This window comes from Opisthocomus hoazin, chromosome 14, assembly GCF_030867145.1.
Source record: "Opisthocomus hoazin isolate bOpiHoa1 chromosome 14, bOpiHoa1.hap1, whole genome shotgun sequence".
Classification (NCBI taxonomy): Eukaryota; Metazoa; Chordata; class Aves; order Opisthocomiformes; family Opisthocomidae; genus Opisthocomus; species Opisthocomus hoazin.
The window spans coordinates 20,667,719-20,890,848 of NC_134427.1; the positions used below are offsets into that span (position 1 = coordinate 20,667,719).

The following is a 223,130-nucleotide window of genomic DNA, read 5'->3' on the forward strand; positions in this document are numbered from 1 at the left end:
TAGAGTAGCTTTTCATTAATTGTGGGGCATATTCAGCTATGTATTTCCAAAATGCATTGATGTAATCAGTGGACTCACCTAGGTGTCAGCCTAAGAGAGCCAGCTATTGGAAACAACAGGCAAATGGACAGAGGTGAGATTTAGACTGGGTCCATACGTCACCTCCTTACCTACTTTTATGCTCCATGTCAAAGCAAGATATTTGCATGTACTCGTAGAGTTGGGATTGGCTGCGAAGAGAGAGGAACTCTGCTCACTTGCAGCTCCTTCCTAAAGATCTAAAACTGTTGGTTTACTTGAGCATAATATTCTAATTTCCTTCAAAAATGCACATCAAAAAGAATAATTAAACCACGAAATCTATCTCTGTGCTTGTAAAAATGCATGCAGGGCCACCTCAGGACTTGATTACATGTGCACCAGCACAAGCTGCCTTCAGAGAACAAAGCTCAACTGATTTCAAGGAGTCTGATTTGCCTGGATGAAAATGAGTTTTTAATAACTTGGTTGTCAGAGGGATTACGCAGGAAAATGAAATGGCAGGGCACTCACACCACAGAGTGCTGTGGAGGTGTTTGCTGGTTGCGAGCAGGCAGGACCAGCGACTGTGTTTTCCACAGACAGCAAGGAGGAGTGCCAGGCTGTCGCAGGCGGAAGTTCCCTCGGGGCTGCAGGGACTGGTTGCCAGGACACATCGCCATATCGAGCCTTCACAGCCAGGATAACGTTCCTTGCGACAGACCTTGGACTCCCTCCTACGTCTGCATACCGGCCTGTTTTGCAACCATTCTTCAAATTATTTCCTTTACCATCTCCCAGATATCCCTAACACTTACTGGAAATTACCAGCTTCGAGAAACGCTATTCAATATGAAGCCCATTTTCTCATTCTTCAGTGCAAACATTTTACCCTTGACAGAAATCTGGCAGAGGCACCAAGCATCCGTAAAGATCCAGTTCAACAGCTGGTACAAATCAGTTGAGACACACTCCTTGTAGCGAGGACTGAAACATAGTATGGGTTATATCCCAGTGTAGAGGTGACATCCTGCTTCATGGGAAGGGCAAAGACCAACAGCACTTTACTTTCATAAATTCGTAAGCTCTGAGCTTCCAGAAGTCAGGTCTCAAAGAACCATCACGTTTAAATACAAAGCAAAACCGGAGTAATAAAAAGATACATGATTACAGATATACAATAAATATTATTTATGTGTTAGTCTTCAGGGCCTCAAGATTTAGTGAGTCGTTTTCTCAGTCTCCTGTTCAGAAGTGTGGGGCCTTAAAAATCACAATGATGTAATTCCAGAACCTGGGGCTTCAAGGCACGCCATTGAATATTGCAAAAATTGTAAAAATCCGTAAGAGTTGACACATCACGGACATTGATTCCAGCTAAGCCACAGCCTTCCCTGCAACTTCAAATATGGAATATTTAGTCAGTGGACACAGTTGTTCCGTGCTGCTTCAGCGCCTCTCTTCTGCTAGTCAGCCCTGAGGAAGAGGTGATCTAACATCCCCTTTGCCGTCTCCAGTGAGCCTGAGCCTTTGTGCATCCGTAGGCTGACAATCCCCACTGCCAAAGAACAAGCTCATAAAGAGACAAGTCAAAGGATGTAGAAACATTGTGATTAAACATTTCAAAGCGTACTATCTAAATCTGCCTGACAAATGTTCCTCTGTTATTTTCCCAGACCAAGCATCTCTGAATCACAGTAATATGAAGGAATCGGTCCCCAAAATATTCTCTGCCTAATTTTCACAGTTCCCTGTGGTAACTGAACTATCATCCCTCATAGGTACTGCACTACATCTAAATGACAGAGGAAAAGGAAGTAAACACTTTTTCAGTTCAAATTTATAGAAAGCCAACTAGAAATAGAAGCAAGACTATCTTTACTCATTTTGTACATTTATAAACATATAAAAAGTGCTGAAATCTAATGTAAATTTAGTGTGGAGAAGCCTAATTGCTCTCTTCTGCCTCATGTCATCCACTGCACCATTATACCACAAACCAAATGGAGAATCAATCTGTGCACAAAATACAAAGTAAAGGAAAGACAGGGTTGTGTTTTTTAACTAGCTAGTCATTGGCTTTTTTTTTTCCTTCAAAGAAAATTGGACTTTGTAGGCTTACAGGTTTACCTGCCTTTCTGTAGATGTATATTTTTAAATGATTCGTTGTGATTCATTATTTGATACATTGTCTGCAGCCCAGACGTTTCAGGGGTGGTCAGAGTTTTACTGTGACAGTTCTGAGTTAGTCTTCAGACTTCAAGAGCAAACCGAGGGCAGTATGTAGTTTTCAGAAACCAAGATGTGAACCGACTAGTTTATTTTCATGCTCCTTCTTACTCCTGAATAATATAGTTATGGAGCTTTCAGGGCAAACTGTGGCAAGCTGAACTGAATAAAAAGCGACAGTGCTCAGAACTGAGCCATCCAGAAACATTTCAAGAAAAGGCTACAGAGAAGGGAGGAGGCATACGTCATTTCTCACTTAACAAATAACAGCTTGCACTCATGCCATGTGTCAGCGCCTTGCCCAGATGTTGTCATGGGAAGAAAATATCAGAATATAAATTATGCCATACAAAGCACAGATGGGACCAAGCTCTCACAAGAATGTATCTTCCATTTTAGCCCTTTCATAGTCCCTCTCTGGGGTCTTGGACTACATTATCTCAGATTGAGCCCGTATTTCTTGAATGTCCCCAACAGTATCCCCCACACATATCTTGGAGCGAAACAATTTGCACTGCAAAGAGAGACTGCCCAGCTCAAGCAAGGCCAGGTTCACACAAGCTTTGCCCCAAAGGCAATGGACACTCCACCGCCTGAGCCGCAGGGCTCAGAGAAGGGGATCGCAGCGACTCGTGGCAACAAAGGGGCAGTCACAGCCGCAATTCCCCAGCATTTAAGCCAATCCAAATCCAAGGTGCCACAATTCTGCCTCCTTCCTTGTGCTAGCAGTGGTGCTTGTGCAACTCGGGGAACTGATCTAACTGCAAACAAATCACTTTCCTGTCAGATCAGTTCTCTGAATTGGAGCACTATGTGGTTCTATAAGTATCTGTAGAAACGCAGAGCAGGGGTAGCAATAAATGGCCCGAAACAAGGCATAACACCAGGTCTGGATTACATGATCTTTAACTGCCTTAAAAGTGCAAGGGATCAGCTCAAAGTCTCTCATTCTGAGAATGATCTCCAGTTCTTATGGACCAGAGCATGGACAAAATTCTACACATGCCCTACACAACTCCAATTAAAATAGCAGGTACAAATTAGCATGAGATTGAGTCCTATAATGCATGGATTTCTCTTTTCTCTTTAGTTTAAAATCACCCTAACAAGCCTAATTCAATGTGCAGGTGGAATGTATCCTCCAGTGAAAACTCCAATGCAAATTTAACTCACTGCTGCATTACTTGTGAATATTTTTTTCTTCTTGCCCCTACACAGCACGATGCTGGGAGTACAAACTGCAGAGGACACTGACTTTCAGTAGACACATTGAGAATACCAAGCTGGAATCACACAGAAGTGCTCAAAACTGCAGAAATCACTCCAGCGATTGCTGAACTCTCTTCATTCCAGGAAGCAAATAAGCAAAACAGGGTCCTGTAGAAGTGAAATTCAGCATTCATGCAATAAAAAGCGAAAGAATCAGACGCAAAACCTGATGTGCCATGATCATGAATGTACTGTATTTTAAGAATAGCTGTTTTAACCCTTATTTCAAACAAAATTTTATATAACATCTTCTACAAGGAGTATGAAGAGATTCAGTGTAAGAAGGACTCCCTGTTGACAGGTGCTCACTCACTCTTGGGACTCTTTTGATTAAGACAACTGAAAGATCGATCCTATGTGACACACTAGTAACATTAGGTCCTTGAAACTTGAAGTACTGTGCTCTTACACAACCAGGCCTTCTACACTTTGGAAAAGGAGCAGTATGCTTTCCTCCCTTTGAGCAGCCCTTTGATCACACAGAAATTAGTTCAAACCTCCTCTTAAGAGTAAGAAGAGGTCAGTAAATCTGTTTTTTCTCTCAAGGTGCATGGGTTTATTGTTACCTAACATGTCATTCTCCTAAAATGTCCAACGCTTAATTTAACTTGTGAATACGCTAAAGCACTGACAAGAATAATTGAGCAGAGTTTAGTAAATACCAAATGGGCACCCATTGACTGGAAGAATAACAAGTTTTTCTGTATGCAAATATTAACAGTCAGAGCAAACCTAGATATAGGAATTTAACACACGGACTGGGCAGACTGTATCACAGTTTCCCTCTCACTTGAGGTTTAGGAACACTAGTATTATTCAAAATGTCTTCATTCTTCTAAATACACATTTTACTCCACTGAAATTTGAGGGAGCAAATAGTGAGACTATGAACAAGTTTCTGCTCATGCATGGAATATTTCCTTCAGAGTGCCTTACTTTATAGGAACTTTAAGTTATGAGTGGACGGCTGAAAGCAAGGTCACAGCTAAGGCACAATGGCAACCACTGTAAACCTGTTCTAACTGCAGAATGAACACGTGGACTTATCGCGACGGCAAGTTTAGTTTTCAATTTTGGCAGAATAAGAGCCTGCATGTGGTGAGTTATAGTGCTTTAGTTACAAATGAGCAGCAGTTTCCTAAACTATTGTAATTAATCTAATATAAAATAATTATATAAAGAGGAAAACACTCCAATATACTTAAATTCTATCCTTCTCATTAAAAAAGTTTACAAACATTTAATTATCATGTCCTTACCTTCTCTCATAAAGATTTATACATGTGCTGACCCTCATCTCTGACACATCTGAAAAGTTTTAGATTCCTTCCTTTCATCCCAAAGTCTGACTTCCTATCCAGCAGTTGTCAGGGCTTTGACTGCACTAATCGCCCTGACCAGCCTCAGCTGGGGCTTCCACCCACACCCTCTGATGGGGACTTCATTTAAGCTCCAGCTTTAAGTAAAATCATAAAATGGTTTGAGAGGGACCTTAAAAATTGTCTAGTGCTAGCCTTTCCTTTCCCCCCCCCAGGGCAGGGACACATTCCACTAGATTAGGCTGCTCCAAGCCCTGTCCAGCCCAGCCTTGAACACTGCCAGGGAGGGGGCACCCACAGCTTCTCTGGGCAACCTGTTCCAGTCTCACCACGCTCACATATCTTCTTCCTAATATCTAATCTAAATCTACCCTCTTTCAGTTCAAAACCATTACCTCTCATTCTATCTCTACACTCCCTCTCCATCTTTCCTGTAGGCCCTCTTTTAAGTACTGGAAGGCTGCTATAAGGTGTCACTGAAGCCTTCTCTTCTCCAGGCTGAACAGCCCCAACTCTCTCGGGCTATCCTCATATGGGAGGTCCTCCAGCCCCCTGATCATCTCTGTGGCCCTCCTCTGGACCCGCTCCAGCAGGTCCATGTCTTCCTTATGCTGGGATGACAGAGGTGAGCTGCAGGTGTTCTTGCTGCTAGTTCTGCTCCTGAATTGCTGTTTGGGTTCCCTGGATTGACCTTGGAAATGGCTTGTTACCTTATCTTTGCCTGAGGGCCACTGGACTGCTGGACCTGTTGCTGCCACTGTTCTGCTTGCTGTTCTCCGGTGTGGTCAGACTGTGCTCTGTTGGTGAGGTCTTTGCCTGGCTTGTGTTGTGGTCACCCTCAGCTCCTGGCTTCCTTGTCCTGAGGAAGAGCAGCAAGAGCTAGGTGAGGCTGGTCAGGTCCACTTAGGCTCTGTGCACTCAGAACTCTGATTTTGTTTTGCTCTACAGCATGTTTCCAAAAATAAAAGTGCTACCCTCCCCCTGGCCATGTCTGCTGTCAGCACCATTTGTTTTAATCAAAAAATAAATACATTTCAGTGTGGCTCATTATGCTAAATGCAAGCAACAGGGGGCTAATGAGCATTGTGAATGAGCCATTAACATGGCAATCAGAGGTATCCTCAAGATAGATGCATTTCTTCTGCATCTTTCTTGGAACACTCAGTAGCATATACAGATGTGACCTCCTCTATTAAACTGAATTTAGGGAATAAATAGATTTAGATGTCTAACTTGAGTAGTTTCTTTTTGTAGAATTGTGCATTGTGTTACACTTGCAATTAAGAAGGAAAACTGCTACTTCACTTTGTGCAACTGGTGAGGCATTACTCTTAGCCTTCAGGGGACAAGAATGTGTTTACAGATTTAATGCTTGGACTTTTTTGGAAACTAAAACCCTCTCTCCCCAACCCCATCCCTCCATGTTTTCATCACAAAGGGGAAATGTACCTGAAATGACAAATTTACTGATGACTTCAACTTTGCAATTGATTTAATGTAGTTTAGCACTGAACAGCACTTTTTTTTCCAGAAAGGGCCTTCATCTTCAGCCTTAGCTCCTGCCTGATTTACCGTCCCTCATCTCTTAGGATCCCATTCCACAGGGAGCTGACATGCCTTTGCTCAAGGGAGTACTTTTCCTCAGTCCTTGTAAGAAGGTAGTAAGACCAGCCTGAAAGAGCATCAGAAAGACGTGTGCTTAGATAAAGAGCAATAGGAAGGAGGGGAAACCTACTGGTATTCTATAGTACTGAGAACATACCTTTCAAAAGGGCAAGGGAAAAACCTGTTCAATGTCTTAAAAATATTGCTACATTGAAGATTTTGAAAAGAGTCAGTTCTCTGCACATTAATATAATCGCCTCCACAGGAAGGTTTAGAGGAGATTATAAACTGCTAAACACTATAGGTGGAGAAGCAGAAAAGATGAGCACCTCTCCAAGGTGTTAACACTGGTCAGCAGCAAAGCCAGGAAAAGAAACCAGCAGGATACAGCTCCTAGCTTTTATTTCAGTCTCACTTCCAGGGTTTTCCCTGAATTGTAATCTCAGTTTGTGTGACAGGTTCATCTATTTAGGCCTAGTCATTTTTCAGTCTGACTTTCTGGAATCAGCTAAGAGCCAGCAGACAGCAGTTGCTATTGGAGTTTGCAGCATTTCTGGGATTTTTTGGGGGGTGGACCCAGCACACATACATAGCCAGAATTACTGAAGTTCTCTAAACAAAGCATAGAATACAGAGTTCAAACTATATTTGTCTTTTTTTCCTTCTGTCTCCCATCTTCACCAGTCCCTGTGGTATCAGTGAAAGGACATCCACGCAGAAAAACCCCCCAAGCTCACCCACTGAGAGAGATGTATGCAATCTTCTCCTGCCTTCAGCCATTTTAAGGTAGGCTTGCATCCCATGCATTTGCTCTGCAACGCTGTGACCCGTCCCCAGGCCAGAAGCGCAGTGTCTCCCCAGCCAGGCCCAGCGCTCGAGGGGATGCGTCAGCCCACGGCCCGCCATCACCGGACCCTCTGCTGCGCCGCTTCAGGCGACAGTTGCCTGAAACACCAATCTCTCCTCCCAAGCACGGCCAAGCGCTCATTTGCTACTATAATTTTTGATGTTAGTCCCAGAGCGAGCGCTGTGGGAGGCCTGGGTAATCCCACACCCAGCCCAGGCCGCTTGGTCTACTGATACCTGTGACTGTAACAAATGTAACACGTCGGGGATGTTATCACTTCAGGTGGTCAGAATCGTTGCACAAGCAAAACAAGTCTTGATTCTTTGTGCATAATTGGGGCGGTTGTAAGAGAAGAGACTCCTGAATAATCCCTTTAGGCCTTGGGAGAACAGGTATGCGAACTACAGAGATGAGGAGGCTGCAATATGATCTCGAGACCCCCAGCGACTGAAGGACATTACAACGATAGAAAAACCATTACTAGGATAAGCATTTCTTGGAAATGTAATTAATATGTGTGTTAACATGGCATAAATACCTACTAACTGTGTCTCTTCGGGGCATGTGTTTGGAGGAGAGATCCCTCACGTGCCTGGTGCCGTAGTAAAAAACATCTGCTTAATAGTCTTCTGACTACTGAGTCTTCAACTCCGGCTTTTCACAGCATCACTACAAAGAGTGTGGCCATGCTGTGGTAATGGCAGCCTGCAAACAGCCCAACCGCCTGGCCCCAGTCACAGCGATCCGTGCCACAAGCGCTTAAATACCATGCGGAGGGCAAAACTCTCTGAATCCCTCTTCCGAATTTGGGTTGTCTTTTTAAAGATTTTTTTTTTCTTCCCCCTCCCCCCCATATTCGTAGCTACAGAGCTGCCGCTGCGGGCCCGCCTGGGCGGAGGCAGCGGCCTGAGGGAGCGCGCGGGGGGCGTGCCCCAGGCCGGCCGCCATTTTGCGGTGCGCGGCGCCCTCTGGCGCTCCCCGCCCGGGCGGGCGGTTGCTGGCCACCATGAAGTCCGTCTTCGTCACCGTGGGCACCACCAGCTTCGACGACCTGATCGCGACCGTCTCCTCCCCAGCGGCCCTGCAGGTCAGGCGGCGGGGAGCGCGGCACGGTCCCAGGCTTCCCCTTTAACCGGGCGCCTGCGCGCTGGGAGCCGTCCCGCCCTCCAGGGACTGAGGGGGGCGGTTGTGAGGACCGTGAGGCGGCAGTGGGGAGGGCGCGGAGGGTCTGTGGCGGGGAGCGGGGTCAGGCGCCCCGGTGCCCGCCCTGGGTACCCTCCGCGCCCTCCCTCCTCCGCAGGTGCTGCAGAGCCGCGGCTGCCAGAAGCTGGTGCTGCAGGTCGGGCGGGGCGCGGTGGAGCCGGACCCGCGCAGCAGCCCGGCCTTGGCGGTGGAAACCTTCCGCTTCAAGGACTCGCTGGCCGAGGAACTGCGGAGGGCCGACCTGGTCATCAGCCACGCAGGTAGAGCCCCGGGCGCTGGCCGAGCCTGCTCTGGGTGCAGGAGTGGAAGTCGGGTGGGTGAAATCCTAGAATGGTTTGGGTTGGAAGGGACCTTAAGGATCATCTGGTTCCCGCCCCTCTGCCATGAGCAGGGACATCTTCCACCAGACCAGGGTGCTCAGAGCTCCATCCAACCTGGCCTTGAACACTGCCAGGGAGGGGGCACCCACAGCTTCTCTGGGTAACCTGGGCCAGTGTTTCACCACCCTCATGGTGAAGAATTTCTTCCTGATGTCTGATCTAAATCTGCCCTCTTTTAGTTTAGAGCCGTTCCTCCTTGTCGTATCACTACACACCCTTGTGAAAAGCCCCTCTCCATCCTTCTGTAGCCCCTTCTGGTACTGAAAGGCTGCTCTAAGGTCACCCTGGAGCCTTCTCTTCTTCAGGCTGAACAGCCCCACATCTCTCTCTAAATCTCTCTCTAGGGCTCTGGGGTGGGCTGGCAGGGAACGTTCAGGTCCACAGCTAGAGCTGAGCGGTTAAGTGTTCGTTTTCAGGAGTCTCCCGTGTTTCAGGAGCAAGAAGGGTGGTATTTTATCTATCAGGGCAATAACTCAGTGTGTTTTCTGTTTCACAGGAGTCTCCTGTGTTTCAGGAGCAAGAAGGATGGTATTTTATCTGTCAGGGCAAAAACCCACCGTGTTTTCTGTTTCTCCTGCAGGTGCAGGTAGCTGTCTGGAGACTCTGGAAAAAGGAAAACCGCTAGTAGTAGTAATTAATGAAAAGCTGATGAACAACCATCAGCTTGAACTGGCAAAACAGCTCCACAGAGATGGGCACGTCCTCTGCTGTAATTGCAGGTATGGAGCTGCTGTGGCTGTCCTGACTGAACAAGCAGTGTTCAGCACCATCACTCGGTGTGTTATTTCGGCATCGAGAATGTCACTAGCAAATGTACATCCTTCTCTAACAACCATTTGTTTGCAACGTAGATTTTCCATAGTAGACAGATTAACATTAGCTGCTAATTTACCAAGCTTATCGAGCCTTTTCACCATGACTCCTTTTAATTTTTTTGGTTTTTGAGGGCACATGTATTCAGATTGAAAGAAGAGCCATTTAAACCAAATAGAATCTGGAACAGGCAGGTAGCATCTGAGAGGCATCTAACAGCTTCTCTCTTTCTCACTAGTTGTTGGATTCTTTTTTGAAGTGTAGAAATAATACATCCCAGACCATCGGTTTGTAACCATGAGTCATAAGGAATGCATCGCTCCCTGCAGACTTAGGACTGCATGTCATCATTTTGCTATGTGGATTTTCCTTGTAAAGGGCACTAAAGTTGACTGTATAGATGTACTGACATAATAAAATAGAAAGTATCTGGAGTATTTAAAATAAAACATAAGAATGGCCTTACTGATACAGATCAAGAGTCCATGTAGCTCAGTATCCTATTTGCAGTGGCCATATGTGGGTGCCCAGCCTAAAGCAGAAACGGGGCAGGACCATATGGTACTTCCTTGTATTACTTTCCCTCTAATGCTCTGAAGTACTTTGAGTCAAGGGGATTCCTAAATCAGATGCAGTCTGGTTAGTAACTTTCAATACTTCTGTCTTCCAAGTACTTATTCAGGCTGCCCTTTTAACCAAACTTCCTGAATCTACCACATCCTCTGACAAGGAGTTCCATTTCAAGGAAAAAAAAATCAATCCCCTCCAAAAAAACCCACCACCAACAAAAAAACCCAGCTCCTTTTGTTTGTTTGTGTTCATCCTGGCTCATGTTAGTATAATTTACTCTCTTGTTTTGACTATATCTTACTGTTTTCTCTATGATTATTTATAATTGATTGGGTTCTATAAATAACAGATGACCTCTAAATTGAAGGCAGAGGAAATGAAACTCCCATTATTTAGTCTGCATCTTGTTCCTTTGCCCTGCAAATAGGATTTTGTATGTTTCAGAAGAGCCTTTTGTGAAAAGACTAGGCCTGCCATTCGTTTGTATTGGGCAAGTTTCTTAAACTTATTCTCTCAGCGCCTCTGACAGCTGTGGAGACAGGAATTTTTTCTTTCTTTTTGTGGCTAGCTTTTGAGCCTTATCTGCAGTCTGATAATAGCAAGCTGTTCTTTCTGGCTATGCGTTAAGTGGAGAACTATGCCATGTGTTCAGATAGGATGAATTTCCTGGTACGGTTTATGGTGAAGATCCTCACATCTTGTTGAGTTTTCCAACATTGCAACCACAGATTAAAAAGTTAAGAGCTGAGGTTGTCTGTGCAAGCGAACTGTGTTCTCAGGAATGCTGCCTACGAGCTGGTGATGGGTCTGTTCTTCCTTTCAATACACGTCCTTATTTTTGTTTCAGTGATAAAGCATTACATATGTACAAATAGAAAGAAAATTGTATGAAGAAAAGATTTCCCTTTGGGATGGATTTTTTTTTTAATTTTTGGTTTTGGTCTGTTTTTACAGCACTCTTGTGGAGACACTGCAGTCGATGGACTTGTCAGCTTTGAAACCTTTTCCTCCTGGACAGCCAGAAAAGTTTGCTTTGTTCTTGGATAAAGTTGTTGGACTTCAATAAACAATACAGAGGAATAAAAGTGTCAGAATAAAACATTTCTCCTCTCCTAGTGAGGCCTTCCATACTGAAGAGCCCACTGGGACAAACCCTAAAAGAAAATGTCTGCTAATGCTAACTGACGTTAAATGGTTTCCTGTTTAGTGCCAGTTTAAAGTCATCTAGCTTCATGCTTAAAAGAGCACAGTGCCAGCAAGGCGGGGGGGAGCATGAACTGTCTAGTTTCTTGGACAGAAAGATATTTACGTCATACAATCTGCACTGAGTTGGTAATTCCAATGAGGAGGACAAGCTAAATTACGTCTTAACGGGCATGGCATGTGCGTAGTGGTCTCTTGACCATATTTACCTGGTACTAGTGGAAACGAGTTGTCCTTGTTGATGTTCCTGTGATGTTCTGCAAATGAGCGGACACCTTCGGCTCTAATTTCATGTGTTGAGGGAAGCACTGAAAACAGAATTTAAAAAGTGAGAGATTGATGCCTTTTTAAAGGGGAGGACAGGGCATGGGGTGAATCTGGGTGGGGAAAGTCAAGAGCTGCAAACCTGCTGCCAAACTGGCCACCGACTGTCACGCCTGGTTATGGCTGATTTACTCCCAAAGTAAAACAGGCCTGTAGGAGAGGAATGGGGCTGACAATACAGTCGCTCCATTTACACAGTCGATGCCAGATCCCATCGGTCGATCCCATCGTTACTTCCTTTGGACTTCGGGAAAGTGCCATGTTTCCTATTCGATGCTGATTAGAGATCCCCGTCTGAAGTATTGAAATTGTCAACTGTGTTGATAATACCGTCCATTTGTCAATATTTTGAAAATCAAGGGGGTTGAAACTTAGTATGTTCATGCAGGCTATTTGGTCTGTAATACTCTAGGGTTGTGTAAGTGCATAGTTGGTGCTAATTGCCCTTCCTGTGTGTTATTTGTTTGGGGTTTTTGTTGCTGTTGCTTAAACTAGAAGAAGGAACTCCTGGATCGGTGCATCTGAGGCCCGAGTGCAATTTTTACTAGCAAGCTGAATGTGAGGTAGAGGCATTCTCCACACACCCAGGGCTGTACGTGGAAGACATCTTGCTGTGCAAGAGTGATTTTTGCCGACCCATAACGTTTTTCCCTGAGTACTTTATTAGGAGCAACTACAGTTTTTTGCTTCCTTCGTGATTTTTATAGAGCTGCTGGTATTTGGAGTTCGCCGCTAGCAGCTCACCCCTGGGCCGGGGGCAGGAACGCCGCAGGAAATTCTGGGTGACTCTTTGGTTTTCCCTTGGGGTGTCTGCCGTCACCGACACCTCGAGCGACGAAGCTGGAAGCAGTTCGCTTAGCGAGGACCGGGCAGGTCCCGGAGGAAAGGACCTTTGGCGGGGGGCTGGAGGCAAACGACCCCCCCGCCCCCCCCGTGCTGGGAGAGCGGGTCAGGTATTGGGGAGGGGGCCCTGAAAATGGCTGCTGCGGGGGAGGCACCCCCGCGCACCGCTGGCCCTCGGGCAGCTCGGCGGGGGAGGAGAGCCGGGCCCCAGCCGCGCCGGGCCGGGCTCCAGTCGGCGCGGAGGGTGCGCGGCAGCGCCCGGCGCCGGCGGGCCGGGGGGTGCCGGGGGTCGCGCCGGGCCGGGCCGTGGGCGGTGGGGGCGGCGGCGAGGCCCGGCGCAGGTGGGCGCCTTGGGCGCGGCCCCTCATTAGCGGCAGCCGCGCGCCGGGGCCGCCACCCGCCGCGAGCGCAGCGCGGAGCTCCCCTCACCCCCCCCCCCCCCGCCCCATTCCCCTCACCATTCCCCTCACCCGCTTCTGTCGCTGCCGCTTCAGCGGCCGCCGCCCGGGGAGGATGCAGAAGGGCTGGAAGAAGTACTTCGGGCAGAAGTCCTTCAGCGAGGTGGCCATGGATGAGTACCTGGGCAGCCTGGGGCTGTACCGCAAGATGACGGCCAAAGACGCCTCCTGCCTCTTCCGAGCCGTCTCGGAGCAGGTTGGGCGGCGTCGGTCGGGTCCCGGGGGGCAGGCCCGGGGCTGGGGAGTGCTCCCGGGGACCCCTCCTGGGTGCCCGCAGCGGGGTGGGGACGGGTGGGCTCAGACCCCCCCTCCCCGGGCGGGCTCCTGGGTCGCTTGGGCTCCCCTCAGCTTCTTCCCCCCAGCGCCCGGGGCCATCGGCAGCGTCCCCCGTTCTGTGAACTCTGGGGGGGTGGTTGGCTTTGTGAGTAAAATAAACCCAACGTGAAGCATACACTAAACTCTGCAGTTTTCTCCTTCTTTCTTTCACAACCTCTGTTTTTCAGCTGTTTTCATCTCAAATTCACCATGTGGAAGTTAGGAAAGGTTGTGTCTTGTTTATGAAGCAACACCAGCAGAAGTTTGACTCTGTAAGTAAGGTGCGCGTTGGGCAGCTCTGCACGTGGAATGAGGAGGTGACGTGGGAGGGGGCGAGCGGTTCAGCCATAAATGTACCCACGTAAATGTACCCACCGCAAACACGTCGCGCTTTGCCAGCCTCGGTGCGTGGAGGAGAGGAGAAATGGCAGAGGGAGTGCGTGCTCACCTTGCTTGAGTTGTAGTCACACAAGTTTTATTTGACTTTGTGCGTCTGAAGTTCCTGGAATAAAGCCAGTTGCTAATGCTCAGCGCATAGGGTGACAGTTACTTGTGCAGTGTATTCTCTGTGGACCGACCATTGCAGAATTTAGTAGGTAGAAAATAGTATGATTTTGGAGTAAGAAACGAATATCAAAAGGTGGTGGAAAACTCCAGAGTGTGTTTAATTGTTGCATAAAGTCATGGGTTTGGGAGGTTTTTTTGGTTGGTTGGCTTTGCGTGTCGAGTTTTGGGCGGGTGCATGCACAGTGAGGTTTTGTGTGGCGATGGGATTCTCTTTGAGGGTTTTTTTTGTTTGTGGTTTTTTTTTTTTCTTTCTGTGTGTTTTGGCCGCCGCTCCCCCCAGTCACAGATAAGTGCTTAATCTAATCTAGGATCTCTTGGTGTTTTTACATTGATACCCCAAATGTTTCCCATGGTCTAAGGCAGGGAACAGCTGAAGTCATACCCCCAGTCAGACCACAGCCCTTCAGAACGCAGAAATGATAGGAATTGGCCGACTAGTCCCAAATTTGGTGTCTTTGCCCCCTCCCATTCAACAGATAGTAACCTGTGGTGTAGTGTTTAGGATTAACTTTGCTTTCCAACTAGCTAAGTTTTTATATTTGTTTTCTTCTTTGCTTTGTTGAAAGTATGTGGAAGGATCATTTGAGAAATACCTTGAACGGCTAGGAGATCCAAAGGTAAGACTGGTCTAATATTTACCAAGAAATTGAAGTTTGAGGAGACTAGAACAGGGAAGTAATTAGGCGCTGGTTAAAATGTGGTGATTTGGGGTTCTGTGGATTTTGTGGTTGTTTTTTTTAAGATAGAGCCCAATTCTGGGGTCTCATTTGCATAGGTAATACTATGGGTTTGTACATGTCACACGTATAAACAACACCAGTTTTAGTGGGGAATTTGTGTTGGTGCAAAGGAGCAGTCTGTGCAGACTGGAGAGTAAAGCTGAGGCCTCTCGTGAGCCATATTCATAACTGCAATTCTTCTCTGAGAAGGAAAAGGAAAATATGTGGAGTGTAGCTCACACTACATGTTTATTAGGCTTTGCAGTCTCTTGCTTCTTCCTTTACCCCCAGGTTTGAATACTAGAGGTCAAACTTTTATTTCTTTAGACTTTCACCAATAAGTATGGTGAATGTAGCAGTCTCTGAAACAAATGTAGTGCTGTTAATTTAAAAAACGCATTTTGAATGGTGTGTTTAAGAGTCGCTGCCAGAACTAGCTCCATCTTACTCAGTTTGGTAATCTTGGTCATCCCATGTAGCAGGCTGCTTTTTTTTTTCCTCCTGGAAATCCTAATATTTCAACTCTCAGTGAGTTTGGTTGGGTGTTTTAATACTACAGAGAGATAGAATAGAGTTCTTGGTGTTGAACGCTGCTCTGCTATCTCATGTAATCTCATAATTTTGCGTAGGAAAGTGCTGGCCAGCTGGAAATGAGTGCTTTATCAATGATGTACAAGTAAGTGCCTCTTAAGTTTCACTTTGTTTTGGACTTTATGGTGTTCAGGTTCTGGTCCCAGAACCTTTTATTAGTTTGTCACTGAGATAATAATGTGTGAAATACGGTGAGAAATGCTACCCTAATTAAGTTACTTAAGCTAACATGTAAATAGGTGCCATCACAGCCCCTGTTCTCATCTTGTGGATTAAGGGGAGGGTCAGTTTCCAGCAGTGTTTATTTGTTATCTTTTTGCTGATGTTAAACTCAGAAGTTAAGTGTTTCCTTCTAGTGGCTGATAGATGAACATGGGGATAAAACAAAGAGCTGTGCTTAGTGGAAACACTGTGTGGTACTTACAAGCATGACTAGAACTCCTGTAGGTGTTCTTGAAAGCTCGGGTAGTGAGGAGTGCTTGCCCTGCTTGGTGTGTAAATCCTGATACTGATTTCAGAGGTAACCTAAGCCTGGGCAGGTGCTGGTGTCTCACTAAAAATGCTGCCATCCTGTAACAAGCAGTTTGGCTCTCCAGTGGTAGAAGGAAGAACCCTCTCTTTGCAGGCTCGTTCTGTTCCAGTACTAGAGGAACAAACTGAAGTTTTGCAAGAGTTAGTAGTTCTCTATACTGAGGCTCTTATCCTTTTGCAGGGTGATTAAATGACTTAGACTTGTCTCATGTCTGAGCACCCTGCCATAAGCAAAAGTACTTGACCTAATATGATACGTCTGTACCTGTGACTAAATGTAATGGTCTTTTCCAGATTTTTTTTTTTTTTTTCCCCCTAAGATGGGTGATGGTTGCTCATCTAGCTATTGCTGTGTGGCAGCTATGCTGCATTCATTTATCAGGAAAAGTACTCTGGTTGATTTTTCTGTAAACCAACAGCGGATTCTCTAAACAATTCCCTGCAGACTTCTTCATAATGTCGTTCTACTAAAAGTGTGCTCTTTCAAGCCTTGTTTTTCCTCTGCTTACCTAGACGAGACTTTATTCTGTACCGATACCCTGGAAAGCCACCCACTTATGCTACAGACAATGGCTTTGAAGACAAGGTGAGGAGAAGTGAGGCAATTTCCAATCCCTACCCCTGAGTCCTAGTTACCTCCAGTCCTGTCTAGTTGTAAAACTTGCTGCTGGAATTGAGCTCTTGTAAGTCCAGTGCTCTCGCATACCTGAACAAAACCCCAAAGCTGACTTCAGCTCATGGAAGAAGCACAGTATTTGCACAACAGTTAATTGTAGTAGCTTTGCTTCCCATCCGAGGGATGGATTGTGTGCTGTTCCCATGCCAGTCAGTTTTGTTATTCCAGTTAATTATTGAAAAGAAATTTAAGTTTGGAAGGAAGACGTAACATCACAATTCCAGAATATTCTTTCATATTTCTGAAATATCTTTGGGTAGAAACACTTCCCAGTGGGAATTTGACTGATCTGACAGGGTAGAATGAAATATCTGCGTTGAGTTGAAGAGCAGAACAAGGTATATTTATCATATTGGCACAGAGAAGGTGTTCTCCCCCACCCCAGTACCTCTCTTCCTGAAGTCAGATGAGGTGTGCTGCAGTTTTTCTTCCTGAAACAGGGAAGTTAACAGGAATGGATTAATCTAAGGAACGGATTCATTTCTATGACATACAAATTGAGCACAGTTAAGCTGTTCCATTAGCTCCCATTCTTACCTACACAAGAACTACTGCTGGGGGCAAAAAGAAGGAACAGAAAAGAGAAGTACTCTGTATTACCTCCCATCTGACCCCTCTTGTTTTTTCTGCAGTCATGTAGATGTGCCTACACAGTTATGTGGATAGCTCAGGCACGATGCCAGTGAAGTTGCTGTGGTATGGATTTCAGCACGGGCTATTATATTTGCCAAAGTGGCTAGTCTGCTCTGAAATCTGTGCTGCTGCAGCTCTTCTTCTCTGTTGGTTAGTATTACTGTCTTTGTTTACATGCGCTTCTTTCTTTTCCTATGTAGTTTCATACGTAGCTTAATCTAATTCCAAAATGAGCTAACTTCAAAAATCGAGTGCTATAGTCTAAATATGTGTTTGTCCTCGAAGGCTCTAGCACCAGAGCTCTCACTAAGTCTTGGCAGCTGTCTGTCATTAGACTGCATGTACAGGCAGCAGCTCTTTCTGGTGTTGCTCATTCTCGCCATGAGATGAGAGCTTGTGTCGGCACACTGAATGAAGAGCCCTGGCATCTCCGCTCCTGCCGGTTCACTGGGAAGCAGCCTTGCTGGCAGTGTGCTGACAGCTGCCTGAGGGCTTCTGCCAGTTGCCGTTGGCTGTGGTCGCATGCCAAGATGGGGTTCGATGGTCTACGTTTACTTGGTGTATCAGTGCATATGTTGCAGAAAGCATGCATCATTTGAAAAGGCAGCATAATACTGCGTATTAAAAGCAAGGCTTTGTTGAGGGCTAGAGAAGCAGATGCTCTTCTAGTCCCTCAGGTAGGGAAGGGTGATATGTGCCTTTGATACTTGGACAGTGTATCTCAGGAGGGTGCTGCATTTAACGGCTTGTATTTATTTTACCTCTTGAGCAATTGGTGGTTTCAGAAGTAAGCTGGAAAGAAACTAATGTTTCATGTTTAATACAGCATGATTTACAAATCGAGAGCTTTTCTTTGTATAGTAGACACACTTATTTAGAGACTTTACCTAGGATTCAGTTTTAAGCTGATTCAACAGCCTTTTCATATTTGTATTGAGAATATTTATTGTTTTCTTGGTGAGTTGGGGTTGACTGTAGAATGAAAGAATAATATAATCTTGAGCTAGAATATAAAGTAGAGAGAGTTAGGCTTTACATCATTCCAGCCTTAAAGCTGCTTTTTTTTTTTTTTTCTTTGATTTTACCAGATTTTACTGTGTTGTTCCGGCAACGGCCATTATGACTCTGTATATGCAAAACAATTCCAGGAAGATGCTGCTATTTGCCAGGGTAAACTTGAAATCATCTTTCTATGAAAGAGAATTATGTGTTTTCGCATGTTTGTAGGCAGTGTTCGTTTTGATTTTTGGGATGGGGCAGAAAGAGATGGAAGCTAATAGATTGTATATTAATAGGTAGAATAATGAGTGTATGTGTATATTAAGTGGGGCACTGGACCAGATAACTTCCAGAGGTCCTTTCTTCCCACCTGAATTATTTTGTGATGCTCTCCTTAATTGAATTTAATATAAGTAGTGTTTTGTAATAGTGAATAATATATGAAGATATGTTTATCTTGCAAATTTCGACAGTTCTTATGGATCTGGTATTACCTTAATTTGGTTTGAGCTTTGTGTTAATTTCTTCAGCTGTATTATATGAGATCCTGTACAAAGATGTGTTTGGCATGGATGAGGAAGAATTAAGGTCTGCAGTTGAGGTGTTTCGAAGTGGATCCAAGAAGAACAGAAACAGTGGCTCTGTAGGAAATGAGGATGCAAACTTTGATTGTCTTCATGAAAGAGTATCCAGAAATCCATCAGAAAAGAGGTAGTGTTTTGGGAAGGGGATGTGGTAAAAGGGAGCAAAAAAAATTAAAAGCCTTGCAAAAGGCAACTTTTCCAATTTGCTTTGAATATTCATGGGGTGTTAACTCTCTTATCTCATGACTCAAACACAAAGCTGACTTGTATTGTGGAAGAGAGTGTGCTTTCCCTGGAGCTGGGAAGTGTCACGTAGTTGAACATCATCGGCTTCTGGCTATGTTATAGTTGTGTATTACTCTGTAAAATGACATCTTATTTGTAAATAAAATGGTTCCTTATGTCATCAGATTTTTTTTTTTAGTGAGAAACTGTTGTTACTCTTCTAAGCCTCTGTAGCTCTGCAGGGGCAATAGTGTATTGGGAAAATGAGCTCTGCTTTATTTTCTAGTTTGTCCTTTTTTAATGGAGTTGTACCCCAAATAGACAATTACCTGTTGGCGTTAAAGTCTGTTGGATCACTGAGGGTGAGGGGAACAGACAGAATGTACCTATGGAAACCCTCATATCCCGTGTGGTTCAAGTCGCTAGAAGGGCTTGAGGGGAGTGCCTCTGACCATTACTGAATGCTTGCAGATGATATTGGTTTGATGGGACTTAGAACAGGGTATCTGGTTGTACTTGACAGTGCAAGAGTTGAATCGGTCAGTGGGATCATCTTCATCCTTTCCTGATGCAAGCAGTAGCCCTTCTTAGGGGTGGGTGTTGGAACAAGCAAAGGTCATCTTCTTGAAACTAGGAAAAGGGTTGTCCTGTACTGCATCGCAGCCGTGGCTGGTGCTTAAAGCAAAATCTACCACTTGATGGCACCATGGTGCTTTTTCAGGTTGCATGAACAGTCGCTTGACTTTTTAATCCTGGCTAGAAATTATGCATAGTATCGTTTGTAATTTTATTTTCAATTACTTAGAGCGGACGACTGGGAAGGCAATGATACTGACAATCCACAGGAAGATAAGTTCAAACAAGGCATTGAAGAAGAAAAGGTTTGTCAGTTAGGGAAGAATTCCATATGGTTTATTTTGTTGGGCGATATTACTCTTGTTGGTACTAAACCCTATTTTCTGCTTTTTAAAAATTACTTTTTGGAAAGTGCGTGGCTTATGTCTTCCATCTGCTAGTCTTTTGGTTTTGCCCTTGAGTTTCTATTAAATTGAATAAGCCTTTTTCCTTTCTGAGATTCTCTTGTTCTTCTATAGCTAATATTTTTAATTTTTTTTTCCCCCCAAAGATGGAGTTTAGCAGATGTTTCCTGGTCTGCTGTTTGTTTTTCCCAGAAATGGTTTAAATCAGTTCACTTCTGCTTTGCACACAGTATCAGTCACTTTGGAACAATTTTAGAAAATGTATAGAAACCTGTTTTCGGATATAGTAACTGAAATTCCCACCAAATTTTGAAGCCATGGCTTCATTGATCTGGTTAGCTTCCTTCAGTTCTTTTTAAGTAAAGAATATGCCGGATGTTCGTCTTGAGCCTGTTTCTAACCTTTCCAAAGTCTGTTTGCTCAGCTTCTGAATGTCTAAATGTGTTTTCATGTTCTTGAGCTTTAGTTTTTAAGGCAAGTAATAGTGGAAGTGAAAATTTTGGAAAAGAGTGTGTGTACATTTTAAAATGGTCCACAGATGCTGGCAGGATAGAGACTCTGCTGAACACATTAAGTGCACTTGGTAATGTTCCATTTCAACTGTTTTAAGCCTCCAGAAAATCCATCAAAGATGCCTGTTCCTTATAAAGTGCTGAAGGCACTGGACCCTGAGATCTATCGAAATGTGGAGTTTGATGTTTGGCTGGACAGCAGAAAAGGTATCTTTAAAAAGGGAAAACTAGACAGCGGTTTCTGTAATAGGCTCAGCGTTAAATTTATTAGTCTGACGCCGATGTCACCTGTTTCCTTACAGCTGAAATGTGAAGGATACTAGTTAACCCAGCAGAGACTCGTAGGTGGTACATCTTCTTGATAGTAGCTAGTTTCTTGGCTTCGTTTCAAAGTATGAAATACACTGCTTCTGACACTGTATAATGGTAATAAGGTTGCTAAAAATCTGACCTCTGCTACTTGGTGACTATAGTATAGGAAATACAAGTACTCAAAGCAGAGTACAGAACTCCATTACCCTTCTGTTGTACTGGAAATCATGCAAATTTCAGAGTGTTTTGTTGCAGCATGTATGCAAGTAATTCTGCTTTTTAGAGCAAGATCTTGGCTTCAGAGTTGTATAGTAACAAAGATCATAAAATTTAGCATTGACATCTGTCAGATGAGATGAGTTTTCTCTTGCTTCCCAGCTCTCCTGGGCTTGAACATCCTGGGAGATTTCAGTGGGCTTCGTGGCTTGGCATAGGTTGCTGCTTTTTGACATACACTATGGCTGATCTGTAAATAAAGAAGTTACCAAGAAAGATAAGTTTTGAAGTGGTGTTTGATGTCTGACCCAAAGTACCTTGCATACTGGAGAATTCCAGCATTTTACAACTGCATGAGCAATAATGAGGGTCATTAAAAATTCTTGAAACAGAGTATAGTAACTAATTGTTGATGTAGAGTACTGATGTGCAGAGAATCCAGGCGAGGAATGGAGAAAAACCTACTGAAATCTAGCAGCAAGTAGACTTTAGGCAGTGTTAGTTTTTTCTGGAGAACATCTCCTTTTTGCTAAGTGCCACCAGTACTCTAGTAAGATAAGGCATGTCCAACATTAATACCAGGATTGGTATTAAATGCAGGACTAACTCGGTACCATCACAAAAACCATTGTGGTATTGAAGTAGTAGTGCCACTTGGTGGATTATCTGGATATTACTGATCTCCTGTGACTTAGCCTGGTTATGGTCTGTTGTAAGAACATCTACAGTGACTTCACCGTTACTATGGGGAATGTTCAGATATGCATAGGAAATACTTAACTTAGTTGGCCTATAACTTGTAGTTGGGTGATGTCATGAAATACTTTTAGGATACATGAAGAAAGAACAGTAGTTTAAAGGCTTTTTCCTTTTTATTTATTTATGCATTTATTTTTAGAGCTTCAAAAAACTGACTACATGGTGTTTGCTGGGAGACAGTACTATTTAGGAGACAAGTGTCAGGTTAGTACTCAAAGGAGACTCAGTTATGATAAAATATTAAAACTGCCTTAAATGGAGTATGGTAAGCCATAAAATTATTTGACTTCATAGAATTTTCTAAGGCTTTTCTCATTCTCTTCCTTGTAGCTGTTAATCTGACTTTTCTTTTTAATTTAATTTCTTTCTAAAATCTAAACATTGGGTAGTGTGAAGGAGTAGCTGCTTGGAAATTCATTGTGAACTGGTGATACACGTTCTGTGAGTGTGAAAGTTGCAGACCGACAGCTCAAAATGCACAGAATATACATCTGAGGTAGCTGTCTGTTAGATTTTCACTGGAGGTCAGCACCAAATCTGGACAGTCTTCCACCTCTCAACAGTAATGTAGCGAATGTTTTGATAAAATAGAAAGGGAAGACATGAAAAGGGAGGAATAGCATGATCTGGCCAGGAGATGCTGAAGGGAAAGTCAGCTTTCTTTGTATTCCAGTGTTGTATGTAGTGAGGGCTTATTTTTTTTATCGCTGTTTGAGGTAGTGCTGATGATTCACTTAGTGACTTGTTTCTAGCTGAGCAGAGCTTTCCTTTCCAGTTTCCTGTTTTGTCTTCTGTTCTCCTCAAGTTGTTAAACAGTGGTTTTCCTTGGTACTTACCTACTTGGCACAGTGTGTAAAAATAAGTTAGAAAGCAGGTATCTTCTTACCTCTCAGTCACTCACAAGACTGATTTCCCCCTCTCCCTGTTCCTCTGAAGTTAGCACAGTGCTCTTTACTTTGCCTGCTATTTTGAAGAAGTATTTGAGACCCCTGGGCCAGCTCGCTAACGTAGGATCAGCTAGGAGCAGCCTTTTGCTATTAGTGGTTTCTAGACAGTATTCTGAATCCTCCGATATAGTTCGGGTTTTTTAGCACTTCCCTTGTTCTCTCTCCAGGTACGTCTGGAGCCTGGAGGTAAGTATTACAATGCTCATATCCAGGAAGTTGGACAGGATGGCAACACGTTGACTGTATTCGTTGAGGAGCTGGCAGAAAAGTAAGCAGTCTGGTGACCACTTCATGTTTGAACTCTTTCTGGTTCGGCTTGTATATTCACAGATGCTTAAAATAGGATTGTTAAGATAATTTGAAAAGAGAAGAGAACCTAGGCTTTTAAATACAAAGTGAGGCTTTGCTTCCTTGTTGGCTATCACTCTTCAAATAGAATATTGCAGGAAATTTTTTCTCTTGTATTTCTAATGGCCAAATTCATTATTGTCTTGCTTTCTGTGAAATCTTGCTGCTCTTTCTTCTCTGGAATGTGAAAGTGATCTTTGCAGTTTGGGCTTAATTCATGGATAGCGAATTACCTTCTGCTGTTGGTTTCTCTGGAGTTTTTTTATGTTGTATTCAAATAACTAAATAATTGACACTTCTGGTGAGTCTAATCACTTTCCCCATTTTGCTGTTCAAAGCATTCACCCTTCTCCAAACCTAGAATTCATCTTGATGACGTATTGCAAAAATTCTGTGATTGTCAGATGCTTTCAGATGTGCTGCTGAAGGCATACAGATGCATGGAAGAACGACTTGGCCCAGGAAGTCAATAGTTTTGAGACTAAATCCTAGCTTGCCTTTTTAAATAAACGAGTAACAGTAATGTGTGCTTGGTGTCAGAGAAACAGGTTATTATTTTTATTTCCACAAGCTCCCTACACTCTTCAGTTTGTGGGGCTTTCTTTTTTCTGATGTCCTAGTGTTGCTTCAGCTTATGTTGTTGTGGGGTTATGCACAGTGTATCCCTGTGGCACTGCTAACATCAGTGTTCTTCGTGTAGGCATACAGTTCCTTTGGCAAACTTAAAACCAGTGACACAAGTGGCGCCTGTCCTTGCTTGGAATATGGTTCCCAGCCGAAAAGGAGGAACCTATCAGAAAGTAACAGGTGGATACTTCTCAGGAATAGGTTTGTACCAGACTTCCACAAACATTCCATCCCTTGGGGCCAGATGGGAGTGGAGGAGACACTCATGACAGTTTTAACGGTAGCAGTCTTTGGATATTGGAAGTGACTTAATTAAGCCTGGGATACAAAACTTCGTAGCTGCATGCGTTTGATGTAAAGTGATGCTTCAGACAGAGGGATGAATTTGCCTTTGCAAAAACGTAGCAAAGTTGGTATTGTTCAAAATTACCAAGAAGAAATTTGGTGCTGGAGAACCATGTGTAAAGACTGGGCCTGTGAACCAAAAAGCTTGTCTGATTTGGCCTTGGCAGAGATGCATGGATGGACTAGGGCTTCCTCAGCCAATTAAATAGGGATTGTATTTATTTAATTTGGAGGTTTTTTTTTTTAATAAATAAATGCAGCCTTCATAAAGAGATTTTAACACCGAGAGTACTGGTTTGATCAGCTGAAGTTGGGAGGGTATTCGTGTATGAGATGCTTGTATTCTGCTCATAAATTAGGATGCCTGCTTGAGCCTTCAAAATAAGGGTATGAAGATTGCGTACTTAAAAATGCACTTTTTCTGGGATGGGCCATTGACTTTTCCATGTGTCCAAATATTGACTCTTCTCAAATGATAAAGAGAACATAGCTCGAGAGTCAGCTGTTTAAGGCATAAACCTGTCTTTTCTGTCCTCAACTGAAACTGCAGAAATGGATATGAAAACACGGAAGAGAATGCTTAAGAAAGTTCGTGGAAAGGAAGTCTTTATGACTGTGGCTTATAGCAGGGGTCAGCCAGTTCTTCCACCCCGGCTACAACACAGTGTTCCTTCAGGACGCTCTCCTCCAGTTCACTGCTCACAGGGTGGTGGAAACATGGCACCTTACGAACCCTGCCATCCTCAGAATCCTCCTCAGAGACATAACCGTGGATTTGGGATGCCAAGGTATGAAGTCTTGAAAAGCTGTCTGAGCTCACCACTGCTTTCCTATTCACTCTTCTTGCAGACTAGTTAGGAGAGAGTTTGTGCTATTTAATAGGAAAAACTACAAATGAGTTCCATCTGAGAGGCACTTCCTGGTAATTGCACCTTTTACCCTTTAAACTTAGGGGATCTGCCCGATTTATAAACAGGCACAACATGGTTGGCACTCAAATAGCATTCTACCCCAGTCCAGGAAAGAGATGCTATCAGAGCTATGAGAGTTTCTCCTGCAGGTCTTGGTAAGTGAATATAAACCTCTTTACAAAACATTGCTGTAAAAGAGCTGGGGAGGATGGTGGGAGAGGTATGTGGAGGGCCGAGTTGGCTGTTAATGGCACAGTATGAAACAATGGGTTTATTGTGCCTCTCTGGAAAGAAAAAAGTTAAAATTGAGTAATGAAACCAAGGTGAAACTCCAGATAGTGATGATTCTTAACCTCCTTTCTTGTTTTCAAAGCTCATACAGCCGTAGCCGCCGTCAGATGCAGTGTGTGAATAAGGAATGTCAGTATGGGTTTGTACCAGGGAGTGGAGAGGAGCCTCAAGGACCAGAAGAAACTGTAACTTTCTATGAAATTGAAGGAGAGGATGATACTGCTTTTCCTACTTTACCAGTAAGCTATGAACAAAAGGGTGTGTTAAAACCTCTGTAAGGGAGAGGAAGCCCAGGGGAAAACTGTACAAATGTGTAGCACTTCTTTACCTAAATATACAGCAGCATTTTTTTTCTTTCTGAATTTTTTACTTGGAATAAGCTTTAGCAGTGAATGTGTTTCTGAGAAAGCTGAAATTAGTCTAGATCCTGTGAAACATGCTTAAAACCTCACTTTTTTCTAAATGTTCCCCTTCTTTCTCCCTCCCCTCACCAGCAGCACTTGTTTACTCTTTAGTTATTTTCATAAAAGTAGGCTCACGTTTCTGCTTTCTATTGCGATTTGAAAACAAAGCAAAAAAAATCCCTTCCTACTGTAGATGTCTGTCTAGTGCTAAATGTTGTGGGAGAAAGCTTTTCACTTGTTTGCCACACTATAATTTATTATTTGTGTAACTAGATTCAGAAACTGTATAGTAATAGCCTGGCTTGCTTCTATGAATTTGTAGTTGTGATGTTTTGAGATAGCATGTTGCTCCTGAAACAGTTTCTTCTGCTACAGAAACAGGATAACATTCCAATTCTAGACTTCTCTTAAAACAGTCTGTCTGTCGGGTTGTAGATGAAGTGGCACAGTGTATTCTTAAACTTTAAATATTTTTCCTTTATTTGTAGTCTAAGCCTAGTACAAAGCTGGATATGCTACAAAAGGTCAATTGATATTTAGGTGTTTTGAATAGGATAGCAGATATTTTTTTTTTCCAGGAAAAAAAATCAAAAAACCTGCTAGGTTTGAATTTCTTTTCGCTGTGTTGAAGCAGTGAACCTAACAAATGTTAGACTTGTTATTTAAATGACAGAGGGGGAATCTGCTCAGGGCTGTTTGAGTAGCAGGCATTTTTTAATTTGTCCTCGTGTGCTAGATCTGTAATCTTTGCTCTGATTTTCCTCCAGGAGTGTCAAGGAGTAAGGACAGATAATCCTGCAATTTTTTTTTCCCCAACATGAAATCAATAGCTTCCTAGCTTTTCCTCCCCATTGCTAGACTATGTACCTGCAGCTCCTAATGAATAGTTTTTCATGTTCATTCAGTGACTTTGTTACTGTCAATGCCAAAGCCTTTTCTCTGTCTCTTCCTTGTCTTGTTTAGTAAAGGAATGTAACATTTCCTGGGGAAAGATGCATCTCGCAGAAAACTCTGCCATCCTGCTAGAGGCCTGGTGGGAGAACCTTCTGACTTACCACCTCTGCTTCAACCTTGGAAATCTTAGAAGCCTCTTTGAGCACTTTATCGATCTCATAGTCACCATGTCTTCTGAGGAGAATTTTGAGTGTCACCTTAGCCATCACAAAGGAGTGAATCAACTTCTTTTGTGCGAGCCTCTCAATCCTATGTTCGTGCTTCAAAGAACTCTCTATTTTAAATGGTGGTGCAGCTAAGGACTGATTTAAATGCAAAGAGAAGGGGCATGTGAAGTGTTAAAGGGGTCCTGTGGGAAACCGCGATGGGTGTTGCTCTCTGAAAGAGTCAGACTGCATGTGTGCGTCAAGTTAGTGCAGACAGTGGTGTCTGTGCCAGCAGCCACACACGGGTTTCACTAATTGTGACTAAAGATAACCTTTTTTCATGATAATTAGAGTATTTGGATGAACTGATCTACTGTTGGTGTGGTGGGAATGCTCCAGGGTGAGGAACGCAGGAGTGTATGTTGGGGGTGGCAGTCTTGGCTGTTGTGTGGGACGTGCTCCCTCCTCTTCAGCTTTGAGCGGGAGAAGTTCTGGGAGGGAGCAACTTGACTGTATTGCACAGAGCAGTGGTAGGTCTTCAGAAATAAATTACCTTAAGTATGCTAGGCAGAACAAAAGGTAAAGAAGTGCGTCTGCAACTGTTTCGGTGTAATCAAGGTGTATAGGAACAGACACGCAGGTGGTAATTCTAGTAAGTTTTGGTTGCAGCAAGCTTGGTCTGCCAGGCTGTTTTACTGTGTGTGTAGAGCATGGATAGTCTTTAAACCATTTCTAAATGCATGCTTCTGCCTTTGCATTTTAGAGCCAGGGTAGCCCTGCTCCGATTGTCCATGGTCCAGCAGGATTTTGGGTAGCAAGGAGGGGCCCACACTCTGTTCCACCTAACAAGCAGACCCTGAATTCCTCAGAGGAGGAAGAAGAAGCAAGTGAAAATGGTGAGTTCTTAAAGGATTAGTGGGTGAAGAGAAATGACAGGTTTAGAAGATCTTCAGTGTGCTTTTGATTGTCAAAGCAGGATCCTTACATCTACTAAATATCTCTTTATTGTGAGCTTTGAACACGCATGGGAGCATGTTATTGTTCTCCACTGTCTGATAGAAATGTATCACTTCTGTTTAAGCTTGTTACACCATCAGCCTTGTGATTGGGTAGGTCTGTAGCAAGCCAAGCTGCTGCTTAAAAACGCATGGTGTGAATTTGGCAATGGCAACCTTGATACTTGGTGGAATAACAAAATGAGCATATTTTGAGTGGTTCTCTACCCTTTCTGCACAAAACAAGATGATAGTGATAGCAGTTCATTGATGGGTATACTGAAATGTAGTTCGGGTACCTTCAGCTTCAAGCTGGTTTTTTTTTCCCTCCCCCTGAATCAAAGTTTCCTGTTCTCTCCCTTGTAGGGAAATTTCATGAAGAATATATCTATGTGCCTCCAGGTAAGTAAAACTGCAGTCTTTACTGATAGAACCCTTGGTGAAAATGCAGTCATTGTGACCTTTTTATAAGTTTCTGAAGGAGTAGATTTAATGCTACATTTTTCACTTAATTTTGCCTATGTCCTCCAGATCCTGACTGTGAAACTGCAACAGTATTTAGTTCAGCAGAAGCTACAGCAAACTTGGTAAGCTTTAGTCTCTGTCTCTTCAGATTAGGAATCCTTGATGTGTGTGGCATTCTTCATAGAAACTGTCCTTGGATGCACGTTTAACAGAGTAGGTCAGAGACTCCTTTTGGAAGAAAGGAGCGATGGATTCATTTATATATTCACCTCCCTTAATGGTGAGGTTGAGTTTGCCAGTACAGTCTGAATTGTACTAGGTACGTGAATGATTTTTCCACCTTTCCCTCTGCAAAGAGAAAACAAGTATTTGAGTGCTGTTTACTTTTCTTCGTCTGCTCCAGACAGCTCTTGCTTTTATCAGGCTACCCTTCAAGTCCTATACCAGTTAGTCTTACTCCTCCATAGTGGAACTGGAGAGATCTCGCCTGTGATAGAACTGACTTTGGAACATTTTTTTTTTAATCTGAAACAAAATCTAGTCACCTACTGGTCTACAGTGGCTGTGAAAGCCAGTCCTGTGCGTGTCAGAACAAAACTGATTTTACTCAAGTTACAAAAGATCCTCTCTGTAGTCCATAAATAAGTAAAAAAAAAAAAAAAAATAGGGGTGTGGGCTGTGCACCTTGTGACTGCTTTGCCTCTTAAATGGACCATGCTTGCTTTGGAATTCCTTTAGGAAGAAGGGCCAGTCTCAGTGTCACCTCAAGATGGAGTGGCTTCATACAGCTATCCCCAAAAGGTAGTATCTAGTACTTTGTTGTGGTAGTCCTGTGGAGAAGTGACTGCTCTGCTTGGTTAGTGTCAGTTTGTGGGGTCCCTCTACCGCCCTTAAAGCATCTTGTAACAAAGATTACAGTTCCCTATAAATACAAGCAAAACAGAAGGGTGAGAAGATGCTTTGTAGATGTCTGCAACTCTAAACCTGTATTTTCAAGCCAATTTTTAGAGAACTGGGAGAGTTAGCTGCCTCTGCATGCATTTATGTGAAGTGAGAATTCTTGAACTGTGGTATTTCCATAGTCTTTGTCAAAGCCAGTTGTAGAGGCAGTCTAGTGAATGCTCTGACTCTTTTCCAGGTGGTGAACTCTGCAGCAGTCTCAGCCTCACCAGGTGTTTATGCTGCTCCAGCTACAGGCTTCTCCTCAAATGCTGCTGCCTCCACTCCAGCCAGCGTCACAACAGCAGTTCCCCCACAGACAGCAGTTCACCCGATCATAGTATCTTCCCTTTCTGTAGGGAGGCCAGGTAGAGTGTACATAATATGGCTGTGGACCTGGATGTCTTTGTTTTCTGTTACATCTTCCCCTCCTGTTTTTTATTTTTCCTACCCATCCAAGGCAAATGCTAAAAGGCTGTTGAAACAAAAAAGAAAGGTATCACTTGCTTTGGCTTAAAATGACTTCGTAGTAGTTGTAACTTCACTGCTGACTTGTTGCTTTCATGTTTTGGAGGGGACTGTTGCCCTTGAATGTGCATGGGAATTGGAACTGTCTGCTTTGGCTTCCAGCCTTGCCACCTTTAGCCATCAGTGCCAAGTGTTTTGCTAGGAAGTTCTTTTCAGAAGGCAGAAGTTCGTGGCAGTTCTCTTCTTCCCCTACTTCCTACAGTTAATTTTCCTCTTGAGTTGAGATACTGGTTTTACTGAGGCCTTACTATCCCTTCCAAAAGAGTCACTGGGTGTGATGATTGAGGATCCATACAAATGTCTGGTTCATTTTTGTGGCCCTTAGTTAGCTCCTGTGCATAGTCCTTTCTGTGCAAGGAGATCAAATCTGTGATTTGTCACGTGGTGCACTTACAACCTGAAATGTTCTACTTTGTTCATGTGAAACGTCTGTTAAGAAAAAACGATTTTTCCCTTGTTAGAAAGAGGACTTTAGTTGTCTTCTGTAACTCTTCCATTTAGCATCCAAAAAAACCTCCCCCTTCAATTCTGCTCAGTTCTGTCTCCCTTTTCTTCTCTCATTTTTCTCCTTGGTTTTGTTTTCTCCACTCTGCATGAGAGTTTAGTCAGCATGGTTCTCTGTCTACTCACTAGTGCCATTACAAACAACCTGCAGGTGTGCTACAGCTCTGGGCTACATAATGAATATTTAACAGTGTTCTGTCCAAAACGATTTTTGGCCTGATGTCTCTTGAACCTTCCCTTTTTTTGTGGGCTTATTGTCACGCTTCTGATAACTTAAAGTGATTAGTCTGTTCCTTGTTGTTCTAGGACAGAGAGTTATGTAAGGAAAGTCTGGCCTGCCTTCTAGTATGGAGAAATGATTGGAAATGACATGTGTTCTTAGCTGGAACCTGAAGCTTGCAGATAGACATATGGTTGAGGCTTGTGAGATTGGAACTTTCCCATCTGGTTTTAAATTTCTTCTGGACTTCCTTTAAAGTGATTACTAGAGAGAACTTTGTTAAAACTTGTGTTTAGCTGCGCTGAAGTGACAAAGAAGTGCATGCTTAATTGTGTAATTTAGCATGTTGCTCGTTTGACATGCTATTGCGAATTTGACTTGACTTTTGTTTCCTTCTAATTGTAGCAGTTTCTTCGGTGCCGTTCCCAATTTATTCATCTCCTCTTCCTCCAGTCAGTGAGGTGGGAGAAGCTGGTGCCGTTCTTCCACCTTACTCTTGTGATCCCAGTGGCAGTGATCTGCCTCGAGGTAATGATGGTATTTTGTGCTTTTACTGCTGCTGCTCTTCAGCACGCTTCTGACTTCTGTTCTCCATGGAAACTTAATGGAATACCTGTAGTGAGAAGAAATGGCTCTTTTGCAGCTTGCAGGGAGTGAGAAATAATATTATGGATGCTTCTGCTAAAAATGTTTTGATTCCCAGTTCTGAATAGCAAGTTCCTATCTGACTCAATATGTGATTTAGACAGCATCCTAAAGAAATGAATACCAAGGGAGAGGGTGCTTGGCCTATATCATACTGGTTCTTGTGGGAGTAATCATTTTTTCTGAGAACTGATTGAAAAAAAAGAAGTGTATCTATGAGTGTATCTATGAAGTCAAGCTGTTGCACAGTTCAGTGGGATGTTGTGATGGTTTCCTGTATGGCTCCAAGATGTCATTCTGTGGTGTCAGAAACTGGGCATAAAGTGTGGGGCCATCTTGTTCCTTGGGTGCACAGCCTTTCCGTATGCTGTTGCAAGCTACGACAGTGTTGAAGGTACGCTTCAGCTATTAAGCAATGAGCGTGCAAAGATCAATCATAGTAGAGCCAGCAGAGCAGCTCACAAACAGCTTTCAGCTTGATCAGCTGAATGTGGACTTCATTTTCAAAGTGCTAATCTTTAGTCAACTTGCTCTTGCAATTACAGAATATCATCATACCATGCAAGGCTGTGTCAGACAGCCAAGCCTGGTAAGCAGTGTGAGGCATGTACATATTTGACTTTTTTTCTTGTTAATGTGGCTACTCGTTCTGCCATATTTGTGGTTCACAAGGCATAAACAGAGCATGTAATTCACAGAGTTTTGCTTAATAACCCAAAGATTAAATTGTATGCTGTCCTTATTGCAAGCTAAGCGTGTCTCAGCTACAGGAATAACAGTACTGCTTGGTGTGATGCTGTCTAACTTGTGTTTCTCTAGGTGGGGAATGCTGTGAGGCCCAGGTGTGCCACCATTGCATCACTGCACACATTTCAAGAGGCAGATCAAACTGTTCTGTGATGCAGTGTCCTGTCCTAGCTGAGCAGGATTGTTGGTGATGTGTAGTTTTGGACAGCTGTAGAAAATGCTCTACCCTATGCATGTCCCCTTACCCAGTCTTTTGACAGTGCATTGGCACAGACTGCACTAAGGGTTAAAAACTTAGAAGGGCTGTAAAAAAAAAAACAACAAAAAACCCCCCCAAAAAACAACACAACAAAGCCACCCAAAAACAAAACAAACAAACAGAAAACAACATAAGAACTTGGTTATTCAGCCTGCTTGTCCTCTTCATAGCAAGCTTGAGCTTGTCCTAATGTGCAGTGCCCAGCTTGGAGCAGAAATGCTCTGGGTAGGAGCTGGCGTTCAGTTACGGTTACCTGGGTTGCCACTGCCTCATGTACAACAGCTCCAGCTGTCTCTGCCTGCTCCGGCAGGGAGCATGGGGGGAAGCTATTTTTGGCAGCAGTGAGGCCAAGCTAGAGGTGAGCTGTAGCCCGCTCTGAAGAGCGGCAGTGCAGAGCAGGCTGCCTGTTTACGTTGCTGTTCTTCACATAGCAGGTGTTGCTCTGAAGGCTTTTTAGTTATCTCCTATCCCCTGGATCTGTTGAAAGTCTGTGCATCATAGCTAGCTTGTTCTAATAGCCATTTATAGATAGAGCAGCTGACATGATTTTCTCATACATGCGACACTTATTTGAAGTTCCTGAACCTCTCATGTTCCCTGTCGGTGTGGAGAGTAGCTTTTCATTCATTGATGAGGGAGGGAAGGAACTGGCTGCATATGTGTAGGGTCTGTGAAATCCAAGTGTTCCTTTTTGCCAGTTTTGACAAGTGGAGTTTCACTGTAACTGACCGACTTGATTGCCTCCCCCCCCCAAAAAAAACCAAAACAAAACCCATTCTTATAACTGTCTATTTCAGGTATATGGCAGTTTTGGTTCTGTGTTCCATTTCCATGCTGCAGTGCTATCACTCTAGATTATACTAATATGGACACAGCTCAATGGCCTTGTGCTTTCACCGGTACTGCGAATGTGCTCTGCAGTGACTCCACTCTCTGGCGGGTGCTCTCCATTCCTGGTATTATTGTTAATCTTGAATGTTCTGTGTTCCGCTGCCCTGCCGCAGTAGCATCGCTCTAGATGACACTACTGTGGACGCGTCCGAGTTAACATTTTCTGCTTTAACTGAATGCCCTTAACTGAGCATTTTAGCACTTGGGAGAACTGGGTGTGAAGTGTACTGACAAGAATCTGGAGTGGGGGGGGATTAATAACCTCTTCGGCCCCTGCCTGTAGCTCTTCAGCTGAGTCACTCCACAGAACATTGGCCATGTCCTCCTTGGCATAGACTGTAGAAATGTTTTGAAGGATGTTTTGGTTGGCAGTTATTAAGGATTTGCATGTGGTGTTCATGTTGTCACACAGCTGTAGTATAATCTCTGTGGCCTTTAACTTCAGAAATGGAGAGGCAGGATGAAGTACGTTGGTGTACTTGGCCTCGAGCTCTGTGCACTTTGCTGCAGATCCTTGCAGGCCTGGTGTAGACTGGGAGTGTGACTGTTGACAGGCTGAAGCCCTGGGCTTGGGAGGAAAACCTGCCGCGTGCCTTAGTATTCCTTGGTACTTCTGCGTTTGTTGCGATTTTCAGAGTCTCTTGGATCTTTATTTTATGGAGCCTTAGGGCTTGTGCAACGTGTTTATTGACGTGGTGACCTCAGGTGTCCGACCCTTGGCTGTGCCCTCGTATTTGAAGGAGCTGTTGGTAAAGACCGCTTGGTGATGCCGTGTTCCAGAGCCTGCAGCAGGGTTCAGGCTTGAGCAGAGCTTCCCACCAGTGCAGGAAAAATGTTCCCGTGCTTTAGTCCTGGTGCGTTGTCAGGTGAGATTTGTATCAGTCGTCAGCGTGGTCTTTGTATTTTCGTGTCAGTGTAGTTAACTTTCTTTGGCTTAGCTGTGGCGTCATAAGGTAGTCGTGTTTTCCTGAAGACTGACTTGATTTCTAGACATCTAAAAGCGGAATATAAACAAAAACTGGTCTCCTACTGTACTGGCTTCTGTTCCAGCATTCCACAGACGTCAGTCTCTCCAGTATCAGTTTGTCACTTCAGTCTCCCAGCTCCTCCTTTGTAGTGTTATCGCTGCCATGAAGCAGCTGCTTCTTTTGCATAGATTTGCATAAACAATTGAAGAACAAAATCAGATTAAAAAAACAAACGCAAAACTCCTTGTTCCAAATGTAGATGCCGTTTCAGCTGGATAGTGAGAAGTTGTCGTTTTTGTGAGCCTTTGTGTTATTTTTAATATTTTACTGGCTGTGGTCAATGTCACAGCCACATTGCCAGCACTTCCAGGAGAAAGCTCACAGCTGTGAGGTGTAGGGAAGGATCCGTGTGTGCTTCCTGAAATAGCTGTGTGGATTGTTGCCCTGATCAGAAGTGCAACAGCAGCAGAGGAACAAATCCTCGAGCGTTTCAGAACTCTTGGGGTTTGTGTTTGACGCTGTGCCTCTCTGCTGCAGAACAGGACACGCAATACCGTAGCAGAGCAGGGCTGGGGAAGTCTGCGTGTGTGGTAATGTGTGCACAGGGCAGCGATGCGGAGCCAAGGCCCCACTCCAGGGGGAATTGGGCAGGTGGTAAGAAGGTGGGGTAGACATGGCAACTCTGGGCGTGCTGCTAAGTTGAAGCCCTGAGCAGCTCAGTCCTTTTCAGTTGTCTCCCTGCTTTCCCTTTCTGATCCCTGCATTACTGAACAAAGTCTATGTGTGCACACACACGCACACCTACCGCTGTGGAACAGGACTTGTTCTTCCTGAGCCTTTAAAACAAATCTGTGTTTGGATCTCTGAGAAATCAAGAATTTTTCTCATGCACGGTTGCAGAACTGCATCATAGGATTAAAGCACGCGCTCTCTTCTTTCCTTTCAGTGGTCAGCTTGAAAGGTTTAAACCTGCTTCGCTGTTTTTGGACAGTTGGAAATGCGTTTCCAAGTCCAAAACCCTGTTGTTCTTGGACAGTGGTTTCAAAGTTCCTCCCCACATCTGGCATTGATTTTCAGCATATCGTGTATGTGCCTGGGGGCAAAATACTCAGTAGATGGCAGACAGAGTAAAAGACAACTTGCAAGAAAGCGGGGATCCGAGTAGCCTTGCGAGAAGGGGGAAGGAGGGAGCATTTTCCTTATTCCTCCCCCCCCTCCCTTTTCTGACTTGCTGTAATAGTTGGGGTGATCCCCAGACGAGGTCAGAAGGTCTCTAGGGTTGCTGCGTACGTTGTCCCCATTGACACGTCTCTGTGGTCATTGCTTACAAAAGCCCTGAAGCTGGAGATGTGGCAGAGCTAGAGTTAACGCTGGGCAGAAGCGGTGTGAAGCCGGAGTCTCTGTGGAGTTGTCTCGCATTCCAGCTTAGTATGGGTATTTGCAATATGTATGCAGAGTGTGTGTAAAATGTGTGTACATTGGCGGTGAATTGTCACTGGCGTGTGAGAAGGCTGCTCCTGCCTGTCTGCGTGCTTCCAAACCCTTTCTCATTTCTGTAGGGAGGCAGGCAGGCAGTGCTTTTAGTGGGCAACTTTATGTATGGGCTTATAATGAAATTCTTACTTGCCGAAATACTTTTTTGTCTGCAAACCCAGCCATCATAGGCACACGGAATTGCTAAAGTCCTAGTTGCTTAGACAGTGGAGAGTTGTAACAACACTGACAATTATCACTTCAGTAATCAAGGTGAATAAATGAAAATTAAAGCTACTGTAAGCGTTGAAGTTTGATAATAAGTTGGTCAGGCAAGTGGTCAGCTATTGCACAGACATCTGAGGGGATTAACTTTAAAAAGACAAACTAGTTTTAACAAATCTTTATATTCAAGATGTATTCTTTACCCTCAAAACTTTAAAGAAATAGTGCTGAAATACTCTGTCGTGGTTTAACCCCAGCTGGCAACTAAGCCCCACACAGCCGCTTGCTCCCTCCCCCTCAGAGATGGGGGAGGGAATCAGAAGGCTAGAAGTGAGAAAACTCATGGCTTGAGATAAAAACGATTTTACAGTTAAAGCAAAAGCCACGTGTTCAAGGAGAGGAAAACAAGGAATTCATTCAGTACTCGCCATCAGCAGGCAGGTGTTCTGGCATCTCCAGGAAACTGGGCTCCAGCACACGTAACAGAAACTTGGGAAGACAAACGCCATCATTCTGAACGTCCCCCTCTTCCTCCTCCCTCCCCCAGCTTTATATGCTGAGCATGACGTCACGGTATGGGCTATCCCATTGGTCGGTTGGGGTCAGCTGTCCGGCTGTGTCCCCTCCCACTTGCGCACCCTCAGCCCACTGGCTGGCGGGCGGTGTGAGGAGCAGGAAGGGCCTTGATGCTGTGTGAGCACTGCGCAGCGAGAACGGAAACATCCCGGGGTTATCAACGCTGTTTCCAGCACGGATCCAAACCACAGCCCCGTGCCAGCTGCTGGGGAGAAACCGAACTCGACCCCAGCCAGAACCAGCACGTACTCTTATTTGTTAAGGAAGAGTAACTTAAAATAAAATGCTCTTAATGTGTGTAAATTTCTGTTGCTTCTTGGTTTATACTTTTCTGCTCTTTAATGTCATATCCTTTAATTTCAGATACAAAGGTCTTGAGGTATTATTTTAACCTGGGATTGCAAGTAAGTGCTTTTAAATGAGTACAGTAAATTGCTTGTAAAAACTACTGGGTTTCTTGACAAAGGTACTGATGTAGTTAAGGCTTCCAGCTGTGCTGCACGTGCATCCTCTGCACTTGCTGTTGATACGTGTAGGCTTGCTTGGTGGAGATGAAAGTGTGTAGCTCAGGAAGCAAAGTTGTAGCTCAGAATGTGAAGCACAGTAGTATGTATGTTTAGTTGTTTTACTCTGAATTGTGGTGGTGGTGTTTTTGTGGAGGATGGTGGATAAATATTGCTGTTTTCGTGAAGATAAAGGGAGGAACCTGAGGGACTCTTAAGAAAATCTGTTTACTTAGATGAGACATCAAAGCCCATGTAGAGGTGTGTGGTTGGAGTCTTCTAGGACTTGCCCAGCTGCGTTCAGCCAGGGTAGCACCATTGCTCTGTGTTGTGGGAACTCTTGCTCTGCTGAAGAGTTGTCTCTGCAGTAGCAGCCACGGGCAGGCTAGTGCTGCTGCTCAGGGAAGTAAAAGAAGTGATGTTAGCTTCTTCAACTGAAGAAATAGGAAAAATTTCTTTGAATATGACAAAACCCATAGGTGGGAATCTTCCTTCTCTGTAAAGGTTTCTGACACAAAAGCAATGTGGAGCTGAGGTGGCTGTTGCTGCAAGTATTGCAGTGTCTTTTCTGGTAGGCTGTATTGGGGTTTTTTGGTGTGTGTATTATCATAAGAGGCTAGGAAGGAAAAAATGCTCTTCCTTATAAATTTAGACCTGAAACTAGTAGTTGTTTGAGGAGGGGTGGAGAGTATGTGGTTGTATGCATGACCTTGTATTTTTTTCCTTTTCTCAAAGTATTATCAGAGCTATTGGCCTTCCATGGTGTATGTACAGCCAGTGCTGCCACCATCACCTGTGGAAGTTTATCCAGCGTATGCTGAGCCAACTCCTGTCCTAGATCAGTCAGTACCTCAGCTCTACGCTGATGCTGGGCGAACTGAAGTCCACCAGGTTCCTTTGGAAGCACCTGCAAATGGTTAGTATTTGAGTATAAGACCACATACACAACTAATGAGGGAATAGGTTTTCAGAGGAGGACTGCTCCATAGGAGCTGCTTGCCTGCTAGAAGCATGGGTTGGGAGGACAGATTAAGCCTTGTAAGGGGTTATCACAAGTTTCTCTGCCATCTGTAGTACCGTTTAAAGTATGCTAGAGTCACTGGTGTAGCCACCAGTGTGTCAAGGGCTTTCTAAAGGCATAAAAAGGAAGAAATAATACTTTCTAAGCCTCTGCTAGGGGTGCTAACTTTGACTTGGGAGAACTTTTTCTAAAACTGTGAAGGAATCTCTTTGCTCACTGGTAGGCAAATAGTCATGGTATCACAACAGAATGCCTGTATTTAAAGTAAAGGAGACAGAGGAGTTTTGGCAGGCACTGAGCATCAGTACTTCAGCTTCATGGGAACTTTTCAAAGGAAGATGTTGCAAACCTTGGTCTTAGGCTCAGCATGCTGAGCTGTTATCTCTCGAGTAGCCCTTATTGCTAGTTGTGTCTCTTACTGGCGTAAAATTTACAGCAAAACTTAGTTTCACCTAACAGCTTTGTAACAAGCTTGTAGATACACTTGGCAGTAAATAGGAGGATTGTATTAAATGAGGAAAAATATGTCAAAAAGGTCAGATGCCTAGCTCATTAAAATCTATGGAACATGGCAAACAGCCAGTGTTGGGAAGGAGCGCATCAGAACAAAACTTGCTCAGGTGCATATGGGCTTCTTGCTCTGATAATGCCTCAGCCTGTTCAGCTAGGGTGGTTCTTTTGCATAAATTAGTGTCATATGGTCAGAGATCAAATGGGGAAAAATATGTTGCCTCTCTACCTGGGTCCCTCTTGAAAAAGCTGCCACTCCAGTGCAGAGTGCTGCTAAGCAGTTCTTGAACAGGGATTAGTGACAAGATGAGCAGGTTGTCCTTGAGTCTAACTTAGGACACAAATGATTTTGACCCCTCTGTTAGGAGGAACATACAGGGGCATAACATTCCCATCTAAATGGATTCTCCCTTTTGGCCACCAAAATGCTGCTGTGCTCATGGTAATGAAAGCCTACATAAAAAGGCCATAGGTATGGTAAAATATGGTAAGCGTGTGTATTTTGTTCTGTTTTTTAAGGTAACTTCCAACATGCAGAGCCTCCACCGCTGTCCTATGGGCCAGTTTATTACCCAGTGGTGTCGGACCCCTTCAGCCAGCAGTCTCTTCCTGGGTTTGATTCTTTAGTACCTGCCTATCGCTGTATTAGTACCTGGCATCCAGTAAATCCACCCTGTGGAAATTCTCTGCCAATTGCTAATGCTGTAAGTTCTGGACCACTGCACCAAGTCGGCTATATTGCCTCACCTAACCCTGCACCTCATGACGTGCCTCAAGGAATGTAAATCTGGGAGCTCTAAGCTTACTTCTTGCCCTTGGTTTCTCTTGTTTCTTGTTTGTCAGCTGTATGTTAGTGTTGTTTCCTAAATGTTCTCTTGTCTTAGTGGGCTGGTTCAGTTGATTAAACTGCATTCAGATTTCATGTTTCTCTTTAGGTTTATGCTAGTGATAGTTGACGAGATGTTGTTTTAGTCAATTATGTAGAAAAGCATAGGAAAAGAATATACACAAACCGTAGTGCAGGGAACACAAAGCTTGAATTTGACTGCATGAAGTATGTGTAAAACCGTATGCTATCACTAAAGGAATGCTGCATCATGTACCTCTGAGGGGTTACACTGGAACACTTGGACACCTGGTTCTTGTTTAAGCACTGAAATAGGCTGCCATTACAAGTACAGATAAAAATTGAGCACAGGGTCATTAGAGGATGAAAAGATTTGAAGTAGGTTGGCTTTCTCAGATTTCACAAAACAAAACTTCTTTGCCCCTAGTGGTCACATATGTGTAATAGCCGTATTTCTTCTGTCTAATTTCATTCTGCATAGGTTTCATGACTCTTAAAAGTGTAAGAATACTGTTTTGATCTGTTGTATATTGCTGTATGTTTGTAAGATTTGTTTTGTGAAAGCTGTTGCACAAATGGTGGTAGCCTTGGTGTTTAATTTGCACCGGTAGCACAAAATAAAAGCATTGAACACATGAAAATGAGTGGTCATTTATCACTGGCAGGTTATGTTCCAGGCAATTAGTCACCCAACAGCCTGGGCTGAAGAAATGCAGTTGTCTTGCGTGGGCTAAGGCTGCTCCAGCCTTCTAGGAGAGAGCAGCAGAAGCTTTCAGCACGGGAATGAAGTGCAGTGGAAAGCTCTGGCTGTGTCTTTGTTGCTAAGTTTAGGAAGAAAACATTGAATAGCCTGTGCATGTGAACTGCAGGTCTTTCCCATGACTGTCTGCACAGGCTGTGTCCTGGATAGAAACCTGCCCTGTACATGCAAAATCAACAAGAAGTGGGTGCGAGCTGGAGACCCTGAAACCCAGCAAAGACACTTATTACACAAATCTTTCACGTGTGTGTAGAGGCAGTCTAGTGAATGCTCTGACTCTGTTCCAGGTGATGGTGAACTCTGCAGCAGTCTCAACCTCAGCAGGTGTTTATGCTGCTCCAGCTACAGGCTTCTCCTCAAATGCTGCTGCCTCCACTCCAGCCAGTGTCACAACAGCAGTTCCCCCACAGACAGCAGTTCACGTGGTCATAGAACCTTCCCTTCTGTAGGGAGGCCAGGTAGAGTGTACATAATATGGCTGTGGACCTGGATGTCTTTGTTTTCTGTTACATCTTCCCCTCCTGTTTTTTATTTTTCCTACCCATCCAAGGCAAATGCTAAAAGGCTGTTGAAACAAAAAAGAAAGGTATCACTTGCTTTGGCTTAAAATGACTTCGTAGTAGTTGTCACTTCACTGCTGACTTGTTGCTTTCATGTTTTGGAGGGGACTGTTGCCCTTGAGTTGTGTGGGAATTGGAAGTCTCTGCTTTGGTTTCCCGCCCTCACCACTTCGCCATCAGTGTCAAATGCTTTGCTAGGAAATTCTTTTCAGAATGCAGAAGTTCATGGCAGCTCCCTTCACCCATGTTTCCTACAGTTAATTTTCCTCTTGAGATACTGGTTAAGGCTGTAAAAGAACTTGGTTATTCAGCCTGCTTGTCCTCTTCATAGCAAGCTTGAGCTTGTCCTAATGTGCAGTGCCCAGCCTGGAGCAGAAATGCTCTGGGTAGGAGCTGGCGTTCAGTTACGGTTACCTGGGTTGCCACTGCCTCATGTACAACAGCTCCAGCTGTCTGCCTGCTCCGGCAGGGAGCATGGGGGGAAGCTATTTTTGGCAGCAGTGAGGCCAAGCTAGAGGTGAGCTGTAGCCCGCTCTGAAGAGCGGCAGTGCAGAGCAGGCTGCCTGTTTACGTTACTGTTCTTCACGTAGCGGGTGTAGCTCTGCACATTGGTTGAAGGCTTTTTAGTTATCTCCTATCCCCTGGATCTGTTGAAAGTCTGTGCATCATAGCTAGCTTGTTATAATAGCCATCTATAAATACATACAGATTCCATAATGTATTACTTGAAGCATAAAATATTTTAGTAATGCACATTGTTTCATGCTTGTTCCAACGTCTTGCCATCTAAAGTAGCTCTCTTGTCCCTGCATGGGACTCTCCTCTATGTACTAATTGTAGGGGGCTAATTTCACATAAGATAAAGAGCTGCTCTTGATGCCTGCAGATCAGGTAGCTACATCTGGTTGGCTGCAGAACATCTTTGGGCTGAAATGCTATGGGTTCTTTCAGTTGCGTTTTCCACGTAACATGCTTGTCTTGTCAGAAGTTCATCTGGAAAAAGGCAGGTTCCAAAACACTATGGCACGGCTGTCCAAAGGCCTCGTGCTTTCACCGGTACTGCGAATGTGCTCTGCAGTGACTCCACTCTCTGGCGGGTGCTCTCCATTCCTGGTATTATTGTTAATCTTGAATGTTCTGTGTTCCGCTGCCCTGCCGCAGTAGCATCGCTCTAGATGACACTACTGTGGACGCGTCCGAGTTAACATTTTCTGCTTTAACTGAATGCCCTTAACTGAGCATTTTAGCACTTGGGAGAACTGGGTGTGAAGTGTACTGACAAGAATCTGGAGTGGGGGGGGATTAATAACCTCTTCGGCCCCTGCCTGTAGCTCTTCAGCTGAGTCACTCCACAGAACATTGGCCGTGTCCTCCTTGGCATAGACTGTAGAAATGTTTTGAAGGATGTTTTGGTTGGCAGTTATTAAGGATTTGCATGTGGTGTTCATGTTGTCACACAGCTGTAGTATAATCTCTGTGGCCTTTAACTTCAGAAATGGAGAGGCAGGATGAAGTACGTTGGTGTACTTGGCCTCGAGCTCTGTGCACTTTGCTGCAGATCCTTGCAGGCCTGGTGTAGACTGGGAGTGTGACTGTTGACAGGCTGAAGCCCTGGGCTTGGGAGGAAAACCTGCCGCGTGCCTTAGTATTCCTTGGTACTTCTGCGTTTGTTGCGATTTTCAGAGTCTCTTGGATCTTTATTTTATGGAGCCTTAGGGCTTGTGCAACGTGTTTATTGACGTGGTGACCTCAGGTGTCCGACCCTTGGCTGTGCCCTCGTATTTGAAGGAGCTGTTGGTAAAGACCGCTTGGTGATGCCGTGTTCCAGAGCCTGCAGCAGGGTTCAGGCTTGAGCAGAGCTTCCCACCAGTGCAGGAAAAATGTTCCCGTGCTTTAGTCCTGGTGCGTTGTCAGGTGAGATTTGTATCAGTCGTCAGCGTGGTCTTTGTATTTTCGTGTCAGTGTAGTTAACTTTCTTTGGCTTAGCTGTGGCGTCATAAGGTAGTCGTGTTTTCCTGAAGACTGACTTGATTTCTAGACATCTAAAAGCGGAATATAAACAAAAACTGGTCTCCTACTGTACTGGCTTCTGTTCCAGCATTCCACAGACGTCAGTCTCTCCAGTATCAGTTTGTCACTTCAGTCTCCCAGCTCCTCCTTTGTAGTGTTATCGCTGCCATGAAGCAGCTGCTTCTTTTGCATAGATTTGCATAAACAATTGAAGAACAAAATCAGATTAAAAAAACAAACGCAAAACTCCTTGTTCCAAATGTAGATGCCGTTTCAGCTGGATAGTGAGAAGTTGTCGTTTTTGTGAGCCTTTGTGTTATTTTTAATATTTTACTGGCTGTGGTCAATGTCACAGCCACATTGCCAGCACTTCCAGGAGAAAGCTCACAGCTGTGAGGTGTAGGGAAGGATCCGTGTGTGCTTCCTGAAATAGCTGTGTGGATTGTTGCCCTGATCAGAAGTGCTGAACAGTAAGAGAGTTGAGAATTGGCAACAGCAGCAGAGGAACAAATCCTCGAGCATTTCAGAACTCTTGGGGTTTGCGTTTGACGCTGTGCCTCTCTGCAGCAAAGTCTGTGTGTGTGCACGCACATGCACACCTACCGCTGTGGAACAGGACTTGTTCTTCCTGAGCCTTTAAAACAAATCTGTGTTTGGATCTCTGAGAAATCGAGAATTTTTCTCATGCACAGTTGCAGAACTGCATCACAGTATTAAAGCGTGATTTTTTTGAAGGGGCTTATAATTAAACTCTTACTTGCTGAAATAGTTTTTTGTCTGAAAACCCAGCCTTCATAGGCACACGGAATTGCTAAAGTCCTAGTCGCTTAGACAGTGGAGAGTTGTAACAACACTGACAATTATCACTCGATTAATCAAGGTGAATAAATGAAAATTAAAGCTACTGTAATTGTTGAAGTTTTGTAATAACTTGGTCAGGCAAGTGGTCAGCTATTGTGCAGGTATCTGAGGGGATTAACTTAAAAAGACAAACTAGTTTTAACAACTTTTTATATTTAAGATGTATTCTTTACCCTCAAAACTTTAAAGAAAAAGTAGTGCTAAAACATTCATTAGGTAGGAGTAACTTAAAATGCTCTTAATGTGTGTAAATTTCTGTTGCTTCTTGGTTTATACTTTTCTGCTCTTTAATGTCATATCCTTTAATTTCAGATACAAAGGTCTTGAGGTATTATTTTAACCTGGGATTGCAAGTAAGTGCTTTTAAATGAGTACAGTAAATTGCTTGTAAAAACTACTGGGTTTCTTGACAAAGGTACTGATGTAGTTAAGGCTTCCAGCTGTGCTGCACGTGCATCCTCTGCACTTGCTGTTGATACGTGTAGGCTTGCTTGGTGGAGATGAAAGTGTGTAGCTCAGGAAGCAAAGTTGTAGCTCAGAATGTGAAGCACAGTAGTATGTATGTTTAGTTGTTGTACTCAGGGTTGTGGTGGTGGTGTTTTTGTGGAGGATGGTGGATAAATATTGCTGTTTTCGTGAAGATAAAGGGAGGAACCTGAGGCGCTCTTAAGAAAATCTGTTTACTTAGATGAGACATCAAAGCTTATGTAGAGGTGTGTGGTTGGAGTCTTCTAGGACTTGCCCAGCTGGGTAGCACCATTGCTCTGTGTTGTGGGAACTCTGGTCCTGCTGAAGAGTTCTCTGTTGTAAAAATTTCTGACAGAGAAGCAATGTGGAGACGAGGTGGCTGTTGCTGCAGGTATTGCAGTAACTGTTTTGGTCGGCTGCGTGGGGTTTTTTTGGTGTGTGTAGTATTTTAAGGGGCTAGGAAAGAAAACTGCTTTTAAGGTTTTTTTAAGGTAACTTCCGACATGCAGAGCCTCCACCGCTGTCCTGTGGGCCAATTACCCAGTGGTGTCGGACCCCTTCAGCCAGCAGTCTCTTCTTGGGTTTGATTCTTTAGTACCTGCCTATCTCTGTATTAGTACCTGGCATCCAGTAAATCCACCCTATGGAAATTCTCTGCCAATTGCTAATGCTGTAAGTTCTGGACCACTGCACCAAGTCGGCTATATTGCCTCACCTAACCCTGCACCTCATGACGTGCCTCAAGGAATGTAAATCTGGGAGCTCTAAGCTTACTTCCTGCCCTTGGTTTCTCTTGTTTCTTGTTTGTCAGCTGTACCTTAGTGTTGTTTCCCAAACGTTATCCTGTGTTGCTGAATGCTTGTTTTGTGAAAGCTTTTGCACAAATGGTGGTAGCCTTGGTGTTTAATTTGCACCGGTAGCACAAAATAAAAGCATTGAACACATGAAAATGAGTGGTCGTTTATCACTGGCAGGTTATGTTCCAGGCAATTAGTCACCCAACAGCCTGGGCTGAAGAAATGCAGTTGTCTTGCATGGGCTAAGGCTGCTCCAGCCTTCTAGGAGAGAGCAGCAGAAGCTTTCAGCATGGGAATGAAGTGCAGTGGAAAGCTCTGGCTGTGTCTTTGTTGACGAACAACGGCACAAGTGTGGGTGATGCTGGCTCAGTGCCAGAGGCCCTGAAACCAGCAAAGCCACTTGTTTAACAAATCTTCCTGCCTTTCACGCAACTTCAGCATTTGGGTCTCTGAGCTGGGTTCTGGAAGCCGTGGCTGCCTGATCTTGTAGGGAATTGGAGTCCTCCAAATTCAAATGCAGCCTGCCTTAGATACGGAGATAAAGTCAGTAGCTGCAGACAGTGGTACGATTGCCATTTGCCAAAGTTGAAATCAACTCTATGGACCCATGCTACTGTGCAGTGATTTTATTTGTTCTCTTTCTTTGGTGGTGAAAAGGGGACTGCCTGCGGAATTGGCAGTGGGAAAAAGTGCATTTCCTTCGGTTTCCCTTGTAAGTAACCATAAAAGCAAAAACATAGTAGGACAAAGTGAGTCCTTTACAGTTTTATCTTAAATTCCTGTAGTACCTTTGGTGTTGATCCTGTTTCCTTCAAATTCTTGGTAGTTCCCCCCTCCCCCTTCCTTAAGAGAAGTTGGTAATATAATCCTCTGTCAGGAGGGTTGCAAGCTTGGTTTTTGGTCGATCTTCTCAAATCTTTAATTGCTGTACGTTTAACTTAGCAGTTTAATAATGGCTTTTCAAGATTGAGGAGCCAGGTAAGAAGTCAAAGCGTGATGAAAATGACTCCTGAATAGCTAATTCGATCATGAGCTGCTGTGCTGGTTGGGGGGGGGAAACACCACAAAACAATACGCACACAAAATGATTTTACACGGTGATTAGTGGCAGCGAGGACCTTGGCCTTTGTATTTCAGCCTCTGGAGAAGCACTCGACTTGCACAGACGTTTCTCAGGAAAAGGGAGAAGATACCACAGGATTTTTTCCTCCTTTATCTGGAAAAACATTCGCTGGACTAACGTCTGAAAGGAACGACTGAAGCATGTGACTTATTTGATGAACTTTAAAATGGCACAGACTTAAGAACTGCAGTCTCTGCGATGGAGTCACAGGTGCCATCTGCTGCCGAGCGCCGGAGGGAGTATCTTCCACTTCAAGGCTTTAGCTGCGAATAACGGACAGCCCTGCTTGTTTCTGTGCCAGTGGTTATCAGCGCTCCATGTTGGTGGTTTATCTTCTGGTGTTAGTTTCTCTCCTGAAGTCAACCCCTTTTTTTTTTTTTTTTTTTTTTTCTTTTAAATTTAGAAACACTGACTGATAATTCTGGTGCGGAGTCATGTTTTTTGCGTGTTTTTGCTTACCCTTTTAGTAGCTGGATTATTCAGCATTAGCCATGGCTATCACGGCCATGTTGGCCACTTTGATATACATGAAAATACATGAATTGATGTAATAATATATGTAATATGTGGCCAGTTAACTTATTTATGGATATGATATACAGAGGTACCTCTGTGACTTTATACATGTATTTTTGCCAGGGCTGTTTAGGCTCAAAATTAACTTTTTGAGCTAGCAAGTAGGGGCTGTGGGGAGCAGAGAGCAGCGTGTCCTGGAGCTGGCGGCTCAATGCTTTCCATAGGTCAGGAAACGCTACCTTTCTGTTAACGGCAAAGAGCTTGGGCTGGTGCAGGAATTCAGGTAGATGCTGGAGTCTTTTCAATTCTGCTTTCCCGAGCTGTGTGGCATTACAGTGGCTCTACACCACTTACTAAAACGGCTGCCAAAAAAGCCACAGCGCTACCTAAACCACAGCCAGCCTGCTTCGTGCTTCAGCCATCTCCTCGCCTGGAGATGCCTGGGTCTGGCTGCAGCATCCCCGCGCTAGTAATATTCCTCATTTTGTGGTTGCGTGTTCCAGCAGGTAATTGCGGCTTGGACAATTCACGTCTTTGATTACGTAGAATTCTGGGGGTGTGTTTGAGCGGGGGTTTTGCTGGGAGGTGTGTGTGCAGGTGTGGTCTGCGGGTGCCAAGGTGGGGGTTCAGGGTCTGTCTTTGCGGGGAACTCGGTGTCAGCCTGGTGACCATCCAGCCTGGCGTACCTTGGCACGCCGTTTGATGAGAGCTGTGTTGCAGGCTGGTCCCAGACCCATGCTCAGGGTTTTTCGTGCCCAGCAGAATTGCCATGAACGGGGGTGGCAGGATGTAGCTTGCAGCCATAAGCATATTTTATCCTTAAATAGAAGCACAGAAAATCCATGAGTATTGACTTCTGTTGGGAACAATTATTTTCCTTCAAATTTTTTTTTTTCTTTTCTTTTTTTCTTTATTGGGTTTCTTGAAGTGTGTTGCATAATAATGAATTTTTAAGGTAAAGATTTGATCCTGATTTGTTTTTCGCTTTTCTTTATTTTTTCTTGATGGGTTTTCAGTCTTTAATAGGGAGAACAGAAGAGTCGTGCAGGCAAGTCTGCAATAGCCGTGCTTGCCACCTCCTTTTCCACACCATGTTTTTATATCTGAAAGGCAGGGGCTCGTGTTCAGTTCACACCCGAGGGCTGTGCGGGAGGGATCCATGAGCTGGCAGCGCCGCAGAGCGCTCTTTCTGGATGCGAGCACTTCTGGTTTCACAGCCCTTGGAGACACGCTCGGAGCCAAGCCTCTTCTCTTCGTGAAGGATGAAAGACGCGGCCATCAGCCGTAGTTCTCGTGCTCTGGGGCGCGAGCTGCTTGCGTCAAGTCTGTTGGTCTCTTCTACACTGCTGTGTCCCCCCCAGCTCTCCTCCGCAGCCCGAGCAGCGCTAGGTCCGTGTGCCTTAGCGTCCGTGGCCTTGCTGCCACTCACCAGAAGCACGAGTTTCCTCCTGAAGTCATTTGAATTGTAAAATCTATCTATTATTGAAGGTAATTATTACAAATACTATAGAGAAAAGCCACGCTGATTCTGCCTGCCAGCAGCATTAGCCTGCTGGGCTGTCGCTCCTGTGCTCTGTTTGCCCCGTGATCGCATAAGAACAGCAAACGGATTCCTACAGCAAGTTGTTTTTCTAGCTCGGTTGTTTTGTTTTACTCCCAGCTTCCAAATCTCTCTGCAGTGCTGCTGGATACCTTTCTCCTTCATAAAATGACACCATCAAAGACTGCATTATATATGGAAGATATTCAGCATATAAATCCAGATCGACTTCCAAGCAACTGCTTTTTTCATAAGGGATGAAGATAAAACCCTTGGAACAGGACTTTATAGCTTTGAAATGAGATCAGAGTTTAAATTTTGCTGGGGAGGCCAGTATCTAGAAGCTCCTACAGACAACCAAGTCGTGGGCTGAGAGCCCGCGCACAGGCAGTCACTGCCGTTCGGTCATGTCCACGCGCGTGGCCATCGCAGTGCCAGGAGCGGGGTGTTTGCATGCGCTGGGCTCGGTTTGTGGCAATACTTTTATTCCAGAGGCTAAATCTTGCCCTCCCTGGAGCAGGTGACCGTGTTGCCTCTAGCTTCGGGGTGCGGGGGCTCGCCCCAAGACAAGTGTCATTCTGCTCTCGTAGCTGTGGCGACTGCTGGACTTCGTTGTGGTGGAGGAAATGGTCTTCTAAGAGAAAGTGAAATATCCTATAATGATGAAATTAATGGACCATCTAACTCCCTCTCCTTTATATATTCCCTACCCTGCCTGTTTGCATTTTCCAATCAAATCTAAAACTGTGGTTTCTGACTCTTTTTAAACCAGTACTTTTTTAATCTTTGTCATAGCTCACAGCAAAAACTGTTTGTTCTAATGTTTGCGGTGCTTATGTGAATGCGTGATTTGTATTGATTTTCAGGAGGTGCGAGTAAGGGGAGGTAAAATTCACTGCGAAACTTCTTGCCCTGCCTCCTGCCTCCCTCCCTGGTCAGCCATTTTCTGCTGCAGCACATCTGTCTGCCTCTGCAGGGGCGGCCAAGGGGCTGGAAGGTGTTTCCAGGCGCAGCTCGGTTCCCGTTTCTGGAGTGGTTACTCTAGCTGGGGATGCAGGGTGCCTTAACTTTGAACTCGTAGGCTTCCTGATGTGCATGGGAATGTGCAGATCCAACTTCAAAATGTCCTTTTTTTTATTTAAAAAAAAAAAAAAAAACAAACCAAAAACGAGCAGCCTTCTGTCTTTGTGTGGGTATTGAACATTCTGTAGCTGTGGGTCACTGTGGTCCCGAGCTTTGCGGCAGCTTTCGGCACGGACTGTGTTTCCTTCTCTGCGTGCCCCCTCGCGCAGGGATCTTCTGCGTCTCCAGCGAAGGGCTGTTGCCGTTGTTTAACTCAGGGAAGCTCTGGTTTTGCCGGAGGCTTGACCAGGGGCCTCTAGTAGCTGAGGGAAACCCTTGGACGTGTACCTGTATGCCCCAGTAGGTCAGAGAGCGGTGCCTGGAGGACAGCTTCACGTGAGCAGTCAGTGGCAGTGCAGTCGTGGCCTGTTGCCCAGTGACTCTTCTACACCGTTAGCGATCTCCTGGTATGTTCCGGCGCGGCTGATGTCGTCATGCTGCTCAAAAGGTATCCTTGGGGAGCAAAATAAAACTTAGACTTCTCTGTAGAGGAGTAAGTGCGCTCACGCCGTGCGTTTTATTGACCGGCACTTCTGTGGTTTGCTATTTTCTGTTGCAGACTGGGTGATGACTGGGTTTAGGTGGGCAGATTTGGGCTGGTTTGTCTGGTTTTTTTCCACAGCCAGGCGTTGTTCAGCTCTTGCCCACCAACACTTGCTCCAGTTTGGGTGGCTGACCTCGCTGTAGGGAACCAGACTGTGCCATCTCTTTTTTATGTGAATACCAATAGAAACCTCTTAGAACCGGAGTCCTTCAGTGCCCCTCTGACCACTGACAGCCCTTGAAGTCTGTGCTGAACACGATTTTAAAAAAACTGTAAAATGTCAGATCTGTTGCTGTTCGTAAATGTTTATTATCAATAGGCAGCTGGAAATGTTACATCTGAAAAGGTAGAAACACCTTGAATTTCAATAGGCTTACATTTTTGGGAAAAAATTAAATGCTTTTTCTTTTTTTCAGCTTACAGTTAAGCTAAAAATACACATAAAATAAATAATTTTATTTATTATGTACATCATTTCTTTTTTACATGTTATATGAGGGTATGACATGGAGTCTGTGCTATGGACAGAAAAGATGGAAGTAGAAAAGTACATAAAACTCAGCGTTTGTTTTTGCTTTTTGCTCTTCCCCTTTCCTCCCCACCCTTCTCTAGCACTGGCTGTTACTACTCCACTGCCAAATGCCGAGGTCCCTGCTCCATCTTTACATATGCAAAATTCTTACAACATCTCAAAGCTCTTTTGCCTGGAAAAGGCCATCAAGTTTTTGACTAAAACTAAAATAAAGAGCAAGGAGGAAAAAAAGCCTCACCTTTTTTATCCCATGAAGTGAAACGATATTTTTAAAATATGCTCGGGGTGAAGCTGTTTCAGTGATAGCGCTTTTTTTTTTTATGAAGATTTGATTTGATATTAAAACTTGATTGCTAAAAAAACTGTTTGCAGAGAAAGCCCGGTTCTCCAGGGCTCGCCGTATAGAAAATAAAGTGCAGAGCATCTGCTGCCAGCCTTGGTGTCCCAGCAATCCCTAGCCCTCCAGTTCCCAGCCCCCCCGCAGAACCGCGTTCAATAGTTCTTTTTAAAGAAAACTATACAATACCCCAAAAATAGCTACACCAAAAAGTGCCCCCTTGCTCAAAAACAACTATTTAGAGTCCAAAGGCATTTCGCTCTGTTGGCTGAAGGTATCACAGTGTTCTCTTCGCCGATGTGCTCGGAGGCAGGCTCCTCGACCGTCGCACCTTGGCCTAAGCACGTCGGTTCTTTGGCCGAGGAGTTACTGCTGAGATGGGAACACTTTAAATGGGAGGGGGGCGGGGGGAAAGCTCCCCCAAAAGAACCAGAGCTGCCCTGCTGACGGGGGACGTGCCAGGCAGGAGGGTCTGGATGCACGGAAGGAACGGCAACACCAGGCTGGCTTCGAAGAAACTGCGGGCGGTGTGAGCAAGGCGAGGGGGCTTCGGTTGCTGTTGGGGGTTTTGGTTTTGTTTTGCACACCTTAGAGGAACGGAGCAGGTAAAAGCCTTTCCCCTGAAGCATAAAATACTGTCAGACGTTCGGCAGACGAGGAGCAATCGCTTCTGCCTTTTGGAGATAGATACCTTTTTAGATAAAGCGTGTTCTCTTTTTCAAACAATCGCTCTTGGTCAGGAACTCACTGCAGAGCAGCAGCTGTTTCGGGTGGAGGCATTTGTGTGAATAATACAGAAATGCCTCGTTTGTGAAAGTGTCGTGGCCTGAAATGGGGAAAGCAGCAGTGTGAAAAGGAAATCAAATTACAGACGCATTGAGAATCTGCTCCTGTGGCCAGCCCAGAGCACTCCCCACCTCCCGCAAAACAAAAATCCAGTCAGGGGCTGACTTTATGGTGGTTAGGCTTCAAGTTACGCATTCACTGCAAACTGCAGATGATGTTGGTAACAGTGTACTTGAGATGCTCCTCCAGTGAGCTGATTTATTATTCACTGTAGTCTCACCGACTCCAATTAATTTTACCGTTCCATGAATGAGAGTTGCTGGCGCTTCCAGCACCCGGGAGGCCCTCGCAGTGCATCCGCCCTGACAACGCCTCCCGGGAGTCTGTAGCTGAGGAGCAGCCGGTGTTAATTCCAGGCAGCCCTGGTGGCTGGGATGGTTTTGCTTGGGTTTTTTGCCATTCTGTTTGACTGGAGTTGAACGGAGGCGGGAGGCTGGTCCCGTTTCTTTGGCAATCGGCCTCGGAGGCTGCACAGAGCTTTCTCATGGATGTGGCTGTGGGACGGCGTTAGCCCGCTGCAGGACAAGTTAACTGGTTGAAGGAGAACTCAGCCAGAAATTAAGCCGGAGCTGCACCTCCTCCTGGTTAACTGAAATAGGCTTTTTGGGGAGATTCTGGCCTTTCGAAAAGGAAAGTAGAAATACCAGAGCACAGCTGAGAAGTCCCAAGGGAAGTGGGACACTTGCTGAATGGTGTGAGAGCAGCAGGTGCTCCTGTAGTTTTCTAACCGCTAGAAAACCCAGCAGGGAATCAGATCCTTGCTCAGCCCATCAGTGACTGTCCAAATACCCGGTGCAGCGTCCCTGCAACTGCTCCCACTCCTGGCAGGGAGCTCAGGCTGCTGTGCAAGTCAAACCTCAGAGCGCCGGTCACTCCCGCCAAGGACCTTTATCCTGAGTAAGCACTTACAGAAACCAAAGTGTACGTAGAGAGAACCAGGGCGAAGAGCCCCTCGCAGGGACGCGGGTGGTGGGGTGAACTTCTCCTCTAACCCTACTCCAGTGTCCCGCCGTGTGCGCCTGCGTCACTGCTGGGCTGCCCGTGGAACCTTAGGAGCTTGTTGCATCAACCAGTTTTAACCTCTTTAAAAGGTAAGGGTTTGTATTTATTTAAATATTTTAATATTTACAGTGGCTGTTTCTGCTAAACATGTACCATCAGAAGAAGGATGAAACACAAATACAGTAAGGTGGCGTTAAGGGTGAGATGTAAATCACAGAAGCAAGGGTGTGGAGTTTAGGCTGCCAGGGTGTGCTGCTCCTGCTCTCTGTCTGCTGCAGAAGTCCCCTAAATTCCCTTTGTGGGAAACCATGCTAGTTTTCTACATGGAAAACTTTCGTAACGGACATACAGTTAAATCCTACCCTGAATTAGTTGTAAGAAAATAAAAGTACGTACTACTGCTACGAATATTAACTACTTACTGTATATAGCGCCTTTAATTTGAAGATCTGAAAGTGCTTATAAATAATGAACTAACCCCGCTGCGAGGTAGGTAAGTATTATTATCCCTATTTTACAGATGGGGAAACTGAGGCATTCGAGAGGGTAAGTGACTTGCCCAAGGTCACAGGTGAGTGGGTGGCAGAGCTGGGATGAGCCCTGGGAAGCCCTGCTCTCTACTCCCGTGCTCCAGCCGCCGTGCGCGCTTCCTCTGCAGGGACCACATACAGAAATCGTGGAGTATTTACAGATGTGCCACTACATGACCAACATACAAATGCAGTTATCCAAGTAACCTGCAGAGAGCTGTCAGTTAATTTCTTGTTTCTGGAACAATTTCTTCAATCTCTGACCTGAGTATAAACACTCCTAGCTCTGTTTGATGTGCTTAACCCTGGGTGGCGTTTGTTAACTTTGGAATTGATGATCATTTGTGGGTGTCCTGCTTTAAAAAGCCAGGTGGAAGTGACACCGGGGATGGGAGGTGAGAAACCTAAAGAAAGGGTGAGTGGTCGAGATCTCTGGTGTTCCCGATTCCGGATTCCTCGCAGATGTGTCAGGATTGCTATCAAAGCCCACGGAAGAGGGGCCGGAGCACAGCTGTACCTCTTGAACCCAAGCCAAGGAAAAGCTGAAATCCCCACCAGAGAAGCTCCAAGCGTCCCGTCAGCTCCCACCCTGCTTGCTTGCACAGACAGCACTGGGGTAGTTCACCGATTTCTTGGAAGGAAAGAATACCTTTCACTAAAACGTGTTTGCTTTTTGAGCAACTGAAAATGGAAAAAATGCCAGTGAAACCCCAAATACTGTGACTGCAAGTGAATTACAAAAAAACCCCCAGGTTTTGCTTATCAGATGTATTTTTCATGAGATACTTCACTTTCCCTCCCCTGAGGCTCCTGTTTCAGAGTAGTAATAATAATAATCACCAGCTGCTATAAAGTCTATTGCTACCAAAGGGGATGCATAGATGCAATCAAACAGAATTTTGCCTTTTGGGGGACCAATCTGACAGCTTTGCCAACTCCTGGACACACGTATTAATCACAGCCCAATCAAATATTTGCATTAAATTCCGAAGTCGGCTCAAACTAGCTCATAGCTGGGAGCTGGGAAGTATCTGAGTCACGAAACCAATCCCAGGGGAGCCGCAGCCAAGCAGCCGTGTGACGTGGCTCTCGCCTTTCACGTAACGTTATCGGGAGACTTTCGCTATCCATCAGGTGAGCTCACGGGCGGTCCCAGGACACAGCAAGGGAAGGCGACTCGCGCGGTTTGCACAGGAGGAGGGACTGGTGCTGCCCAGTGTGGTTTTTACATTTTGGGGGGGCTCCACTGTGGAGTGAATTGCGGTTCATTGTGTTGTTTGTACCTGTTCGTGCAGTGCTGCCTTGGAATGACACGATCTGATCATCCCCAGCAGCGGTGTGCTTGCTCTCGTGGAAAACCTGAAAGCCTGTCTGCTGTCCGCAGGTACGAACCCCGCTTCTGTCCCAGCCTCCAACCCAGCTGATGTAATCTGCATAACCGTTCTTGAAGTGTTTTCATTCTTGTTCATAACACAGGAAATGCCATCAAGATTTGCTGGCCCCACGACAAGCAGAGTTCATAGACTGCAGTGTGGTTTGGTGAGGCATAAAATGATTCAAACCCTTTCCTTTGGCCCCCTCTAGCACCTCTTGCTAATGTTCATCTTTCCAGAAACGTGCTCCATTTGGGTTGTTGAACCGTAGGGCTTTTCCTGGGAGCTGCTTTGAGGATTTCTTTCGGTTGGTTCTGCCTGCGGCTCTTGCCTGTCGGTGGATTTGCTTCTTAAAAACCGGGGGTGCTGGACTTCGTCCCCAGCGATCAGCAAGCTGCTTCTGACCCTCAGATTTTGCAAGTCTCCTCGTGTCGCGCCAATGTCAGCTTGCTCAGCATTTCGTAAAGGAAGAGGAGATGCAGTTTTCAAAGACAACTCTAACCCTGCAATTAGTAAGAAAGCCTGAAATCTGTTGGTACAAAAATGCTTTTCATTCTGCCTTAACTAACACAGCTAGAGGCTTAAATATTTTGGGCTTTTTACCACATGCTGGTAGCAAGACTGGTGTCATAGGCAAGGAACACAGAAACATTTCTGAGACTCTGCGCCTAGTTGCTGATTTTTCTTGATGCCAGAGCTGGCCTAGAGCCACGGTCTCCACCCCGAGGTCTGTCGTGAAAGATCCCGTGAGCTGGAGCAGCTGGCTGCATCGCTCGCCGTCGATCTCTCCGATGTAGCTGTGCTCCATCACATAGGTGCCCCAAGGGAAATCCCAACAAGGTGGCTTTCCGTAGCAGGAGCCAGGTTTAAACCTTGGGCAGCATCTCTTTTGTGGGGGACTGCTGTCACGAGAAATCCCTCCCCTCCCTCCCCTCCGTGCTGCCCTGAGAGCTGCTCCTGCCCCTTGCTGGTAAAATCTGACCAGTGCCAGTGGTAGGCGTCAATTTTCCAGCGTTCTGCTTTTACAAATGCACTTCACAACCCACCTCCCAGCAGAGGTGATTTTTGGCAGCCGCCCTGGGGTGTGCTCTAGCTTGTGTAAGCTCTACTGGGAACAGAGCCTCGAGCGTGACTGTGGGCGCGCAGAAACGGAGCTCGGTCATAGGGGAAAGCTGCTTCTGAGCTCCTGGTCAGGACCTGCTTCCTCCAAGAAAGCAGCTGACTAATAACAGCTCTGAAGTGGGGATAAGTGAGTGCCAATCATCTGTGTTTCCTAGCAACACTGCAGAAGGAAGTTCAAGTATCACATTGTTAAAAATAAAAAGTCACTGTTAAAAAAAATTCAACCATTTTGCCCTTGATGGGGTTGTCTTCGCCCCTCTCTGATGCTCCTTCGGACAAAAGCAGGGACAGTGCTAGGCCCTGTCCAGACGCTACCACAACTGGGGAAATAAAAGATGACATGTACTGCCGCACTCCTTTTTGCTGTGCCTTAGGAGAGGAACTGCAGCGACTTTCCAGGCTGCCAGATGCAGTCTGAGCTGCTACTGCTTAGGCTGCTTTTCAGAAACACAGCTCACGGGCCCAGGGAAGGCGATCTCTCTTAGCACTTCCCCTGTGCCAGGAGGACGGTTTTCTCCCTAAAGCCTGACAGCCATCGGATATGCAGCAAAAAGCAAATGCGACAGTGGATGTAAGATCAGGGATTTCAAAAACCAGATACAGCTCGAGGGGTTCAGCCCGTTAGAAAGACGAGAACCACCCTGAGGTCTGCAGTCAGCCACGGCTGGTTCGGGGTCAGCTCATCTACGCAGAAGTTGGGAGCAAGACCCGGTGCTGGCTTCCACTGTCAGCCTAACGGGAAGGTCGTTCTGCTCCCTCCAGGGGAATTTCTGATGGGAATTAGGTAAATAAGCAAATCATAACATGTTCTAGCTGGATGGTCAAAGGGGGCTCTTATTCAGTAACAATTTACAATATTAATATAATAAACAATCTGAAAAAACACGCACAGCCGAAAGAATCAGAGGTCGTATTGCTCAAAGAAAACAAAAAGCCAGTTACAAGTTGAAACCCTTTCTAAAAAAATATTAAAGGTGATGCTCAGCCTCCTGCTAAGCCACTGCTCACCAGCTGGCTGTGTGGACGAGGAAAACCGAGCGGGGCGCGGAGCCGGTTGCGCTGGACAGCAGCAGCGATAACCCAGTGGCGGTGGGAGGATGGTGAGAGCACTGGAGAAACCCCTCACTCACCACCAGCGTGTCTGAAGTCTGCGGGGGTCTGGAGACCATGACTGCATCCAACGGGATTCCTGCGGTTTATAGTGACCTTATAAACGGGGAAACCTTTCGTTTAGTGTTTGTGAGTGTAAAAAAAGTAAATTAAAAAAGGTGCGGATGGCTATAAAATAGGCTAACAGAAGTGGGTTTACACTTTTTTTTTTTCCACCTGTGGACAGAAAGGAAATAGTAACGCTGAATCGGATGAGAGCGAACAACTACAAATAATTGGCTAAGTTTTCCAGCGAGTGTTAAGATAGCTTTACTTATAGCCGAGTTGTAACGTGATCCTCCTGCCCCTCTTTCCACTGGTTTATAAACAAGTCACAAGCCTCTCCCCACGAGTCAAACACATCCTCTGACGAGTCTATAAGTTTGGAATTAGAGGAACAAATACTGGAAGCACAGTGAAGGGAGCTGGTACAAACCACAGGGCACTCCTTGCTCTGTCCTGTAAGTCTTGTGTTCCCGCTGTAGTCCACCTCATTGAGGTTAATTTCACTTTTGGAACAATTCTCTTCTTTCTCTTTATCAATCTGAGAATATTTAATGTCTTTCCACATGTAGTGTGGCTGAATAATTCCATCTGAAATAGTGTACATGGGTTCTGAATGTGGTTCAGGTACGTGTCCATTCATCTTGGAGAAAAGCAGGCCCAGTCTCTTAAAGGACTCCTTCTTGGAGCTGGAAAGTCTCTGAACTCTGTTTCCATTTCGGACAAAGGAGCGCTTACTGATCCCGTTGCTTTTTGGCTTCTCTTCCACCATATTGATCCCAGACATAGTTTTAATTAGAGCAGATACATTGAAGTCCTTTTTTTTGTTGGCTACAGTGAAAGACACGCTCTTGGCTTTGGATTTTTCTCCAGCACCATCCTCATTTGTTTCATCCTTTTGGGACACCTCTGTGCTGCTGGTAGAATAACTTCTCCTCTGGGGCTTCCTGTTTCCTAAGAGGTCAAGAACTTCATAGCGAAAACTTGAGATGTCCTGTTTTAATTCCTAGGGCGAGAGGAGAAATGAGTTAACACTCCGCAGCTTTATCTGCAGCATGAAAGAATGATCACGTTCCCTTGGGAGAGCTGTTCGGAGTTACACAAATGGCTGATCCCAACTCACACTACAAGAGTACCACATGCATCTTCATTATGCAGCGACACGACATAAAAAAATGTATTGGGAATCCTGAGCATCTCACAAGATCTTTCTCTCCAAAGGCTGTGGGACTGGCCCTCTCAACTAATGCCATCTGTACTCCCCAAAAAAGTCAAATAAGGGAGTTACAGAACAGGGGAAACGCTGCTGAAACTCAGAAATGTAGAGGGAATCCTGTGTAGGTGACAGGCCCAACTTTAGCTCTGTTGGTAAAGTTCTTCATATCCATTAACCCAGACTCATTCTTTGGCTCTGTCTGGGTTAGGATTAGGAATGTGATGTTGACTCAAATCAGATCCTTCATTCCTACCATTTCCCAACGCTTTTGTCTACGTAACATATTTTATTGTAAAATCTGGGAGATGATCCTATGAGAAGACACTCAAGACAACAATATTCTCTGCTCAAAAAACCCCCACATGCACATCATATATAGGCCCAGCTCCAGCAACAGTCCTATTTCCACAGCAGCTTACGCATCATCTTGACAAGTTAGCGTCAACTCTGCAAGTGGCTACTTGAATTAATATTATTATTAGTAAGGAATAATAAATCACCTTGAAATTTTCTTCAGTTAAGCCTTCGTTGGTTTTGGAAGTTCTGATCATTGCTGCAACGTATCTCTTCACAAGATTTCTTATCACTTCCTGGAATAGGAAACAACACGAGTGACTCAGCCGCCGGCTCCGACCAAACTCTGCCCTGACTGCATCTCACTGAGCTCTTACCGACAGCGGCTGTCCTGACTCTGCTGTCCAAAAAGAAAATCACTTCCTGTTAGAGACTGAACACTTCTTTTAAACAGAACAAACCCGTGGAAAGGGTTATACACCTTCCACCTTGAACGCTCGGGTGGTAACGACAGGGACCAGGTATTTTGTACTTTTTGTATATGTAAAGCCGTTGAGAAAAACTTCTGGATGTTACTAAATGTCCTTAAGCCACGTAATCTCAGCTGCTGACAGCTGGTAAGATTACCAATCATCTCATGTGTATGCACTGCGCATCCTGACAGGCTGAGCTTGCCGTTTGAAGGCTGGTGATCAAGCATTTGAAAGCCAGGGAGGGTACATTGGCAACAAATAACCTGAAGACCAGGCAGGCCCCTGCGGGGCAATGCCCATTGACATTAAACCACGTCTGCCAGCTGCCTGCGAGTTCCCCAGCGGCAGGGTGGAAACTCCTTGAAGGCTGCTGCGGTGTCCGTGGACAGTGCTGGAAGGACGGAATCACACCCGCCGTGACTTCTGCAAGGGCTCTCGCTGCTCTGGGTTACCCAGGCTGTTTGTTACAGTACCAAGGATGAGATCCAGTTTGCTCTGTGTTCGTGTACCTCCTTGCTGGCTTTACATATAATAATATATATAAATAATATATTTATAAGCAAACTGGTACTTGGAGCTTGTACATTTATCTGTGCCAGCCAACGTACACAGAGTTTGATCTTGATATACAGAAGAGTCTATGCCAACGCTTCCCTTCATTTCCCCCATTTCATAAATAGGGGTAACAAGTCTGAGCAACACCAGGCATGAAGATGGTCTCCATGCCAAGGTTTTACTGGGAGGTTTTTTTAAGAGATTGCCCTGTTGGTACCTGTAAGCTGTGCTGTGAAGTCAGAAAGTACCAAATATCTGTTGACAAAGGTGTCTAATTATGTTAAACATCAATTTCAGACAGAAGTACTCTTCAAAAAGCAGGAGATGTCTTAAGTAAGACAAATCACTAATGGCTTTTGACAGCATAGCCTAATGTACCACCTAACCTTCTGGAGAATTTTTTCTCCTTCCAGCATGCCAGCACAATACATCACACTGAACTCAAGTACTGAAGCTGGTGGTTCTAATACAGTTTCATCCTTTCGTAGGTTGACTTTGATGAGTACTTGATGACAGGCAGACTGAGAGTAAACAAACCCAGCAAAATTCAACAAAGGAACCATTCCTCCTGCCTGAGCTGTCCAAACCAAAGGAAAATCCCAACCACTGTTTGAGTTAGGGATGCTTTACAAAAAAAGAGCAGGAGAGAAACAATTCAAGAGTGTGTAAAAATGCTGCAGAAACAGTTTTAATCGGAGTGGCATGACAGCCTGATCCCTCTGGTGGCAACAGGGATGTCACCTTTGACTTCAGCCAGGCTGCCACCCAGCAAGTTTTCCACTACTTCAGAAGGGGTTAAAGGCTAGGAGTGACTTACTGAACCATCCCACCTCTAATGAGGAAATGTTTTAATCCAGGATAAGCAAAATCCTCCTAGAGGACCTACACTTATCAAAATATATTCTAGAAGCAAGCAAGAATGGAGGTATTAGAAAATGAGCAGGAAGAAGAAACAGCGAGTCAAAACTGCCTGTGCCGAAGAGCTTACCTGGTAATGTTGATTCTGAATCAGGTTGTCAGCATGCCGTTCCTGGGAAGAGAAAGGCACAGATATGTTACCTGCTTAGTCCTGTCTCTAGAGCTCTCGATGGCTCTCAGCAAGTTATCATCCAGAGACCTTCTACGGCACCAGCAGAGCAATGGCCCTCGCGATCCTGAACACGCACAAGCACTCTCGAAAAATGAAGCCTAAAACCATGCAGCTCCTTACTGTGAATGTTTTGAGGTTTTCATGCCTCTTCTGTTCATCGTCAGAGTCGGTGCCTGGGCACAGCTGATTGTGAATCCACTTGCAAAGGTACCAGAATGACTTGGGACTCGGGACGATGTTGAAAGGAGGGGGCAGAGTGGCACCTTCATCGAAGTAACTCATCCAGAGCTTTGTCCGTGCAAACTTCCACTCAATATCCGCATGGTCCTACGAGAGGAGGGAAGAGACCATCAGGAGTTTCAGGCAGGCTTTGCTGGAGCAAATGCCCACGGCTGAGGAGGGGACATGAGCAGTTAAGGATTTCTCCAGCTGCAGGCAAAGCGGTCGCGCTTCTTCCATTTCCCTCGCTGGGGGTGTACTTAAAAAAAATCAGCGTGAAATGTAGCTGGAGTGTAAAAATACCAACCACTGAGAAATGAGACGACAGCCGTTTTCAGCAAAAAGAATTTCACATGCTAAAGCCCGGCTTTAGAGGTTGTGCTTATTAGTTCACCAATACAAGAAGCAAGAAAACACATTTCTTACTTTGCTTTTTGCTAGCCCTTTATCACAAACCGTTGTTTCTCATATCCAAATCCCATGAATTCTCACATTCTTCCCTGGAAAAAGATCTTTCTTTTCTTTTTTTTGTATTTTTTTCTATAGCATCCATTTGTTCAGCTCTTGTAAGGAAGTGATACATTTTATGTGTGCCGTATTTTAAATCCTGTCTCTGCATTATCCTTACAGAAACCACGAGACATTTTACTGTTTGGCTGGGGTTTTCTTTTCATTTATATTATCACCATGCTAGCTTGCTGTCCTCTAGTGTTTTTCATCCCAACAAAGTAACGATGGAAAGTTAACGGGATCATTTTACAGCTGCACAGGTATGCACCCGATCCATACACTCACCAGGAAAGGAACACTGAGCCTATGCAAGACACCGACCTCACGGACTGCAGAATGGTGACCCCCCCACCAAGCTGTTTGTACCCTCGTCCCTGGAGTCAATGGGCTGTTCTGCCCAGTGACAATCCGCACACTGCCAACGACGTCAGGGCAGAGACACCCACCCTAATGCCTGCATCCAGAGAGATACTGCGGCTCTTCAGAATGGGTCTCGTGCTAGTTTTAAAGTAAAAAAATCCACTGCTTTGTATGTTCTGCAGAAATTCTGACATTAGACAGAAAAGGAAGGAAATATTTCGAAGCCTTCAAGCCAAGCTTACAACAGTACACCGAATTTAAATGGTGAACTTGTGTATTGTTATCGGTGCAGAGTACAGTGCTAAGCTGATGGCTATGACATTTTAGCTGTTCAGCACTTACGTTAACAGCATCTGACTTGAGATTAAATCAAAGCCGCGATGATCTAGGCTAAGAACAGCGCAAGGCAGGAGAAAAGGACAATGCGGGATTTTAAGTTTCTGAGGAGATTTCGGCCAGGTTGGAACAAGCAGTCCTCTGGAGCGAGGGATGCTGGGCTGCAGGGCAGCAGCTCTCAGAAACAAGCGGTAAAGTGAAGTGTAGGACAGGGAGTTTAATAAAATATGGCTGAACATCATGCCCAAAAAATTACTACACTGGCTTTCTGGCTATGCTCCAGTGCTCTGACATGGGTAAAATATGCTCACATTTTGACAGTGAGGTGCAGCTGAACTCCATCTTACTAGTGTATTCAAATTATGTGCAGCTCTCGATTTCAGACGACAGCCTCAGGAGCCCATTAGTCTCTGCAGATGGTCTGAAACAGCGCAGAACTCTACTATCCCCTGCCAGCTTACCGAAAGGGCTGTTCTTAAGCCGTAGGTAGACTCAGAGAAGCAGCGTGCCATGCCCCTGTTTGCCTTATACATTACAAGACCCCTGTTTAGGGAAATTGCAGCATCACCATGAAGCATTAGAAGCTGATGCTTATAGAAATGAAGTTTGGGTGGTACAAAATGCAGTTTGCAGCAGGAGAAATAATTGCCCCCCCTGCCAGTCCTGCCCATTTTTTCTTCCTGTGTCTCTACCTGCAGGCTGCAGCAAGCTCAGCAGAGCTAGAGGAGAGCAGGACAAGCCAGTGCCATGCAGCTGCTGTTCCTCCTTCCCAGACTCCGGATTAGTGCTCCGAGCTCCTCAACCAGCCCACAAGACAACCCCTGCCCAATAACTGCTCAGAGTTAAAGGCAGAGCTGGCCCAGCCTCTCCCTCCAGCAGGGCTGGCTGCTCCCTGCGCTGTCCTAAAGGCTCCCTCATGCCCATCTTTCTACCTGAACATTTCCCAGTCTGGGCAACTTCAGCTGCAACAGTCTTCCGAAGAAGGACAACGAGCGACCGGCACTGCACGCCGCTGAGCCACGGGGCCGCTGGGGAGGGCGAAGGCTGAGCCATGGAGAAGGCAGGAGATCAAACCTCTCTTGGCAGAGAAGGGGCTGAGCTGCAGCTTGCCATGCTCCCCCAGACGTGCTCGCTACCAGGGAAACCCCACTGGTGGCTGCACCTTTTGAAAGGCTGCAGACCAGAGGAGCTGGTTCAAGCATCTAAAGCGTTTTGTAGGAGAACAGCTGCATGAGACCAGCACGGAGTTCTTCAGCCCTGCTGTGAGTAAGCCCTTCTCCGGGTTTGCAAAAACTACAGACACCTGGCAACACTGACAGCACTATCTGGGGCAGCTGGAGAGTTTAGGGCAGGGCAGGAGCTGCAGGAGAGCACAATTTTGGATCGAAAGGTGTATATTTTTAGTTCTTTGTGAATAAGGAAGCAGATGTAAATGTCCTGTTGAGGGGTCAGAAGGGAGAGGGTAGTTTGGAGAAGGTTATAAATCCACCCTTCTACAGAGGCCCACCAAAGGTCCAGTGTCAGTGGCGGGGTGGGATCAGGTGTGGTGACTTGGCAGCAGTTTCTTTCAGCACATTATAAAAAGGGCACGTCCTGGGCAGAGGTGGTTTAGCAGTGGGTGTTGGATGCTGTTTGTAGAGGAGTTGTAGGCAAATCTATAGCTTGGGGATCACAAATTATTTTTTGGGAAAGGAAAGAAGGAAGAAACGGTCTTAAAAAGTTTTTCTGCACAGAGTATTTTGTTACTGTTCTTTCATTTTAAAATGCCACAAGGGGACCACATGGGCTTGAGCAGGGACTGCACGCAGGTGCAGGGCAGCACTGTGAAACTTAGCGGGGGTTTCTCACTGGGGAAGTTTTGTGGTGGGTCTGTACAAATCCCCGTGGATCTAAATGTGTCGGTGGGTAAGGCTGGTGGACGCTGGCTTCAGCCCCACCTGTATTTCCTCCTGTGCAACCTCAGTCAATCTAACCTCTCTTAAAAGAGAGACCCTCTGTACAAAGCTTAAAGTATCTTTTCTTTCTCTTTTCTGCTGCCGTGAACTCCCCAGGGTTTACAAACTCAGCCTGTCTCAATTATTCACCTTGATGTTTTGAGAACCTGAGCAAATCAGATGAGAGCTCCTGGCAGCAGTTTTGTGTTGGAAATATATAGCAAGGAGACATTTCAATTTTACTGAGAATGTCTTTGCGTGCCAGGAAACCACCATTTTCTTGGTGAGAGCTCTCTTTAGTGCTGTAAGCAGCGAAATCTGCACACAAAACTACAGCTTTGCTAACTCTCCTCCCTGTGTTGAGTACCAAGAGTGCCATCCTTCAGCAACCATCTGATACCCAATTCAAATCTGAAGCACTCACGAGTTGCAGGCAGTACATCAGTCATCGTACTGGCTGTGAACGTGGCCCAGTGGACCACCAGACCTGCTCCAGGTTTTTGGTGCATCTCCCTGGTGACTGCAGGCCACTGGGCAAGATTTACATTTTTGAGAGCTGCCTGAGTCTGCGCCTGCTTTGTGTCAAAGATGTTGCAAAGACTGGACGTAGGTGAACACACCAAGTGAGCTCCTGAATACCAACACAGTCAGAGTCCACTCCGAGGGCCCTTCCCTTGCTCAGCCTGGCCACCACGCACCCCACAAAGCTACACAGTGATGGACAAGCCCAGACCTCCTGCCAGAAGGTTCAGTGCCACCTGCAGTGATGCTCCCCCAGCCATGGGTTTACAGAGATGCATCACAGGAGACGGCATGTCGGAGCCCACTCGCGGCGACAGCCAGCACAGACGTCACCCTGGGAGGCTTCAGCAGAAGTGGGTTTCCTAAGAGAGAGGAGAGGAGAAGCGCAGGTGCTCCAAGGGGAGCTCAGCAGTGCAAGATGTCCCCTGCAGCGCTCCACCGCACAGCGAGGACAGGATCCTCACAGAGCTGTGCTGTCTCATGCAGTGTTCTTAGATGACAACTTTTTGGTGACATACAGAATAAGCTAAAGAAACAGATCCACTAGCTTTGTAAGTGCGACCTTGTTGTTTTAGGAATTTAAATTCAGGTTTGGATTTTACTGCCCTCTCTTTGAGCTTCTGTTGCTCTTGCCCTTGTTCTTATCACCGTTTTCTTTCAAGCACTGCTTATCATTTCAGCTATAAAACACTCTACTTCTTAAGAGGGCCGAGCCCTCAAGCTTGAAGAACACGCAAACTCAAAGAAGCCAGCACTCAGCTTCTCTGTGAGAAAAAAAAACTGCATCACTTACTAACACAATGTGAATGTGTCATACTGGCCACATAATCCTCTTGCAAATCTCTGTCATTTGAAGTGAGAATTAATCTCCCATAAAGATTTCCCTGTGGGATCACTGTAGCAGTTGCAAGGATTTTCTAATTCAGTCAAAGTGATGTATTCACAGATGTGCCAGATTTTAAATAATTACCTGCTACACTAATTATCCAGGATAATTCAAGCATTAATCTCCATCTTCATCTCTGTGTAGAAAATCTGTTGTTTACATTTTGCAAAATGTTTCCTATAAAGATTTCCATCGCCATCTCCTTGCTGAGCCATATGCTTTAGATCATACTTTGCCAAGTAACGGCCAGCTTCTCAACTGGTACTGACCCAGCCAACAGAGCCCCAGCAGTGGAAGACTGTCTCAGTTCTCTGTATGAGGCGGCTACCACGGCTGCAGCCTCTAGGTTCCTCAGCCTCTTCACGTGTTTAGTATTTCAGCTCCCCTGTGGCTGGAAAGCTGAAGGAGGCAAATGCTGTTACTTTTAACTTAGCACACAGGAGCTGAAGCACAGGGCTGTCCCGTGGGAGCTGGATCTCGTGACTCTTGAATTAGCATCCTTGACAGCACCGGGATAGTCCTGAGTTTACGTCAGCTCCGGGCTGATAGGGTGAGATGGATTATGGCAGCTCCCTGCACTCTGCTGCTGCACACTGTGGTTAGCTCTGGATTAGGCTGCCATAAAGCCACGGTACAAACACTCAGCTAAACCATGATGATGATACTGGTAACGCTCAGCAGCGAGGCACTCTCAGATCTTTAAAATTTTCCACTGTAAAACAATCACAAGATAGTCAGTTGCTTAAGTTCCCCTACGCTACACAGAGGTGCACAAGGATTTCTGCCCCTTCCTCTCAGAAACATGTTCCTGGGATACAAATCCTTCCCACACCCATCTGGAAAGAATGATGTATAAAGATATCTGGCGTCTTTCTAGCTGGCACAAAAAGGGCTGTGTGTGCCTTTCAGTGTTTTATTATACAACAGTCAGTGGGCTAAGCTGGAAATCAGGCTGCTGCCTGTGAGATGCAGATATAGATGGCTGTGACAATGCCCTCAGGACCAGGCTTGCTGGCCGTGGCCGAGTGCCTCAGAAGGAGGCACGGGAAGCTCTCACCGTTGTGCTGGGAATGCTGGCAGAAGCCGGCGTCATTTCTGCGTCAGGAGTAGCAGGACTGCTCTCTGCTGCTGTCCCGGGAGGTGCCGGCAGCAGCCCCACAAGATTAGGAAGAGCCCAAGCTGTGGTGCTTTGCTCTAGGAAGGAAGGGGGAGACGCAGCGCTCACCTCTAAGAGGTGCTCACCGACATATCTTCTTTGCAGCCTACTGAGTAAGGGAGGCTCGCTGCCCGAGAGGCACAGGAACTTCAAAGGTGCTTCTTTGCTGTGTAATTAGCTGCGCTGCCAAGTGTAGGAGAAGACATTAAACTGCATTTAGTATATTTCTATCTCACGTGCCTTTTTATTGCTCTTCGCTAAACCCAGAGCAGGAAACAGCACAGAAAATACATCAGCGATGGCTTTCAAGCAGGCTAGCACAAGAATACACCCTAGTATGTCCTGAGCAGAAAGCACTGCAGAAAGAGGGTCAGGAGAAAGTTAATCTTTACAGAACCTGACACAGACAACTCTTGTGCAGTTTCAAAGCCGTTAATTTTGTAAAATGTGTTGGGCAAACTGGCAATAACATCAGCAGAGCTTGGGGGTTTAATGACAAGCTCAGAGAAGCACGCAGCAAAAATCCAAGCAGGCTATTTGAGGTAAATGATGCTTAATATTTGTCAAAGAAAAATATGTCATGGAAAGAAAAAAAGTATGAGAAAAATCAGGGACCTACAAAGGCAATTAATGCATAGCTAATTCAGCTGCAGCTGACAACAAATGACTTTGCTTTCAAAGCTGGGGATGACATATTGAAGGATAAGAACTTAATAGGATCAATCTCAAAAATAATACAAGAAAAATTACTAAAGGAGGACAATCTAGCAGTAGAAAAAGCAATTAGAACAGCCAGGGAATGAGACAGCCAGAGAATTGATCAAAGTACTGCCTAGCCCAAAGTCACACGCTGTGCTGGGTGAAGCAGATGGCGTCCTGACCGGCGACCAGCCGCTCCCACCAAGGAAGCTGCAGTGGCCCCATGCCAACCACACATGGCTCTGAAGAGGAGCATGTGGCAAGGCCCTGGGGAAAACCAACCCATGGCAGATGCAAACCAGGACGTACAAAGCGAAGGAGTGCCCAGATGTGAGGGAAAACGTGCCCAGAGAGCCGCAAAGCAAACCCCCAAGCACGAGCAAGCAACGCAGGCGAACGGGCAAAGGCAGGGTGTGCGGTGTGGGAAGGGAGAGCTGCTCCCCAGGGATGCGGCGTGCCTTCTGGCTCCAGCACGGACCAGGAAAAGGACGTTAATGAAGCGCAGGCAGGTCCTGGAGAAATAAATGCCAGCACTGGGATACAAGAAAAGTGAATTATTCAGCCAGGATACAGGTAAAGACTTGATTTCAGGAAAGAGCTAGCCTTATCTGGTAAAAGGCAGAAGGTAGCAAGGCCCTTGGGTGAGGAAACCAAACAGAGCACAAGGGCGAAATAAACCCCAAATCTAAATGTTTACATAGCAGACATTTTAGACAAGCCATCAATGGGATTGCGAGCCTTAAAATCTTGAGAGCTGCCTGAAGATCCGAGTCATGGTAGAGCCCATAAAAGAACACACTGTAACAGAGGACGTTAGGAAAAGCTTCCTCAGTTTTGCAGTGGCCGAGGTCCCATACCTCCAACAGATCCAGGGAACGGCCAGTTCAGCATCAGCAAGACCTACAGCACGGCAACTATGTTTTATAATAAGATGGATAAAGGACTCTGTCCACAGCCAAAGAGTCTCGGAAATTCTGGAAATGGGGTAGGTCCCTGGTTGCAATGGAAAAGCAAACCACTAATGGCTTCTGAATACACAGGGCCAAGTGAAGAGCACCTGAGAGACGCCATGGCAGCCCTCTTCGATGAGCTGTTGCACCGGCCATCGCTTCCTGGAATGGCGCTCCGTACTGCGAGGTGGCTGATTTTCCCAGCTCTGGGGAATCAGTTTGTTTGTACTTGGAAAATGCATGCTTTAGCATCTCTGCTATTTATAACTTCCATGGGCAGAATATATTCGTAATTACATCTCTTTTATTATAGCTTGCGATGCACTACATTCCACAATGTATTTAGGTTATATACATCAATTACCTTTCATCTCCCACCAGCATATTGGATGGAAACAATGATAGCTAATGAGAAAGCCAGGGAATATTATATTTGAGAAAACACAGAGAACTGTGGATTGTGCTGGTTTTAGTGCAGTTAAATTATTTGAACTGACACCTTTTTTTTTCCTTCAGTCATATTCCAGCAAAGTTCAGTTTTTGTTTTAATAGTCAAATAGATCAGATCAGTAGGAAGGTCATACAGACAAACAGTGCTCTAAAAAAGCCTCAGCAGGAAGAAACAATGAGAAAGCTATCACTCAGGCTTTGTTCTTCTTGCCATCTATTCTCTCTTCTTTGTCATGGCCTGCTAAGAGCCTCTTTTCATGCTGAAAGTCAGAGAGATAAGGTGCATCTGTGCTGATAATGTTAACTACCTCCAGCCAGGTCAAAATCAAGTAATTCACACATGCCCGCACATAAATGGTGGGCTGAGAAGGTGTAGCTAACCTAGAGTGTTCATGTGTTGATGACTCTGTTAGTACCATAGCAAAAAAACCCTCAACTTTGCCTCATTTCTACTTGTGCTATTTCTGGAATGTTGTGTTGGATTTTCTTCTGTGTAGTCCATCAGCCTGGGATGTGATTCTTGAAGGAAGAAGAAATGTCTTGAAATTTATTGCTGGACTGGTGGGAGCCAGACACAAAGAAGAATCAGGTACTTCTGTACTCCTCTCTATTTCTTGGTGTGGTTTGTTTCTTTTTTCCAAGATAAATTAGTATTACAAAGAAAAGTGGCATTTTGGATCCACGTGTGAATTTCAGATCCCAGGATCCAGTCTGTGCCATTGTAAGCATGTGATTTCAGCTGGGAAACATGATGTCAGCTGTGACAAAGGTATTTAAAGGTCTAACAGTTTATTTAATGTGTTTTTCAGGGTCATTTGTAATTCTTAGATCCAAGCTCTGATTAAGAATAATCACAAAGCACCTTTGATGGTCTTTGCCACTGACTCCTATGCTACAAAAGTGTCTACCAGAGTATCTGGTCCCATCGAGCCGACCTGAAGGATAGTAACACAGCAAATTCAGTACAGGTCTGACCCTGGGAGCTGTTTTCGTGTGTCGCTGGAATCACCCTGAATCAAAGCTCTGAGCCTCACTGAATCTCTGTAGGCTTTACAACCTTTTTATGTACTTATATACACAGCTCTTTATATCATTTCCTCAAGTAACCAAAAGAATAAAATTATCATTCCCAAACTTCCATTGTTAAGCAATAAAACCATGTAGATATATTCAGCTACCAAATGCTTTAGTATTTTGCTCTTTTATGACTGGTCATAAACTGCCTCTCCTCAGCGAAGGAGTGGAGCTGGCCTATGTCTTTTCCTGAGCCTGTAAAGGTCATAGCAGCAGGTGCCCAGCACTTCTGGAAGTCAGCCTGCTTGCATGGTCACCTCAGTGCAGTGCATGAGCTTAGCTGCCACAAACTGAAAAAGTGCTCAAAAATGAAAAATCCTAGCTAAACATCCCAATAGTTTAAATATATCCTCAGGCCAAAAGAAGGGGAACCATTATAAACATATGAGATTGTTCAAGTCTCTAAGTGAATCCTGAGCCGTGCAGGTAGCGCTGATTTGGGAGACGAAGCCCCTGGTTCTTCCCCAGATTCTGAAAGCGGGATTTGCAGCTGAGGAGCTGCAGGGACTGGACCAGAGAACAGAAATGCAGACGAGGAGCACAGCAGAGCATCTAGGTTATTAGACATCTTCCCATTTAATTGGATGGAGTTGTATGTATCCTGTTTCACCTATATAATCAGCATCAACTGATTTGCTAGATTGCAGCTTGTTGAAATCTGTGAAGCAGTGGCATCTAAAAAGTCACATTTCGGAGGATTCTTAATATAGCTGAATATCAGGTGAAAGCTCTGCCCAGATAAACCCCTTTTAGTTTTCCACTGCTTTTTCCTCAGTAATGTTTTCCCTTTATCTTTCACTTTTCCTCTTTTCTGCCTTTCTAACAGAAGTCCCTTGATGCAGAAGCACAAGATAATGCTAATTGAGCTTGTCAGGCCTAAATAAAAGATGGGATAATGCAGGGGGCTGCAACCTATGTGGTTCCATCTGGATACTTCAACTTCTATCATGTAGCAAGCGCAAACCTTGCTGCGCTGCTTTACACGTAATGGGCAGAGAATTATTGACCTGTCATGCGGGGCACTGCTGTGTTAACTACACCACGGAAAACAGAACCCACCCATCTGAATGCAAGCAAATTCCCTGTAATATCTTAAATCAGGCAGCGGTCACCTACAGATTGCAAGCTCATCTTGTTTTTTACTTAAATGCGATGTTTCTGCTCCTCTGAATAAGCCCCAAAGTGGTTTGGCTGTGGTGGTACTCAGGGCCAGATAAATATCTGGGTTTTCAAAGATTAAAAACAACAGAAAGGATTAACCTTCTGATCCTGCTGACAATACTTTTATGAGCAGGGGTTTGCAGGATTGGGCCACAGGATGGAGAATTAGTTTTGTCTAGTCTAACAACAGAAGAAAGATGCAGCATATGAAGTCGGAGCACATCGAGTGCTTCCATTTAGAGGCTCTGCAAACACCACATGAATATTAACAACTTGATTCAAGTCCATGGGTTATATGTAATTAGGCCAAAGCCAGCAAAAAGACAAACAGTTCTACACCTTCAAATGAATACTTTAGCTTGCTAACAAAAAGCAATTAAGCTGCCTGCCAGTCTAGAGCGAGGCTCCAGGGCTAATTTCACACACCGGCCTCTCGCTGTATGGCAGCATCGTGGCACACCACTGCTGCGCCATATTTCCCTTCACTTTTCAATAAAAATCTGCTGGGAGTCCCCCACATCCAATCACGAGCTCCAGAGAGAGAGCACCTAGCCTTGGGAATCAATCCCGCTCCTCTAAAGATGTGCTGCAGCTACCCGAGAGGACACCGGAGAGCAGGGGTCCAGAGTTTCCTCCGTTTCTCACGCTTCAGGGGGAAATGAAACAGAAATCTGCCTGCCCAAGTGTCACAAAAGGCAACAAGTAAGTTCAGGAGAATTTGCAGTTTCAATTAATTATTACTGATGACACCGATGAGTTTTGGGAGCATAGTAATTGAGATCTGGGTAATTACAGTTGCATTGTAGAATGAAGAAAAGACTTGAGTGTATTACCTGTGCCCAGAACGTGGGGTCTGTGCGGGGGCAGTGACCAGCAGGATCTGTGTGTTGGTCAGCAGGAGCCCCTGAGGGCTGTGAAACTGGGGCACAAACAGTGATATTTCATTCAGCTGGCAAACCAGGGAAGCGCCATTTAATCCCCTTTCTAGAGCCTGGTTGTTTTGCTACACCACAAAAAAAAGCTTCAAGAGACATTAATCCCAGCTCATACTGGCAACAAGAGTATAATTTCATTTCCTGCTATATGACAGAGTTAAAAACCAAACACATCTCATTTTCTCCTAAGAAATTTAAATTAATGGCTCTGAATTGGGGCTTGTGATGCTTTACAATAGCGTAGATTCGAGTCCAGGCTTTGGAGTTGGCCGCACCTCTATAAGGGGACAATCTACCACCCCAAAACTTGCCACACGCAGGGATGAGCCAGCTGTGTGTCTTCAACTAAATTTATCGATTCGTAAAATTATTCCTTCGTGGTTTTGCTAAGGAAGAACTGTGCAGGTCATGCAAGCAGAGGAGGCGCAACATTTTTTTGACAGCCCTAAGAGTCACAGATAACAGTAGGGAAGAGAATTTCTGCTGCTGTTGTGAATTAAACTGGGTAGTAATTAGTGCCATGGTGCCGAGGGTGTTCAACTGGCACAGAAAACTAGTGGAATTGTGCTTTTTTGTAGATCAAGATAAGTTCGATACTACTTCCTGGGGGGAATCCAAAGTCATCTTGGAAACAAAGTAATAGGGAGATAAAAAAATCTTTATATTCCTCTGTGCTTTAATTTTTATGCTCTCTACTTTGCAAAAATGGAGAAAATTCCACGTACAACATCCCTGTGCTTGCAGGCAAAATTTCCTGAAAGTGATCACTTATTTTAGCTGCATACCAACTGTTTCTGTTTACTGTACAGCTTTTGTTTTGCTATGCGAAATATTTCTCATTTTCATTCTTGTCCTCTACAATATGTGCTAATCCACCCTATTTCATTCCATCATTTAAAACCGCACTCCTAGTTCAGCGTCCAACGCACTAATTTCTCCAGTCTGAACACTGGCAACTACGTTTCAGTTTGGTCATACACTCTACTCGCAGAGATACACTTAAAATAATTAAACCTGCAGCTGTCTTTTGCAGTCACAGCTGTCTGAGATGAACTAGCTTGAAGTAACAGACATACAAACCAATAGCAGGATACAAAATACAACATAAAAATCAATTTTGTAACTTAACACATACTGCTGGAGCGGTCATTATTCCAGCGTCACACGCACACCACGTATGACACACCTGAAGCTGCGACGCCTTCACTTTCACGCACAGTAGCTAGAGGTAATTTTTCTCAGACCTACTTCAGTGTGACACTGTCCCTAAGGTATCAAGCATTGTTGTACTTTCCTAAAACTTCTCAAAGCTGCGAGTGCTTAACATCTCTCCTTAATATGTCAGCGGCATGCCTAGCGCTGCGGTGCTGTTGTGTGCCACTTCTCGCTCTAACTCACCTGGAACTCAGATTATGAGTTCACAGCCCTATGGTTTTATCCTGCAGACGGGTCTTGGCTGCCGTTCTTCCATTGATCTTGCTTCCCACTGCTCCTGCTGCTGCAGTCAGAACTGTTGGTACGGTTCCAGTGGCTAATTCCTGCATGACTTCCCAGAATATCGCGGATGTGTCCATAAGGAACATGCTTTCAGAAAATATGTGTAGATTGCTAATTCCCTGCAAAATGCACCTGCACCCGAGGACCCCCAGCAGCACCCACTATCACGTTGTTTTGAAAAAGCTACAAACTGGCAGAAGGACTGTATAGCTTCAGATGCAGCTAAGTGGCAATGCTATGAGAAACGGCCTGTCACATAAAGTGTCCTCGTTACCCTCTCTGTTACTTTCTGCCACTTCGGACTGATGGAGCCGCCTGGCTACTCTCAGGTAAGTTCCACTGTCCTTTCCTCTTCCCATCATGACCTATTCCTCTCCTGTTCATCAGGTGATGGTATTGCTGTCACGTCTGGGAAGGTGTTGAGATGAGAGGCCCGGCAGTGCATAACATCCAGTTGCATTCTGGGCTGCTTGTACAGAACGTTCTGATCTTCACCTACTGAAACAGTGCAAAGCGTATGGAAATTGTGGTGCGCATTTGGATTTTGTTTGCTTTGTCAGTGAAACACAGTGCCTCTCATAACCAGCTCTTGACAGTGGTTTGGCAAAAGACAAATATGGGCTGTATGAAAAAAATCAATAGTGAAACTGCTTCAGGGTATCCCTTGAAAAATGTATTTATGGAAGTTTGAAACAGCTTAGTAAAAAAACCCAACAAAATCATGGAAGAAAAATTCTTCCTTCTGCGAGTCAGGAATGACTCAAAGCTGTACAGAGGTTTTACTCTCTGCTTGCCTTGCTCTGTCCTCCACAGACACCTTGTGGTCTCATGCTGCGTGCCTACAGTACTCAATTAACTACCAAGCCCTAACCCCCATACTGGGGAGACAGAGCGAGGAAAGAGCAGCTTAAGATTCTCCTTCCTGTGCCTCCACAGCAGAAATTCACATCTATATGAGACAATGGAGAACAGCTAACCTGAAGAATAACGGCTACAAATGCATTGATATATTTGTCCCTGGAAGAAAGACCATTTGCATTGTAGCAGTGCCACTGGCTCATTAACAAGTGGAATTAATTAAGGTGTCCTGAGCACTCCACTGCAGGGAAATCAACAAGCAGAGGTGCACTCACCCCTGATGTCCAGCTCATTTTATTTCTCTGCAGAGTCGTGCACGTGGCATAAGATTTCCTACTGATGTATTTGAGCAGCAGACCTCCACCCCACTCTAAGGGCTTCTTGGTCCTTTCCCTCCTCCCTCCCTGGAATGCTGTCATTCCAGGTGTATTCAATGTGATTTAAATACCAAATTCATGTTAGAGGTCGAAATTCCCAGTCTAGCAACCAGTCTACCGTGATTCAGAAAGGGGCAGACCTGATTATAAGAGGTTAAAAAAATGACCCACAGTTGTAAAGCTCAACATTTATTAATGAATTGTTTTCTTCAGGGAAGAGATTAATTGATGTTTGCCCTTAGAAGACACATGAAGAATACTCGTCTCCGAGAGAATGCTGTGAGCATGCAGAAATATTAGCTTCAAAAAACACGCTGCAGGCGCTGCATGAGAAGAGGCTGAAGCCACTGCCTCTTGCCTTCCCAAGAAATGTCACTGCTCTCAGTGGCAATTGCAGTATGACAGCTTAAGTGACAAAGAAGTATCCTGTAGCATTCTCACTGTCACTCTTCTGCGCAGGGGGCTCATGGTGCACGCTGAATTGCGTGTTATGCCTAGGTTATCCGGTGAGTTCAGTCCTTCACCCTCAGGTCTGTCACAAGCATACCTTCCGAGGGAGTAATTCACCGTTCCCAACCACTCCACATACAAAAACATTAACACAACGGTCCGCTTTCGACCATTCACTTCAGTGCATTGTTATGATGGGTCTCTCTAAGTCATGTGAGATTGTAATGTGTCATTGCATCACTCAAATTATTCAGGGAAAAGAATGAGGAGTGGTCTGTATCCCAGTGAATAGCAAATACTGCTATTCTTACGCCAGTCTTAGGTTTGGGCTTTGTGTCAGTGACAAGCCTATTTGACGACAATAAAGGAAGGGGAATGGGAGAAAATGGCCAATCTTTGTTTTCTGCCCCCCACTCCAGTCTCCTGGGAACTGAGGAGTAGCACTGAACAAAGAGAAAGCACTTAAAGCATTGAAACAGACTGATAAAGCCTTTGTGATAAGCTGCTTTTCTGCTCATCTAGAAGGTCAACGGTCCAGTTTTTCTCATAGTTTTCAACGTGATAAAGATCAGATGTTCAAAAGTGTCACCGATTTGACTGGGTCTGTGCTCAGTTTGACTAGATAACTAAATTTTGGAGCCATTTGAATCAGCAAATGATCAACAGCAGCTGTGGAACCTGTTCAAGCAGACAACTCAATATGATACTCCCCTCTGTGTGCTTCAGCCAGGAAGGGAGCTTACCCATACACTTCCCCAGAGATTTGTCCAGGAAGCTGCGAATGGAAATAGTAGGAGAGCTGGTGCTGGTTCTTTTTTTCTCTATTTTATCCTCTGTCTTCTAGAGTAAATCCAAGAGCCATTCAAAGCTGAAAAGGAAGTCTCTACTCTGCCTGTACTTCTGACCAGCAGCTGAGGACACAAATGACCCTCCTAACTCCTGTTTCTGTGTAACGCTCCATCACCTCATTATCTCTACACCTATCACGTTAGGCATCAGAACTGGGAAGTAAGTACCCACTGGTTCACCGTAAGTACTGCACACACCAGATTTAGCTTCCTTCCATACTGTTTCTGTGTAGTTTACCTGAAGAGCCTTAAAATGCAGAGCCATGCTGCTTTAGTTTCCAGTCTGTTGACAAATTTAATCATCAATGTACAGATTGACTTTTAGGTACACAGAATGAGATTACACTAGAGACCAGTTTTGAACATTCACATCAAGACCAAAGTTCAGTTTGAAACCGGCTCTATGGCCAGCCAGCAGCGCTGAGCTGCCACAGCTCAGCTCCGTCCTGCACTGAGGCTACTCAGGCATCTGAGATTATGGGTCTACAGCGTTCGCTGCCAGGAGACTGGCTGGTGTTACAGATGGAAATGATCTCATTTCAGTGGGAAGACTGTGGAATAAGAAATTACAGGACCGGGCTCCTGACACACATGGTTTCAAATGAGAAAATAGTTAATAGGAGAGAGGGAAAATAATATATAACACCCACCCCCCAAGTTAAAACCAAACATCAGGAAGCAGTGGGAAGGCTTCCCTTTATACACCCTCTCTGCTACAAAGTACATCAGCTGCTAATGACAAGGTGATCGGTGAGGTTACTCTGCAGGAGAAGACAAGGGCAGATGACAGCTGCTAAGCCTTTTCCAGCTAAGAAGCATTACAAACTGAGCAAAACCTCCTCCGCAAGCATGATTCAGGCTAGTGAGCAGAAATCCCAACTATCTGCTGTCAAAAACTGGGGGCAGCAGTCTCCAGCACCCCAGTAGATACACACTTGCTCTAAGCCGAACAGATGAGGCACACGGAGAAAAATAACAGTAAAAAGAGAGAGAATGAGATAACTTACGGCAATGAGCTGGTAGGAGTTGTTCATCATGGCTATGAGCATGTTCAGCAGCACAACAAGGGAGATGACGTTGTAGGTCCCAAACATAGTGGCCCCAACAAATTCTGTGAACTCATGTCTGGCTTTCACGTTGGTGACATAGAGATTCAGCAGACCAAACACAGACCAGAAGAGCGACTGGAGGGTCTCGAAAAGTCTGCAAATAAAACCAGATTTTTACTTGGCTACCTGACTCTGGGGAATGGAAAACAACGCCTGGTTCAGGTGGGGTACACAGAGGCATCGGAAGCCTGGGGGACCACAGAGTGGCTCCTGAGCACAGCCATTTATTCTCCCCGGGAGGCACACTGCACTCCAGCCACAGTGACCCACTGGCCAACGCACCTGAGAACGGTGTCATATCAACAACATTTGCTACCTGTCCGAAAGCCCTGTCCACATCCCTGTGAGATGCAAGGAGCCTAGCTGCCCTGAAGGAACCCAAGGGTCCCTTTCCCACTCTACACACATGCCAAGAACAGCCACAATATATTCCCTCTAATTAAAATTGCCATGTTGTGATAGTGCTGTTATCTATAAGCTCTCCTGTTTAATCAGTGCCTGCACCGTTAATATGTCTGCAGACCGAACGTTCAGGGAACCCACCCCCAAGTATAGCATGACCGTAGTAGTTAAATAGCACATAACGAGGCATGACAAGGTAGGAGATGCGAGAAATCACGACCACGTGGACCTTTTGCTCTAATACAGGCTGAGAGCTTGCAGTTACTTTGGCTGCAGGTGAACCAGGCCAGCGTGCTAAGACCTTGTCTGTTAGCATCGTGCGTGGCCGAAGATGCTGGTCGCTATGGCTTGGTTGTGCAGCAGCTCCCACCCAGCGCAGCGCAGTGCCCTCAAGAGAACGCTGCAACAATTGATCAGTAATGACTCAGATGAAAGAGAGTCATCACATTAATTCAGCTCGAGAGGTTTTCTTCTTTTGAAGTCTTCCTTCCATCGATGAACTAGACCTGACCTCGCTGTGCTTTACAGCTGATGAGATCATCCCAGGTCTCTGCTTCAGCGAGAGACAAGTGACCTTTCGCAATCACGTCAAATACATAATCAGCAACCTAAATAATTGCTCTATCTGGGCATCTTTGTTATGGCTTTCTAAAATGTGGCATTTATGCCATAAAAAAATGACATTTTATGTGCCTGTTGAAGGGTTTCCATTTTGGCCTCAGGTCAGTAGATATTTTCAAATATTCTACTAGAAAAATCAATACAAAAAATTCAGATACTTCACTTGACATACCAGGAATATGTTTTCCCGGCTTCTCCGGGCACCTGTTCCACATGTACCCCCGTGCTTTATACAGGGATTTAGTTTCTTTGTATTCTGTGGACGCATCTTATGTTTTTCACTGGCCAAAATTATAAAGACTCATTCACGCAAAAACCCTTTCTCCCAAAAGTCAGGCCGTTTGTTAGATTTATTAAATAAGTGAGGTGGTAAAATAAGGATTAACCAAAGAACGCTAAGCGTTTCTCTACTAAAAATGGTGGAGCGCTAGCTATCTTTTAAATTATTTTAACTACTAGCAGAAAAAGTACTGATTAGGCTGTAGGCTCAGGGGAGACAGAGGTTCCTGTCATGAAACTGAAATCAGTCAGTGTAGTCATCAGTGCACTGCTCTGATTTCACAGTATTAACCAGGGGTATAACGTGGGCCCAGACTAAGGCCAATCTATTTACATATGGATTTGTAGTCCCCCTTGAAAAAGACAGCAGCTGGTGTCTGCAGCTGTGTGTAGAAGTAAGGCTCAGTTACTCCTTCCTCAGTGTTTAATGACAGGCCAGAACTACAGTCTTTTCACAGTAAGTGTTTCAGGTGGGGCTCACACTACATCAGAGAAGCAGCTTTAAAAAAAGAATTTTGGCACTTGTGATTGAGAGACTATCCCCTCCTGCCCAGTGTATTTTGGATCTTAAGCAAACAGGAGAAATCTCAAAGCTCCACCACTCTCCACGGCAGCGTAGAAGGAGCAAGTGCCCCGCTCTGCCACAGGAACCCTCCTCACCTCCTGCAGTCCCTGGAGAAACGGCCCCAGCGATCAGCAGGACCCTCCAGTGAGAATGACACACCAGGCACACCACCCCTTCCTCCTCTTCCTCTCTCTCTTCTCCCTCCTTCAGTTGCCAGAGCCACAGCAATGAACATTTTCAAACTGTCTGCCTAAGCAGTAGACGCTCTGCTATGTAAAGGATGGTGAGACCAAGGCATAAAAACTTAAATTATTCATGACTTCACCTCGTTGCTGTCAAAAAGGAATATTACTTTTCCATGATCTGTGTTCGCGATGTTGAAAATTTCCTCACCAAGAAAATATTAAACCCATCCTTTGGGAGTAATAGGAAATAATGCACCAGTAAATAGGTGTCACATTTTAAACAAGCTGTACAAACACGAGTGGTGTCCTGCTTTTCCTTCCCTTGCAAAATCAGATCTTATTGTGTGACTGCCTAGAAATGCTGGTAGGAACCAAAGGGTACTGATTGAAAGCTTTTTACATTTATTCTTTCATGAGGGGTGGACTACCAGCAAACTTGAGGTAGCACCAGCTCTGACTTGAATTCACCCCAGCCACACTTGCTCTCCCAGCCCAACAATATAATTTTCTGTTTTGCAGGCTGCTTGTTCTTAGCCAGCAACCCATGCTGTGCATCTGCTCAAGGGCCAAATGTCAGCTTGTACCGGGGGTGTTAATAACAACTATTGAAACTTTTAAGAACATGTTAAATAAATTTCTTAAGCAAGTCTCAAACAAAAAGTAACTACAGAGCATTCTGTCCCCTGCCAGGAGACCTCAGTCCTAATGGATCCCCTCCCACTGCGATTTTGTTTTAAACAAGCCTCTGCCATAAAGGCTGAGCCCCCTCAATTTCCTTTCTGTGCTACATTCTCCTTGGCAGGGGGTTTAAACTGAATGTTAGGGTGGGAGAAATTGTGGCCTGTATTTAAGCTAATCTGCACACTTTCTGTTAAGTGGTTCTGTATCACTTCTAGTTCCCAAGATATTACACCTTCTTACAGACCTGAGGATCTTTTTTTTTTTTTTTCCCTGCTGACCCAACGCTCTTTTTCTTTAGTCAAATCCTGCTGCTGTTTTCTCCGCTAACCTTTGCTGACAGTGAAATCTGTAGAACAACTGGTTTGCAATGGAGACAGGTCCAAACCAGAGTGCGGAACTGAACACATCTGTTCACCGCAGCTCCAGGGAAAGGCAGGCTCTAGTCCTGAACTTTGTGGTTTTGACCCTTCATGAGCCAGAAGCTGCCACTTAACAAACATGGTGCTGGCCAAACATTTCTCCCTCTGGCTGCTGCATCAGTATGGACGCAGATCAAGGAATAGTATTTGTTACTTAATTCCTTTGCAAGGGCAGCACAACACATTTCTGGGGCATGTGAAGCAATTAAAATAGAAAAAAGACTGAAGTCTTTAATTCCGTTTTTCATTAGCACAGTGCAGTTCCATTCACTTCCTCCAGATATAGATGGGTTTAATGAGAAAATTAATCAAGCCCATGGTGTTCCTGCTCTGCAGTGGAAAACAGCAACACGTCTGGTCTACCAGGTCATGATGCTCTTCTAAGGCTGAACTCTATCCCATGGAGATCCCCCATTTCTTTTAAGGAGGGAGCCCACAGGACCATGTTGGAGCCTTTCCTCTTCCAACCTAGTCATGTGGCCTCAGCCATCATCTGCTTTTGATAACAGTGCAAATATCTCACAAATCCTTTCTTAACCTTAAGCCTTCAGCTGAGGAAGGGTGGGGAATTATTGGGCATTAAGACAAGTTTTATTTAATTTAGCATAAAGTGGTGGACAACAGTTTTGTTTTGCTTGTTTGCAGGGCGTAGGCCTTTTTCTAGACCGTGCTTTATTTATTTCTCTTCCCATTGTGTTTTAAGTACTGTGCAAGCAGCAAGAACAATTGAGTGGGGGCTGATTATTATAATTATTTCCACTATTAGTAATTAAAACTAATACATCAGAAAGACAATTCATGTTATTTTTCAGCATGTGCTATCTCTTTCAGCCCTGCCAGCTGTCATCACAGCAATTTCTATGCCAACATCTCAGTAAAGTACCAGCATTTCCAGCAAAAAGGATTTTGCTGGGATTTTAGTCTCACCCCACTGCAAGGACATCATGTATGCACAGAAGTGGCCTAGGCGAGACTGTTGTTGTTGCTGTAGCATGTGATTTATTAGTACCTTTTTTTCATAGGTTTATCCCTCGTCTTCTACGTTTTGTTTAGCTTCCCCTCTCTTCCTCTGGAATCAGACAAAATTATCAATTATTATGGCAAAAGGATATTTGCTTTCTCAAATGTACTGAAACTGTAGGTAGCCATAATAATATTTAAGTTGCAGGATCATGTAGGGAGACTCTTTGGTCCAGAACTAAAACGATTGTCTCTCATTTCCAGACCTAAGTAAGAGTCTTTCTGACTGCAAAGCTCAGCAGAATGTTGGCCCTGGTTAACTCACACCTTTCCTGCACAGTCAACCAGCTCACCTGGTATTTGCAAATGAGTAAATGAAGGCACTTTCAGTGCAGTGACAGACAACAGGCAAAGGCAGGTGATACAGGGGAAGTCAACCTTAAAAACAGAAAGGAAAGGACATCTTACGTGGAGAAGGCATTGTTCTGTTTCTCACATCGGATCCCCTTGCAGTTGTTGGGTTCCTCCGAGGCACTCGTCTCATAATAAAAATAAAGCTGGTTCAGTCCATTGGCAAAAGCCAGAAGCACCAGACAGTAGATAAAAAGGAATTTAAGGATGTCTAGCAGCATGCGTCCCAGAGAAATCTGCAAGGGTCCCAGGTGTGAATTTGCTGTAAACAGCGATATGAGACGCAAGGAACTTAAAATGTTGGATATTGCAAAGAGGGCTTCTGCAATGAGAGTCGGGTGCCACATTTCCCATTCCTCCCTTGGGCGAGAACCGTTATACTGAAAGAAATAACAAGGGTATAAAAGTGAATTATGTTGTAATTACTCTGAGATAGCTTAAAGAGTCATACCTGCTAATATTAATGCTTCGCATGTAAATACTAACCAGGTACTGGCGATACAAGAAGTACTTTTAAACTCTTAAGCCTCAGCTACTGTCAGACAAACATTTGGGATTCAGGATTGAAGCTGACTTGATCAGGGCAGAGGCTTAGGTCTAATGACGCCTTCTCATGGACTCTCCCTACTAGATTATGACTCCCTGATATGGATAGCTGTGAGGCCAGCTTTTCTTGAGAGACTTCTGGTATGCTGACTGTTCTTAGCCTAAATTTAGAAAACAGGCCTTTTGAATTTTGAATTCACTGTCTGTGGATTCTTCAGGTCCATGGATTTACACACAATCTCCTTCTCTTTCACATCTAAAAGAGTTCAGGCTGCCCTTTAGCAGGTTCATGTCAGAAATTTCCAATTACCTTTTTTTTCTTTTTCCTCCTAAATATGACTGCACATTCAAAACACTGCACATTCCAGGAAAAATAAGAGGGAGGGAGAAGGGAAGGAAGAGGGAAAGTAATAAACTACGGAGCGTAAGAAGTGGATGCTTTCCTTCCCTAATAATCTCAAAAAAAGGGCCCAAAGCCCAGAACCAAAATGCTTTCTTCATATTAATTTTCTTATTAGTTAATCTGTCATGGCAATTTTGGGAGAGTTGCTAAAGCAGAGGTCGTAATTACAGCTGAAACACTGGATACACTTGAGTGCATCAATTATAACATTAACTTGGTTCGTAACGTAACTGTAAAAGCAGAAGCATTTTCTGAGCAAAGTGCAGCCAGATGTGAATACGTAACACAAAAGAGCTGGTTGAATAAATGTATCTACTCTGGCTTAACTACACTGGCGTAACAGAATGGAGTCAAAGACATTTTAACGTCAAGGAATAATTGTCCTTTTAACATTTGTCTCTATTCATTTAACATGGACAAAAAGGCAAAAATGTACTTAGAATAACATAGCTAGTAGCGTAGCCAGTGTGTAAAATAATTTTTGTACCTTTTAAAAGGGAATGGTCTCGATATCATACTGACAGATGAGTTTGCAGGGACTTTCTATTAGGATCTGAAAGTCCAATACACGAGCTCACAATTTATTCAAGGACGCAGCTAAAAGCAAGTTGATATTTCAAACTCTGTATGAAGGAGCCGAGACTTGATACAAAGGCATTTCAGCATGACCTCTGCTTCTGACATTTCCAAACTGTTCTTTACTCCACGAACATCAGGGCCCGAGTCTGTTAACTTGATTTGAAGATGGGTCTTAAAATGTTTACAAACAGGCAGACATGTTAACTTTTTGCCAGTATCCAGCAGCAGGGGCAGACGGTTGTGAGGGGAAAGCCTCCCCTGCCTAGAGAGCAGATATGCACAGTTGTTCGCAATTCTCTTCTGTGTGCTGGCTGGACACAGCAGCCCAGCGGCTCTCTGCTAGGGTTTAGCACAGAGTGTACGTCAAGGAATGTGAAAAGGTCTTCCTCATCTCACATCTAATTTTAAAGCAGTTTGTTAAGGTCATACTTTGGCCCTTTATAAACTGACAGTATATCCTTGTTTGGAAAACAGTAGTCTCTTCAGAGCAGCCTAGCATCACAGGTAATAGAGAAACAGAAAGATGCAGAGGTATCTAATGAAGCTGGGTATCTGGGAAGGCTGGAGTTGTTTGGGTTAGGCATCAGAAGACGAAGATCAAACACAGCAGAGATGTATACAGAATAGTACAAATACATTACACCAGGCAGTCACATTTACCCTTCCTCGTTACATGATAATTCCATGCAGCAAATGAAAACTGACTAAGAAAGTATTTTTACCCTATAATTAGCCTGAAGATTTCATAGATATTGGACAATACTAGGGCCAGGTATTGGAACCAGTCAAATCAAGGAAAAAAATATCTCCATGTAAAAACAAGGACGAAAAACATTAGTGTCAGTATGCAATTTATTTTTCTGATATTTGGCAGAAAGCTGAATGCCCGTGTACTCCTCTGAAGTTCTAAGAAGTGTTAGAATATGGTACACCGGCATATATGCCCAGCTCACAAATTACAAAAATCCTTACAGGTCACGTTGCAAAAGATTTTGAAGCCATTATCAACGTTATAAATCCTCATGTTTCAGAGCGTACTGCAGCTTCTAAGAGACATAGGTCAGAAGGGAACTTCAGTGAGCAGGTTGTTTCAGAACTACTCCTCTACAACATTTTATGCACCTCTCAGAATTGTCTGCCATCAGTCCTCAGCAAGAGCAGACCTTGGATCAGCCAGGTTTAACCCAAGTGGGTCTGATCTGCACTCAAACAGATATATTCCTGTAAGCATTCTTTTGTGTGCTGGCGTACAGGTCTCTGTAGTTAGCCTGTACGCTTCTGTAGTTCTTACAGAGTACATAAGCAAAGCTGTACTTCCTTTATACGTGTGGTTTTGCTCCGAGTTTAAATCTCAGTGTGTGACTGTACAGATCTGTGGATGCACAGCTCTTCTAGCAATTTGTGTGTGAGAAAGAACAAGATTGTTAACTTTGTGAGATTTGTTTGTGAATCTTACAATTTCCAGCATTTTTTTTGTATTGCTCAGTTTAAAGACCAGCCTTTCAAGTCTGTAATTTCCTCACTGGTTCTGAATGTGGGGAGAAAAAAGACGTAATCTGCTCCTCCTTTGATGCTGTTACAGAGCTGCCTCTTCAGGGAGCAGCAACTATCTTAAAGCTTTTCCCTTTGAAAAACTAACTCACCACTATGCAGCCTTCTGGATTTAAAAAGGCCCCATAGCAGAACTGCTTGCTAAAGAGCTTTTTACAAAAGCCTTGCCATTTTGGAGTCAATGAGCTTCATGAAATTTTCTCCTCTTTTCCTCTCTGCCTGCATACATGCTTGGGTGCGTCTAAACAAGGTTGCTTTGGGGAAGTGCTTGTCCTGGTCATTAGGAGCTGGGCTAAAAGAAATAGTACCCTTCTACCAGGGCAAAACCAACTCAGCAGCACAGCAAAACTAGAAAGAGTGTAAGTGGCCAAGGAGCAGGCTCCAGTTACTTGATTTACACCTATATAATTACACTAAATGCAGTGAAGTTACTACTGATTCACACCAAGAAAAGCATCAGGCTAAACACGTAGCTCCAGCTGAAGTCAGAGCGAGCCACTGCATAAGGAAGTTTGCAGGAGGCCATTTCTGTCTTGTCTGTGTCTTTGAAAAACAGAGACAGAAGGAAAGTGCTTCAGGCCATCCTCTGGCTTCAAAACATGTGCATATGCTAACTTGGAGCACCAGAAATTTATAAATGTGGAAGGTGCTTTTGAGAATGAGCTCTGAGGTGGATTCTCACCATAAATGGAACGTGACAGTGAAGAATGTACATGGTATTAAAGGTCCAGCACGCTCCTTTGTCATTTCCTAGCCTATAGTTTAAAACTATATATTGCAGAGAATAAGTTGACTCCTTCATTTCAGCTGGAAGCCTCCTACTAGCAGGCTTGCTTTTCTTAGTAGACTTTTCACAAACTTCTGATTAGTAATCTACAGATCTGTAGGACTACAGATTATAAATCTTGGCTGTAGAAGTTTTCAGATAACCCTATTCTTGTTTTTCCTTTACTGTTTTACTTAAAAATCAGGTTTTCACTATGTCTAGCATTGTTGGAAGAGGTCCAGTGTCAGTATGGAAAACAAAACGTATCTCTGGCAACTGAGTAGCTACAAAATGGACAGCAAGTTGGGAAACTTCTACCCAAGGCCCAAACAATCTACTTCCCTCATAATCAAAGAGTCAGGAAGAGAAGGACAATCATTCCCCAAACAAATTAATAAGCTTTCCAGGCGAATTTTCAGAACTGGACTCCTTGAAAATCAGTTATTCTCTTTGATCTGTAATTTTAGTTTTGACAGTTTCTGCCCTGTGTACTACAGTTCTCACAAGCAAGTTACAAATTTTCCCTCCCAAGTTACTGTACCTTGACGTAGGCAACAATTTTAAGGGAGATAGTTGCAAGATAGAGGGAGTTCATTGCAAAATCCATCAGATTCCACCAGTCATGTACGTACTCATTGAATCCACCATCCCACATTTCCTTGATTTCTCCCCAGATAAAACCTGTAGAAAGAAAGAGGGTTCACTGTCATGATGAGGTATTATTTGCCACTAAAGCATTGTGTATAACTCATGTAATAAAAGATAATTCTAAATTAACAGCTTGGAAAAAATGTCTCATTTCTCCTGTCTTCTACAAAGTATAATACTGCTGATTATGAGACATTTTACAACTCTGTGGGGAATGTAGTCTAGAGAGATATGAGAAAGACCTAGGTTTCCTATCCGGGGCTCCAGATACACACACAAGGATAGTGCTTGAAACATACATTAATTATAACCAGTATGAGTGGATTGGCTCAGATGAAATTTGTTCTATGTGAATAAACTATTCAAGCAACTGTATTTGGTATAGTTTCTAATAGATTGTCTGCTCTCATATAAACTGTAAGTAATTCATTGCTCAGTGGACAGTACTGATTTTTCCTGACTTTCTCTGCAGAACATACACCACTAGTACCAGCTTCTGTGTGCTGGCACATTTCCTCCCTGATCTGGAAATATCACACTACAGAAGGAAGAAGTGAATGCACTCTCTATGCTCAGTCACTGTATTTCTGCATCTTGCTGCACAAAAAGCCCATAGGGACTATTTGCAAGAAAAGGTAGGACTCGGCACGAAAAACAGCACTGCAGCCTGGCATCGCATCTCTAGCAATGACTCACCTACTGTCAAATATGGCTATGGGTTTTGCAAGGTGAGTATTTGTTCCCGAGGATACAGCCAGAGCCCATCATCTCAACTCTGAAATGCTTTCTGGTATTAATTTGTGGCACTTGTAAACCTTCACTACACCCCCTTGCAGCTGGAGGGGTGAGTGGCAGCTTCTGAAGTTCATTACCAGACTGCTAAACTCACCTGGCATCCAATTCTAATTTGCAGTAACTTCTATGTCCTTTCTTGTAGAACTGTTTAAGTATTTTTGAGAGCCTGTCCCATTAAAAAGCAAACGGCAGCTAGGCTTCTTCATCACCTACATGCTTCTGAGAATGTCTTTAGAGCCCCCAGATATTTTGAATTACCCAGATTACAACATTATCCTTGAATGAAGACCTGAAACACATGTGAAATTCAAAAAACAAAACAAAACAAAACAACCCCTCCAGGTGCATTACCAATATGGTCACCCAAATTGCTACCCATACCTAACCACAGGATACTGCAGTCGTCACTGAAGTGCCACCTGCAACTCAAGTTTTAGGACCTGAAAGTTCAATCTGAAGAGCAGATAATGTTGAAATGAACTGCTGCAAACGTCCAAATACCAATCTTAGCTCTTCACCTGCCAGCCAGCAGGTTAATGGTCAGGCAAGCATTATGTCAAGGCCAATAAGGTAATTTTATTAAAGCTGCCTCCAAATCTTTGCATGCACACGTAGACATAAAATAAAATAAATCAATGGAAAGGAGCCTGTTGGAGAACTTATACACTGTATTTATAGTGAGTTATCGTTGTTGGTTACTATAGTTACAGCAATGCTGTGTGTGCCTGTTCTCTCTCTCCTTTTATAGTGGAAGATATTTCTTAAATAATAACCTTTAATCTGGTGACACTATTCTAACTGCTCCATTTAATAAACAGTCCCATAATATTCCTATTTATCTGAAACAAAGGAACTCAAAAAGAAGAGCAGACAGCTGTAAGATGATTTTGAAAGGGTTTTTTTAACAGATTAACCTTCTTTCATCTGCAAATCAATTTTGCTGAAATGCCTACCATTTCCCTCAATTTTAACCATGAAGTTAAGGATAAAGTGAAGAGATCACCTAAGCTCAGAAAAGACATTTAACCTTCTCAGCTTATTCTGAAGTTTCTACCAACACATGCATTTCAATGCCATAAATCAGTTTAATAAGATAATGAGGTTTGAGTTACCATTTGTAAGTAGTGGTGGAGCTATGCAAGGAGCAAAGTGCCCTGGGTCACACTGGAAAGTGATTTGTGAACATGTTTGCAACTCTTACTTTGTTTCCTTGTTTTCCATCAGCGGTTTGAGGTTTGGCATGGGGCTAGGTTTGCTCAGCACAGAACCAGCCTGATCCAGAGCCGCCACAGAAACAAGGAGTTGGGGCCCAGTGTTACCAGGAGAGGAACCAGCAGGCACAGGAAAGCAGAGCTGGACCCGTGAGCAGCACTGAGGAGCCATAAGGAGAGCTTCAGAGGCTGAGGTTTGTGAGAGGTGTCCTCACAAAGGATCAGTGCGGCTTCCCAGGCTGCTGACCTGGGAAGTCACAATTCACTGCTACCTAACCTCTGGGGTTTTGCACTGAAATGACCCGGGCTGTATGGACAGAGGCTGGAGGAGAACTAGAAAGGTGTGGAAACCGTTGCCCATGAGCAGGCCTGCTAGTGAACAAACCAGCTCAAAATGGTGCTACATGTTAATGGCACAGCAAGGGAGACGGGAGCTTAATTAGAGGAGATATGCTTCTAATGGAGTCCATAGGTTTTCACCTGCTGTTGTGTTAGAGCTCAGTTTGAAAGGGTAAATACTTCTCTCCCATCAAAAATATATCCAACTATGCTTCTCTGCTCTTCTCTCTCAGTGGCTCTATCCGCTTTTTCCCATCCCCTCTCCCTACCTCACCCATACATCCTGACCTCAGGAACATAAACGCCTTCTTTTCTTCACAGTTGTTGCCCAAGCCAGAATGGAGTAAGAGCCTCACGTTTAACTTTCTGATAATAAATACTCCCTCCTTCTCCTGCTTATATTAGAGCGCTCGATATTGATTTGGTTAATCAGCACAGAGGCATAAGGCAGAGTGAGATTTATCTTCCCTTTTCTGCCTTCCTGTAGGCTATCTGGGAGTCTGGGAGCCCAGGAACAAACAGGTCTGGTACCTGCACACTGGCTCCAGGAGCAGATCAGTGAGAAGGCGATCGGCGCTGCCTCCTGCCATGTACCAGCCAGCAGAACTAAGTCAGCATCAGAAGCAACGCCATTTGTTACTAGCACGACCCAGAAGCTAATTCCTAACCTGTTCCTCACACAGAGCATGGGGGAAGCAGGGAGGGAGCTATGTCTGCTGCAGTTTACTCAGGGTCGTGTCTAAAGGCATGTCAGATGGCAATATGAACAGCAGAAAAGCCCTAGGCCGACAGGATCTGTTGTTCCAGAATGAGCCCAGCTGTTCTGTGCAGTTACTGAAGCTGGCTGCCAAATTTCTTTACATGCTGATGATGCTGAGATCAGGAATGGGTCTCTGCACCGTTGCCACGGGTGCGAGTCAGGCGTCTGTGGCTCTGGCATTTTTGTGTTTCTGATTTACCTAGAACCCAGGGCAGGATCATCCACTCCACGATGGTGGGAGGTGGCCCCTGCATGTGAAGGTCCGTCCTGACGATGTGCTGCGACGCCAGCAGGAGCATGAAGAGGAAGGTTAGGTAAGAGCCGGTGTGGCAGATAAACTTTATAAATGGCTTTTTAATGAACAGTCCCAGCCTGCTCTTCGGTGCAATCAGATATGCCACGGATAGCACAGGAAATAGCAGTCCAATGGTGACACAGGTCAAGAGTTTTACTGCCCAGTGTTTCCGCCTCCATCCTGGAAAACCGTCATACCAAAGGGTTGCTAGTAGCTGCTGGCAGTTTGGCTGAGCAACAAACTGAGGAGGAAAATAAAAAAGAAAGATTATTACTGACTGGTACTTCGTGTGCACTCCCCTTCACGTATGTGTTAGAGCCCACACAGACCTTCTTATTAAGTTTGGGGCTGGCTGTGGGGTGGAAACGCATATTTTGGAGACAGAGGGAAGAAAGGACAGATATTTCGCTCTTATTTTTCTACATAGGATTTAAGATTTCTTCGATGAGGTCTTCTTCTATCTGACGCATCCTTATGTAGGTCAGTCACTCTCCACACATGCAGCCTCATGCAAAAGTGATACAAAGAAAATTACTATGAGCTTTTTCTCCTCCCATGTGTTTCTGTTTCAGAACGTTTCTTTTCCGAATGTTTCAGGTTTCGACTGGCTCAAACAAATCAGTGTCAGCATCTTTAAGAAGTGACTAAAAGATGAGACAGGAGGGAAAAGGTGTAAAGCTCTGCGAGTGTGTGTGAGAAAGGGAGAGAGAACGTCTCCAGAAGTGTGTGGGGTGCTGCACATGGTTTTGTGCAAGGAGGCCAGCGCATGTGTGTGTGGGATGGGCTGGGCATGAGACAGCATGCAGTGATGTGAAATTCAGCCAGGTGACATCTGCTGGGAAGCAGGACAGCACATTTGTAAACGTGCCCTGCTATTAAGGAAATGAGTGGTTGTAAAATGTGAGAGATGAAGCAGAGACAAAAAGAAACCTTTGATCACAGTACCAAAAGTGACACTTGAAAGTCTACTTTCACTCTGTAAAAAATAGCATTAGAACGGTGATTTATTGCATCTCGGTGACTCTATACCAGACATGCCCCGGCTGCAACTACTTCAGACTGTTTTAATACCGAGCAGCCCTTGGAATTTCACACTCAAGCCAAAATATTTCCGATCTATGCCAGAAGACTTTATGTTCCTGATTATACCTGGACAGCCCCATGGTTTTCAAAACTTTTCAGACCCACAACTAATTATAGAGATGTCTGCAAGACCAAGACAACTGTGTTTATCTTTACATATTTGATTTCTAATCCATCTTAACGAACTCGTACTTCTGATCTACTAAATACAGATTTCTCACTGGGCTCTGCAGGTTCAAAAGAAAATCTCAGCTGTTGTTCTGAGGTTGCCTATTACACATATTTTGCTGTAATTAGATCAGAAAAACTGTCCTAGCAGGGATACAGTTATCAATAAACACATTCCTGTAACAATGTAACTGCTATGTTCTATGATCAGACACAGCTACATCAGAAAGAATCACACTTCCTATGGACACCACAGTACTAGCAGCATTTATCAAGAAGAAGAGACCTTTTATAAAGGAGACTCCAATCGGTGAGTGACCTGAAGATGACAGTAGTGTTTATTACACTTGACTTATCTGTATTTAAAAGGGATCTCTAGGAGGGATGTAGTGCCACCACGCTGCTCTTCCTCCTCAGGGAAGATTTCATCAGGAAAACCACTCTTTCACCACCAAAATTTAAAATCAGCTCTGGAAGGATGATGCCATGGTAGCAAGGGATCCAGCTTCAGAATACAAGAGTCTCACTGTTTTGCCACCCCAAATCGGTATGATTTTTCAGCCCTGGCAGAAGCCCCTGTGTAGACACTACTGCATTCGGTGTAGACAGGGCCTGGGCTAATACTGAATCAGCCACCACATGTGCATTTATGAGACAGTTGGGAGGCTCTTCTCATCATGTCTAAAGATACCTAGGACTCCCCGTAGTTCTTAGTCACCAGGAGATCAGTACGGTATGAAAGAGACAATTTCTTAATAAAAGCTTTAGCACACACCCATATCTTTAAAATATTCGTTCACTGCCAAAACTGCCCAATATTGGGAGGACTCTTCATGCGCAGTTCTCAGAGTGCTCTATACAAGCAGAGCACCGGTCACTGCCACGTTCAAAATGACTAAACGAAGGTCAAGCGGAAGGAAAAATCAGTTACTCAGTCTGATAAAGTCATTAATTTCTGTAGGTATTTTTAGATTTTATATATTTTATACAAACATAGAATAGTTTGGGTTGGAAAGGACCTTTAAAGACCACCTAGTCCAAACCCCCTGCAGCGAGCAGGGGCACCTTCAACAAGACCAGGTTGCTCAGAGCCCCGTCCAACCTGGCCTTGAATGTTTCCAGGGATGGGGCATCGACCACCTCTCTGGGCAACCTGGGCCAGGGTTTCACACCCTCATTGTAAAAACTTTCTTCCTTATAGCCAGTCTAAATCTACTCTCCCTTAGTTTAAAACCATTATCCCTTGTCCTATCACAACAAGCCCTGCTAAAAAGTTTGTCCCCATCTTTTTTACAGGTCCCTTTAAGTACTGGAAGGCCGCAGTAAGGTCTCCCCTGAGCCTTCTCCTCTCCGAGCGGAACAGCCCCAGCTCTCCTAGCCTGTCCTCCCAGCAGAGGGGTTGTTCCATCCCTCTGATCGCTTTTGTGGCCTCATCTGGCCCCGCTCCAACAGCTCCAGCTCTGTCCTGTGCTGAGGGCTCCAGAGCTGGACGCAAGACTCCCGGGGGGGTCTCAGCAGAGCAGGGCAGAAGGGCAGGATCCCCTCCCTCACCCGGTGCCCACGCTGCTGGGGATGCAGCCCAGGGCACAGCTGGCCTGCTGGGCTGCGAGCGCACATTTATATGTTACAATGGCCAGTTTATACCGGAATCAGACCATTTTTGAACTGAGTAGTTTAAATATATGGTCTCAGGAGGATTAGTATTGAAAAGAAGATCTCCAAGAGGAATATCTGGCCTTTATGAAGCTGGATGTTTATGTGTTATTAGTATAATAAACATGACTGCTGCATCTAACATACAAATGACACCATGCTCCAGAGGGCATCAGAAAAGATCAGAAATGCCTTTGATTTGGAATCAACCTGCACATGCATGCAGCAGAAACTGGACAATAGTTGATACAGTAACAATCTCCAGAAAAAGCGAAGACCTGTTGCCTGTAACAATCAGAAAATGCTATTGTAAAATTCCAGGTCTGGGGATACTGATGAAAGAAACAATTCTACAGAAACTGAAAAAACATCAAGCATCGATTGTCGTCTGGTTGGTTGGTTTTTAATCTATGATTTCAGAAGGGTCAGCGCGTTATGTCTAGAAGCTAGAAGAAACAGAAGGTTACACTGCTGTATTTTCTCACTTAAGATCACAAACAGGAGCTGTGACCAGATGTGTTCTGCAGTCATTTACATGGTAATAGATGCTGCTGTTCTCTGAGATGAGGTACAACTTTTTTTTTTTTTTTTTTTAGGGGGAAAATGTATAAACACATTTTCTCTTTATCACATATGATAGAAAGCTCTAAGGGGAGAATAAAACTGTTTTTCCCTTGAGTCAAAGTCAGAGTCATTTGAGAAATCAAATGACTGTATGTTCCTCTGGTTGCTGTGCAACTTGCAAGCATCTTAAAAGCGCCTCTTTTCTGCCTAATAGCTCATTTCTAAAATGTGCTTTCTGATGTTAGTTCTTCAAATGGAGAGAAATTCACACATCATGAAAGAGCAGCTTTAAAGACCAGCTTGCAAAGGGAATGGAAACAGAAAAAGCCATTAAATTTTCCAATCAAGCCCATCCCAACCTTGCTGAAATAGGCCTAAGGGAAATTTAAGCACGCCACACAAAGAAACTCTCACTAATATCACAAACCATCAAATGGTGTCTTTATTAAATGTAAGGCTAAGCGCTTACCAATGTAGGTTTTTACTAACTCGTATTAGTCCAACTAATTATTCACAGATTTAAAATTAGTAAATACTGCATCTCAGATATCAAGTACTGCAAGGACTACAGCTGGCTGAAAAACAAGATTTCCAGTGTGCAGAAATACTTGAATTCCGAATTATAACAAAGAAGTCAACTAAGCCCTTGGTGTGCTGCCTAAAGAACCAATTGCTTTTCCCTAACTTTGTGTTAACTTGAGAGAATACAGAAACTAGCTGTTTCTCTGAGGGGTCCTGTGAATGTCGGCCTCATCTTTGCTTCTAGATGCTGTTACTCAGACTAAAGCATCAAATTCACTGACTACACTAAACCACTGAAAGCTCAGCTCATTAAGGATTGTCTAGGATTCATACTGCTAAATCGATGTACACAAAATATGAAAACATGAAAAAGCTCAGCTTTAGCACTTTCAGGTGTGAAGTAGCCTGAAACTGTAATAATGTCATGGAACTTTTATTATCATCCCTAATTTCAAATTTCTTCATAAAGTTAAGAGAACAATCTTATTTCTACGTTGCAGATAGACAGAACTGAGATCTGGAAAAGCAAGCTGACTTCTCCAACACCACTTATGCCAAGGCCTTTCCTAAGTACGAGTTCAATTTCCATGTAAGTAGGGTCCCAAATGTGTTTTTTCCCCTTTTTGCAAAGCCTTTCATTTGCTGTAGATGGAAATAGCACATGTGTATACCATAGCCTTTTATTATTTCACAGGAACATACCATATGTAACAGGATTTGGTATCAGTTAAATTTTCTGCACAATGAAAAGGAGAGATCGTGATCATTTAAAAAACTGCAGAATGTCCCAGTTTTGTACATGGTCCAGAATCAGAGGCAGATGTACTGTACCAGAAGATCTCCATTTGTGTAAGAAGATGAGCAGATGACTTGCAAACAGTTTATTTCTCCAATACTTAACAAGCACGGTATCAAACTTTTTTTAAAGGACTGCTGCATTATAAGAGCCTCCGATCTCTATCACAAATGGCAGCACAAGACATCAACCCACAGACACGATGGACAATGTTCTGACAGTTGCATTAATGAAAAGAAACACTTCAAAAAGGTGGCACTTATACTCAATTCAGCTAATGTATGAACTAAGTATTCAACGCTATGAAGCCTGCGATAGTGCTGGCATAACATTGTCCAGGATTGTCCCTACCTGTAGACAAAGCCTGCATTTCTGGGGGAGCTAATCCAAAGAGCAAGCTCCTTCTCCATTACTTCTTGAGTAGAATCTGTCCCTATCTGAAGATACAGTTCACTTAATGACTAGGAGATCAGATGCAACTCAGAGTACCTTCTTGTGAGGACAATGCCACTGTGTCACCTGTGGGCAAGATGCTCAGTCTCCTGGCTTCTGAAAATGGGGATAACTGTCTTTGCCTTTCCAAGAAGTGAGATCAGCAACCTCAATCATGGTTGGGAAGCACTTTGAGGGTAGAGACTACTGCACTATAAAGCCTTTTATGTTCTCTCTTTCTTCTTTCAGTCTTGCCAGGGTCTTTGTGTAACATTTGGCTTGCAGCTGGATTGTGCTATTAGAGAATTTCATTTTCAGTGTTCATCATACTCATTGTCACCTGATCCTCTACCAAGGGGAAAATTTTTAAGGGAAAAAAGCAGCTGCTGGATGGAGTGTCTTTTTCTTAATACCTAATCTTTACTGATCTTTTTATGTCACTTAAATTCTCCTTCTCGGGAATTAAATGCTTTCTGCATGCTGTGCCATTAATACAAATATCAAACACAGAAATTACGTTCCACCCCCCCTCCCCTTATCTATGGGGAAATCCCTTATCTCTCACAGTCGTAAGTAATTTAGGATCAGACACAGATGGGCTGAGATGGTAATGCCTCGGGGAGCAACTGAAATAGCTCCCTGATAGACATCACGGGCTGAGCACAGTATCTCTCTGCGTTTATTCCCATTATTGTGAAGGCTGCCAACAGGCTCTTCTGTTTGGAGTTTGTTGGAGCTCTTTTCTGTACTCTTGCTGTGGATGGTGATAGTGAATGCTCTTCATAGATGAATAAGCACTAATTTGTAACTGCAGAGCCCTGTTGTTAATAAGCAGGACTGAGTTCTTCTATCAGTCAGCTACATCAGCTCCCACTGAGGCTACCACCGAGAGCCAAATGTGACATGGGAGCCATGAAATTAACTTTAGTTCCCCTGCCTGACACTCATTTCAATAGGTTAGATCTCACCAACAGCACTGTATCCCACAGCATCTAAAACATGGCAGCTGCATGCCCGCAAGGTTACTGTGCTTGGGGGTATTATTATGTGCTGCTGCCCTCCACAATTAAAGCTATTTTGGCTTGGAAAGACAGATTTTTGCATGAACTGAGCTAGACTTTGCAGTCTGTGTGACAGGCAACTGCAGCGTCTCATGTAGCAGCGTAAGTACCTATTTTAGCTATATCTGTAAAGAATGTGGATTTCCCATGAATCCAATTATCATTGAAAGGATAAATGCCATGGCCATTCTCCACTCTGCAGAAAGCCCTGTCCCATCCTGCAGAGATACTGCCTTGCCCCCTCTCTCTGGCAGACTGGAGATGTCTCTGAAGACATCCCTCCCCAGCACTGGCAATCACCGTGTGGCCAGGCAGAGCTGGGAGCAGCAGATGATGGACTGGGGAGAGCACAGCCTCTTGTACTTGAATTATCAGAATCAATTGGCTGGAATTTCTTTCCTCCCATGAAGATACAGGAAACTCCTATGCTGTCAGTCCTTACCACAGGCTTGGGTTTATCAATCAATGCCAAATCCTAATGTCTTAACCCACAAAGCGTAACACACGCCGTCCCATAGCCCAAACATGCTGCAACACTTGGCACAATGTCAAGAGGCACATGGATCGCACTGTGCAATGAAGTGATCCTCTTTACTCTAACTTCGACTTCAGGAACATGAAATGGCAGGCAAAGAAACGAACTTTTGAAATCCATCCTCTTCCCGCACTCCCAAATCCTGCAGATGCTCCTGCTCAGAACCGAGTAGCACAACACACTTCCAGCGCAACAGACAAAACACTCTCCCTCCATTTCGTACCAAGCACAGGATCTTCTGAGAAAGAAAGGAAATGCAGTTATTGTATCAGTTTGATTGCTCTCAGAGGAATTTCCAGTGGGCAATACTCAAAGAGCTACCTTTCTAAATTAGTCCAAGACAGAAGACAGAAACTATCTGTGGCCTAATTCGATGTCTGCTGCAGAAAGCCGGTAAGCCCTATAAGATCAGATATTCTATATAAGAAATACTGGCCTCCTCAAGTCGGCAGTGTTGCGAACAGTGAGATGAATAAGAAAATCCTCTTTTGTAGCACTTTTCTTTTTGAAGTTCAACCTTGTTAATGACTGCAAAGTTATTTACATTCTGCTGCTGAAGTGTGAGCTGCAGAGGGTAAACACCTAATGGCTGTTCATCCTGTTAATTAAGTACTTTCTGCAACAGGAAAAAAAGGAAGAAATGAGACAAAAAAGTTGGAGGGGAGGCTGTATAACTCAGGGAGAATGGACTACAACTCAATATTCCTCATCAGGCACTCCCAAAAGATAATAGCTTTTTCTCAGGAAAATACAGGATGAATATCCTATCGAAAACACAGCTGCTACTCACATGCCTGTTACTACTAACAGTGAAGCACTGATGCAGATCCAAACGGCAGTCGTTCCTGCCATTAAGAAGATCGCTAGCTGAGCTGGAAGAGTCCTTCTAGAAAACCAGGTGCTACCCAAATTGCTCAATCCCTCTGCTGGTGAATAAACCAAACTCCAGATCCTCCACAGATGAACATATGGCCTCAAATTACACAGAATTGTGTCTAATCTGTTCTTAAAATATTTGAAGTGATGATGACACATAAGTCTTAACTGAAGTTCTCGTATCCATAACACTTCTCTTGATGGTAGCAGACGTGAACTCAGCTTAAACAGCAGCAACTGGAAATTCACCAGCGATGTGAATGCTGGCAAAAGGCAAGACTGTATAACCCCTAAAAGCCTGCTACAGTTCCATCAAAGATTCATAATTTTCACAAATTTATGTTGGATTGGTTTAAACATTTAAATAAAAGAGGTCCTGCATACTCTAGGGCAAAGGTAGAAGGTTGCAAATCCTGGGAACCTACCTGTGGAAGCAGCAATTAACAAAGTGTTTAAGCTTGAAATTAAATCCATCTCTACCCAGAGCACTTAAACATGTGTTCAGCTACAGGTTTGTATTTATGGCCTGTGTCAGCAGGATTTAAATACAGGCATAAATTCTGCATTGAATAAAGGCAAGCCGCTGAACAGTGCTTCTGGAGGCCAATCTCTGTTAGCAAACACCTCACCAGAACAGGATTTGTCTAGGTCAGACCCTGAGCAAGAGTCCAGACGTAAACAAAACTTCTCAGCATTTATTTTAGCAGACAAAAGACTACAGTTGATCAATAAGTTCCCCTAGGAAGTATTTCAGCAAACACTCCAGGATACAGTTCTGTTACAGAGATTAAGTAGGCATAGACTGGGTTTCCAAAGGCAGAGAGCTGCAGTACAAGCAGGTGCTGAACATGAGCGATACACCTAAGAAAGACAGTTAATTCACAACACACTAACTGCGTTCCAAGAGCTGGACAGGGGCTATCGAACACATCCTACAGCAGCAATGAAAAAATACTCAGGCTAAAAAACTGTTTAGAGACAAATCTTGCAGAGTTTCCTAAGTCCTCTTGCAGACAGCACTTCCAGAGTTACAGATTTTGCAAATGAATACCAGGAGCTCCAGGCTTTAGTTGAAGTGGAGAAGGTATTGACTTATAAATAAAGGCTGGCTTTATTCTCCCTAGTCAACTTCTAACATTTACATTAAATAAGTGAGAAGTAAAGCAAACATGAGAATTTTAGAAGTCATTCACAAGTATTTTTAAACACATACCTACTTTACCCTACTAGTGTTAATAAAAAGTTCTAAAAATATTTTTCATTTGCTTCCTTTCCGACCTGAGACATACCTATGCTGAAACTATAGAATTTTGGTTTCTTTTTCTTTCCTACCTTACCTTGTCCTGAATGAATAAATTTACTTCAATACCCAGGAAAGAACAGACCAGCATTACTCTAAACACTTCTTACATTCTTGGGAACCTTCTAAAGGCTATCTCTGCTTCTGAGTAGTATCACCATTGTGGGGTGAGGAGGACATATTCTTTGCTGAAGGATGTTTACTCAGCCAGCTGTGGTTTGCAGAGAAAGAGTAAGAATACAAAAATGGCGGTCACAGTTTTTAGATGCCATTCTGCACAAGATCTCACTTTAAGGGGGAGGGGAGGGGTTATGATTAACCCATCCATCTCACTTTTCTCAGAGTGAAGAACTATGAGGTAACTGTGTCCTCCATCATGAGACACCTAAATGGCTCATCTGGATGACGATGGATCTGAGGTATACATAAGAGGAGCAAGGGGAGTGGAATCTCAGTTCTTTTCTCTATAGTTTCATAACACTCCTCAGTAAGCAACAGAAGTAAAGCTGAAATTCACAGAAATCAGATAAATAACAACCACCCCTTCTACATCCAAAAGGGAGAATCCATAGCAATATTCTTTCCACAGAGTTTATTATTTCAGGGTATCAGTCAAAGTGAAGTATGAAATAACATTATATACTCTTCACTACTGACGTAAAGCTGATTCTGAAAGGCACTCTAGACCTTCAGACGCATCAAGACTGAACACTTGGCTTATACAATATACAAGGTGTCACTTCTCTTTCCCAGTTTCTGTTGTCTATAGAAAGCAAATCAATCATGTCCTGTACTTTAACTTTGGCTTCCCAAGCCTCTTCTCTTGCTGGCAAGAAGACTGACAGGATACAAGAAGTTAAGGGAACTGACAAACCCATTAAATCATTCTCGGATGTTCTTAAAACAGCGGCAATCCCTTTAGCTTTCAACGTATTTCCTGTCTTCGTCCAAGAGATCATTTAAGTCAGAGGCACAAGGCAACAAAAATTACCTAAGGAACGATCAAGGCATTTACTGCCTGCTACACATTACACTAACACAAGCAGAGTCCTTGTCCTTGACTGACACACCAGCCTTATGTTGTGTTTTCAAATTTGTGTAAGGCAGGATTAGTCACGAGGTGATTTTGCTGTCAAAAGATAGTCTTCTGCAGTTCTGTTCTGTGACAGCTGCAATATGTGGCTAACCTTCATCAATTGGAACATTTTGGTGTTACGTGAATAATATACCAAATAATACCGTTCCCTCAAATAAACATTCAAGTCCACTTTGTCAAACTGATGAACCATCAGTTCTCAGAATATTTCTTCTTCTTCCAAGTTTGGAGAGAAGTTAAACTTAAATGCCACTTGTCCTCATTTTTGTAGCACAATGCAGCTGTACAGGTTAAACTTCCATGCTGATTTCCAAAACTGAAGCAGATCCAGCAACTGCACAAACCCGCAGAGCAGGGGCACAGCAGATAAGCACCACTCACCCTGCTGCCCCCCCAGCGATCCGCGGGGAAGACTGCTTTAAGGGTGCAAATGCAGGTAAGTCTCCTCACCTGCCACCCCAAAGTCCTGCCGCTGAGGCTGCCAACAACAGCTCCGTTGGTGCCACATGCATGGAAGATTTTGTGATGTGGTCATCTGCCTGCTGGGACTGAGTTCAAGGAAAAACAGCTTCATTTAGCACAGGCCACTGTTCACACATCAGATGGTAACTTTGCTGCATACAATAATAAATAGATGAACGCTGTTGGAAAATTAAAGGTGACATTTGGACATTCAGTGCTTTAGAAATCTCTAAACTTACATTCAGGTTTGTGGTGTACGACAGATTTGGAAGTAGCATAACTGCACCATCCTCACCATCTAATACCATAAAGGACAGAGATGTTCCAAGTCACTACAAAGGGAAAAGCTTCCACAAGGAGCAGCTCGGCTTCCCCCATCTACTACTAATAAAGATCTTTTCATGACATGGTATGATTTCATTCCAGAACCCTGAAAGTAAAAGCCTGTTAATTAATCTTCTGAGCTGCGCAGGCTCACCAAAAAGATAGCTTTTCATTGTGACTTTAAAGAACACAATACAAATATTCAGCCCTGTATCATTATATCTCCAGGCAGTCTGGCAAGAAAACAGAAAAAAAATGCCTGAGAATAACTTAGCAGCGCCTGCAAGCAAAGAAAGATCTGTGGCTATCCATCAAGACACCTGAATGGCTTTCAAAACAGGTAAACAAGGTGAAGTAGATGAGTTTTGATTTTCACAGACCTCGCACTTGATTTTTCATGCATCTCTGATATTTTTAAAAGCTCTTTTTATACAGTAACTGAAGTGCCCGTAGAAATTCGCCAGGCTCATGCGTAGTCCCTGGAGAATGATGCTATGCTTCTAACTGCAGCCACACAGTTGACAAGAGTCAAGACGCAGCTGAAAAATACGTGGCATGGCAGGAATGATTACTCATTCACTCCAGTACTGTATCTCAGAAGGTACTTGTCTATGTAAATGTCTCGGGAAAAAAGAACTAAAACTTTTGAAGCTTCATCCTGAAAAGAAAACAGCAAAGAGCACTGTTTTTAAATTAGAAAAGCAAACAATTCTACTTCTCTCCTTTCCTGTCATTGATTTAGAGTACACCAAGTAAGAAAGACTAAGGTTAAGGTTTCTGAGAGGGAATTTCATGTACACCTTTGATCTAATTCAGTGAAAGTGCTAAGCAATATAGTCATACGTAAAATGCATTTTTTTCTGAGTGCTTTGCATTGTGTGTGTTTCTCACAGACATATAAACTAAACCTGCACATCCACAACCATCAGTGCCAGAAAAATGCAAGGCACGAAAACCCCACTACTGTGATATTTCACTTCATTTTGAAGATGTGAATGACCTGTGACGGAGAGCAGGAAAGCAGGAATAGGCTGAATGTACACTGCCATTCTTGTTGCTTAGCAGAATGTCATCTACAAGGAGAAATCTGCCCTTTTAGACCTGATTCACTGCTACACTATGGTTGCTTTAAAACATTTTGGCAACATAAAAAACCTTAAAGGACACAAAAATTATATTTGCATTTAGCCTATGCTCTGATTCTCCAACACAGTGTTGGTACACCGCACATATAACTGTGCTTTACGTGACTGGCAAGATCCTAAGAGATGACTTTTCCCCATCTTTTCTTAGAAATGCAAACAAATTAACAAATGCAGAGCTAATTTGGCGCCAGAACAACATAGTGAAGATTGAGCCCCAACAGCTGAGCTATGCCTTTTCTTATTAAGTCTTCAGCACCTTTCTCCTTGCGAAATTAGTCATGAATAAAAGAATTTGAAAAGTAATAATATGAAGACAGATGCCACACACTACAGAATGAAAAGCCTACTTCTCTCTTAGACCATGAATTCCTGCGATCCTACGGAAATAATTTCTTCTGAAAGCTGAGTGAGAAAACTGACATGTCTGAGCTAGATCTACCTCATCATGTTTCACAGTGTACTAGAGCTGTCCTCATTTTTTCTAATATTTTGTGACCGCCATGCAAACAGTGATCACAACCACTAAATCCTTCCTATCATCTAAAGAAATGATCAAGGCCCTTTGGTAATTTGAAACTGAGGACACAACCATTCTACACTTAAGAAAAGATGGAGAGAAAGCTTGTGAACAGTACACAGCATGGTTTTAACATATACTACCATAAAATACACTACAAAGCTACCTTAGGGCACATTTTAATCTTTCCTGTAAAACTGCAATTTTTTCTTCCGTATAAACAGTAATTTACCTTTTAGGATACATGGGCTTATTAAAAACAAACATGAAAAGCAAGAAATTTCTTCTCCAGTGTTTTGGCCCTCCTCCAAAGGAAAAAGGTCGTCTTCTTCACGAGTGACACGTTTGCCAGTTTATAAACTACTTAACACATGTCATGTTTGGGAGAAATCAAAACTTGTACCTACCAGGCTTTTTTGTTGAAAAAAAAAAAAAAAGAATGTGAGATTTTTCTACTCTTGTAAAGATGAAAACCGTATCGCTGTCACAAGGCAGAAATGCACGGGCAGTGGGATTCACCTGGGGCTACACACTGTGGTGGAGCCTTTGTGATGAGGCCAGTATTTCCCTGGAGGCAGAACTGAATTGAAGCGGTTCCCCTCACTAGTCCAGCCCTCGTCCAGGTCGCTCACAGTGAAGACTGAGGCACTCAGGCCAGATCAAAAGATGAAGTTGTGTTTACCATGAGTATGTTTACCGGATTCAGTGCAGTGAACCAGGATTTGTGTCCTTGGCAGGACTGATGGCTAATTGTTTGCTAAAACTTCATGTACAAGATCAGATTTTTCTCCAGTAGCTAGGTGCCAAAAGATGCAGCTAATTCCACAGTGGAATTTCAAAATGCCTCAGCATTTTGCCTTGGGGAGAAGAACACTGAATGATGTGTCTGGTGAAGAGTACTCTTGAATTCCCAGATCACTTATGCTGGTACAAAGAAAAAGTAACTTTCAGATCTACTCCCTACCCAGAACACACAGTACTGCTCCTCCATCCAAAGGCAATGATCTCTTTACTAATAACTTCTCCTCTAGAAAGAATCTTGAATGTATCTGTTCAATTAAGCTGATATGGAATCATTTCATAATTTGGGGAAAATTTTGAGGTTTGTTTCACTCAAAAACAAAAAAGCTGCAGGAAATTTGTCTAGCAATTAATCCAAAATCAATGTGAGATTATGCATTCTTTAATACTGAATATAAAGAACTAACAACTGTGGTAACAATTTACAGCCCCAGAAAATAACTACGGTCCACTTTGGATTTTCGTCTCAGGCTACTAGAGATTTGACTACCAACTTTGTGAACTTTAAGATATAAGAAGCTTCTCCATCCAATCCAATCCAATCCAATCCAATCCAATCCAATCCAATCCAAGCCAAGCCAAGCCAAGCCAATCCAATCCAATCCCATACAACATTCAGACATAAAAAACCTCAGCAGCACAAGACCTGCTCTTAAAAAGTCTGCTGCTTCTCTCTGCAGAACCGTCTTTCACAAACCCAAACTTGTTTCTATTTCCCTTCCTGTTCCCCACAAAAATTCTCTCAGTCTGATACTCTTCGATCATGATTAAAAGGCACTTCTCAGTGTCTCCCTGACAAATGTTCCTACTCATTTTTTTCAGAAGCTGTCAATAACATGTATATCTTTCTTGATGTTTTATATTGGACTAATTATCATGATACGAAAACCACTGCAATATTTTGTTGCATACAAACACCATCCTGCAGGATGCATCAGGTATTTGTGAATAAACAGGTAGGATGAGGAGGTTCAGTAGCGCTGGCTTCCCAAACTCACTCATTCTGTCCGGGCCCACCAGTATTCTACCTGGAAACAGCACTGACTTTAGCTGGCAACACAGAGCATATTTGCTATGATTTATATGCTGGAATTGTCATGAATATGTCACAAAACATGGAATTTGTCCATATGCTTGGAATTCAGTCAAATATGCCTAGAAAAAAAGAAATAAAAACTGTCAAGCAACCAAGCAAAGATTAAAAATTTGCTACTTTAAAACAAAAGAGCGTCAGGACTGTTTAGTACCGCATTTCAAATACAGTGAGCTCCTTCAGACTTGCAGCTTCTCAATGTGAACACAAGATAAGGGGTAGTCCCAGATGTATGCTTGGATATCAACAGTGAGCCTGAACTGTGACAAGACACGGAAATCAGCAGTGACCCACACACAGCAGTGCCAGCGGTGTCCCGGCTGCCGAAGAGTGTGCGTGAATGCAGCGCCTGTGGCTATCAGGCCAGTAAAAAAAAGAGAAGAGTTTCTGGCCCTTCTTAGATTCAAGGAACATCTAACCTGATATATTGTATTACCTTTCTCCAGACCAATTCTCCACTACTTCTTCATGTCCCTAAAGCACACCTGGTGTTACCTAACCCTGTCAGCTAGAGTAAAAGCCACAACCTGACATGAAGGCCAGTGAGCCTGACACTTCACGGGAGTAGCCCAGTCAGAGCAGTAAGTAGCCACATGCTAGATGCCAGAAAGCTTGAGGCTTCAGCTCCAGCTTGTTGCACCAAGGGACTGCTACTCAGGAGGTGTACCAGACCAAAGGGAAGAAAGGAAAATCTGCATCTTTCACTTCTTGGTTATTTTACCTCGGATGACATGAGCAACCATGAAGGGAGGTGGAATGTATCATACCAGGCTGTCCTCATCTGGGTCAGTGCATAAAAAAATGCATCAAATGTAGGGAAGACAGTGAAAAGAGCAATGTGGCAGGCTTTTCCGCCACTCCTGTCACCCTCTGGACACAGAAGCATGTAACAGACACTGCAATTCTGTTCCTCAACCAAGGAGGCTAAATTCCTCCTTCAGATAACCTGGCACATCACCGGCCAACAGTAATATATCATCTACTAAATTCTGTCCAGGTTTGGAAAGAGAAAGAAAATCCAGAGCCAACTAATGAAACTGTTGTCAGCATTCTCCTTGGGTTCGTGGCCTTTATTGAATCAACTTATAAATCTCTGGATTTGCAGGGCTTCTGAAAGGCTCTGTGCCCTTTAGCTGAAGTATGGCTTTCCTTTCCGGTTTTATAGGCAGAAGTTTGAATTTCTGGGAATTGCTCCTCCATTCCTAAAAAACAGCTGAATCAAGAAGCAAGAATCAGCCTGAGGTGTGTCAGGTGTGAAGAAGTATTTGCATGACATGATCCACTTCCTATCATCACGTGGGCATTTTCACCTAAGAAAATTGCTGGTAACATGGAGACCTGGGACAGTGAGAGTCCTCTTGATCTCTCCTGCTCACTTTTGCTGCTGTCATTTCTCTGGCCCTTATGAGTTAGCGTTGAATGGGTGCTAGCAAGTGTTTGGTGGCTGAAGGAAGTGAATTGTATATTATATTATTTCCTGCACTCAAGACCTTCATGAGCCAGGCAACCTCTCCTAGATTTTGGTTCCAGTATAAAAGCAGCTACTGGGAAAAGCTTTCAGAGCTAAGGCACCTGGAAATCTCTGAAGGCTGTTCTTTGCAGGGGGATGGGTTACAACGAAACAGGATTCAATTATCTTTGAAACAGTAAGTGCTGGTGCCGTACAGGCCATAACCCACTGCAGCAAGTCCCAGTCCTGTTGCCTCCAACTGTCATCACATTCACGCTGTCACCACGATGCACTGAACCTCCAGGTTTGTGACTAACCCCTTTGCACATGGTTCTCCACTCAATCCAAGCTCTCTCCTGCTGGGTCTCAGCTGGCAACCCTGAACAAACCCATGGAGACTAGAGAAATCAATCATTTTACCACACAGATGAAGCTTTCGTACACCTTCATATTTAGATGACTCTTACCTCTTTCTGGTGATACTTTATTGCTACCTTTAGCTTTGCCAAATCATGACATTTTTGGGGATCCAGCTCTTCACTCTGATCATCTCTGTGATTGAGAATGATCTCCAGTTCTCGGGAACTCCGTGCTTGATCCAAAAGGTCCTTAGCAAAACGCTTGCACTGCTGTGAAAGCTCTTCATATTCAGCCTTGAACTCATTTTCCACTTTGCTGAGCTCCTTCAGCTCCCAGCCCAGTCGGAAGGCCGTCAAGATGGGGTCCTCGCTTGATAAGGCAATCAACGAAGGGCTGGCTAAGGCTTTGTAGATGTTCAGCCTTGACCTGGAATGCCTCAGGCTGTCCACCTCCGAACTGGATACACATTCCACACAGTTGCATCTGATCTGGTGTGGGCGTGGAATTGTCACCCGTCTTTGGACAAGCAGTTTGATGATTTCATAGTTGTTGGTGTGAGCCGCCAGCATTATTGGGGTGATATCTGGAGTGAATTCTGAAAACTGGGTGTCCATCATCAAGGTTGGAACCTATACAAAGGGATAAACCAAAGTCATATTTCATGTGGAACGGCAGGAATCAGATGTTCCTCCTTCCTACTTTTGAAGTGATGTCGTAACCAGAGTTTTTATAACATCCTCTTTTTTAAATCCTATTGTATCCATGCACATACACACACTGCTATTCTGGCAAAACCGTCTTGTATCCAAATCACACCTGTCTGCCTCCCGAGCATGAACCCGTGATCATTCAGTTCCCAGTCTGGTATAAAAGTCAGTCACATCCCCGTCTGAATGCTTTACACGTGAACCTGTTCTAAAATGGGTATTGGTTCATATATCAAACGGCAAACTTCTGTAGGAAAAAAAGAAGACAAAAGGCCCAGGTAATTGCACAAAAAAGAAAGGAAAGTCTAGAAAAAAGTGAACACTGAATAGATGTCCATAACTATCATCATTTTTGTTCTATATCTGCATTAGCAAGCCAAGAACCTGCTTGTAGCAGGCCCTACACAAACCAAACCAAACACTGACCTGCAGCTGAGCAAAGCTTTTCCTCACCTTTTCCCCACTGTTTTTATTTGAAAATACTTTTCAGTGGAAGGATACATTACATAACTGCCCTCAGAATAGATCTGTGTTTTTTTAAAAAAGGGTTTGAAAAAATTTAAATGTAAAATTAATGAGCCATATACCACTACAAATAAGACACTCCAGGGTGTGCATTATTCAGCTACTGTTGCACTTCTCAAAAGATGAGCTTAATGCACACCCTGTTGTGTCTTATTACTATATGCAGAGTGCAAAATTAGACCAAAATGCTCTTACATCCCAAGCACGCAGTGTGTTCCCATTTGCAACACAGGCAGCTCTCTTTGTTGTGTGTTAATCATTACTCAAGCATACTGTACTTCGCGTGCCCACCACTCTTGCCCTGGCAGTTGGCATCCTGCTGCTCCAGGGGTGATTGCTGGTTTTGGTGAACAGTAGGCCTGCTTCCCCTTGCAAATGTCAAAGGCGTTTCAGAGAAACTATTGTCAAAGAGTCCTAATGACAGGAAACATTACTCAGTCTGCAAAAATCCAAAAGTAAAGCAGCGGTAAAGTAGCATGAAGTAACCGGTTTGAAATCCTCCTGTAGGATATACGGTGAGACTGGTTACGAGACAGTGAACCTCTAACCACTGAATCCGAGTTCCCTGGGAGTTAAGTGCCTCTACAGCACTAAAGAGCTAAAGACTCCTGGGCTGTGGCTGATTGATAAACCTCGACATAACCCAGCCGCAACAGCAGGACAGAGCCTGTTCAGAACACACAACACTCTCCCGAAGGCCGGCACCACACCGAGACGCAGGGTCATTTACCGGAGCAGGGCTCACGGGGTGGCTAGAGGTCTTTTGGGGAATAATACGCGTCTGCTACCCGGGATGCAGCACATGAGGAGTTAAATCTCTGGCAGCCTACAGACACCCAGGTGTAAAGAGGCTTTGCTAACAAGGCTGGTCCCTACAGAGGCAGCCAGGAGGGAGCCTATAAATACGGCTCATGGGGAAGACAAAAGAATGGTAGTGAGGATTTGCTGTGGGTCATGGAGGGCTTGGAGTCTCTTAGCAAGGTTGGATAAATGTGTTTTAAGATATCTAGTAACAAACAGCTGAAAGCAGCTCTGTAAGGTCTTTGACTTACTTTCTTTTCCTTTGCTTAGCTCGTTTAGGTGGTTTGTTAAATGTCAAGAGATAGGTGCAGGTTTTGTCTTTTTTTCTCTCTTAGAAGCATTTTTTTAAGCCCTGATGCTTGAATAACTGCATTTATCTTTCTTCCCCTCCTCTTTCAGTCAGTCACTGGCTGCTGTATTCAGAGCCGTTGCCTCAAAGGAAGAACGCTTTCCCCCCTCTATCACTCCTATTGCTGTCAAATTTAATCTTGTTTTCCTACATGGAAGTTATTGTACCCAGGGCTATGAAAAGGATTTTCAGCTTTACACAGATGAGGTATTCATGTTGCTCAGACTATGAAATGGGCACTTGCAGACAAGGTAGTAATGTTACAGGTGGGGATAGTGGTAATCTTGTCTGCTCCTGTCTACTTTTGAGGTTTTCTAAATCTGGATCTAGGGCTCTCAAAATGGTTGTCCCAAGGTTTGAGATCAAATGGGCAGTGTCTATCAAGTGATCTCTCATCCCTTATTCTGGCTCATATCACAAGCCCTCATCCCAAACATGCAGCACTACTTCGTTAGGACTCAGGCAGCTGTTGTGTGGAAGGCATGTGGTCCTGGGCAGCTTGCAGCCCTTTTAATTAAGGGATAAGAAGGGAAATGGTGGTGCAGAGACATAAGGGCTCCCTGGGGTCTGGAAGCAGATCAGTGCAAGGCCTCCAATCACTGAGACTGAAGCGTATTTCTGATTGTAGCTGAGCAGCAAAACAAATCACCATAACACAGAACAGGGATAGTGTGCGTGATGACTGCTGTGGCCTCTCTCTTTTCTATACCCAGCTGATCCAAAGACCGTGGTGGCTAAAAATTATATGTCTTGTGGTGGATACTTTTGTTGTCTTCTTGCACGATATTTTGATAACCTGCATCTTAACAAACTGTCTTGTTTTAAAGATGGGGCTATGCAAAGCAAGCTGCATTCTACGTATTCTCACTGGAGGAGTAGCAGAGATTACAACACTGCATTGTGATTGCTGATGTTCCTCCTGCGCTACTCTGACAGGTGGAGTCCATGTTTAGATCACCACCTTCTGTGTCTTGGGTTAACTTACAGTGATGGAAGCTGAAGAGGAATAAGTTAGTCTACCCCAAGGGCTCTGCTAAGCTCTTCCAAGGTTATTTTCATTAAGTGACCTGAATAACAAATTCTTTTCTGTTAACCTCTCATCACCTGACACAAGCTCTTCAGTTGAGTCCTTCAGAACCTTATTGTCCCTACTTGCACAGGAGCATGTGCCTTGTCCATATTTCATCTTGGTAACGTTTGCTTAAGAAATTAGTGCTACCATTAACAAGAAGTGACGGAATGCTTGTTACCACCCTTCTAGACTTTATCCTCATCAAGGTAGGCTGCTTACCACTATACTGCTGCTTCTCTGAGCGATACTGCAGCGAGCGAAAAATCTTCTTTATTAAAAAAAAAAGGGGGGGGGGAAACAGCTTAATTCATTAGAGGAGAAGAAAGTGGAGGATTAGCTCACATAAAAGCACTGTTCAGTATAGTTAAGCTCTCCTCTGAATGCAAAAAACAAGTTTTCCCATAACTAGTGCACTGCTGGAAAGCAGCTCTGGATAGGAAGAGCAGGAATCTCTGCTTACACTGTACTAGTTAGTAACATAAGAGGAGTAGAACTACAGAGCAAAAAAAGAAAAAACAACCAAAAACCTGGCACTGAATACCTGATGGTCTTGTAGGTCTTTTAGGAGTTTTGCTTTGGACTTAATCTAGTCTGGTATAGGGGTGCCCCTGGAGCAATTCCTCTGCTTTAGTGCTGTGTAAAAGCTGTGCAGCTCAAGTGCTGTGAGACTGCTCAGCAGTGTGAACCAAAGAGCAGCAAATGTGGAGGTTAAGGAGATACAGCTCAAAAGCACGCTCCTCAACCAAACTAAAAGACTAACATGAATGCATCTTTGCCTTTTACGGACTGCAGAAGCTAATACCCAGGTTTAAGCACCGGAAGATTTCAAAGCAAGATACAGTGTTTCTACAATATCTGTCATCTGTCTACGCATATAAAAAAAGGACAACTAGGTGAAAAAAAGCTGTTCTGCAGCGAGGGAGCTTACCAGTCAAGTGCAAACTCTTGAACTCTGAGGAAAGAGCCTGGCTCTAATGACTACTTGGGGGTGGTTTTCTGTTGCTATCTCGGTGTCTTATGCTTTTCTGCTCCTCTATATTGTCAGTCCTCCTGATTATGGTCTGGTAACCCTACCAGACACTCATCTCCCTTCATGTTCAGGTCTCTCCTCAGTTTTCACCTTTACTGCTGCTCACAGCTGCCGTCTCCCCACATAACCCTTCAGTGCTTCAGACCTCAACTGAAAAGAGAATGTCTAGAAAGTAAAGCAAAGCCTGACTGCAAAATTCTTTACTTTCTTAGTTTTGTTAACTGCTAACTGTAAGCAGTCTAAATATGCATCCCATCTGGTGCTGAGAATGCTGCCACTTTTGCTTGAAAGTAACTAATAATACTTCTACCTATTACAGGTGGAATTGCCCCATTTTCAAGCCATCTCCATTCCATAAACTAGCACCTCACCTGGACCAGCGTAATAAATTGTAAGTATAAACACTATAAACTGCTAATATATTAATCTGCATTATTTTCAGTTTGCATAACTTTTTGATGCGACTGTATGCTACACAAGATTTTCTAATTGCCAAAACAGTGTTTTACTAAACAAAACACTCATGTAACCTCCCTGGAAAAGTTCAGATATAACACTTATCGAAATGGAAGCTTGGGTAACTTTTTGAGCAAGGATTTCCTATTTCTAGTTTTGTTTTTCCGCATGCAGGTCTATGGAAGAAGTGCACATGCCATCCACAAGTGCAGGAACAGGCACAGCCAATTTCTGTCATTCTAAAATGAAGATTTTGTACTACATCAATCTATTGCGAGGCTCAGCGGTCAGAAGGAGCCTTAGCAGTGACTGTGATTTTGTTGAGAATCTCAGTCCTGTGGTACTTCTAGCTGCAGCTCTATAAATAGAGCATGAGAGACAGAGCCAGTGTTGCTAGACTGCAGATCAGCCATGTTACCAGCAAAAGGGTCTTGAAAAAAATACACATTGTGACTGGCTTGACCAACTGAACACTGCTCCTTGCCTAAACCCACAAACAAATTCTTTCACTGACAGAACCCCATGGGCATTTGTTTCCTTATATGGGACTCTGGAAAAACATTACATGTTTCTATAAATTTAGGCATTCATTTTGCGTGATGCAGCGGTGCAGGTTTCAGTAACTGAGTATCTTAATCAGAGATGCCTTGAGAGACATCTTGTACCAGAGTGATAACAGTATCTATATTAATAGGGAGGCTGTTTTTTCTCTAAAGAGCAATTCATTGAATGAAATAGTGTAATTTGGTTAATGAAATATAACGAACACCACAAACTGATAAAAATGTAATGTACTTTAAGGGCTTTTGTACTAATTATGAACAAGTTCATAACTCTGGCATAAAGCACACGTGGTTGTAGATCTACTTTTGAGCAAGCTCTGCTGTTGTTATTCAAGTATTCCAGTGATTTCAATACAGCTGCCCCAGAATATCCAGCTGAGGAAAAGGCTGCTCCTGGTGTAAAACCTGCTCAGTCACTTGCACAGCTGTAAAGCCAAACAAAGTCGCTGCCCCCCAGACCCATCCTGCAAACCACAGAAAATTAGTACCTTTTAGTGCCTTGCAGCAAGCCAAATGCTGATACAAGGTTACCAGATGGCACGTGTTAACACTGAAATAGGTATCCTTGAATAAAAAATAGCATGATATAATGCATTGCTACTGAAAAAACATGAAGAATTAGATTTGTGATACCTATAAACCAAACTTTTTTCTCTGCAACCAATAAACAAAAGCAAAATACAGATCCATCTGCTCTAGTTTCTTCAAGTTTTCACTTGGCTTCTTATCCATGTGTTTAAAAATGGAGGTAGACCCAAGGGATTAGTTTTCAGAGCTAAACTGAAACCTAGTGCATCTGACAGCGGCAGAACTGCATCAGAGCTTGTTGTGTTCAGCCATGTGTTTAGAAAATGCAGCACAGACAGAAAGATTGTCAAAAAATGTCACCATTTGTGGTTGATGCTACATAATAACTTCTCTTTTGTTGGCGATTAAAAGAGAGGAATCCAGAGAGAAGCCTTCAGAAGCAAAGGATTTGGCAAATATGCATTTAAATGGCCTATGGCAACTTACTCCAGACAGAACACTCTCTCCTCTAAGCCACTCTCCCTTTCTGATGCGCGCGGAGGAAATAGGATGAGGCACTTGATGATGAAATGAAGAGAATGCAGCCAGCGTGGAGTTTATTCTCAAGTCACGGAGGGATGCCGTTAAAGAGTTAGCTTGTGTTTGAACCTCTTGTATTTAAATGAAGTGCAGTCCTGAGGTCTACTTTGACCTAAATTCCTGTGTCTTGCTCCAGCTAAAAACTACTGAATCCACCAGGAAGAGGGGCTAGCAAGTGCCTGCTGTTATTTAGAGAAATAAGACCAGTGTTGTGCCACGAGCAATTGCACCCTCTCCTGGTTATGACTTCTCATCTGTGTAAGACTGGTGGAGAAGTTCGTTGTACTCACCACTTACATGTTATGTCACTTCATCTCTATGATAGGACCAACTATCAAATGAACCTTGGTTTTATCGTATGCTTTCATAGCCTGGGGCTAGCTGAACAATGACACTAGTCCAGTTAAAACAAACAAGGGACAAGAGTTTGGGACTGTTACAAATCCAGATATTCATGAAGTTGCTAGACAAAAAGCGGCATAAATGACATCAAAATCCTGGCTCACAGTATGTTATGGATCTACCAAAGCCTTGCTAAAATGTAGAGATTCCCTGGCTGCTTGCTAGATCTGTTTCCTGAGACCCTCTGATACCAACTCAGGTGTAAGTCTAGTATTGCTGACATGAGAATAAATTGAATTGTCTCCCAAAGTTTGCACAACCAGATTAGTCCATACATGCCCAAAGCTGGGTTTTCTTCCCATTTGGAAACATAAACCGCTGTTTGTTCACTTTTTCACCTTTCCTCACTACCATTTTAAGACTTAGTCTGTGATAGGAGCAGCGGTTTTGGGTAAAAATAAAGACTAAACCCTAACAATTTTTAATGTTTTTAAGTTTGGAAATGAATTCTTTTGAAGAGCTTAAATCAAGTTCTGTAAATTTCTGAACTGCAATAAAGGCCTTGAAACATTGCTGCACCTTAGATATTTATTTTATAGACAATCTTTCCACTGACCCCAAGCATGCTGAAAAAAAAACAGTCCATGGTTAGCTGGAAATTTGCAGTCTCTGTCTTCAAGGTAATCTTTGTTTTATTATGGCTACTCTTTTTCTAATATTTTCCAAGATTTATTCTAGGAGGGAACAGTTGTGCAGCTTTTTAATTCATTTTATCTGGCCTCTGTATTTTCTATTCTGACTTAGTGGTAACAAGGACAAGATGTGCTAATATAGGCTAACAATCATGCTATCTATAGCCTTTTATGTCATCTTAGTACATAAAATGTCCCTATTTCCTGTAATTTATTACTGTGTGAGGATGAGAGATGTTTCATTAAGTTTAGGTGAGGTAATACGTTGCTAACAGGGCTTGAAAACGGAGGGCTTTTTGCTTGAGAGAGGTGGGGTTGTGTTCCTATTCAGTCACATTCCTTTAAAAAAAGAGAAAAGAATCAGATTTGATCATAAGACAACATCACAGAGAGGAGCGAATGACTGCATCTGGTGCCAGCCCAGCGCTGTATGATGTGGCACAAAACACATCTTGGTGCTCACAAAGCAGGAGGCTGTGTTTCTCCCCATTTTGACTATTAAGCTGTGCTTTTGGCGTTGTTATACTAACCAAGAAGACACTGTCTTCTGAAAAGACCCCAGAGTTTGCGACAGCAAAGAAATTACAATCTAGACAGGTGGCAGGGTCTCAGCTGAGAATCAAATCTGTGTGGTTGTGATCTGCCTTTATTACCACTTAGGCAGTGACTTCCTTTGTTATTTCTAATGCTAGGTGGTTCAAAACATCTAGCTAATGATATGCTCCTCATGCTTCAGAGACTGCCTCTAACTCATCATCTGTCTGCCTGAAGAGTATTTAAGTGGAGCACACAAGCCCTCTCGCGCTGCCATGAATTAAGTACCAAGGATGCACGTGAGCCTGAGCCTCTTGCAGGCTGGAGCAGTTTTCCAACATGTTCTGCCAAGGCAATGACGGAGCACAGACCTTGGATTACAGCGTTCCCTTGCTGTCACAATGCAGAGATGAGCAGGGAGCGTATTGTTCTCAGTCAGTGCCTTCTTCATTCCCCCCCACCCGCCCTGCTCCTTGTTCCCACTGAAAGACTGCCCATTACAGGGATAAGCAAGGTATAAAGGTGCCACTCTCCTTTGCAAACCCAAGCATTGGTCTATTCAACAGCCAGGAAAGGACTAGGGGACTCCTGCTAAACCATTCTGCAGTTCTTTACAGTTCCCAGATCTTCGTTTTGGAGGAGCCTGTAATTTGTTACATGCAATTCCCTCAGACAAAGAAGCTTCCCTTGGCAAATCTGTTGCGGCTATTGCACCAGGCAGACTTTCTTGCACACCTGGATCAGTGAATCTAGACAGCCACCTCAAAAACGCCTTCTGGGTTTCCAGAAGTCTTACAGACCAGAGGCAAACATGTGTGTTGTGTGATGTCAGGGGGCTGATGCAAGGTAGCAGCTAGTGCTGTAGCTGGGGCTTATGAGCAAAGGGTGGTGAGTAAACTAGGTGCACTCACCAATGCTGGGTAGCTAATGAAATACCTTTTCTTGAAACTTAACACCTTAACAGATCTATAGAGAGACCAAAAGTTTACTTGTCTAGGAAAACAAACAGGATTTTCTTCCCTACAAAGAGTTTCTTACAGGCAGTCCAGCCAGCTGAATCCCATGCACCCATCACTCCTGATTGAAAATACACCGCATAGTGTGCCAAAGTGCTAAGATCACTCCCACAAATTAATAAAGATAATTCCCTGTGAAACACCTCGTGTAACGGTGCATTCCCAACTTTACCTGTCTATATGTTAAATTACAAGCACGACATGTTTGTGCATGCTGTGATGCAGTTCTTGGCCTGACCCCACCAGCTCTCCTAGGAACTAGTGGCAGACTTCATACTGGCCCAGGAGAAGGAGCCAGTGACTTCTCTGCCACTGTCTGATGCCTGGTAGCTGGCACTGCAGCCTGTAAGCCCTAGCCCCGCTGCTACTTGTTAGGTGTATGCAATATATCACCTGAGTTCTTCGTCTTGTCTCACACCTCCTTCTCATGGATTTCAGATTTTTTCAGGAGGAAGGCAGTGGGGAGGAAGGAAAGAAATTCCCAGTTAAATGTAATCATTAACTGAACTGGTCTTTGATTTCTCTGTTGTTTAGTTTAATTAGATGGAACTCATTTTGAAGGCAGCCGCCAATGTCAAAGGCACGTTAACTATAGCTGTGAATTATTACTGCATCAATAAAAATAATGAAAAGCTTGGATGCTAGCAGAGCCATTAGGCTTTGGAGCAGTAACAGCTAGTTTTCTGTTTTCAGACACAATCTTTCTTCCTTATTGCGCCTTTCAAATATTCTCATACTGAGAACTTGTGGCCAGTTTTTCTCAGCTGCTTCTATTCTTCAGAACTTGCTCTTGCTCAGAGTGTACCTAAGGAGGTTCAGCCTTCCCTTTTCACTTTGGACCTCTCACTAACATGGAAATGGCTGGTTTGAGTCATAGCAGAGGGCACAGTATCTGTACTGAGTCACACCAATCAGCCTGTTACCCTCTCTGTTACAGTGCTCAACAGCAAGAACCCAGTGAGAACAAGTCATGCCCGTAGGTTCCTTGATACAGATGTGCAGGTTTCAGCAACACTTTCCTGAGCTATCTGAATTTTTTAAACTTGAGGAAGAACACAAATACTGCTGGTATGCAATGGCTAACACTGAGAAGGGCTACACAGATCTGCTTGCACTTTGGGATTGCTTTGCTTGCTTTGTTGTACTTCATGCCTTTGTAACGCTCCACACTTGCTGGCACCGGCCTTGTCCGTGATGTTCCAGAAAAAGACCGTGCATGCACCAAGAGTATCTATTACCCCCACGTAAGCAAGACTTCTTTGTTCAGCCTGTATGTGGGCGAGCTCCAACACATCCATCTTCAGCTTATAGGCTAGGAGCTAGTGCTGCAAGGCTTAGCAGTGTTCACTGGGAAGTCCATCAGTCTCTCCTTCACCTCTAAAGGAAACACCAACCTTTTACTGAAGCGGACAGGACAACATTTCTCACAGCTACAAACTCTTGATCCTCCGGCCCTGCCACAGGGTACTTCTGCGTGCTTTGCCTGCATGTGAGACAGATTCACAGTAACCACTTCAGCCAGGGCACGAGGAACACCAGCTGCTTCCAAAACTCCTCTAATTCCCTGCAGAATCTAGCTTTTATGTCATGAGATAACTGACAACTGGATCTGCTTCTTTTGACATAAAAAGTCCTGTCAGTGATGGCACAGGGCTGGCAATGCTTGCAATGAGCTTGTACATCCAGTAAGTTTCAGCCAGTTTGCACAAATCAAGGGCTGTTGGTGGTAAGGGCTAAACTTTGCACTGGACTCTGTACACCGGACAAACAACGCACGTGGAAAATTAAGCTAAACCACATCGTATCAAGAAAGTTACTGGATTTGGGTAAGAATAAAATGGTTTGATGCAACATATAGTTTCTGGTTCACAAAAAATTGTCTCTAGGCTGTTGATCTATGATATTTGTAGAAAGATGAAGGCAGATTTTCACTCGTCAGCTCATCTGAAAGAGTATTTTTGACGTGAAAATTTAAGTTTGCTAACGCTATCAAGTGCAGCAACCTTTTACCAGCAAGTAACTGAGGATTAGCAACTAAGACTGAAAACTTGCCTTTTATTCTCTATAGTTTGCCTCTTCACACCCATCTTCTTCCAGGGTTTATTTCTGTAAAGCTCGTTCTTTTGGAAGACATATGGATAGGTATCTGTTGAGATCTCATTGATTCAGAAGGCCTTTGGACCGTCGAAACAAACTGAGTCACAGTCATAAATACTGAGATCCCTTTTCTTTTTATTCTCATTATTCAGAAATTGCATTTGTAGTCCCATCTGTGAACCAGATTAATTTGGAGCCATCTGCCACGAGCAAATTACTAATTTTGGCAGATACCAGAGAGATGCTAGTATCATCCTTATGTAAACATTTGATGTCAGCTCTGATTGTTGTGAAGAAAACAGCTACCCGTAAAGGTGCTTATGGCTACACCATGCATGTGTAGTAATTCAGATGACTGAATTCACAGCTTCTTAAAGAACGGAAGGAGGGCTCAGCAGTCAGCACGGACTGCATCTGGTGCACTGCAAACACATCCCCTGTAGCAAGGCAGAAAGCAGTGTGAGATCTGCACAAACTAAGAGCGCTACCCTACAAGCTGTGATGCATGCTTAGTGGAGAACCGGGACCACTTCACAGAATTCACACAAGAGGCTATTAAGAAAACGCCCCTGAAGACCTCATCCTGAGTCAAAGAGAAAATTTGTACTGATTTCAGCAGTCTTCAACATATCGTGAAATACAACTATTACTAATGATAAATTGAAAGTGAATCAGGTATGTATGAAAATGTGAATTTTCAGACATATATTTCCTCCTCTTTGCTGGTGCAGTTTAGGTGCAGACTCCAGCCTGCCTGAAAACATAGCCCATTGCACTGATGTCTGTTCAATAAAAAAAAAATTCTGATATGATCCTTAGGGAAAAAGCCACCAAAACTCAAAGACTGAATAGGCTGGAGACAGAAGATTTTACTGGAAAAGATAATTTGTTCAACAGGCTTCAAATATACATTCCCTTGCTCCTATGGTAGTACTGAATAAAAAAAATGAACTCATTTCAAGTTCCCTGTTAATTCCAACCCCATAGGACCCCAGCCAGATGTCTGGTTTTGATGTGTACCTATAGAATAGTACAAAAAGTGTTGTTTTGCCATTGTATGTACTGGACCTGTCCTGTGCACAGACAACTTTGCAGTTTAACATTCCTATCCCAAAAGAGATGAGCCACCTGACTCAATATGGCTGGTCCAAAGTCTATACTGCAGCTGTGTGTGCTGATTTTTACTATTTCTAACTTAGCCTCACTCTTCAGTGGTTTGTTATTTATTTAACTTGACACTCATCATGAAGACGACCTGAGTATGGATTGCCATGCCAAGCAGTCTGCAGTACACGTATACTACTCTTCCGCCACTGCGCAGTACAGTATCAGCCTCTTCACTGTCCTGAAAAGTAAACAACAACTATCAAAGCACCAGATTAGGCTCACTTTTTTTTCCTGGAGAATACATATTCACTGACTACAAATCTCTGACTACAAATCTCCGAAGGAAAAGCAATACTTGCATACCCTCCAGGTTCCATGAATATTAGTTTGTTTTGCTGTTCTCTTAATATTCATGAATAGGCTGCTTGGTTTCCAAATGTCTGTCATCTACTTGGGAAAAAAACAAACTATCCTACGATTTAAGTGACCAGCCAAAGCGAACTATGGTTTAAAAAAGAAGCTTGGAGGATTAATCAGAGTAAATTACGAAACATCTGGAAATAACAAATGAACTTGTAAAAATCACAGAACCAGAAAAGCTCTTTTGTTACTTAATCTATTTTGAGTAGATAATCGAATTTTCCTTTATTTCACTGAGAATTCAGCTCTTCATGCTGTGCCAGGTCCGGACCGTGTCCCCCTGAGGTCCGCAGAGCTCCTGCCTACACCACGGTGGGCAGGCAGGGCTGTCACAGCCTGCAGCACCACATGCTCTGCACACAGGCACCCTCCATCGCACTCTGGACCACACTTGCACACTGACGATAAAAAAAAAAAAGAGAGTACACCTCAGAGCACGGTGTGGCATATTTGAGGAGAGGTTAGCTCTGATCTGAAGGAGAGAAATGGGTCCTTTAAAGCCTGGGCTTTACTCTTTGCTGGGAGTGAAGCACACTAGCACACCTCTATGGTCTTCCCATGGTAGCAAAAGTAGGATGCTTGCTCCATGATGACTCTCACTGAACCCAAAATCTCCCGTAGGTGCCAGTATCTTTCGAAACAGCTGTAACTTTATTAGCCACATTCTGGTTGTAGCTGGTGAAGTCTTCTCCCCAGCTTTATCAGGAGACTCACCGAGCTGTGAGCAGAACCGTGGCTGTAAGTTGACAAGACCAGGCAGAACAGATATGAGGAAAAATGTTACGTTCTTAAAAATAGCCCGTGAACCTCGCTTGGAGGTAAACCCAAAAGGAAATACATCTACTGGAACACATCGCTGCTCAGCACACTCATCTATCATGTGCTTTGTAGCAGCCTTTAGAGAGAGGTGGTTCATGCTCCTGGCTCTCACATGCTCCACATGTAAACAGAGTCATTTCTTCCTCTCCTGAGACACCCCTCACGCACAGCTGCAGTGCAGGAGAAGCGTGTTGTTATAGTTACTGGCTATGACTTACCCCTTCCATTGTCATGGTATTTTCAGTAAATGGCGCTTAAACAGCAGTGTAGCAAAGGTTTGCAGAACAATGACTGCCTGCGTTCACTTAATAACAGAACTCCAGCGTCTGTCCCTTACATCGTGAATAAGACCCTGCTTCTCTTACATAAGGAACACAATAAAGGTCACTTCCTATATTTGAAAGTTTTTTTGCTTCTGCTCCTTGGAAAGGTCATCATACAGAGAGCTTTTCCCCTCAGGCAGCTCTCAAGAGACACAGGTATGGAGCACCCAGGACACATCACCCTTTAAAGACTCTGGCTGGTGAGCGAAACTGCTTTACACACTGTCAAGCGTGTAAGGGGCCATGGTTTTCTACCTCATTTTGGGTGTCTCTTTTGCTAACTATAGATACAGTCACTGTAACCCCAGAAGAGGCTGGTATAATGCAGCCTGTCAGGATTGTGGTACAGTGATAAGGCTGTGGGAATGAGCAAAGATACATGCCCATAAAACGTATCATGCTGAATGATGCTACTCAGCTGCTTTTGAGATGTAAAGACAACAATTAACTGAGCTGACATGAACAGACGTAAATAGGAACAGCTCTTTGTGCCTGGCAGTTAGAGAAACAAGACGTTGGTACAGAGTAATAATAACCTCTCCGAGGCAGACAGCAGGAAAGGGGGAACTAACAGGTTTTCACAGACTCCAGACTCTGATGAATGAAGGCAATGTATTGAAGGTGTAAGAGAGCAATCAGGAGATGCTGCTTCTGCACCTTTGCCCGGAGCGCAGCAAAGACAAACAGCCCCTAACTGGAAACAGGCTGCCACACGTGAGTGGAGGAGCTGCCTTCACACAGGTTTGTTCAGGCAAACTGAACCTTGTGTACATTTAATGAATAGATTATACTAAACCTTATATATAAGAAGTGCTGTGACACTATCTTACAAATTTTTCAGCCAGACAGAAACCGTGCCATGAAGTGTGAATTTTTGTTACTACTCAACAAAAAAACCAGGTTTTCTATGTTTTAGAACATGTAAGTAGCTGATTAGGACAAAGCTGTGCTAATCTGATTTATCAGAAGCTTTTTGTGAAAGCAATTAGGTATGGGATTCCCAAAAGAACTTCTGAGCAAGGGTCCAGCAAAGATAACTACTGAACGTATATCGATACTGCTGTGGAACCAGCATCAGGAACTTGTGTTCAGACACCCCTCCTATATTAGCTTTGTGATTTGACAAGCTAACCAACTTTGTCCCAACTTTGCTTAACTAAGCACTTCTTTCCATTTAATGTTACATCACTATACATGAAATAAATGTTAATTACCATCGCTGCATGAGCAATCAGCGAAACTGCTGAAATGGAAGTCCAGTCCTGCAGCCCTCTACCAGCAAACACTTCCTGCAGTCTACAGAGAAGCCTGAACCACAGCCAGGGAAGTTAATCTTAGTTTGTACATAGGATCTTCCATCAAGCCAGTACTAGTCTAAAATGTACTGATGAAATCTGGTCTTGTAGCAAACCTTGTAAATAAAGCTGAAACTGGCACTGCATCTCTGCTCCCACACACATGTTCTCCTTCAAGTTGTGAACTTCGCAGCAGATACAAACCTAGCTACAGAAGGATAGCTGCACGCTGGCACAGAGATAAAGAAACATGAAACAGACCTCCTATGAAATGCATCACTGAACTAGAGACGTTGGAGCTGAATTTCAGCTGCAATAAATCAACCTCATTTCATGGACCTCTGCCTCTGTCCAGTTAAGCCAGCAAGGCTGTGAATTTGTGTGGACACAAGTTTTGGTATTCAAGAGATCTCACAGAAATCCACATGAATCCCATCACTTGCTTCCCATGACCTTTCATGAGAAACTTGTCATCAACCTGCAATTATCACTGGCAGTTCCTCATGCTACCAAAAAAAATTTTTCTCTTATTCTACTTTCCGTCCTGTTGGCCTATAGGATGGTCATACTTTCTACAAGACTGAGGAAAAAATGGCTCATTCTCCATGTATGGTCCGCATTTTGCAACTTACATTTTGTCAGACTAAGACCTAGTGCTAACATTCCAATTATTAGGTCTGATAGAAGAGATCCTTCACCTCTTTCGTGTTTCAGCCACACACTGTAATCACATTGCTACAGCATGCAGAACGCTGCCACTTCTAAGAATTAAGCTGAGCACTGCTGAATGTCATCAGGGTTGCTCCTTATTGTTTGCTTTGGCTACATAAAAATACTGCTGAAAAACTACGTCCTAACGGGCCTATCCATTGAAAATGTTTTCTTCTATGATTGACTGGTATTAACCGTTTCCTTCTTTCACACATGGAGGGATGTGTTCAAGTAGATGTCAAAACAAGGCCTGATATATAAGGATTATCCAAGTTTCGAATGTTCCTTTCCAAGCAGTGAACATGCAAAAATTGTCAGTGGTCAGTAATGTCCATAAACTATTCTAGTCACTGGCAGTAGTACTTGCAAATGAAAAGAAGCAAAAAAGAAAAAAAGAAAAAAAAAAAAAAAAAAGAAATGTTAGGGACAGTGTGGTATGTGACACTTGAAGTGACAGGATGCAGACTGTGGTTTTTCACAAAGATCCTTGCATAACTTACTGATGGCTCTGTAGCTAAGGATCCTTCCTACAAGTCACAGTTGTTCTTTGCTCAGATATATAGCAGCTTAGCTCATGCTGTAACGTCCTGTACTACCTCAGCGTTTCTGAGCTAGAGCTCTCTGGAGATGGAGACCAAGATGATAAGTCTGTACTCTGGCTAAGTACTGAAACCTAGCAGACTTCTTGCTTGCTGACAGTTATTTATAAGCTCGTGTGTTTTCAGGCTTATGAAAAGCAATTCCACTTAATATCAGTACAACAGCATGGCAATAGTTCATATTTATAGATTGTAATATAATTTTGGACAGCCCCAAATTCCTTTACAAAGCACACGTCTATAAATCAACCTATAAATCAGTATGTCCACAAACACTGTAAGACTGAAAAGAACACTGAGTGAAATCGAAAATGCTGAGTACTTAAGTCAGGCAGACTGTAAAGTTAGCATCCAAACAGAACTGCCCACATCTACTCTGGGCATTTAAAGCATTGGACCTACATTAAGGACTTTGTTTCATGACTCCTGCACAGCACTTCTCTGTGTACTACCACTTTCTTAATGCAGGATAGTAACTTAAAACTGAACTGGAACACTCAACTAACCTGTTTTTCACCACTTGGCTTCCTGTAATTCAGCAGCAGCTCCACAGCTCCCACAACCTCTTTCCGTATTGCATACAGCAGAGCATCTCCCACATAGACACTGTGGCTCAAAAGCAACTCCATGATCTCCAGATTTTCATTCTCTATGGCTATTAAAAGGGCACTGCGACCAAGAGGATCCATACAGTTAATGTTGATGTTGTAGTAGATCTCTGCCTCTTGTAAGGCATGTTTCACGCTGGCATAGTCCCCCTTCTCCACAGCGCTGAGGTAGGCCTTCTCTTCCGCCGAGAGCTCTGCCTCCGCTCGCACAATCTGTAATGGGATCCGATCTCTGTACGGTGAATAGTTTACCTTTTTGTAGTATAGCTGGGCCATTGTTCATAGTGACCGGGCAACCTGCGGGGGAAGAGGAAGCATGCATAAGTGACAAAACAGACGAGGAACCCCTACCTGTTCCTCACAGGCGACAAATTCCCAAAGGTCCATCGCGGTAAGAGCTTCCGATCCCTTTTTAAGCTGTTTTACTCTCAACACAGTGCCTGTAACACCCCCTGAGCAACCTCACATTGAAAGACCACCTGAAAAAATAAAGGTTACACTACAGCTCAGCAGAGGTACGCAGAATGACAGACACCAAGTATATTTTTAAATCTGGTTTAAACACTAGGCCATTGATTTCTTTTATCTGGTCAGAAGCATGATCTTGTTGTTTATGGATAATCTATCACATGTGCAAAGAGATGCATTTCTCATCTTTGCTTTATTTCCCGCTCAATGTTTTTTTCACTTCCCTCCTTTTTCACTGCTGAGCCAGGTCCTCAGCATCTCTGAACTGTCAGTGATAGGAGCTGCTGATTTACACCCTCCTACTTACAGTAATATGATTTATTTTCATTATTTTTGCTGCTGCATCTCTGCTTCCATCTCTTAAAATAGATTTTTATTTTTCCCTAATGTTTACTCTTTGACTAGGTCACAGTTTTATTTTTAAAGCTTGCATGTTTTTAAACATATTTTCTCACTCTCCTCATTTATAAGTAGGACCTAAAGACAGGCTGATGTAGAAAGCCACCACCCTTGCTCTCCAGAGGCAGTGATGTTGTTTGTGGTCTAGGAAAAGGAGAAATAAATCCTGCCCTGGAACAAGTGCAGCAAACTAAATGAAATACTGTTCCTTCCCAAGGCTCAAAGAGCCTAGCAGGTGTCTGAAGTCGTAGGAAACATGGCCTGGACAGATATTCACACGTAAAGAAAAAAGGAGCAATGCTTATCTACCTCTGTTCGGCATCGATAAAGCACACCAAACCAGGACCAGGGGACACCAGCAGCTGTAACTAATTGGATGACTTCTTCCATCTCCTTGCCCAAAGCTTAATGGTTTCCTGCAGCAAATTAGCCAGAGTTTTGTTGCATTTTAGCACCCTATCCAGTGGAAAGAGGAGGTTTTGACAAAGAGATAACGAGGAAAAGAATCTTGTGGTTCAGGTGCCGAACCGGGAATGAGATGCCATGGGTTCTGTTTTTACTACCCCATTGCATGGCATAAGACAACCATGTTCAGCAGAGCCAATTTGCATTTTGCCTTCAACGCCAGTATAATGGGCCCGGTGCGGTGGGAGTGGGTGGATCTGAGCTCCAGCCCAGCTGACACTGCAAAATAGTGGGTGGTTGTAGCATACAGCAAAGTTACATCTGCGAATTTCCTGGGGAGTTAGAGATCTGTAACGACGAGTTTGGCATCTCAAAAACCGTGTTCTTTCAGTATCCTGGTTTCCTACAAGTAAGAGAAGTTTTTGTTTGTTACATTGCCAGAGTTACGGCTCTCTGCACACGTGCTTCAACCTGAAGACACACACAAAGTTGTTAGGGGCAAATGGACCTATGATCTGAATAGACACCATTGCAAATATATTGGCTTATTTTCTAGGGAAACATTCTGCCACTAAAGCTTCTAGAACTAAGGAACAATCTCGAGTGACTTAAGAGCTTGAAGTCTCAATAAACTACAAGTATAACCAACTACTCTGCTTTTCAAAAGGACTAAGGATCACAGGTCATTTTTCAAATTTTGTTTTTGAAAATGTTAGCCCTGCGGGGTCAGCTAGTTACCACTGAGATACTGACAAGTCACAAACGGATGCAGAACAGGTCTGATAACAAGGACCAAAGAGATCTTTGGGAAAGAAGGAGAAGTCCAAATGGGAAGGGAAATTTTGTCCTTGTGTGACAATCTAGCTCACAGAAGCAGAGAACACCAACTGGTGGGACTGGTGGCAGAGGACAGCAGCCACTGTATGGAGGTCTCCAGCGGGGAATCTGTTGGCTTCAAAAAAACCTGAGGGATTCTGGTGACAAGTGCAACTGCTAAAGTGGAACTGGATATTTTTCACTGCTCTTCAGTTTAATTGAATGTTTTGTAGATGGTGAGTAACATTTGCAATGAGTTATAACAAATGTCGCCTTATGAAACATCATTGCCAGAATGGGATCCCCTTCCTTTCCAACAATCTTGTAGAAAGAAAACGAAGCTTCAGATAACTTAACTTCTCAGTGAGATCTCATCTCCCAGTACAACCCCAGTCCAAGAAAGCATTTTGTTAAAACCTAAAGCACTTAAGAAGCTGCAATAAAACCAAACAGGAAAGACTCACAAAATGAATGATTTGCCCTGAATTCTTCTCATGCTGTCATCTGCATAGCCTAACAAACACACACTGCCAGCTGGGTTTGGAAATGCTAGCACGCAGTATCAAAACAAATATATGTCTGTCTGGATTACATAGAAGATTTCAGCACAACCTTTAGCTGTTGAGCTGCCCCTCGGCCTGAGGTCCAGCACAATTACAGCTTCCAAACCTGACGTCTCTCTCTTCCAAAACCGGCCAACGGAGCATCAGTCAAACGTGAATGGAAGGAATGAGCCCAAGGATCACGGCTCTCTAGCTGTCGCTTCCCACTAACACCAAGCTCCTGGAGGGAGCATCTCTTGGTGAAAGAAACAAAGAACACTGGTAGACCATAGACCAGTTGTTTGTCTGAGTGGTACTCTCTCCTGCTTAACAGTTAAAAACCAACAAAAATACTGATGAAATCCAGGTAAGAAAAGGGGCAGGCAATTCATAGGGGCCTAGAGAGAAGAAACAATGAAGTACTTGAAAGGCAAGGAAAACAGAAACAGTCACATTAAAATTTTAGAATCTGTGCACAGACCCTGAAAATGCACATTTTCCATACTAATTCTCTTCACAGAGAGGCATTTTCTGCTACGTGAGTTAATGTTTGAGGCAAAGAAAATTTTTTCCAGTCTATGCCCAACTGCAGATGCATCAGACAATATCCAGTGACGGACTAATGCAACGGTGATACCTGCAGCACAAACAGGTGTAGGAAAACTACGAGAACCATCTAACAAACCACACAAGATAAGGGGAAGAGGACTTACCACACAGTTTGGACTCTATCACCTCTCTCCAGCTGGGTCAGCCTTCTCCCTGAACTATCAGTCCAAATCTTCAAGCCATTTCAGCCTGACACCAGTTCTGTGTTGCCTGGCACAGAAATGAGAGCTTTAGCCCCTGGAAAGCAGCCACACCTGGCAGAAACTGCTTGTCTGGTTTGGGGAAGGAAGGTTTCCAGCCACATCACTTTGTCTAATAGCACAAAATGGTTTTTCTATCCCTGCAAAAATTTCTCTGCATCCTCCAACACTCCGTTCAGACGTATCTATCCCCTGCATCAACAGAGCCACTTTTTGCACTCCGAAGAGTGAAATGGCGTCACAGCTGCTACGGGTGTGTTTGCTGGGATCTCCTGCTGCCTGCTTTTAGCCTGGACTCTTGGGATGGACATGTTACAGTCACAAGGGAATGGCATAACTTCAGTCAAGGGTTGAAAACAACGGCTTTTGCCGAAAACTAAGAAGTGGCTTTATACATGTCACTGTCTATACGAAATCTACAGTCAGCACTCTCTGCAGACACTGCACTGTCCTCAGCACCCTCGTGTGTCTCCCACCCTGGCTCACGACTTTAGACCAAAAACTCAACTCATCACACTGCGGTATCACGTCCAGGTGACCCAGAGATCACTTCAGTACCAAGCGGGAAGAGACAACAGAAAGACCGAAAATTAGCTTTCCTTTCTAATGTTTCATGCTGGAGAGAGATCATCATGAAAATCGCCCAAATTTTAGAGCGATGTGTGGTAGCACGGGGAAAGGCAAGGCGGGCAGCCTGAGCGATGTGTAAGAAGCAGTGGAGAGGGAAAGGAGAAAGAAGAGCAGGGCAGCAGCACTCAAGAGCAGCCATTACTTAGAGACGTGGTTCACGAAGATAGACAGGCAAAGGTCACTCAGCAGCACTGCCTTTTGCCACAGAAAATTTCATGAGATCTCACTACAAATTTTTGTAGGATCCGTTAGCAGTTGAACCATCCCTCATTTCCCACTGTACACGCACAACACACTCCCACGTGCCGCCACTGTCTCACGGGAATCAGAATGACCCGTATGACATGGGATGAGTCTAAGTGAAAGAGCGGGCGCCAGTGCTGGTTACCTCCATGTAGTCACTAAGCCCATTATAAAATATGACCTTCGTGGCTTTTATTTGCTTTTATCATCATTTGACTTTTCACGATGTTGATTACGAGGTGGAAAAGCACTATTGCTCCCGATTGCTGAGCTCCCTGTGTAAGGGAAGCAGCAGAGACTTATAGGGGTACTGAATTTAGATAGCAGAGCTCATCGCTCCCAGCTGATGTGAGCATCTGACTACCCGAGGAACAAATCAAATACTGGACTTGAACACAAGCTCCATAGACAAGAGCCACCTTTCCCACTTGACGGGACTCAGCGCGAGCAGCCAACTCACATCACACATTAGAGCAGACAACAAAACACCCCATCTGCCAAGTTGCAAATTGAGCGGTTGGTTGTTCCCTCCTACTGGAGATGCGCTCTGACACATGTTGGCAAAACTGTGTGTGTGGCTTTAAATGTCACTGCATCTTCTCTCTCGGATCTGCGGAAGGGTTCATGTGCTGGGAAGCCTGCCTCTATTTTCCAGCTGTATCAGCCCAATAAAAGAACCGACCTCTGCCAATACATCTTGCTTCACTGCTTCCCTCCATCCTTCTCTCCAAGGCTATTCTTTCTTTTTAGTATTTGAGGGAGAGCATTTTCCTCATTTTGCATTTCTGATCTGGACTTCAGGTCTGGAAATCACGGAGCATAACTGCTAAAATGGCCCCACTCTTTCATCAGGCTCAGAGGCTGTGCGCTCAGTAATATTGATCTTTTTTTAAGAGGTTATAAATCTGAGTTATGAAATAGTCCAGAAGGCCCACTTAGGTAAATAATATTACATGTAGTTAATGGACCAACTGAATCTGTGATTGGATCCTTCTTTTAAGTGCTCTAGATCTTATTTACTAACAATGCCTGACTGAGCTTATACCTCCCACAGTTTGAGGAAATAAAACTGACTTTGTAACATTCTACAATTCCTTTTCTTCTGCAAAGGTACCTTTTTATTCCAGAAAATTGCTTTTTCCATGGAGTTCAGTGGCAACCAGATTGCAACCCTAAGTCTCACTGCTTCTCCTGATGTCTCTGCATTACACTCATCACCTTCTTGGTCAGAAGCAGAAATTTTTCCTGACGCTTTTAAACACAAAAAGCACCACTACTGAATAAATGTACACCCTGAGAAGTATTTTAAAATCATAAAAACACCATGACTTTCTGGTGTACAAGGCTGTGTAAATTCCATTTAGCAAAGGCCCCGTGATCTTAGGGAGTTTATATTCAGCTCACATGTTCTATGAGATATATCATTCCCCTGGAACAAGTGCTTTCCAAAACTTGCAGGGTTGCCATACAACACAAAAATGAGAAACCGACAGCTAATAAAATTGAAGATGAGTAATCTAGTTTCACTGCCCAAGATGAGTGAAAGGGAGAACACTAATAGAGTATGTGATAAAAATGCAAGGCTGCAGTCGTTCATGATTCACATTGGAGGATGTCCTTAGAAGATGCAGAGAAAAAAATCTTCTTATAATGTTTTTCACTTCACGCATAATTAAGAATATATACATTCACTGGCATACTGCTTGTAACCTTCTAATCTAAGAAGTGCTTGTAGAAGAAGACAACCTCAAACTTCAGATTATAAGTTTACAGAAGCCAAAAGAAAATTCTTTGCCAGTAACTCAAAATGTCGTAATTTGACTCAAGTCCCAGCTGCAATTCCTAACTTCCTGGGGAGGGTGACAATTATCAAAGATATATCTGTTTGATTTGGAAAGGCCAACTCTTCAGTAAAATTCGCTTCCGCTGCATAATCAATTGATGAGTCATGACCAACTGCATATGGGTATATATATATGTATATATAAAAATATCATTACAAAAGATATCGCATATCTAGTATGCCTGGAGATACTGTTGGGCTTAAGAAAGCACCTGTTCCTCTCTGAGCAATCAGCGGTGCTAACTAAAATTTCGGAATCAAACTCTGTTCTCAGTCTTCCGGCTTTAGGGTGCTCAGTCATGTCAGTCCAGGACATCTACTAGGCCGCCAAATGGTGGAGGATGGAAATCTTGGCACAGCAGAATTCTCTACTAGATGAATAAGCTCTCTCTGCTGGATACAGCCTTACTGAGAGCCAGTGTGACTCTGCAGCTCATACCTGCTCTGGCAGTAAGGAGCATTGCAAAATCTACCACTTTCCATTCCATGTGCAAAGCACTTGGTTTGACCTTGTCTTCTCAAGCAGAGGAGCACAGCTACATACACACTTCAAAGGAAAATAATAAATCATGACACTCCACCACATATGCTTAAACCCACGGTGAAAGCCTAAAAGCCAGCATGTAACAGATGTGAATCATGTTGTCTCGGTGAAGAGCTGAAGGAGTCTCCCATGCTCTAGTGATGACAAGAGCAGAGCCACCTAGAGAGAAGAACGCAATGAAACTGGCCTGGGTGGCAGGCTGAGCTCTACAAGCCTGAAATATCCCACGGGTTTTACAGGGCATTTTGTAGATGCAAGGCTTCACCTCACCATATCTCTGCAGAATCAAAGTCAGCCAGCTGGTAGTCGAGGCTGGTATTCAGGATGGAAAAAGAAGATATAATTTTGGAGAGATGGAAAGTTCCATTATAGCTATACTTGTCTGCAGACATAAGTAAGGAAAATTTGCAGGAAAAGACTTACGCGTTTGTTGCATCTAACTGCTGTAGTTGGCAACAAAACTGACAAGTTCACCAGCCCACAAGCCCTTCTTCACATCTGGATTGACCTGACCACAGAAAAGAACTCGCATCATAAGCCTAACCATTTAAAAAGATGAAGCATTTGATACTCCTTGCCTTCCTCTGCCAGCTAGCTATGAATTTTGTTCTGTTCTTGCTAGGTTTCTCTATTGAACCTACTGCTTCAGCACTTAAGTCCTTCATAACGCTGGGGGGGACAGGAGCAGACCATTGCTTCACAAGACCAGGATGTTCTCAAAAGGCTTTTTTCTGTGGAGTTGCACAGGTGGGCTACCACTGATTCACTACTAGCAATGATCACCTGAAGCAACCTGGAAAAGTTATTCTTCTCCCTTTTGCCCCACTGGTGTTCTCTTCAGCAGAACTGCATTTCAAAAAGGCGTCATTCAGACATTTAAGTTTTGTACATCTGTGACTTAAATAAGCTAGTTTTTCCTCAGTGGGAAACTTGTTAAATGCGTATTTTAGTGTATTTTAGCAGTATTTTAGAATACATGGTGTAACAACATTTCAGTAGATACAAAGTCACTACATTTTGTGAGCAGGCTGCTTAATTCATCCAAACAAGTAATGCCCCGAGTTTTAACAGTGCATGGGCAAACGTTTCTCTGGAAGACTCTGCTTTGCCATCGAGGAAGAAGATTTGTACTCACCCGGCTCAGCTCAGCATATTTCTGTTACCTGTTCCTCCATTGCACACGACTCTTAGGGCCTTTTGCCTGAACAGGATCTACTAGTGTTATTTAAGGGTGAAAGCAACCAAGCAAACAGTATTCAGAAACCACTAGTGTGTGTTATAACCTTCATTAGCTTCATTAGTTTCAGTCTAGTTGCACAGAAGTTGCAGCATTACATATTAATCTGGACAAGCCATAGATACATGGGCTTAAGCCAGAATCCGCTACAGCCTGTGAGTAAGTTGGTACGAGGCTGCTCAGCCTTATGCTATGAAAAGTGAATTCAAACAACAAACAGCAAAAGCTAACACCAAGCTTGCCTGAATTTATCAAACAGTAAATTTGTCTCATGCACACATGTACAGTGCTTGCATTCCAGGGAAGCTGCTAGTATGTTTGACTTCAGAGTGCTGTCCCTGGTCTCTGGACAATAACAAACAGGACACCTACTCCTTACCACTGTGATTCGCACACAGCCTAGGCAGGCGTGCAGAACACGGGCCAACAGTCACCCCTGGGTTCAGGACAAGCAACATCCCTGCCTATCTACAGCTCTGTCAGTGTGGCCTTTGCAGGGTCTAGGTTGCCCAGATCTGCTTCCATCTGTCCTGAAAGCAACACACAACTTCCAGCATGTCTTAATGCAAAGGACGACAGAAAAAACCTCTGGTACAGAGCCATCTGCAAAGCTCCTATTTGGGAGGCAGAGTGAGGGGGGAGTATTGACCCGTCCCTAGAATATTTCAGTATTACTTCAACAAAAACCAGTTTGGGCTATTAAAATGACTAAAACGACTTCCTGCTGAATGGAATGGCTGCAGCACATGCTTCTAGCTACCATTACAATGAAGCATTCACAGTTTGTAATTCTCCCACTTCTTTCCACACAGCCATCACACAGGTGTGAATAAACAAAAATGTATCATTTCGAGATGCTTAAACAAAAGTGAAAAAAAAGCCCAGGAATATATTCATATATGTATCTTTGCAAATGCAGACAGAACAGCAAGCTTATTTTGTCTGTCTGACATCATTGCTCTGTCCCCTACTCTTTTGAGACAGGCTATCTATTCATTTTCCACCATCTAATAACAGAAAAGAGATGTCAACTGAACTGAGAAATACTGTCAAGCAAGCTGCCCCATTGTCTTATCTGCTAATGCAGCACTAACGTGGCATGGCATCGTTATCATCGCTGCTCTACGTCCACGGTTTCTGCGCCTGCTGCTTGTAATCTCTGGCTGCTGTAGCTATTGAAGAAGAGATTTTTCTTCCCTGTTCCCACTCTCACTCAACGAACACTGTAATCACTTCTTCAATCAACAAGATATTCTGTGAACATCGGCTCTAGGTGAGCTGATGGCAGTATGGGCTGCTAGACCTGCCTCAGCCTGGCTGAAAGTGCAAGTAAACCACCCAGTTGGAAAAGGAAAATACAAGATTATGGCACAGCTGTTGGGATGAGAAAAGGGCAATTGCAGCAAGCTATAAACAAATAAAAGTGACAGTTGTTTAGGCTCTGTTTCTCATCTCAGTAAAGGGTGGGTTTATTCGTGGTTATCAGTTACCAGTTCTGAACAAGCTCTGCTGGAACTGTTCTCACTGGCACCTGTGTAAAAATACAGTCAAGACCCAGCGTACGCAGCAGTGATCACCTGCAGCCCCCTACGCTGACAGTCTCCGGGGTTACTGTGCAGTAGTGACTCCAGCTCTGGCTCCATTTTAGTTTTGTTCCTAATTTTGTCATTCAAACCAGACTGGAGGTTCTTGGAAGGAAGAGGAATCATGTGCTCAACTCTCACATAAATGTTTCCCCAACTGCAAAGATAGGCTGCGCTATGTTCACCCGCAGCACTTTTTGGTGATGAAAAAGTGCAAGACCCATGAATACTGCTTTCCTGAGTTAATTTCCGAACTATAGTAAATATGGAGGGATTAGAAGCCAAACGGGACCAAAAAGAGAGCTCCCGATGGGCAAGGAGCGGCTGTCCTGCTCCCATGAGGGTGCCAGAGCCTGGCAGTGATGCTTGTGCGCCTGTGCTCTGTGGAAAGGGAACAAGCTTTCAGACATCTCTCTTTTCCAAAACCTTCACAGGAGAACAAAAGATTTCTTAGGGGCTTCCAGACAGAGGAAGAAAAATCTGAAAAATCTAAATATTTGAAGTACTTAGAGCAGGTGACTGATGTGAATGCGGCACAGCTTGGCATGGGGGGACTACCTCTCCTTCGCCAGCACCAGCTGACGCAGGGCACAGTCCCCTCTCCTGTGGCTGCATCCACGTTGGACCCTGGCTGGTTCAGGCACACCTCGCCAGCAAACCCTGTAGTAGTCTGAGCCACCTGGATGGTTGCAGGGCTGAGCAGGAGAAACGTTTCGACAAGCTAAATGTCTTGCTGAACGTACCGTTTTAAAGTGATGGAGACTAAGCATTACAGACTGCCAAGGCAGTGCAATCGCAGTTTATCTCAGTCGTGTTTTCGCACAAGGCAGGCCTGGTCCTAGCATCCCTCACTGCCACTTCCGTTGAGACGGTCTCTCGACAAAACGACTGCCTTGGCTGTGCAGTGAAGCAGGGTAGTTTGTGGGGAGGTGAAAATGCCATAGCGAAAAAAGAAGAGAGAAATCTTCATGGAAAGAAAGTGGGAGGGAGCTTCCCCTGACAATGATAGCAAACAGAATAGTCTGCAGATAAAATAAAGAAGCAAAGCCAAATCCTAGTTCATTAAGATCTCTTAGCAAAGAGCCTAGAACTGCAAACTGGACAGTTTTTGAAGACCCACAGAAAGGCTGCAGGAGATAAAGTCACATTCATTTAAAAGGGAAAAATGTTGTTCTCAAGAGAATTAGGCATGCGAATCTAAAAGACACACAAAAAAATGCTGCATAGACATAAAGCAGCATGGAAGAGGAGTAACACTGTTAGACTGCTTGTAAGGAAAGAAATGCATAGGACAGACATTTGCTTCTATTAATGCCCTAATAAGGTTCCTGAATAATATCTCCAGTAAAAAACTTGCCTATTCAACTACCAGATCATTTTTCTAAAGTCAGAGATTTGGGTCAGAGATTTGTAGGAGTAACCGTGTTATTTCTTAATCTTTGCATACTTACATTGTGCCCTTTGGCTACCAACAACACCCATGTCTTTTGTGGCTTTTCAGCCACAGATCTGAAAGTACTTTTTAAAGGACAGACAGCATTCATCCTCTTGTTGGGAAGACAGAAAATGGTCAGCAAACAGAAGTGAAGTGACTTGCTTCATCCTCTCATGACAGCAAGTGATAGTTGGCCAGAGTTGCCCAGAAATACACATACATATACATGTACAGCTTAATACGTGTAACCGACCCTTTGGTGTCTACTGAGACAAGCACAACGCCAGAGCGATCTGGAGTCAGAATGCCTCCAGGGGAGCTGAGTCACTGAGCCCCTTTGGAGGGACGTGAAATGCTCTTCCCCCGCCTTACTGTTGCCTTCTGTACATAGAGAAGCGAGCGGGAGCTTTGTCTCTGCCCACACCTGCTCCTCACCTTGCGGACAGGCACTGCGGGACAGGCACTGCGGGTAACGGCGATGCTGCAGTCTTTCTTCCTTGGGCCCAGGTTCAAAGTTTGCAGGTAAGTCCTGCCCCATGATCCTGCAGTGGAAGCCTTGTGGCACTTTTTTACAGTCTCACGGCAGTGACTCCCCTCTCCTGGGGCCCATGCCCTGAGTGGGGGCACTAGTTCTGGCCCATGGAAGGTTGCACAAGAAGGGATAATAAAAAATGGCAACGTCCCACCTTACTAGGGAGACACCTTATTTTAAATATTCCACAGGGCTACTCTGTCACATGCTGAAGAATCTGCAGGACTTTATCTTGGAAATCAGTCCCTGGTCTTCCTAAGGGGATCTTCTCACATGGGCAAAGGATGCTTTTGTTTTCCTCCCCAAGTTCTTGTCTGCAGTACAGCTTAATGTCACTGCTTTTTTTTTATTATTATTTTCTTTCTTCAAGATACTAAATTTTTCTCCCATTTTATTTTGGATTTAATTTTGCAGTTTGCCTCCCTTCTCAGTTAAGTGTTCATTCAAGATATCTAGGCTTTCAAGCGACATCTGAGTTGAGGCTCATCAGTTTTTCTTCAAAAGAGATTTATTTTGTATGCTCTCCGTTTTTAGGCTCAGCTACAGTGTAACTGCAGGGGGTTCATGTTTAAATTGAGCTGTATTCCTCTGGCTCCAGGAGTGGGCCTATGCAAAGGAAACGCACAAATCCATAAATAAGGCTTGGCACGATTTCACTGCTCTACTTAATGCCGACATTTGCAAGCTCTGTTTTCCCAAACCTCTTGCTTCCAAATTCCTGCACCTGCTAATTTGTTAATTCTGTTTTCAGTGAGTTTAGACTTGTGTATTCTTAATTATGCTAATGAAGAATAAACTATTTAAAATATTAATGTTTTGCAAACTTTAAAAAGAAAACAGTTAACATATACCTTGCCCCTGGGTCTGTCTTCACTGTTGGATTCACAGACCAATCCAGGGCACTACTTTTTCTCTGCCATGTTCTATTGACTGGATGTCCTGCCCTCCCTTTCTCCCCACTCCGGTCTCTTCTGACACAGCTTCACTTTCCCCTTTCCTGTCTGATCTCTGCTGAGAGGAAGATCTTGCAGGTTAATGAAAATCACCCCTAAAGTGGTAATTACCACAGCTGTCTCTGCTAGTTTTCTTTTCCTCTCTTGACACTGATCTCCTCTTCCCTTCAAGGCTCTACAAAGGCTCTTTGCTTCTGCTCTCCCAGCTAGCCCTCATAACTGGTGTCTGGAACCTGCTGGGAGTTACTGGGTTGCCACAGACGTCTGTCCCCCTCCTGTCCTTTGGGCATCTCTCAGATACCTCTGCCAGGCAGGAAAGTTATACCTCTGGCAAAGGAACGAGGCATGAGACAATGTGTGGTCCCTACAAGGCAGTAGCTGTGGCCTTTCCTCCCCATGCACCTACAGTTTTAACGCGCTGCTCTCCTGCTTTCCCTGAACATCGCTTTGCAGAATTGGTTTGTGTTTTCCTGCCTTCTACATAAAATGTAGGTCAGATCATGGTAGACGTACATCAAAATTGTGATTTACTGCACATGAAAGGAATAGTGAGCACTGAACCTGCAAAGAAGAAAGGTGACTAATTGCTTAATTTACCCAAACATCATCTACCTGCAGAATGCCTTTGTTCTTGGCTTCTTGGGGTTTCTTCCGATATGTGCATTCCTGATGCACCTTTAGCTGTGCTTTTTATGCGCAGGTCTTTCCTGGATGTCTACGCAGAGCTGCGAAATCGCAGATATACAACATGTAGGATATCGTTCTCACCACCTCCCTAACAAGACAGCATTGTTTCTTACAGTACAGATGGCTGACAAGATACTGATCTCTGCCAATGGAGCAGCAATGCACTATCTGCAAAGTGACTCCGAAAGGATCCATTTTGGCACTAAGACTGAGATTGAGGATAAATCGCAGCTCTCAGGGCTGAGCAGGCCTCAAGAAGGCCATGTAAGCAGCATCACTCTCAGCAGCATATCAAGGAGTTGTTTCTCCCCAGGAGAGCAGTTTTCCCCAGGGTTGTGTGCTCTCCGTAACTGCTCACAGTCTGCACGACTAGACTACACTAGATTACAGTCACGCCATGCTTGTCACTTCCTTGGGTGTCTAGCCACATTTGCTGGGGTTTATTTTCAGCCCTGAGCTTTGCGAGTTCAATAATTACAGGAGAATGTGTTCTTCTGGGGATAAAAAAAAAAGTTTCTAGCCTCTAGGGTGTGAAGTAAAGAGTGTGAGTCACTGAGTGAACTTCATTGATTCAGAAACCAGACAGAAAGTGTCCCAAATTCTCTAGGTTTAAATATCTGGATATCCTTAAGCCAAAGTCTGCAGATCTGAGGTATGGGGCAGAGGGGGGAGAAATGGGGCTTTAGAGCCCATGCACTTGGCAGTACTACGGCTGCGTGATTTGGGCATGCCAGACCTTCTCTGCAGGCCGCAGCACCACCTTCTCTCTAAGCCCTTTCCCAGCTGGAAAAAAAAAAAGCACGGTCCGTGCAGCAAGGGATGTCTTTGTGCTCTGCTCTGCTTCCAGGCAGGTCAGGGAAATGGTGGCATTTTGTACACTGACTCACACCCGCACACTTTCAAGATTGCCCGCTCTGCTGTTTGTAAAACTAAAAGGGTGTTACCAGTCAGTCAACACGGTGCAGAAGCATTACTGGGTATTCTCCATGAAGACAGTTTTGTAAGCCCATTAAATCATGCTGGCTAGAGACGAGACACCCTTGTTCACGTGTAGCGTGAGAGGATCCCTTCAACTCAACCAGATCAAACAGCCACCAATTTAACACCACTTTTGGCAGAGGAGAAATGCATTTCTATACATGCCTACTTACAGCCAAGGCCTGCTGAAGCTTCTCTACTGCAAGACACCTCTATTACTGCCATGCAGAACTAAAAAATCAGCTGAGAAAATATGTTACACACTAGACAACTTTATTTAAGCTCAGTCATAACTGTGGCTATAGACAGAAATGCAAACAGCGTGAAGATTACCATACAGGCACTATTTTGAAATTTCTTTCCTTTTTCTTCAAAGCCCTGGGCCTAAGAGCCCTCCTCCCACAAATCCTTGCTTACTAACATGACTGGTTAGGGCTCCCTGCAAAACAGAAAGTATCATCACCCCATTTTCTAAGTAAAGAAAAGCAGGAGACACTACCAACTTTTGACAGGAAGCCTAGGGCCAGCAAAAAAAACTCATTCCACTCCAGGCTCACACCTCAGCCACTGACTGACAGCTGAATTACATGTGGAAGGCTGTAGAGGAGAGTAAGGCTTCAGGGGAGCACAGCTGTTTTCCCTACTGATGTTTTCACTGGAACAAGGCACTGGAGCAGCAGATGATGATGCACTGCTAGTCTCTTCTGACAGGCACTGTTCTCTTAAATACTCATTTTCTTTTGCCTTCCTCTTACTTTTTTTCCCCTCTTGATTTCTTATCTGAAAGCTTCCATTTACGACAGCTGTGAATAAAATCTGAAAATGTGGGTATCTGATGCTCACACAGCTACAGGAGTTAGCAGAGAGCCTGGGAAAGGAACAAAAGGCTCAGAGAGGTTTGAACAGTCCCGTCCATCTACGTGCGGGGCTAATTCCGAGGCACGATCACCAAGGTATCAACGCTGATTGCAATTCCAGTGCTTATACAAGAGAGGAGATGGCAAGTTACCCATTTGCATTACTTAGCCTTCCTACCTCCATGCTTGGGTGATGTTTGAAGACACCCTCACCTATTTTGCCCCACCTAAAAGGGGCTGCATGAACAAAATTTGTACAAGAAGTGAACAGAAAGGGAGCTGTGCTCAAGGTGCTCACTGAAACACACAGAGAATTTAAATAAATATGCAGACGTCAGACATCACTCAGATGCCGTTTCACCCGGCATATGTTACTTTAATGGGTAGAGACTGGAGAGGCACTTCCACCTTTGGCTTGCTCAGCCTGACCCCAGCCTTGGACTCTGAGTTACCCGCTACTGTGAACACAGTGTTCAACATGTAATCCTCCCTTCCGAGAGTTATTTCCAGAGGAGCAGGTCTTTTGACATTGACTGGAGAAACGAGTGCCAAGCTAAGATCCCCACTGTCTATCTACCTGAGGCTTAGCTTTCCGCAAACCTTCAAAGCTGTCAGGAGGGCTGGGGACGACCTCTGGGATGACTGCAGAAGCAGCATAATCACGTCAGCCGAGTTTCTCGCAGATCATCAGGTCTATGGCACAACAAGCAGTATTAATGCATGAGAAATTAGATTAGTCCTCAGCTCTGCTCTGACTTTAGCTTCTCATGTCAGCTATGCGAAGGGTCTGGTGGTTCCCACCAGACTTGGGTCTGTCTGTTATAAAGTCTACTCCATCAAACGTGGCAAAATAAAATGTGGGTAAAGTCCCTGAGGTGCCTGAGAGCTTCTCTGGGGTTGAAAAGAAATGAGGATTCTAGCTGGGAGTTTTAGCAGCCACATTTGATCTATCTGACAGGCACATCCCAGTGAAATGGCAAACTGGAGTTTTTTCCACTGCCTTTCTGGTGCACCTTTGGGCAAGCAGTTTTTCACATCTGCACTTCTCTTTGCTTCTCTCATCTGATTTCAGAGTATGCGGCATCACTGGTGTCTGCAAGTAAGGACACTGAGAGGCCCTGATCTTGGTTGCTGCAACAGGAATGTATTCTGTCTCTAGAAATCATTTTTTGCCTTCCTCCCACCTTTGATAACTTACTCTCACTGCACAGCTCTCATTTTCAAGATACTGTCAGCACTGTTCTTTCCAGACACATAAAGCAGATAAAGTGTCTGATTAAAAAACAGATCCAAAAGGCTAAACCCAGCTTGTATAACAAACAACTGGCAAAGATATTAAATGAAGACCTGGGGAGATTTTTCACTCAAACTTTCAACGGGCACGGGCATAATGACCATGTACAGTTCTATAATTTCAAGCTCTATGGTTAGTAACAATCCTATTTTACACATTTTTTTGCTCATCTAATTAGCTGCTAGCGTTCTTGAACATTGTCCATTAAATTTTATTACTCACAATCAAGTTTTCATAACAGAATAGCAAAAATGACTGCAGAAAGAGTATCCATGGAAGATATATGTTGCATGCATCGTTGCAAGGGAAAATTGGGACTTTCCTCAAATTCTGAACTGTTCCTAGACGGACTGCATGACTGATTAAAACCCTAAGCCTGATTTTGCTTGGGGGCATGTTGTCACCAATCTAAAACTAATTCTTTGACTCTTCAGAATAACATTGCATCCCTACTGGCTTCATTACATACAGGACTTAATTTGGCTTCACTAAAAGTATTCAGGTCCACAATTTTCTCAAGACCTTCTCATTTTTCAGGTCCCTTTTTGTAACTATAATAAAGGAATGGTTTTGTATTTAGTAGCTAGTTTCAGCTAGCACACGCATGAAAAAATAAATAATACAATGAGATTTCTACTCTAATGAACTAAGGCCACATTTTTTCAACGTACTGAGGTTTATTTGTTTCCTAGGCCCTGTGTTCTGAAGTGCCATGGTGGACCAGAAGTATCTTTTTCCTTAACGTTACAGTACCTGCAGCCTAGCTGTCTTTCCTCAGCTTCTTCAGTCCCCATTTCTCAGAGACGTTCATCCCCTGCCCCACCTTTGCACAGCACAGCTCTCAAGTGGGAAGCTAGATTCAGCACCGGCTCTCCTGTGCCCTCCAGCACTCTGAGGAGCCCTCGCATTCTCTTTTTTTGCTGGATTTTGCTGTCAGTGAAGACCTCTTCAATCCTGACTAAAATCCATTAGGCCAGTTGCTTGCTGTTTGCTTTCTTGCTTGCATACTGGTCTGGCTCCTTCCTTCCAGGGCTATTTTCAGAGCTACAGTTCAGGTCCATCTTTACTGATTTCTGATCAAAACACAGCAATGTAGACCCGCAAGCACCTCTGACACCCATGAATACTGTTCTCCTGTGCAGCACCTCCAGCCAGAACAGCAGGCTGCAGAAGTTGAGCCGAACCGCCACATCCATGTTTGCCAGCTTTCACACAGGCGTATGCAAACATGGAAAACCACAGGGCATCAGCCATGCCCACAAAGCGTTCCCTGATTTTAGGCAGCGGCAAAATCGGCTATTCACCTGTTTGGCTCTGTCTACGTGAACACAAGTACTACCTTTCTCCCCACAATGAGCAAGGGATGCTGCTGCCACTGCTCATCCTACAGCTCCCAGGCCAAGGAACCCGCCTGCTCCTTTGTCAGCCTTTCTCCTTCCAAGAGAGGTGCTTCTGCTGGAGCGAGAACTGGCGCACCTTAAATGCCTCAGTTCAATCTTATGCGCTCAGGAATTTCTCCTGTCTTCTGAAAGACACACTCAAACTCTTCTGCAATTAATTCATTCCACGTCAGCTTAGTGTCCCTTCTCGATGAATCCAAGCTCTTTTCTGCTTGTTAGAAATCAGTAAGTTGAACACACTGATTGTTTTTTTTCCCCACTGGTTGCCTCTGTATTTCCATGGGGAGGATGAATGATGAACGGGAGGAGGGCTATAAGCCCTGGGCTCTACCCATATTATCATGGTGACTACAGCTCTTCCCTCTGCCCTGCTTTTGCTCCTTAAAAAAACTTAAAATACTCTAAAATACGGCTCTGCCTTAAAATACTTGAAGGTACTGCTTGCTGCTGACCTGACTGACCCTGGCACACTGTTGTGCACCACACCGTGTGCTTAGCTGTGTCACTGTTGTTCTCTTTGCCCACACGATGCCCACTCGCCTCCTTCCCACACGCACTACAGTTCTTGCGCCTTTCCCCAAGGCCAGGCCTTGAGGGTTCAAGTGGTGTTTATTCAGCAGATGCAATTTGGAGGGATTCCAAGTTGCAGATGCTTTTTTACCTCAAGTCTTTCTTTTTCCTCCTGGTACTCTGGATTTTCTTTCGTCCCTGAGATGTCACAGAACAGTCCACCTTCGCTCAGTCATGGATGACTTATTTTCCTCGGCAAAATCAAAATGTTTTGCTAAGGGTATACTCTGGGCTTTGAAATAGGTTTGTTTTTTATTTTTTCTGTGAGGATTATTGCCCAGCTTCCCTTCATTTGTGCTTTGAGTTTTCTGTGGTGCTTTTAATGACAGCAGCACTCAAGCTCACTCCCAACGTGCTAGGTCAGTTAAAGCAGCGTCCCACTCCGTTAGCACGACGCCCTCTGAAGCCAACAAACCTGCTCAGCATACCATGCTAACACTAACACCAGTCCCAAACCTCTGCTGACTTAGCCAAGATACCATGCATCGCCCTCGAGGGGAGCTACAGGAGAGGGGGGTCTGGGTGAAACAAGCTGGACTCCTCCAGGAATTCCCTTGTATTTCAGGCAAGCTACTGAGTCTCCTCATAAATCCTCAGCAGGATGGTCCAGGCTGTTACACAGCGACTACTGCCTGGTGTCTGGCTATGCTGGTTCCACAAATGTTACTTGGCTGACATTTCAGGTTGAAAAAGTCAAATGCTATCCATATGTTTCCCAAATTTCATTCTAGACTGCAACTTCCTATACAAGAAAATGAGGGGCAGTGACAGCTCTAGGGATACTGCATTCCTGCCAAGGATCCTACAGTTCAAGCTGCCCCAACACAAGCGCAAACACCGCACCAGACAATGCCACACATAGAGAGTGGAAAGCTGGCATGAAATGCTCAGCATACCTCAAGTATGCCCTCCTTCAAGCCTGAAAAAGGTGAAGCCTCTCAAACAAACACACACCGTCCCTCCCTGAGGAAAAACTCGAGACTGCCCACTCTGGTTTGTGTAGTGTTTGACAAGAACTATGATCCCAAAGCCACTGCACCAGCCACTGATCCAGCCAGCCTCCTAAATCCGTTATTGACAATGAAGCTGTTTGTTTGTCATCTCGAGGCTGAACAGGAATGACATTTCTGTTGCAGTGCAGTAAAAGGTTAGCACTTGCATAAGCTGATAAATGTGAAGTCAAGGTGACTCTACTTTATGTATTACATTAGCACAGGACTGCAAATCCTTAGGGCACACAGAGAAGTCTAAGTAAGCAATATAGACACCTATGGCATTGCAACTGAAAACGTCTGAGGGAAAATCCTCCCTTTACACACATAAAATGAGGGACAAAATCTCAGAGTGTGTGTTTGTAGCCTGCTAAGCTCAGGGCAAAGACACAGAACAAACCAGTGCTGAGGTACAAGGGATGAATGCTGCCTAATAACCTGGGAGATACCATTTTCCCTGATATTCTTACTTTCCATTAAGTTGAACAAAAAGACTCATGTTCTGGAAACAGTGTCTCATTGTAACACCTGCATGATTGGATGAATAAATCTGTTTTAATTAAATGCCTTTTTTATAGTATGCTGTAACAAATATCATGAGAAAGTGAGAAGCTGATAGCTGGCTTTGAGATTTCAAGCAACCTTCTCCTAATTAAGTCTGTGTATATTTATATGTCATCTCAGTGCAAGAAAGTACTTACAGCTCTTCTTTCTTTTAACTTCCTTTTCTATTTTCCGTTCTAGTGTTAGTTATTATTTACTATGCTCTTCCTTCACATTGCTTCAGCCAAAGCAGAGCCAAATTGTTTCAAATGCATCTTATGCACTCAGAATTTCATTCTGCCTATGCAGATTCACCTTTCTTGCTGACTTCAGTGACATAATTCCTAACTGCACAGGTAAAACTGAAAAGAGAAGCCACTATTCTGGACTCCTTCCTGCCTTGTTACACTGGGCTGATGCCATTGACTAGACTCACCAAATTAAAACTCTCCTCTAACTCAGCAGGGAAGGTATTGCAAAGCTTTGGTAGCACATCAAAGCATCTCCATGCTTTGCTCCTCGTTTCATGTACCACCGATGTAGTCTATCACATGCTGTTACTGAATTTCTTCAGTTCTCAGCCTCAAAGCCTGCTACGTTTTCAGTTAGTCCACTGTCACTCTCACTTTTGAGCCCTATCTTCCCTAGCCAGCACCCCCAAAGAAAGCAAGAGAAGAGAAGAGAACAAGTGCCAATTTAGGAGAATGTCTCTAACCATACGCCACCTGTCCTTTACTGGGCTCGGGTGTGTGCAGCAGGGGAGCTTTAGGACCAAGTAAAGCACAAACATTCAGGACCATCTCCTGGCACCTTATACACCTATAATGCAGAAATGTGGTGTCTTGGTAACAGGAAACACCAGAGGGGGCTCCGCAAAGCCTGTATTGACATTACTCGGGAGGGTAAAGAAGATGTTCAGGTCATGGTACATTCCTAGGCTGTAACAAATGCAAATAGGATTCTTTACTGAAACAATCACATGTGGTTGGGTTCCAACACTTCCTATGGGCTAAATCTATGTTCTTCTGCCCCATCAGGTCTCCCTGGCTGCCCAGAGACCAAAGACACTGTCAGCAGTGCTACAAGCACGTACTAGGTGGTTTAATGCAAGCAGATGACTGGGTTTCCACCAGGAACAGTCCCTTCCTTTGCAGTATTCATCAGCTCCTGTGGATTCGGGCACTCGTGCAAAGGACAGTCATTCTCCAAACATCTATGAAAATGGAGATGGTCAAACTAAAAAACCTTTCGGTATTCAAACATCCCTGTGAGTCTCCAGCATCCCCATTGCACAGAGAGGGTCCTTCTAGGCTAGAAAAATTCTGCACTCTGAGGAGGCTGTTTCCAGGTTCATTTTTCAGGCGTGAGAGCTTCTCTTTAGGACCAGCCTGATGCTCTTGATAATGATAATTAATTCATATGGATTCAACAGGATTGTTGGATAAAAAACAGTAGATCAGGCCTCTGGATCCAAACCAAGATAAAAAAAGAATGAATTTAAATGAGAAAAGAGTAGGTCTACTTATGTGTTGGTTAATCTGGATAAAAAACAGTGCTTTTGAATAGCATCAGTTATCCATGATATTTATAAATGATCTTTCCTATAGAAGACTTTACTTCCGCTGAAGAGAAGACCTGCCCATAATCTTCACTTTTCATATTTGCAGGTTAGAATTCAGTCATTTACCCCTGCTTTGGGCTGAGCTTAGCAGGAATAAGATTGACGCCTATGTAATGGAGGAAAAAAGACTGCGCCGCAGTTGATCCATTCCTCATCATCCAGCAAGACAGAGGCAAAGAATAAACCTGCACACTTCTACTATAAACTTCTACAGGAGCTTATTCTACAGACTCTTTTGCTTGGATCCTCCAACTAAAAGTGCTTCATAATTATTTCATAAATGTCCTACTTTATGTTCCTTTCTTCCCAACTGCTAGTCCCATTTTAGCACTGGACATGTTCAATATTGAGTTTAAGCTGGTCATAACACCACCATGCGTGCATGTGCAACTGCAGCACTGCTAACGGTCTCTTTGTGGGAAGTGGGCTGGGCTTTGTGCCCCCATCTTAAGTCTCAAATCCCCATTTAGTACTCACAAAGGCGTATTGTATATGTTGGGGCTATAAAAGATGATTAAAACAGGAATCTATCCATCACAAAATCTACACAGTATGGTGGTATCCCTCGAGGAATCACTTTATTAGTAGCACACTCTTCTTTTGCTTCTGAATTAATAAACTGAATTCAGTGACAGCTTTGTGTGGCATGGCATCAAGGAATCAAAAGACCTGGCTTTTATTAGGGGCCTGGAATGTCTCTCCTACGAGGAAAGGCTGAGGGAGCTGGGCTTGTTCAGCCTGGAGAAGAGAAGGCTGAGAGGGGACCTTAGAAATGCTGATAAATATCTGAAGGGTGGGTGTCAGGAGGATGGGGCCAGACTCTTTTCAGTGGTGCCCAGCAACAGGACAAGGGGCAACGGGCACAAACTGAAGCAGAGGAAGTTCCAGCTGAACATGAGGAAGAATTTCTTCACTCTAAGGGTGACAGAGCACTGGAACAGGTTGCCCAGGGAGGTCGTGGAGTCTCCTTCTCTGGAGAAGTTCAAGACCCACCTGGACGCGGTCCTGTGCAGCCTGCTCTGGGTGACTCTGCTTGAGCAGGGGGTTGGACTGGATGAGCCACAGAGGTCCCTTCCATCCCTTAACATTCTGTAATTCTGTGATTCTCGATTTTGCATGATCATGGGTATGCTGCTGTGTCTCTTTCCTCTTGTCTGTAAAATGGGTGACAATGCTGCTAACATATCCTAACTCCATGTTAAGAGTCTCAATCCACAAAGCCAGTTTAAACAGCAACTACAATATGGGCACCGTATTAACATCATTTAACATACTTCAGTTTTTCCAGAAACAAACACGAACTAAAAGCCTAATTTGATGTCTTTTGAAGTCTGCATTCTCTTCCTAACACTTCAACATTTAAGCACAGGAACACGCTATGGACCAGGCCTCACTGCTTTGTGACTGCACACTGCTGTATGCCCCAGCTCGTACCCACTCATGCACGGTTATCACTTGAAAAGGGAGGAAACCCCGTGCTGTAATGTGTGCAGAAGCACTCACCTTGCCAGTACTACCACTACCAGAGGGCATTTGAACAGAGTAGGCTCTCAGGCTCAAGCACCAGTGTCTGGATCAAGACAAACCGCATCCTGTGGCTGCCCAAATTTTCTTACAGGCATCACAGAAAGTGAGACACCAGTCTATGACCCATTACTGGCAAAAATGTGTTTGGTCAAACATCCAGGTATACCAGAGCCATTTGTAGAAGCTGGATCAGGTTCTGAAATGTCCACAAACAACAACAAAATCCATCTAACAATGTAGTTACTGTGAATCATCTGACAGCAGTGGAGATTTGAAAGGTGTTTGTGGTCTTATTCCGGTTCAAATGTAGGAACAATCCGGCACAGGATCCTCTCACAGCACTGCAGCCTCAGCGCTGGAAGTCTGGCAGCTAAAGGACTTCAGCCAAGCAGAATAACCAGATTAAAGGACTCTAAAAGAGCACTGCCATGAAAGGGGCTATGTAGCAGGACTGCAGAAATCGCATCTCTGTGACTCTGTCTGGAGCAACTCCTTAGTTCCCTTCACCTCAGCCTGTCACAGTGCGAAACAGCGCACTCAGCTTTTATCCAGCCATTTGTAACTCCGTGCTTACCAAGGGCTGAGTTTGAACACAAGCCCAAACTCCTGGGCTGAGTCAGGCCCCATTCCGGGAGGGACAGAAAGATGCTTCTGAAGAGGTCACCTTCACAAGTCGCCTGCCACGCCGGTGAAGGCAGGTGCCCCTGCTCCACATACGCACCTCCAGTCACCAAGGGGAAGCTCTGCATGCAAAAGCAGGAAAAAAAGAAAGGCTCTGATCCTAAACAAGTGAACACACAAAACAGCCCCAAACCGGCCTGCTCTGCGTAGGTCAGCGCCACAGGGGAGGGAGCTTTGTTTCCAGCTGATTTTTGGAAGAGAGAAAGATTAATACAAGCATGTACGGGAAGGTCATGGCAGGAAACCTGCTCCTTTATTACACCCCAAATACTTCACCCTGAATTTTGGTGCCATCAGCTATTGGACCTTAAAAAGAATGAAAATAAGCCATTCAGAGGACAGTGAGAACATCTGAAATAAAACATTTGCCTTCGAGCCCGGATCCAAAGCTCAGTAAAGTCAGCGTGAAATTTTCCATTTCCCACCGTTGCTTCTGCGCTCAGCTCATAGATCCAGAGGGTCCCTTCAGATTTCACCAGGAATTCCACTCGTGGCCAGTCCCAGGACTGGTGAAAGAGGACAGGCCAATTAGAGCCACATTTCCCCTCAGCCAGGCAAGAACTGGGAATTCTGAGAATGAAGCTTAGCCTTGGACTGGAAATGTCTCTGAGCAGGGACCAAACAGAGCTAATAGCTCTGACAAATCTGATCTTCCTTCCACACAAGAAAGACCAAACAGACTTTGGGCCAGGCCCACCCTTGTGCTGGTGGCCTGAATCCCAGCCTCTACTTTTCTTTCCCCAGCCCTCTGCAAAGTGATTTAAGTACCAAGCTCTTGGCTTCTCTAGATGCTCCATTTTGCATAAATAATCACAAACATTCGGGGCTTGGTGACTGCTGTTTGTGTGCTGGAGTGCCATTTTGGGAATCTATAAGATTTTTGTAGGAAGAAACCCCCCATTTTCTGTCTTGTTCCATTCATGAGTACATTCAAATCTTTGGCAAAATCAGAAGACAACCCAGAAATATCTGCTAGTATTTGCGCTACCTGACCCTCTCCATAGATGTACGGCCAGTGCAGATGAACTATTTTTGACTGGAGATTGTTCAGAAACCCTCGCATGAAGAGCTAGAAGACTTCTAAAACATCTCTTCCTTTCATCCATTGCAGCATCCTGCATATACTACTTTCAGCCAAGCCACTCTTCAACTTCTTTCTTTTCCCAAACTATTTCAGTCAACCAGGGGTTCATGTGGCTTCTGTGGACAGCCATGGGTTTATTTTTGGGAGGGGCATCTACCCTCACCAATTACATTTTGTGCCAATAGCTAATGTGATGGCTTGTTGACTGCTGATATTCATACCCATGTCTTTGACAGGCAAGGCACCCACTCACCAGCTGCTCAGCCTGTTTGATTAGGTTACAGACAGGGTGCAGGGAAAACTGCAGGAGATAACGTGGAAGTGAAGCCATTTTGTGTGTGTGCGCAGGCATACACGCTTGCAGGATCATAACATATTACTCCTTGTCACCAACTCTTCATGTAATCTTAGGAGTGTGCACGTGTGCACACCAGCATCAATCCCTGTGTATGGTGCAGAAGTAAGGAGAGTTGGAAAGATATCATTTCAAACTTGGCGTGATTTCAAGATCAATAGAAACCCACAGACAAATGTCAGAACATTTGCCCTAACACTCCATAAACACAGAGTTCCAGGCTTAAACAAAGATGTGCATTTTAAGGCATACACTGGTTTTAGACCTCAAGTCCGAGAAGCCTGAAGTCCTTTCCCCAGTTATAGAGCACACCCTTGGTCTGGGTTCAGCTTGTACCCCTTGTATCTGTGGCACAGCGGAGGGACCCAGTGTGCATCAGGAACAGTGGCGTGGCCCTGTCATATCCATCTCCTGTTGTGCATCCCCCTGACAGCGGGAGCTGGCAATGGGGTGTCAGCCAGGAGCTCACGGGAGCTGCTCTCCCTGCTGAGGAACCAAGAGGCTGGTGGAGAAGAGGGCTGCTGGCTGGGCACTCCTGTTCTCTCCAGCAACCCCCGCGAAGCCACCGGGCACAGTCAGCTCCAGATATGGCCCTTGCGGACTTTCCCAAGAGGGAGGTTAGTCTGTCTTCTTGCTCAAGAAACAGGGTATTGCAGGAGAAGCAAACTTAAGAAGACTTATAGGATTCTTCAGACACTCAGTCTGCTCTTCCCAGATGAGGACCCCCTGATGGTGCCATAAAGGAAAGAAAGATCTGGGTAAAGGATCTTCACTATAGCCTTAAATATACTGCAGGGACTTTACATCTTTTGTTTGAACATTCTCTGTGCTCTCCCGCCCTCTTCCTCTACCCTAAATCAGGTTTTACTTCCTTCACCAATGTAACCTCTCCTCTACTGTTAAAAGAATCGTCTCTTGCAGCAGATGTTTCTCTTTGACATAGCCATCCTAACTGTACCTTGGGGACCATCTCACAGCCCCTTGTCCATTTATTCAGGGACCATGTCCCTGCATCTAACTGGACTCCCAAGAGAAATGGGTGAAGAGTCAATGAGAAGACGCTGACATCTAGGAACCTTTATTCCTCTCATTCCCATTAGGAACAATTTTAGGGCATTAGGACAAATTTCTAAACCTGGAGGTCTTTCCACCTGGAAACTTTCAAATACCCCAATACACATAATACAGATATTTCCATTAACTGCAGCTCCAGGCTAAGTAAGAGATCAGCACCTCCATTTCATAATGCAGCACAAACCAGAACAAACAGGACACAAAGCCTGAATGAGAGAGTGGAATTATTTCATCTTCTTGTCCCAGCCAGCGCCCCGAGCCCCAAATGGCTTCACCCTCTCATACCACTTTGCTAGTAAGGCTTCACACAATGAAATTCTTGCAGCTCCCTATGTTAATCCATTAATAACTGTGAGAGCAGGCTGAAATCTCTACTCTAGTCATTATTCTGGAACTAAAACGCCCAATAAACACTATTCCATAAGCTCTGTTCTTCCCTCTTTATTTTACTGAGAGGAAAGTGAATGGCTGTTTCAGCAAGCTATGTGTGTCAGTGCTGGAGAACACAGGAATAGATTAGACCCAGGGTCCTTCTATCCCAGCACGTTATCTCTGGAGAGGGGCAGCAGTCTGCGTCCACTGCATTTACAGTGACTGCTCCCATCTGCACTCTCCCTGCATCTGGCAATTCACAGTGTCGACAGTCAGAGGTTACATCCAGACCATCGTGTTTCCTATCCGCTCTCTGTTCGTTGTGAACTTGTCTCATCTCTTTCAACCTGCTTACGCTTTTGCCCTCCACAGCATCCTGTGGTAATGAGCATTACAATTTAATTAGCAGACATGATAGGCAACGTATCGGACTCTATTCAGGTGCTTAAGGTCTTTCCCAAACAGTGAATCAGATTCCTTTCTAAGGATGCAAAAGGGATGCAGGACACTTGAGAGGAGCTAGGAAATTGCTTCAGATCTCACTGGAACATGTTCACTGCACAGGAAGAGGGAGAGAGACTGAGAGAAGGGACAAGGGAAGAAGGACAAAGCAGCTTCCTGGCTTGAATCCAGAGACTGAGCTGAGAATAAATAATAATACGTGTCTAATGATCTAACAGAAACATCCATAATTCTTATTAGCAAAAATTATCCTGCTGCCTAAGTCAAGTCTCCTATCGCTGCCACTGTGACCAACCCTACATAAAACCTGGTGTACACTAAAGAAAGCAAAAAATGGAGAAACAATGACTGAGGTCTACCCGCTACTCATACACACAGAGAAATATACCTTGTCTCTCCAGTTCCTCCCCTTCACAGCCATCATCTCATGGAAAACATCGCAAGGATGCCATACCCACGGCCACACGTCACTCTTAGGACTCCTCATTGCTTTCCAAGACAGAAAATGTCAGGAAGAGCACGGGTTTTATGTCAAACAGCCCCACACAACAACACAGCATCCTCTCTTTACCATGATGGTAAAAGAGGCCAAACCAGGAGGCAGGTTCGTCAGCAGGGAGGCAGAGATCTGGGGAACTGATCCTCGTGCAGCTGAAGGGGACCAGCCCTAGCTCTCCTCATTTCAACCCTGGATGCCAGCACATTTCTTACTTCCCCAAGAGGGAACTTAACCTAACTTACCCTGAAAACACACTGAAGCGTAATAGCTCAGACAGCTGAGAGGGATAAAAATCCCACCCCAGCTTTCCAGGGACTGCAGTCTCCTACATACAGAGACAGCTCCATCTTCCTATGCCTTTTAACTGCACTGGGCCTGGGCACTCAAAAGAGGACCTTACTGGCAAGATGCTCTGTTGCAGTGATTTGTGCTTACTGGTCGTCTGCCTTGGCAGGAAAAACAAACGAGAATAGCCTTTGCCTTGCTCCGATTTTGTGCTAGAGACTCACCTAACTAAGCAGAAACCTACAGCTGTTTCAAAGCCACTGACTTGCTTAGTACTTCTTAATCTGAACCACAAGCTGGGTCTGCATCCTTCTGCAGTTACTCACACCAACACCACCTTGCCGTCCAGGATTTAGGGTTCAGAAACTTCCAGGAATCACTTGCTAGCTTGTATTTTTTCTCGAATTGGACATTGTAGAGACTACCTGTCAGTCACTGGCAGCACTCTGCCTCTCCGAGATGGGCAGTACACCTGGATCCCAGCTCTCACAGTGGGCTATTTAAATGTGCCCAAATGCAGCTTCTGACATGCACCTGCTCACCTTTGTACCAGACTATCAGCCCCAAGCAACTGGAAGACTCTGCTTGTTGTGATACTTGCATTTACGCACTCACTTCATACCGGCTCCTCTCTTTACCAAAGGTAAAAGCCTGTGGCAAATCCAGTCCTGAGTTTTTGATGGTTGAATCCTGCTGAACTTGGTGATCCTTGCTGATTGTGTCGTTATAAACGTCTCATCCTTGAGGCTGGCTTTTCTCTGCTCTCTCATGTTTTCCCTTCTCTCTCTCTAGCCAGAAATGATTTACATGTTTGTTTACTCTGAGCTACTTCATCTGAGTCATTCAGCAACCCTCTACCCACAATCATATTACAGCAAATTTTGAATTGGAGTCTCAGTGAGTGAATATTACGCTGTTGTGAACACGAGAACAGGGGGCTAAATTCTGGGCCATACTCTGCCACTGGCTTTCAAGAAGAACCGACCTTTACTATGAACACGCCAAAATTCAGCAGCATCATAATCTCCCGTGTTCTACATTACTTCATACAGAAGGAGAAACTCCAGGCAAAGGAATTACTCTATATTTACACCAGTGTAACAATTAGTAGGATTTGGTTCATTTCATATAAATTATAGTACTGTACTTGTAGGAATAATCTTTTCTGTTTCAAACTAATTTTAGCCACCCTTAAGTGGTGATTATCGAGCTCTTCCATCTGTTGTGGGAAAAAAATTATTTGCACATAGCTTTTGTGAATTTTTTCCTCTGAGGTATGTTTTTGAGAACTATATCTCTCAAAAAATAACATAATCATATTATTAGGAAGACTCATAACTCAGCTAACAGTACCTTGCCTATTAAATCCACAACATGAGAATACCTCAGAACTGACATTCTAAGGATATTTTTAAGGTTGTCTGAAAAGAAATCTTTGCAAAAAGCAAGCTAATGGAAGAATTTTGTGTCTTGGATTACCTCAAATGCAATTCTGAGTAGAAGCTATTCAGAGATTCTACCAAAGGAGAACGTGGTTAAGAAAAATAACAATGGCTATTAAAAAATATATTACAAAACCAATGAGATTTCAGTATGCTAGAACGAAAGCAATGCACATCAAAATATAAAGAATTCTCTCAGAACCTTAGTAACAAAAATAAGGGATTCTGCTAATATTCTATGCACTTGCAAAGACAAAGCTGATCATAGGTTACTCTGAAACTTGCATCCTTTTCCATCTAGTTTATTTTCACAGCTTAAAAAAAAAAAAAACAAAACCAAACAAACCTTCACCTGGACCTTTTTTTTTTGCTTTTGATGCTAGAAATGTGCCCCGTAGCAGTATCTGAGACGTAGTTCTTGCCTAGGAAGACTTGCTCCTAGCTTATAGCATATTGATCATTGCTATACTTCAGAATAAAGTACAATCAGATGGAACAGCAAAGCCACACCACAGAGACCTGCGGGCTCACAGTGGGTCAGTTTGACGACATGGTCAGGGTAAGTCATGTCTTCATCCGTCACTTGCAGCTTAAACGGTCTAGGATGGACATGTTTCTTCAGCTGATAATTACTGCCAAGTTACATGCAGAGAAACCAGGGGTAAATATTCACGGATGGAACAAGGAGTGACACATTTGATAACACTCAGATGTGATTTTTTTTTTCTTTTCTTGAGAAATGACACTAGATTTCTTTACAGGGGAGTGTTACTCAAGAAAACAGTTCTTTCAGCGGAGCTGTCTGAAAAGACATTTGGCTACAGTTTCAATAAACTGCCTAAAGATACTGCTTTAACTTCTGAAAAGCATTTTTAAAACAGCAATATAGTAATTTGCATTTACGCAGTACCTCCTTGGCTGAAAAGTGTTTTCAAGGGCTTCTGAGTAGCTCCACACGGCCCTGTGAAGCAGTGACACAGGACAAGCCATATTTTACGGAGAAGGCAAGCAACACCAAAGCAGACTGCGAGACCTGCCCAGCATGAGGCAGGATGTCCACAGAAGTCAATAACCCTCCTCAGTTCCTCTCCCACGGGGACACGGACACACACACAAAGGCGCTGTCGCCACATGACCCCCCCATCTTTCCAAAAACCTCCCCTTCCACCTCCTCTCGCGCTCTGCACAGGGCGACGCATTACATAAGCTTGCTTGCAAGGAGCTGCACAAAACTTAGGGCTCACGTTTGACCACCAGGAAGATGAAATATTTTTCACAACACAGCGGAAAAGTTAAGAGGAAGCGATCAAATGGACTGGAAGTTCAAAGTGATGTTGCTCCCTTGCGAGAACGCCAGACTTCATACATGACTGTTCAACCATGTTACCTTGGGCACGCAGAATTTAATGGAAGACTTGCACATTACCATATTCATAACCATGACTAACAAATCTGTTGCCGACGCCACCAAAAATATCACACAAGCAGCATGTTTTTATGCCAAAGAGACCACTGAAGTCACAGCTCCATAGTAAACATATGAACTCAGGAAGAGTCTTGAAAATCAGCCCCTGACTATGATAAACTATATATAAACTGCAAGATGCGCGGTAGTTTGTGGACGGAGGGGATGATAAATTAGGTATTTCTGTGAGTATCACAGCAGAGATCTCCTCCTCCGGTATCGCTGTTCCCTTTCCCATTTTGAGGGCCCAGGGGTCAGCGAGACGGCTCACAATCAGGTCAAAGGATGCCCTAATTAATAACAATTTCTCTCGGTGTTTAACCCGCAGACGCGAGGATGCGGCTGGCCGGTACGGTGCGCGCCCTACCTGCCGGCACTCGGCGCCAAAGACCCCGACAAATTCAGCACCGTCCCTCAGGGCGACGAGTCCCGGCAACTCCCGCGGGGAGCGCGGCCCCGCCGCCCGCACCGCGGCCAACTTCGGCGGGAGAAACCCTCCAAGTCGGGGCAGCGCCAAGAGAGGAGCGGGGAGGCGAGGGGGGGGTGCTCTGAGCCCCGTCCTCCCGCCCGGCCCCGCCGCCGTGGGGCCGCTCCCCGCGCAAGGTGCCCGCTGCCCGCCCCGGCCCCCTCCCGCCCCGCGGGCCGCTCACCTCCGCGCCGCTCCGTCAGGCTCTACACGCCGGGGTGCCCGCGGGCCCGGGCCGCCGGGCCGCGCCGCTCATCCGTAATCCGCTCCGCGCCCAGCGCCGCGGGAGGCGGGAGGCGGGAGCCCCCCTCCATGCCGCCCCGCCCGCGCTGCCCAGCCGCTGCGCGCTACGCCGCGGCCGGCGGCCCCGCGGCTCCCAGCCGCCGGCGGGCAGGGCAGGGCGGGAGCGGCATCGCGCTCCTGGCCCCGGCAGCGGGCAGGCGCCGGGCAAGGGCTGCGAGCCGCGTCCGAAAACAAAAAAACCAAAAAAAAGCCGTGTCTCCGCGGCGGGTCCCCGCCGCCCCCACCGCCTCCCACCGCCCCTCGGCGGCCCCCAGGCCCGAGCAGGAGCGGAGCGTCGCGCCCGCGAACACGCAGCGCCCCGCGCGCTCCCTCACGGGCACACGCCGCCCCTCAGCGCCGGTACACCCTCCCTCACACGCTGCTGGGGATACAGCCGCCCTCACACACACACACACACACACACACAAACACCCTCCCCTCACACGGTCACAGGGATACAGCCGCTCACACACACAAACACCCTCCCCTCACACACTCCCGGGGATAGAGCCACTCTCACATACGCATACACCCTCCCCTCACACGCTCACAGGAATACAGCCGTCCTCACACACACACAAACACCCTCCACTCGCACACACAAACACTCTCCCCTCACACGCTCCCAGGGATACAGCCGCCCTCACACACTCATACACCCTCCCCTCACACACTCACACACACATCCACACCCTCCCCTCACACACTCACAGAGATACAGCCACCCTTCACATGCTCACACGCACAAACACCCTCCCCTCACACACACACACACACGTACTGCCTTCTCTCTCTCAGACATACACACACCCTCCCTTACACACAAACACACATGGGTGCAGGCTCCACTCACACCCACACACCCCCCTCACACTCCCACACACTTGCCCCCGCGCAGACACGCACTCACACACACACACAGATTCACCCACACACACACCCCCCCCTTCACACACACACCCCCCCCCTTGCCACACACCCACACCCCCCCCCATCCTCACCCCCCACACCCACACACCCATAAACGCCAGTCGGCACACCGTGGAGGGATACCCGGTTCGGTGACCAGCTCTCGACCCACACTTCCCAGCCATTTCGGGGCTCTGGGTTCATAGCTCCTCTTCATCTCCCAGACACGTTGACGTATGGGTGTCAAAATCTGTTGGATAACTGAGAAAATCTCATAACTCATTTACTGACAGGCCGAATCCACTGAAATCCAGTTTTTACCTTTTCCCTGGCCAGGAAAGCTTCTCTCCGGTCAGCAGGAGGGCCTTCTTCTGTCTTTCCCTCCTTCCCTAGTGAGGCCCCATTTGGAGTACTGTGTCCAGTTCTGGGCTCCCCAGTTCAAGAAAGATGTGAGAGAGTCCAGTGGAGGGCTACGAGGATGATGAGGGGACTGGAGCATCTCTCCTATGAGGAAAGGCTGAGGGAGCTGGGCTTGTTCAGCCTGGAGAAGAGAAGGCTGAGAGGGGACCTTAGAAATGCTGATAAATATCTGCAGGGTGGGGGTCAGGAGGATGGGGCCAGACTCTTCTCAGTGGTGCTCAGCGACAGCACAAGGGGCAACGGGCACAAACTGAAGCAGAGGAAGCTCCAGCTGAACATGAGGAAGAACTTCTTCCCTCTGAGGGTGACGGAGCCCTGGCACAGGCTGCCCAGGGAGGCTTTGGAGTCTCCTTCTCTGGAGATATTCCAGACCCGCCTGGACGCGGTGCTGTGCAGCCTGCTCTGGGTGACCCTGCTTGGGCAGGGGGTTGGGCTGGGTGACCCACAGAGGTCTCTTCCAACTCCTGCCATTCTGTGATTCTGTGATCCTGTGTTTCCCTTTCCCAGTGACTGCCCCAGGCACCACTGGTTATACTGGGGCTCACTCCCCACCTTTCTGCGCCCTTAAGCCGGGCGTAGCATTTGGTTTACACCCGAAGAGAGGAGCTCCAGCAGAGACATCGGCACCAACCCTGCCTTCACCATTGCGATGCGGCATTACCTGCTGCCGGACCTGCTACGGGGAGGATCGCACCACCCTGGCAGCACGCACGCGGGAGCACACTGAGTTTCTTACTCTGCTTCCCCGCGCTAATCCCCTGTGGTTCTGTCATGGGCACAAAATCCCAGTATTAAATTGTTTTTCCTTTGCAAGCGCCGTAATTGCTACAATGCGCCTTTCTCACCACTTTACGCTTGAAGCCGAGACACGACGCTCAAGAGGAGATTGTAATTAGCCTTATCGCCACGTCAAACCTGTGTCCTGCCATCTTTAATGATCAAAGTTGTTGCCATACACCCCTAAATTTTGCTGCCATATTATTAAAAGATGAATAATACATACTAACACTCTGAGCTCGCTGCACCTCGCTAGCGCTTTTCATAAGAAGGCGCTTTACTCGCTACAGTCTGTGCGTAGGGACCACTTTATCTGTCACAGAGATGCACCCTCCTGTAAGGTGAAATGCAGCAACGGCTTCAACAGGACACAACGACATTGCGCAGACAACGACGGGCTCCGCAGCTCAAAGTGCCGGAGCCTGCCGGCAGCCACACTAGGAATGCACAAGCTAAATCGGTCAGAGCATGGGGACGAACGCTTCTTCCCCTGCAAAACAGTACTAAAGTCAACTCAATATTTTATCACTGCAAATGTTTAGGAGCCCTCCTTGTCCTCCGAGGTACTGAGTAGTGCCGAGTAAATGATTCAGAGCAAATAATTTATTCAAAACTTCTGCCTGCATTTTGTGTCAGTCCAAGAACACCAAATGATTTCCTTCCTGCTCAGATTCAGTCAACCCATGCTTAAGAGTTTGTCTGGGTTTTAAATCCAAGGGCTGGGACACGTGACGCAGTGCTGCAGGGGTTTCGCTGTGCCGTATATACGCGTATGTGCTGAGTGGGTGCAGTCGGCTTTGTAAATGACATCCATTTGTCCCCGTTCCAGTGGGATGAACTGAATTTACTGCCAGGGAATGGCCTTGAGCCCAAAGAGAGTCCCTTTAGCAGCCAAGATTAGGTTCAGATTATGGACAGAAAATAGCTTTAGTGAGAAAGAAAAAAAAATGTGCAACCATGAAGCAAAAGCCTCAGGTCATTGTATAGTGACAGCATAGGTCAGGGCTTCGCTAGCAACCACTTCCGACTGGTTTAATTAATTTCCTTTCATATATTCTCTGTCGGGTTTTTATTCTCCCGCATTTCACTGCAGATCCTGGCCCTGGGTTCTGCCCAGCCGGGGCCTCTTACAAGGTGACCACAGTCTGGAAGAACAAAGGGTTGGTTTTTGCACATATAAGAAGGTGCAATGCCACCCCGGGGATGCTAGGAAAAACTGTGGAAGCTCTGCCTGTTGGTGACGCGGGCGGTCAATGCCAGTGGCACGGCTGCCCGGCGAGCAGGGCAACAGGACAAGGCTGCAGCTCGCACTGCCTCTGAGCCCCCAGCTGTGACGGGGGGCTGGGCAGGGGGGAGCTTCACTCAAAAAGCAATGCCAAACACCCCCCAAAAATCCCACAAATGCGGGTGATTAAAAAGCAGAGTCATTTCTGAATAGCGATACTAACCTAAACTCTATTTGAAAATTATATGTATATATGTATATATATGTATATCCTGTTTGGGAAGTCATTCCACTGGAGCTGCCCAAACGGAATCAAAGCATGAAGGACCAGACTTCTGTTTACACCGAGCTCTGGCAGTGTGTGGGGTACCAGTGTCCATCAGAATCAGGCCCAGTGGTGCATCGACAAGAAGTTTTGTCTCACAGAAGCTGTCTGGTGCCAGTAATCTGGAGAACAAAAACAAGTAAAGTGGACAAGATTGTTTATTTCCTATTTCTCTGCCATAAAGTGGGGCAGGACAATAGCTGAGTCCTAAAAACAGAGAGGGGAGCAACTATTCTTAGACATAAAGCCTCTGGAAAATGCTTTTTATCTCACTGTAAGAAATGTGTATTCCTTCATCATGCAGAAAGGGAGATTTTGCATATTTTAATTAGATCAGTTGAAAAGTTGGGAAAACGAGAACCTGCTTTGCTCTCAAGCTCCTTAAAGTTCTGAAAGTTCAGGAACTTGGAGAGAGCTTTAAATCTCCACGGCTAAAAATAACTCATCCCTTAAGAAAATGCCACAGATTTTTTTTCTTTTTTTTTTCTTTTTTACCACTGCTTTAGATGACTTCATGTCATCAGAACATGGATATTAAACTCAGAAACTGGAAATCTTTTTAACTTTCGGCACTTCAAAATCTTTCCACTGTTAACTGGGCAGCGGGTAATCCCTGCAGGGCTGCCATTTGACTTGTATTTGCAAGAAGTGGCGCAGCGTGATGAAATATAGCTCAACAAGAGATGCGGGGCTATAGCTTGTGACGCAGCCATAAGCAGGAGATCTCTATGCCTCCTCTTCAGCGGTTTTAATTTTTCTCTGGATTAGCTTTATTATCATTATTTTGGTTTCCATCTTTTTTGCTGCAGTGAACGCATATCGGGCAAACACTCCAGGCCAGCTGCTTTGCTGGTGCCGGTCAGGAGAGCTGAGTTCACATTAGTGGCAGAGCACGGATTCACATCAGGGGAGGATCAGGCCCCAGGACTCACACCTGCTGCTCCCACTAAACTGTAAGGAAAAAGGAGTTTAATTCCCGCTGTCACAATATCCCTGCCATCCTGCAATGGATGTGTTAGCCCAAGGGCGCTTCGTCTCAGTCTACTTGTGAAGCTCACAGTCCTTTTTTCCCTTTTGCTAAAGCAGAATTTATATTTTTATTTCCCGCTTGGAGACAGACTCACCACCAGTCTGTCTGGCTGCTCACATCAGGATGGTTATTTTCTGGCAAGGCTGACACTGAGCAGGAGAAATGACCAAAATTCTCCCTTAGAAAGACAGCTTTAAAGCAAATTATTCCCTTCTTCAATTTTATTCCAGTCCTTCAGCACGAGGCAAGTCAGCTCTGACTCGGTTACGTGAGCGCATGGTTCCACGAGCGCTGCTACCTGCAGGAGCCGGGAGGAGACAGATGACAGCAAGCAGCGCTCACACCGCTGTTTAATAGATCGCTGCTCATTAACTTAATGCCATTTGCTCCTGCTGTGCATGTGCCTCTCGCTCCCTGCAAACACAGGCTGTGGCGTGTTGGCTGAGCCCTCCTCGCGCTCCCCATGCACGTGGCCCATGTGTCCAGTTCTGCAGGGCACGCCGACCCCAGCACGGCTTCCCTGCACCCGCTGGCAGAGCTCGTGCTCAGGCACCTGATCCTCTGTGCTCAGAAATGCCCCGGCAATTCCCCCCGCAGACACAGATGTGGGTTTTAGGGCATACTTGAATTGTCAGAAAGGAAGCAAAGGCCTTGAACTGGTGATAAATATCATGGGAGGAGCGTGGCGTAACCGCCCACAGCCCTGGGGAACTGCAGAGGGCCCGGCAGCCAGCGGCACTCGGGCGTGTGCTACTATTCGCAGGCACTTACATGAGACCAAAGGAGTTTAATTTCCATCTTCCCACAAATCACAGCTAATTTTAACCTTTCGGATTACCTTTCGGAAACCTTCGAAACTTTGCCTTCATGCTCTCTCGCTCTGGTTTGGATGTCTGTCTTCAAACCTGATCTTTTCCTTAGTACACGATTCTTAATTCTTTAAAAAAGAGGGGTTTTAAAATAAATAATTACTCCTGAGTTAGTCACAGTTTACTTTGTACTAAGTGACAGAAACTATTTTACATTCCATCACTGCCTTACATTATTATTGTTACGTTTCGTCCTTGGTTCACAGTCTGCTTTCCCCCCGTGACCCTGAGCCACCCTGCATTTCAAGAAAACCACTGAATCTCTAGATAGAACTGGGAGCTTATTGGCAAAGCCATTTCTTTCATCCCATGCCAGCTGGGCAAAAGCAAGTGCCGTCAAATGCTTGCTTGGGAGGGCAGTGGGGAGGGTTTGCTCTCATCTCTACCTGCAGCAGCTGCAGCATGTTTCCCCCCGCATCGTATTCCCCGTCCACAGCTTCAGGGCGAGCCCCAGGAGGGAGCCCAGAGGCGAGAAAGGAGTGAGGGTTTGGGGTGCAAACTGCTCGAGATGCCACATTGGAAGGCGATCATTTCTGTACTGGATGCTTTGCGCCCAGCGCTTTAGAAATCGAGGGGCCATTTGCAAAATCCGCAGTTGGCTCCAGTTCAGACCCTCGGCACTGTCAAAGCAAAGATATTTCGAAGGGGATCGGCTACGGTGCTGGCTGCCAGCTGATGCAGATTGGAGAGTTCAGCCAGCTCTCTTCTTCCCAGACAATATCTCAAAATGCTGGTGAACCGTTTAGCTATATACTGCGCCTGTCCCTATATGAATCCATCTCTAGCGAGCTTACCAGCAAACTGACGCAGCACATCTTTGTGTTTAATCAGGATTTGCATATGGGGGACATCAAACCCAGTGCCCTGTCCTTGTCAGAGCTCTGTTCTAGCTGGGTTAGAGAAAAAAGGCAGGAAACCATATTGTGGATGCAAGTGGAATAAACAGCCCGGAGAAACAGCATCTCCCAGTCTCTGCTGGCAATCGGCTTCTGAGCTGAAGCAGGAGGGATTATATCCCTCAGAAAAATATAAAACTTCCTCTGTCTGTATCAGTGGAGAAAAGTCTCACTTTACAGACAGATCTCACTATGTGCCATCTTCAGTGCTATTTATCCACTCTGCATCTCTTACGCTAATTACAGGCAGTGCCTTTCTTCGCATGCAGGGTCTTGCAGTTTTGATCATCGTTCTCCTTACGTTCTATGGAAAGCACGGACACGAGAAAATCCACACATGCAGAATATGGGATATATGGCTCATGATTGCCTGTCCTCCTCTCTGCGCATCTGTGTATCACCTCCCCAAACTGAATCATTCCAATCTCTTCTCTCTCTCTCTCCGTAAGGACATGTGTCTTAATTCAGGAGTTTCTCTTTTCATCTCTTCAAACCCTTAGTCCTTCATAGTGAAGCAGGGTAGTGGTTGTCCAGATCCCACCAGCAAGGCTGGCAGTCTACCCCTGGAGCTGATCACCTACAACCAGGCTCCGATTTCCTTCATACACGGGTTGAGCCTTAGCACAATATTGATTTCAGTGTGTTTCTCATGAGTTCCATTTGTGTAACAAAATTGTTTCTGCTGCAAATATCCCATTTCTCTTCTGTTTAATGGAAATAGGGTTCTTCACATGGGAATAAATTTGTTTGGCTTTTAAAATTGGCTGCACGGGGACAATACAAGAGAGCAGAAAGTATACAGTGGGATCATGTATACCAAATAAGAAAAACCCTGACTTTGCGTAGTTCAGACTACAATTGCTCTTTGGGAATAGGGACCTCTCACTTTTCTGTTGCAAACTTTTACAAAAGGGGTCTGTTAAGTCATCTTTCCGTACCTTACACAGTTATTAATGAGCTCAGGGGTGGAGCCACAGTGGAGGGGTAATATGTTGATGATAACTTACCGGTTTTATCACAAACCCACAAGTGTAATGGGATTTAGTATTGCATTTGAGAACAAAAAGAACTAATTTTTATGTATCAGCATCTATCTGCAATTTCAAGCCATGGCGTCAAAACCGATCCTTCAGTAGGAGCCTTTAAAATAAATTCCTTTGCTTGCACAAAGCCTCTGCAACCTTGCCCTTAGTATTTCTATCCATTATCTTTTACTGCCTTCTTTCCTTTTTTATGACCCCATTTTTATTTACAGTACAACCTTTAATTTAGTAGTGCTGACACTGTTACTTTTGCAGTAATAGCTTAATTACCATATATTCATGAATAGGGTGGTTAGGGATAGTAGCTACAAACATGACAGATTCATTTGCATTATTGTCATTAGCATGCTGCACAAATGAGTTTTTGTTTGTGAAGTAACTGTTTAATGGGGCTATATTGCTTCTGTAAGAATCGAAGTCTGGAGGAGAACAGCGAGCTGCTACTAACTCTGTACCGGTCTGAAACTTCTGCAAATTGCACTATGATCACGCTGACAGATGGTATGCAATGCCTTTTTCCAACTCAGCAGAAAATAGAAAAATATAATAAAGAGACTGCAGAGATTAGAGTCTTTATCAATGGGACTTGAAATCTAGTGCACCATATGCTCGGTATAAAAAGAAACATTTATCTGAAAAAATTAAAGCAGAGCATAGACTGAATTTATCTGTTATTCTTTGTAGACCTCATGGATAGGTTTTAATCCATAATTTTAAGCATAAATGTAATTGCAATGAGTAATAACTTGGTGCTCTGACATCTCCCTTGCTCCCTAGTAGCAAGGCCTTCCTCGCTGCTCTCAAAACGGAAGTCTCTCTGCGCCAAGGTGATGTACCAGCAGGAGATGCGCTGGAACCAGCTGGTGCTCCCAGTCCTTCTCCCTGTATCTTTGCTGCCGGGTGACCTGATACGATGCCTTGGGGCAGAGGGGTCTCGGCCAGCAGCCGTCTGACCTTGCAGGCAGTTGGTGGAGAGGCCTTTGGCGAAGGTCCAAAGATGCATCTTCAAATATTCACAATCAGCGCCGTGTTTCTGCAAGGCTTGTTAGAGCTGCTTTTTATGAAGTGTTCCTCAGTGACAACAGATGAGGTGCTCAACAGCCTTGAAGTACCTTGCATATTCACACGGTGCTTGAAATCCAGGCTTACGAATTCTGTTGCTAAATATATTCCTTTCAGGTAGTACGCAGAGATAGCTGTCATTCCTGATAAAATGCCGATTGCCAACTCGTGGTATGTGAAACGCTGTACCATTGTTAACTGCATGTGTTTCATCTCGGTGCACATGTTCACTTCAGAAGGAGAAAATTGCAGATCTCGATTCACGGAGATACTTAGGTGCATGCCTGACTCTCAGTACATGGGAAGTCCCACTGTAGCTATCACACTTGCCGAAAATCAGGTATTTGCTGAAGCGCATCCCCTAATGTGGATCAGAATTAAGGTCTGAGGGAACAGAGAAGCCTAAATGTTGTTGTGATAGCCCCTTGAAAACGTGAACTCTATTTATTTAGCCATGAGATAAGAGTGGTTGGGATGATTAATGAGGCAGAAAGCAATGTAACCCACCGGTGAGTCTTGCTCCCACTGGGGTAAGAGGGAGATCTACCAGCCTTATTTATGAATATGCAACACACAAAGCTAATCATTTGAAAATGATAACTTGTAATAATTTTTCCCCTCTTGCCCTACCTGTTAGCTAGTTCTTTGGGATAGACACTAGCCTGAACATTACGGCTTGTATGAAAAACTGTTCTGGGCGTTTTTTTCCTTAACAAGATGAGCTTGTTAAAAAACTGGGCTCATCCTTTGTTAAAAAACACTGAAATGCTGGGTCCTTGCTTTCTCTAAGGTCACCCTTAAGTCACTACTGAAGAGAGGGCACCTCCAAGACATCAGTGCTTTGGGCACCTTGTGGTCTAATCCTACTCACATCTGGCGTCCATGGCATGACACTAAAGATATTAGTGCCTTACCTACACTGGGGCTCTCATCGGTTTAACCCAAACTCCTTCTTCTTCTCTTTGTCCCTTAATCAGAAAGGCCTAAACACCTAGGGTCTGGAAATCCTGTAGTTTCTTGCCATTTTAAGTATGCATCTGTTATGTGCAGCACAAGTGACAGAGCCTGCTGGTAAACTCTTCAGCCAGAAGATAGCAATGACCATGCTGGATGACGCTGAAGATCTGCCTAGCAGACAAGAGAGATTATAAAAGGGGGAAGCAGGTAGCAACACTTTCCTAGGAAATGCTCCAGAACTCCCGCAGCTTGCAGCTCCGGGGCTTCCCAGTCCAGAGCTGCCGTCTTTGTAATTGAGATACCTCAAAGATGGCTTTTTTCTTTATTTTTTCCTGCTTCCTTTTGAACTTTGTAATCTTCTAGCACCCACAGCATCCTGTGACAAGGAGTTCCACTAGTAATTCATATATTCTCTAAAAAACTTTTGTTTTTTTAAACTGATAAGCTACTTGCTATCTTCCATTCTTGGAGTCTTGGTTGACTCCCACACAGGCAATCCTATGGCCCTGGTGGTTCGTGGATTTAGGATATGTCAACAGGATGCACTTGGTGGGTTTACAGAAGTGTTTCATTGGGAGAAGACTTGGTCTCTGTGTTCCCAAGCAGCAAAACCCACTATATTACTCAGCAGTATATTCATGCTATAAATACATTTTTTTTCACATTAATTCATCCTTATTTACCACGGCAGATAGCAGAACTCCAGGCTCAGATTCATGCAGCAATAAAAAAAATAAAGAAATTTCTACCAGATTATAAAGATTTGTCATGTTGTCACTATGTTTATTTTCTCCATCTATTTCTCTCCTTTCTGTGCATTGCTTTATGCTCTGCAGGGCCCTCAGGGAAGGAAAAGAGGGTATTGTTTTGAAAAATATAAGGTTTTTTTGATTAAATGATACAAAATTAATTTGCTTCACAGAGCCTAGAAGCATATTATTTGACAACTGTACTCCACTGAACAAATGGAGCACACATGACCAAATTTATCACATTGATCACCAGACCCTGGTCTTTTGTTCTGCAGACTGTGGAGTCTCTTTTGCAATTAGAGAATGTGAATTTGGTAAAACACATGTAACCACAAGCTGTGGTTTTTTCACTAACTTGTGCAAGGTTAGAGTAATGATGTAGCTACAACTCTCATTGAACTGGGAAGAGCAAAGGAGCAGAGCATTGACCACACTGTGGGTACAAGACGCCACGCAGACCAGTGCTGGAGACTGAACCACCTCTACCAGCAAACCTAAACCTAAGCTTAGTAGCAAGGACCTAACCCTAAGAGCGGAGAGGACAGAGGTCAGAAGAGCCACAGTGGTTTTCTCTGAAAAGATTTTTCCCATTTGACAGACTGCGAATCACCGAGGTTCAGAGTCACGTCTGGATGGACTGCAGACCACCACCACTGCTCTCATGCTGGTCCACAGCTGAGCTACCAGGCACTGCACTCTCAGGTTATTTCGGATACTTGGTGCTCTCAAAATAAGACACTGCCTGTCCTTTGGGCAGATGCCGTTAGCAAGCTGGGAAACAAAGCTGAAGACAATTTGCTCCTTGGGGTATTTGTACACTAGAAAATGGGGGACAGGAATCTGTGAGGTTGAGCTGCCCCGGGAAGGTAAGTCTGTATGGTGCTGTCCACTATGGATGCACATCCACTGGTTGCAGCTGGGCCATCCACTTGATGCACAGTAGTTACATTGCCTGTTGCTTCTCCCTTTTGCTTTGTGTTTCTGAGTGTGACAAGAAAAAGCCCAAAATTACTCATATAGGCAGAAATGTCACTATGGAAACAAGGAGACCGTTTAGTATAGTTTGGTCAGCACTGACACAGCCGCCCTAACAACCCAGGAGATGGTGTGACCTTGCGTGTCTGCAGGAGAACTCCCTGCGGAGCAAACCCCTCTGAGCAGACCACGCCGCAGTGAGGTTGGCAAAAACAAAGAGCGCAGTGCTTCTTTCAAGGCCCTTGGGCATGTGTGCACTCTAACCCAAAGCCTTAAAGCCTCTAAAATGTGTATATGTTGTATCTACAGACATTACTAACTTTTTCGTACTCTCACAGTGCCTTGCCGTATCTAAAGGACTTTGAGATGGCAGACACAGGATGAGACTTGAGCAAGCCCAGCCTTTGCAGAGTGAAGGCACCACATTTTTCCTGTCCCAGCCTTTCTAAGGGATCAGATGTGTGCTGCTCCAACGATGTGTGTTTAGAAACTACAGTATCTTTATATGCACATCATAGCTAAGGTCTGTTTTCTGCAGCCCCAGGCAGGCTGTGGTCCTGGGCTCAGGATGGAAAGTGTCCCACGGTACTGGTAAGCACAAAACAGACTGCTGTAGGACCAGCAGTGACACTCGTCACAGCAAACACATCTCGTGTGTACAGCACAACCAGTTCCATCAACCCAAGCTAAAATAACGTTACAAAACCAAGTTGTGCAGAGAGTGGCAGAAATCCTGCTTCTTGTGAGCCTTGAGGAGAGCACACCTCCCCATCTCCCCTCTCCCTGTGACCTCTTTCCCTCCGTTTGCCTCGATCCATGCAGAGAGCTTTCATAAGGATGTTGCTGTAACCATTTTTGCTGCAGCAGTATTCTCTGTGGGATCTTACTATGTAGTCGCTTGACTGAAAGACGCACGTGAGGAATACATAGAGATGAGACTCTTCCTGCAGACTGACGCAAGCTCTCCGTACCAGCACAGACTCTCATATCTCATGTGGTATAAAACAAATTTAAGTTGAAAGTATAGCTAGAAGCAGTAAGCGTGTGATGCCAGTGCTTTAAACACCTTCCAGACACCTCTGTACCCAGGGAGATCTTCAGTGTGGCATCCAAATGGATGGTCCCCAAAGGGAGAGTGGGAATAGGTCAAGGGAAATCTTGGATAGTTACTCCTGCCCAAGGTGGGGACCATGCACAGGGTTCCCACCACATCCCAGACACCTGCAGCTTCAGCCAGTTTGCCTGTGGCAAACGAAGTAATTAGTCTGATTGGGATGTTTTTGTTGTTTTCTGGAGCCAATTATCGGAGAAGAAGGAAAAGACAGTTTTTAACCATTTGTATCTTGGGCAAATCAAACCTGCTCTCTCCCAGAACACCACTAGGGCTTGATGGCCTCCAGACCTCCCGCAGCTAACCAGGACCAGCTGCTTGAGAAATGGTTTCAGTAATGGTGAAAGTTGTAGGGGAGAGCCTTGAAGGAAGTGCTCTTGCCCAAATCCTCGAGCAACACTGAACTGTAGCTCAGACTTTGAACATAACTCTTGCTCCAGTGCTGTCAATCCACTGTGCCTCGACCAGCAAGCGACAGCAAAAACCTTCGATCTTTTCAAGACCTCCCCCAGCTCAAATCAAGGTCAACACACAGGGACAGTTTTTCTCACGCATCCTGTCTACACGAAAGCAGCTAAGCTGGTGCACCGACGGGAGCAGAATTTGGGGAGGGGAGCAGAGACACACACACACAGTCTCACCCCTGCGCTACCGTGCTTTTTTTGCCACTTTAATCAGCCTAACTTCCTTAGCATTCATTAGATGGTACTCTCCAGTACAACCAGGGAGCTGTGGCCAAAGGTTAGTGTCGTTTTGAAAAGACATTATTTCCTTCAAAAAATTAGCTTTTAAAGACAATTAACTGATCCATTTGAGCTATCAGCTTTGCTTTTTCGTCAGCCCATCGTTCCTCATATGTGACTGTCGTCCTTTACGCAGACACATTTCTTCCAATAGACAGCTTAAAAGAAAATTAATCCTAAAAAGTCAAGTGCATCGTGATCCTTTCTGGGCTAGCGTCTCTGATCGGATCCATTTTTTCCATGCTTATGCTGCTTGAAAGCAGAGGAAATAAATCTTCCTGCAAATCTCTGCGTTCTTTCAGCCTGTGATTTCTATGATCTGATTCATTTAGTTCTGTACATGAAACAAAAATCAGGGAAGATGATAATTTTCTTCCCACAGAGACAAGTTTATATTGGGACTTGTTCTTAGAGTCTAGCACTTCTTACTCTTTTAAAGGCTCTGCCATCACTGTGGCACTACTGGAAACACACTCTAAGGCAGAAAAGTGAGCCGGTACGACCGAGAGCTGTGAGCAATGTAAGGGAATCTGCCAGGCTCCTCCATGTTAGGAAACGCAAGCGCTTTGTCCCAGGCTGCTCTAGTAAACAGAATGTATAAGATGTTCCCCCAGAGTGAAAGATGAAATAAGCTCCTGCATATAATATAATTTCTGTGGGAGGAAGTTGTCTGCATCGTTAGTTATACTGAACATGTTCTCGTTTTCTTGCATTGTGCTCTGCTTTCAAGTCTTAAGCCTCGGAAAGATTCTCCTTGGAGAACATTGAAATTAAAGATTGAATCAAGAATGAATTAATTCTGTTCACTAATTGTAATGTTCATGTTGCCTGGTCCTTGGGAACAGCGTGAAGAGCAGCTGCCGCTCTGCCGTGGCGAGGTTCTGCTCCCTGCAGCCAGGCAAGAGTTGAACGATTGATTTTAATGCTTCTTTTGGTCCTCGGCATCTCAGTGAGCACGTGAAACGTTTGCTGATGCCAAAGTGGTCCCTGTCCTGAGATAAGCCTGGGCAAACTGCAGGGTCCCACTGAGCTTTGCCGGGAGCATTTGCTCTCTCAATGTCTCCCCTGCTGTAGAGCCACGGCAAATGTAGCCGGGAACGGGCTGGTGAAGGAGCACCACATAAAATCAAGTTCTGCAGCATTGTTACGTCTGCTTTCGGTCGTGCAAGTAATACTGATGCAGCAGCTCTCCAAGTCCCTTTCCAGGCTGGTGGTAGCCCTGGTAGGATGCTGGGGAGGGAGAGGAGCTTCAGTGTTCGGTGTGACCCCCTCCCTCCCCAGCATGGGAAAGTTGGTGGCCTTAATTTAAGACCCGAATGGCACCGTGACAACTCCACTCCCCCAGTAAATATCATCCCTCACAAGTGCAAGCTATTAGCCACCTAACCGGGGAAATTACTCTGAACAGCAAATGGCTATGCTGCTCAGTCACCTCTTTGCTCCTGAGCTATGCAAACGATTAATTTCTTTGCCTCGTCAGCCCCTCACTGGTCAAAAGTCCTTGTTAGACACCTGAATTTGAAGAACTGAGCTGATGCACTAGGCAGCTGTGGCAGACATTTGCCCTGCTTCTTCTCTTGAAGCATTATTTGGCTTCACACGTGCTGGTTTGCAGCTGAGAAGCAGGTAGGAAAGTCTCTGACGCGGGGTGAGCCTGCAGTGTCCCTTGTCATCGGGTGTGCTGGGGAACACTTTGTAAAATCGGATATGAAAACAAGAATAGTCCCAAAATGAGTTTATTGGTATCGTACCTCACTAAATCTGCCCACTCTTAGTTTTGGACGCATTTCTGATGCACGTGCGCTCAGCTTATCATCTCCTTCTTTCAGCCTAGGCTGCGTCGCATCGGTCCGGAGGTTTCTGTGCCGCTCGGGAAGTGCAGTGGGGGAGAAGGATAAAAGACATCCATAACCTGAACGCTCCCTGCAACGAGGTGTTGTCTATTCTACTCACAGATCAAGTTTTCTTTGAATTTCTGAGGTGCACCTCTTCTTCCAAAGTGGCACGTATAGGTCCCCGAGCCCTCAAGAGAGTATGATGCCCATTGACTTTATAACACATTGGAAAATAATCCATAATGAACATACATTATTTAAAAAAGCCTCAGAGATTGGACTGAGCAAATTTTTCGTCTCTGGATACGGCAGTATCAAGTCAGAAGACAAGCAGACACATAAAGCTCATTTGTTTTCATAAGAGCGCGCTTTAAATGAATACCATCTGTATATTTTTTAGCTTTTAATGAGAAGTTTCACCCTTTTGAAATTAACTTCACTTTTGACACATAATGATGCGATTGTTCATCACATCTTTGATTCTGCATGAGCTGTTGGAATTCAAGACATTCCCTGCTTCTCTTTTTTGAGTGTCTCTTAACAGCAAAGTTCATTTAAAAAAAAAAAAAGAAGCTTGCTTAATATGCATTTCCCATGTGTGTGTAAAACCCACAGCCAGCTTTAGAGCTGCCTCCCGGTACGAAACCCTCAGTGATTTTTTATAAACTCTACAATACATTGCTGTCATTTCGTATTTTACAGGAGGTGCTATTAAAGGACGTAAATTATGTCAGTGTAACCCCCGGACGTAAGGGGAGAGAAGCGTCTTGGTTGCAGAGCTCTGCACGCAGCGGGCGAGTGACAAGCAGTGGGTGTTCGGCGCTGGCACGTTCCCCGCTGGCAGGCTCCCTGCCTTGCGGGGCGGAGAGTTACCGTACGACTCATGTGGCACCAGCGCTTTATATATAAATTCCAGATTTAGATCCTCCTTTTATGGGGGCACTTTTTATCGAGGAAAAGGCAGGGCGCTACTTCTTGTTTAGCAAATATTTCTTCTGATGTTCCCAAATGGGGAAAAGAGAGGGGAGGGAAAGGAAATCCCTAATAATACAGGAGTCATCAGTCATTGTTCACACCTAATCAGCCAGGGACATAAAGGAGTGATTATCATATTAGTGCCGTTTCTAGGATCCAGCGATAAGATGGTGATAGACATTTTGACGAAGTCAGACCAGGGATTTTCACTGCGATCTGGAAAACTTTTTCCCATGTAGTAAATTAGTAACAGAAAGAAGCAGGAAAAAATCCAAATTTAGATCGCATCTCTGAATGGCACGCTCTGAATTTCACCGGATCTGATATATCCCCAAGGCTTCGGGCTTGGCAGAGCAGTGGGTGCTGATATGATCAGCATTTCTTATCTGCAATTGTGTTTCAGACACTGCATGATAAAAACATTCTCAGTGGTTCTATACACATGTATGTGTATATCTACACGCATATATATGTATATTCATCCACCCTGTAGTTGTTGCTCACCCCTACTAGGAGATTAGAGCACAATGTGCCTCCAGCCCAAATTTAGATAAAGAGCCAAACACCACGGTTTGCGTCCTGGCAGTCTTCGTCATCCCCGGCGTATCCACCGAAGCAGTGTTTGCACCTTCAGAAATCTTCTGCTACAGCTGGGCTCTCGTTTGTACGGCACACATAACGGCAAGCTACAGCTGAGAATGCTCGATGGAATTAAACGCACCAAGGCTGTGGAGGTGTAAAGTAAAGGAAGGAAAAAGTTGGTTTACTGGTAAAAAGACAGGAGGATTTCCTTCCAATCTCGTTTGTATTAAATTGTGGATAATGACAGCGAAGGTGAAATGTAAATGGAGGAAGACCAGAAACTTGCCCTAAATCAGAGTTTCTCACCCTTTCAGGTGAGAGCAGCTCCCTAACTCAGCCAGAAATCGTCACGGCTTTGTTGCAAGAACCAGAAAGTGCAGACGACAGCAAGGGATGTCAGCGTCACCGAGGCACGCGGCATTTTGAGAGATCGGGAGAGGACGCGCTCTCTTGAGCCAAAAGGCTGTGAGAAGAAGGGTAGCGAGGCTTCTAACGACCAGAAACCTGGCTCAGGACTGGTAATTGCACTCTTTTCTGCCTAGCGCAAATCCTGCCTCCTGTGCACAGTTTGAAGTAATAAAAAAGTAGGCTCTGGAGGAGACAAATGGTATTAAGAGTTGTTCCTGATGGATCACCACCTTCTGCCTGGCGACTACTGTCTTCTATACACAGGAACTGGGAAGCATCCCTCGAAAGAGCTTGGGACCCCGGAGACCCTCTGGGGTGTCCGTGGCAAAACCCACCCAACTCCAATATCACAGCAGAATGCACATGTGTGTATGTATACACCCCCCACCATGTGTATATGCACATTTCTGTATACCTGGGCCTGTTAGCACGTAGAGAGTAAACGCTGTCACAGAACTGTATCTTTGTGGTGTCTTATGTCTCAATATTATACAGAGAGCAACACAAGAAACAGGGAAGGAAACAGAGTTTTTTGCTCCAAGCAAAATAGCTGCAGCTCTTGAAATATATTTAACTGGGAAAAGGCAGAATGATATTAAAAGAATAACACAGAAAAGCAAAAGCCCATTTTTCACATTAATTAAACACATATAACAGCCCAGCTTCTTGGTAGACATCCTTTGAAATGCGCATTGCTTAAAAGCTGAGTATGAAGCACATTCTTTATCTTCACTCTCCCAGCCCACCTGCTCTCTGCAGATGTGTCCAGCTGCAGTCCAAGGGATTGCAATAAAGCACTGCAAATGGAATAAGGCAGAGAAAAGAGGATGACTTCACTGTCCCATGTCCCAGGATCTCCTGGCACAATGTAAGGAGTCAATCATGGGATACCCTGGGTGCTCGGTGCAGCTGTGTCCTCTGAAAGCCCCAAATATCTCTAACAAAAGTGGCCCTCAAACAAAAGCAGCCCCACTTTTGCCCATACCGGGGTGGGTCCAGAGCCAGCTGGAGTGTTCACCATGGACAAAATGGCATTTTCCCTGTCACTTACAAAAGCGCTCTGTTTACCGCAGTCTGTTTCATCTGAGGCTTTGCAGATGCTCCTCCTGTGCATTAATCATCAACAGAAACCCTGAGGATGACTGGAAGAGCTGTCTGCTTCTGAGGCAGGCAGAGGCAAAGAGCTGGTGTGGACAACTGGAAGATTTCTGCGACATGGCTTGCCGCGCCCGTGCTGCAATTTTTAATTTGGTCATGGTTTAAGACGCACCGGTTTGTCTCAGGGAGCACTGGGTAGTGCTGTGATGAGGGTGTTAGTGGGTGCCCAACGCTTCTGGGTGCTACAGACCAGCATTAGAAGCAGTAGATAATGTCTTGGGTATTCCTACAACCTTGCACGTCCGTCGTGTGTTAAAGAGGCAAGGTCACATCAAAGCACCATGCCTGGCATCACAGGAAGGATTTAGTTCAAGGGCATCTGCACCGAAAGTGGGTGATGCTCTGGTAATGGTCTCTGGAGGTTTGTCTGTCCCTGCCAAGCTGCTGGTGGGTGCCACGAGCGGGTGTCTGGGTGAGGCACAGGTCACAGCAAGTGACCTCCCCACGGGAAACCTCCCCCAGGCCTGCCTGTCCTGCCATCCCTGCCCTCCTCCCTTCGCCTGGTACAGCCGCTTCATCCCCAACTTTGTGTTTCAGTGCAGCAGATGACGGGCTCCAGAAGGGACTGGGGTACTGCAGGTCAGGAGCACACTTCCTCACTAAAAAGCCGAGAGATTTTGCTAAATACAGAGATTTCTTTCTCTCACTGATGATAGTCAAACTTGCCTTCTCTTTCCCCATAATCCTGATATTTTTGGAAATTTGCAGAACATCCCGTGAGCCCTCGCAGACCCTGTTGATAAGCTCAGAGAGAAAGAAACAGGCTCTGCATGCAGAGCAGCCGGGGACGTGGGGATGGCTACCCGTGCATGGGCACGATCCTCTGCCATGACACCGACAGCCGGGGACAGGGGACTGGAAACACCCAGAAATTATTTGGGAGCTGGAGGAAGGACAGGGAAAGCCTGGCAAGGTCAGAGGGAGGATGCTTCGGCGGGGACGGAGCTGTGGGCAGAGCCCAGGGCACCACTCATGTGCCTCCAAAATATTTCTCCAGGTGACTGAGACTGCAGTTTGTCAAGCCAAAATCTTCACCCTCCAACTCCGCTGAATTCCATGGAAGAAGGCCAGAGGCTTTCTGGCTCAGCGAATGCATGTCACTGGCCCGTAAAATGTCTGGGGGGACTATGGGCTCGATGATGCTTTCTATGTACTCTGGCAACAGATATTTTTAATAGGGTCGCTACCCGGAACGGCTTTAATGATATATCATATAGTCTGAAGGTACAATTTGTTGGAATTGTCACATTTATGGGAAAATCAATCGCATTTTGAAAATGCTTTTAATGTTTTACGCCGCATGTACAGCTAAAGGAAAATAATGGACTTTATCCTCATTTACCAAGAATGACATCTTCTTATTGAAAACCAAAGTTTTAAAAAAATTATTTCTACACTGGATTTGAAACTGGATATTTGACATATAGATATTAAGGTATTTGATGAATACCTTAATTCCACTGCTCATGGAGCAGTGTTATTAATAATGACATAGAAAATGGAGACATTCTTTCATGTAGGTTTTCCAATGGAAAATATTCTTCGAAAGTGTACCTTCAAAACAACAAGTTTCATATAAAAAAAAAGTAGTTAATTTTCAGCTAGCTATCCAATGGAAAATTTTCTTTGAAAGCTTATCTTCAAAACAACAAGTTTTCCTATTAAAAAAAAGTAGTTAATTTTCAGCTAGTTATCCTACCAAAAACCTCTTGTTCAGAAGTGCTTTGCTGAGTTAAGGGCCATTTCCTTCATCATTTCTCCCAGAAGGCGAGGGCGTCTATTCTGCTGAATAGAGCGTTGACAAGAGATGCAGATTGACACTAAAACCCAGAAAACTTTTACAAGCAGCTGTCATGGAATGTCATTATTACCAAATCTCATATTTCATTTTCATCCCAAAGTAGATGAAATCTTTATGGGCCTCAGCAGCAAACGTTTCTGTATCAAATGGTGGAGGTTCCTACTCCCAGATCTAATGAGCTACAGAACGAGGCCTGAAACCTGCCAATGGCTATGGGCAGAATATCGCCCAAGCTGGATATCAACAACATGGAATTATGACAAAAAATTTTACTTCTAGGTAGGAAGAAGGGTACATTTCTGTGAGAAGTGTCTTTCAAAGTCATCAGAGGTGAGGGAGCTGGGAGCTTCAGGCTAGTGAGCTACGTGCTGGTCCGGTTGTCAGAGGTTCATCAGACACACAATTTAACACATTGCTCTATTATTGACTACATAAATAACAATATAGAATCTGAGAATAAAAGCAGCTTCACTGTGATTTATATCTCCCACAGAGCCCACCACCGGCAATTCACCATTCCCCAAGACGCCTGTTTTATAGGTGGCAGAGTACAAATCCCTCGCTTGCCAAAAAAGTTTGTAAACTCGCACAAACATTTCTCAACTCCTTTCTCTGCAACAGATTTCCCGTATCCTCCTGGCAAGCGCCTCGTGTGCCACGAACATTTCATTGGCACACACTGGAGCAACCTACACGCGACTCCCGCACATCCCCGCTGGCTTCTGTGCCCCCGAGATACATGCCTGGAAGCCGAGGCAAGAAAAAACCATATAAGGTCTCCATCAAGGCACGACAGCTTCTGTTCAGCTCGGTTAAGCAGGGACGGGTGAATTGCCATGTGAGCAAAACAGGAAAGTATTACAAAATTGCAAAGAAACCCTATTTCCTTGCTTAAAATACATCCCCAGGCGAAACCCCACCAGGCAATACTGGTCTGTTAAAGTGTCTCTTTCTCAGATTTTCTCTTGCTGGACCGTCCTGGCTTGCTGGGTGCTGGGGGCCACTGCTCAAGCAGCTTCTCTGCAGGGCTGATGGCAGTCCAGGCAAGCCCAAGCACCGAACACCCACCCTTTCCTTCCCTGCCTGAGGCAGGCGTTAGCAGCTCAGCAGCAGAATTCAGTAAAATCAGGGTTTTCAGCCACAGGGAGGTGGTTGAAGCCAGAAGGACCAGAGCAGACATTTAATCAGGGGAATGCACTTTTAATTTTGCCTTTTTTCTTTTTCCAGCAGGCCTGCTGAAGAGCCTGGAAAGAGGAATAATTAATACATGAGGCCTGAGAGCAGCATGGTAGCAATTGCAAAAAAATTTCATTGAAAGCCAGGTTTAATTGTGCCTGCTAGCTGTCTTCCAGGAAACCACGGCTGCACTGAGTGCTTTGGAGGAGAAAGGGGATCGTTTTCTGAACTGCTTTGATGTTCTGGGCTTTTTCAGGCTGCCCTGGAAAGCATTTGGGGGGTTTCTGTCTCCTGGGGAGCCCCAGCCTGCTCCAGCTTCTCTGCCTCTGTGACCGAGTCAAAATAATGGGGTGAGATGGGGGAAGCATCTGTGTGGCATGAACCTAGAATGGCACAAAGCTTTAAAGAATGCAGAAAATAATGACCCAAGGTATTTCCATGGGCTTAAAGAAAAAAGCTGATGTTGCTTTCTTCAGTCTTTTTGAAAACTAAACAGGGTCGGTTTTGTGTAGATCAATGTGATTTTGTTAAGGAAAATCTGGAGGGTTTTGGAATCCTTAAAAAAAAAATAATTTCCCATCTCCCTTCCTCCAAGTCAAAGTTATTAGATGCACTCAAATGAGATTCACCAACGTTAGTCTTCTGGTTTATATTTTATGATGAATAAATTCACCTTCAAAACTGTCCTGGCTCTAGGTGAGACCGTAGGAAGATATCAAAGGAGCAGAAACCAATGCCTGCTGACAGTTATGCCCTTCTTGACATGATATTATATTAAAGTAACTACTTGTGAAAATTAAAGACTCTAAGACATGGAGGAAAGATTGCCCTTCACCTGACGGGGCAGTGCCTCCCGGGCCATGTTGTTGGAGCTGTGCAGAAGGGATCTTCTGCTGCCCTGTCTGTGCTGTGTTTGCCCTGCGAATTCTGTAAATCTCAGCAGCGTTTAAATCAAAAAAGGAAGAAGTAGGCTGGGAGTGTGTTGTGCTGTACGGAGAATATTGAATTTCTATGCATGTGCTTCTTTGGATGCAGGGGAAGGCTCTTTGTTCAGCCTTCAAATCCTTGAGTTTCATAAACTCTCTGCAGTTACACTGGAACAGAAATCGGCTCCCCAAAGACATTTTAAGAGTAAATGATCCCAGATATGTTCCTGGCAGGCAGCAGAGTCTACCACTAGCAGAATAGATTTTAAGTCCGTAGCGCTGGATTTTAGCTTCTACTTGGGGGTGCAGCAGTGGTTGGGCGCGAGCAGAGTACGAGAAGTACGGCAGCAGCTCCACGGCTGTGCAAGCTGCCGGCGGGAGGCACTGCAGGAGCGGTGTTTTCATGTGCTCCCATGGGGTTCTTGGGTGGTGCAACACCACAGCATCGCGCCAGGACTGGCACCCACAAGGAGCTCCCCCCAGGTCTTTAATTAATGCCTGCGTGATGAGAAGTTTCATTGTGAAAACTCTCCAGTAGCACAGACAAGCGTTGGGTCCTCTCAGCTGCATGAGTCCCACCACTGCCTGCTGCCTATTTCTGAAGCATTGGGAGAATTGACACGGTGGACTTTCCAGTCAAGGCATTCTCCTCGGCCGTGTTGGCATCGTGCTGACACTTAGCTGCAGCTCCAAGCCAAGTGCGGCCGGAGAAATACCCAACCTGGAGGGGAGGACCGGGACATAAGGGACCAAGCGTGGTGGCAACCTGAAGGCAGATGTATCCAGAGAGAAAATAATATCAGAGGTGAAGTGATTAGTCTGGGGACACAATCCCAAGTGTCTCAGGAGCCTCTGTGCTGCTTGAACTCAACGAGTGACTGGTACAAATATTCCTAGATGGCACCAGTTTTTCCCAACATCCTCTAGCCACTCTGTGCATCTCCTGCTTCAGATGAGCGTCGACACCCAGAGAAAGGCTGACTATTTGAGGCTTGTTTTCTGAAGAACTGGGCAATTACGGTAGTGAAGGATATGATGGGGGAGAGAAAAAAAATACACTTTTTAAGCAAGATGCTGTTACCTGCAAGACCGAGGTAGGACCTTCACTCGCACACCGCTGCTGCAGTGTGCAGTCTCCCACTGTAACAGTGATATCATTTTGTGTTCAAACAGGGCTTTTTTTAAGGAGGAAATAGCTGCTATCCACCTTCAGGAGAAAATGGAGGTCAGTTGTCCAGGGCTGCGTGGTGGGACTTGGCAGAGGCAGCAGCAGATGAGGGTCCTGGGCTGCCAGGTCCACAGCTTGACTCCTTGGCTCTCTCAGCCAAATTGCTGGCAATTCAGTAATTTTTTCCATTTTCTTCCGAATCTTCAGCGATTGTGAGCTGTGGGGCTAAGGGCAATGTGACCCCCGGACTAAGAGTCTAATTGGGTTTTTGAGTTTCTAGATTCTCAGGTAGATTAGAAAGTCATTTTTGTTGTCATGTTTAGGTTCATTAGTAGCCTGTCAAATAAATTATCTCCGATCCCGCTGATGACACTTGGTTGGGCTCCAGCTCCAAGCACACCACGACGCTGCTGACAGCCGCCTGTGTTATTCCCAGCCAGTTGTCAGCGGGAGAAAAAAAATCATTACAAGTTTTGTCACTGTCATTTGGTCCAGATTGGACAAACTATGATGGAAACTTTAATGTTTCATGAAAACGGAACCATTGACTACAAGTGGCATTTACTGGCACTTGCTCTCTGTGCTCTTTAAAGCCATCTCTGATGTTTTCCGAGCAGCAAGGACTGGAGTTGAAAGGGCTGTGCGACGGCAGATACGATCACAAGAGCTTCACCTTTGCGTTCAAGCCATTGGCATCCGGTTGCTCTCCTCAGCCATAGCCTAGGGAGTGGAGGCCCAAAACCAAAGTCGGAAATGATGAACACGAATGCCTCCTGCCTTTTAATTTATTTGCGACCAATGACTGACTCGTCGTTATAACCCACTCACATTTTAAATAGCATTTTGGCATGTTTCCACCACCTAATACAATACAGATAATTCTCTCACAATGTACCAAAGATAATACAATTAGCATGGAGTTTCTATAGTCATGTTTTACATTATCTACTTGAAATAATCCTATTTCCTTGCTGTAATCTAATCTAGCTGTGACTTGGTTTGCCCTGAATGAGATCTATGGTTAAAAACAACTCAGAAATAATAAGCAAGTGGAGGATAAATGCTGTATCATTGCATTTCGATTGAGACATTATGGATTCGGAGGAGTAGACTTAGCACTATGTCTGGCTTGGGGTAGTACATTTGTTAACCAACTGTCAGGGCACTATTTAAAGGCATCGCTGGTCTCCAAACACAGGAAGATCAAGGCGTGCTGCTGGAAGAATATGTCTGAGCAATTTGGTCAGTGCGCTGGGACGCAGCAGCAGCTCACAGCTTGGGGAAAAGGGTAACAGGATCTGTGGATCCAAAGGGTTATTCCTGTTCAGAGGGGTGTGTGACCTGCCGATGGCCACAAAGTATGCGAGAAAAGAAGGAGCTGAACCAATATTCATGGCCTTGGCAGTCACCTCTGCCTTCCTCTGGCATCCAGCTGATCTTGCTGGTGTTCAGGGCGTGCGAAGTGGTGACCCCTCAAGCAAGGAACATCCTTCAGCAGCTCCTCGGCACTGCCAGAACATGGCTTTCCCTCCAGCTCAGCTGGCACGGTGATAAATGTGGCTCCACCAACCCCAGGGTGCAGGAAGGGCCCAATGTAAAGTAAAATATGACCAGTTGTTAGTATTGGAATAAGATTTAACTGTACGGTTAAATAAGGATTAATGGGGCTTAGCTGCCGTGCTGTATGTGTTTGCTATAGGAAAATCATATTTCCCCCACTGCATACACTGGAAATCTCAGTGACCATTTGAAACATCCTGTACCATACCCAGGAGTTTCCAAGTGATGTGAAAAATTCCCCTATCTGCGCCAGAAAAGGGGTTTGGGCTTTTTTGTTCCTTTCTCATCCTCTAACAATCTGTCTGCTGCAAAATGAGTTTATAGTTGGCTGAAAACCTAGATGGGTTTTCAGTATCTATCAAAACTTCCCAGTCTGACATTTGCTCTCTGCAGCCACATTCATCCATCACTTTTTCTTCTCCTGTCTTCAAAGGATCATATCATGGATGGGCAGAAAGCACGGAAGTTCAGATGATTTACATGGAAAGAAAGAAAATCCCCTGTTTTCATAGCAGACCAGACTCTGCCTTGCATTTTTATGCACCCAGTGTAGCACCCTTTGGGGTACATCTCTGGTGGGGTCTGAACTGGAGTCCCTGGACGTGGGGTCACAGCCACCACCCCTGTCCCCAAGGCAGGGGCTCCCAGTTGTGCCCAGGGCACAGCGCTGGGCTCCATCACTCAAAATCCTGGGAGTGTGTGCTCGTTCCTCCTGTCCTGAGCCACACAACCCACAAATGTTCTTTTCTTGTAGACATGAATTTATAATAGGCAAACATTCAGCCTACGAACTCCAGACATCCTTCTGGATTTGTTGCCACAGTTGAAAAATTGGGTGGAAATAGGAGGGCTTTTAGGTATAATACAAGTAGTGGTTTTGCCACAGTTTAAAGTCAGATTAGTTAATACAAACGGGAGGCCTGATCCTGCTCTTATCATCAGAGATGCACCATCTCTTCCAGCTTCTGAGTATCTTGTTCAGCAAAGCACTTAAGCACATGCTTAGATGTATGAACGCAAGTCCCATCTCCTACACACTGTGGGATTTGCAGCTGTGCTTATAGATAAATACATCCCCAAAGTGGCTTAAGTACTCAATGAACAGGGATGAAGCACCTCGTAAGATTACAGTCTTTGCCAGACTGGGTCTTTAAACCGTTTTGGTGGCTTTTGAGATGTTTGTGTTTGTGTTCCCCCCAACACAGACAAAGCCCTGCGAGGTGTAGGGGAGGCTGACTACCCAACCCCATCGTCATCAGTCTCCAAGAGTCTTGTTTGTCCCCATCTGACCGAACCAGCCGATACTTGCCTCATACCACGACTGCCACTCGAATCCCACCGCTGTCATCGTTAGGCAGACACCTAAAACACGTCCATCTTACCCAAGCTTCAGTTGTGTCTCTGTCCAAGTACATGATTTGTTGACTAATCCCAATTAGAGGGCCATGGGTTTCTGTGGTTATCTATTTCATGGAGATAAAATAACACCCATCATAAAAATAATTTCAGTTTTAAGCTCCTGCATTCATCATATTTGCCATATCTTCCCATATCTTTTTTTTTTCTTTTTGTCTTTAAAATTACTCTATCACTGCTGAACTGCAGCGTCTCTAATCTGTACGGACGATGATGCGGAAAATCCAGAACACATTATTAATATACATTAATTTCCAAAGCATTAAGAGCAGACACCTATTATGGCAGATGCTGTAAACCAGCAGAAAAACCTAATATCGTGTAAAGCGAGAGCAAACCCTATTCTGGAAAGCTTTTACAAGCTGAAGCATGATGTAAAACACAACGGTCAGAAGCATCTGGCAGTGAGGGGAGCGCAAGTGAACAGGTGCGTTGAAATGCCGCACAGTGCATCCCTCGCACAGCTCGACTGCAAATTAATTTCTTGGGACGGGGACGCCGGGGAGCGTCACCCTGCCTGTCGCTCTCTCCGGCAGCGGGGCTGCCAGGGGGTCCCAGCCCTTCTCTGCGGCCCGGTCAAAGCTCGTTACCCAAAGGCAGGAGCTAAAGGCAGGATTTATCACTGCCATCACGCTTCATTACAGCAGTTTAGTGTTTAATGGAGCGAGCAGGGCTCTGCCGTTGCACTTGTCCCCCGGCCGCGACTGACCGGGCAGGAGAAGGGAGAGGCTGCCCGCGCCCCACTGATTAATATGGGCTGAAGTGGTTTTAAGGGTTAATTTCTGAGCCCCTCAGCATGACAGCACCTTTTTTCTTCTTTCATCCTGAGGCCGTTTTGCTCTGCCCCCCGGGTGGGACGTGCAGAGCCCGGGAGCGATGACGGAACACTGCAAGGCCTCTAGAGGAGGCAAAAGACAGCAGGAAAAGGGAACGGGAGCCAGACACGGCATCCATGGCCGGTGGGAACAAGCCTCTCTCCCCCAGCACTGCCGTGAATTGCACCGGTGATGACTTGCGCGGGTTTATAAGAGTAAACATAAACACGAACACTCAGGGATGAGCACATCACAAAAAAGTCTCCCTGAAAAAGGAGAAGAACGTATCAATGGTTGAACAAATGACCAGCGGTTTGGAAAAGCAGAGGCGGTAGCCAAAAACCCCGCTGCATGGTAGTGTCACGGGTGCCAGCCGTCACACACAGCGACCCAGCCAGGTAATTTGCTGCCTTTAAAACTGAAACAACTTCATTTTTACGGCTTGAAATGTTAGCTCGGTGCCAATGGCTTTGGTGGCACCTCCGTCGTGCCCTGGGAAGAGAAAGCAGCCGTCCCTACGCCCTGCCTCCCCTCGCCGTGCTGCTCTGCCACGGAGTGACGCTGGCCTTGGCCAGTTTAAGAGATCCCAAGGTCTCTGATCTGTCACTCCTGCAATTCATCCAAATTCTTCCAGCTACTTTGGTCGTGGGACCAGAGCTGACACAGAGAGCCGCAGATGTGGCATCTGAATCACGTAGCGCACGCTAAAGAGATCAGAGAGTTAAGCCAGCCTCAGCTCTACCACTTTAATTTATTAAATGCCAGAGATCCCCAGGAAACATCGTTCAGAAGAGTTTACCTACATAAATCCTAAACACTTTAATGAAAATGCTATTTAAATCATTGGGATCTATGAAAGAAGCACTCGAAAGTGGATAAAACGGATTCAGCAAAGTAATAGTGCACACACATAAAACACTCACCCAGTACACACTTCACTGGTTTTACATTATAAGCTTCAAATAATGGCCCATGAATTAATGCTGAATATAGTATGGGAGGTTACATAATGAAATAAAGTGCAGTAGCCAAAAAACCACCCCAAACTCAACAAATAGAACCTGCCTTCTGTCCTGAGCTGTCCCCCAAACACAGGTTCTTGTTTCACCCTTGAATTACAGTGCCTGGTACATCGGACGTTGGGGATTTCACTTCATTATTTCAGTGAAGGACGATCATAAAAACTGGTTTTACAGCTGCTGCACATAGTTTGAAAAGTGCCCGGAGAGGAGATGGAGTAGAGCATTATTCCCATCCGAGTCAAGCCAATTAAATTGATTTCATCAAAAGGAGAATATTTATTAACGTCTCCTCAGCCTCTAAATAACCAGAATTATTTCGGGCCGGTCCTGTGACACAGGGGGTCACAGCAGCAGAGACACAGGCATCCTCATGAGCATCCTGCCCTCACTGGGAAAGGCTCGCTGATGCCAAGGAGTTTCTGTATTCTTCTGCAAGGGCGAGATTTTCATTTGTAGTGCGTTTTACATAAAGTGTCAAAATATTCCCTGCCCCATCTTTGCACCCAGCCTCTTTCAGAGGCCACCTTGTGTATAGAATGACCTTTTGTCCCATCTGCATCTTCAAACTCAGTGGAGAAGGCTGGGTGACTAACCCAGATGGCCCCCAGCTCTCATCTCGAAGGCATCTTCATAAAGCAGAAGTGAGAAAAATGAAAATTGAAAGCTAGCCCAAAGCAGCTCCAAACCCAGCTGCTATTGAACTACCTGGAAAATGTAAGGGAGGAACCTCAGCCTTTTTAAAATAAAATCACCCATCCGATTGCCTGTTTTATTTAAATAAGTTGTTCTGAATATTTTGGTCACTTCTACAACTAAAAGCCACATAATGAATGTCGACGTTCAGGTGCTGTATTCTCCAGGCAACCACTTTGCTCAGGATGCCGCGCGCGTGCCATCCTTCTAGGACAGCGTGGACCGTGTCCCTGCACAGGGATGGCCTCGGGGACTGCCGGAGGCCGCGTCCTTGGAAAGTGGTGATGGGATGCTGCTCACGGCCGGCGCTTGCGGCTTCTGCCAGGCGTCCAGCTCGGATTCGAGGGGTGATGGATCATCTGTCCCCGCTGCGAAGGGCAGCTCTGCCTGCCAGAGACAGCACACTGACTAGAACAGACTCCATCCATAGCCCCAGGTTTAAACTGAACCTTTATTCCTCTTCCACCTTTGAAAATATTAAGCCTAATATTAATGCTAGATCTAATTTTCAGAATTCTTGCTCCTGCTTCCCGGATATGAATGGGGCCAGAATGCAGCAGCAGGGCAGCAGGGCAGAGCTCAGCTCTTGTGCTGCATTCAGTCTTCATAATCTCTCCATTTTTCTAGGCTGGATTTTATTTCATGCCGATTGGTGTACGATAAACTGGCTCCTGAAGGGAATTAGTGAGGGACTATCTCCCTTGGCTGCATGAGAGATGTTGCCCTGTCTGTAATCTGTCACGGGTTACAGTGCTTTGACGTTATCCTCCGCTCCACGGAAGAGGCAGGTTTACCTGCCTAGATATACTGCACTATGTAATCAGCTCCTATTGCTGAACTGAAGGATGAGTTTACTTGCTCAAGTGGCAGGGGGAGAGAAGCAGGAAGGCTACCGGATTGCTTTTCCTCCTTAAGGACCTCTTTAGGGTCACACTGAGCAGGTGACTAGGACCACGCTTGAGTTCTTTGACTCCAAGCAAAGCCCTCGGTTCTGGTCTCGTGCTGCAGAAGGAGCCCAGGCGCTGCCAGTCCCGGCAAGATTCCTGTAAGGGTTTGTTTGACTCTCATACAGAAACTGCCAGAAATCCCAGTGAAAAACCCTACTATGATGCTAAGAAGTGGAGGCTTGGGGCGCTGTTACCAGCGCAGTTCTATTTTAGAACCTCCTAATAATCTGCTTCCACTTAAATTACCAAGCTGGACCTCTGCTTCACCGAGTTTTCATTCTGGTCTGACCCTGCTGTTAATGTTTCCAAATATTTCTATATTTCTGTCAATCATTCTGAGACCTCTTGTTTCTCTGTGCTGGAAGCATCTCCTTAAAGGGCTGCCAGGGTGAATTCAGAACCAATTCCTGTAACGAAAAGGCTTTGTAATGGCCCCGGGTTTGAACATATTAAAAATAAAGGTGAACTCCTTGTTAGCATTCATAGGTGCTGAGCGGAGCCCTGAGCCAAGCTGTTCCCACAACTTGCTCTTTGAACGTCTTTTTTTTCTCTCCTCTGCTTGCACTCCTCCCAGGCTTCGCACCCCAGGGCCCTTCGCCAACACTTCCAGAGCTTTCTCCATGTCCAGCACTATCTGCGAAGCTTCTCCGTCGGGAAAGGAAAGCAAGCACAGCTCCAGCTGGGAGCTGGGAGATGCCGGTGGGGAGGACGATGGCCGCCTATCGGAGCCCCACAGGCCGGCATGCAGGATGGCCCTCCAAGCTACAGTGTGCGATTTTCCAGGGAAAAAGGGAAAATGAGCAGTGTTTTTAGCACTGTGCATGCTCTAAGCTCGAAGTCACTCACGCTTGTGCGTACCCCTTGCGAGACAAACTGCTTCTGAAGAATTTAAAGTACATTTTCTTGAGGCATTGAGCAGACTTCAGCACGTCTTATTTTTCATTGCTTTGCATTATGCATGTAAGACTCTAAATTACAACTGTTGGTACCCTAATTTCTTTAAAAGTAACTGCCTGTGGGGCACAGCGAATAGAATTTAAATTCTCTTCAAAGTTAAATGTTCTTTATTTCAGTACAGATCTCCAGCGGACAATCTGGCACCCATAAACCAGGAGATATTTTTCACTCTTCTACAAGTGTGACTCAAATATGTACTGACTGCAGAAATTGTTTCCAACCTGCAAATAAAGAGTTGGAAAGAGGAGGCACTTACACTGACTGATGTCCTGCACTTTAATATTAATGGCATTCCCAAGTTTGCTCCCAGGAGGCAGCAAGAACAGTTGTTGGCTTAATGATTATTTAAATAACAATAAGTCATGAAGCTTTCTGTCATTTCTTTTGAGATATCATTTGTTCTGGGTCAGGGGAAAAAAAACTCGCTCAAGACCCATTTCGTTTGGTTTTCCTTCTTTTGTTTTAAGAGTTTAGTCCTCCAGTGAGTCTGAAAATGTTGGTCAAATGACTTCTTGTCTCACTACGAGAGAGTCTGCTGATGACACAAAGCTGGGAGCAGTGGTGGATACACCAGCAGGCTGTGCTGTCCTCCAGCAAGACCTGGACAGGCTGAAGAGTTGGGCAGAGAGGAACCTGATGAAATTGAACCAGGGCAAGTGCAGGGTCCTGCACCTGGGGAGGAACAACCCCATGCAACAGTACAGGCTGGGCAGAGCTGCCGGAGAGCACCTCTGTGGAGAGGGATCTGGGTGTGCTAGGGGACGACAGGTTGACCATGAGCCAGCCCTGGCTGCCAAGAAGGCCAATGGCATCCTGGGGTGCATCAAGAAGAGTGTGGCCAGCAGGTCCAGGGAGGTTCTCCTTCCCCTCTACTCTGCCCTGCTGAGGCCCCATCTGCAGTGCTGTGTCCATTTCTGGGCTCCCCAGTTCAAGAAAGATGAGGAGCTACTGGAGAGAGTCCAGCAGAGGGCTACGAGGATGGTGAGGGGACTGGAGCATCTCTCCTACGACGAGAGGCTGAGGGAGCTGGGCTTGTTCAGCCTGGAGAAGAGAAGGCTGAGAGGGGACCTTAGAAATGCCGACAAATATCTGCAGGGTGGGGGTCAGGAGGATGGGGCCAGACTCTTTTCAGTGATGCCCAGCGACAGGACAAGGGGCAACGGGCACAAATGGAAGCAGAGGAAGTTCCGTCTGAACCCGAGGAAGAACTTCTTCCCTCTGAGGGTGATGGAGCCCTGGCCCAGGCTGCCCAGGGAGGCTGTGGAGTCTCCTTCTCTGGAGATATTCCAGACCCGCCTGGACACGGTGCTGTGCATCCTGCTCTGGGTGACCCTGCTTCGGCAGGAGGGTTGGACCAGATGACCCACAGAGGACCCTTCCACCCCCTAACATTCTGTGATTCTGTGAGACTGTTCTAATTGAGCATTTCTTTTTCTTAGTGAAATATCTGTTTCCTGACACGCTGTTTAGGCGCTAAAAGGATAGGGGTGTTTTGTACTCGATGATTATAAGCATCAAAGTTGGGGCCTGGGGGTCTCTGCAGAGTCACCGGGAGCCTCTGTAGGTCCGTTCCTTGCAAATAACTTCAGAATTCCCCTCCACGTGGTTATGCAAGTTGGACCTGGCACGGCGTGGCACAGCACAACCCGGCACAGTACGGCACAGCGTGGCACGGCACGGCATGGCGCAGGGGACCTGCCCTTGGTGGGGGCCTGGGGAGGCTGCGAGGCAGGACCTGGCTTAAAGACAGCACTATGGGAAGGTTTATCTGCCAGCAGCGAGGGGTGTGGGACAGAGAAAGGAGTTACAGAAGGCAAAGCTTCGGTAAAGTAACAGGAAAAATTATTTTTTAGGAGCAAAACCTATTATTTAATGGGAAAATCTTAGCTGCAGATGAGATACCCCTCAAATACTTCCTTTTCCCCTGCCAGAGCAGAGTGTCCTAGCCACAGGGCTTCACCCCCGCTGCCTTTCCTCCCAGTCTGGCATCCCAAGATCTGACTCTGTGTCGTGCCTCGGTGGCACTGCTGGGGATGAAGCCCAGCGTGTTTCTGGTCCAGGCCAGGAGGGTAATTGACCTAAAGGCTTCAGTGCAGGAGAAGAGCCATGCTATGTCTTGGACACCAGCAGGACCAAGGGCACAGTCCCTTGAGTCAGATCTTCTGGTTTCAGTGGTTTAACTTTAAAAACATACCAAAAAATCTGTCTTGTAAACAAGGAGAGATATGACGAATCCCCAAAGTTTACAGCAAAGCTTATTCTTGACTGTTTCCAGCCCTAACTTTATCATAGGTAAGCAAATATCAAATTCCTCCAGGATTTCCTGGTACCGTGGCAAACGCCACAGGCAGAAGGACGTAGGAATTTCCATGCCGCACTCGGCAGCATCGCCCGCTGCCTGGCCCAGACGGCTGCTGGGGCTGCACAGCATCCCAGACCCTCCAACCGCACCGCACCGCGTGCATCCGCACCAGGCGGGATGCTGCCCGGCCTGCCTAAAAACAATTAATTAGATTCTCTGAAGCGTGAGAGCTTCTCGTTGTGGGGATTGAAACCGATGGGTCAGGAATCAGGTCCTTGTGCTGGCATCTGATAAGGCAGAAGCGACCATGCTGGGAAATCTCTGCTGCTGCCTGCACCCTCTTGCCAGGTAGGACATTTCTCCCCACATCCTTTCATTCGCTTTTGTACGTACACAATCGACGTGAAGGTGCCTGCTGCTGATCAGCCTGTCACGGTGTCCACTCACACACCGGTTTTAGGAGCAGATGGGCTGCCCAAGTGTGCAGCAGCTCAGCCAAAATCTAAGCAGGGATGGAAAGGAGAGCCATGCTCTCCCAAGGCCAGGGGTCTATGGCTGTTCATAAGGGCAATCACAGAATCACAGAATCACAGAATGGTCAGGGTTGCAAGGGACCTCTGTGGGTCACCCAGTCCAACCCCTGCCCAAGCAGGGTCACCCAGAGCAGGCTGCACAGCACCGTGTCCAGGCGGGGCTTGAATATCTCCAGAGAAGGAGAATCCACAGCCTCCCTGGGCAGCCTGGGCCAGGGCTCCATCACCCTCAGAGGGAAGAAGTTCTTCCTCGGGCTCAGACGGAACTTCCTCTGCTTCCATTTGTGCCCGTTGCCCCTTGTCCTGTCGCTGGGCATCACTGAAAAGAGTCTGGCCCCATCCTCCTGACCCCCACCCTGCAGATATTTGTCGGCATTTCTAAGGTCCCCTCTCAGCTTTCTCTTCTCCAGGCTGAACAAGCCCAGCTCCCTCAGCCTCTCATCGTAGGAGAGATGCTCCAGTCCCCTCATCATCCTCACAGCCCTCCACTGGACTCTTTTATTACTCTCTCAATTACTTGGGAGGCAAAAGAAGATGGGATAAAATGAACATGTTGAAATAAAGTAGTTTACAAGGTGCAACACTCAAATGAATCCTGAGCTCTAACCAGGGACCGGGATCCCCAAAGCCTTTGATGGCATTACTGCCTTCCACGGCAAAGTTTCTTATCTGGCTTTGGAGTTTGGCAGCCCAACCTGCCCTCTGCTTTGAAGAGGCCAAAGTCAAAACTAAGCTGTCGAATCGTTAAACCAAATCAGGCTTTGATTCAGGTCTCCAACCCACCCATTCCCACGTGTCCCAGCCTCCCAGTTCCGCAGTAGCCTGTGGATGTGTTGTTGTGAAGGAGGAAATGTATTTTTTCTGGATTGAACAGTAATTTGGTATTAATAGCTGGCACATCACATGCCTCTAAAGCAGCACTACACAAACAAGAGGGATCTCTAAGGAGAAGCTATCAAAAACGAGAGGTCCGAAGGGAAGCAGAAGAGCAGAGGTATCCAAACGCAGCCTGGGGCATGGTTCACACGGTGTGACAGCTGGTAAGATTAAATTGTTCGGAGAACAGCAAAAGCTTTTTCTTGTCTTTTTTTCTGCCCCCCAGTACTATTTTAATCCGTTTGGCAGGAGAAATGAGGTCCACAAGGCACCTATCACCAATTTATTTTTTTACAGGTAAACATTTCTAAAACGACAGATGTTTCTATGGAGACTTGAATCCCACGGTGACTTGACAAGTGGTAGAAAATTCGACCAGGGGCTTATAACAGGTAATATCTCCCCTGCCCATGCTATGGTAATAGAAAATACCCACCTTGCTTGGTGAGACAGCTTCCAAGAACAGATGTGTTAGCGTTTGCAAAGCACTTGGAGGTCTGGCAAGGAGCAGCTTTGCAAGACGGATTACTGAAAGCCGAGTCCTGTTCCCGATGAGGACAGCAGCAAAGCTGGGGCCTGATGATGGTTTTCAAGATTTCTAGGTGCTTCACCTTCCCGCTTCAACAATATTTAACATTACACACACATCCATGTGCATGTACATGCAAACTAATAAATAAGATTGAATTATTACTTTCCCTGTAATCATACAGCTGCACTATTCTGGGAATCATTTTATTGCAGCATTTAAGACAAATTAGTCTTGCAAATAACTGCTGAGTGACAAGTGTGTTAAGTGTCATCTCCTCCTGGATGTTTCCTTCTCGCCCTCCCCTGTATTTAAGTGCAGACTAGCACTGCTCACTTGCTGTCACTCTGCATTGAGGGCTGTGAGGAGAAAGCCAAGGCTCTGGCTAACAGCCCCTTTGCTTCGTTAGCAAGGACCCGGGCCTGACGTTGCTGCAGCCGAAGGCTGGGTAGCAGCAACAAGAGGCCTCTCTCTGCCAAGCTCATCCTTCCCCTGCACTGCCCAGTGTTCCAGCAACCCCTTCCACAGGGATGTCCACAAAAACACACACCAAAGTGTGCATTAAAGTTTGCCCAAAACCATACACAAAACCATGCACTAAAGCTTACTGCATTAACGTGCATCAAAGCTTGCACAAAAGCACGCGCAGCATTTCCCACTTGGATTTTCAGGCACTCCAAAACCTAGTGAGGCCCCATCTGAAGTACTGTGTCCAGCTCTGGGCTCCCCAGTTCAAGAAAGATGAAGAGCTACCGGAGAGAGTCCAGCGGAGGACTACGAGGATGATGAGGGGACTGGAGCATCTCTCCTACGAGGAAAGGCTGAGGGAGCTGGGCTTGTTCAGCCTGGAGAAGAGAAGACTGAGAGGGGACCTTAGAAATGCCGACAAATATCTGCAGGGTGGGGGTCAGGAGGATGGGGCCAGACTCTTTTCAGTGGTGCCCAGCGACAGGACAAGGGGCAACGGGCACAAACTGAAGCAGAGGAAGCTCCAGCTGAACACGAGGAAGAACTTCTTCCCTCTGAGGGTGACGGAGCCCTGGCCCAGGCTGCCCAGGGAGGCTGTGGAGTCTCCTTCTTTGGAGATATTCAAGCCCCGCCTCGACAAGGTCCCGTGCAGCCTGCTCTGGGTGACCGTGCTTGAGCAGGGGGTTGGACTGGGTGACCCACAGAGGTCCCTTCCAACCCCGAATATTCTGGGATTCTGGGATTCTGTGTGATATGACTTGAGGGGTTTTTTCTGCCCACAGTGGCAGACCGTTGTGGGAAACGGAGTTGCACAGAAGCTAACCGTCCCAGCCAGCACGAGGATAACTGCTCAACGGCCTCGTGGGGCTTCGGGAATCACAAGAGAAAGCAGCCACGCTGTTGCCTGCGTGCCTTCAAGGCATTGATATATATAAGCTATATATATGGTGTATATAAAGAGACCTGAGCAAGGGCTCAGTTCCCAGCCAAAGCCAAGAGGTGCGAACACAGGGCTGGAGAAAACCTGGCCAAGGGGAGGGAGTTGCTCTGCGGGATGCCGGGAAGAGGCTGCAATAGGGGCAAACCCCAGAAACTCGAGCAAGGCATGCGGGTGGGCTCGGTGCACCTTCACAGGGCTGCGAAGCGCGCTCCTGTAAACCAACAACTGCGCTGAAGCTGATCGCTTGAAATGCTGAACTGATTGAAGCAGCCTGCCTAGAACAACTATCTGTTCCTCTTGCAGACTCCTCATCAAATTACAGATCCAGTGTGGTTCAGCGACTGCTTCAAGCTCATTAGGGAGGAGAGGGGGGAGGTGGCTCAGAGATATCCATCATTCGCTACTGAGTGCCAAAATGCCATTTACTACATGGGATTCGACTCATTTCTGCTCATGGGAACGGCAGAATATCATCCCAGCTCGGGCAGAATTTGTAAGCACAAATTCCCTCTCGCTATGATGGTCAGCACAGCCTCTTGCTTTGCACACTAGTGTGGTTTGCCAGCCCCGGAGGTTTCTTTTTCTCCCAAAGGTAGCTGATGTCCCATGAAATGCCAGCAGCCCTGTCTCTGCACCGTCAGGCTGGTCCCTGGTTGTCCCCTGCTTCTTGGAGCATGAGGCTGTGGGGTGAGAGACACCCAAAGTTCAGTGCTTCTACCAAAATGTGAATCGTGAAAATGGGGTGCTAAGGGAAAAACCCTTTGGCCCATCAACAGCCTCACCTGCATCCCTGGAGTGCATTTGGTAGCTGTGGGTATTGGGAAAATGTTTGTTTTCTGCTCCGTGAGATGAAGCCCCAGCGCCTCTGCCCAGTGCCGCCTGCCTGGCACAGCTGCGTCAGGGCGCGGAGCCTTGCTCCCCTCTCCTTTTTCCCTCCCTAATAAAATCAAAGCAAGCTTTCATCGTCATTTCCTCCTCTCTTCCCCAGCAGGCAGAACTGCGTAGATTTAGGCTCGACTTCCAGGCACAGGCGAGTGCTTTGTATCAGAAAACCCAGCATCCCCCAGAGCCTCATCCTTCAAAATCAAATTTTGTTCCTCACTCGAGGTCTCGTTGCGCTCGCTGCCTCCTCCTCGATTAATGACCTGCGTTGCAGGCGATCACATCACTGCTCTTACTCATACCCGCCGCTAAAAAAAAATGCTTCTTTGTAAAGAAAATGCTCTGTATGAAGCCGGCAATTGAACCTAGGATAGAAACTGTCGGTAGGGACGAGCTCCCCGACGGCGCCTGTGGACAGCGGCAGCTCTCACGACGCTCTCGGCCCTTGCTGGGTGTTGGACATTTTTCGTCTGGGGACCATGCCCTCCGCTAGCGCTGCTGGAAAACACCTTGCTCGGTGTCAGGGCTCGATCTGGCAGGGAGAAAGGCTCTTTGATTTGTTGTTCCGGCAGATGCAGCCGAAGTGCAGCACAAACACTTATTCCTGCGGGAATTTTCTAGTTGAGATCTCAGGCTGTTGAAGACGAGCTGGGGCTAAGCTGCCCGGAAATCAACACAACAGAGGAGGCTCAGCTCTCCTTCGGGTTGTCAAAATATTCCGAGGCACCATTTCGGGGCGGGAAAAGGTGTGCCGGAGCACGCGAGCCCCGCAGCCAGAGCCTCCAGCCTCTCCCTCCCGCTTGGCGAGCAGCGGGGTGCTCTGCGACGGAGATATTACAAACCACCCCCTAGAAAACCGTCACAGCTCGCAATATTCTTGTTTCGGCTCTTGCAGGAGCGGCTGGCTCGCTTCGCCCCTCATCCATCCTTTCAAGCAGCCCCCGCCGGCCGCCACTCTCTCGCAGCCTGCCAGGAGAACGGCACCAATTTGATCCCACTGTTCTTTAGTCTCTTGACGAACATTATTTCCAAATTACAGCTCTGGAAGAAATTTTGCCGGCCCCAGCAGGAGCGGGGGAAAATGAGGAGGAGATTGTGAGCCCAGCCCCACACAACCATAAATACACCACGGGGAAAGCACTAACGGCGAGGCTAAACCCAACACTCGCGTCGGGCGAGTTATTGTGTGCTTTGCACTGGGGGGGCTGGGAAAGCGCTCAGTGAGGGAGCACGTTTTGGGCTTCGTGGAATCTTTTTCTCTGAAAAAACAGTTTTATAGTGTCTGAAAGCCTAAATATTCTCAACAGACGTGTGAAACAATCATGTCTGCTTATTGATCAGACGAAGCCGCGATTCCTTAGGAGAAAACATTCCCTCCCCAGCGCAAACTTCACCGCCACATCCGCAGTCCCGTGTCCCCTTGGATTTCTTTAGGTGAATGGTTATCCGCAGCCCTCCCTATAAAGAAAAGCCAGTGACAGCCGCAAGCACCGGACCAGCGGGGACCGATCCAGCCCAGCTTAGGCACTGGGGGTCGTGTGGGGTCTCCCCAGGGAATCCACCCTACGGGGGAAGGCGACCCCACAGAGGGAGCAGGGATTGATGAGGCAAAACAAAATCCATCCCTCATCTTTTGTTTTAAAGATCGATTTTATCTCCCCTAAGAGATAGGAGATGCTGAGTGGGCTGCGCCTGCTGCTGGCTCATCTGGGTGCCCCGGGGGATGCAGCTCAGGGACCCCGGGGTGCGAGGCAGCCCCTTGCTGCCTTCCCCTTACACCAGCAGTCCTTCTCGCCGAACCAGGTTAACGTTTCCCAGCTTCTCTCTCGGTTCCTGAATAATTAATATAGCTGGAAAATAAATCTTGTAGGTGTTTGTTTTCCATCCTGGGAAACTGCTGTTGCATTTTTTCCCCCCAAGCTCTGCCTGCTGCACGTGTGGGATTTGTAACCAGCCCCTCCACACATCCCAGGCTGGACCACAGAGGTGCTCAGTGCTTAATTAGGGGTCTAATTACCTCAAAATCTGGCCTCGTTTCTCTTGATTAACAGTACCCCAATATTAAGGCATTACTTAAGGAAAAGACAAGGCCAAAACATTTTGGTGGCCTGCTGGAAACTGATGGGGAATTGACTGAAATAATCTGCTACAATGAACTCAGAATAATCCATCTACATTGTCACTTCCCGACAGACGAAGCCCAGCAGACATCCGTCAGCCCTGGCCCTGCTTTATCGTCAGGATCAGGCGGGCAAGCGCATGTGGTGGGGAGGCAGCGCGGTTCCGTTGGGAGCAGTACCCTCCCAACCGCTCCTGATGGTCAGATAACTTCTAAAAAGTCATTAGCGCTTCCTGGAGCAATGCTGGGGCCATATTTCTGTTTCATTTTCTCTATTAATTGTCATTTATTTGGGCCTGTTGCAGGTTGGCAGGAAGGATGGGAGGGCAATAATGTGGTGGGTTATTAATTGTGTTGCTTTATAAGCTCTCCATCTTATCTACAAGCAGATCTTCACTCTGCTGAGAAGCCTATGCATGCGGGCACAGCAAGTTACAAGGCGTTATTAATTGAACCACATCACCATTTATATAGATCCAACCTCATTTCCATCTAGAAATGGGTGAAACGAGACCTTTTCCGTAAGTCTGTGTGAAAAATGGACCTAAAATGAAGGCCTCCACGGGGACTGCTATTTTTAAGCTGGAATTGCGTTTTCACCGCTAAACCACCTCAGCCCTGCAACAGGGGCGTTGGGTTAAACAGCAAAATTCAGGCAAATGGCACATTAAAGATGCCCTGAAGTCAGCCAGCTCCCAAAGACCAGATGTCTTCAGGGGGGAGATCACCGGCTTGGTCGCGGCGTGAGCGTCTTTCCCGGATGGGGAAGCTCCTCTGCTCACCCCAGCAAGTCCAGGTCAGGAGAGCTCCATCTGACCCCTTATCCCAGGGGGCAGGGCAAAGCCTTGTCTTTCGCTCTTGACTGCTTAGACAGCCTTTCAACATCGCTAAGCAATTCGACAAATTGGAAATTTCTTTTGCAGACGGCTGTGGCTCAAGGTTCTCAGGTCAGAAATTAGCTGGCAGAGCTTCCACCAGCCCATACCACCTGGCCTGGACCCCATTGCCATCATTTTCTCAGCTTAAAACATCAATCCACAGAGGCTTTACTTCTGCACTCTTCCGTCAGTTGGCTTTCGCGTAGGCTTGGAAATTTGGCTGAAACACGGGAAGGTCCTCAAGAAACAGAGAACATGACGCTGATAAACCTCTTTGTTCTTATCAGCAGTTTTACCAAGAAATATATCGCCTTTCATCCTCGCAGCCCAAGTTATTTAAAGTTTCTCTGTTTCCCAAAACACTCACGCCAAACAAGCGGCCTCACCTCTGCTCCATCCTCCCCTCCTCGTGCTGCTGCTAAAACACGGACCTTTTTTTGCAGAATAACTTGCCCTTACTGTTGTCAAGTGTCATTAAAATAATATTTTGAGAAAGTTGCTCGCTTTATGGTGGTTTTTTTTTCTATTGCTGGGCATCTTTTTTTTTGTTTTTAAGAAAAGCTATACTTTTGTCTTTTCCTCTTTGAAAAATTCCTTCAACAAATTTCCTTCTCTGAATTGCTGTGACGGAAATCACTTCCCTGACCTTTCTGCTTTTTAAGAAATGGGAAAATCAGAGACAATAAATGAAAAACCTCCGTGTCACATCATTGACAGAAATACAACTTGGTTCAGGAAAAAAATTTTATTTATGGTTATCATTATTTTCCTAATTTGCTTCAGGTTTTCAGCAGTGTCTCCTGAGCCTGTGATACATCTCTGGGATGGTATTTACGGCTTCTGCTCGTACAGGCACTGCTACATCTGGGAACGACACCTGTACTTTCCAGCCCTGTATCTGGAGGGGATGCTGGTGGTAGGACTTACGGTTTGGAGCTGTTGGCGTAGTTATGTGGAGGGTGGTTTCTGACTATGGTGGTGCTGGGGGAGGCTGGATGCTTGCTAGCTCCTTTGCCAGCACTTCTGCATTTGAAGTTGTCTCTGATTTTAGCAGAACGAACCCGATGGACGGGGCGGTCACCCTGGCCGAGTGTCCCCAGGCCAACACAGAGTCAGGCAGGCTCAGCCCTGAGGGCGTTATCTATGACGATACCTGCATGACCACAGCATCGGGAAACAAACAAAAAAAGGAAAAAAATGATAGCATGTAAGAAAAAAAACGCTAAAATGGGCAACTGAAATGTAATCAGCTTAGTTATCACATGGCAACTGCCTTCCAGACCAAGTCCAAAGAGACACAGGGGAGGCCATTTCAAGATCGTTCCAGGAAAATCAAATGGAGAAATAAGAATTGAAGCCGATGTGATCCACGAGTGAAAGGCAGCACAAGGGCTCAGCCCCAGCAGGCGTTGGGATCCAGACTGGAGAAGGCAGGCAGGGCTCCTCCGACAGAGACCCTGTGCTCAGGCAGGGACCAAAGGACACGTCGGGAAGCGGCAGCCAAACCTCAGAGAAGTCGCTTTGAGCAAGCATTGCACAATGAAGGATTCAGGGTTTGTTTCTCAAAATCATTGATAACTGCCTAATATTCTAGAAATTGCCTCTTCACAGGCAATGGTTGTGAAGCAGCTCTGCCTGCCACTCCTGGAGAGTACAGCCAGGAGCCCGCAGGGCAGGAGATGCTCGAGCCAGTATGGGGTTTTTTTTCCTTTCTATCTATTTTTATCTTGAGAGTGCTTTAAAGATCACAGTTGGGCAGAAATCCTACTTTTTCAGGGAGCGCAGAACAGAAAGTGTCTCTGGCATTTCAGGAGTGACGTCAAAAAGCAAGATTGCACACAAAGCACTGGATATTCAACCACAACCCAAGCAAAGTGAAGTTATAAACTATAAATTACAACCTGGCACGAGGCAGGCACGCTCAGCAGATGGAGACCCCACGTGCCCTTATTTTCCATAAATCCTCCGAATGTGACATGGTGGGCTGTTTCCGTAGAGTGCAAAGTGTCAGTGAGATGCTGGGTGTTGCAGGTGGGACCATGGCGCAGGGGATCAGCCCCGGTGCTGGGAGAGACCCAGCACCCCGCAAACCACACTGGCTTAACCCAGCCATGAGCAAGCAGGAGGCTTGCTATCCAGAGATACCAGACAGGCACTGTATATATGATCACGTCTCAATTTTAAATGCTTTCTTTTGACCATGTTCTCTCACAAAGAGCATCTAACCGGCTGCCTCCGCAGCTGCACAGCCCCGTTTGCGGTGCTGGTGCCCGCACACAGCTGGTGCGTAGCTGAGCCAAGGCAGCAGTCGCTGCTTTCCCCTCCGTGCTTCAGTGTTGCAAGCAGCGAATAAACTCCGTTTGCACTGGCATCCATCCCTGAGCTCACAATGGCTCTTCCTTCCTTTTGGTTTTGGTTTTTTTTTTAAGTATTAATCCTTAAAAATGCAGAGTCCATGAAGATAAGAGACTGCTGTTAACCCATGCATCAGGCAAAGCCCCAAAGGCAGCACCCCACGATGAGGTTGAGGCAAATCCAGCTTTTGCTCTGTACAGGAGGGTTAAGGAAGAGCTCTGCATGCTGGCAGATGCAACCATTCCCCGCAAGGAACAACCAAGGATTTCTCCAGGGGAGGGCAAGCAGCATGGAGAGCTGGGCAGAGGTGGGCTGGAGGGAAATCAGTTTATTGCAACGCAGGGATTTGGGCATTGCGGTGCAAGGTGAGGCTGGTGCTCAGCATGAAGAGGGTTCCCACCCGCTCAGCACGGACCTTGCTGATGCTCCCTCTCCTGATCCCATGTCAGTTATTGGCAACGACACCCCACGTCAGTGAGACGGTGTGGCATCTCAAATCCCTATTTACGTGAGTGCTGGAGGTGCCTCTCAGGGATTTTCCCCCTTGCTGTGGCTGCAGATACCAGCAAGTGTTTAACTGGGATCCCGAGCAGCTCCAGAGGCTGGAGGATGACTCAGTGTTTGCACGGGGCTGTGAGAACTCAATTGATTTTGTCCTTGTAGGGAATCGGTGTTATCGGCCTGGCTTTGCACGTGACAAGCAGGTTTTTGAATATTTTATGCAAAAGTTCACAGCAGGACAGTTATATTTTTGGATCTCACAATGAGTGAAAATTTGGCACAGGGAGGCAGAATTTAGATGGGGGAAATCAGATAGGGCTCCACCTCACTTCTTTCCAGTTTGTGGGATTTTTGGATTTGAGCACTGACGCCTTTTTGCTTTGCACACAGTGGGGCTTTATGACTGGAGTCCCAAAGAAGACATCAACAAAAACAACACTTAGGAGGCCTTTGGGAGAGCCACATTTCTTCCCAAAACCCCTCTAACACCCCTCTGGTGTCACTGGGAAGGGAGGATCCCCTCCCTGTCCCTCCCAGCTCACACCAGGGGCGAGATCACCCCAAAACCCACCAAAAAAATACCCCTGCAAGGAGATGATTGCAAAACCTCGGTCCAACCAAGAGCTCTGCTGCCACATCTATACCCATCAGATGCACCTTTTTGGAGGAGAAAATGGCTGTGATTAGATTGCACTGTAACCTTCAAGAAAAACTGGTGTTTGACGGCCAAAATGATAAATTGCCATCCCTTCTGGGCAGATCACATCCATCTCCGGCAGCGGCTGGCAGCTGGAGACGTTCGGTACTCTGAGGCTGAGGGGGATGAATCAGTAGAGTGGAGCCTGTTAGTCATCCGACGGAGGAAAAAAATCTCTCTTAAATATATATATATATGCACATATATGCACATAGAATCATAGAATCATAGGTTGGAAAAGACCTCTACACAGGTATCTTGAGCTTGAAACTCATTTTCTGCTGCCCAAATGGCACTTGTTTTCCCTTCAACGACCCTTTGCGAAACATCCTGAGATCTCGCACACTCCTGCTCGTGCCTTCACTTGTATTTGGTGCGTCCAGGACAGGACGCTGCGTGGATGATGCCAGAAGTTAACGATGCCCCAGATAATGAGGTTTCATTAACTGACTGTTGGTCTGCGGCAGCTCGGTGGCAGATTTTCCCCGGACTGCAGCTGGGTGAAAGCAGGTATAAAACACACAGCCCTTTCCCTGGCCAGCGCTGTCGTTGGGAACTTCAGGGAGAAGCAAGTGCCAATCTATTAAAAGATGAAGTGCTTTTAAAGATAAACCTAGTTCACACTGGAATTTCCAAGGTGAATCTTTTATTCTCAAGCCAGCAGCTGAAAACCGTTTTGAGGTGGGCTGGGTGGGATGCAGGAGGATCTCATTCCTCCTCCTCCTCGTCCCCATGTAGCTGCTCCCCTGCAGAGAGGTTTGGCCTGGGAAGAGAAGGTGCTGCAGCAATATCTGCTAAAGCCTCAGCAGGTTTTAGTGCTGCTCCTCATTTAGGGTGGCATTCAGCCGGCTGCTACAAGAGCGGCTCCGGCCATGCAGTCTGTTTGCTGCCCAGGCACATCGCTGTCTGGGAAGAGGTCACGATATGCAAAATCTCCTCCAGCAGCACTACAAGAGGTTGTAAAATAATTATAGCACCAGCGAGCCATGCAAGACCGGGATCTGTCACGACACAGGCATTTCTCTTTCCCAAACAGAGGAAGAAATCAGCATTTAAAAACTGCAGAGCCTGCTAAGGTTGGCTGTCGGGGCGAGGTGCCATCAGGCGAGCAACGCCAAACTTCAGGTCTTCTCCGCATCGTTATAGCAGCCTGAAATATTGTCTGCAGGTGGTGGTTTCATTTTAAGCCATGTCGTTGATCCCTCAGGCAGAAGTGGCCAGGAGCATCTCCCAGAGGCATGGCAGCCCGCAGCAGTGGGCTCAGGGCACGCTGCACCCACACTCGCAGAGGCACGCCGTTATCCGAACAACCCCACCGAAAGCTCCTGACTCCACCAGGAAGCTGCAGGGCCCGCTCGAGTGGGTAAATGCTGCATATGGTGATGGAAAGCGGCAGCGCTGAGCCCCACGAGGTGAAGGTGCTGCTTTCAGCACCAACACAGACTCTGGTTTTCCAAAGTACACCAACCCCGCTCGCACGCGATATGCTAATGCTGGCCACAGCCACAAAACTATTAATATTAATAATTTTCTCCTAGCTAATGCAATTATTATTTATACGAGACTCATAAACACTAATTCTCACACTGATGATTTCACTCTGAATAATTTGTTCGCCAGCATACTCAGAAATGCACCACGCAACAGTTTTCACGTGTGAGATTTTCACAGTGATTTCTTCAGGGCTTGCGATGAGGGCTTGGCCCCGCGTCCAGGTCATGGAACGGAAAACAGGTGCCCTGTGGGTAGCAGAAAATATATATGTGTGTGTGTACATGCGTACAGAATATACTAGAAATCACCACTCTTCTGGCGCTATTTCGAAAGCGTCCTCGCTGACTTCGTGTGTCTCTGGCTCGTCAGGCGGCAGTCCCGTTCCTCCGGGCGCTGTCACAAGACACATCCCGCAGCCGGCGCAAGGGTGGATGCCAGCCTCAACAGCCACTTCCTGCCCCTTTTCCAGCAGCTTTTCTCCTGCACATGGCCAAAGACTCATTTCCCTCGCTGTCTAGAACACACTGGTGCTGTAATAAATCAGTTGGATGTATTCATTCTACATGGAGTGTCTTACGCTCCCAGATCACTGAGGTGGGAATCGGGATCTGCCCATGCACAAAGCCCGTTTCCATCGGGACGCGGCAGCGCTGGGTGCCCAGCAGCCGGCCTGGCTTCGCTGCGGGCAATGCCGGACCCCAGCAAGGGGGATTCACCTCTGGGCATCCCTCGTGGTCCTCCTGAGGTCACCCCAAGAACACCGTCCCCATGCTCCTCTCCGTAAGCCAACACATTTTTCTCCTTGCAGATGAGCAGTGGTTGGAGCCGTGGAGGTGCCGCACCGGACACCCCCAGAGCCTATTTTGCACCATGTTCTCCAGATCATCCGCTGGACAATGTCTTTGCTTCCCTCGGAGGGGCTCAGTTTGATCAGGGTTTTGACTTTGAAGCCATCCCCGTCAGTAGATCGGGTAATTCACCGTCATTGAAACACAATAAATTTGGATCTGGGCTGTCTTTTGGTTATAGACCTAACAAAGAGGTTTGGGCGGATAATTTATGAAGGATGGTAATAAAACAGACTACACAGTTTAGATCCTAATAAAACCGCAATGCCTTCTGTCTGATTTTATAGACAATTTTTATTAACTTAGTACCTTTGTACCAGAAAGGTCTGACAGGTTATTACAGCTGAGGGCTCTCCTGAGCAAGCGAGTGTGTTTCAAAGGGGATCAGAAGACTTCAGTGCCCAATGGCGGGAGATCGCAGTCCCCTTGCAAACCCATCCTCCTCGCGCGGCCAGGGCCGGGATGGAGCTGCGGGGAGAGGGGCCATGCCAGGGAAGCGATGCCGGCTGTCCCTGGCTGCTGGCTGGCCGTCCGCCGGCAAAGCCTGGCATCGCGCATGCGGGACAGCTGGCGCCTGAAAGCGCCGGTAATTAGGAACGGTTTGCTAACAAATCTCATTCCAAGCCATAATCAGCAGCACCCCAGTACCTGTCCCAAGCCTCCCTCTGCCCCGGGCTGACCGTCTCACGTCACAAAAAATAAAGAAATACATCCTGGGCTCTGCTTTGTAGCTGTGACAGAGAGGGATTTCCTCGCTGCAGAGAGCGTGGGGACGAGACCACGTCAGCTCCCGGCCGTGCTGCGGGTGGGAACCCCTCAGGGACACCCCCGGCAGTGGCCATGCCTGTGCTGCCCATCCCAGTCTCCCACTCAAAGGAAACAAAGTCCAAGGAAACAAATCCCAGGTGAGAGCAACGGCAGTGGCCTCTCTATCCACACTTCGTGCACAGACGTGTTTATCTGCTACTAATTACCCAAATGATTTGCATCTTCTCTAGGACTTGGCACAGTTCCCCTTCGTGAGCAAACCGCTACCTACTTTTGCCTCGCTTGTTAAATTGCTTCAGTGGCTGAATTTCCGTGGTGCTGATTTGGAAGCTGCAGGATGCTCTTGTGTAAGACCCTTCACCCTCCACCGTGGCCACGGGATGGGGGAAATGGCCTTGGAGAGCTCTCCCACCAGGAACGGGCATGGGATTCGTGGTGTTTTTCTTGGAGAACCTTCATCCCGATACCCGGCTCCGGCTGGGGAGGATGGGGTGGCCACGCACATGTGTGGGATCGGTACGAGGACCACCGGATTGTGGCATCTCCTGGAGCTTCGCTAACAAAAAGCCGGAGGGAGGGATGAAGCAGGGCTGCTTCAGGTGCGCAGTGCCACTGCTACAAACAGCTGCCAGCAAAGGCAAGTTATCCCTACCTCATCAGCCCAGCCTCGTTTTAACGCGTTCACAAAATAACAAGTATGGATTTAAAAATAATCACGAAGAGCATCAGTGGTGAATATTTAACCCAGAAACCTTGTACTTTCTCCTCCCTCTGTTGCCCCGGCTGCGTGCGCAGTGGAGGTGAGCTGGCAGGAGAAAGCAGAGATTAATGCTGGTCTTAATGGACCATTTTAGTCGCTTTATTAAAGCGTATTTATATCTGATTTATTTATGCCCTGCTTCGGCTGTTTCGCTGCCTGAGCTGGCCCTTGCCCAGTGAGGTGCACTGGTTTTTTTCTTTTACAGCAGGGTTTGTTAAAGGTTTAGCACCCACAGGTAAGGTCAAATTCTCACAGGCTGTGTTTGGGACATGGCATTAGGAGTCTCCTTAAAAACCCACTCCCACACCGACCGCTCAAATCCAAGGCCTGGCTAACAGCAGACTGTAGCTCTGGCTACTTTTCCCAGCAGAAATTAAGAGAATTTGCATTTCTGAGCACTTAGGAGGAGGCCATGACCTGGAAGTAGCTTTTAATGAATGGAGGCAGTCTTGCACAGTCCCTTGCAGACCTTGTCTGCTCTGCGGCTCGCTGATTTTTATTTCCTGCAAGAGCTGCTGGTAAAGTCAAGACAGAGTCCTCTAATTTTTACCCCCAGGTAACACAGAAGAGCTCCGCATTCAAACTACCGGCACAAGTTTTTGCACAACGTGCATGCTCTCAGTCCTGGAGGATTAGATGAAGGAGCACACTCCCGTTGCTGTTGAAAAAAAACCCCACCTAGTCGGCTTCTGGTGGAAGCAGCACAGGAACGGGGATACAAATGATCAAAACAGATCGTGAGGCTGCAAGGGCAATGCGGTGAACAGAGGACGGTGCGGTTCACCAGGCAATTAGATCATCCAGGGGAGGGAAAGCTGTCCAAAGGAGTTTCAGTCTCAGAGGTTCTTGGTGGATGCTTTGAGAGATGCCATCATGTCTGCAGAAATTCTGATTTTCCCCATATAGGTGGAAGCTACTCCTCTGCTGGCCCATGTGGTCCCCATGCCCCGCGGCAGTGGGACAATGTGGGACGCTCGGGCGGGATAAAGGGATTTTCCGGCAGCCAGCGATGAGCAGCTTTTCATTCACCCACTCGGGCATGCTCAGTGGTAAAAAGGTTGCTTCCAGCTCCAAAACCAGAGTGACACGGCCCGTACAAAGAGATCATCTGAGCATTTTGCTTTGCTCTTTCCTGCCTGTGGGACAACATTGGCAGACACTGGAGGACGGTCAGGTTTGATCGCGACCCGAACCCCATCCCAAGGCTTCAATACCATCATTGCCAGCTGCTGGAAGACACAGCCAGCGTCCTTCTCCCTTGTACTCCAGGGTTAAAAAAAGAAAAAAAAAGCGAAGAGAGAGGAACTGAGTTCTCGTTTTGTTGCCATAGCAGCCTTCGGGATTATTTAGACTGATAGCATTTGTAAAAATTCAACAAAGGGTAGAGGATCTCTTGGAAATAGGAGCAGATGTAACGTTGTGTGCCATATGCCACTGGGAAAAAAACCCATTGGCAAAGGCAGCACCATCAGAACGAAAGCCTAACCCATATTGTGCAGTGGAAAATGTCACTTTCCCTAGATTACAGGGTAGAGCCATAAAGTAGAGAAAATTACGTTCACATATATAATTGCTAAAAGACGTCCTCAGCAAAGAGCAGAGCCGCCATGGCGGGAAGGTGGGCTTTTTCTCCCCCCCCGAACTTGATGAACCGCCATGTGATACAAAGAAAAGGTTGTTAGCATTAAAAATTAATTAACCCTCACACGCAGCTTAATGGTACTCACTCCCGAGAAATCCTGCCCGCACAATAGATGAATTATAAGGGTCTCTGCGAGAGCGGTGAGTAATAGCACCCTTGGAAAGCCGCTGGCTTTGTACCCCAAAACCACAGCAACCGCTAGAAGAATGACGGTGCCTCTCAGTGCGCCAGATCTAACCAAAGAGCTGCCAAAAGGCGTTCGAAAGATGACGGCATCCTGACAGGGCTTTGGGGAGTTATCCCGAGCCGGGGTCGGGGCAAAAGCCGAGGAGGAGCGGGAGCCAGAGGACGGTGAGGAGCGGGGATGCTGCAGGCGAGGGGAGGCTGCGCCCTCGCCCCATTGCTCCCGAAAAGCACGGCCCGACGCTCCCCGTGTCTCCGGCTAACACACGGGTCGTGCCAGAAAGGCACGCGAGGGCTGAACTGAGCCCAGCCCTTCCAATCCTGGGGAGGGTGGAAGCCCGGCGAGGGGAGAGCTGTGGTTCTCGCGGGTCTCCTCTTGTTCGGGTGGGGTGGTGAAGAACGCCCCAGGCAGCTCTGGCAGCTGCCTGCCCCTGGCATTCCCCACCAGCAGCCTCAGGGGGCAAAAAATCCTCCTTTCCATAAAATTTCTCATTGCCAGTGTTTGCTGGAGGGTGGCGGGGTGGCTGAACTCCCCTCTTCGGTGTGCTCTCCTCGGCTGCTTATTGCTCAGAAATAGGGAGAAGCTAATAATAATTTTTAAAAAGGGGTAGAAAATTGTTAACCCTCAGATTTTTTTTGAACAGCAGGCAACTCCCTGGGGTAGATGAGGAGTGGCAGCGCGGCAAGTGGAGGTGCTGGTTTTCTGCCTTGGCTGCCAGTGAGGGCAGGGACCTAATAAACGCTTATAAATATCTGCAGGGTGGGTGTCAGGAGGACGGGGCCAGACTCTTCTCAGTGGTGCCCAGTGACAGGACAAGGGGCAATGGGCACAAACTGAAGCAGAGGAAGCTCCAGCTGAACAGGAGGAAGAACTTCTTCACTCTGAGGGTGACGGAGCCCTGGCCCAGGCTGCCCAGGGAGGCTGTGGAGTCTCCTTCTCTGGAGATATTCCAGACCCACCTGGACGCAGTCCTGTGCATCCTGCTCTGGGCGACCCTGCTTGGGCAGGGGGTTGGACTGGGTGACCCACAGAGGTCCCTTCCCACCCCGACCATTCTGTGATTCTGTGAGCTTGTCCCCGTGCCAGCAGTGGCCGGGTTTGTCCTCCCCGTGCCTCCACCAAGTCCAGGCATCGCTTTGGGCACCGCTGTTCTGGGGGAATCGTGGGTTTTTTTATTGTCTGCTTTCAAGGGAAACTTCTCTGCCTGCTGGAAGTCTCAACAACATTTTCCAATTTGCAGCATAGCTTTGGTGCTGTTGTAGCTGCTCTCCCTGCACCTCCATGGGAGCAACCACCCCACATCTCCAGGACCGTTCTCCAAAGCTCCCTTCGATGGGGAGACAGATAAGCAAAAGCTCCCATTACCTCTCATCCAAGGATGCAATAATCAGCCCTTCAGTTATTATACCAAAATGCAAATATTTCACCTCTCATCAGGAAAATAAATAACCGGGTGAAGCAGCAGAGCCTTACCAGCTGGTGCTGCCAAGCCCTGCCGCACGCCCACTCCCTCCTCATTCCATGCACCGCACCCCGGGGTCAGTTACTCCTAAACCGAGTCCTCTGACTCCCTGCTGTCACCAGAGCAAATTCGCCTGCTTCCAGGCACAGCGAGCTCTCACCCGGTGCGGGAGGCAACGCCAGCCCGTCGGGGCTTTCGGGAGCCAGGCGCAGCGGTGGGAGATCTCCGGGGAATGCCGGTGCAGGCACCGTCGCCCCGCACATGGTGCCGGGGGGTGAAAAGAAGCTGGCTGGGAAATCGATAGCTGCGCTGGAATTACCAGGTTCTGCACGACCGCGGCCCCGTGTCAGCTGAGCGCAGATGTGATTAGTGGCTTTGTCCTACACGTGTATTTATTGGAATCAATAGCTATAATCTAACCAAGGCACACCCTAGCAAAGCCTAATAAATCATTTTTTCCTTGGAAGAGACAAAGAACAGAAGTTTTCTTGCCTCAGGGACCACCCTGAGCGCCCCAGGTAGCGGAGGCTCCAGCTCCCACCAGCACCCCATGGGTCCCCTCCTGCTCCTGCACCCTGGGAGAGGAGGTGATGGGGACCCTGCGCTGTGTGCCAGCACTTCCGTTGGGACCAGCTGGTGGGACAGACTCTGCTCAGCCTCCCCAGGGCTTTGCAGGAGTTTCTGCTTTGCTGCAAGCAACCAAAACCCCAATTTCACTTCCCCGCTTCCACAACGGCAAAGATTTCTCCTAAAAAAAGCTATGATTTGGAGTGAAGAAGCCACAATAAAAAACTGCTTTAGTTTGCAGAGGCACCCAGCCAAGTGCTATCGCGCTGCTCTCACACAGGTCCACTCTCCAGACTTTTCTTTCATGACGATGACTTTTGGAGCCTGGGTTTTGCCTGGACAATGTCCACGGCCGCTACACCGGGCACACGCCAAGCGTAGACAGCATCGCCAGAACTAAAGTGTGGCAAGGAACTCAGAAATCTCCAGAAAACTCAGAAATTTCCCAAACTGGGGCAGCCCTCTGTTTTATATCTGCGATAGCAATGGCACCGAAAGCTCACGGGGTTGGGAGAGGTGGGCGCAGCCCCTTGTCCTGTCTCCGATGGGATACTCGCCTCCTGGCCCCAAGCCGGCTCCGACCTGCACGCTTTATCCCTGCTGAGGTATCGAGGCACGAAAGAAATTAAATGCTTTGCAGGCTGCTCGGGAGCTATTTTAATTCAAGGCGTAATTATTTGAAATGGCAATTATGTGTTCGGCGAGACGCAGACACAGCTGTCTCCAACATCCCTTCTGAAGGGGAGGCTGCTGAGCGCTGCGGGTTGTCGTCTGTGGCACCCCACGACCACCCCGATGTTTGCTGATGACACCAAACTGGGAGGAGTGGTAGACACACCGGAAGGCTGTGCAGCCATTCAGCGTGACCTGGATAGGCTGGGAAGTTGGGCAGAGAGGAACCTGACGAGGTTCAACAAAGGCAAATGCAGGGTCCTGCACCTGGGGAGGAACAACCCCATGCATCAGTACAGGCTTGGGGTGGACCTGCTGGAGAGCAGCTCTGCGGAGAGGGACCTGGGTGTCCTCATGGACGACAGGTTAACCATGAGCCAGCAGTGTGCCCTGGCTGCCAAGAAGGCCACTGGGATCCTGGGGTGCATCAAGAAGAGTGTGGCCAGCAGGACGAGGGAAGTTCTCCTTCCCCTCTACACTGCCCTGGTGAGGCCTCATCTGGAGTACTCTGTCCAGTTCTGGGCTCCCCAGTTCAAGAAAGACGAAGAGCTACTGGAGAGAGTCCAGCGGAGGGCTACAAGGATGATGAGGGGACTGGAACATCTCCCCTACGAGGAGAGGCTGAGGGAGCTGGGCTTGTTCAGCCTAAAGAAGAGAAGGCTGTGAGGGGACCTAATAAATGCTTATAAATATCTGCAGGGTGGGGGTCAGGAGGATGGGGCTAAGCTCTTTTCAGTGGTGCCCAGTGACAGGACAAGGGGCAATGGGCACAAACTGAAGCAGAGGAAGTTCCGTCTGAACATGAGGAAGAACTTCTTCCCTCTGAGGGTGACGGAGCCCTGGCCCAGGCTGCCCAGGGAGGCTGTGGAGTCTCCTTCTCTGGAGATATTCAAGACCTGCCTCGACAAGGTCCTGTGCAGCCTGCTGTAGGTGACCCTGCTTCGGCAGGAGGGTTGGACTAGATGACCCACAGAGGTCCCTTCCAACCCAGACCATTCTGTGATTCTGTGATTCTGTGACATCCGGGGGGGTCTGGTCCCCTTTGCGGCGGGAGGAGGAGGATGAACATCCTCATCGGGTTTGAGCCTGGCTCTGCTGGCCTTTGCCCCGAAGGACACAGCCACCTCTGGACACCTGGGGAGCTGCACCAGGTATGGAGGAACCCCCTCCTGCCCCTCAGCTCCACCTGCAGCGTTTTGCCCATCAGATCACCGTGGCACCATAAAAAAATCTTTATGAACTTAGGTGTGTTTTACTCACATCTTAAAATCTGCAACGTAAAATGTGTTCATTTTTAAGCCAGCTTGTAGCAACGCTTCTCCACGTGCAGGGCAGAGAGCTGGGGCTCTTCCCCTAGAATCACAGAACCACAGAATCATAGGTTGGAAAAGACCTCTAAGATCATCAAGTCCAACCATCAACCCAACACCACCATGCCTGCTAAACCATGGTGCTGGTTAAACCATCTCCTGCTCCTCGCTCCTGCAGAAATTCAGATAAAAGGAGGAAAAAAATATCCCCCAGCTTCCAACAGCCCGGCTTAGCAAAAGCAGGGACGTGCCGTTAACATGGGGAGGTGATCTTCTAAGCTACTGGAATTTTTTTTCTCTGATTGACTAATAATAAAAGCTAATTGCTCCAGGCTCATTAGAGCTGTGCTGCTAACAAGAGCAGGGACTGCAGCAAGTAGGGGATGAGTGCCTGCCCTGGACAGGGACAGTTTCTCGGCGAGGCTGCCAATTCCTCTCACACCACATATGGAAAGACCAAGTATCTTTGTGATATGTTGGGTAAATGATGGAGTATGTCCTCAAAAATAAACGCTACCAAGGAAAGCTGTGCAACAAAGCTGTTAGCAGTAAAGGAGTTACGAGAGGAGGGGAAATTTGCCATTCAGAGAAAGATAACCTTACAAATACCCTGTATTCCTGCCGTGAAAAGAACAGAAACGACGCGCTCCCCGTTTTCCCAGCTATCTGTCCCTTTTGGCAAAATCCAAGGTTTCCCGTGAGCTGTGCAGAGATCATATTTTATCTGCTCATCCCCAGGTTCAGCTGAGGTTTCGGTAGGAGCTTGCTGAACTGTCACTGCCTGCAACTAACACTTGCAACTATTTTTAATAGAGGGATCTGGGCTGGGTGGTTGAAAGCCCCAGACAGACATGCGCTGCGGCGAGCGCGGCTTGGGGCAGCGCATCGCCCTGATGCCGCAGCCTTCTCCCTGCCTTTCATCCCCCCCGATTCCCACTGAACCCCGAAGAGCTGCGGTGCAATGCGGACGGATATGTGGGGAAAAGGGAATTCTGGCTCAGCTACACCCTTTCCCTGCAGGTCTTTGGTCTCAGCCTAACCTGTAGGCACTGCCCCGCTTGGCACCATAAAGCCGGGGCTCAGCACAGTCCTCGCACCCTGCCGCGAGCACGGCCGAGTCTGCTTCTGCCCTCTGAATGCCATCACCAGAACAGAGCAGCCTGTGACTTCAAGTGTCCCGAGGCTGGAAATTTGTCCAAAAAAAGCTCTCCTGGGTGTTCTTTGTGCTGCGAGGGAGCCAGCCTAGAAACGGGGGCTGGAGCCAAAGGGCTCTGCAGCCAGCTGAGGGTGAAAGGCTTTGGGCTGCGCTGGCTCTGGGCCCTCCTAGTAGAGAATAAATGCTTTTGAGATCGGGAGGCTGAAGAAGACTATGAAAAGCTCTCCTAAGGACAAGATCCTGATTAATTTTGTAGCTGAGTAAATGCAGTGTGGCTTCATTCAGCTCCACGGCATTTCTCCGGGTCCCTGTAGCCCAGGAGATGCTGCCCACCACAGACACAAATTTGACATGTCCATCCCTGCGTGGTCTGAGATAGACAACCCTTTCTGTAAGTGGAAGCAACAGACTGGACCTGAAAGCTCTTGAGCTTTGAAGTCTGGAGTTGAATGTACCTTTGGCATCCAGAGGCCATCTTGCTGGCACCAGTAGTCTGCTGGTGTTACCTGGGCCATGGTGAGCACGAAACCTCCGGTGATGTCTGCTGCTGTTGCCCAGGCTGAGGACGTGAAGCACGGTGTTTTATCAGCTAATTCCTGGAACGAACCAAGTGTGGAAGGCAGGTTGGCTTATGGGTTACTTCATAGCCATGACAATGACTTCTTTTTTGCCTCTTTCTTTACTGCAGGCTCTGCAGAGCCAGTGATCACCCACCCTGCCCCAAAGGGTACTTGCTGGAAAGCCACAGTCCCCGCGAGCAGATGCAAGTCAAAAGGCTTTCAGTATAGTGGGTTTTTTTGGTATAAACCCGAGAGAAGCTGCTTGGCCAGTGGAAAGAGGCAGGAGCGAAGCCCCACGGTATGGGAGGAAGGGCTCAGGGCTGCCGCGGGCATCGCTGTCCTGCGGGAGAGCTGCAGGTGCCGACCTCCAAGAAACTAAATTTGCGGGGAGGAGAGGGGCTATTTTCGCATTTGCGGCAGTATTTCACCCCCCTTTGGTGGCAAGAAGGGGCTCGCTCTCCTCCCTCAGCAGCTTTATTCCCTGGAAGCCATGATTCAATGCTTCTGCTTTTTGAGCTGCTTGGGAGAATGGGGATAATTAGTAACGAGGCACACGTGTGAAGAACATGCAATTATAACCCATTGGGTTATAATTTATGTCTTATCCTTCTGTGCAAAGTAATTAACGTAGTAAAAGATTATTTATACCTAAGTGCCTAGAAGGCAAAGTTAGCTCTGCAGCAGCGACGAAACCCAGCTAAAAGATCGCGGCCTGAAGAGGCCGGAGGCTGGAAACCCGGCGCGGACAAGGAGCGGCAGATTGCAGAGGAATTCCTGACTGAACAGAAACTGGTGTTCTGGAAAGCCTTCTCTTCTGGGCACCCTAAAGTGTAGGAAAAGGGGTGCTGGAGGGGAGGGGGAGCCACCTGGCTGGTCCCCGCTCTGCCGGTGTGGGGCTTTCCCCCGCTCCCACCACACCTCCTCTTCGGGGCAGGGGCTGCCTGTGCCCTAGGGGATGGGTCCCTTGACCCTGTCAAGGCTTTGGGCAGTAGGACACTGAGATTTATTACGGAATAATTTAATGACCTTGTTTCCAATCTGCTAGCCGCTTTTCCTTGCCTCCTGGCCACACGCCTGGACCAAGCAAGGCAAAGGCTGACCCAGCCACAGGCTTCCAGCAGCCACCAGCAAGGTGGCAGCTGGGACAGAGGGACTTCAGCCAGCCACCGGTGCCACTTGGAAGGGAAAACGAGACCAGAACTCAGCTGTCAATATGGACATGCCAGTGCCCATGCAAGAGCCTATGAGCAAATCAGCAGGGGCGAATATTTTTCTGAGGACGCCCAAGCAGTTGAGACCCCACGGTTTAATGAGTTTTCCACTCCTCGGCTCTGTCTAGCCTCTGGCCCCCACCAGCGCGGCAGCAAGACGCAGCATCAGTCTGACCTGCACGCCGACATCGCTGCCAACTCCTGCCGGGTCACAGAAATAGGGAATTGTTAACCCTCAGCGCCCCGCGGAAGGTTGCAGCACATCCAGGGAGCTCTGGGACGAGGTTTCCCTGCCCGGTCCCTGCTGTTTCTGAAGATGTAAGCCCCTGGGACCAAGGCTGAAGGCAGCAGGGATGAACGCAGCCCATTCTCTGCCGAGACTCCCTCAGAAGCTGCTCAAAGGCAAATTTTGTTTGCCTTGGCACCCTGTTTCCATGGCAATTTGCTTGGGAGCACCGCTGCGGAGGGAGCATCCACGCGGGATGTACCTGGGAAGAGCATGGGCTGCAGGGACAGATGCGGGGTGAGAAGGTGCCGCTGTGTCCGACCCGGGCTGCCCCCGCGGGCTGGCACTCCGGCGAGCTGCTGGTGGGTTTGTCCACGTAAATTATGGGGAAATAGCATGGACTTTGACTTTATAATTTAACTTCCAAACTGCTGCTTTTCTCTTGTGCTGGTGGGATTTACAGCTCCATGTTCTCCCCTGGCTCCCACCGGGCTGGTTTCTCCTCTCCTGGGCATTGAGGAGCTGTTTTAACTGGCAGGTCCCAAACTAAAGGACCAAAAACTGGTGTCAGCCTCTGGCACAGACAGACCAGCCAGACAGGAGTGTGAAGACAGTGGCTTGGGCATCCAAACAGCTGAGGGGGTTCACCGCTGTCACTATCCACATCTATCCAAGGCACAACCTGGATGCTCAGAGAGCCAGGCCTGTCTGGAGCGGCCATAATGCAGCTGAGGATGAACATGAAGTCTCCCTGGGGCTGCGGCCTCATGCGGAACCCCTCAGAGGAGCTCAGGGAAGAGACCTGCGAGCAGGTCCTGCAAACAGGACCAAGGAGCCCGCAGGACAGCCCTTCCGCAGAGGGAGCTCAGACAGCTCCAAAGCTCGGGGCAGACAGCTGCGGAGTAGCCAGGCTTTGCTCTTTTTTTTTCTGGCAGAGCCTATATCCAGAGCAATTGCCAAGAACTCTTTAACAGCCATTCACCCTCCAAGAAAAACTGGATTTTTTCTGGGCGTGAAGGATTAGTGCCCTTTGACAGCGCTGTAAACGCTCGGGTGTCGGGTCGGTGCAGATCAAACAGTCGTATCCATCGCCCGATGGATGTGAGGATCCACCCGTGAGGATGTGGCGTTGGACTGACGAGCAGAAGCGGGAGTATCTCCACCCCTCTGAGCAGTGCTTGCTCCTCAGCCAGGTCCATCGTGGCTCTTGGAGCTCATCGGTGTCACGATGGCACTTGGTTCTTGCCTTATCCCATAGCAGCAGGACCTCACGTGTACAAAGAGCTCATCTGCAGTACTCGTGCTCCTCCTAAAAGTCACCGCAATGAATTAGGGGGATCAATTCTCCCTTCAGGCAACACGAAAACATGGGGAGGCCTCGTGAAACACATAAAGCTCATTCCACAGGGAGAGACGAGCGTTAAACAGCGCAAGAAGGATGTGCCAAACACTAGCAGTGTAATTCATATTTCAGACTCTTTCCGGCACTGTAAAGATGAGGAATTCAGCAGCAGGCTCTCAGAGACCCCGGCTGGTGGTGATTTATGTTGCTCCACGATGGAGCGGGATTTGCAGAGACACAGTTCCCCCCTCTCCCCCTTCCCTTCTCCTGCTCAGCGAGGACTTCATCAGGAAGGATGAGATATTGAAGGCCGTCCAGCTCCGTGTAGCGTCTCTGCTCAGCTGCTGCCCTGGGCTCAAGAGCTGCTCGACAGCACTGGTGGCCATGGGAGGTGTTTGTCGGCAGATGCTCTTCACTACTGCTTCCAGAAATTGCATATAAAACGTAGTGCAAAGCGCTGTAATGAAAACAGAGTAAAGAGAGCCCTTCAAACGTTGCTCTGCCAGCAAACGCCTGCTCCGAAGGCCATGGAGGCCACCTCCCCGGGGCACAGGGGCGGTTGGTGCTGCTGGAGCTCAGTGCCGGGGTCTGCTGGAGATCAGGGTGCCTCGAGGAGCCATTGCTGAGTGATGCTCAACACCATTACTGGCAGAAACCAGCCCAGAAACGCTCAGTTTGCTTCACTGTCACTGGAGCTGGATGGTGATGGGGGCTTCGATGTGCTGCTCCGGCCGGTGAAGCATCCCTGGTGCCAGCGCCGTGCTGGGTACCCTGCCCCGGCCGAGCGCAGGAGGGCAGGACCTGGGTGTCAAGGGCATCCCAGCCCCTGTCCAAACCAAGGTGCCCCTCGCTCCTCTGCCCACTGGTGCCACCCTCCCCGTCGGTGACAAAGCTCCTTCTCCCCATGCCGGGAGGTGGATCCACTCCCACTGTGTCCTCACTTCCCACGAGCACTTCTGCGAGTGAGGGTTTTGGCAGGGCTGTGCGCAGAGATGGCAACTTTTCAGAAAATACTGCAGAGTATTCACATTTTTTCACTCCATAATCACAAATATTCCCCCTGGAAACCGTTGGGAAAGGTCTACTTGAAGCCGACTATGGATGGAAAGCAAGAGAGCCTCATCGTGGCCGCTCAGGTACATCCTCAAATGATGGAGGGAGGGAAAGCAAAAGCGTCTCCTCCTCTCCCTGCCCTGGGAAGACGCCCTTTGGATGTGGGATTTCCCCTTCTGTCCCCAAATGCCAGGCCCAGCCCCAGCCTTGCTGCCACGCTTGGGTCTTGCGTCCCTTGCAGGGGAGAAAAATAAAGGTTCTCCCATGGACTCTCCTTTCCCGAGCCATCGGGAAGGGGTGAAACACCCCCTTCGATCACAGCCGGCACGCTGTCGGTGAGTCACTGCCCGAGCGGCGAGACTGGCTGTCACGGGTTCGCCCATAAAAGTTATTAAATCATCGCTCAGCGCCGGGTCTGACGTTTCCATCAGAGATGGCTTTTATCCCAACTTGAGCCAGGGAAGCTGTGCTGCTGCCCCCCTTTTCCTCTGCCTTCACCTATTTACTCACCATCGCTCTTTTTCCCCTGAATCCCCGATTCCTGTGCTCAGCCGGGCTCGAGCAGCGAGGGCTCAGACCCCAGAACGGGTTTCTTCCCTGGCGCTGAAGGGTTCCCCAGGACTCGTCCCGGGATGTGTCCCAGCATCCAGCCAGCCCCAGCGAAGCCTCCCGGCCGTGTCGAGGTTCAGATGGATCCCACCCAGACACCCCGCAGGGTCTCCCCTGCTCTCCTCCTCCCAGCCCTGCAGAGGAAGGGCCACATTTTCCTTTTGCTCTTGGAAAAGGCCAAAACAGAAACTTTACATCTTTTTCAAAGGCCGCGGTTTTCAGGAGCCGGGCTTGGAGCACCAGAAAGAGCCCCAGAGGCTGGTGCCCCACAGCACCCCGTGCCTGCCCTTGCCATGTCAGACTGTGGCCTTTTTCCCCCAAAACACTGCATTTTTTTCTCCAGAAAATAAATGAAACAAAAAAACCTGTTAAAAATAACCCAAAAGTTCTATTCAGAGCTCTTTCTGTAGCATCCCTGGCCTGAGCATCCGCCAGCGCCAGCCTTCCCTGGGGGACCAGGGACATCCCACCGGCAGGTCCCTGGTCCCAGGGCAGGATCTCCCCCTCTACCCTGCAAGGGCTGAAAGTTTTAGTTTTGGGGGGTTAATTTTCACACTGCTGGTGCTGGCTCCTCTGAGGACTCACGGGTTCTGCTGCTTTACGGGGGGAGCTCGGCCCAGGGCAAGCTGCAGCCTGCGGCACAAAATCCTCTTTCCATTCACAGCCCTACTGGGAAGCTTCTCAGTCTGCTTTCTCCTGGAATAGCTCCGCAGAACAGCCCGCGGGTTGCAGCAGGCACGCTCCTGCGAGTGAGCGTGGAGTAAATGGCTCGGTGATGCTCCCGCCAAGCATCATCTTCCCTGTCCTTCACCACGAACTGGATTTTTCCCTATGTGGAAACTGGGGTAAAGCGATCAGCAAGAGCCAAGTGAGCCTGGGATGAAGGAAGAAGCAGCAGAAACAGCCGATGTGCCTGGGGCAGCCTGTCGCTCCCGCCGGTCGATAAACACTCGGCGAATTGATCCGGAGGGAGAGGAAACTCTCTCAGCTCTGGGGTTTACTGGCCCTATTTTCTCAGCCGTGCCGAGATTGCTTTGACCCCAGAGCAATCGCTCGCTCGCCCGGGCGCGGGCAGCGCGTGTGGATCGGCACCCGGGCACCGCATGGGTCGGGAACGTGTCCCGGTGCCCGGAGGCAGAGCACCCCGTCTCAGGGAGGATGCGCTGGGGTTTGGTACCCAGCCACAGCCCCCGCTCCTGCATCCTCTGCTCTGACCAACACGTCCCTGCACGCCCAACACCCAAATATCCAGAAAACCACTCGGAAGGGAAATATTTTGGGATAACATTCTGGAAGCGGCCGCGGGGGAGGCTTCGGGGCATCGCTGGGTGGGCGCAGCGGGAACACGGCTGCGGCTCAGAGCGCCGGCAGTGACGTGCCTCGCGCCGCTGCCATCCGTCCTCCCGGCCAACGGCACCGAGAGCCGCGGCTCCAAGGGGAGCCTCCAAAGCCAGCGGCTGCAGATGCAAGGGCAAAAGCCAAGCAGCGCTCGGAGGTGGCAGCTTTGCATCCGGCTTCTGCTCCGAAGGAAGTAATTAACAGGAATAATCACACAAGAGCAGCAGCACACCTGGGAGTTGAGCAAGTTTTATCAACCCCAGCATGCTGGACAGGGGGATGTCCACCTTCACAGGTATAACAAAAAGCAGATGGATGCAAAAAAGCTCTGTAAAAGGAGAGACCAAGGCTCCAAGGCAGAGCTCGGGGAGCTTCCCCTCCACAATAGACACCGGGCTGATTTTTCAGAAAAGATTAAATGATTTAGTGACAGGCTGGCAGGGAAGCAGCGCAGTAATTTTCTAAATCTTTCCCCTTGCAAAGCAGTTATTGGTATGGGGAAAGGACCAAAGCACTGAGTGCAAGATAAGGTAGATGAACAGTTCCCCCGTGGGATTGCTGGCTGTCCCCGTCGCCATGACCAGAGCGGGGCCAGTCCTGGCACCCATTACCTGCTGTCCCATTTGCTCCCCGACACGGTGGCAGCTCCCCCTGTGCCGCGTGGTCACAAAACTCCCCCCGACCTGGGTGACATCCACCACGTCCACAAGAGAGCTGAAAAATCCTTACGACATTACCGCACCAGGAGGTGGGCACGCTCCCTGCATGCCACCCCACGAGGGGACAAGATGGGGTGTCGCCACCGGGACCCGGGCTCCTGCGTGGGGACACGGAGCGTTCTGAGGACAGACAGAGAGCAGCAGCCGCTCTGACTCATCAGGCTCACAAAGAAGACTTGCAGATGGATGTTAAAGGCATTTAAGTTTTAATTTTTTATGGTGCCTGACAGTTTATTTTTTAATTAAAGCTGTGCTCGAGCAGGAAGGGCTGGGGCTGTGGTTTCTACGGCTGCTCTGCCCCGGCAGATGCTGGTGGTTGTGTTTCACCCATCAGGTTTGGGAAAAGGAGTGGGATGGCCTCTGGAGGCACAGCCCTTTCCTATTCATTTTAATAAAAATGATGAGTGACACCTATGTTAAGTTGATTTTTGAAGAGAAAAAGAATGAAGAAACTCCTCCCAGGCTCCATTGCCTCCAAGACACCAGACATGACAAGTCATTAAAACCCAGCTTTCACACTTGCAAATGCCATTGCACTTGCCGTGTCCCTGGAACGGCCTTCCTACCGCTTCGAGGGGGGATGGGAATAGGATGAAAAACGCGCCCAGGGCACAGCAGTACCTGCAGACACAGGTGAACACGGTGGCACATCTGAGCGGTGAATTATTTGGCTGCCCTAAGTCCCTCTCCCAGCAGCGCGGCACCAGCTGGACTGATGATGATGCTCCACATCCCATGGTCCTCGGTGCGGCCAAGCTGGTACATCCTGCTGTCAATACCGGCTGGGGGGTGAAGGGATGGAGAGCAGCCCTCAAGAGAAGGCCTTGGGGGTGCTGGGGGATGAAAAGCTGGACGTGAGCCACCAATGTGCACTCGCAGACCAGCAGGCCAACCGTGCCCTGGGCTGCATCCCCAGCAGCGTGGGCACAGGGCGAGGGAGGGGATTCTGCCCCTCTGCCTTGCTCTGCTGAGACCCCCCGGGAGTCCTGCGCCCAGCTCTGGAGCCCTCAGCACAGGACAGAGCTGGAGCTGTTGGAGCGGGGCCGGAGGAGGCCACAAAAACGATCAGAGGGGTGGAACAACCCCTCTGCTGGGAGGACAGGCTGGGAGAGCTGGGGCTGTTCAGCCTGGGGAAGAGAAGGCTCTGGGGAGACCTTACTGCAGCCTTCCAGTACTTAAAGGGACCTGTAAAAAAGACGGGGACAAACTTTTTAGCAGGGCTTGTTGTGACAGGACAAGGGATAATGGTTTTAAACTAAGGGAGAGTAGATTTAGACTGGCTATAAGGAAGAAATATTTTACAGTGAGGGTGGTGAAAAAGCTCCTGTTTTGGATGGACTGACACATCGTGGTGGTGCTCACTGACCAGTCCTGCCTTGCTTTGCTTTTCACAAGAGCCCTGCTCTCAGCCAGTCGCTAAAACCAGGCATAAAAGCAGACTTAATGACATTAGCAAATGGCTCCCAGGAAATAATTGCCTCTTTTATGGAAGTGACCTCATTAAGCATCGTTAAATTGGGCAGTAACAGAGACATCTGGTGCCTCTGACATCACTGCACCAGCAAGGGATGGGACGCAACCACGTCCATGTGTTTATTCCCAGGGTTCAGCCGTGGGTTATTTTTCTGTCCCTACACTCTGATCTCAACACGCTTGGCCACATCTGTGCCGAAAGACACAGAATTGTCCAGGGCCGGCGTAGGACGGTCTGTGCCAGAGAGATGTGGGACTGGTCCCTGGTCCGGGAGACTGCCAGTCCCGCAGGGACCTGCAGCACGGTGGGCTTTAACAAAGGGAAGATGGAAAAACACAGAGGAAACCCTGAAGGAGTCAGGGTTGCCGAGGCTGAAAACACATCTAAATCAATAACACGGCAGCACAGCATAAATGCAGATAATTAATTACCTCTTACTGCATTATTTATTATTCTCATGATTTGTCATTTTCTGTAATGGTTCATGATTTTCTATTATTTGCTCCCCTCTGTGGCTCTTCGTCCTTGGTGCTGAGTGGGCTTCCAGCCCTGGCCAAATGTCTCACCAGGGAAAACCAGTCCTCCGAAGATGCTGGGAAAGCTCTTTGGTGCCCAGCACGCCATCCTGTCTCTGGTCCAGGCTGAAGGAGCAGCCCCTAATTTGGGGGGATAATTAGTGCTGGGCTGCTCTGCTGGAGTTCTCGCTACTTCCCACCTTCCTTGAAAAACCTGAACCCATATCTGCAGAAAAGTTGTTACCTGGAAAGGCGAAGGTGGAGGGCAGGCAGTGGGAGGAGCCGGGGCTGCGGGATGAGTCAAGCCGTGTCCTCAGCTGGAGGTGGGACGCAGCAGCTACAGCAAAGCGAGGATCTTCGCGCGAAACCCCACTGTCCTGCCGCCAGCTCCTGCAGCCGCTCAGCAACCTGCAGCACGCAGAGACGGGGATCAGCTGGCAGAAGTGCACGTGTACAACTGCGAGCGTGCAGAAACAGAGCTGGAAGGTGATTATTGCTTTTCCCCATTTCCCATCACCGAGGCTGAAGTGAGCTATGATTATATTTTATCAGCAAAAACTGGCAATATTTGCCTTATTTTCTGCCTGGCAGCTGCTGTGAGCGCTCCCCTGGGCTGGAAGCGCTCTCCTTTCTTAACACAACAAATGTAATTTACGGCGTCCATCGGCGGGGACTGCCAGGGCCGGCTGCGGTGCCGTGGGTGGCAACGCTCTGGTCCTACCATTGCTCTTGAAGATGTTGTGCCATGATGAATGCTCTGCCCAGCCCCGAGGGAGCTCGATATTTGCTGATTCCTGACTTGAAAAGCCGCTCCAGGCTGCAGGGATGCCCCTGTCTCACCCATCCGCAGCAGGACCCTGCCCACCACGGCCCTGCATGGGGCACCCGGGAAGCGGCTCCTGGCTGGGGGTGGCCAAATTTGGGGTGCCCTGAGCTCAGCACACCCCAGCACCCACTGCAGCGAGACAGCCTGCAAGGCATTCCTTGCCTGGCCGGTCACTCTGCGCTTAAAAAGACACTTCTAAGTTCAGATGCGATGGGAAAAGCCTTTTCTGGCCAGCTAGGAATAAAATGGGTGATGTAATTATTATTTTTCTCCAGGTATGTCGGGTCCCCACAGGACACAGGTGCTGGGGTTGGGGCTGCTGGCTCTCCAGCTTGCTCTCCTGCTTCTCGCTCACAAAGCACGCTGCCGGGAGAGATGCTGCAGCAGCGGGGAGATGCCGTACCCCCCCCTGCACGGCGAACTAGCGGGGAGCAACACAAAAAGGGTGCTGAGGAGTAATGTCGGGCTCACAGCATTCTTGCTTCCCAGGCAGGACGCAACAGCAAGTGTCGCCGGCGATGAAGCCGGTGGCACTACAAACCACGAGCTTCGTGTCAGCAGCTTGGGAAGAGCTGCAAGCGATTGCCATCTAGAGGTTTTGGAGAAATGAGTGGCCTCAACCCCCCCAAACACAGCCCGAGCCGGGGAGCTCCCGGCTGGGGGGACATGGAGTGGGTCCCTCCAAGCTGGAGGTGGCCTTGGTGCCCCACGGAACCCACCCCAAGCTGGTGCTCTCCAGCTCCAAGCACTGCAGTGGCTGAGATGGGACAAGGAGGCTGCGGCGGCAGCGAAGGTGCTGACTTTTGGCTGTGCTGGGGCTGACGGGGATAGGACGGACGGATTCTGGTCTTTGGACTTGGCAGCCCCCAGGATGGGCCCCACCGGGCTGCAGGGAGGGAAGACAAACCAGTACGAGGCCCGGGTGACACAGCTGCATCCTGTGTGCCCTGCAGCAGGGATGCTTTTGCGCTTGTTCCCGAGCCATGGACATAGCTTACCGCGTCTGCCCAGGGCTGGCTTGTGGGCTCTGCTTCATCAGATGGCCAAGTGCAATGATGCTCTAAAAAAGATTAGGCTGCAAAGATGCAACCCCTAAAAATGCATCATTTTGGTATTGCATCACTTGCAAAGTTTCTTTCGCGACACCGGGGCAAACCTGCAGCCGTCCTCCCGCAGTCTGTCTTGCCTCCCGTTAGCAGGTTGTGACGGGCTCGGTGAGAGAAGGGTGTGGGGTGGCTGTGATATTTTTTTTTTTTCCCCAGAGTTAATTGCACTTTAGATTTCTCTACTTCTTGGTCTTCCAACAGAGCCCCAGGCTGCTCTCCTGGGGCAGTGTTGCATTTCACCCCTTCTTCACCCCAATATTTCGCAGCTACGCGTAACCCAACAAGGCGCCGATCGCTTTCAGGAGCAAAAATTAATTTAATAAGGGTCTCAGCAAGGTTTTGAAACCTTGGCTGCACTTATGCACCTCCAGCCCCCCGGGCTGCATTTTCTTATCGATCTGTTTATCTCTTGTGCTGAGAGCACCGTCCATCCCCAGCATCTGACCCCAGCCCGCAGCACGGAGCAGACACTGATAGCGCTATTTAGGTGATAAATAAGACGTGCACCTCATTCAGCATGTTTATGAAGCATGAAATGCTTATTTTTTTTAAAGTACTGATGCCTAGGAAACACAGCAGTCGGGTTTTTATGTTTCTTGCTATAGGCAGTGAGCCGTTGTGCTGAGCTGCAGGTGGAAACACCCCTGAAAACGCAAATGCTGCTGCTAAACTTTAGTGCTTTGGTTGATACGCTTTGGAATAAATGCTGATTTCCGAAATCCCAAACGCCGGCTCCAGCGGGTGCTCTGCCTCGGAGCAGCGCAGTGCTTGCTCCAAAGGGGCTTACCCAGCCAAGTACAAATCACTGCAGGTCAAGGCGAGGTTTGTGTCGCTGCTGCCTCTGTCCGGAGGGACGCGGGGACCCATCCCAGGGTGGGCGAAGCAGAGGTGCAGGGAGAAAGCTGGGGGCGGGAGAAGAGCCGGGGGAACCCAAAATGGAAACGTGGAAAATTAGAAAATTTGGCATTTTTTTTAGAAGTACAGTGAAGGGGGGAGGTTCAGAGGAGAAGCAGAAAGGACGTGAAGCCAGAGGAGTACCTGAGTACAAGACAAATCATAACAGGAGATAAGACAGACCCCGGTAACGATGCTCCAAATTAGCCAGAAACCCCTCGTTTGGGAAGCGTCGCCACTTCTTACATCATCTCTCGCCAGGCTGGAGATTTCCTTCTAAACAACCTTTTTCTGTGAAAATCAGGAGGGGAACCAAGAATGGATTATTTTTGCAACGTGCGCTGGGCAGGTGCCCCCAGCCCGGGCAGGTTCAAGCACACCAGTGCTGGGAGCCGCAGCCCAGCCGAAACACGAGGCACCTTCCCAGCGACATCTCCACTCCTGGAGGGGTCTCGCCTCGGAGGCTTAGGGAAATTTTACAGTAGGAACTTCATCTCTCCAGCAAAGTTTGGGATTGGGCTTAAAACCCACCATAATTAAAAAAATAGAAGACGATTTCAGCACAGTTCTACGCCTCAAAGACAAACGTTGTTTTCTTTCCCCAAGGGCCCCTACGTAAAGGGGAAAAAAGAAAGATGGGAGGTCGAATTTAGCTGTGAAAGCTGCTCAAAGGTTTTGTTGGGGGTTATTTACTTTCAGCACTGTGAGGTAAGTACAACGCCTGCTTAAAGCCAAGACCAACAGCGCGCACACACACACACACACGGAGATGAAGCACCAGTGAAATGTGTAACATTAACCCACAACAAAACTTTCCTGGAATCCATCCCCAACATCCCCAAAAGCCTCCCTGGGCAGCCTGGGCCAGGGCTCCGTCACCCTCGGAGGGAAGAATTTCTTCCTCCTGTTCAGCTGGAGCTTCCTCTGCTTCAGTTTGTGCCCGTTGCCCCTTGTCCTGTCACTGGGCACCACTGAAAAGAGTCTGGCCCCATCCTCCTGACACCCACCCTGCAGATATTTATAGGCATTTCTAAGGTCCCCTCTCAGCCTTCCCTTCTCCAGGCTAAACAAGCCCAGCTCCCTCAGCCTCTCCTCGTAGGAGAGATGCTCCAGTCCCCTCATCATCCTTGTAGCCCTCCGCTGGACTCTCTCCAGTAGCTCCTCATCTTTCTTGAACTGGGGAGCCCAGAACTGGACACAGCACTGCAGATGGGGCCTCACTAGGGCAGAGGAGAGGGGAAGGAGAACCTCCCTGGACCTGCTGGCCACCCTCCTCTGGATGCACCCCAGGATCCCGTTGGCCTTCTTGGCAGCCAGGGCACACTGCTGGCTCAGCCGATCCGTGGCTGCCGGTGTGCTTACCCCAACCTTTAACCCTCCACAGCCGAGTTATCCACGATGCAGACAGAAGAAGTAAGATCTGCTTAGAGAGAAGGGCTGGAAGACTTAATTAGCTGCCTGTTGGCACTTAGCAATTACTGCTGTACGGTATGCCCCAATTATGGTACTATTAACTTTAGTTCTCTGGAAATTCAGTGATTAATAATACTAATAATTCTACTGACCTCAAAGTAATTGCAGAACACTAAAGGAGAAAACTGTTTCTAATTAAGCAATTCCCAATCCTTCTGTTTTTCTAAGCCTCTGGTGCCCTCTCAGTTGTCCCGGCGCGGGGCTCGCCTGGCCAGGGAGACGGGACGCTTGGTGGGGCAGAAACTGCTTTTTCCCCCCTCAAGAAGTGACGTTCCTGGAACTCTTCGGCGTTTTAAAACCCAAAGCCTGTGTGAACCATAATCCTGCGCTCTGTAAATGACTTCTGATGGGAGAGCTTTGTTTCACTGCCTGATTAACCCCCTGGAAGGAGACCTGGCAGCCTCCACCGGCCCCCGAACGCGATGCTCCAATACCAGCTCCCTCTCGCTTGCTCAGCACTGGGGTCTTTCCATCAACTCGGGATTTAATCATGGAGCTGAATCGCAAGGGTCAATATTTCCCCCTAGGAAAGCTCTCAAGGATGATGAAAGGGTCCGGGCTGCTCTCAGCTTTGTGTGGGGAAGGCAAAGGGATGGGAACAAGTTGAATGAAGAGGGAAGTTTATCCGGGAAAAACCCACCAACTGACCTACCGCATTTCCACGGGCTTTCCCAGAGCAGGACGGGCTGACGGGATGCGTTCCCGGAGCACGCAGGGTGCCAGACGCAGCGATCGCACAGCCCTCGCCAGGGGTTGCCCCTTTGATGCTGGTTGGCTCTAGGAAGAAATTGCTTGTGGTTTCTTCTTCCTTCGGCTGCTGGATTCTGTGATTCTATTTCTGCTCGCTGCCCGGCCACCCCAGTCCAGACCCCAGCCCCAGCTTGGGGCTTGGGAGCTGCTGGGAGTCATGCTGGGAGCTTTCGCAAGCAGGGAAACAGGCAGGAGGGTTCCTCTCCCCAACGCGGGACCAGCCTCTCCCTGCGGGGTGGTCACAGAAAACCCAAACACTTTCAGACAAAGGAAACCAAAAAGCCCGTGGTGTCTGGGGGTGAAGAAAGGGCTGGGTCTCTTCGGGTTTGCTGCTATGCAGCATCGTTGCCAGCTGGCAGGGCTCTGACTCAGCCCTGGGCAGCCCCAGCCGTGGCTTCTTCCTGCCGACCTCCAAAAACGGTAGTTTAATAAAAATTGATGCTAGCTCTCGTGATCCGAATGTGATGCCTTTCAAAATGAGAAACAAATGGAAGCAGTCCAGCCCCAGTCTGCGCTGGGTGCTTGCAGCGATGCTGCATGAGGCCCGAAGTGGAGCAAAAAAGCAGCCTAGGTGAGCCCTGTTAACACTGAAACCTGATGAGGACAAAGGCTGCGTGCTGCTAAGCGCCCTGCTCTGGGCACTGCAGCTCAGCGAGGACCAAGCCCCGGTTGTGCTCAGCGCATGAAAAGCCTCAAGAGTCCTGTCCATGTGCCCCTTCAGCAGGAGACAGAGCCCTGTCCTGTCCTCTTCTGCTTCGGCGAGGGAAAAGCAACCAGCACACCCCCAAAAGACTGAAATAAAGAACTGGAATGCTGCAGACGGGAGGGTTTCTTCCTTATTATTTTTTAGTTCTAAAATGCAGCAACAGAAAATAGAAGGGTGGAGGAACAATGAAGCTCCAAAACTGACCTTTTCGGTTTAAAACATGACTAGGGGTGAAAAGAGAATTTTATCTTGTACAACAAGCTTCTCAAAATTACCAGCTTTCGTACACGGTACATATTCATATGTATACATGGTATGTATTTATACCTACGAGTACATATATATACATATATATACACATAAAGGCCTTTCATTTAAAAGGTTAGTACTCCCCTTGGCAAGAGATCAATGAAAATTCCCCTCAAAAGTTTACCTCCACAACACAGTGAAGATTACCCCATTCAAACATGTCACGATACATAAGCATCACTTTAAAGACACCTTTCG

General features: G+C 46.2%; 2 protein-coding genes across 3 annotated transcripts; one reads left to right on the forward strand and one right to left on the reverse strand.

Annotated features, from left to right (window-relative positions):
• The first annotated feature begins 8,210 nt into the window (after nt 1-8,210).
• On the forward strand, nt 8,211-39,542 carry ALG13 (ALG13 UDP-N-acetylglucosaminyltransferase subunit). Its single transcript, XM_075435273.1, has 29 exons — nt 8,211-8,374; nt 8,588-8,750; nt 9,451-9,589; nt 11,208-11,304; nt 12,488-12,675; nt 12,995-13,277; nt 13,585-13,668; nt 14,530-14,580; nt 15,312-15,358; nt 16,318-16,390; nt 18,202-18,283; nt 18,643-18,823; nt 19,727-19,802; nt 20,512-20,620; nt 21,840-21,904; nt 22,815-22,915; nt 23,696-23,823; nt 24,518-24,755; nt 24,920-25,033; nt 25,252-25,408; nt 27,437-27,569; nt 28,035-28,070; nt 28,188-28,255; nt 28,872-28,934; nt 29,272-29,440; nt 30,730-30,852; nt 36,472-36,512; nt 37,347-37,527; nt 38,662-39,542. Exons 1-29 carry the CDS (start codon nt 8,294-8,296, stop codon nt 38,925-38,927), a joined length of 3,537 nt encoding a protein of 1,178 aa, XP_075291388.1. The 5' UTR covers nt 8,211-8,293; the 3' UTR covers nt 38,928-39,542.
• A 10,072-nt stretch (nt 39,543-49,614) lies between these two features.
• TRPC5 (transient receptor potential cation channel subfamily C member 5) lies at nt 49,615-153,358 on the reverse strand. 2 transcript variants are annotated; one of them, XR_012765509.1, is made up of 12 exons: nt 153,248-153,358; nt 121,869-122,267; nt 104,905-105,426; nt 88,464-88,800; nt 85,053-85,192; nt 80,724-81,046; nt 76,042-76,237; nt 59,933-60,139; nt 59,711-59,752; nt 57,901-57,990; nt 56,041-57,190; nt 49,615-54,413 (listed from the first exon to the last, which is right to left on the reverse strand). XR_012765509.1 is itself a non-coding variant. In XM_075435625.1 (11 exons), the coding sequence occupies exons 2-11, from the start codon at nt 122,244-122,246 to the stop codon at nt 56,456-56,458; spliced, it is 2,970 nt and encodes a 989-aa protein (XP_075291740.1). In that variant the 5' UTR covers nt 122,247-122,267; nt 153,248-153,358; the 3' UTR covers nt 49,615-56,455. The 2 variants fall into 2 exon arrangements, 1 of the variants encoding a protein (XP_075291740.1); XM_075435625.1 differs by having other exon boundaries at nt 49,615-57,190.
• Between the last annotated feature and the right edge of the window lie 69,772 nt (nt 153,359-223,130).

Bases quoted from the DNA above. Each gene is read 5' to 3' on its own strand.
- ALG13 (XM_075435273.1), top strand. From the start codon at position 8,294: ATGAAGTCCGTCTTCGTCACCGTGGGCACCACCAGCTTCGACGACCTG. The intron at 18,824-19,726 runs GTAGTGTTTTGG...TCAATTACTTAG, and splicing joins AGAAATCCATCAGAAAAGAG to AGCGGACGACTGGGAAGGCA. The intron at 24,756-24,919 runs GTATGAAGTCTT...CTTTAAACTTAG, and splicing joins CGTGGATTTGGGATGCCAAG to GGGATCTGCCCGATTTATAA.
- TRPC5 (XM_075435625.1), bottom strand. From the start codon at position 122,246: ATGGCCCAGCTATACTACAAAAAGGTAAACTATTCACCGTACAGAGAT. The intron at 60,140-76,041 runs GTAAGTTATCTC...CTCCTCTCGTAG, and splicing joins ACTCCTACCAGCTCATTGCC to GACCATGCGGATATTGAGTG. The intron at 59,753-59,932 runs GTAAGGAGCTGC...TTCTCTTCCCAG, and splicing joins AAAACCTCAAAACATTCACA to GAACGGCATGCTGACAACCT.